This window comes from Electrophorus electricus, chromosome 12 (assembly GCF_013358815.1).
Source record: "Electrophorus electricus isolate fEleEle1 chromosome 12, fEleEle1.pri, whole genome shotgun sequence".
In the NCBI taxonomy this organism is placed as follows: Eukaryota; Metazoa; Chordata; class Actinopteri; order Gymnotiformes; family Gymnotidae; genus Electrophorus; species Electrophorus electricus.
Genome location: NC_049546.1, coordinates 11462448 through 11729866, shown reverse-complemented (window position 1 = coordinate 11729866; position 267419 = coordinate 11462448). Strand labels below are relative to the sequence as shown.

General features: G+C 38.2%; 2 protein-coding genes across 3 annotated transcripts in view; both read left to right on the top strand.

Moving 5' to 3' along the window:
• The first annotated feature begins 45037 nt into the window (after nt 1–45037).
• On the top strand, nt 45038–256613 carry il1rapl2 (interleukin 1 receptor accessory protein-like 2). The gene is made up of 11 exons (XM_035531916.1): nt 45038–45801; nt 74503–74601; nt 167074–167347; nt 178342–178528; nt 178907–179060; nt 212853–212927; nt 238093–238222; nt 245185–245330; nt 250867–251007; nt 252787–252957; nt 254929–256613. The coding sequence occupies exons 2-11, from the start codon at nt 74520–74522 to the stop codon at nt 255621–255623; spliced, it is 2055 nt and encodes a 684-aa protein (XP_035387809.1). The 5' UTR covers nt 45038–45801; nt 74503–74519; the 3' UTR covers nt 255624–256613.
• A 1880-nt stretch (nt 256614–258493) lies between these two features.
• si:zfos-2326c3.2 (mitogen-activated protein kinase kinase kinase kinase 4) overlaps nt 258494–267419 on the top strand; it is a 47172-nt gene continuing 38246 nt past the window's right edge. For both annotated transcript variants that reach the window (XM_035532010.1, XM_035532009.1), the window contains exons 1-3: nt 258494–258681; nt 259327–259392; nt 266404–266460. In XM_035532010.1, the coding sequence (XP_035387903.1) occupies nt 258625–258681; nt 259327–259392; nt 266404–266460 (180 nt within the window). In that variant the 5' untranslated portion in view covers nt 258494–258624. The remainder of the gene's footprint in view (nt 258682–259326; nt 259393–266403; nt 266461–267419) is intronic.

Genomic DNA, 267419 nt, shown 5'->3' with positions numbered 1-267419 from the left:
TGGAATAACCTTCCTGTAAATGTTTGAGAGTCAGACACAGTCTCAATATTTAAGGCTAGGCTGAAAATCTGTACAGTCAGGCATTTTGTTAACTACTTCCCATCTTAGGTAATGGTGTAGATCTGGGAGTTGAGAGTTATAGTAAACTGGGATGTTATGATGCTGTCACTTCACGTCTCTTGTCACTCAAGTTTGTTGACTGAGAGTGACGGAGTGTTGAAATTCCAGGGTGCCCTCATGCCTGTGGTTCCTTCTGGCTCTATTTTAGCTGTGCTGCCATAGCTAGATCTGCCGGATTCCATCTATGCACATTAAAGTTCTTTAATTTACACACCCTCATACCTGGACATGTCTAGTCTCTCTTTCTGCCAAGGTACACCTACCCCTGATGTCCTGATGTTACTGAGCCTAAACCCATCTCAGCTGCCATGGCTTCTCCCACCACCCCCTGATGTCCCCTGCTGTAGCTCACCACATCTCCACTCCAGCCATCTACTTCTCTGCTGCCCTTAATGGATGTTGTCTTGCAGGATGGGTTTTGGACACATGCACACCATTGGGGCAAGACTAGGTGCTCTAGAAAATTGGACTAGACATTAATTGCTTTTTTTGCTTCATTTTTTAGTAGTTATTTTTCTCTTAAAATTGTTATTATTGTGGTGACCACTGTTGGCCAGAGGAGGATGACCCCCCCCCCCCCCCCCAACTTTGAGTCTTCCTCTCAAGGGTTCTTTCTCATGCTCTACAGAGTTTTTCCTTGCCACTGTTGCCCTTGACTTGCTCACTGGAGGCTTGGACTTGAACATTTGTAAAGCTGCTTTGTGACATCTGTTGTAAAAAGTGCTATATAAATTAATTTTGATTTGATTTCAAAAATAAAAGAAAATATGAAGTCTAGGAATAAGTGAGCCATTTAGTCAATCTGAGTAAGTTGATATAATCAGGGAAAAAAAAAAACAAAACAAAAAAAAAACTATATATATATATATATATATATATATATATATATATATATATATATATATATATTCATGTTAATGACCCAATAACATAGCCAATGTACCATAATTAAATTGTGCATTGGTTGGGTATTGTGACACTTTTACTGCAATTATGTTCATCTTAGGTTTTAGTTTTTCATTTATAACCAAGAGTCCGCATCAATCCTGCTTTCTGCAGGATTTTTAAATGTACCAATGTGCCAGTATTCAGACCTCTACCCTTGTTATAGCACTACAGTCAGTAACCAAGCTTTTTTTTGTCACTTATCTTGATACTAAATATTGATGTTAAAGAGCTAAGATACTGTCAATTTTTAATTCAATGCTCCTGAGAATTTACCACAGATTATCTGGAGAGGATGATGAGCTTTCTGGTTGCATCATTATTCAAGCATGAACACGAGCCACAAGGATGGAAATGAGGATCGCCTCCTTTGCTAATTGCCCTAAGTGTTGAAGTACTAATTGAGTTTCTATCAGAGTGCACATGGGCATGTCGTGGTGGGGCCATAATTACACTCTAACGCAGTATGATATACGCAGCGGAGGGAGCTGATGGGTACAAAGGCGGAGACAACTGAATGCACCCATGCCCACTGATTTATGATCAGCCAGTGCTAAATGGGAACAAGAGGTGAAATGGCCGTTGTTTGAGGCCCACCCCTTCAATTTGCCATACAGATGCTGGCCATCAATAACATTCATTGGTTTTATTCTCACCATCTCTTATGCAGAGATGTTTTCTTTCTATACTCCTCTGTTGATTTTGAACATGTCCTATTTTAGCAAGCATCCCTCATAAGTGGTCAAAAGTGCATGGAGGGGTGGAATATGTTATTGCTACAGACAGAACAGCATCTTTAGTTCTGAGCATTTTTGCTCTGGAAGAAAGACTTTTTTTTTTAAAGATGTTTGAGCATCAACACATATGGACACAAATGCTTCTCAGCCAATTTCATCCTATGACTTCAGAATTAATGTCTTAAATCCACAATCATTATTTTTGTACAGTGACTGTGGTCATTATTATTGTAAAACTGTATAACTGTCTGACCCAAAAATGACCTAGAATGGTTCACTCTGTTATTTATTGCTTTAGTGTTTGTAAATGTGATTCTTTATGTTATTGGTTGTTGGTTCTTGTAATCAGAACTCTGGGTGGAAAGTTTAATGGGCAATCTCAACACCAACTCTGTTCCTTTATGTGATTGCTTGCAGTGACAGCCCCTGTTGCTGCAAAATCCTTGACAGATCAGAGGATAAAGTGGTGATCCTCCTCCTTTGTGTTGACTTTTGAGTTACTGTTTGCCCCTTTATATAAATGTTTCACATCTTCAAAAGGTTAGAGGGTTCCATACACAGAAAAAAAACTGTTTAATTAACACTTCCAATATTCATCTTTGTAACTTTTGATTTAAATGAGTAGGTGTAGGTGTTACTGGACCCTGGAGTGCTATGTACTGGACTTCAGGCATTCAGGACACATCATTTAGCACACATGGATATTTTAACACATGGATGTCTCTTTAGGGTTCTTTTTCTGAGAGCCACAGCAATGATGATACAGTCTGGGCATAATTTTGATAGGATCAGGTGTATGCATATCTCACAACCTCCATGAATACTCTAATGATATACCAAATTAAATATAACAGCAGGTTATAAAAAACACTGTACATTGTGCATACTACTTTTCCTACCCTCAATAAGAAATATCCTTAATATATATCATTTAAACCCTAATTTAAAAGCAAAAACCTTTTTAAAAGTTGCATGGAATCAAAAGTGAGAATTTTTATAAAGACCAAAAAGGACTACAGAGACTAGCTTCATAGAAAGATAAACTGATATAAACCAAATGATTGTCTAAAGTTTAAAAAAAAAAAATCTTTTTCAACAATGCAAGAAAATTATGTAAATTTCTGGTAACGTCTGGTAACTTATTTTGAGAACTGATGCCTTCACTCAAGGCCACTGGGTGGCAGTGTTGTTTTTCATACTAGTCAACAGTACAGTTATGTCATTCAATATGTCTTTAAAAGGACATTATGCAACCAAAAAGGGGACTCACAACTTTTATTTTCATCTTTATCTTATGCTTTGTTCCTTAATACTCAATTTTAAGGGTATTAAGGACAAGACAACCACAAGATATGACAGCAACTTTTAAAAGATGAGAAAATATCCCAGAAAGCAAATTTTCACAGAACTCCTCTTAGTGATGACTGACCTAGTTTGTCATTTTAAATTGATATTTAAGTAATCCTGAATTACTGACTATTGATCTGAGAATGTGAGATTTGGAAATTCTGAAAACTTTGCCCTTTTGCACAGGTTAAAAAACAGCATCTTTTATAGATTTGTAGAACTTATTTATTTGGTTAACGGTTGGTCATTGTTGGAAAATGGAGCAGCTAATTCACAAATACCTTAATGAATAAACCCACACAAGGAAATGTCCTAAAATCGATTCCTTAATTAGTCTAACATCAATGAAACTGAAAGTCTTAAATCACTTATAAAGGACTGTAGATCATAACTATTTAAATCCTCCCCCACCCTTCCCTGCCTGACCAGGCCTCACTCACCACCAATTATCATTCAATTTCATTATCTGTTGTAGGTACTCTGGCCTGGTGGCTGCAGGGCTGGCCCTGTCTGCATGTGGAGAAGTGACCTGCAGCCCAAGCCTTTACTGCTGACTCCCTCACACCCGGGACCAGCTCTCCCATTATATATGGCCTTATCAATAAGCCACAGGGGGGAGATATCAGTCCCATGAGAGCTGATCTGAGATTGGTTTATGCCTTGGATGCACAGTTATTAGGTTATTAGAGTGCAGGATGGTAATCTGGTTGTAGCTCAGCCTCAAGGGGAGGTCTGTGAGACAACTTGTCTTCTACGTCATTCCTTGTCCTTGCATGGGGAAAAGACATTTTCCTGAGATTGGGCCAGGTCACCCCAACCCAGCCCAATTTCCTGTCTCTGTTTCAAATTAAAAACTCAGTGTGAATCTGATAGTTTCCCCTGCTTGCATGACAGCTTTTATATTAAATGGTTTACAAGGATCTCATTGTTTGTCATGGGAACAGGTTGTCATGCATATTAATGACATCCAGGTGTGAGTCCCACGTTGTTTTGAGAAGCAGGCTGCAGTCTTTACAACCAGCTAATATTCACCTACAAGTGTTTGCTGTAATAATTAACACAAAAAAGCACTGTCATTTTTGCCCCTCAACAGGACTGGCTAAAAGCTCTCTCTCTCTTTCTCTCTCTCTCTCTCTCTCTCTCTCTCTCTCTCTCTCTCTCTCTATATATATATATATATATATATATATATATATATATATATATATATATATTACACTGCACTCACCAGTTTTTTGTACATAAAATTGAAAAAAATGTCAATGATTTACTGATTTTTCCCCATACAAGTGCATCTAACCATGTTATAGAAACAAAATGTAATTTTACCAGGTACTCTTGGCTTCACTGAAAAGAATAATCTGTCTTTTTATTGAATGATTGATGGAGGTTTGATTTTTTTTATAGCCCAGAAGCAAATGCAAATAGTTTTAAAGAAAACAATAATTAATTTGCCAGTGTGTCTACTTGTTGTGTAAGCCAAAAAAGGCCCAAAATCTCTGTTTTGGAAGTCCTGTTGCACCTTGTATTTGGCCATTTCTTTTATGCTGTACTACAGTAAAGCAAATCTGAGAAGCATTCTTTACTCAGTTAAAAAACTGAGCACAAGTAGTCTATCTCCTGAGACTTTGTAAGTAAATGTCTTTAATATGTCTTGTTTTGGCTAATGTGAATATCAAATTGTTAGGTGCCAGAACAAATAATTTTCAGGGTTGTTTTGCACAAATTCCATTTACAAAATTGAGCAGTAAAGAAAGATATTGAAAGGAAGTAAATTGTTACACAGTTGATTTTGGCTGTTTAAGCGATTAAGCTTGTTTTCTGCAGGTCCCTTTCTCCCATGCACTTAAAATCCAAATTAAACTTATATAGTATATGGAATGAGACAAGCCCACTTACCCTTTTATTTATTAGTACAATTTAAAATCAACGTCATGCCAAAGCAATACCTCAGCTTTATATAGGATCATAATTTTCACAATTAAAAATTATGAAATGATTAACATGAGTGGTGGAAGTGAATATTTGCATTTCTGAAATGTTAATTTGGGTTCTGCCAAAAAGCTGATATGAAGTGCATGGCATTCAGTTATGAAGAATATTTCTTTCCTAGTTTTTAAAAAATTTTGTTTCTTATATTGTGTTTTAATATTTTGATGAAAATTTTTGATTTCAAAGCAGGGCAGGAATCCTCTTTAACAAATTACTATTGTGGTTCACTCAGTGAAAGTAACATTTGGGGTTTAGGGCAGTGACTTTTGACTCAGATCTGTATATTATAATATAGGATGGTAAAAGTCAGAATATTTTCACTGGTCCATGGCTGCCAGGTTCAGGTTTAATGTTTGCCTCAGCCATCACTGACACTGTCTTGTGTAGCCACACCTCTACAGACAGATAAAGGACAGCTTAATTACAGGCCTATGGCTCACTCTCCTCAGGAAGTGTCGGCAAGTGTGCATTTCCAGTGAGCTTTTACATTGTTCTTCATGTCCCCCCCCCCTTCCTCTTTCTCTCCTTCTTTCTCCTTCACTGTTTTCCTTTCTCTCTGTGTCCCTCTTTCTTCCCCTCTGCCATCTCTCTCTTTATCTTCCTCTTTCTCTCCCCCTCCACTGTCTCCTCTCCCTCTCTCTATCCCTCTCTGCCTTTCTCTCAGGCACCTACGCATCCGCCCACTACCTAAACCTTGCTGTAGGAGGCCAGGCTAAATGATGTCCTTAATTCTTTTTTTTCTCTCGCTCGCTCGCTCTCTCTCTCTCTCTCTCTCTCTCTCTCTCTCTCTCTCACTCACTCACTCACTCACACCCACCCACGGTGTTTGTGCTGCACCAGTGGAGGAAGAGATGTGGACAGCACAGGCGCCCCTGTCATGGCGAAATGATGCGTCACACGACTGTCATTACTTCTGTTGCAGCTGTTTCTCAAGGAGTGGACAGAGGTAATGCACCTAATGACACTTAATGTTGTGACACCGAATGCGAATTGGCACTGAGTCATGTTATAATGGAAGTAATTAATGCAGTAACAGTAGGAGCCTCCTTGTAGTGCCCAGGTTGTCTTCTCAGTCAAAGTACAACCTACCTACAGGATCCTGCTCTATTTCATAAGAAATTTAGGACTGATGTATGCAGGCCAGCAAGATACTTCATTCTGTAGTTAGCCATAAATGTTTGCATATTACCTTGAGTTTATTGAATTCTGTAGCATAATGCCAGATATGTGTGACATAACTCATAAACTGTCATGATACTCTAACAGTTATTCTGAACTATATGGATGGCACTAGAAAGATAGAAGGTGTGCCCATCAAATGAGGTTTCATTATTTTAAATGCTGGTTAGAATATGCAGTTTGTTATCTAATGCCAAAAGTACACCAAAACTCAAATCTGCTTGTCCCACAGCTCACCTTGTACATGGGTTCAATTCCCAGGAAGCACCCATAATGCCATGATGATAAATATGTAAGTCATTCTGGATAATACTGTGCTATAGGCTACTACATCAATACTGTTTAGATTCACATTAATAAAGAATGCAAGCTGGAAGTGTAAACAATCACAAATTGTTCTAGATGGAGATAATAAAAACAAGCTAGCAAATGTACCACATTGGTTACTCCCTAAAACACAAGACTCAAATTATGTTGATTTTTTTTTTTTTTAATTCTTGCAACATGCCCTTCAAAATGTCCAACAAAATAAGTGATGGGAAAAGTACAATTTATCTATCCAAATAATCCACCTTTTTTTAATTCAATTCTCCAACATTTACGGTACTTTCAGTATAGTTTTGCAAATCTTTTGAATCCTGGATGTCAAGCTGTGGCCACCCCCTAACGAGGAACACACATGCACACATAACCTCACAAGCTCCTGTCCATCACCACCCTCAACCACACCCTCACTCCTCGATCACTTACTTACTTATTAGTTCATTCTATAAAGCTGTTCCCAATCTCTCCTTCTCTCTATTTAAACCCCACAAGTGCCTGTCTCCAGTGCTTTGCATTGTAGCTTGCTATGGGCTTCTTGCCTAGCTGCTGTGTCCTCCTTCAAGAATTAAACACAAAGTGGAAGTCTTTGTTCCTTTAAATAAATAAATAAATAAACAAACAAACAAATAAATAAAAACTATCCTGGTGTTCTTGTTTTGTCTTAGTAAAGAAATTGCCTTTTTTTCTACACAATTGCGTCTTGTTCCTGTGTAAACAATGTCACACTGGAAACCAACCCGTCCCACTAACCAAGAAACCAACCCGTCCCACTAACCAGGGGTCTGAAAAGTAATTATGACAAAATTGATAACTCTTTTATCTGTAACGACAATGCTTGTAATTTAGCCCTGAATTCCTACTACTACTTCCAGGCCAAGAACTATTAATAACATAAAATGGGTAAAGGATGTCTTCACTGTCTTGATGGTAAACAAAGGATCAAGGTGCAGTGCAGATCCAAAGAGAAAAATTGTGCTTACATCATATGTACACATGTGAGTCTCACATTAATCTGAAAAGATACCAGAGATTTGCAGTCTGAGATGCAGTATGTATTGTGTGGGACCTTTAAAAAAAAAAAAAAAAGAATTTATGGGAATGATGTTTTAGACATAAAGGTGCAGGAATAAACATGTCATGGTTCCATGGTTATGCTTCCATAGTTTGAATATTACAAGTGCTCCAGTTTTCCAGTTCTGGTTCCAGGGACCTCATGATTTTCACATTTTGAACTTTCCTTAACACATATGATTGTACACATTAGCTAATTGTCAAGCACTTCAGTGAGAGCTGTGACGGTGCCTAGATTTGTTTTGCATCTATAATGCACAGCTGCTAAAATATAGGATAATGTACTGATAATGTAATGAAAAAACAACATAGCAAGTTCGGTTTATTCGTCACATACATAGTCATACACAGTATAACACGCAGTGAAATGGTCGCATAAAGTAATGTAATGCAGATGGCAAAAATATTTACATTTGCGACATTAAGCTTTATGCGTGATTAACTACCAAATGTTTAAGTAATGGTCTGGCATCATGGTTAGTTTTTCACACCTATACAGATGCAGTCATGACCTGCACACTCAATTTTAGATGCAGTGTTTTTAACTGTCGTAGTGCTGCTTCTATGATCTATCAGAATAGTGGAATTTTGCTGCACTTTAGGACAGCAAATCAATATGCATTGTGGGCCCCATCATGTGTGGAGGAGAATTCTGACTTTGATGCACTATAGTTTTCTACTGGCTTCTGGCTCCCAGCAGTCTGTGCAACAGAGCCAGTCAACAATGATCAAACCATTAGACAGGCCCCTCTGATGTTTCCACATGCCTGGCACTAGCGTAATTAAACTCCAGAGCCCCTGGCTGCAGTGAAACACACACATCCCCATGTGAAGCCATGTTAAGGTCTAATTGGATGTGATGCTAATGAAGGTGTGGCTGTTTGCCTATTACCTGAGCACTTCTCTATCATTTTGTTTTCAGCTCAAATTCTTGGTGTTCTGGCTATTATAATTCCAACTGTCATCACGTGTCACGGTTGGCCCCACCTAGCATTCTGTCTTCGTGGTTTCACTGTCTCACATCCTTGTTTCATTTTCTCTGTTCCTTTTCCAGTCCTTGGTTTTGGTTCTCCCTGTTTCATTAGTTTAACATGCCTCTTGTTTCCCTATTCTTAGCCCTTGTTAACTCGTGTATTTATACCCTGTGTTTCTCTAGTCTTGTGGCTGGTGATTGGTTGTCCTATCCTTGGTGGTGTATTTGTACTAAGCCCTGCCTTGTTTATGCTGCCTATGTTCTTTGTTCTAGCCTCTGTTGTGTTAGTTGTCTCTCTTGGTTCTCCTGTTGTGTTTATTTATCGGTTTTCGTGTTTTGCTTTTCTTTTCGTTACGTATTCTTGTTGTTTCTGGATTTCTTTGTGTTGGTTCTTTGATCCTCAACTGTTTCATTGACCCTGATTTTGAAATTGCTTATAATAAATCTCGCTCTTCTCAGCGTTTGGGTCCGTCTCATGTTTGCTCCACATGACATCGTGATGGCTTTTTTTTTTTTTTTTTTTTTTTAGTACCTTCCAATTTCCCAATTTCAGTATTATTATTTTAATTTAAAGATTAAAGATTAGCCCTTGAACATGCTTTTGCATTGGTGCCATGACAGGAATGTTCTTACACACCAATAATTTGAGTCAACCTAAACTTATCCTTATTAAAACAAACTGTCCAGGCTGGGCAATACCTTCACTGGCTCTCAGTGTGAGATTTTGTCACATTTGAAGCACTTCCTTCAGTATGACAGCTGTTTCAAATTCTGTAATCCCCAGAGTCTGTTAGTATTTTTATAATTTGTGAAATTTGGTTTAATTTTCTTCTTTTGAAGGACTTCAAAGGGCAGAGGCTAAGTTCCTGATAAAATAGTCAATGTTATTGTCATCTTTGCGGACCGGAGATTCTCCTGTTTCCATGGCTTCATGATCTCTTCTGTGTGTTCCAGTTCTTAGTTTAATTTTCTACACCCCTCGTTTGTTTTCCACACCCGTGATTGTTTTCACCTGCCCCTTGTTTATAGTCTTGTTAGCTTTGTGTATTTAAATGGTGTTACTGTATCTCAGGTTTGTTGGTCATTTACATTTCTAGGTCTATGTATCTTTGATTTTCTGACTCTGCCTCACTTCTGGTTACGCTGTACTCGCTCTTTGTGTTTACTACTGTCATTCTCTTGTTGATTAGATATATCTCTTGTTTAGGCCTACATGATTTCTATTGGTGTTTTAGTTGATGTTGCCATCTTTGTCTGTATCGCCCTCCCAGTTCATGTTCGTTAAGTTATTTCTGTTCTCCTGTCCGCTCTGTTATCTCAGTACTCTCGTATGTTTCTTTCCTGATCTATAATCACACTGAATTGGCCTCTTATCCTTTTTGTTTGTTCCTGGTGTTTCTGTTATTAAACTAGTCATTTATTTACATTGCCATGTTTATCATTTTCACTGTCTTCCCCTGTTTTGGATTCTGCTTGTTCTCAAGTCAAAGGCACTGGTACTTTGCACGTGTGTTCGCTACTCACCTCACCCACTTTACACTCATTCAGTTCTAGCTGGGCTGGAGTGTAGCAGACTAGTCTGAAGGTCTGGGAGAGCTTGAGGGTTAGTTGGTAGAGGTCACAGATGATGGACGTATGGATGATTGATGCGATGGAGACTGAGAGGTGAGGGGGCATGCAGGTTAAGGGTCTTGCAGTAGGTGGTGGACAGTATAGAGGAACAGAAGGTGATGCCTCACAGGAACAGGTACCAGAGAATAGCTAAAAACTAGAACAATCTGGTTAAAAAGACACCAATAATTATTGGGTTAATATGATAGTTGACTACCTTGCTTTAGCTCATCAGACCATCATTGCTGAACAAATCTCAAAAGCTGACACTAGGATGTAATGGTTTAAAGATGAAAGAAACCTTGACATGCAAAAATCATATCAATATTTTTACCTCACTATTAATGACAGATTATGTGTTCTTTTAAAGAATGTGCTAGACAGTCTGTGTTTTTCCAATGTAAAGGATAGGGATTTACCATCCATTTACCATAAGAAAATAACACTGCCTGATTCAGTTCAGTGTTGTCATGTACTGAACTCAATGTTCTGTTATTGAATAACAACTTTCTGGGAGTAATATAGAGTCTTGCAAAAAATTTGAATTGGACAGGTTTTTTTTTTTTTTTTCCTTCTCCCATTCAACTGCCTGCTTACAGGTAGAGACAAATTTATTGAGCAGTTATAGTTGGCAAAGCTATGAGTGATTTAAGGTAAGTGTCCATATTTTACAATGAATCTGTATAATTGTGGTAGTTTACGTAACCACACTGCAACCCTTAAAGCAGGAAGGGTTCTAATATTTGAAGACCTGGGACTTTTGTAGCAGGCTATAGGGACATCCTTCCTCGAAAACAATAATAAAAAAAAACTTCAGCTGATAAAGTTCTGTTATTACTGAGAACCTAAATCAACATCTTGTTGTTGATTTAATAAATAACATCTTGTTGTTCTACCACACTATAGTATTGCATAGGGAAAATGTTGAGTTAGCCTCAAAACATTCACACATTACACCTTGAAGGAGACTTTAACGGCACCAGTATACACACTCAGAGCCCTGACAGGTATTTATTTACTTATTTAGTCATTCAGAGTGTATGACTTGAGATGACGTTCCTTCACACTTTTGGGTAATCTGTTTCATCTTTTTCTGTTAAACTTTTCAGTGAATTTCCTAGCATACCCATGGTCAGACTGTTTAGAATAAGTGTAGATGATGCCAGTCTAAGTACAAGCTGTGCTGATGAGATAAGCACCATGCTGGGGGAAAAGATAAGATGCCTAATGTAATTAATGAGAAGGTCTCTTTTGGGTTATACCCAGACAGTGACATAGTGATTTTTAATTTTTTAATTTTTTTTCCATTTTCTCGTCAGTTTAAGTTGATGTATATAGAATCACACTGATTTTTCTTCATCATGCTAAGTTTGTAGCAGCAGTAATGTGTCTAATTGTGGTTGGCATCACCCCTCAAGGATTAAACCATTTAAAATATATCATGGAGGAAGGAAACATTCAAATTTGACAAGGCATATGAAACACTACCATGTGGTGATTTTGCTGAATGTTGCACAATACACAAGCATGCCACTGATTCTGGCTTTTCATGACAATAAATGTAAATATGCCTGCCATGTTTTGATATGTCACACCATGTTAACTGTGGAAGGTTAATATGCACAGATGGAGTTATTTTGCATGAATTTAAAGGGCAGTTGTGTCATTTGTTCGCTGATTTAAAAGCTAGCATGGAATATTTGAGAGGTTAACTGGTGGTGGCACACACTATAGCAACTGTGAAGCAAACAAAGGGCCAACACTTGTTAAACGAAAACATGAAAATGTTTTGTGGCTTAATTTGTTGTTCATTAAATTATTCAGTTCTATGTTTTTGATTATTTATTTGAATTTTAAAAATTCCTGGTAATTTACTTTTGCTTATCATATTTGTGTATTGGACAAATATCACCTCAACTGATAAATCATTTTCAATCATTTAATTTTTTTACATTTGTATTGTGAATAAACTATTTCACAGAATTAGTTGTGACAAAAGTATTTATCATCTTCCTACTATAGCATATGAAATATGAATATGAAAAGTTATTTTTTTATTTGTGGAACATGCATCAATAAACTGTTCAAAAAACTTTCATCCATGTTCACATATGACTAGAAATTGTAGCTTTGTTTGGCCACTATTTTAACTACTGAATCATAAATGCTGGTATAGCTTTGTACCCAGTAGACACGCTCCAAGCCTGAAGCAGTATTGTACCTTTAAGGCAAATTTAAAATTAGGTCAGAGCTGTGGAACACTCTTGCTTTGGCCTTTTCTTTTATATTCAGTTTTTGAGCTGTGTAACAGTGTTACATTATAGCTGTGTTAGCTTTCTAAGTTCTGCTCCTATCTAAACACTGGTATGGAAATGTCACTGTGTCACTGTCACTACATCAGCCCAGTGCTGGACCTGCCAGTGTAGCAAGTCAGCAGTCAGGGGATGTTTTGGCAACCGACAGCCCGGGGGAAGCAGCCCTGGTGCGGTATGATACACAATGAGAATGGCCAGAACCGGAGTTGATTGGGAGGGCTGGCTGTGGCACCTGTCACTTCATTCCCTCGTGCCTCTCCAGTGATCCTGTCATCCCTTGAAACAGCATGTCAGAGGCACTTTGGGGGTTTGTCACTCAGCCATCAAGTGCACTCGGGATAGGCCTGAATTTCACCGGCAACGTGAGGATCAGCAAAATGGACTTTTCCCTCCCTCTGATTCTCCTTTTTACTGTTCAAGCCTAGAAGCATGTTGGACAGCTACATTTTACATGGCTTAACTTGTGATTTCTGTGACTGAATATGCCTTTGTGTGACACACTGGCCTGCATTTTTATATTGAAGCCTTTATTTTTTATAAGACCTTTGATAAATGGAATTTATGACTCAAGCTTTGCCAATTTATTGTTTTTCTTATTGTCTAGATGAGGACAGTGTAAATGTGTCAGCGCTTCTGGCACTGAATTATTGAATTATTTTTCAAGAATTAGAGGATTTTCTTATAGCTACTTAATATGTCCATATATCATCTCTGCAGACATTCTCTAAAAACAGTGGAATTCATGATTTCATCAAACAACTTTATAAATATATCTTGATCATATGACCACTTGACACCTTCTATTGGTCAGAACTGTAACTTAATTTCAAATGAATGCTACAGAATATGTTGGAGATAAAACCTACTGAGAGGTTCCTCGAGTGTGATCCACAGTTGGATAATGTGAGAAATTGAGAGCTTGGGATGAGACATGTCTGGCAGGAGTGGTGGCTAAGAAGCTTTACATTTCTCATTTTTCCCCTCTCCATTTCTCAAATTCTGTAAGATTTGGCTAGTGGTTTGTCATTCACTGGAGCACAAAATTGGAATTTTTCTTTGCTTCCCAGACTGAAATAGGTAGACCTCTATAGTAGGTTTTAGCCTGAATTTGAATCTGTTTTTAGAATTTTTCTATCACACATGTTAAGTGACAGGACAATTACATTTGACATTAATTATACTTATTTATGAATAATGTATAATTAATCTACAAACGTACATGTAAAATGTGCAGTGTATGAGACTTGTTTTTATTTGGCCCCAGGAACAATCTTTCCAGCAGTAGTCTGCCATTGTAACGGTGAGCGGTTAGGAATCGAACGCATGTGCGGAGAAGAGCAAGATTTATTATGGGCAAATCCAAAATCAGAGTCGTTATATCAATCCAGGGTCAAAGAGCCAACACAGAGAGTACGAGGATACATAATTAAACAAACACACGAGTACACGAAAGCAAACAGGGGAATCAGGCTATAACAGAAGACTTGGGAACAGGCTAAGAAACGAAGACTTTCAAACAGACGGGCTTTCCAACATCCAGACATTAAACCAAATAGAATGAACCTAACACAAACGCAACCATCAAGTAAACATAACCATTCAAATAAACATTATGACCCCAACAACCAAGACAAAGGGCACAAGACAGAGTTCAAATACATGAACTAATCGAGGGACAGGTGTGGAAAATCAAACTCGGGGCGGAGAAAACGAAACTATGGCATGGAACTAAAATACACAAGACAGGGAAAACACGTGGAAGATGGGAGGGACTAATCGTGACAGCCATATGATCCAACATATTTTAATTCAGCATGCAAAATACAAAGACAGGTATTTGTTTTTGTACAATCAAAATCATTGACCAGTATATCTACAGTGCTGATAAATGCTGTGTTGTCATCTGAGTGTAACTATAAACTAGTATTTAAAAATTATTTATGCAATATAGAACATCACTCTGTGTTCACAACTGTTTGTATGATCGGTTTTTTTTTCCTCTCAGTTTCATCTAGCCTACTGAAATGATTTGAGAGGTGCAAAAAAATTTAATTACTAAAGTATATCAGCACACAGGGTGAATATGATTGAAAGCTGTAACCTCTGGATTTCACAGGATACTTCTTCCACCAACATACATAAGACATTTTGTGCATTTCACACTTTCTTTGTAATAACTAAGCAAACCATAATGAGGAACAGGTGATGAATGAGACATCCTATTTAAAAAAAAGTGTTATGGCAACATATAATCTAGAAATCATCAATCAATTGATTAAACCTTGGAAGTGAGTATGTGACTGCTAAATATTTTCTGACATGTTTATGCTCTGTTTATTAAACAGATTATTATATTATTTTATTATTATTATATTATAACTTTGTTTAAAGTTTGTCCTCTAAGAGTAGGTACGCTTACCTGCATGATAATGCAGAATTATACAGGTAAAAAGCAAATTATTAGTATCAATACTACATACATTAAAATGGAAAAACTGTGCTTAAAAGCAATGATGCATTAATTTTCCAGATGTGCTACAATCTGTAGCTGGTTCCTACAATCTAAATGGCTAAATAAGAAATACATTTTTATCAGATAGGTCTTTGCAGCCTATGGTGTGTTATCACCTCAGTAACATTTCGTTACTGTAAAGGCAACATGAAGATGTTTCCAACTAGACTTACTTTAGTTATTTATTATCATTGTAATTTATAGACAAAACTAGGGAGGATGGAAGGATTTTGACCCTTATATGTTCAAGTCCTATGGTACATAAAGTAAGTGGGTAAATGCATCCCAGAGGATCTTAGATCTGTTTAGATCTGCCAGTTTATTAGGTCCGTCCACTACCTTCAAACAAATGTACATACCAACAATGAACTGTGGTGTGTGGTAGAAATCAAACTGATCAAGGTTTCTAGCATTAGTTACTGGTAAGTCGTCAGGTGTTGCAAGGGGCAACATGAATGACCTTAGCAACTTTGAACATGGCATTATAGTTCATGCCAGCTGTGCTGGATTTAGCATCTCCAGAATGGCTGTTATCCTGGGCTTTTCATGCATAACCATTTCCAGGGTTTTCCCACAAATGGTGTGAAAAGCAAAAATCCATCAGTGTTTGGTGATCCTGAGCATAAAAATCAAAATGTGGATCAATGTATGCATGTATTGTCACTATGGGCTGTTGTGCAACTATATCTGCAGCGCTTGAATACATTTTGTGAAATGTGTGGCACAGCTGAGGAAAACACTGTCATTACAGTGCAATCATTTCAGGTCATGCTTTGAAATGCTGCTCTGGTCAGATAGCCTTAAGTTGACCTCAATAAACAAAATCATGTCTTTTATCAACTAGAACAGTCATATCTTAAGTCAAGTAAATTTGAAGCTGCAAAAGATGATATTTTGAAGGGCCATTGAGGGCTTTACATATGAGAGCTTAGAGAGATTTTTTTAGTGCTTTGTATGCAATTGTGACAGTATATGATAGCATGGTAAACTATGACAGCATGGTGTATGACAGCATGGTAAACTCTCAATGTCAGGCCTAGCTTGCATCCTATCACCTCTAGCTGAATAAGAGCTGAAATATCTCTTTAGATTTCCATCATGAAATACTGCCTCTCCTTCTCCATTTTGGTGTTAATCTGGTTGCACTTTGAATTGGCAAACTCATTGTCAATGTCTCTTTGATTACATGCATTTCTCACATTTTTGATTACAAGCATATCTGGCACTTTAGGGCAGCTGTTAGTTATGTAACTAGTCCTCCATTCCAAAATAGCATGTAGTCGTAAAGCCCAGACACAGTGCTGTATGTCCAATGTAAATACAGCATATTTAAATGTAATATAATTACTCTTAAGTGACAATCAAATTATGTAGTAAATATCTTCTTTTTTTTTTTATTTAATGTAGGTTAGTTTAGGAAATTCATTTAGCTAATTCTTTTGAATTGACTTTTGGTTCCTTCTGAGCATATGAAAAATGTACTTAAAATACACAAGTTCTTCAATACCTGGATTCAATACAGTATCATTGTGGAGAGACCAGTACTGACTGCATGTGAGCACCACCCATGAAATAAGAAAACTGTAAATCCCACCTTCTTGTTACTCAGCATATATTTGATTAGTAGTCACACAATTACATAATAATCAGCAACAACAAGGTCAGCAAAAAGAAACCAACCCTCAGAAATATGCAACAACTAAACAATTCAGGTTCAGTACTTGGTGGTAGTAGTGGCTTGTCTTAGGCATGCCTAGAAGCCTGCAGAATCAGCTCAGTCTTCAGTATTGATGATGTACCTACAGCTGGCTATAATACAGTAATTTTACAGAAAATTAAAAAATACAATAGTAAAGTTCAAGAAGTGAATCCCCAAGAAGGTTAGTGGATAGGGATTAAAAATAGAAAAATCTTGCATTTGGCTCTGTACCTCTTTCTTTCAAAACAGCAGTAGTTAAGTTAATTCTTAAAAACATCCATCACTTCTTAAAGATCTTATAAGCAGTCTATCATGTATTTCTAAAATGATAGAGATGTTAGTCACCCAACTCCAAGATCACATGACAAATTTGAACCTTTATGAGTCCTTCTAGTCAGGGTTCCACTTATTGCACATTACTGAGACTGCCCTTCTTAGAGCCACTTCTTGGAGTTTTCTTAGCATCCTCCTTGACCTCACAACTGCCTTTGATACAGTCATGACATTGTCTTTTACATCATCAGAATCAAATGGGGATGTTCAAAATTTAATTAGCCTGATCTAGATCCTATCTCTAAAGTAGACAACATTGGGCTTTTATGTAATTTTAGATCTCACATAACCCCTGTCCACCAGGGTGTTCCACAAGAATTGGTTGTTGATCCCTTTCTGTCCCTCTTGGTGCATATATCCACAATCGAGGTATCCAATTTCGTTGTTATGCCAATGACACCCAAATCTATTTTAACACTCCTCTCCCATATGTCCCACTCCTAAATTAATAGGAAACATTGAATTTTCACAAACTTTCTGACTATTAATTGTGGCAAGATCATGACCATAGCTTCCATGACAAAGGTACATTTGGAAAAGTTATGATTCACCATATTGATTGTATTACTCTTTTTTTCATCTTCTGTCAAAAACCTAAGTAAAAAACATTTATTTCTGGTCAAACAGCTATACTTGACCCATCACTGTCTTTTCTCCCCTATAGAAACTCTATAACTAAAATTGCTTTTTATCACTCTCATAATATTGCTCGGCTCTGCCTCATCTCAATTTTCAGGATGCTGTAAGTCCTGTTCCTGCTTTTATAACTTCTTGTTTTGGTTACAGCAATTAATTTTTTTTCTGGCCTGTTTTTCAAAACCATCTACATGTTGCAGTACATACAGAACTCGGTTACCAGATTGATCACTCACACTAAAAAATCAGCACACATTATCCCTACTCCTCACCAGCTACATTGGCTCCCAACAGCAGGCCACATAGAGTTTAAAATGCTCATCTCTATCTACAAAGCATTCTATGACCTTACGCTCACTTAGTTATCAGGACCCCATTTCCCAGAAGCATTGTAGTGGTAAGATTGTCTTAAATGAGGGAGAAAGTATTCAGTGTGATACTCCATCATTTAACAATGATCTTTATCTTGCAATCCTTTTGGGAAACTGAGCTCTGTACTCAGCTCATCCATATAATCTTGTCCAGACTTTTAGGTTCTCTGATACTTGTCTGCTCACCATACCCCATACAAGATTGTCCTCTATGGGTGACATCATCCACTGTCAGATTTTCCCAGCATATTAGTGCCTGTGGTAATCTGTGCTCTTTCAAATCTAAAGTCAAAACAGCAGTATAAAACAAATACTACATAACTGATCTATTTCATCATATATGAATGTAATGATTTATTTTCTCTTACATTGCTAATGCATTTCAACTTGCTCTTGTAAAGCATTCTTGAGCTAAATAAATAAATAAATAAATAAATAAATAAATAAATAAATAAAATAATTGAATATTTGTGATAGGGTTACTTCTGTTTAGTTGAAATGTACCAAAATGTGTTGCTATAGACACTTCAGTGTAATAATACTAGGTCTGTATAAAACTATGATCATACAATATATCAGAATTATTTGGTTATTAACCAAATTTGCACAGTAGCAAAGGTTCTCATAAATTAAGTCCCACTTGCATATGTGGTCATGCTATAATCAATGATAGAAGGAAGATGGAGTACTAACAAATTTTAGTAGGAATAGGAAATGTGTATGCTCCTTCCTGTAATGAATTTGTTGCCTATAGAAGCTGATTCAGACATTTACTACAGTGAATTGGAAATGGACCAGTACAAATATAAATGTCTCAAACTAATTGTAGATATAATTAATAATTTCATTATAATTATGCTGTTCTATTTAAACCTGTCAGAGTTGTTGAGGACAAATGACATGGAATCTTACACCTACGAATTTGGGTACCAGCTGCTATCATGGGACTATTTAATCGTGCAGTATTATTTGCATATTGTTATTGTTTTGATGAATGAAGAATACCAACTCCCACAGAACATAATGTTTACATTACAGTGTGTGCATTGATAAAAGGGACACGCATTATTAGTCTGATATGTCTTACAAATATGATAGTAGTCTAATGGTAGTATGCAGCTCATTTTACTACAACAAACATTTGATCTGAGACTTTAATCTCTTCACAGAGTACAATGAATAGTAAATATGACATGGTAGGTTGACAGTGAATCTTATTTAATCAGAGTTAATGTGGATCAATGCCCCTTAGAATTCATATTGGGTCAGCTAGTCTTGCTTAGTTTTTCTATGTCAGAAAGTCTGAACTGAGTGGGATACCAGACTCTTTTCCTGTGTATTCATTTTTTATTGGATTTGCTGATATGAGGGGCATTTTAGCTTCACCTTAACATTGTCTTCCTGGAGCTCATTGACAGTGTTGTTTGTGGGTAGCTCTTTGGGATCAAAGAGTTCAAATATGATTTCAAAAAGTTGTATGAATTCATACAAATAATAGATGTCATTGGATACCATTCAAATTAAGTCATAAGAAAAGGAAAGGTATGAATGCAAATCCTGACACTAACCCTAACCATGATAGTATAGGTTTATTCATGCAAATTTGTATAGCTTTACACAGCTTATGAAGGACACCTGTGTGAAACATCGTATTTGTCAGGAAACCTTATGTATTTCACCGCAATTTTGAAATTTTGAACATCTTGATACCACCTTTGGGGGTGTATCCCACTTCAACCTTGGAACTTCCAGCCCAGATCAGCACAGATGTTTCTGTATACTATTACAGCTACTTGGTCATGGTGTTCAGTGTACTCTATGCCTGCTAGTATCTTGTATTCCACTGTTATGTGCTGAATTATCTCTGGGGCATATTTGCACAACCTGCATCTGGGGTCCTGCCTGGTGTAGTAAATCCCAGTCTCTATTGATCTTGTATTCAAAGATTGTTCGTGCGCTGCCATGATTATTGTCTCTGTGCTGTCTTTAAATCCAGCCTTTTCCAGGCATTGGTAGGATATTTCCATATCAGCCACTTCCACTATTTGCTGGTAGTACATACCATGCAGGGGTTTATCCTCCCTTGATTTCTGCTGTTTGATGTTCTCTCTAAGCACTTCATCACTTGGGGCCATCTGGATCTTGGTTGTTTCATCCTGGATAGTGTCTCTGATGCTCCCTAGTGCTTGGCCCACCTTCTGCTGTGTACAGTCTCAGAGACTGTGTACAGTCTCAGAGTGCTGGATTTGGGATGAAACCCTCCAAGTATATGTCAGTTGCTTCCCTCTCCTCCTTTAGCCAGCTTATTATCCCAGTGAGGTTTTATATATATATATATATATATATATATATATATATATATATATATATATATATATATATATATATATATATAAACATTATATTGAGTGCTAGAAAAAAATACAACTCCAGATAAAAAGTTTTAGTTTAAGTATACCCTACCTACTAATTACTGTGTTCAGGTGTTTTAACCACACCAATTGCTAACAGGGGTATTAAATCAAGCACACGTGCACTTTCCATCTTTCTAGACAAAACAATAATTAGCAGTAGAATACTGAAGAACTCAGTCATGTTGGACTGTCATAGAATATCATTGTTGCCAAGAGTCAGATGGTGAAATTTCTGCTATGCTGAACTTGTCTTGGTTAACTGTAAGTGCTATTTTTCAGAAATGAAAACATCTAACAGTGGCTCAGTCACAACCACATAGACACACAGAGTCTTGACTATTTTTCTGTTGCATCACTCATTACACTTATATGGCCACCAAACGCCAATCTGCTGACTGTCTTTGGAAACAGCATCATCATAAAGACTATGTTGGAAGATTCATAAAATGGGTTTCCATGGCTGAGCAGTTGCACACAAGCGTAAGAGCACTATGTGTGAAGCCAATCATCGGTTGGAGTAGTGTTAAGCAAGCCTACACTGGATTCTGGACTAGTGGAAAATGTGCTCGCTAAAGTTATGAATTATACTTCACTATCTGCATGTCAGATGAATGAATCTAGGTTTTGTAGATGCCAGGAGAATGCCACCTGTTGGAATGCATACTGTCAACACTAAAGTTTGGTGGAGTAGGGACAATGGGCTCCATTTCGGAGGGTTTTTAGGGTTTGTGCTAGGACCCTCAGTTTCTGGGAAGGATACTGGTAATGCTAGAGTATATACAGAATTGTTATACAATTGTATGCTTCTAAATTTATGGCAACAGTTTGGGGAAGGCCCTTTCCTGATCCAGTATATCTGTGTCTCTACACAAAAAGTGAGGTCCATGAAGACATCGTTCCATGGTTCAAATGTATAATGCAGTAATTTTCAGTCTGGGGAAATGAACTCTCAGTGGGCTTCAGAACAGGTTTTCAGGTCTGCGTTTTGCCCTGAAAAACTCCATAATTTCTTCAGTAGTATGATTAGAGTCATTTTCAGCTGCAAATTAAAATATCATCTTTTTACTTTTGAGGCATTTGGGATCTGAGCAGTTAATATAAATTTGTTGACTTCAGAATTCATCCTGCTGTCAGTAAATACAGTGTAGTTACTGCTGTCAGTAAAAACAGTGTGAGCCAGTTCCACTAGCTGGTATATGTATTAAAGCTGACATTCTGTAACTTAACCCACTTTTCTCTGTTCCAATTCAATTTATACACCATAAACTGTCACTGTCCAGTAGGTTATGGACTGCACTGTTCTTTTGAAGCCATTAAAAACCATATGTAAGAGAAAGGGAAAACTGATGCAAAGAAAAAGCATTATTATCTTTTTTGGGCATACTGACTTCATTCCCATTATCAGTTCAGGTGCAGACTCTACATGTACACTGTGTAAGAGACAAATACAATATGTCACTACAGAATTAAAAAAAAAAAAAACTACAAATATCTTTACACATTTACACATTTTTATCTTAAAGTGTTTCAGTAGAAGTGTGACATAATGTAATGTGAATAGAGTGGTTTCTTTTTACAGGTAGAGGTAGTTTTTAATGTCCTGCCAATGCATGGCCCTTGCCAGCAGCAGAATATTGTTCTGTGGGTTTTACCTTTGTCTAGAAGACAGTAAGAAATGTAGCCATTACCTAAAACAAAAAGAGAAATTAGAATTTGCCCACTATTATTAACATGTTCATACACTTTCCCCACACTTCTTGCAGTGAAAGTGCTTTTATGATCATAATATGAGAACCCCACTGGTATCTGGACTATTTGGCCTACAGTATGCCAATTCTGTTTGTTCTGCACAAAGGAGACGTGAATATGGAATGGACTCACGGTGCTGCAACTTTTCAAACTTTTGCCAGTCTAAAGTCCACACCTCAGCAGACATCACTAGAGGGCATGAAATTGAAAGTGGGGGGGGGGGCAAATAAAGGTTAACTCTACACCAAAGCGAGAAGAAATGGGTGCATTAAGACATGCAGGCCTTGCTGGGATTACATGGAGTAGGAGCGATGGGTGGAATAAGGAGTGAACACAAATTTTGGTCATGGAAGGCAGGTAGTGTTATATAGGGTATGTTCAGGGGAACTTTGATTTCCCTGCACACAACATATTGACTACACAAAGTGCCCCTTTACTTTCACTGAGCAAAATGACACACATAACATGCTTTGGACTTTATGATTATTAAATGATAATGCATGTATCTAAAATTTTAATTTGGTTTAATAAGTTATAATGCCTAGTCATTTTGGCATTTTTTTAGAAAATTACTATTACTATTAGAACCACTATTAGAACAATTACTATTAAATTACTATTACTAGAACAATCTTTAAAATTCAGTGATAGCCAGAGTGTTATACCGATCAAAAAGAAGGTGCAACTGTTTCTAAAAGTTCTCAAGCATCCTTTGTAGTTGATGCCTGGTGTCTGGAAGACTTTGAATCATGGCTTTCTATATTAATTTTTCATATTTTCATTTTCTATATTCACTCTTCATTTATGACATATAATATACACAGTCTACCATCTGTATTGCAAACAAAGAATATAACATACTGAATCCAAAATCTTTGAACTGTATATAAAATGTGGGCAACACTAGTGTAATGGCTTCTTATTCATTTGGCCTCAAATAGTAATTTTCTATATTAATTAACAATCTATATTGTATAGAGACTTTTTTCATTCTCATTTTTTTAATTCGCAACAAATCGATTCATCCACACCTGATTATGCTCATCAGCTAATTATCAAGTCCTTGATTGTGTTGGATTATGTGTAATGGGTAAATTTATTAGGACAATGGATCTTTAGAACTGCAGTTCAGAAACCCTGGGCTAGAAAATAATGCTGGGTAATAGTCTCAGTACACCCATAATATATATCTGGAAGGTAGGTTCATCTAATAAAGTGGATGACTGTATATTATTGATAGCAATAGTTAACATACATTGCTTGGAAGACCCAGTTCTTTATTGCTCTGGCAAAGCCCTGATCCAGTAATTCAGTGTCTACATTACCTGATTTTAGTTCTTTGCATTCACTTTTCAGAAACTGATATGGGGCTCAATGCTATGTTTAAAGAGTTATCCCTATTCTATGTTGCCCAAGGGGAAGGCCAGTGATGAAAGAGATGCACTGAACCTCTAAGAAAATAGCTGAAGAAGATCAGAGACTAGATCAAGCCAATATTGTTTGTAGCTTCACACACCTTTTTTGTCTTTACCAGTTTTTCTTGGCATGTTTTTCAGGATAGGATGTGTGCTGGTGTGCTACCAGGCCAGCATATTTCATACAGATTTTATGTTGTAGTGCACATATATATGTTCAAAGTAACTATTATGCATTAAGCATATCATATATATATATATATATATATATATATATATATATATATAAAATCATAGTTACTCTAAAAGGTGCATTATGTTTTCTGTATGCTGTATGCCACTGTGATTAGTGATTTGTCTATATTATTACCACATACATGCCCTACTTGTTTTCCTTTATTTTATAATAGTTTTCTTATATATCCTAAGTAGAAAATCTAATTTCGCTTTATCTGAAAATGCCAAAGTCCTAAGAATGAAGCAAAGCAGCACCTCTCCATCTCAAGAAGCTTTTGCAATAAATGCAATGACTTGTATCGTGCCCTCTATGCTAGAAGCCCCTGGTCAAAGATGGTATCTGTACAATAACCTTTATCATAAACCATTCATGTTGTGGATCTCAAAGTCCTGGCAGCATGTCATCCATAAAATAGATTATGGGCTTAATAGTAGAGTGCATGCTCTCTATTAGATTGCCCAAGATCAGAATCTTAGAGCAGATGTTTTGTAAGAGAGGTTATTGTGCATGGCCCCAGTGACACAGTTCCCTTATGCAATCATCCCAGCACAGTCCATAGGCATTTATTGGTTCTAATACTCAGGACTGGTTGGACTGAGATGGAGCCAATTGATGATGCTACAGTGGGTGATTTCAGTAGTGAGATAACACAATCATGTTACTGTATGTATGGGCTCAGGTGATCTGGATGTGGAGCTATTTAAGCAGCACTGCAAGGATGTCAGAACTCTAACAGTGTAGTTTTTGCACTTGTTTCATTTTTTTTTTTTTAATAGAACATGATCATACCATGATTTTATATTAGAACTTGGTGAATGAAGACCTAAGATGCAAACTTTTGAGTTAACTGCATAACTTAACTGAGCAGTGACTTCATGAGCCTGCTGTACTCTCATCTGTTTTTTGATATGTGTTCTCTAGACACAACACTAATTTAGCTGTTTCCGTGGCTGACACGTTAAGTGCGAGCAAGGCACAAATTGTCTTATCACTCTTATCACACTTATATATATATAAATGATACAACTGGGCTAATCAGCTAGGCCAGTCAGTCACTGAGATTACATTCCACATAAATCTTTAAATTAAAAGTGGTGAGAAGTATTATGTAATATGTTTTTCTATGTCGTACAACAGCATCTGAGAACTATAAGAAGTTTGCATTGGGGTTCGCATACATTTATTTTCTGGCACTTCAAGTGTTCTATAAGTCACCGCTTTTACATTATTAAGTTCAAATAAGATGAGAAAAATATAAAGGAATATGTCCCGAGGGAAAGATGCAAAGTGCGTACCGACTATTTCCAAGCCTGAGCGTTCTTTTTTTTCTCAGATCAATGCTTCTTCTATTTCCATGAGTCAGTATTTGAATATAATTTATATCTCAGTAACACTAAAATCTATACTGATGACCATCTTGCATTTTTTGACATGAACTAACACTCAGATATACATGCCACTTCCTCTTCCCACTTTGCTCCTGTTTATAAAATATGTAATGCAAATAAAATATTTGTCACACATTTATCATAAGTATTTCAGTTAAATTTCATCACCTGGTGTCATAGAACCATGTAAGTCATTCCTGTAGACAGTGGTAGCCCAGTGGTTAAGGGACTTGCCTATTAATCAGAATATTGCCAGTTCAAGGTGTGCCAACTGGTTCCTGCTTTTAGGTCTCTGAGCAAGGCCCTTAACCCTCAATAGCTCAAGTTATATTCAGTCATAATTGTAAGATGCTTTGGATAAAAGGGTCAAGTAAATGTAGAAATTGTTACATGCTAAAAATCTAATTGCGACATTTTATAGAATAGAAAAACAAACAAAAAAGAGTTTTAATATATAATTTAAAAAGGAAACCATTATGTGTTAAAATGCTGTATCCTTAGACCTTTCTTACAAAGGTGGTAACCTCTCTCAGCCTCAAAACATGGCCTCTATCCTCAGTCTTTTACATCTCCATAACTCACTACAGAGCTCTTTAACTCAGTTTCATTTTTAAGAACAGTTTACTCCACTGTCCCTTCAACTCCAAGAGACAGACTTCTAATTCTGTTTATATTTCGGCATAATATGAATAACACTAATTTGGAACAAGGAACAATAATACCTGGAGTAGCTTTACAACCTCAAACTAATACATGAGAGAAGACTGGTTGGTGTCTGCACCTGAACTTTCTTTATTTTTATTGGTTAGACATCAATTGAAAGCACTGTATGACAACATTACAGCTGTATTAGCATATAGTGGTGTGTAGCTGTAAGCAGTTTTAGCTCAAGCATTCCAGCATTATCATGTAAATACAATTCCCAGCATTCCTTTTGCAAGTCTTAGGAGACAGAATAAGATCAAATGTATTAATTTATCAGCCAGACATTATGCAAAGTTCATGTATAATAAATGCATTGATATAAATTATGAACACAGAGTTCAGACAAAGTAAATGTTTTTAGTATGGCAAAAAATAGTACCTTATATTAGTCACAATTGTCCAAGCTCGCTATATAAGACCAAATGTTTTGCAAACTGTATTGCCAGAGACAATAAAACATTGCCTTAAAACACATACCAAGTGAAAATCCTTTCTCAAGCTTATATTTTCACAGCATAAGAACTAGTTTGCTTGTAATATAACAGAAATTATGAACAGTGACTATAGCCTCCTGACTACCAGGACAAAAAAAAGTCTCCCAATTCATTTTTTTAACTTCCCCAATTGTTTGGAAGGCAATGAGCATACTGAAAACATTTTTATTTTAAAAATATAATGTGTGCACTACAGTGGACATCTGAACACGCTACCTATGAAACTGAATCATAATCACAGTAAATCAATCCCAAAGATAATATCAAGCTGTCATAAGATTTATGATGAAAACTACCAACAGCTAAGCTAATCTATATGTAACTCTTTTCTAGTGTATGTCTAGTGTTTGTATTTTGATGTTATGGGGTTATGTTTATGGAGTATGATATTTCAAAAAGCAATTCCCTTTCTTTGAAACACAGAGGAAGATCTTGCACTTTGTACACATCACATACGTTTTGCTGTTGCAACCAGACCTGCAACACCTTGATGCATGTGTTTCATCCACCATCTTTGGGAGATGGATGGCCCCATAGTGTCTCAGAGCTGCATTTCCAATTTTGACGTCGGGGAGTGTAGTCATCTTCACTTTCACTGCAGATTCCTACTTAGACCTGAGTAATCATCTGCTCACCAAGGTGCAATTTGAATTCAAGGAACTTCAGTGGTTTCTTTCCCAGAACTTGGCAGTCAGTCTTATACTGAAGCCATGCATTGGTGATTGCTAAATCAAAAAAGTGGAAAATTTTATGCACTGTCCATTTCCGAGTGTGAGTGGCCATCCTATAGAAACTTAGCATCCTGTTGGCCATGTCCACACCACCCATGTATTTGTTGTACTCAGCAATTGCCACTGATCTTGACACCTGGACATACCTTTCTTAGATCATCTATTGCATGTGTCCTGTGGCTCAATGCCATAGACAGAGGATGCCATGACCACTGGTTTATTGTCAAACCACTTGATGACAGCAAGTTCAGGATCTCGCTTGACCACCATGTTAGATGCCCCTCTTCCTTTCTTTTTGATGGCCTGATCCCATATAATGTGGCACTCCTTTGGAATTCTGTTCTTCATGAGAATTCCTGTACCTCCCAAGCTCTTCTCCATCATGGTGTCCAGGAGATTGACAGTTGTAAAGAACCTGTCAAAAAACAGGTGGGTTCCTCTGGGAACAGTCTCTGCCAAATGAAGGACAGCTTGTTCTCCAATGCCCAATCCCTCTGTGACTCTAAAGGTGGTCTTACCTTAGTAAACTACAAAATCTAAGACCATACCACTTGGTGTGGCCAACACAAACACCTTCAATCCAGTCGGGTATGGTTTGCCCGGTACATACTGGCGAATTGGGCAGCGACCAGTAAATGGAATCATTTGCTCATCAGTGGACAATTTTCCTGTTTTAAGATGATGCATTTGCTTGTATTCTGAGCTCTTGGAGACCTATTCATAGGAAGCTTGGTAACTAGCTGATGAGTTGAAGGGTGCAGAGCAGAAGCAGAAATAGCAGCAGGCCTGACTATTGTTTTACTCTTTTCAGAGCAACAAATTACTACAGTCTGTCCCATTCCACAACAGCACAGGGCAAGAGACTAACAAGAAGTGCATTTTTTTTCCCATCAGGCGATCAACAGCATTATTATGGCACCTGAAGAGCATGGTTATGATAATGATGCTAAAGACTCTAAGGCCTGTTTGTGAGCTTGCTGGTTGGATTATGGCAGAATATGATGGTATAGCTGTCACCAATGATGACAGTATAGTTCATGGGACCACATGAATGTACACTGCATAATAAACCATGAGTAGGTGTTCATGTGATACTTGTGTATTACCCTGTCAGTGCATATGTAGTGTAGACTACATCTGAAATGCATCCCTTCTCCCTCCATCAATATGACATATAGGAGACATAAGACATATAGACATATGTTTTTCTATTTACATCACTATTAGTGGTAAAAACTCAAAGAACAAAAATTTTATTTGGACACTTTGTCACTTGGCATCAGCATTTACCACTCATAAATAAACAAACTAAATAATTCAATTGCTTGTTCCAAGCTGCTAAAACGGTCCCACTGAAAGAAATGGTGATGTGATAATGTATGTCTTAATCCTGAGAAATAGCTATAGATACATTTCCAATTGTTTTTGGGCTAGTTAGCAAGTTAACTACAACATTCATTGTGAAGTTTTGATAAAAGATTTAAAATAAATCTACACATTTTCTTAAACTTAGGACTGGAACATAAATCAAACAACATAGAACTATTTGTTGCCTTGTGTTTTTGTTTGTTTCTTTCTTTCTTTCTTTGTTTTTGAGTACCACAACTTATGAATATTGAGAGACAATAGCATTTTGTGTGAGTGTGTGTGTGTTTCCCTGAAAGTTTTCCTTTAGTGGTGCAATGTGCATGGTCACTGCTGAACTATGTTTTGGGGCAACGTGTATAGTATGTATATCTTTGGCCTTTTACAAAAGGCCCATCAGATTACATTTTTAAAGCCCCGTAACTAGATTTTACAGCATATCCCATTCATCAGCAGTTATCCATTCTTTTAACCTCTTCCTGTATGGATACTCTCTTTTTACCTTTGCCTTCAGTACTGTGATACTGTCCTTGAACCATGGATAAATGGAGTCTGTGGTATTCAAAAAGACCTGCCACTCCCTGTCTTTACACCAGTCATTTCCAGTCTTTTCCCTCATCACTGCAAAAGTGTCCTGTCACATTTTTCATAATTCAAAGATAAAAAGATAAAAAGCCATGTATCAAAGAACAGGAAGTGATGGCTTTATTTTTTAAGTGCATCCAAAAATGACCTCAGTTGGGGAAGAACATCTCTCAGAAAGCTGAAATCTTACTGTCTGTTCCAACATTTTAAAACCAAACAAATAATAAATGCATAAGAACGAAATATAAATGGTATACAGACATTTCCTAGAGTTGAGCTTTGCAACATAGTTGGTCATACTGTCATACTGTCATGACTGCATGTGCTTACTTTAGCCAAGTCTGAATGTTCATGAGTGTGAAAGAGTGTTTGTCTATGTATATGCATATGGCTGGGGGGGGGGGGGGGTACATGAACTGACATGAACTGACCATCAAGCGAACACTGCCATATCAGGAGGCTTTATTAGTGCAGTGGAGCTTTATCTTGTTGTTGTCGTCATCATCTCCATTACCGTGTGTTTCAGTCCTGTGATGAATGTCTCCCGATCCCTGCAGAGATAGACCCCCTTCTTGGACAGTTCTTGTGGTTACTTCCATTGCCTAAGATGACCTCTGATGTAGCCTGTTGTGTTGAGTGTCTGTCCACCATCTCTTTCTAGACAGTGATAATGTATGCAAGCTGTAAGGAGAGGAGGTTGAAGAATGTATGGTGATATTTGGTATTTGTATTGAGGTATATTTTAAATTTAATAAATTATTTTTGTTACTAGATGTATTATATAACTGGTTTTTAGTGCCAACAACAGTTAAATTAAAACACACACACACAAAAAAAAAACAACTTACCCTTCCCTGGGCAGTCTTTTTCCTTCAAGCTTGCATTCTCTACTAGAGACCTGGGAGCTTGAGAGTTCTTTGTAGTATCTTAGCTGTTCCCAGGACTGCACTCTTCTGGATTAAGATCGTGTTGTTCCAGGGATCTGCTAGAGCTACTCTTCCAGTTTGGAAGTCAAATCCCCTAGTGTTCTGATTACCACAGGAACCACTGTTGCCTTCACCTACCACATCTTTTATAGCTCTTCTTTCAGCTCTTGGTTTTTCTCAAGCTTTTCACCTTCGTTGTTCCTGATGTTGCTATCACTTGGGATTGCTACATCTATCACTATGGCCTTCTTGTGCTGTTTGTCCATCATGTACATGTACCATGTCCAGTTTGTTAGCCATTACCATTTTGTCAGTCTGTATCTGGAGGTCCTAAAGGATCTTAGCTTGGTCATTCTCCACTACCTCTGTAGGTCTATCCCACTTTGACCTTGAAACTTCCAGCCCCTACTTGGCACAGATGTTTCTATATACAATGCTATCACTTGGTTATGCCATTCCATGTGCGCTCTGCTTGCTAGTACCTTGCATCCCACTATTATGTGCTGGATTGTCTCAGGGGCATCTTTGCTGGTACTGCCTGGTGTGGAAGATCTCGGCCTCTATTGATCTTGTATTCAGAGCTTGTTCCTGTTCTGCTATGATTAGTGCCTCTATGCTGTCTTTCAATCCAGCATTTTCCAGCCATTGGTAGGATTTTTACAGATCAGCCACTTACACTATTTGCTGGTAGTACATATAGTGGCAGATATTGCTTAATTACATTATATTATAATTAAGCAGTTGATGTTTTAATATTGTAAGTTTAAATAAAGGGGTTCCATGTTTCATAAAAATGGCTATTAATTTCTTTTGGCATGCAATATGTTTTTCAAGTAAAATATGTTCTGAAAAGCCTGAATATACATGAGCCCATGTGGGCTTATAATAAGTTGTTTGCTTGATACATAACTTCACTTTCTTGTTCCATAAGTTGAAAAGACCTCTTAGGACATGATATTGTCTTACTGTCATACCTCATAAATTGTTAATACATTGTTAATATAATGAAATGGAGACAGAGGATAAGGATATAAATGTAAACTATATAATCCAGCACTGGGAAATATAGCAAGGATCAAAATACAGACAAAACATGGGCAACCCCACAATCAAATGCAAACAGACAAAGAACAATAAACAGGTAAACAGAAACAGGGAACTTGCAGGCATTCAACATGCAAGACCAACCATAAAAAAATAAAGTAACCCAGGGTGTTAATTTACAGATACTGTTTAGGATAGAGGTATAAAATGTCATGAGTGGATGAGTGTCATGGCAAGGTTGTCTGAAGTGGAACAATCTGGAACACTGTAGGCTACAAGTAGACAACAAAGTAAATGTGTAACATCTGTTCATCTTGGGTTATCCCTCAGGCTTTCATCCATGTGATTGAGGTTTAGCTCAAAATTGGGCAAAGCAGTGGCCTGAATGGTCCTGTAAAACTCCATTTGGAACTGAGGATCGACAGTCATCTATCATCTGTTCTACAGACACAGAGGGCTGTTGAGTGAAAGCAAAACTAGTTTTTTAAAACATCTTTAGGATTTCAGTTTACATTAAGTAAGATTTGCTAAAACTAAGATTTTCAGTCTGTCTTCTCAAACAGCTGCTTGAATCCAAGCTGGATACAAATCCTTGAACTTGGTGTAAAGAAAAAAAACAAGGGCCACAGCTCTGTTCAGTATCTATGGTCATCTAAAGGCCTCTGATATTTCTAGTGTTCTTGTGCCATCTCTGTTGGTTGTATGAATGGCAACAGATGGGCTCAGGTGTACAATTTGTAGGTGTGCAAAAACAGAGGGTGCAAGGTGGGTGTTTTGTGTTTTTAATTAAGTGGATGTAGTGCAAACATCCTCACCAGCTGCTTTAGCACTTGTGCTTCTTCTGTAGCTTCTCAGTGGGTTTGAACACAGCCCAGTGGAAAAACTAGTTAAGCCTTCAAAAACCTGGATGGATTTCCTTGTCAAACACAGGAAACTCACAGTACAGTCAAGTGTATCTTTACCTAATTCATGTGTATTCAGAACAGGTTTCAAATAATGGCAATATTCCCTTGACTACAACTTGATGCTTCTGATACACATGAGGAGAAGAGAACAGACTGGCAGAAATGTAAAGTCAATAAAACCTGATAAAACATTTTAGGTAGAAATACAGGCATGAGCATGCTATGGATTTCTCAGTAACTGTATCATTCCCATTTATTAATGGTACTCAGATCATAAATATACAGAAGCCCTGAAGGATATCATCAAAATGTTTAAATGTGTTCTGGAGTCAAAGTTCTCCCTCAAATCTTTTTCCCCCCCCTCAAAAAATGTTTACATTTTTTTCCATGCTGCCCTGAAGGGTAACATAAAAAAACATTTTAAAGTGTGTTCCAGAGTCAAAAGTTCTCTCACGCGTTTTTTTCTCCCTCAGTTCTTTTTCTGCTGTCCTGAAAGGTAATGTAAGATCAAACTTGACTAACACTTTGCATGGTACAACACTGACAAGCAAAATTGTTTCCCCCATATTCTTCTTGAACCAGATAAAAAAAAGTCACAGAGGAGCTAAGGATATACCTGATTTAATCAAAAGGGGGTTTGGGGTGGCTGGGCAATTGTGAATGGACTCCACAAACAGAGGCAATGAGAAATGAGGGCTGGCCATCATAAAGTTATAGGTGATTCAAATTGTTCCATTGTTCATTTTTATTAAGATTCATTAAAACAGATATTGTTATATGGATAAAGTAGTTTAAGTTACATAGATAGAAAGAACTTTGTTGATCCCGAATAACATATACAGTAGGAGATCATGTATAATAGCTAATCAAAGCAATCTATTTGGTTAGATAGGCTCAGTAGTTCAAATGCCTATACAAGTCATGAGCACAGTGGTGTTTGACGGCTTGTAAAGTATCAACACTTGTGTGATAGAGCTACTCATATATTCTTTAATTTATTCAGATTTGATAGTTGAGCATAACTTGAAAGATGGCTTGTGAACACCCAGTCTTTGTAAAAGAGTGTTGAAAGAGCAAGTCTGTTTAAAAGTTTGTGTTTTATTTTGGAATTATGAACTGTGATACAACTGTCATAAACTGATCTTATTTTATACTAATAATTATATTGCTGTTTATACAATTTATACTACTTGCCGTGACATTGTGCACTTTCGGCACACTATACTTTCCTTATTAACTAAATATATAGCTAATTAAAATACAATCCTATATGCTATAATTTTCTTTTGATGAGCATGACATATCACCACCTGAAAAGAAGAGATTTGTAGAAAACCACTAACCACTGGCTTAATGTACTGAATTCAATACCATTTTCTCAGAATTGACTGAACTTTACCTGGAACAGAATACTTACACATTGTTCCTGTTTTCATCTAAAATGTATTTGACTTATCTGGGGAATGTCATATAGAATGTTTTTCAAAACACCATTCAGTGACATCATGTGTCTGTTTATAGTTTATAGTCGTGACAACCTCAAATGATATAAACTACAAAGAAGCATGTGACTCACGTAAATAACATCTTAATAACGTCTTAACATCAATCCCATGAAATAATTTCCACTTCTTACACTGGTTTCCTGTATTCAGAAGTTAAAGCATGGGTTAATTAATTAAATGCAGAGTAACTAACAAAGGGGAGAGCCAAAATGTAGACCGACCTGAGGGGCTCCTGAGATATCAGCACCCCGATGCATGGTCATATGCTACTCTTTTGAGTAGCACATGACATTCCCCAAACAAGCCACAATATTTACCATGCATTGGGGTGCTGATATCTCAGGGAGTGCTTCAGGTCGGTCTACATGCAGTTGAATGTATGAGAGAAAGTCACAATAGTTGCAAACAAAGGTGTAGGAACTAGGGCTCATAGAAGTAATTCAACAGGCAGCAGGGCCAGGTCCAGTAAACAGTCTGTAAATAGACAATAACAGTCACTCGGTGGTAACAGTTATGTTCGACCATCAAATCTGAATACATTGGAGAACGAATAGGAGCTTTACTACAACTGTGTTGTTACTTTGCAAGTCGTTCATATCAAATTGTGCAGAAATACCACAGATGCTCATGACTAGGGTGCATTTTAACTATTGAACCTAGCAAACAAAATGGATTGCTCTGGTTAGCTATTTTATTGTACTTTATCTCCTACTGTCAATGTCCCTCAGGATGAAAAAAAAAAAATCTATCTAAACTTAATAAGCGAACTACTTCAGTCATAGCATTGGCTGTTAAACTTATTTTTAATACAAAATGAACGATTGAAAAGTTTGACTCACGTATAACTTTATGACAGCCAGTTCTCATTTCTCATTGCCTTTGTTCATAGAGGCCATGGAACTGAACAGCTGAATAGTTTGTCAAAGCTGGTATAGCATGCTGTTTTTTTGTTTTGTTTTTTTTCTTGTTCAGCAAGGGTATTGGAAAAAAAAAAATTTTAGCCACCCCCTGGTCAAAGCTGGTGTAACATGCTAAGTGTTAGTCAGGATTTTTTACGCAGGAAAAAAACTTTGACTGCTACAGAGGCCACCATGCGGTGGAGGGGGGAGGGACGACGACAATGGTTGAAAAAAAATGTACTTTTCCCACAAACCTTTTAGGCTTGTTCTAAATTAGCTGTGTCTGGCCTTGGTGATTAGCAAGATCAGCCAGTTGCGGTTCGGGGAGGAGATGCGCAGAAAGCTGATAAACCGAAGTTTTACCTGCCATACCCCACGTGAGATGGCAGATGTTTTGGAATTCATATAAATGCATGGGTTATACAGGTGCATCTCAATAAATTAGAATATAATCCAAAAGTTATTTATGTCAGTAATTCAATTCAAAAGTGAAACTCTAATGCTGATGATTATGGCCTACAGCCAATGAAAACCCCAAATTCAGTATCTCAGAAAATTAGAATATTGTGAAAAGGTTCGATATTGTAGACTCATGGTGTTGCACTCTAATCAGCTAATCAACACAAAACACCTGCAAAGGTTTCCTAAGCCTTTAAGTGGTCCCTTAGTCTGGTTCAGTAGGCTATACAATCATGGGGAAGACTGCTGACTTGACAGTTGTCTAGAAGGCAGACATTGAAACCATCCACAAGGAGGGTAAGCCACAAAAATTCATTGCTACAGACGTTGGCTGTTCACAGAGTGCTGTATCCAAGCATATAAATGGAAAGTTGAGTGCAAGGTACAAAAAATTGCACAAGCAACAGGGATAACTGCAGCCTTTACAGGATTGTCAAGAAAAGGCGATTCAAGATTCACAAGGAGTGGACTGCTGCTGGAGTCAGTGCTTCAAGAGCCACCACACACAGACGTATCCAGGACGTGGCCTACGACTGTTGCTTTCATTGTGTCAAGCCACTCATGACCCAGAGACAACGTCAGAAGCGTGTTACCTGGGCCAAGGAGAAAAAAGACTCGACTGTAGCTCAGTAGTCCAAAGTCCTGTTTTCAGATTAAATTAAATTTTGCATTTCATTTGGAAATCAATGTCCCAGACTCGGGAGGAAGAGTGGAGAGGCACACAATCCAAGCTGCTTGAGGTCTAGTGTGAAGTTTCCAAAATTAGTGATGGTTTGGGGAGCTATGTCATTTACTGGTGTTGGTCCACTGTGTTATATCTAATCCAAAGTCAGCGCAGCCATCTATCAGGACATTTTAGAGCACTTCATGCTTCCCTCTGCTGACAAGCTTTATGGACATGCGAATTTCATTTACCAGCAGGACTTAGCACCCACGCATACTGCCAAAAGTACCAATACCTGGTTTAATAACCACAGTATCACTGTGTTTGATTGGCCAGCAAACTCACCTGACCTAAACCCCATAGAGAATCTATGAGGTATTGTCAAGAGGAAGATGAGAGACACCAGACCGAACAATGCAGACGAGCTGAAGGCCGCTATCAAAGCAACCTGGGCTTCCATAACACCTCTACAGTGCCACAGGCTGATCGCCTCCATGCCACGCCACAATGATGCAGTAATTCATGAAAAAGGAGCCCCAACCAAGTATTGAGTGCATATACTGTACATACTTTTCAGTAGGCCAACATTTATGTATTAAAATCATTTTTTCAATTGGTCTTAAATAATATTCTAATTTTCTGAGATACAGACTTTTGGGTTTTCATTGGCTGTAGGCCATAATCATCAACATTAAAAGAAATAAACACTTGAAATAGATCACTCTGTGTGTAATGAATCTATATAATATACGAGTTTCACTTTTTGAATTGAATTACTGACATAAAGTAACTTTTCAATGATATTCTAATTTATTGAGATGCACCTGTAAGTCTAAAGGAATTTTATACGGTATGGCATGTGTTGTCAATGTGTTGTATTAGCTACAGTTTATGGGTACATGTTTGTCGACAGATAGCCAATGTGGATTCAGCGCTCAGCTCATGCAGCTGTAGAACATGCAGCGCCTGGCTCTGAAATCTGCAGCTGTCTCACTCTCACAAGATTATAATTGTGTATGCAATTTATACAACAAGTTAAATGCTAAAATAATTTCCCATTTTGTATATACACAAAACTAGCCACCATTAGCGACAGTAGAGTGATACTGTTTTGGTATCAGCATGTTGAGAATGATTTTCGACCAATAATATTGTGAGGTCAGGATTAATTTGTATAATTGCCGATAACACATTCTCTCTTGTGTTCTATTATTTAAACAGTAAAGCTGTGGTATAAACTTTATACAGCACAGCTGTGGCATACACATTATACAGAACCTCTGTAGTGTAAATGGAGATTTTTTTCTCTCCATGTCCCCTCCAGGGCTCAGTACAAACTCCAGAAGACACTATTTAAAAAACAAAACAAAACCATTAAGTAAACGTTATGTACTCTGTCTTCATGAGGTTGTAGGAGAACCTTGTCAGTGCCATTGATTATCCAGCTTCTCTGTAAATCAGATCAGTCTGAACTTTACATTGTTTATGTAAACAAAAATATCTGACAAGACAGGTAGGACATGGCCTGAGATGACGAGACCCTAGTGTACTGTGTGTGTGTGTGTGTGTGTGTGTGTGTGTGTGTGTGTGTGTGTGTGTGTTTATCTGTATTGTTATTTGACAATCATAAAAATTAAGTATTTTTATAAAAAACTTATAGATTAGTTCGCTCAATTTCTGTTCCTCAACACATCAATGCCCAGTTGACCTGCAACTCATCTTTGTACATATGACATTCTTTGAAAATGCTGTAGTCACATGTTACATAGTGGAAATTATGAAACAGAGTTGATGTCTGAAAGCAAAAGAACTTTGACTTTCATCCTCAAAGAATCTCAAAAATCAAGCGGAAGCCCTCCTCTATAGACAGCAAGTAGTCTCCCACAGACGCCCACACATGGCCCCGGCTACCAGCAGCGTCATCCCGCTCTGACTCACCCCTTCCCCAGACTGTACTGCCACCCACATGATAGCAATGCAGGCTCCAGGCGAACCGAAGCTCACTGGCAACCTCCTTCACTGCAATGCTACAACCCTTCTGCATCTGATTTATTAATTGCTCATGCTTTCTGGATCTTTAGGTGACAAGGGATAAAAGAACCGCACTTTGAACCAGTTTATCTTTTGAAACTGGAGCTATGAAGCTGGTCGCACCCATGCATGTGCCTGTGCTTATTCATGTGTCAGAGTCAGCCCACACAGGTTGTTCTCCAACCATTAAATGAAGATCAAGGGTGGTAGCTCAAAACACTCGTTACTCAGTTTCATATATATATTTTTTAAATAGAATGAATGTGTTTGTGTATAAAAGAACTGTTGTTAAGAGTCAGTGGATCAAAAGAAAATATATAGCTTGAATAACCTGAAAGTCACTATGTAAAGCCTTCACAATATTCTTCCCACATCCTATATTTTTGTCAGAGCTTTTAGGCTTGCCGAAGAATGCTTTCATTGAAATTTGACACTTTAACAATAACTGCATTTTCAATATAAATTACAGCCCATTATTGATTGTTTGTGTGCGATCTACTTAGTTGATGTTCTCAAATGTCCTTGTCTTCTCATGGCCACCTCATTTATTTATGTACATGCAAACAGGGCATATCAATACATCTCTCATTGGCAGACAGATTCAAATGCTTCATAAATTGACATTTTTTTGTATGTCGCTCGCACACACACACACACACACACACACACACACACACACACACACACACTTGATGAAAGCTTAGTCTTTCTTTAAAATCAACGCTCTGTGTTCTATATTATTGGGAATCCAGTTTGGTAGTTATGTAGTCTTTTGTGGCTTTTACCATTAATTAGAGGTATGAATAAAGCTTACTTTATGCAATTTGTGTTAAAAAGTAGTAGTTAAGTACACTGCAACCTGGATTGTTTCTTGTGTGTGTAGGCAAAAACCTACATATACCACTCTTAGCTGTGCTTCAGTGAAAACAGTCATTCCCACAAGCCACACACAGATCTTTAATCTCGCTCCCTATTTTTTATGTAAAAAAATTGTACATAATTTTTACATGGTACAATTTGATTGGATACTGCCACAAAATAAATTTCAGCACCTTGAAGCCACAAATATTATGTAAAATAAAAATATGTCCTCTAAGGTTATTGGTTTGGTAGCATTGGTCTTTTCACTTGGGGAGATTAGAGATGGAGACAAATACTGCCTTCAACTAGACAAATAGCACAGGCCATGGCTGAGTGCTGGGAGCATTTGAGAAGAGACAGAAGAGGTGGGGGGTGAGGATGCCATAGAACCTGAGTGCAAAATGGCCACTGTGACATCTTGCACTCAGATGCAACAGTGCAACAGATGCAGACATGGCAGAACACAGAGAATTGAAACCAAGCCAAGTTCATACCAACTTGGTCCTATTACTGTCAACTAAAACTGATAATGAATGAATTTACACCTTAGCGTAGGCAAATTATAACACCAAAGGCTATGGTGTACCTAGGATGGTGCTTTTATCCTAGGTAAATGCACCAAAGCACTATCTGAGAAATTCTTTTCAGATCATTTAAGATCAGATAATTCAGTGTGACAGATTGCTCTTAATGCCTGTTCTACATCCATAGCAGCAAAATTTTATTTGTGTTGTATTCTCATAGCAGACAACAAATAGTATTTGATGTTAGGCAGATGTTTGCCTTTATTAGATGGTAAAAAAACAAATTGTTGCTGGAAAGTAAGGAGTAAGCTGCAACTATGCATTTGATCTACAAAAAAGAACAACAACAACAGACAACCCCCCCCCCCCCCCAAAAAAAAACAACAAACAAAAAAAAACCCACTGTCTTTAAAGATTTAATACTTGGGGTTTGACCTGTGACAGTATGCACTTCATCAAACAGCAGTGAGTAATCTTTTACACTTTTTACAGGTACTTTTACACATTTACTCCAATGTTTCATGTTCTCAGAACAATCATCATACTCATCAAACAATTGTCACTCGGTGTAACAGATACAGAGGCTTCTGCTTCTGCTTTGCTTGCTCATAATACAAAAAAGTACACATCTGCACTAAGATTAACCAGAAAAATATCAATCACAGATTTTGCTGGTTGATTTAGCATGCTGCTACAAAGTAAGGCTTTTAAAACAAATAGCAATAGAAACTACATTTTCTACTTGATAGGCATCTGCTATGTAGTTCTCTATAAATTTACATGTTGATTATGTTTCTCCATCAAACAATACCCATGAGCAGTGAACTGGTAGGAGCATCAGCTGGGTGAAATCAAATATATAGTGTGGCAATGGTGTATACAAATCTATATGAAATTTGATTTTGCTTCTCTCACCCTCCTTTTCTTAAATAATGTTTTTTCAGCTTTGCCTGGCATCACAAACTGCTCATGGTTGCATTTACACTAGTAAAGACTGTATGGACAGTTTAGAATGGTACTCAAATGATGATGACACAGTTTTCTGTTATGTTGCATATTGTTGCCCATGGAATGTTTTCTGATAGATTTCAACAAATAGGGCGAAAAGGTGTGGATATCATTTTGAGAACAGGAGAATTGCTTGCACAAATGCTTTTACAACACCTCACTGTATACTGTATCTATCTATTTATCTATCTATTATAATTTTGCTAAGTGAATCAGCAACTCCCACTACCACAGATGCTGTGGAATGTTCACATTACTTTTCCAACTACGCTCTTGATTCAATTCAGGTGTAAACTTTATAGGAAACCAATGAAGCTGCCATGATCTGGGTTCACATCACACACCACACACTTTGTAGTAGTAGTATTAGTAGTAAATACTTTGCAATGCAGTATTTGGCAATACTGGTGGCATGAGAACAGTTGCTATAGTGAGTAGTGTAAAGGACATGTGAGGAAAGCCCTCCTCCCTGACACCCACACACACATACACACACACGTGATGACATGCATTACTCTGCACATGCTGTGTGTGCCTGAGTGGGTGGTTAGCCATCAGTGGAGCAGGTCATTATGAGCTCTAGTGAGACAGCTCTTGCTTTCCATGTCAGCCTCTCTCAGCATGCATGACAGGCCCTTCACACTAACGAACGATAGAGTTTTTGACCACAAGCAAGCAAACAAACAAGCATGGCCAGCTCCCTGTGGCACACAGCATTGTTAGGTTAGATAATATTGGAGAATATATGGATGATTGCCATAAGGTCAGCTTTACGTAATCAGTGAGCCTCAAATGTCACACTAGACAGGGTGGCATTCTCTCTCCTCCCTCCTTCCCCCCCTCTCTCTCTGTTTCTATTTCTCTCACACACACAAACACACTATTTTACCAATTTTAGCAAGTAGTTTAGCAATATGTGGTTCATACCCATGATATAAAGAAGTATATTTTAATTATACTAGGTGTACATTAAAATCATTCCTTTAACATGTTTATATACAAGCACGCACACACACACACACACACACACATATACTCACACACGTAGATTTGTGTGTGTGTATGTGTATATTCATACATGACTACTGATGCTTCAATTTGCCTGCCTCCGAAACATGAGCGCACAGACAAGAGAGTCATGTTTGCTCAGTAGTTGCCCTGATTAACAAGGTCCATGTTGAATGTTGAAAAAGCAGGACAATGTGATGGTAAGTGGGCTAGTGGAACAAACCATAGATGTATGAGGTGGGACAACATGGATCTAATGGAATACTACTGCATCAGCAAGTCCAATGACAGAGGCTATATTAAGTGCATGAAGGAAGTTTGGATGAGGAAAAGGCCTTCAATCCACACTCACAGACAAGCAATTATTTACCCAGTGCTCGAATGTGAAATAATGCCTCTCATAACAGACCACAATATATGAAAAATGGTAAATATCACTGCCATGGCAGAACACCTAGTGCATCTGAGAAAGAACAGTCAGAATACAATTGGAATTCACCAGTACAAGAATATAATGTTAAAATATTATGTGGTCCAACTGTGGACATGCAGAAATTAATTATGACAAAGCTAACTACTTTTAGTCACCGCTTAAGGCCCCCCTGTCTTAGCAAACATCAGACAGTATGCTAACAGATATGAATGCAGCAATAATCACAATACCAGCAACCAGTATAACTGAAACCAACAAACTTGTATATGCTGATGCACCAGTCATGCTTGAGATGCTAAGCCACAAAATACAAGCCACAAGACCCTTTAAAACAGAGGCTGGAAACTAAGCTCGCAGAAGGAAATAAAGATCGAAAATGGGATCTGACTACAAAAGAAATACAATGGGTAGCCCATAACTGAGGCTCTAAAGACTTCCAAACAAAGGTTAGCATTGGCACCCAGCACTGGCATCCAGAGTGCACAGATGCACAAAAGAAGCAGTGTCCAAAAGAGTAAATGCCCTCTTCAACAATGAACCATCCAAAGTGTACTCTAAGTTTCCATACAACAGAACCCTGATCCAATCAGAGCTGAAACGGAACAGTACTGTAAGAGCATATGGGAAGATGAATTATCACATGACACTATTGCCCCTTGGTTAATAAATCTCAAAGCACAACACCTCAATCTCCCATAACAGTAACCAGTTGGTATTACAACAGCACATATCCATGAGTGGGTAAGAAACATAAAGAACTTGGCAGCTCCTGGACCTGATGTGAGCCTTACCTACTGGGTAACAGTTTTGCATGCCCGACTTGCAGAACAAATTAACCTGCTGCTAAATACTGGCTCCCATTCAGGAGCAGTACTGAGCATGAAGGACCTAAACAAGGGACAAACATCATCCAACTACAGACCTATATCCTGCCTGTCCATAACATGGTATCTCCTGCCAGGAATACTAACCACAATGCTGAAGGAGCATATGTGCAAGAACATGAGCACTGCTTAGAAGGGGATTGGTAACAATGCCCTAAGCATCACCTACTTACAGACAGAGCTGTCCACCAGGATTCCAAGACCAGACAGACTAACCTAAGTATTGCCTAGATTGACTACAATAAATGTATATGACTTAATGCTACACACCTGGATGCCTAGCCCTGTATCATCAATAAACACATAAAGGCTTTCATCCAGGACAACACTAGAAGCCAACTCAAAGACAATTTCCAAGGTCACCATAAAGCGTGGTGTATACCAAAGAGATACACTACCCCTATTGCTGTTCTGCATAGGCCTGAATCCTCTCAGACAGATCATTAATGCAGTGGGTATGAGTACAGTTTCAGGTCTGGAACTACCATTAGCCACCTCCTTTATGTGGATGACATCAAGCTGTATGCCAAGAGAGAAAGGGATATTAACTCACTTATTCAACTGACCAGAATCTTCATCAAGAACATAGAAATGTCACTCAGGCTGGAGAAGTGTGGTCAGCTAATGGCGAAAAGAGAAAAAGTGATCAGGACAGAAGGAATTGAACTTCCATAAGGCCATGTAACATACCTTTTGGAACCTACAAATACCTGCAGATTCTCCAATCACACAGGAACTATGAGTCAGAAACCAGGAGGACAGCAGCATTCAAGTAGCTCCATATAGTAAGGTAGGTCCTCAAATGTGAGTGAATGAGAACAATAAGATCAAAGTCATAAACACATCCTGTTAGTTGTCAGATACAACTGTCCTGCCAGTTATCAGATATCCAGCAGGCACAACAAGCTGGCTAAGAAAAGAACTGGAAGCTGCCAACATCAAGCCAAGATCCAACATCCACAGACTGTACAGCAGGCTAAAGGAGGAAAGAGGGGGTCTACAAACTGTAAGTTTCACTGACTGTCCAAAGTGAGACACAAAACATTCATGAATACATCTAAGCAATGGCTCCCAAGGATGAGCTGATTAGAGAGTGATTCAGTCAGATGGGGAAGGTGGTCACCATGGAAGCAGAAGAGGTCCTGGAGATACATACATACATAAATACATACATTTTATATATATATACATCATGCTTTGTATGTCTCACTACTGCTCATCACCCCTCACCTCGCAATAAGCAGCATCTCGCCTTACAATGTCTGATAACATTTATTTGATGTATTACCTTATGGATAACCAATTTTATGTAATATTTCAAAGAGCATTTAAAGAAGAAATATAATTTTAATTGTGATGCAAAAAAAAAAAAGATATTCCACTAGAAAATTGTGGCACAGTTTCCCAAATTACTTATTCTAGCTTCCTGTACTATTATTATTATTATCAGAATTACTATTGAAGTTGATTGGTTCAATAAAAAATAGCTGTCAGTGGAGCAGGCTATAACAGATCAAGTATTTAGTTCATGACTAAAGAATCAGACTTGTTTTTTCAGTTGCTGTAATAAACCACTGGCATGATGTTATGTTGATTTGTGATGTCATTTATTTGGAGCAGTGATACAGACACACGTGATGACTCTCCCCAGCAGATAAGACACTGCATTTCATTCTTGGAAACAATTAAAATATGCAGTAATGCCACACACACACACACACACACACACACACACACACACACACACACACACACACACACCCTCTATCACAGTGGTTCTTCTGTGGCTTGGAGTTAAGCTACTTCAGAAAATATATTTGATTGTGCTACATAAGTGAATTGGTTATATAAACACATCTGTGATGGTTAGGTAATTGTGCGTGTGTGTGTGCGTGTGTGTGTGTGTGTGTGTGTGTGTGTGTGTGCATGTGTGTGTGTGTGTGTGTGTGTGTGTGTGTGTGTGTGTGTGTGTGTGTGTGTGTGTGTGTGTGCATGTGAGCTGGCTGTTTCTTGTGTTTGCACTGCAGTTTCTATGATGTACTTAAAATACATACCAGGCACCTTGTCTGTGTGGCAGCGATGAATCTGCTGGGGCATTTGGTTGGGCCATGCAGGCCATTCTTGCTGTTTATTTGCTGTTAAACAAGGCAAATTGTATTTCATATAAATCTACAATGCATATAACTTTCAGAAATTATAAACTTTGGTTTAAACTAATAAATAAGTGATCAGTTTAGGTAAGTTTTGATCAGTCTAAAGGAAAGGCACATGCCTTGAATATAGATAACAAGTTACATGGTATGTAGTGTCTTATTTTTAGTCACAACAGTAATTGAAGTTGTAATTGAATGCGATTTTGATTTTTAAACTGGGAACTCCAGCTAGGATGAGTGGAACATGAAATAAGATGGAATATTTTTGCAAGGATATACAATTTAATTATTTTACAATTCCTTATCCATGTCCATTCTTGGGGCTGATGAATTTATTAGTGGCATTGTAACAAGCATAGTTCTGCCTGAACTCGGAAAGAGCGAAAACTTTTTTTTCCGCATGACCACATGGAGGCGGTAGGTAGTCTATTACGTTTTAAAAAGAAATGCGTGTCAAACTGTTTCAGCAAAGCGCATGGAACTATCGCAACAGGGAGTCTAAAGGGTTCAGTTCAAAACAGGTTATTATCAATAATATGGTTCACTGAATTCCGTCCGGAATCAATGTATTCACTACAGGGGGCTGGTTACTGCCGATTTGATGCTGAAGCGCAGAGTCCGTCAGGTTCTTGCCCGTACCGCTCACAGACGCTGGATGTTTGATGAGTGCGCGTGAAGGAGAAGGTTTTGGCAGTGAACTTGCAAGGAGCTCTTCGACCGTCCGACTGCACTACGACACTCGAAATCGCGTGCGGTGCGCTTCCAATGGAATGAGAGTGATTCAACTCAGGAGGGGTGATCCAGCTGGGGCTGAGGTGTAAAACAAGCTAGAAGGTGGCAGCTATTTCCCCCAGGTGCTGGCATGCTGAGGATTCCGGAAAATGGAAGTTATTTTTGGACGTCTAAAGTAACTAGGCAGTCTTCATGATTCGGTGTAGAGAACAACGGAGAGAAGACCAAGATCAGAAGTTATTCAGGCGACTTTTAACGAAGTGTTTAGCAAGCAAGTCTAGCTAGTGATACGGAATGTTTACTCAATTCCAGTTAGTTAAGATAGGTTAGATTAGCCTACGTTCTTTTGACCATACCAAACTCCATATCCACATAAACTATTTTCGAAAGAAACCAAATTTACACTAATGTCAAGTCTAATTACTGCAGAAAATGGTAATTTGAAGTACAACTGAAGCAGTGGAAACACTTGCCGACGACTCGCGTAGAAGACGAAAAGCAGTTTATCAGTATCAAGTGAGTTAACCGCTAACTGTTTATCATGTCTTGTAGTTAACCCTGCTATGGCTTATTTTATCTAAGAATGCGTTCATGGAATACCTTTACCATTTACATTTTGTGGTCTGTCTTTAAAAAGCTGCCTTTTTTAATTAACATAACTTTAACGTTAGTTGTAATGTAATGTTCAGTGACAAACAGAAAACAATATGCATCTGTATTACGATACTAGCTAGTAGTCGCCTACTCAGGTGCAAACAAGGGACGCGGTTAGAAAAACTAAATAATCAGTTTAGATTTTTTTTCTAGTGTTCGAGTCATTTATAGTGGTTATTATGGAATCAATTAGATTTTTCTTGTGCTTTTATGATTTCCTTCCCGCAACGTCTAACTTCCATCAGTTCATGAGAAAGAAAACAGAATTGCACATTAGGTGTAATGTCGAAATAGTTAAAATTGTTATATTGTTGTATTGTTGGATTTTGGATGACGAAACGTTTTTAATAGCCTCCGGAGAACAGCATGCGCTACAGTCGTGGTCGGCGGGCGCGAGAGACTATCTAGCCATATTGATTTGTAGAGTAAAGTAAGTCCATAGATCAGAGTTGAGACTGCAGATCGACTCCGGCCATACTTTAACTGTAACTTTAAACGTTTCTACCTGCCTCTTGTGCCAAAGAATCAAGCTATAGGCGACGGGACACGGATGTGTTATAAACAAGCGCGCTTTGGTGCACTGTTCGCAGTCCACAACTTAAGCATTTCGCTGTAGTTTTTACAGTAGCCTATTTGTAGTATGAAAATATACTACATAATTTGAGTCTCTTACCGCTCTGGATGTTTTTGTTCAGAGGTTAGTCACAGGTTTGAATCATAATCGGAAACTGTTTTCAATGTATAAACGTATGAAAAATATAAAGGTAAGATTTCCCCTTGTCTGTGACAATAAATCTGTTCTGAAACAGATTAGTTATATACACTGATAGCACATGTCTGCTGAGATATATTGCTATTTTTAATTTGCAGTGAGTCACTCTTATAATTGGTAAATGTCAGGCTTTTCCATGTCATTCTGTTTCTTTGCAATACTTGTTATATCTACTGAGAGCGAAAGTAAAGTTTGAGGTGCAGTAGGTCTTTGTCATGCCCCAGTTCTCTGTTGCTGGCCAGAGATATGACACTAGGTTGTTGCATTTATCATGCTATTTTCCCCATGCATTAATATCTTGGTCTATTTTAGTATTTATATACTTCTTCAGAGGGACTTAGAAATTGTTGTATTCCAAGTGGCAATGGATGTTATTTAGAACAGACATATTGGCGTGCACAAAGGAGATTCATTAATTTGTTTTTATTTGTTGCTTTGTTTACAGACTGGTTTAAGGAGGGTGTATGTTTTTTTTTTTTTTATTTGCTGAGGGCAAATATGTGCATATTTGCTCTATAAAACATCCTGGAAAAAGGATGTTTAGAATAAATAGAGAAAATGAGAGCAAGTTGACAAAAATCTGTTATGTGCCTTAAGGAATTTTATTGTTGAATGAATCAGTTGTCCCTTGAGAATTTTTTTTTTATTCTTTAATAAATATAAACTGTGTAGCCTAATTTGCATAATAAAGGGTGGTTTGTTCTGCTTTATATTACCTCTGGCTACAACAATAGCTGCATTGTCAACCTTAGTGGGTTTAGTCTGGTTGTAGAAACTGCATGTGTGCTGCTTTTCACAACTGTCCTCTCAATAGCCATCCAACAAAATGTAATTGCCAATACTTTTACAAATTGTTTTTTTACTTTGCCTACTGGGTGAGAATTTGTAGACTTTAGCTTTATAAAGGTGTAAAAAGGGCTTTTTCAGTTTTATTCTTTATGGCTGTTATGCCACCATTTTCAGCAAACATTTACGTAGGTTGAATACCTGGTATTTACAGCCCACTATAACGTGCCTCTAAGTGAAGGGAGATGGAGTATAAGTAAAATTGAAGTAGTTAACCTTTCGTGTCCTGGAGAGTGTGCATCCTTGGGCCATTCCCATGTGATGATGGCTCCAACACACTTCGGGATAAGGGGCTGGGGGTGGTTGGTGGCTAAATGAAAACAGATGGTGGCGTCAATCCCACTCAGTCGCTGCTTCGCTTTCACCATGACCATTTATCACCGTCAGGCCCCCTTCATCATAAAGACTTTACCCATTAAAGGAGAAGGGTGCACTTGTGTCTGCCCAGCTCCAAATTCTAATCTGTGGGCTCCACAAGGAGCTCTTTTAGAGCTTATTGTTAGCACTTAAGACTGGGTTGAAATGAGTTTTCGCCACCTGCCCTTATTGTTGTGGTAATGAGATGCAGGGCCCGGTGCGGCCGCAAGGAAACATGGCTGCGTTCCTCTGCATGATAATTGAAATGTAGTTGTCATTAGGAGGGTGCTTTTCAGCTGGGAACGCTCAGGAGGTGCAGCTCTGTCGTGCAGGGAGGAGCTGTTTGTGTAAACATAAATCAGCACCAGAGTCTTCTTGTGCAACACCAGGCACTCCACTGAACATGGTAATAGCTTTAACCAGGGGCTGAATGAGTTTATTTGCATAAATATTGTAAGCGGGTATTTATAATTAAGTTTTACAAGTGCAAATCCAGTTTTGAAGCGTACTCAGATCACTGTAAAGGCGTAATCAAAAGGAAGAAATTACTTAGCATGTAAATGGCCTGGGTGGGCTTGGAGGAGGATGGCAAGGGGGTATGTAAATATTTGGAGGATAGCGCTTTCCCAGGTGTGCGCCTCTGTCAACATGTGAAACAACTCATGAAGCTGTGTAGTGTACTAGGTGAGGTGAACTGATGTGGTTCAATTGTCAAGAAAACGCTTGAAGGGGAGTGTTGCTGTGCATTACATTTGGCAAGGCCTAGAGCACAAAGTAAATATGGACCCTTATCACCCACCTTATTAGAAATGCCTACCTGGCACGTTTGCCTCATGCACTCACTGGCCACCCTATAAGGAACAGCGGTCTTGTAGATGTACTTTGTAGGTGTACTGCACTGCAGTGTACTCCAGTTAAAGATGTAGCGGTAATAAAAATTGGACGGTAGTACACAAGGCAGATCTTCTGAAGCATTTCACTTGCACAGCTGATAAAGGTGTGAAATATCCTGTTGCTCTGGAAAACATGTACTACATTGCTGCAGTTTTTACTACCTTTATGCACATACACAAGATAATTTAGACAGTACTTAATGATGGTAGTATTTCACACATTATGATGAGCTCAAGTTAAAATTATGCTACAGGCGAAAGCTGGTAAAAGCAAACATAACATTCTTCTTAATTACAGATTTGTTCTCAAACTTGACATCTTGAATTACTGAGTTATTAACTTTAATTTTTTTCACCATAATACAGTACAGCAGCCATCATGTTGATATTTAGAACTCTCAACAACAGACAAAAAAAAGCACACCAGCCAGTTGAATTGAACAGTCTCAGTCTGGATGGGCAGGAACTGATCCAGTCAACAAAACTCATAGACATTGGACTCCCTGTACCTTATCATCTGAAACAACGTCTGCAAATCCTAAATATATAACATGAGGTCAAAGTAAAAGTCAAATTTATTGATATAGCGCTTTTTATAACAGTTGTTGACACAAAGCAGCTTTACACATGTCTTGAGTCCAAGCCCTCAGTGAGCAAGCCAAGGGCGACAGTGGCAAGGGAAAAACCTTGAGATGAACCAAGACTCAGCTGGTGCTCCACACTGGGGATGAGAGTGCCTCAAGAACTTTTTATTCAGTTCTCACACACATGCTTCCTATCAAACTTGGGGCCTATAATTACTCCTGATTAAAAAGTTCCAAAGCGTGAAGATTCTCACTCCCACTCATTGTTGCTGTTGTTAGAAGTACTTTTCTTAGCTTGATTTTTGAAATATGCAAAAAATAATTATATTAATACATAAAAATCTGAGGAAAAAAAACAACAAATAAACTGTTCAAATGTTAATTTGGCAACGATTGGACAGAAATGTTCTTCCTCTTGTAAGAATTTGGGAGTTGAAGCATTTTCTATCCAGCTGTCAATACAACTGACATTTAATGCAACTGTGACATTTGATAGCATGCATGCTTATTATTCCTTCTTTTGAAAACAAGGTCAGTCTTTTCATGCCAACACTTATTGCATTTACATTTACAGAGAGCTATGTGCAATGAATAAGTGGACTTAAACACAAATAGTTGTTTACATTATTATTTTTTGGGCAGGAAACAGATTACAAGTAGGGAAAGCAATTAGAGAATGGATAAATATACAAGATATTTGCTTTAATATCTAGTATGAAACATATCTGCTGTACTCTTAGTTATAACTTGCAAGAAACAAACATTTTGGAGTCATGGCAGCATATATGGATAGTGCAGTCTGAATGTACATGAACATTAACTCAGTCCTTGTTTTCAGGCTTTGTAAAACAGCATAGCTGATTTTCAAATGAACCACGGCAAAGAGGTTAAAGTATCATATTACAGCTTTAATTTGAGTGCTTTTATGTCTATATTAGATTAACTATATAAGAATTGCAGTTATTTTTTAATCTACATAATACCTCTACATAATACTCCATGTCAGGAAACCAAATGTAATTTGAAAGATTTACATAATTTTAAATAATTTTGTCATGCTTATGTTATATAACTGATTAAAATACTTTGCAGTTGATGTTTGCCTAAGTTTGTGATGTGTAGACATAACCAGACACTGGGTATTTTCCTGGTGTTCTGCCAAGGCTGTAATGCAGCTATTTTCAGTTCCTGTTTACTGCTTGTTTTAGGGGCTTTTTACATTCCATCTTGTCTTCAGTAAGTGAAATACATGCTCAGATGGTTGGTTGGCCAAACACATCTATTTAATTTTTTCAGCAGTGAAGTATTTTAAGTTTATTCAGCACTAGATTTCAGGTCATTGTCCTGCTGCAGTATGCTGTTCTGCTGCAAGATAAAGCCGAATTAGATCATATCAGTAAAGTGAACCTGTTCCACTGGCAGTCATTTATGGCCATGCAACTGTTTTTCATAAATGAGGTGGTGTTCATTTGGATCCTTTTTTACCAGAGCATTTTTGCTTCTTAATAATATACCAAGTTGTTGCTTTTGACGCACTTAATGTTTTGGGTATGTACCTGATTTGTTCAGATTTTTCAGCCTCATAAAAGCCTGCTTTACTGACACTGGAATTTGTGCCTCATTTTGTGAGATGACAGCAACAGATTCCAGATGCAAATTTCACATCTAGTTCTAGACTTTTTTGCTAGCTCTACTATGCATGAACTAACGATATAAAAATATACAGCAAACAAAGAAACAAGTAGCCAATTGTCAATTGACTTGTCTCCCAAAAGGTGAGGACTATGTATAAAATTGGCTATAATTCCTGCATTGTTTACCTGATATAGATGTTCATCCCCTGAGTTAATGCAGCCCTTCTGCACTTTTTTCCCACTTGAAGTACAGTGTGCTAGAGAACAGAACCAAAATAACAAAACTTGTCTCTGTCCAATTGCTTATTGTAGGTGAAAAATGCTTTTACTAGCTTGAGTTTGTCATTTTTATGGAAGATGGACTGAATCCAGCAGCTGATGAGAGGCCAGGTCTACTTCATCCTGGCTCACACAATTTGACGAGAAAGCTATATGACACCGTGTGACACTCAAAAGTTGTAGGCCAGCAAGTTAATAGCTGTAACCTTGCAACAATGAGGTGGAGCAAATTTGAAGTCAGTCATTAAAAGCTATAAATAGCCATCAAGGTGTCATGGGAGGCCTGCAAAGGGGGTAGCAATTAAGGGTGTGCATCACCAGACAAAGCCTTCGGTTGCCTTTTCAGCAAAGTAAGCCAAGACTACTTTGACGCTTTGGCCCTTTGACCACAGGTCTGTCTATAGACACATACAAATGACCCACCTCCTTCTCTTTATTATTTTCCATATTCCATAACAGGTAAAATATTTTTTACACATTTCATGTCAGGTATTTCAATAGTCCAGTGTGTTATTTACTGTTTATTTGACATTTCACACCTCTAAATCATGTGCTAATTTAATTTATTCTGCAATGTTTTGAGTTTGATTCAATGTTGTCATAAATCATAATGCATAATACAATGTAGTTGATCCATAAATGTTTGAATTTTAAATAAATGTAATCAATGAATGAGACATATGGTAGCTCCATATGGGAAAGTCATGGTGACAGTTTTTCTTTGAGAAATAAAATGAAGGGCTCCATATGTACTGATCCAACATTAACCACATGTTTGTTTGTCTAATTACAGAGTGTCCTATCTCTAATGAGGAGGGAATCATGGTGATTAACCAACAAATAATTGAAAGCTTGAAAATGTTCCAGTGCAGATCAACTTTAACATTTTCAATACCTCTAATAGAATTTAATACATTTGGAACATTTTATATATAAGGAATGTTTGTTCTTTTTGCATGAATACTTTAATTTTGATTTGTAGCACTTTAAGTATATTCACATTTCTAAACATGGAAAAGTAATATAGTTTATACAAATATTTAAGCGATTTTTAGAAACAATATTTTTCCTGCAGTGCAGAACTGATTTAGTTGCTGTATATAAACAACAGCTAGAGCCTTTTTTTTTTTTTTTAATTGGTTGTGTATTTTATTGTTAATTTGCAATGTTGGTGTTCAGTCAGCTTGTTTTAAGTAAAAGTTACTGTTTGCAGCTTCTCAGGATCATCCTGTGTCAAATGCAATAATTCTTAATTAGCAACAACCTCTTTGATACCTTCCAACGTGTTTTTAGTACAATGTGTAGCACAGAGACAGCCCTTTTACAAGTTGTCAGTGATCTCCTCTCTACTGATTCTGGTGCTCTCTTTGCCTTTTAGATTTAAGTGCTGCATTTGACACAATTAATCATGATACACTTATCTCCTGACTTTCAACTATTGGCATCACTGGCATGGCCCTTACTTGGTTCACGTCTTACATTACTAATAGATTTTATATAAACACACATCTTCTCTTGATGCTGTTAGGTAAGTTGTCCCCCAGGGATCAGTCCTTGGTCCTCTCCCTTTCATCATCTGCTTGTTGAGGTAAACTGGTTCAAACTTGGTTCACACCTTACATTACTAATATATTTCATTTTGTGCTCTTGGTAAACACAAATCTGTTATTGATGCTGTTGGACAAGATATCCCCAAGAGAACAGTCCTTGGACCTCTCCTTTTTATCATCAACATGTTAACTCTCAGTCAAATCATTTGCCATCATTTGATACTCTGTGAACATCAATGCAACCATTACCCTACCACCCTCTGACCTCATATTCTACATCTGAGACTGCAGATACTGCATTAATGCAATTCTTCACTAAATACTGACAACACTAAAGTATTACTCATTGGCTATGAGTGTACAATATCTAATTTTCCTGGCTTCACTGATAACTCGGGTGGTGTAATTGTGAAAGCCTCAACAGTAATGTATAACCTAGGGGCACTTTTTGATTTTTTTTAAAATTTAGAAATGCACATCAGGTCTCTAGTCAAAAGTCAAATTTTTCTAGCTCCTCACCCTTGCTCTGCTCTCCATGAAACATGCCATGGTCCATGCTTTTATAACATTCTGTTTATATTACACCACTACCCTTTTTATTGGCATCCCAGACAAAACCATGTGTCTCTTCAATATGTCCACAATTCAGCTCTTAGAATTTTGTCTCATTTTTCAAAATCAGGTCATATCATCCCAATTTTATTTGTTACACTGGTTGCATGGTCTGGCACACCCATATTTAGCTGATCTCTTGCATCCATCCTGCCTGAACACTTAGGTGCTCTGATGCTGGTCTTCTAGATGACCCAGACTATTGACTGGTCACAGCTGGAGGTAGATCTTTCAGTGTCATGGCCCCCAAACTATGGAATACTCAGTACTTTAATTCAGTCTCTTATTTTTTTGTTTGGAGGCAAACAAATGATACAGCACATTTTGTGACATTTTTTGAACAATTTGTGTATTAGTGCTGAACAAGTTTAATAGGCTGACTTTTTATTGATCAAGTGTTTCAGCTTTGATGTTAGGATGCTTTTGACCTTTAAATGTGCACCTTATATCATTGTTATAATGATTGTTGAGTTTAAAGATGTTACTTTTATACCTTTTAACAGATCCATTGTAATATTTGAAAAATACCAACACCTTTAGCCTACAAATATAAAACACCCACTCATGCTACTTTCCTTAGGTGCTCTATTGACATTATAATCAATGAAGGAAATGTAGATAGATGGACACAATGTAACCTTTAGTGAACAAACTGCAAATGCTGCATTATTTCTGGAGCAAAAAAATAGGATGAAAATTTAATAGGTGTGAGGAAGTAGCTGTTTTAATTGTGGGAAAGTCCATTGATTACCCGTCTCCAACAACTTCCCCTGCTTCTCTGGCCTGGACACTCTAGAGTTTTTCATTAATAGTCTCTCACATCTTTCACAAACTCCTAATTCCTGTGGTCTCCGACCAGCTTCATGTAATGTCAACTTTCTTCTTGGTTTTCTGTTTCTCATATTTAACTTTTATTTGCTCAACACGACAGACCTAATATTGGTCACTGGCAAATTTTTACCTCTGACTCTAACTTAACTGTGCTTTGCTGGCCAATGAATACTCCAGTGTGGTCTACTGTTATTCGTTTGTCATAGTTATGCTCTTGTAATGCTATGTGCATTAATTCAGAATGTACAAAAGGTAACCAAAATGTGATTAGTGACCGAAGGTGATACTGTTTGCTTTTATATAAATTTACCTTAGTATAATTGTATTGTTTATAACTAATAACACAATAGTCCAGTGTAAACAGCTTATTCAGGTTTGTAACCCATCCTTTTAATGTACATAATATGTATATACCTTCCTAGTCCTGCAAGCTGCTCTGGATATGGGTACTGAGGAAGCACTATTAACTTTGTTATAATGAGTTAAATATCACCAGATATTGTGATACAGCAATATGTTTGGAGAATATTGATATTGAACATCGTGTGGTCACTATTGGGCACTACCTGAAGACAATAGGTTCTCCATGTCTTGGCTCCACTCATGGCTTCTTCCTCATGCCATATCGATAGTTTTTACTATCTCATTGGTGAACCCAGGTTTTGTGAAAGCTGCCTTGTGACAATTTCTGTTGTACAAGGTTCTCTACAAACAAATAAAAAATAAACTGAACCTCACATTTTTTGTGAGCGCAGTATAAATTATATGGCATGGTCTAATCTTGTAAGAGATACATATATAAGAGAATATTGCTTAAGAAAACAGTTCCATGAAAGTGAAATCTGTCACCCTGTCTTGGGGGGGGGGGGGGGGTTTGGACACAAGCCAGTCATTTTCACCAGAATGTGATTTAGTGCTTTCATTGCATCCTTTGTACAACTAATTAGTATAACCCTTAAGTCAACAAGTAAACTGCCAAATCCAAATGTCATTGTGGACCTCATAATGAGACTGTTTTAAACATTTTTTAAACTATAGTTGCGGTGACCCATAATCTGGAGGTATAATTCTGTGTCAGACTTTAAAGCCCAGAAAAGTTTTAAATGTGAAGCAAAGACAAAGTAGTAGTTGAGAAGCCTTTTTTTGTTGTTAAAGCATGTTGTTTTTAAAGTGCCACAGCAACCCTGTAAGGTAGCCTTACATGCCCTTTTACAAGATCCATATTAAAATCAAGGCACAAAATCATCTATTGTGTCACATATGGCACACATTAATATACATGTCCAGATTAAAGATATTTTAGTCTGAGCAGAGAAGGCCTCTCACCAATCCTGTGGTGCTCTGTTTACACTTGCTTCGCCCACCACACGTTTTCCTTTAGCATCTGAATGTGGAGTGGGCTTTTGCACAACCTTCTCTGGGTGATCCATCTGCTGCCATGTTGGCTGTTACTTCTTCCACTTGGCTAAGCAAAGGGGTGCTGAGGAGAGGGGGAAACAATCTGTGTACCCCCCCCTCCCTACCCTGGGGATGCAGCTTACTTCTGGAGCACTTGCTGTGGATGCTTTTCAAGCACCTTGTTTCTGCTCATTTGATTCCTTCACTAGGGCCCTGTATTCCGACTTAGGGGCAAAGGATTTACTTTAACTAGAAAGGAAGCTTTGAAATTAGTAGGGGGTGCCCTGCTGTTGTGAGTATATGACTGTAGAATGTTGAGAGGTTGTGTGTTTTTTTCAGGACTTTGATTATGTGCTCTTTGAAGTTTAGCATTTCCAAGCTGCCTAACCCTTATGTTATTCCTGCACTCAAATGAAGAGAAATGATTGAGCTTCCAATCAGTTGATTACTGTTGGTTAGGTGTGGCCTGCCAACACACAAGTGCACTTTCAATACAGAAGTACTGTCTAATTAGCAGTTTTGCAGTCTCAGCGTAGTGTTGAAAAATTATCAAAAGGCCAAATTCCAAAGACCTAAAATACCAAATTCATATCTTCGGCATTGAGTCACATTTTGCAGCAGCTGCAGTCAAGTTTAGTGTAAATGTGCATTTATCCCTTGATGACTCATCTGTTTTGTGCTGTGCTAATGATTCTGTAATTACCATTTGTGGCACTTGCTCATGGCTGGGATAGATTGGTAGATTTGCATCTTGGTATCTTTGTCTCCGTGTGTTACCAATAAACACCATACTGTCAAGTGTAGAACACAGCTGATGTAATGTAAAAAAGGGTTACATGGCACAATATCACAGGTAGTTACAAAGGTTTATTCCATATGCTAAAACTAATTTGCATACCCCCCCCCCCCCCCTCCACACACACACATTGTAGCTTGGTGGCCAGTGGGCTCAGGCTTTTGTAATTTTATTATATCTGGCAATAGTGCCATAGTGGCTTCTTACTTTATGTATGTCACCTGGATATGGAGGCCTTCATCTTTGCAGTGCTGCACTTGCCTGCACATTATCACCCAAGTTGTGTGCATTCAGCAAGATCATGGTCAATCTGCACCACTGCATTGCTTCATAGGTTCTGACTAGTGACTGCAGATGATATTTTAAGAAATAATGGACCACAACTAACTTTACAATTTATAAGCCAAATCGATGCATGTGTTTATATAACAAGAATTTTAAATTATAGTGGTTCAAACAAAATTTATGAATGCCTTGTAGAGAATGTTTGTCCAAAGAAAATAGCCCTTTGATATTTTTGACTTCATTCTATTAGTCCTGGACTTACACCCAAACCTTTGAAGGATGTGAGAGAAGGACTTATCAGACAGACCTGTAATAAAAATATGTAAAACCATCAGCATTTTTGGCAGAAAATAAAGGAAAATCTGTTTACTGCTTGATAGGCACCTTGATAGGGTAGGTGTGTTGACTGCAATGCCAAGGGTGAAATAATTACTACTATAGCCATATAATCATTCCTGGCTACTAATCAAGTGATTGATGTGCGACAGAATTTGTAATAGTAGGCATTGATTTTTTTTTTTACGTGTGAGTTTGTGTGGGTTGGAGGGAGCTGTGGATGGGCATGTTTGCAACTAGCATTGCGAAAGAAAAGTCTATGTTGAGCTTTTCTGGCCTCTGAACACTTCTGTGTGTACAAAAGGTCCATTGAGATGCTGTTCTTGTTTAATTGGGTGTATATCATTGCTTAGTGTATAATTAATAATTAATTTAGTTTTCTTTGGTTATACAGGTAATCTGAAGTATGTCTTATTCCATAACTTATATATACTGCTTTGAACACATTACCTCAGTCTGAAATGTCCTGTTTCTGTACTGTACTAAAATTACCACCTCTATACATATATAAATATGCATGTTCTGTCTCTCTCTACCTTTTTCTCTTTCTCTCTCGACACAGAAAGAGAGAGAGCGCAAGTGCATATTTTGCCTCTGGGTTGAATATTGTGATAATAGTTGTATATCATGTGTCTAGCTTATTGTCTATGAATTCACCCCCTGAAATTACATTGAAAATGAATGTTGTTTGTCATTTTGTAATTATCACAGTTTTCCTATGAGAGGGTTTTATCTCTACTAAGAAAAAATGGGAATTTACAGAGGTCACCAGTAATGCTTCTACTGAAGTAGCAATGACTCTGCTCAATACCACTATTACTTTAGGATGAACATTTAAACCAGTGTTTATGTACATGAAATGCAATTGTGAAAGAGAGAAATAATGGGAGACAGAGAAGGAAAGAGAGACAGTGAGAGCATGCATGACGTTTTACTCTCATTCACTTCTCTGAATGCTAATAAGGGACTCATGAGTGCCTGCTAAGCAGCTGCTAATTGGTGTGGCAAAGCTATGTGCTACTTCTACAGTATTTATTTCTTCTTTTCCTCTCTAGTGGGCTCAGTCTGGTGTAGAAGGAGCCCCCTCTGCCCCTTCAAACTTTCTCCCACTATTTCTCTCCCTTTCTTACATCTTACAACCCCGGGCTAGCATGGCTGGCGGACAAAGCCCCTCCTGGGTTACAAACCTAGGAGACACAGAAATGCAGCTGTATTCCCTCGTTCTTGTCAGTTCAGAGCTTAGCACCATGGCTAATGTAGGAAAGGTTATTGTAGCTGCTGTTAGCAAGAAAGTTGGAGCCATTTTGGCAAGCAGACATGTATTCCAGCATATGCGCCTCGGTTACCTGGCCCCATCTGGGAAATGATCTGACACAAATGATTTGTCACCTTATAAAAGCAAGGCTTTTGTGATAGATGAGATGGGCTTTTGTATATGTATAAACTATTGAACTTGAACTTCATCATAGATTCTCGCAGCCAAATTTCACAATTGCAAGAGTCAGTTCATGTAAATAGATATGAAGTGTTGATAGTCACCAGAGGTTTTCTTTCAACTCTATGAAAGAATTGTTTAGAGTTTCTGTAAATGAGATCAGGCCGTGTGTAAAGTGGTGTGCAACTAAGTTATGACACTGAGGGGAAAAATACCACTGGATTATGAACAGAATTACCAGTTTTTTACTTCAATCACAATAGCTAATCTCTTAGTCATTGTTTTGTTGATGTACTTATTTTAAGTGACAGTGTTTCACTGAGGTTTGGACAGATTGGTAAAGTAGGGGATTACAAAGTTATGCATTTGCCACTTGCTACTGATTCATACAAGGCCTCGGGGCCTAGGGGAAAGGGGGGTTCCATCTCATTTCCTTATGCTTCAGGAGTGTCCCCAGCAGCATCAGTGCATCCTTTTTAGTGTAAAGCCTTGTCTCTGCTTATATGTCAGCCTATATCTGTCAGCAAGCTCCAAAATACAGTGTGACATAACTGTGTGTGTGTGTGTGTGGGGTGGGTGTGAAAGGAAAACCTTTGGGGATATTTGCTGACCCTTTATGGGATTAAATTCTTCAGGAAAAAAAGGGAGCTCTCACTTGAGTAACTGAAAGATTTCCCTTTAAACTACTAAAGTTAAGGTAACCAACCTCAGTAAGATGAGGTTAAGCAGGAGGCATAACAGCATTTACTTACATTAATCTGTTTCAGAAGGGTCAAATTATTGGCATGCATCAAACAGAGAAAACATCTAAGGAGATTGCTGAAACTTCTAAAATCAGGTTAAGAACTGCCCAATGCATTATTAAAAAGTGGAAGGGCAGTGGGGAAACATCATCTTCGAGGAAGCAATGTGGACGGAAAAAAAATCTTGAATGATCGTGATCAGCAATCACTTAAACGTGTGGTGAAATCAAATCGTACAAAAACTACAGTAGAACTCAGGGATATATTTAATAGTGAAAGTAAGAGCATTTCCGCACGCACAATGCAAAGGGAATTCGAGGGATTGGGACTAAACAGCTGTGTAGCCTTAAGAAAACCACTTGTCAGTGAGGCTAACCGGAAAAATTACTTCAATTTGCTAAGGAGCATAAAGATTGGACTCTGGAGCAATGGAAGAAGGTCATGTGGTCTGATGAGTTCAGATTTACCCTGTTCCAGAGTGATGGGTGCATCAGGGTAAGAAGGCAGCTCAAGTGATGCACCCATCATGCCTAGTGCCTACCGTACAAGCCTGTGGGGGCAGTGCTATGATCTGGGGCTGCTGCAGTTGGTCAGGTCTAGGTTCAGCAACGTTATGTGCCCAAAGAATGAGATCAACTGACTACCTGAATATATACACACACATATATATATATACACACACACATATATATATATATACACACACACACACACACACATATATATATATATATATATATATATATATGAACGACCAGGTTATTCCATCAATGGATTTTATCTTCCCAGATGGCATGGGCATATTCCAAGATGACAATGCCAGGATACATCTACCTCAAATTGTAAAAGAGTGGTTCAGGGAGCATGAGATCATTTTCACACATGGATTGGCCACCACAGAGTCCAGACCTGAACCCTACTGAGAATCTTTGGGATGTGCTGGAGAAGACATAGCAGTGGCCCAAATCTCCCATCATCAATACAAGATACAAGAAATTAATGCAACTCTGGACAGAAATAAATGTTGTGACATTACAGAAGCTTGTGGAAACGATGCCACAGTGAATGCATGCCATAATCAAAGCTAAAGACGGTCCAACGATATATTAGAGTCTGTGACCTTTTTTCTGGCCAGGCAGTATATATTGGTCAAAGGTACATATTGTAGTAAAAGGTGTGTGTGTGTGTGTGTGTGTGGGTGTGTGTGTGTGTGTGTGGGTGTGGGTGTGGGTGTGGGTGTGTGTATAAGTGTATATGTCTGCATGCATGCGTGTGTGGGTATATGTCAAGGCATGATTACAGCCCTCACTTTCTTAGAGGCTGGATTCAGTTATCATCTTTGTACTGAATGCGCTTTAGCTTTGCAGCATATCAGCAGAATAGGCCTCTATTACGCTTTCTGATTTATACTGCATGTTGTTACATGCATAGTGCCTCAAGTGCAATTCCAGCTGCACCCACTGCTGGCACACTCTGTTGCTGCTCATCCATGCACTGGTTTCCTTGCAAGGAACCCAAATTTTATGTAGTTTTTGGATGCCAATTCTTCTTGCACTTTTGCTTAATTTCAGAACCACAGTACCTGGACAGCTCTACAGCTCTCTCAGCTGCATGTTAACTTATTATGGGATAATTCAGGGGCAGATTTAAATATTCACTTGACACCATTGATCTAGTTTCACATTTTATTCTAAAAATACTCATCTTCTTATGGACCTTCCACACATATGCTATATTTCTCCCATTGTGTTTGCTTCTACGGAGTCGGCTAATGTGTATATCTCCTGGGAAAGGTCTAACTGCTTGAGGAATGCAAGTGAGTGTAAGCAATGAAAGTAGTATATAAACACAACTGAGTTCAGTGTTTTTAGACTTGATATTGTCCTTGATATTGTGGCCTGTATACCGGAACTGTTGCCAAGCCTTTAGTGTCAAAGAGAAGAAGAGAGTGTTTGAGGATTGTTTTGTCCTAAGCCTCGGGTGAAATGTATTATTTACTGTTGCACTAGCCAATTCCATGCTGCAAGAGCAGCCTGAAAAACACAATTGATTTGGAATACATTAACAGATCTTTGTTACTAGAGCTTTGGTATTCATTCAAAACATTATAAACATGTTCACATATAAGGCTATCATTAGGCTACATATCTTAAAAGAAGGTTAACCTTGAATTTCTTTCTGTATCTTACAGTGCTTTCATTAATCTGAATTGTGACATTCCTCATAGATTAATAAATTCATTTAGGTTGAGGTGTGCTTAGAAATAGTTGTTGTGGATATTTTGAGCTTTCAGGCTAAATAGTGCACTAGTGCACTACAGTTTGTATAAACCATAACCCTGGCTCAGGAGACTTTTTTTTATTCAGGAAACTTGGTTTAATATGGGAATATATTGAAAATCTGCAGAAGTGATATTTTCTGTATTATTAATTTATGGGGAAAATGAACATTTATGAAAAGCAACAGTGAATATTTAATTAGCCATGTCAGCAGAAAGTGGAACCTTGCCTCGGATGCATCCTGAGGCTACCTGCTCGTTAAGTCAATTCCAGAAGCCACAAAACCAAACTGTTTGTTTTCACTCTTACAAACGTAGTCTCTCCTGTGTGACTTAGTGAAAGATTTGCCAAATTCGCTTTTGGTCTTCTGCATAGTGCTTTTCCTTGTGTATGAGCAGTGTTCACTGCTTGGGCACTGTTTGTTTTAAAGCCATTCAACTCCCTGCGAGAGGTAATCATCACACAGCTGTTTTAATGACCATCAAGTTCAATTATTGATTTTTTCAGACAGACCTCATTCTGATGCACCTCATTACCTCGTGCCACCGCTGTCTCCCTTTTATCTCTGCATGTCATAGTTGGTGAGTTGTAGCATGTCTTCTTCCCAGATTAATTTCCATGTTTGTATGGTCATATCCTGCTCCACTGGCATGTGGAGCTTGGCAGATTTTTAATAACACATGCAGGAGACAGCATGGAGTCAAATGAGTGCATTTGAAACTCCTCACACAGTTTGGCACTGTCCAAAAACTACAGAGACTGCTTGAAGATGCATTTTCATGTTGAGCTACTCAGTTGCATATTATGGACTAAAGATTGGTCATATGTTTGGCTGTGTGGCCTGTTAGGACATCGGAATGTGTGCTATCCTTTGTCATTGGTTATGGAATGGAGTAAACTATGCCACTTTATAATGCAAAGAACTGTTATTGAAGTCACTTCTTTGTTCATAGGTTATAATTTAGTCAGCCTAAACCCTTTCATGTAAACATAATAAATAACCATCGGTATTATTTTAGTGACAGCATGTATTTTTTTGACAGGACTTTCAGAAGTGAGAAGGCATTTCTACAGTTCTCTACTGCTGTGAACGTTTACTGCTCTTCAGTTTGTAATGTTTCTCAATATAGCTGCTAAAGGTGGATTCTTTCTAATATGCTATTGCTCTTATAATGCATGCTAAACCTTTGGACAACAAATTATTTACCAATGTGAAAACCCTTTCCCAGTTGGACACCGAACATAAGCTCATCTGTTGTATTTTGATGACTTTGGCATGATCTGACATTTTAAAAGCTAAGGAGGAAGCAACAGGATTTGCAAAAAAAGTAATTTAAACTTAAAAGGTTTCAGTAGTCTTAAGTTGTGTAATATTTGAAGTTTTATTTTCATATACAAGTTTCAAAATGCTATTTCATAAAAAAAAATACTATAATTTTCTTTAAAACAAAGTTCAGTTTCCATGGTTTAGTTACAAAAATAATAATGGAATTTATTTACAGCATGCAGTATGCCATTGTTCATCTGACATAATCACACCTGTGTATATTGGGCTGGTTGATGAGGTATTGCAAGCTGTAACCAGTTGCTGAGCTGTACCTGAGGACCTGAAGGAACCATGCTTCAGCAGAACTGTTGATCTGATGAACGGGAGACTGTGTTTTTCTGCTTGTCTCTCTAAGTCGCGCTCCGTTTCCGGCCGACTGCTTTACAGCCTCTTAATGGCTTTGTAATGGTGATGTGTGGTGAGCAATTAGTTTCCTGGCCGAGCAGGTGCTGCTGAATCCATTACAGGTCAGCCAATGAGAGGGACCTTTCACAAGCCCTTTTATCTTGTGCCCTGGTGTTTAAAGAAGGACTACTTTATTTCTGTTTCTAAGAGTACACTAGTATTATAAACACTTTTATTATTCGCTCTATCTGTATACACATTTGGAGATGGCTTGCCAAAATTCTTAAGCTTGAAATATAATGCTACATAGCTTGCCCACAATTCAGGCATACAGCCCTGAAATGAAAGCGTTTATCCAAATGTTGAGGACTCTTCCACCTACTGCAAGGTCTTCTTGTGTCCTCATGTGCCTTAGTCATCTGTTAGTCATATCGGCCAGCTCCGGAGGCCATCCGGCCCGGAACCGCTGAATCGGTACGCTGTTTGCGGAGTTGCAAGGACATGTCTCAGTGGGCTTCCCGCAACCCCGGTACAACAGCAGATGGTGGGATGCGCTGTCTGGGCTGCTGCATCGCTGATGACAGAACCACAGAAGTGTACTGCAGACTACTGCCACAGGGCTGAACCTCTCAGAATCGGTCAGCTTCCACCACATGCCTACCTGCGTGGATCTTACCACAGCCCACCACAGCAGCATGCCTGCTCAGTGTCCCAAGCCGCTATAACCTGCTCACGAATAAATCGGCACTTTCAATTAGACATCATGATGCAGTGTTCTGCAAAGAAAAATGAACCGTTGCAAGTATTTCATCTTTTACCTAATTAGTGTTCAGCAGCACTGTTATGCAAACTACTAATGATCATTCACAAAGATCATTGCCTTGTGAGAGGTCTAGTTGACTGATGTATTAAGGTAGATATGTGACTGTGATTCTAGACTAAGTGTTTAGCTGAGACTGTGCCAGCCTGAAATGGAGACGGTCGTCTACATTACACCTCAATTTAGATTTCACTTACACCTGCATTCCCATGGGCATTGTAGCCACAGAACAAAAGTGGTGGTGTGGTGGTGGGGGTAGGGTGCAGCCTGCTGAAGTGCTGTACCTGCTGGTAATTTATTTTGAAACCATTTTGAGAGTGAAAAGCTTGGTTGTATTACTGTGAATTTGTAATAAAAAAGCCATTTTTAAATCTTGTTCCTTTGGAATGAGAGAGAGATGTTGAAGGGCCCCTATCTATCTGTCTGTCTGTCAGTCTATCTAGATATGTATTTGCAGTTTGAATATATATATATATATATATAATCAAACTGCAGAAGACTGTACCCCTGCTAGAAAGGCCATGTGGAATTCTGCATGTTTTCATAGGGAAGTTTTAGAAAGGAGAAATCTGCATGTTTCATGAGTAATGCTGGAACGAGGGCCTAATGGGGTATCATCCATTTGCAGTATGCACAAGCACCTGACATGCAATCCTCTAAGCTTTCACACTAACAAACCTCCTCCAGACATCCTTGAACATTTACCAAGTTTGGACAGCCACTAGACATACGTACGAAATAGCTTTAAACTGCATTTGTGAAAGTAATTGCTGTGCTCCTTCTGTCTGCAGACTCTCACCTCTTTCTGTTTCTCTGAGACACACGCGCCTGCACCCGCACACTTCAGTGGGGATCCAGCCACGCTACCCACCCCCTCTGGCGCTCTTAAGACCCGATCACTGGGAGCTGTGTTTGCATTCATGGCTGTTTGGCAGAACGTTGGCACCAGTAATTGGGTGCGCCCCCTCCTTTGGCTTTGATGTACCTCCCACCGAGGGCTGGCAGGACGAAGCAGTGGTGAGCACAAAGCCGCTGCTGTGGTCAGGGTGATTTGTGGCCACGCTGCTCCCAAGGCTGGATTTACATGCGGGTCCTGCTGAGTAACGCTGCTGCCTGGACATCATAATGACCACAAGGGATGCTTTTACAGGGGAAGGAGGCTTAAATGGCAGGCTCGAGGTTACTGGAAAGTATGGCTATAAAGCAATTTACACTTTGTCATGACCTGAGCCAGCAGGTCAGCAGCTTTGGTTGAAAGATGGAGTTTGGCTTAAGCTGTGCTAACTGTTTGTTTTATGTTATTTTCTTTTTGGCTAGGGGGCCTGGAACTACTGCCATATATGTGACAGCTAAGTTTGAGCCTTGCAGCCTTTGTGGAGTTGCTGTAATCGATATTTCTCATGCTTTAAAAAAAAAGTCTTTACATATTCTTCTGAATATATTAGAGAGACTTGGTCTTAATCAATGTGGTAACTTTTTTTCATTAACAAATGAAGAAATTTCTTAAAATGTGTCAATTATTTAATGATGCAATTTCTTATGCACAAAGTCTAATTGAAATATTGTACATTCCAATACTTATTTTAAGCCTTTTTTGCTTCCCTGAGATTTAAATACAAGAAAATCCTACAAGCTTTTGAGCTTTCTAAAATGGACAATGGCTATAAAAATTAGCTTCAAAACTGAAAACACCCACCTCCTCTATAATAGCAGTTAAGAAGTTCCAAACAACTGGATCTCTAAGGAAGGGAACACAAACACATTTTGCCCCACACATAATGAGGAAGATGGATGGAGAGGCAAACTTTTCTCTGAGGATCAGTGTTGGATTGTTGTTGGAATTGGAGTCGCGAGGTCACTGAACTTTCAAAACTATAATTAGACTCTACCTTTATGGCAATCATGGTTGCTCAAAGGTGCTTGCAAGAACAAAGCCTCTTTTTTTGTCAAACCACATGTGTAAGCACCTGAAATTCAATTAACATTTTGAATCTTATGTGGAACCATATACGATGGCAAAATGAGACAAAGTGTTTTGGCCACACATTGCAGGGATAGGGTGTGGTGTAAAGAGTCAAGGCCATGCTGAAAAAGAAATTCCCACTTTGAAGTATGGTAGAGAATCTGTATTGTAAAGCTGTTGTTTTTCAAAAGCCTTTGGACTCTAAGATGCATGGTATTATGGACTGAGTTTAGATTAAATTCTAGCAATTTTGAGTGGAGGAGTGGTTTCAGATCCCATTGTATATATTTTCACACCTCAGTGTGAGAGCATTATAAGAGAAATCAGACTGATGTTACTTTGGCAAAGAGGCTGAACAAAGTGGTAAATATGATAACAATAATTACAATATATTTCTGATATGTTATTCAATTTTTAGTAAGGATTTTTTTCCTTGAATAATTTTACCTTACAGAAAATGTTAAATGCATGATCAAGCTGTTAAACAACAAAAGCATTTTTTCTTACTTTTGCTTTTTGCTAATCTTTTGTGTGCCAATAATTCTGGAAGGCACAGCACAGCAGTTGGTAAATTCAGAATATTATATATATACATAAACTACTCATGCATTACCATTTCACCTTTACTTGAGTACAAATCAGTGAGTTTCACGGAGTTAAGAATACTGAATAAAATCCAGAGGGGAAACTACAGAGTAAAGCGTGCACACAGGGGTCAGTTTTTATGCACTTGGAATTCTGGACCATTTCAGATGGGGTGGAACAAAGCAAACTAATGCAAAGGATGAGAGGACATGTATGGAGGGTGGGGGTTGGGAGGTCTATATAAAACTCTCTTGCTGCCCTTCACTAGACTAAGGTGCTGATCTGTGAAATGATTTAAACCGGGTGCTCAGTTGGCTAACTGACCTCTCTCTAAATGCTCTTAGCAGAAAACAGAAAACATGCCTTGTGTTTTGGAATGCCAGAAACAGCGTATTGCTCTGCAAATGGTGTCTGCTGAGTGTTTTAATCAAAACATTATAACAAGTAAGTACATGGATGACACAAACAGCTCTGTTATCTTACTGTAGCGTATTTAGCTACACACTAGTATGCCATGTTTGCTGCACCATCATTATAAAGCAGTACTTTCACCAGCTGGAAAAATGACATTTTTGTCCATTCTTTGTTTTTGTAGGCATTTGTAGGCCATGCCTGTTTTAAAATGCAGAACGAAACCTTTTCATGAACTGGTATACTAAATGAGTTTTTGGTGCTTTGAGATATTTTCTGTATGAAAGAGTGTAAAGATGCTGGCTTCCCGAGTTTCTGCCAACTCTTAGGCAGTCATTATCCAGGATCTAAAAATCAGCCCCAACTGTTTCTGAATATAATAACTGTTTCTGAAAATACTTTTTCCTTTATTGTATAAAACAATAAAGGAAAAATTCTTTTGGTTGAAATGCAGCCATTTTCATTGGCAAGTAATGTGCTTAATATATGCCCTGATGTACTCAGATGCCTTTTCTTTTCTATCCCATCACAAACCTCTGGTGAACATTTATGGCATTAAGATGACAATAAAGGGTGCCTTTTTTGTCTACTCAGAAAATATACCCTTTAGATATGTATTGGGAAGTAACCATTCATAAATGCTGTCTAAAACACAATTTTAGAAGCTAAGCAAACATACAAACTTGTATAGGAACATCATTTTTAAAGAACAGGTGTGCAAATAGGATGTTTTACAAAAACATCTAATTAAGGTTTTGTATAGAAACAACAAGACATGTTATGTTTCTGAGTGTCTCAAAATTCATCATCATGCATCAAAGCACTGAGTATCTTTCTAAAGAGGTCCTTCACATGGACTCCAGTGCACAATTAAAAGGGTTTTTGACATAGTAATTGTAGTTGTATGCAGTTAATAGCCATTCCGTTGTTACCAGTGTTATTCTTCTGGAATGTTTTTTAAGAGTACAGAGTTTTGGATGAACTAGAGATTTGTGCAAAATTTAAATGAAATTGCTAGGAAATTTGGCTTGCAAGTAGACCATTTTCTTTAAAACATCAAAGCCAAAGGAATTAGGAAGAGTTATTTTCATTGTCCCATATTTAGGTTGAGTTGAATTATAGCAGACTTCCAGATCATGTGTGGGGCAGACCATGTTTCTCTGTGTGCTTCCATGCTGCTTCCAAAGGGGTTTGCCCATTTTAAGGGTTTTATGCTGTTACAAAAGAAAAAAACTGCTCCCTTTTTCTGGCAAGCCAAGGACCATGGACAGCTACACTCACCCTAAATGATCTTGCCATATTAATTATACTTATACTGAGGAATAAATCTTTATTGATTACTAGCTGCATTTATTGTGAATTATTTAAAATATTTAATTTATGCACAGTAGAAACCACAGGTTAACATGTTAAGCAGTTGAAGTTACAGTATAATGATTTGAATCGGACTAATTTGAAATGGGTTTTGGCATTGTGTGCTGACTAATAAAAGCATCACTGGTTCTGTTGTACAGGATTAGTGTGCCTGTTGTGAGGGACTGCTTGGGCAGCAGTGAGTCAGGGCTTTCTGTGGTGAGCTGTTTTGGTTTTTTTTCCCGTGTACCTCATGCATTTTAAATGAACTATTTTTCACTCTCTGTCTGGGAAATGTTTCTGAGTGTATTCTTAAGAGAATGCATGTTTTTTTTTTGACTGAGTGCATGTTTCCTTTTTGACAGATTCCTGAATCATTTGCTTTTTAGTGTGATTCAGCCAGTCTCTAGTTCAGTGTGAAGCTTGAGCTCCAGACCTATAATCAAACTCCTTAAAACTTGCTTTCTATTTTCATAAGTAACTTGCCCAAAACTCAATTGAGATCTATTAGAAAATGTCTTTTTAGTTTTTCTTCCCTTCCCTGACCAAAAAAAAATAGGGATGTTTTTCACTTCCTATTGATGAATTTTAAGTAAATGGAGTGTAAAGATATAACTTCAGAATGGACACGGTGGGTATGTGAGAAAAGCAAACAGTGATGCAAGTGGATGTGTTCTGCTGTTGACAGGTGAAGAGTAGTTATTGTTCAGTTTCCCCTTACTGGTGCCTCTTTCTCATCCTACCTTGTCAAATGGTTGGAAGTTTGTACCACTAGCCAGAAAAACACTAATGGACATCACTGAAGAATAGAGGTTTCATATTAATGGGAAATCTTATTTTTGTAAACTTACAGGAAATTGGGATAGTATAATACCAGTGAGATTTTATAATGGCTTCTTTAAACATGTGGTTAATAATTCCTTATTGTGCAGTGATTTCTTGCTGTTGCTAACATCATAGTTTGTGACTGTCTCAATCTTCTCCTTTGTTTGCTTGTGTTGCATTTATAAAGTGAGCTCCATAAAATTAGAACTATTAATTTTGACATACTCATATCTGATGGGTATAGGTAGTCTAATGTTGGTAGTCAGGTTCTTCTATCTTGAAAATTTCCAAAACTGCAGTTCATAAGAACAAGGTCAATCAGCAAACACATGGGACAACAACAGCTACAGACTGGCAGAGGTCGAAAACGACTGTGATGATTGCCACCTCATTCGAATGTCACTTAACAACCGTAAGATGACGTCAAGTGACCTACAAAAAGAATGACATGCAGCAGCTGGGGTGAATTGCACAGCGAGGACAGTTCGAAATAGGCTTCTGGAGGCAGGGCTGAAGTCATGCAAAGCTAGAAAGAAAGCCCTTCACCACTGAGAAGCAAAGAAGAGCCAGACTGAAGTTTGCGAAATACCTTAAGGATTGGACCGTAGAAGACTGGAGTAAGGTCATCTTCTCTGATGAGTGCAGTTTTCAGCTTTGTCCAACACCTGGTCATGTAATGGTTAGACGGAGACCTGGAGAGGCCTACAAGCCAGGGTGTCTCACATCCACTGTGAAATTTGGTGCAGGATCAGTGATGATCTGGGGGTGTTTCAACAAGGCTGGATTCAGGCAAATTTGTCTTTGTGAAGGACACATGAATCAAGCCACTTACAAAACTGTGCTGGAAGAAAACTTGCTTCCTTCTGCTCTGACAATGTTCCCCAACTCTGATGATTGTTTTTTTCAACAGGACAATTCTCCATGTCACACAGCCAGGTCAATCAAAGTATGGCTGATGGACCACCAGATCAAGACCCTATCATGGCCAGCCTAATTTCCAGACCTGAACCCCATTGGAAACCTCTGGAATGTGATCAAGAGGAAGATGAATGGTCACAAGCCATCAAACAAAGCTGAGCTCCTGGAATATCTGTGCCAGGATTGGCATAAAGTTACCTAACAGCAATGTTAAAGACTGGCGGAAAGCATGCCAAGACGCATGAAAGCTGTGATGAAAAATTAGGGTTATTCCACCAAATATTGATTTTTTGACTCATTCTAAGTTGAAATATTAATACTGTGTTGTTTATAAATGAATATGAACTTGTTTTGTTGAGCTTGTTCTTTGCATAATTTGTGGTCTGAAATTTCTGTAACTGTTTTACTGTTTTGACCATTAGTCATTTTCATTAGAAAACATACTCTAAAATACATTATTTTTGTCTGGTGTTTGGAAGAAATGTTGCCAGTAGTTTATAGAATAAAACAAAACTGCTCAGCCTGGTCAAGCACATACCCATCAATTATAAAACTAGAGAAACTGATAATTTTGAAGTGGTCTCTTATTTTTTATGTGTGTGTGTGTGTGTGTGTGTGTGTGTGTGTGTATGTGTATATATATATATATATATATATATATATATATATATATATATATATATATATATATATATTATTGTGTGTGTGTGTGTGTTCAATTTTGGTTCTTTGTACCAATGACTGAATTAAGAGCAGTACTTGATGTGTATATTAAAGATGTACATATGTCCATCTACATATATTATCACAAATGTTTCAATGTTGGTATATTGTTCAAAATCAAAAATGTGCTAGATCTCAAGGAAAGACCACAGAAGACCACAGTAATGAATAAATGAAGAATACCTACAATCCTGAACAAAATGTGTCGAAGAAATATCAGAAGATGTTGCTGTAGATGTGTCTTAAAAAAAACATAAAGAGAAGAAATACACCAGCTTGACCTCAGACTCACACCAAAAAAATCCACAAAAACCACAAGATGCAAACCACTGTAAAAATGTGCAAAAAAAGTGTTCTAGTGTGATATATGAAGATAAACCTGCACCAGACTGAGGAAAGAGAAAATTGTAGAGCAAAAGAAAATAAACTGCTCATGATCCAAGGCATTCTACTGCATGTGTAAAATATGGTGGCATGGAGTGTATGGTTGTCAGTAGATCTGGCTCAGTTGTCTTTGTTGTTGATGTGTCAACTATGGAGCTTTTGAAGGTATAAAAAATTTTCTGCCAAAACAGGGCTTTGTATATGAAATAGGACGAGTAAGGCGCATACAGAAGCCACCGTTAGTTTTCACGCAAACAGGAAGCTTCCTTTCTTTTTGTTTTTTAATGGTCAGTTCATTTCTAAAAAAGAAATGCATCTCCAGCATTAATATCTTCTATAAAATATATAAAACAAAGCAAAATTCTTACTCCGATGAGGTAGAAGAAGAAAGTAGCATAGCACAGCTAATGCATAGCTAATCAAAGGACATCTAACTCAGCTCAGTAGCTAATTAACATGCCCTTCATGAGGTAGAGATTGGTGTGTTCGAGCAGGGGTAACTCCAAAATGTGCAGATCTGGGGTACTTCAAGGTCAAGAACACTGAGGCACTAAACTAACCCATGAATCATGGAGGTTTCGGTTAAAGATGTTGAGAAACCATGGTGAAGACTTATATAGCCAAAACCTTATATGACCTGTCTTGTTTATCTTAGGTTTTCAAATTTTAATTTATTTTTTTTACTGCTGTTTGATGATGCTGATAGCCTGCACATGTAATATATGTTAGAGGGGCATGCTATATCCTGTAGTAGTGTATATAGTAGTATAGTATTGCTTGTCAATGTTCAGCCTGTCTGTGGCTAGTTTGTATTTATTTGTTGATATAGCAAAGTTCCTGCCTTATCTTACTGTTGTTATATTAATTGATCGTGATTGTGTGAAAGTTTTGTTTCTTTTCATTTGCTTGTATTACAGAGTTGTTTTTGGAATTGTTACCAGTCAGAAGTTGGCAGCAGGCAGCTTTTAGCCAAGTTTGTATTTGTATTTTTGGTTGGGCCTATTTTCCATTTGTTTTTCTTTCATTTTGAATTTGTGCTGTCCTCTGCTATTTTTGCAATCCTTGTCATGTTTACACTCGTGAAGGAGAATAATTAACTCATTGTAGCCTGATTAATACTGACTGTATTAAAAATCAATCTCGATCTAGTTGCAGTTGTGTAAGTGATGTGCAGAAGAATATGTAGGGAAATACCCCAGCAAAGTGCAACACAGCATTCAATCCTTTGGAACATTTGAACACACACATAGAGGCTGCCTTCAAGAGACCTATTTAAAAATAGGTCATAAGGGTTTTGTTTGGAAGATGTATTTCACTATAAATTTCAAAGCATGGCTAGTGGTTTTGTGATGTCTTGTAAATGTACATGCTCCAAATTGAGTGAACCACAATTTTTAACAATTAAAAATGATAGCCAAGTCAATATTTTCCTTATTGCCAGACTTAACAGAACATTTTCTTATTATAGAGAGTGACTTTACTGTCTCTTAAATCAGGTTAGACCACTGTTTGACCAGTGGTCTCGGCATGGTCACAGCTTCACGCTTGAGCTACTTTTAGGCACGTTACAGGCAAGATGATGTCTGGCTCTTTTTAATCCCGCATTATAGCAGTACTCAGTATTTTTCCCTGTGCACCATGCCCACCCACATATTTTCTTTTGAATAAGAATTTACTATCCAGAGTCTAAGACTGCTCTAATAGCAACATAATCCCATCATAATCCCAGACCATGCAGCAGCCATATCCTTGTCACTTTAGATTCCCTGAAAAACAAGCTAGTCTCAAAGGTTGCAGGTTTAACCTCCTTTTTATTGCTGAGGAGGACTTCACAGACTTAGTCCTCTCAAGTGGCTGTTTTATAATAGATCACTCCTGATGTCTCACCCTTACTAATGCAGCAGTCGTATCTTTGAGGGCTAAATAATCTCCTGTTAGTAGATGATATAGAGAGAGTAAATTAGAGGAGTTATCTCATACATTTTTATAAATTAACAGCCTGCTTATACAAAAAGAGATGTATCAATATGCAAAATTATATATATTTTTTATTTTAACAGACAAGGTCGATTGTTGAGAATTTGTCATGTGAGTTTGTTGTAATAAACAAACGCAATAAAAGAATTGCAATAGAGCTATATTTGCCCAATCAGTTAATGTAACTGTGAATAAAATCAAATCATATGATTAATCAGCTGCTTCTGCTATTATCACTGAATTTGACTACTGGAGATGGTGGTCCAAGGCATCAGTAGGCTGACGAGGAAACAAAAACTGTGTCAAATATTCCATACTGCATACTGCAAAAAATGTTGCAACCAAAGCTATTATCTTAAATGTCTCCTGACCACACCCTCCAAGACATTTTGGGTGCACTGTCCCTCCCATATATAAGGTAATCAACAATGAAAAATAGCTGCTTCTACAACCAGTTGGCTAATGATTTTTGGCAGTCCTTTTTGCATATGGTGGTAATCTTTTGTATTCAAGTTATTCCACATTTGGTAATCTCATTTGGTAACATTTGGTGACCTACTCACCTACAACATACTTGCTTCTTGGATCTTCATTACCTGAAACCGTTTCCAGTGGCCAAACTGGTTCAATCCAACAAACACTGAGCTACCACTGCCATGGATAAAGCTATTTGTACCCTGTCCTGTTAGCCTTGGATCATGCAAATGATTTGGTCTCCATCTTCTCCCCCTGTCAGTGGAACTCTTTCTTGTACTTCTTGCTGCCCTCACCCAGTTATGCAAGTGATCTTCAATAGTAGACAATAACTCAAAATATATTTTTATGCTGATGTGTGGTTGTTATAGGAGAGGCTCATCCACCCCATCTTCACATGCAGTGCTTCTCTGTTCTCTTCTTTCATTTAGTACTGCTTTTATGATAATAAGTAGGTTCCCCAATCACTGTGAGTTTAGGGCCAGTTATAACCCATTATCAACTACAACTTCATTCCAACATTTTTCCCCACCATTCTTATATACCACATATATATATATATATATATATATATATATATATATATATATATATATATATATATATATATATATATATATATACTTTTATGGGTGTATATAAATTCCTTGGAATCTTCAAGATTATATACACCCATAAAAGTATCGCAAGCAAAGCAAGATTATTCAAAATGCAAACTACATTTTTGGTGCTGTGGTATTAAAAAAAGAGACTGGGTTAAAAAAGAACAGACCTCATCATGTGGCTCTCTCCCCTTACTCTTCCTGTCTGTCCTTTTATTTCCTACAGCTACGCAAGACAAAAAGATGAAGTCTGCAGCATTCATATTTCTGCTTATCAGTTCTGCTGCCTGTGTCAATCTGAAATACATTTCCAAGAGGAACTCTGGTAAGTCAATCAATTTATACCAATTACTGTCTCGCTCAGCCTGAATTCAGCCTTCGTTTACCCATTATTTTTGTGTGTATTGGTTTATTATCTTGTTATCTGCCACTGATGCCTAAGCGTGGGATACCCTTAAAAATGGTTTGTCATTTAAAAAAAAAACCATTTCAGAAAGTGAGCAGTGGTGAACTTCCATAACTCACTGCAAACATGACCCAGACTGCTCTGTGTCAGACTGTGGAGATGCTGGTTAATTTTGCGTCTCCAGCGCATACAATTTTCAGCAGGGTATTTATTTCCAGAGAGCGGCTGAGGGTATCTCCCTGTTGAAGAGAATGCTATCATCTCTTTTTTTCTTCAAGAGTGAAGACAAAGGATTCTAATCCTTCTACTGGATCCCATAATCCATTTCTTCTTTGGAAACTAATCAATGTTTTTCGTGTGTTTGTGTGTGGGTGCGGGTGTGTGGTGAGCAATTATGTTATCAACACCAAGCGGGCTCTCATGTGGGCGACAGAAATATAGAGGCAATTTTGTCTGTTAGCTTTCTTTCCCTGTATGAGATTTAAGTGTTTACTATGGTATTTTTCTGTATTTTTCTATGGTATTTTTCAGATTTTATTGACATATCTCATGCTATGCATAAGTATGCATAGCATTAGTATACATAACCTTAGAACGTAACATGTATTTTCTACTCATGTATTAACATGTATTAATATAGTTTTTACACTTTTATTAAGATGTGCATTAGACAAAATGCATGAGAGCAGTCATAGGTGACATTTTTACATGCTTATGGATATGGCATTAATGGTAACCCTTCTGGTACAGGATGCTACAAAAAAATGCTTTATGCCTATCACAGGATAGGGGTGTTGGCCTGCAGGCTGCTGCATTGCACTGGAGTATAGTGGGCACCTAGGGTTCTGATTGGGTTGGGGTTCAATGCATTAAAAAAATAAACAATAGTTTTATCATCAATAGCATGGAACGTAGGCCAATTTGGAAGGCTTTATTGCTGGGTGTAATATTGCTGAGTGGTTAGTGGGGTGGAAGACAGATGTTCAGATCTTACAAGCTTCATCTCAGGTACCACTAAACATATTATTGGGTCAGACATTATTCTCCTGCTGCACCTCTGGGTTACCAAGGGCCAGCCATGTGTGTCAAATTACACATGAGTAGATCCGCGATGGACTCCAGCATTTTGAAAGCCTTGCTAGTTTTTCTTCAGCAAATGATGCTCTGACTTTACCAAAATGAAAAAAGAAACCCACTGATAGAAATCAATCTATACATTTGTAAAACAATAAGTAAGACTTCACTTGGGGTACTAGAACAACGAGAGTGAAATATTTTCCCTTTGTGTGAAATACATAAAACCATGGGACACCTGGTATTTCCACATGGAGAATTGTTGTAGGCAACAATTGCTTTCTGTATTATCTTCAGGGGAAAAAAAACACAGAGGCTGATTTATCAGTTATATGATCTTTGGCACGGAGATAAAGCCTTATCTGAATTTTGAACGTGAATAATCTAATTATGCTGTCTAGTCTGTTTCTGTTAAGATCTCACCCTTGCCCTCCTTTCCCCTGCCCACTTTTAAGATGGTTCCCTGCTCAGAAAATGGTAGTCTTTCACCTTCTAGTTCTGGCTTTACATCGAGGGAAGGTTAGTGGAAAGCAACGGTGGGCTTCAGTATCTCTGTGATCTTGAAGAGACAGGACACTCAAGTCACTCAGTTAATGCTTTAAAGTGTAATAGAACACTGTGTGCCTGGAGCATCCTAGGCAGAGAAAAAATGATTCCTCCTGCAAAGGAAATTCTGTGTTGGTGCTCAGGGGCTGAACACATCAACTGAAGTCACTTTCCTCAGGATTATGGGATATGGGGCTTACAAGGAGGCTTGTACAGTATGCAACCGTTATTTCTAAAACTAGATCGTGCTGGCTGCTTCTTGCGATTCAGTTTAAAGTCTGAGCTTAAGATCTCCTTTATCTAAATCCTGTGTTTGCCTAGATGAGTAGTATAGATAATAACATTTCTTCCTGTGTAGATTATCTTATGGTGATAGGTTTGAATTAAAAAGTAAGTAATATCTCTAAACTAATAAATCAGCATTAAAATATAAGACCAATATCTGATTTGTATTATTGTGTAAATCTCTTTAATGATTTCCACAATGAAAGAAAATACTCATTTGAGGACAAGCTTGTGAACTGGTCCAATAATTGACTGATGCTGAGAAGTTTACATAATTTCAACCAGCCATGGATCACAAAATATGAATTGTGATGGAAAAACAAAATACTTGCTAGATTACATGTGAATAATTACTGAAGTATTTCTTACACACTAGTTGCCTGCAGGTCTATGCTAGCTAGATTTCTAACTGAAAAGGAAGGGTATTGCTTATGGCTAAGCTTTTGTTTAGGGTTAAAACTAATGGTCTTTTTGAGGGCCAGGGACTGGAGTAGCTTGCCACAAAAGTTCTTTCCAGGGTTACTTACTGAAATAGGTGATACTGTGATAAGCTGTATTAACCTTGGTCAGTGAATAATGTACCATTGTAAATAAGAGGAGGACTTAGACTTGTTCAGAGAATAAAATAAGAAATGTCATACCATATTTGTATTTACAATGTTGAATAAAACATTTTTATAAGGGACTGTGTTTTTAGTTGAAATCAGATACTGTAAACACAAATAATTAAAAATTATGCAGACCTCAGTAGAAACATTACTTCTTCCTCTAGGAGGATTACAGTAGCACTGTAATATGAGAAAGAACAGACCTCTTGAAGGCTTAGATTTATGTCTTTTTATATATATGTTTGGTTTAAAATCACCAATATATAAAGGTACTCTAATTAGTACTTAGGATATCTGTATTAAAACTTCACTCCTATAGGGCTGTAAAACTGCAAAGAAGAGCATGAGCCAAACATGGTCACACGATCTGTCGATGTCCTACTGATACATGTTTCAGATAAACCCTGCAAGCGGTAGGGGAGAAAAAGTGGAAAACCTCAGAGCAATGCGATTTGAAGAGAAAACGAGTGCTTTGAAAATGAATGCCCTCAGTGGAAAAGTTGCACTTTTCCAGCTAAATTAATCATGTCAGGCAGCATCGGCGTCTGTCCTGAATGTGCTTTCCAGTCCCATGGAAGTCATCTGTGATGTGATTTAAATGATTTTTCCTTTCTTAACATGCTGAGCGGAGGTGGGGAACAGTGTGCATGTGTCTCCTGTGGATGGCATTGACTGTGGGGAAGCATGAACATGTGGTGCATATTATTATAATAAGCATGAGTCACCAGTGGTGATATTGGCCAATTTGATGAATAGAAAATTTTATATATACATATCCACTTTGAATAAACTGAAATTAAAATGTATTGACATTTGGGCAGAACCCATCTTGTGTTCATCAGACCACTCACAGCAACATTAAGCCATGGCATCTAGTACAGATTTTGTACTAGTTCCAACCCTGGTGGAAATTCTCACACAATGTTGCCAGCTCTCATTGGCAAATGACTTTGGCTTTTTATGCCACTTCCATTGAACCTCACACTGAGCAAAAGCACAATGGATGTGGAAAGGTTACTGATTCCACAACTGACACAAAAAGGCTTAGCATATGAAAAGCACCTTCCACACCGTATGCCACTCATTGCCCTCCCAGTGTTAAGCCATTCGCTGTCAATAGAGCTGGCTGATTTTTGAAAGCTACTGTGGAACGAAACCCAAACAATGCCCCTTGCTGTTTTAAAAGATCTTGAACTAGTCTTTAGTAATCTGCCTCAGACATGGCGGCAGTCACGACAATGTGTGTGGCAGCCAATATGCAAGTCAGATAAAGGAAGTAAAGGAAATTTGAACGATCTTCAAAGGGCTCCTCTCTGCCGTCTTGGTTCGGGCACTTTGCAGGCTTTTCTGCCAGCTTTTCAATTTCAGATGAAGCATTTCCTCCTTTCAACATACTATATCAATCTGAGAGAGAAGGGTCCGACTGCACGCTAATGGATGTATCGGCAGACTTTCTCTTTTAATTAAGGCACTGTCAAGGACACACAATAAAACCAACTGTTCAAGCAGGAAAGAGATAATGAGGAAATATTTATCTATTGTACTTTAAGTTCTGATTATAAAAAATGAATTAACCATAGTTATTGTTATTCATTGCAGTTAGTTTATTGTAATCCGTCACAAATATACTTGAATGTTACCTATACTTCTGAGGGCCCTATTTGCTACATCAAAATTAAATTATTGCTCATAAACTAGGCAAAATCAAACAGAAAGATAAAACTCTTCAAATGCTATATTTTATTATTTTTCTACTTTCCTATATTTTGGGATAGTTTTGATAAATGTTTAGTTGTTCAGATCTTTCTATTGTGTGGAGGATCAAGGCAGCATATCAGATATGAATTAATTATGAATACATATGAACTTGTGTGATCACAAGAATCTTTGTCTGTGTTTCAGAGACTGAATGGATTCATTACCAAAGAGCAATAACCGATTAATGTGTAATGATGTGGTCAGACAACACCAAAAAGCTGTCCCAGCTATTTATTTATTTATTCTTTGTTTATTTTGCATACAGGTAAAAGAGAAAAGATGGGGTGGGGTGGGGGGCAGAGAAGAATGGCTCCAAATCAGCCCATGTAAACATACTGTGGTCTTTCTGCAATGCTGCGAGACCCTTGAACAGCAGAGATGATAGTTCCTTGTTGGCAACACCTAAATATAACGTATAAAGTGCTTTCATTTGAAAGGGGGCCCACGAGAGCAGAACTATGAATAAACACACAACCACTGGCAGGAGCACTTTGAGTGGTGTGCAGAAAGCAATTGAGACATCAAGTAGCCTGACATTGGCAGCAGATCTGGTACACGGAGAGATGCACTGGCACAATATGATGACATAGACGTTTTGGAAACAAAATGTCTCCAGTGGAACTTGTGCTTTCCATGCTATGTGGGTAAGGAAGCTCAATTTCCCCTTAGGCAGAATAATGCTCAATTTTTAGAGTGAGAGAGAGAGAGAGACAGACGTCTTCACTGGGATTTGATCTCATGAGGTGACTTTATTGCCAAAGTTAATAGGGTATTAAAAAAACACTGGCACTTTCCATTATTTGCTGAATTTCTTTCTGTTAATGCATCCTTTTACATTAATTGTTGCCCTTAATGACTGGCTTATAAAATCGTCCTTTCAGGTGGTATGTACTCATTGGTGAATGGGCTCTCCACTGAAGATTGTGCCTTGACATAAGTGCTGCTGTTCTCTGCTGACACTCTACCCTGAAATCTTGAATTCTAAATTAGTTTGTGGAACACGGCCAAACTGTTAGAAGGCATATAATTAAGCTACACAGAGAGGGTCTCACCATGTCTGCTGCCATGTAATTTTTCAAGACCTGAATGCACAAAGCAATAGATGGAACAGTTCAGCTGCTGCCATCATTGTGTTTGCTTCTCTAACCCTACAAAAATGAGTTGTACTTTCTTAATAACCAATTTGAACATGCACTATCCTTATGCCATAGTCCTCATGCCCTAGTGTTTATGACCTAGTCTTCATGCACTTGGCCTCATGCCCCAGACCATATTCCCCAGTCTTCATGCACTAGTCCTCATACCCTAGTCTTTATGCTCTAGTCTTCATACCCTAGTCTTCATGCACTAGTCCTCATACTCTAGTCTTTATGCTCTAGTCCTCATGCCCTAGTCTTTATGCTCTAGTCCTCATGCCCTAGTCTTCATGCACTAGTTCTCATGCCCTAGTCTTCATTCACTAGTTCTCATGCCCTAGCCTTCATGCACTAGTTCTCATGACCTAATCTTAATGCCCTAGTCTTCATGCAGATTTAGTTATGCCATGAATTTAAAATAGTTAATATGATAATATTATAATATTGCAGACTTCCTACAGAAAATGCAGATTATATGGTATATGACTTGGGGGGGGGGGGGGGGTGTATAATGAAGCAAATGTACAACAGCTATATGCCTCATGCCAAAGATATAACTGAGCCACACAACCACATAGGGATTTCTGTTGTGCAAGCCACTCTGTGTACATGTTCAACACTCTCAGTGTAAAATTATAAAATCAAGCAAACAGGTAGGCAGTGCTTACACAGCCAATGTTGTGCAATGTGCCCATGTACTTGGGCATCCAAGCACAATACGATTGTCAGTTCTAGAAGGTTCTAGAAGGTTGGGCATTGATGCTTTACAAAATATAAAGGAGACAGAACAACACTTTTGAACCAGCTGTTGACCTAAGAGAGTGGAATGATAAGTGCTTTCTGGCAGGCCTGTCCAGTGGGAAATGGGATGCTCGGAGTTATAGAGGGTTACCCATGGAAGTGCAGCCCTTTCACCTAATAAAACCATCTTTGACTTTAGGACAGATAAGGACAAACAGGCCATTATACTTCTGGAACCATTTATGTAGCAGCACTAAGTGCAAACATAAGCACAACTAGCAGTGATTCCTAAGAGCACTTCTCCAGTATTCAGTGATAGTATTATACTGTAGTCATCGTTAAGTTAGAGAATTAACTAATATTCAATATTATTCAACAAATGCTGAACCAAATGCTGAATGCACCATAGCTAAGTTTTATAATAAAATAAAAGGCCAGATATTAAACATGCTATAATTGCATATTTTGTCCTCCTGAGTTTTTATTTTTCAGGTCTTCCACCAAATTAACATCTTAAAATTTCGAAGTATATATATATATATATATATATATATATATATATATGGAATTATCAGCCTCTGAAAAGCTTGTGTAAGCATTGTGTTGGAGTTTAAGCAATTTTGTTGAATGAACAATAACCGTTACATTCCTTTACTTTTCTTCTTCCTAAAATAAATAGTAAATGCTCTCCAGTAGTATTCTCCCTTGCCTCTATATCACCAAAAGAGTCCAAGCTAGCTTCAATCTTCCAGAACCTTAGGCTCGTGTCTCAGGGAAGGACATATTACTTTGGGCAGATTATAACACTGTCAGTGAGTTTGGAGAAGTGGGAGCTTGTTTTGTTTTCTTCAACCCAGTCAAAAAAATCACAGAGATGCTACACGGCAGGCTTTAATGCTCTCTTCCATCATGTGGTGCTTGAAACTGTGTGAACATGAAGACTAAGTTCATTGAGATTCCAAGAAACTAATTGCCCCCTGTCCAGACTTTAGCATAGGGGCTGTCAGGCTCTGTGTCTCTTTGTACTTATTATACTGAGACTACAAAGGATGTTACAGTAGAACTCTATTCAGATGCACTGCATTAATGTACAGTTTATTATTCATTCTTAGACATGTGATTAGTTGTTGGTAGTTATCAGTATCAGTATTTTATTAGTTATTGAAGGCCAGTTTTGCTCAGCTTGAGGGTACCAAACCTATATTTCTTCACATCGATGTTATGTAAGAGACGCCTGTAATCATCGGCTGCCTGACACCACAGGCAAATGTGCAGCTCAACACAACCTTAGCTCAGTATATCCAGGCCTTAAGCATCCTGTGAGGGATTTGAAAACCAGACATTAAGTGTCCCATGAGGGAATCAAAAAACATGTATTTGTCTTCTTCTTGATAAGTTTAGGTGATCCCAATATATTTTTATTTGTTTGAATATAGCACACATTCATATCCGAAGGATACACATTTGTAGTGGTTTTCTGCATGTGATCAAAATTGCAGCACCACTGTGGTAAAAGAACAGAGAGTATGGGCAGGACCATGTCATAATTCAAAATCAAATTACTACCTTTTGTCAGTCATAATTGATCAGGAATAGCAAGGGAACCCTTTCAGATCAGGCTAAATTGTCCATAACCCATGGCCCATGGTGATTAGTAGAGTGGTGGCCATTTTGTTGATGAATGGCTGTGTGTTAATCACAGTAGTAAGTTGTGAGCCAAAATCATGTCTGTTTGTTTTGTTTGTTTTTAAACATATAGGGGGTGAGGAGTAGCTTTTAAATGTGATTGTCTTGGTAATTTACATTTTGAAAATAATTTTTTAATTGGCTTGCGCATTACTATTAGTTATGGTTATCCCATGAGATTAGCTTTGATTGCATAAAGGTAATTTGGCTTTCAGGAATGTAGTATAACATAATTCACCAACAGTTTAAACAACTACCTTCCTAATTACCTTTAAAATCCTAGATGGATTTCAAATGGAATTTTTAAACAGTTCAATAAATCATTACCTATGCATGCAGACCTCTGCTTGTACACCAAGTTAGTATGGTGTAGTGTGTGTGTGTGTGTGTGCATGTGTTTGCACACATGTGTATGCATGTGTATATGTATGTGGTATCACATTCTCCTTCTTCTTGAAACAGATTTTTGAAAGATAAGACAGCATTTGTTTTGATCTCAAGAACAAACATACCAGAATCCTATGAAAACAATGCAAGTTTCAGTTATGCAAGATATCAAAATTCGTGCCTTGTTCAAAGTATTTCTTTCCTTATTGTAAGTCACATATAAACTCTTCAAATGAAAGTTCAGGCTATGCTGTTCCCAGTGAAGGTACAACTATTAGAGATGTTCAGGCAGGAGGAGGATCTATTATATATGACTGGAGTGTTGTGAACAGTGCTTAAAGAGTAAGGCATTTTAAGTACATACGAAGTACTCCTAAAGAGTAAGTGTAGTAGTGCTTATCACATTTCATAGCACTTGTCTTTTCTGTGATTCCTCCACCACACAGCTTGGCACTTGGGGTGCATGTGTGCGCAACATATTGCAATATTGTTTTTAAATATGCACAGTAAAGAAGATGGAATTTTAAACGCTTGATTGTAGTTTACAACCAATTCTTAATAACTAGCAGATGATTTGATCCCCACGGATGGAATACGTTGATGTATCTCCATGGCTAAACACTTGTCAGTGGTGTACTCCTGAGTGTGCTGAGTCCAGTCTGAGCCCTCCGATGCCAGAGTGACTGTGGACATCTGCAGCCTTAATCTCTGTAGCCAATGGGCAGCCCTGTCCAGGGTTGACCTCGCAAGTCTCCTCCCCATGCTCTGCAATAACTCCTCACACATGTGGTGCACAACGGCATCCCAGCCAAACAAGTGCAGGGCCACGCTTCTTGGGAAGGTATACGTGGTCACATATTTGCATTTTCTGATATGGCATGTTATTTGCTCAGCTGATAGCCACTAGAATGGCCAGCAGAGTTAACCTAAACACTACTTTTTTTTTTGGCAGGTCCCAAACAGCTCTCAAGTCATGTTGTTTTCTCTTTGAGGAAAATTCTTCCTCAAAGTATGTATATTTTAAATGCCTATCCATATACACCAGGCCAATCCTTTTGTAGGGCAATGCCTGATTAATTTTCTTTATCATATTAGACTGGTTCATATGAATGCTGAGTGGCTTTTTAAGACAAACATTTCCATGGAATTTATTATCGTTTAAACCATATAATTTTTCCATCAGCTCATCACTTTCAGTGCCTTGTATGCCCCAGGCAGCAAAAGTGCCTAGAGTGTATAAAGTAAAGGTGGTGAAAAAGAGAGTTATTTTACCAGTTGTGAGTGAATATTTATCTTACTGCAGTAGCAGAGAAGATCAAAGGGAATATCTAAAGATAGTATTCAAACTATTTCACAGTGTGCTGCCTTTAACCTCACAAGCATTACCGAGCCCCTTGTCTTTTTTCTCCAAAAGCATATAACTGAAAGGAAATAATTTGTCTTCCAGTTGAACTAACTGCGGGATAATTCATGTTTTGTTTTGTTGTTCTCTGGTTTTCTCCACATGGTACATTGACAGGAGGGATTGGAGGGGAACAACAGAGATCATAAGACAAAGAGCTCCTTCTTGGGTGCAGAATGGAACATGCCATGAGATGCATTCAGGAAGTAGACATTGATAGAGAGATTTTTTAGGACTACTAGGTCCTGCAACAATTTCCAGCTATGTTATAAGCAGCAGTAATACGCAGTTTACGATATGCAAGCTCTTAAATAAGGTGAGCCTCAGCAGATGATGTACTGCAGTGCATTCTGAAGGAAAAAAGGAAACTGGGACAGAAATAAAGAGGGAAATTTAGTGTTATTTAGAGAGACCAGCCTGAGTGTGCAACACAGCGGAGCTGCCGATGAGCGCAGCAGTGTGTGACGTTTGTGCCAAGGGGGACAGAGCCAGAGAGATGCTCAGCGTCACGTGCCTAATCGCTAATTATCCCTTCAGGTACCACAGAGGATATTTGAGGTTTGCCAAGCCATCTGGGGGAGGGCAGGGGTATGTTGGGGCCATTTGAGCCTCTTTTAAGCAAAGCATTCATTTGCAGGCATGAAGCGATGTCTCCCCTGCCTAATAACACAACGATGGAATTCTGTTGGACGGGATGCCTACGGCTCCCATAACAGATTCTTTAAGTGTAAAAACAGACTTTAATGGAGAAGCTGTCTGGCCTTTCTTTTTAAATGTATCTTTTAGAAAAGGTTTGCACAGTAAGCTGAGGTTAACACCCTCTGAATAATAGCAGTATACACAGATTCTCATTTTGACTGCAGTTATTTCACTGCTATGCTCTCAAGAAGCACATCTGATTTTTGGTCATGTATAGCTTGTAGGATTTCAGAAGGAGTGGGTTACATGTATGTACTAGAGGAAAAGAAGGAACTTACATTTTCAATTTCTCTCAATCCCTTGAGTAGATTTTACAAAATAATTATAAAATAGCTATCATGTTAGGTGTGTTGTGTATTATAGAGATAAAGATGGCATGTTTAAAATGAATTATAGTTATATATGTTTTCAGCACCATTATGTTTGCACACTGTCCCTGAAATATATATAAAAAAATTGATTCAGGATTTTCCGAATGAAATCTCTCTGTATTACATCAGTTAAGTTTCTTTCTTCCTCTGCATTTTCCTGTTGATGCTATAGTGAAAGTTGTTTTGTTTGGCACACAGTACATTAACAGGTCCTCTAGCTGAAAGCCCCCACTGCAGCAGTGTGATATGAATGCCTAGAAATACCCGATCCAAAACATACTAAATTCTTAATCAGAAAGCATATGGAATGTTTTATGCAGGAAGATGGAACTTGTGTGTGTTGAAAATAAGAATACAGGTTGTGCCAAAAAAATCTTTATCTGCAAAAGATAAAATTCCTGGTTACAAGATATATATGTATAAATAATTACTGTTCAGTCCAAATTGGAACAAATGTTTGGAAATGCACATGAAAGGAGCTCATTCTTAGCTGTCATCCATGCTTGGCAGCTGCTGTCAGTCTCTTTGTTGGTGTTCCTCAGCTCACTCATATCGTCTGCACATTGTAAAGATATAGTGGGGCTGGGATTTGTCAGCAGGTACCCCTTCGTACCTATCTAACATCTCACTCAGCTACATCAGATACGACAGTTCAAATTCACTGGCAGGACTTCTTGTGCAGCATTTCATTAAATGCCTAATTAATTTTTGTCATGTTTCATTTTAAGTGTGAAAGAGTCTATTAAGTAAGCAGAGTGTCTATGGGGTGCCTTGGACAAAGATCAGAATGACCTATAGAGAAGAATGAATTTACTATGAAGGACAGGTCTGTGTCTGAAGCACATTCCATTCTTTGCGCAAAGTAATGTCTTTAGAAAGAAATTCTAACAATATGGTTGTTATGGTAGGCTTTGTTTGTGTTGGTGTTTTTCATGACAATCATTAAATAATGTATTCATTTCTTGGTCATGAAGCGTACAGGAGTATTGACTTCACTTTTCTTTCCTGTGTGAGGAGTTTACTCATATGCTGAAAAAAAAGCTCAGAATTCAGTGGGGGTGCATAACAGTAGCTTGACGCCAATCTTTATTTTTACAGCCAAACTCGTTTCATTTATTCTTTTATTCTTACTATTAGCTGAATTATTAATCTTTTATTGTGAATATGCTTATATATGCATATACTTAATTTCAACTGCTACTACAGGTATTCATATTTATACATATTGACTTAGAAAATTATTAGTTCAGAACATTAGACTATTAGAATTATTCATAGTTTTCATGCTGGCGCATTTAGAAATGTATGCATATATTTATATATCTTATGTTAACCGATTATCTTACGTTATAACTCATTCAGAACACAGTCACAGCGATTGTGTAATGCACAAGGCTGTGTTCCTTTACTGTCTGGGCCCATAAAGGGGTGCGTATGTTTTGACAGAGTGCCTGGTCTTGTGCGTGAGGAGGTGAGGACCCATGGCGAGAGCCCCCCCAAGACGGGCCTCTAATGAAGCCAGTCTAATTGCGTTTTAATGTACCTGAGCCAGCAGCTGCTCCTCCGACTGCCCCCAGACCCGGCACCGGTGCATTCGTCAGCCACCTTGCACATGACTGACACTCCCGAGCGCCCATTCCACAGCCCTGCTGGAGTTCCATCTGCCTAAAAGGTGCTCCCTGCGGCTTCCGGCAGCCTCTGGCGAGTAACATGGCGCAGGGCTGCAGCGACATGCCGGCGCCATGTATGCCCTTATTGCCCAGATTTTGGTTAGTGGACCTTTTGTCAGCATAATAACAGTTACCGTGTTTGTGCCTTATTTGCAAGTGGGTGGGTGTTGGCGATGATGATTGATCTTACATATACAGTGGATGATGATGTCACTAAATGCCCTAACTGCATGATGCACAAATCAGTCAAAGGGGAACCAATACGTTACTCAAAAGCTAATATATAATAAAATAAGTATATATACTTAATAAATATATATAAAATATTATCAATCTGAGATTGGTTAAATACAAACCTTTATCTGCTAGGTAAAAATGTTCATGAAGATTAATTGGGTCTTAAACATTTTTTTCTACAATGTGCATGCAGGGTGCATCAAAAGTAAGGAAACGCACACAAACACACACACACACACACACACACACACACACACACACACCACACACACACACCACACACACACACACACACATATGAAAACGGTTTGGCAGACAGTGATCCAATTTTAGACAAGCTATGGGGGAAAGGGAAATCTATTAACCATGTGATCAACATGGCAGCCATCATGAGTGCACCATCTTAGACTCAACTTCAGTTTTTCAGATGGTAAAGTAGACGTATGACACATCAAATTGGTAGAGAATTTCACAACCTTGAAACACACCACTTTTTTTCTGGTGAAACTCTCTATGAGTTTGATGTGCCACTTCTGACACACCCTGTACTTTTATATACTCTGCCCTAAAAGCTACTAGTATAACAGTTTCTTCTAGTTTCTTCTCTGATCAGTCAGGTATGCAAGAGGCAAACATTGTATTGTACCTAAAACACCTGATCACAATCACACTGTCATCAGCGAGATGTCAAATTTTATAGCAGCAGCATTCCTCTGCTGCTTCAGAAGACCACAGACCACAGTTTCAGTGTCAGGTTTTTTTTTTGGGGATAGGTGAGGTAGCTGTCAGATATTATAACTTGATTTTCTGATATTGAGCGGTAGACACAATGTTGCAAGCTTTAAGTTAAGAGGCTTTTAAAATCATTGTCAACATTATTTCTACACATATTTTATCCAAAAGTCTGAAACACTAAAAACTAAAACAATTGAATGAAGTCCAAGCATTTTCACTGTATATCTTGGAAGCATGAAGACTCACTGCGTTATCTTTATGTCCATACATTTGACACTGAATTTATCTAGGATAAGTGAAGTTGAGTTTAAAAAAGCCTATTTGAACAGAATGATCTTTTCAAACCATGGTAAACACTTTATTTTAAACTGTGACTGTGGATTTGCCACCCACAGTCACCAAGAAGGTGGTTACCTTCTTTAATTAAGAAGTCTCCCTATTAGGATAAAACACTTGCACTGTTTCAGCTTTACAGCAATTAGAGGGCATTGATCTTCGTCGCTTTTCCAGATACTGCAGCATTGAGAACAGACCAGGGGGTAGATGGAGAGCGAAGAAACAAGTGGGAGAATGTAGTTGGAGTACAATATGGAGGACAGAAGCATTGTGGGCTAAAAGTATCAGAGAAGGGTGCAAGGCATAAGCAAGTCAGTGGTAAAATACAGAATGTATCAGTAGTTCACAATAATGACTTTGAGAAGTCAGGACCTTTTATGCATTATGTGCCAAATAATATGTTGCACTGCAGTGCAATGTGTAAGGGATAACTGTTGAAACAGGGTCCAGGTACCCTGTTTTTTTAATGTTATGTTCATTTGACTCACCCTTCCACCAACCCCACCACCACTACACTCACATACTGTATTTTCACTTAGCAAATACAAAAAAATCCAATGTTTATTTAAGCTTTTTATGCACCAAAATTCAGCCTTGTTTTACATTAGTGTGTGCCCTCTCAGACCCCAGAGAGTAATGAATACATCGCTATCCTGCTAATATGACTTTTTCATTTAAATCTTTGTGAATATACACTTCAAGTATAATATGACATTTGGTCACTGAGGCATTGCAAAGCACTATAATTTTACTAAAAATAATTTTTCACTTTTATTCAGTTAAAACTTGACATATATACATCACACTAAGTAGACATTTTTCTTTCTCCTGGAAAAATAGGAAGATGAAAAATGAAAATTTATTTTAACCTGATTCACCCCCTCACTTCCTCTGCCATTGAATGGTCTTTAAATTGGCCATTAATTGCCTTGCATTAGGAACATAGTTAAAATTATCCAGAGCTTATTGTGGCTAGCCTAAACAATTTGAGCACTCAGGATATTGCGTTGGTATGTTGGTATTCAAATTTCAGTTCAGCGTGCTGACTGTAGCCAGAAAAAGCGTTAATACATGAAAATGTAAAACGTGGAAGGTGAATACATTATAACTGGCTTACGTTATTGCATCATAAATTCATATTCTGCATCCAAAGAGGCTCCACTCCTCCACTCAGCTTTGCACATAGCTGATAAAGCTCCAGAGGACAAAGAGGCCAAAGAAAACAGCTGTGTGGGAACATTTTAAATTATAGGATGACAAGAAAGATGCTCAGTAAATCACAATATTGGTATACTATGGAAGCAAGACAAAGTGTGATGTAAGTATATGCAAGAATAGTGATCCTCATGTGGAAAGGCCCATCACGTACTCTACATATTTTCAAAAAGCTCATGGCACATTTCACTTCTTTTGTCCTCTTCTGTACATTATTCATATGACATTTCTGCTTACTGGACACATTTTGAAGCACATTAACAAACATGCTTATGGTAAGGTTATAGTTAATTAGGAGATTTTAAAGTTGTTGGTTTGAACTATACTTTTGTGAACCAGTGTTTGGACACCAAGAGCCTGTGGCATCTGTAAAGTGGTACATGGGCCAGCCCCTGTGTTTAGAGAGGGGAGCACTGCTTCAGGCATTACTGCAAGGTTTCCTCATATCTGCCGTCAGCCCCTACTCGGGAGGCCTAGTGTCCAAATCGAGATCTGACATCTGCCCTTTCATGAAAAGATTTAATGCTTTCATTACATGAGAACACATCGCTAAAGCACCCCACGCTACTACAGTTACAGTGTTCACTGTCGAGAAAGCACTACAGTTGCAGCACCTCACTATCATGACTAGGAGATAATTTTTTTTTTCATATGCAAAACATAGCATTGCTGTACCTGTTCTGCACATTTAGCAATTTAGAGTTATGTCTTTTAATGCCCTACACTCCAAGACCCATGGGTGAGACCACACCCTCATTCTTCAGTCTTACTACGTAATATAGCTTTCATGTGTATCAGTGCAGGTACTGAGTATTTCAGTGTGCTTGCTGAATAATTTGCATGAACGATATTAATGCAACAATAATCCGGGAGCTAAAGGAGTTTAAGTTTTGTGGATGAGAAATATGACCCTGACAATTTAGAACCCTGGAATTTAGCTGGATTTTTAATTCTGGTTTTTGTTATAATCCAAGACCACCATGGGCTGTGAGGTTAATTAGAAGTGAAGACAAGGCTAGGGCTTGGCACTTTAGAAATGAAACAGTAAGGGCAAAATGTCAGCTTCTTTGAATGGACTTTATTCTGCATACACAGCAGATGAAGCACCTGTTTCCTAAGAGGCATCTGGGCTCAGTCAAGCACCAGCAGGAGTCACCATTTTTCAACACCATCAGGAAAATTGCAGACCCAGTAACCTATACTTTGATTGAATGTACTTTATGGATATGCTTTCACAGTTGTCAAGTTTGTGTCAATTGTCATTTTAATATCACTCCTCAAAACATTTGTCCCTCAGCTTCTAGTAGTATGGATTTTAGAGAAGCAGCCTGTAGTTGCTTTGCATTGAGAAATGAAATAAAACATGCAGCATCTTTTATTGTTGAAGGTATCCATATGAAAATAAATTAGCAGTAAAGATACCGATTTATAGAGATAGATACAGTGTGATTTTATATATATATATATATAAAATGTGTGTGTGTGTGTGTGTATATATATATATATATATATATATATATAGAGAGAGAGAGAGAGAGAGAGAGAGAGAAAGAAAGAGTAGAAGTAGTAGTAATATATAGTAGAAATATGAATATGAATTCATTATATAACAATTTAACAATTATTTGACATGGCAGTATATAGTTACAGTGTATAGTTACTTTTTTGTTAACTACTGCTACCAGCTTTTAGACATTAAAACAAGTCAGACTTATTCATTCTAAAAGGTTACGTCTCTCCCCAAAGTTGGCCAAATTCAAAGATCAGTAATTCATATTACAGCTCAGAAAAGCAGGCCATCATCGCATGCACCTTATTTTCAAGCACAGTGAGGCATAAATTGAATGTATGCTTCTGGATATACTATACTTGGAGGATAAAAGCTCCTTCAAAAGTCAATTAGACCCCAGGCAGTGTGTGAGCTCAGTGAGCCCAGCAATGGTTGAGCTCACTGTAGCTGACCTCCAGTTGTTTCAGCCAAAAAGACTACTGAAACGTTTGGAGGTCAAGAAGAGAAAGCACCCATGGGTGAATATTTTACCTAAATACTTCTGTAATATATAGAACCCTGGGGGCAATGGAGGCAACATGGCATTGTGCTCTTTGTCATGGTTTATTACAAACATCCTTAGTTTTTGTTAATTACTTTTAATGTTTTTCCAATAAAACTGTTAGCAGTCCAGGAAATTCATTCTAACAAGTCCTTACTGCATGCTGAGATGCTGGGTAGTGTGCCTCAATATAATTTCGGAGAAGGACGGGTATGACAAGAAAGAAAAAATAGAAAAGACATCATAACTGCCAGTATGTTTAATTTATCAAGCTTCTCTCAGCTTCTCTCTGGAGTCCCATTTGATTGAGACAAAAGCAGTTTGGAAATCTGCAATTAAAATGATGTAATATTTGTGTTCACACCCCCCTTGATGACATTTCCCCCTGTCTTCATACAAGCTGTACATAGTGGAAATCAAAATGTAAATCTCAAATATTGTTTACCGGCAGTGCCTTGACACCATGCGTTTGACGGAACAGAGATATAAAGCGTAAAGGTCATTTAGACACAATCGCTCTTTGTCCTGACACTTCTTGCCAGTCTTCCTGATTAACACTTTGTGTGCTTTGTCTAAAGTGAGGACTGTCTACTGAATCTACAAAGCTGCTTAATGCTGACATAGGAAGGAAATCTCGTTCAATGTTTCGGCTTTCAATAGTTCAGTAATTTTCTTTGCTATGTTTTGAAACATGGGAGTCATTGTTGAGCACTGACTCTCGGCCTGCAAAATATCTGTGTTGACGTTTCATAAAGATGTTTTTTCAAAGCTACATTTTGATATGCACAGAAGTTTCTTTTCATATGAAAACTGGAGAATTGGGGAGAATTGAAAGTAAAATGAGAAGACCTCACTGCAGTTAGTCTAAGCTGAAATCTAAACCTAATTAGAGGTGTTGTCCAACATTGCACAAGTATTTTCTCTGGCTGAGTTAATGGGTAATAGATGTATTTTTTCCATGTTTTTACTCTGCTAAGCTTTCACCTTCACCTCAATACAAGGCCTCTGACCACCCTACTGAGGACCCCAACCCTGAGGTCTCTACCTTTCTTTCTATTGACTAGGTGAGTGAGAACTTGAAAAACTCTGCACAGCCAAATCCACGGATCCTGATAGAATCAGCCCCAGACTGTGCACACCCTGCATCAGCCAGCTCTGTGGGGTTCCATAGCATCTGTTTCCTCCTTTCCCTGGGATTTCAGAAAGTGCCCCAGCTCTGGTAGATTTATTTTATAGTCCCGATACCAAATACAGGACATCCCAGCACTCTCAAGAACTATAGGCCAGTTGCTATCAATTTGTACATCATTAAGCCCTTTCTTAATGATGGTGCTGAAGCAACTCTGATCCATGGTTACCAAACATCTGGACCTCCTGGATGTCACCTACCAGTTGTAGAGCAGTTGTAGATACTGCTCTTATTTACATTCATAGGGCATACACATGCCTGGACAGGGCCAGCACTGTTGTCAGAATTATGCTCAGTGGTTTCAAGACCATCCTTCCACAGAATAATAAAAATAAAGTCAAGGCATGTATCTTGACTTGTCTCCTGAAGCATCATCTGATCAACAGATCACACTGTGTGAGGAGCCAGGAATTAATGGATCAGACTTTATCAGAGTTCCACTATCACACCAGCTCATGCCGTCTAAAGACATTGTCTGACTCCTCCATCATAGTGTGAATAGAGATGAGTCAGAGCCTAGGAGGCTGATGGAAGAACTCAACTTGTGGAACAATGAAAACCACCTGCAACCTAACATCAGTAAGACAAAGGAACTGGTGATTCAGTCGTTTCTACTCAGTATTCTTTTCTGTTTGGTTGTCTGCTGGGGAAGCAACACTAATAGAGGAGGTAAAAACAGTTAAAAAAATCTGAGTATAAAGGCCTGCTCCATCAAAGTACTGATACTGCAATGACTCAAGGCAGTGATAGAGAAGCATTTGGTAGTAACATAGAGTAACTTTAATGAACATGTTAGATTATCAAGGAACCTCACCTTAAAACCCCTACCTTAGTTATTTCAAATCAAATATCAAATCAAAATGTATTTATATAGCGCTTGATGTTGTCACAAAGCAGCTTTACAAATGTCCAAGTCCAAGTCCCCAGTGAGCAAGCCAAGGGCGACAGTGGCAAGGAAAAACTCCCTATTGCAATGACTAAGAAATGTTGAGAGGAACCAAGACTCAAAGGGGAGCCCATCCTCCTCTGGCCGACAATGGTCACCACATTAATAATAATTTTAAGAGAAAAATAAGTAACTAATAATAAAATGAAAAAATAAGTAATTCATGTCTAATCCAATTTTGTAGAGGTCCTAGTCTTGTCCCGATTGTGTGCATGTGTCCGAAACCCATCCCACAAGAAAACGTCCATTAAAGGCAACGGAGAAGTAGTTGGCTGGAGTGGAAATGTATTGAACTACAAGAGGGGACATCAGAGGGTGGTGGGAGTAGCCATGACAGCTGAGATGGGTTGAGGCTCAGTAACTTCATGACATCCTGCAAGAGAATGTCCATTAAGGGCAATGGAGAAGTAGTTGCCTGGACTGGAGGTGTGGTGGACTACAGCTGGGAACATCAGGGGGTGGTGGGAGTTGAGGATCAGTAGCATCATGATATAAGGGGTAGGTGTAACTCGGCAGAAAGAGGGACTAGATTATTTGGCATGTCCAGGCATCAGGGTGTGTAAATTAGGGAACTATAATGTGCAAAAATGAACTCCAGCGATCTAGCTATGGCAGCACAGCTAAAATAGAGCTAGAAGGAAACACAGGCATGCGGGCACGGTGGAACATCAGCACTCTGCCGCTCTCAGTCAACAAACTTGAGTGACAAGAGGGAGGTGAAGTGACAGCATCATAACATCCCAGTTTACCATAACTCTTAATGCCCATGGACCCCCAGATCTACGCCTTTACCTAATATGGGAAGTAGTTAATAAAATGCCTGACTGTACAGATAATTTTTCAGCCTAGCCTTAAATATTGAGACTATGTTTGAGTCTTGAACTTTTACAGGAAGGTTATTCCATAGTGTGGGAGCTTTATAGGAAAAGGCCCTGCCTTTTCTTATTCTTGGTAGTAGTAAAGAGCCTGCACCTTTTGAACTGAACACACATGGTGGCTCATAATGCACTCTAAGAGATCTTTAAGGTACTGTGGGGCAGTTCACTCAGTGGTTTGTAGATTATTAGAAGTATTTAATAGTCAATACAAAATTTTACTGGGAGCCAATGTAAAGTAGCTAAGATAGGAGTGATGGGATTACATTTTCTACTTCTAGTAAGAATTCTGGCTGCTGCATTTTGCATTAGGTTGAGCTTGTTTAGGCACTTAATGGTACAGCCATAAAGTAAGGCATTACAGTAGTCCAATCTTGAAGTAATAAATGCATGGATTAGCATATCTGCATCATGTGAGGAGAGAATGTTCCTAATCTTTGAAGTGTTCCTAATGTGGACAAGGGCAGTCCCAAATATTATTTGCATGTGCTTCGAAAGAGACTGGGATCCATAATAACTCCAAGATCTTTAACTGTTAGAGATGATGTAATTGGGAAACTATTGGGGTTCACTGAGTAATTAGAGAGTGAGGACCTAGCTATCTCTATTAGAAGCACGTCTGTTTTGTCAGGATTAAGTGAAAGAAAGTTCCTAAACATCCAGTGTCTGACATCCTTTATTCCTTCATCAATAATACTAAGATGATATATGTCCTCTAGTTTGGCTGAGACATATATCTGAGTATCATCAGCGTAGCAATGGAAACAAGCACAGTGTTTACGTATAATGTCACCTTGAGGTAGCATATATAAAGGAAAAAGCAAAGGCCATAGAACAGATCCTTGTGAGACACCATAGCTAACCTTTCTAAGATTGAAACCAGGAAAGGGCTATTCCTCTAATCCCAACAACATTTTTGAGTCTATCTAGTAAAATGTTGTGATCAATCATGTCAAATGCAGCACTCAGATCAAGCAATATTAGCAAAGAAATAACCCTGGTCAGAAGCCAACAACATGTCATTAACTACTTTAATTAATGCTGTTTCCATACTGTAATTAGGTCTAAACCCTGACTGGAAGACTTCATGTATCTGGTTCTGATTTAGATATGATCTTAACTGCTGAGCTACAGATTTTTCTATGATCTTGGAAATAAATTAAAGATTTGAGATTGGCCTGTAGTTTGACAGCTGGCATGGATTGAGGTTAGATTTTTTGATAAATGGTCAGATTACTGCTAATTTGAATGATTTAGGAATTTAGCCAAGGTTCAAGGAGGAGATTATTAAATTTAGTAAAGGTTCAATTACTTCAGGTTCTTGACTAGGGGTAGTGGATTCTAGAGTTGTTTTTGGCTAGTTTGTTCTGATCTCTGATTAATATTCTTAATGTTATCTCTAATGTGCTTAATTTTCTCATTAAAGAAATTCATGAACTCATTACTACTGTGTGATGTTGTAATCTGTGCATTGGTGTCAGTTCTATTGCTAGTTAGATGTGCAATTGTACTAAAAAGAAGTCTAGGATTATTTTTGTTATTTTCTATTAGGGTCAAGTGATAAGATGTTTGAACTGTAATAAGTGCTTTTCTATAATTGGAAGGCTCTCCTTCCATGCAAGCTTAAATAATACAAGTTTAGTGTGATGCCATTTACGTTCTATTTTTCAAATTATTTGTTTTAAATTGTGAATGTGATCATTATACCAAGGTAATACATTTTTGTCCCTAATTGTTTTATTCTTAAGTGGAGCAACATCATTGAGTGTGCAGAGGAATACTGATTTTAAGCATTCATTTATTTGAGCAAGTTCTATGGGGTTTGAGGGTATCCTAGTTGCAAATGATAAGTCTGGGAGATTCACAATAAATTTAGTTAGCGAGGTGAGGTTACTATATTGTGGCTCATATGTAATTCAAATGAAATTAGGGAATGGTCTGAGATGGCATCTGACTGGGGTAGTATAAATACATTCTCTATGTCTACACCGTATGTCAGTACTACGTCAAGTGTATGTCTACCAGAGCGTGTTGGTTCTCTTATACATTGGGTGAAACCAATTGATTCTAATATAGAACTCATAAATCATATCTCATAGCTCAGAAAAAAAAAAATGTTATGCTTAAGATACATCATGTTAGCATTTTTTGATCCATTTTGAGAAAACAACATATGATGCATTTTGGCTTTGATGGCAGTTGAGCATTTAAAGCTGCTGAGAGTCTGAGAAAAGCACCACACTATAATTTCTTGAAAATAACTCTGCTTTCCTTTAAATATAATAAAACATGTAAACCCAAGTAGCCACAAAATAAGGACACCCAATTTTTTAAATATCTGCTTTCACGAAATATGTCTTCATATTCAACTTTTACATTTAAAATGTAATCTATTCACTTTACATGAGGATAGCTGACTCTGCTTGAACAGAACTCTATCAATATGTGATGTTAGCAGAAAGGGGACCATATTTGATATGGGGGTTTTACCTATATTGCCTTTGGCTTTATCATTCAGCTTTCCCTTGATATCTCCAAGATCCCATTTCAACCCATTATGATGGGTAATTCATAAGCAATGCTGCATATTATCTCCTACTGAATGAGTAATTTATTCTACACTTCTTTCTCAGCAGGTAATATTTCAGGTGGATGACACATCAGTTGCTATCAAAATTTAAGTTCTTCAAAAAGCTTTTAGTCACAGAGTCTCCTGTCATAACTCAGGATGATTAAAACCATTTTTAATAGACCTGCTTGTTGACTGTTGATCAGATTAAACAGATGAATCAGATTGTTTGACACGTCATATAGGAATGCTGTGAACTACAGCAACAATATTTCTATTTATAACCACACACACACACACACACACACACACACTCACACACACACACACACTAAAATTAACAGTAGAGGTACATTTAATTTCAAGCAGTCACCTTACCTACCACAACAATAAAGGTGCCTAAGATGCATAGATTTTTTTTAAACAATGCTACTCTTCTTTTAAAAAGAAGCCATTTTCTGTGTCTCTGGGACCAGACTGCTTCCGTTTATGGTATCATAGCTTCAAAGAATATTGTGAAATTTCTCTACCAACCATTACATATGTGTGGCAGTAAAGACCTGCAGACATTTTAATTTGAAACCTAAGAAAATGGTCCAGGTGCATTGAATAAATTTGAAGTGAACTGTTGGGTTGGTACATATATTGGAGCCAATGAAGTGAATAAACAAAGGGAATGGATAAAACAGCCAAGGCCACAAAAATTAGTTAATGAGACCAGACTGCAAAGAGATGTGACATCTCTCTATCTTCCCCCTCCCAAGTGGAAAGCTCATATCTTCATATCATAATCATTAGATCACCGATACATTTCCTCCAGGGGAACAGAAGAAAGCAATGTTTTCAAATTTGAATTTAATGCACTGACATGATGTTCCACTATGATACAGTGCCCTCCGGAATTACTTGCAAGCTTAGTACAGATGAGCAAAGAAAAAGGTATGAAAAAAGAAGCATTGTTTATCAGTTTATCTTATAATGAACATTTGAAAAAAGAGAAGTGTGTTGTTAAAAATGCTAGGGTTGTTTCTGCATTACACACTATTTCTATACCAAACTGGCTTTTAGTGACTTTTAGCTGCCAATTTCAGGCATTTGTTGAAATGCTTAAAGCAGAGTGTTTCTTTTAAATACTTTTTGCCATTTAGTTGGTAGCTCATCATTAGAGATTAGTTTTGGGGACTAGAAAACACCAAGATGCAAGCAGCTTCTGCAACTCTGGGCCTTAGAGACAATTGTGCCCCTTTAGCCATCCTTCTTACTGTGGAAGAGGGCAAAATTCCCTGTTTCATCCCTCTTACTTTTTCTTGCCCGCTCTCTCTTTCTTTTTCTTTCTATCTCTCAGAGGTCATTAATCAGCTTTGCCAGCAAATTGCAAAGGGTTTACAAATCTAAGGATTAAATCAGTGATGTAACTAACAATAATGAACATGTGTAGACATTTCTCACATGTATTATCAATTGTGTTTCAGTAACAGACGAAAGGTCAGTGGGATCGTTAAATATGATTTATCTAATTTAAACTTCTGATGTTAAACACAGACTATGTTTACCACTTTGAAATCAACAATGAAGGACTCAGTGAGTCATTTTCATTTGTACAAGTCAATGTCAGTTATGTTCACCAAATATGGTTTCGGTGTGAATATGGACACTGTCACTCAAATCTCTCTCTATGAATTCAGCAGTGCGTTGCTCTTACCCCATCTTTTCAGTGAATAGAATATTGAGAATTAAAAGCTAAATGCTAAAGCGTTTTCAAGCTAATGCTTGAAAACATTCATATGGTCCCCAAACCTCTTCAAAACACAGTAGGCAACCCTGAAGAGCAGCTCCGGCGGAAATTCTCATTGAGAGATCAGTCTTTCAAACTGTCTGCCCTTTTATTCCCGCCTACAGTAAATTTGTCTGTGTATGTCCCCAAACAGCATCTCAGGTGGCACAGAAACAATGTATTTAATTTGAATCAGCACTTTTGAAGCCAATGCCTTCTGCTTTGCTCTCCCTGTGAACCGTGGGAAACAGTTTGCGGAGCTCACCAACAGACGAAAGCCGAACGCTGACATAGAGGAGAAATGTTTTCTTTGGCAGGGCAATGATTGCCTTCGGTTGTTAACGTTCTGAGCTTGGATCTGCCCCTGGCATATCAATGCACAGCGGCGCAATAGTATTGGAGTAACCTGAGATAAAGGCGAGTGTGTAAGGTTTTTTGTTGATACTGTTTGATGCGGTGTCATTCAGCGAGCAAAGGATATTAAGGTATGAGGGTCACCTCCAATCCTTGAGCGGCATCCTTTGTGGTTTCACTCACAACCCACCCACACTGCATCCTAAGGTTGTGTCTTATGTGTGCAGATATAGAGGCGTCTGCTGAGAGGATACAGTAATGTAAAAAGAGGTTGTAAGAATACTGATTGTCATAGATGAAGCTGTACTCATTCTTCAGCACAGCTTCATCTGAACTGAAATATGAAAACTTCAGTACAAGAGATTATTGTGAGTCCACATGCATTGTAAACACCTTGGAGATTTTAGGATATGATTATTATCATTTTAGTGTTTGTGAAGCTTGGACTTTCCCTTTTAATTCATACCTTTCAGTCATCAAAGACAACACCTTCACAGAAATATTTAAAGTGATCAGCACTGAGATATTGAGATGGTAGACATAGATTCTAATAACATGTATTTGAAGGTTTACACATATAATACAATGATGCTTGATTGTGTGTATGCAAATGTATGTTTATGTAGATGTGCTGTGCAAACTTGACAGTCATTATCTAAACTTTTTTTCACACTGGTGACAAATCAGGTGCTCAACAACCTAAGTGCTTAAGTTGCTTACGAATGGCTGTTTAAACTAGATTACATGCATCATTGCCGCTACAGTGAATGCCCTTGGTTATTTGAGATGGACAAAAAGCAAAAGAGGAATAATTACCCAGTGTCCCCCTGTAAATTTAGCATAGATCTTGAAGTTTTGTGTACATTTGGGGTAATTGATTTCCTTTTTTGTTGTTCCTTTTTTTTTTTTTTTTTTTTTTTTTTTTTCAAATAGTGTGTTATAGCATATCTGGCATATAGCAGTGTTGATATTTGATCACAGATTGTTGTGACAGGTTTTCTTTCAAGAAAAGTAGTAATAAAAGTTCAACACTTGTGAATATAAGCCATAGAGCTTTTGTAGCCATCTCTGCTTTGAAGTTGATAAACAAATAAATCAATGGACAGTGGAAACCATTACCATGGAGAGAAAATCACTTAAGTCCTACCCGCATGGAATTAGGATCTCTGGCATCATTGGTAATAATTACTGAGGTCAGCAATCATTACCAATACTGATTGTCCACTTAGACAGCTCTGTTAACTTATAAACACAATAAGAAATGTGATACTTAGGAATGTAAGTATGGTTATACAGGCATAGCAGCTCAGTCTGTTGGTAGTGATACTAATGTGGATAATGAATTGAATGTTGTGTGAATAAGGCTTCCACTTCCTTCTTGGTTCAATCCAATAAACTTATTCTCTTCTGTTTTACTTTACTTTTAATACTCAGTATCAGTATGTTTTGCTTGAATTGGGCGCAGTCCAAATGAGACAACCCAAATGACAAAAGTAAGCTAAGCTTCCTTTGCTTACTATCTTTACACATATTTAACTTGCTTTCTGTTCTTTTTGTAATCATTCAGTTTCATGAGAGGTTTATGACCTCAGCCTGGAGGTCACTTAATACATTTTAGGTCAAGTATTTTCAGTGTAACATTATGGGACAAAAAAAGGATATAACTGCTGTCAAATTACCACTCTTGAGAAGGACTACAAACTAAATATGGCTATTAGGCTTTGGCTTGTACAACTTACAGCCATTTCTGAGGTCAGAGAAAGTAACTGAGAAAAGAATAATTAGTGAACCCTTAGATATTACTTGGATTTTAAGCCTGATTAGCTTGGTTGAAACACCTGATTTGAGTAACCTCATCAAAATACACGATTATCCAAGAGGTTCTCCCATATATTTTAACAATGTTTGTAATAGTTAAGTTTTTAATGAAGATATAGCATAACAAAATTGGTGTGTAATTTTGCAAAATAAACTTCTTTATTAGATGTTTTGTTAACCATACCTTAGATGCAGATTAAAGCTCAGTTTTCCAAAAGCATCATAAAACAAAGATCATCTTAAAATGGTAGAGCAGCTGTTACACTGAACACGCTCTCCTTGATTTGAGATAATCTTAACAATATGATTATTTTGGGAAATGGGTCTCAGCTCATTTTAAGAGCAGTTCTTGCAGAAATTCCAAAAATTCAAACATTTTCTTACAATAATACCTTGTCTGACCTCTGAGCTCTCTGCATTCCCTCTCACTGCTGCATAAGTGTACAAAATCATACTTGCTCATTTCTATTAAATTAAATACATTATTATACCTCCCAGGTGAAGGGTAACCCACTCTGCACCAAGAACAATGTTACTTGTTTCTTGCAAGCAAGCCATGCTCATTGTAATACAAATGGAAAGAACATTATTAATCTAAATATTAATCTAATAACAATGACATTCTCTTCCACAACAGTTAATATCCTTAGTTCTCAATGTTGCACATACAAAAAGGATATGCAGATCAGGTAAATGCATTAAAAAGATCACTCAAAAGTAGAAGCAGCAGCAGATGCATCTTCTTTTTCTTAACTTTCTTCTTCTTCTTTTGTTTATTATTATTATTATTATTATTATTATTATTACAAGAAATGCACATGTAGTGGACTGCATACCTGTACAGTTGTTAATTCCTCAAATGCCATAAAAGGGTGCTTTTGATTAATTAGACTTATTACAGTGTTCCAGACAAACAATATCTCTTCTCCTACACTGAGACATTCATTCTTCAGATAATTCATTTATCTTACAGTAATTTTTAGTTATATGAATTCAACACAAAGAAATTACCATTTCTCATGGTTATCTCGTGCTCCTGAGCATCTTATAGAAATCACTTTCTGAATTAGATCATTCATTAGTATAATCCCCATGAGCAAACATATTAAAGTTAATGCATGTAGTACTTATAATTCTCAGTTAATTACTGCGATTGTGTCATAATGAATTCCTCCAATTTGCATTGGTAATTGAGTAACTGCACATGGCAATGGCAGAAGAAAACAGCGATTTGATAGATCTCTTCGAATTTAGAAGTGTCTAACTCCTGTTCAGTTTACATGCTAAGGTTAGGCTAATGGGTCAGACCATCAATCTTGAAAAATCACATTCACAAGCTATCAGTACCCAGAGACATAGCTTAAATGTTTGCATTTGTATGCACATACAGTGGATAGCACAGGCAGATTTTGTGCTGAGAGAGCTGTTGTTTAAGGTGACTGAGCTTCTGTTATATCTATCATCTTTGATAGTATTGGAATAGACAGCTAGCTGAATACATGGTTATACTATAAAATATTACTTATTTTCTATGTAATTGTGAATATTTGCTTCAGTAATTATATAGAAAACTGGTAATTGTGTCAGTTGGTATTTATTTATGCCCATAGATGCTGCTGACAGCAGCATGTGGGATTGGATTTAAGGTAAGAGTTAGCTTTACCTTCTGTTAGCTTCACTTTTCTATCCTATCTGTTATAACAGAAGCATTAAGTCCATTTAAACTTTATTTGCTGCTTTACTATGACTGCATAACCAAAGGACTCTGTTCGTTTGCAGTCTGCTCATGTGTTACTGTGTTTTGTGTGGAACTGAGCTATCATATATTATGATTGTCTTGCTTGCCACTACATTTCTTCAGTGTGATCATTTAATCTCCAGCTGATTGCAGAGTATATGGCTGACTGTATGGTGGAGGGGGATGGTAGTGAGTGTGGAGGGGTGAGGGAGGTCGATGTGCTGACTCTTCTCATGTACTGCTAGTCTCTTAAGCTCTGACTCAGAGCTCTGCTGTCTTATTCTGTTTGTTTGTTTGTTTTTCATGCACCCAAAAAATCAATGGCAGATGCTAATTAAAATTGGTCCCTTTTATCCTGTGTTATCGGGAACTGAACGGAACTGAACACTTGTTTTCCTTTTCCCAGCCTAAAATATTGCTGTGGTCTTTTTCTTTGATACCATTATTGATACTGTTAGGTTTTCTGCCTCAGTAGCTAGGAGCAGTGTGTGGTTCACTTTAATTAGGAGGATACAGTGGGTGACAGCCAAGCCAAGATTGTCCCCTTTATTCAGCACTGGCTCTGGTCTAAGCAGGGTACTAATATCCTACTAAATATAAGCAGTCTTTGAGGACTAATGTTTAAAAATTAACTATCAACAGCAGCTGGCATTGAAATATGCTGAACTAAAGACTCATGAAACTTTCATGGAGACTGAATTTAGTGTCATAGGACCAAAAAGTGATGTTAAAAATTAATCACATCAGCTGATTTCCTGTGCCCTTGGACTCAAAAAGCTGAATCACATCTTTTCAAGAATTGCATTTGCTATGCTAGCATAATCTAGTGAAGGGGTTGTGACCTGCCTGTCACATCCAAACATGTAACTTACACAAAGACTGACAATGGGAGCCTCTATGAATGCCTGGGGAAGAGATTTAAATGCCGTGGGAATATAGTCTGATTACAAACTTGTAGTAGCAGTGTGCTCATGTTGGAATGATGCTTTTTTCATTCTCTCCTACCATCCTTCTCTCTCTCTCTCTCTCTCTCTCTCTCTCTCTCCATCTCTCTCTCTTTATCTGCAGTAGGTCATTCTATCTCCTCTTCTACACAAAAACAAAGCACACACACATCAAGATTTTGCTCAGATTGTCACTCAGTCTGCCCTATTCCTCAATATTATTCTGTTCCATTTCAAAGGTCATATTGAAATTAGAGACAGGAAATGAGTACCATATTGGCTCTGTTATTATGGCTTTGGACAGTTACTGTAACTAACTGAAGTATTGCAAGATAACACATAAGAAAAGCCAGGGGAATACTCGATAGATTTTTCTTTCCTTTGAGCATTTGGCCAGAAACGTTTGATTATGATGATTTGGTTATTTGAAAATAACCTAGTATTTTAAATAACCAACATTTTTAAAATATTTATTATAGTACCTTTCTCAGACTCAATGATGCTTTACAGATAGTTATCAGCTTTTACAAACTCTCACACACTGATGAGAAGCAGCAGCCAAATTGCACACAGCATACTCCCTATCAGCCCCTGGAGGACTGCATCAGGTGTAGTGGAATGGGAGGAGGTTAAGATCAGGACAGAGCAACAACCATCACAGAACATACATGCACACATTCATACAGGACAAGTTAGAATATCCAATCAACCTAGCCTCCACATTTTTTGACTGTGGAAGGAAACTGGAGACCACCAAAGGAAACCCACACCACACCAGCACAGGGAGAACATGGAAACTTCACCCAGATAGGGATTCAAACCCAAGACCTTAGCACTGAGAGGCTAACCACCAAGCCACCATGCTGCCCAAATGATATGCAAGTATCATTTTGTTTTAGTGAAGGGTGTACACTATTCCATTCAATGTTTGAGCAGAAACATGGGATATGGGTTTATTTGGTGGATAAAAACTGGATGGAATGCATGGAAATTACAACAATTGCTGTTAAGATGAAACTGAATAAATGGATATAAACATGTCTGTGGGGATATGTGAACACATCAACAGACATTCAGATGACTAAACTGTTAGAAAGTTCAAAGAAATAGCCTAACTGCCATCTTTATGTTGCCCTGTACACTTTTGGAAAACCAGGCCCAGATGTGTCAGGATTGGTTTTGTGTCAGATTGTTATTTGCAGGTAGCTTTGCTGCACAAATAAATTCCACCTTGTTATAAGGGCAACAGACTTTTTATTTCTTTTCTTTTATATTACTCTACTTGGTAGAGCTTATATTTGACTGTCACCATCTCCTCCACAAAGACAAACAGAGGGACACTGGCAAAAGTGAGATCCACTTATGAGTAGTAAAATTAACTGTGTGTGTGTGTGTTTGAGAGAAAGGGGGTGAGAGAGGGAGAGAGAAGGGTGAGAAGAGGCTTCCACATATTGGCCTGACAGTGGCAGAAACAAATCAGCACTGCTCTATCTCATCTTCTCACGCACTGACAGGAAAGGGGGAAAAAAAAGCCCTGCACCATGCCGCTGGCACTAACTCACTGACCCCATTTGGACAGGAGAGGCAGCGAGGTATAGGGGTTTAGCACAGAAATGAGAGAGAAAGGGGGGTATAGGCCTCGGGTGCAGTATAATCATATTCCAATTGGAAGTCAGTCAGCTGGAACAATGGGGGCCCACGCCAAGAATGGATTTTACATGCACACTTTTCATGGCCCAGCCTATTTACTCCAAACCACTTGGAAATGGAACAGCATTATATAGTGCAGCCAACAGTGAATGCATTCCCCTGCCTGGCGATGCCATCTCGGTTTGTCTTTGTTTCTCAGCAGCGCCTCCCTGTCATTTACTAGACGGAACCTTCCAGTTGTCCCTCGAGCGTGTCCACCCTGCGTCGGCGCAGACACTGAGATGACTTATTCAGCATGCAACACGTGTGCTGTAGAAGTCCTGGCTGCAAGTAGTCAAGAATTTGGAAAGATATTTTAGACCCCATATTTCCCATCTGTTCTCATTTATGTTTTGCACCTTTTCAGGGGTGTGAAATGTGCAATTAGTCGCTCCATCTGTAGAGCCCTATGCTCTCTCCAAAAGGATAGAATCAGAGCACTGCAAATAGTAAAACTAAATTGTTTAAGTACCACTCAAGCTCAATACATTGACCATGTAATAATAGTTATATAATACCCCAAGATACATTTAAAAACCTGAAGTGGATATTGCTGGAAGATGAAATTTTACTGACAAAAATCTAATTATACTGTGTGCACAATATTTATTTTATATGAACATATTGTATATAATGTAAAGTCTGCAATGCTTGTCACAGTGCAGCTCCCCAGTGTGAGAGTGAATTGATGTCCATTGTCATAAGGTAAGCAGTTACAAATATCATGTATCTTTAACCAACCATATTTTTTTTTCATTTCAGATATCCTTTTAGTTTAGAAACAGTGGTAAAATGTGTATTTTTGTCAGATTAATAAAGTGAACTGAATTCCAATGAGAATATCTCTGTCACTTGCCTAGATGTAAATGTAGATTCTAGTAATTGCCTAGATTCTAAATGATTCCATAGCTTTGGAAAGAGAAACAAATGCACAGCTACAGCGCAGACTGGCTGTATGTAACTCTTTTCTTAGGATTTCTCCTGATTCATCATTTAATGGTAGGTGCTCTGTGCAGATAAATACATGCATTTTTCTTAACTGCACTTTTAATCCTAGACTCATCTGGGAGTGCTTGTATATCCCTAAGTGACACATTATCCTATATTGCGCCATCTGAGTAGTCCAAGAAACATATAGTACTAATGCCAAAATATATTAATTTTATATCTAATAATAATTAACATCAGATGTATATTAATTAATACATCGTAAAATAAAGAATATTAAACTAGAGTATATAACCTGTTTAATTTCTTTGAAATGCACCTTTGCTTTACAGCATTCGATAAGTGGTTTGCTGTCAACATGATCCAGGAAGCAAAACTTAGAAATGCAGTGCCTAAAGACAGACTGCAGACTTGTCATTGGAAGACAGCCAAAGACAGCTATATAATGCCTATCAAAGTAAACATTGAAACTCACATTATCCCCCTTTTCAAAATGCCAAAATGCATGTTCCCCAGATAAATGAGCCCATAATTTTTTTTTTTCAGCAATCTGTGTAAAGCTACTGTGAGCTATGTGCTAAAGTAAAGATCACTTGTACCTACCTAGGTGATGTTTTGTCTTGATCAGACATGTGTGTTTGCCAAGAAGCAGTCTAGTTCATAATCATGACAGATAATATTCTGTGCAGAGTATATGCTTGACACCTTCGTTGCTGTCTCTAGTAATTATGCTGTCAGCTTCAAGGAGAGGAACCTCTAGCCCAGCTCCCACCCTCAGCCTGTAATTAAAGTTAGCAGGATGGAAAGGAATTGGATGAGCTTTTCAAGGTCTACACCAATGTCCATGCCATTCAGGTGGGGGATGGGTTCTAGTTCCTTACTGGATGGACCTCATAGCTGCAGGAGACGGCTCTGTTTAACACAATGAGTGGGTAACCTTTGTCAGTGTGATATCTGATCCTTATATAATGCCATGTGCCATCCCCTGGACTTTGGTGGGGAGAAACCTTTAAGTCTTTTCGTAGCGTGCAGACTTTTCAGACGAGGTAGGACTAGTCTTTGAGGGGAAAATCGGATCTTGGCCACATGCTTATAATTTGACCTGGTGTAACTTATCAAATTTGGAAGATAGCTGATATTGTTTAATTCTCTCATAAACCATTAAAAAAATACCTGTCAACTTCCTCTGCATGCACTTAATTTCTCATCTAAATTAGATGTTGGCTGTACCTAAGCAGCAAGGTTTGTCAAATCATAAACGGAAGGTTAGCTGCTATCAAATATGTTTTTGTAAGACATCAAAATGTAATTATATGTTTGGAAAAACCATTAAAATGTGCTTATACTCTTATGCCAGAGGGGCTGATTTCTGTGACCTTACAAACTAACATGATTAATATTTCATTATGAATGTTTCATTGAGGGCAGGATTATGAGTAAAATGCAGTTAACCTGTTGAGATGCAGGGTACAGCAAGGCCACCTTCCAAAATGTCGTATGAGGATTTCATGTCCCTTAGGGTTAAATATTAATTTTCCATGGGTTAAATTTTAATCATGTGAAAACATTTTTAAAACTAGAAGTGAGTGAATATCATTGCCATAGAGGTGAAACAACATTGTAGCTTTGACTGTAAATCTAATTTTTATGGGTTAAGTACTTTTGATTAAAACAGTTTAGTTGAATGAACTGTCATAAAATACCATATTTTCTGAATGCACTCTGAAATGGCACAAAAATTACATGTGTAAGTGCTATAAATTAGATCTCAACTGATCGATTTTATTTCCAGGCTGCCAAAAGGAGTGTGGATCTCTTGCATCCGAGGCAAATACTGGGTGTCTTTTGCTTTCTTGCTAACCTCATTTCAGCACTCATATATTTATTTGCATGCCTAAATACTATTTCAGGGCCTAAAAACTATATTTGTAGATTTTAAATATGTCTTGAATTATTACTGCTTGCTGTCTTTAGCAGTAGTAATAGCTATTATTTAACAGATTATGGCTTATGCAGGACTGTGCTAATTTTTATACATTCATTAGCTAGGTATGAAGAACAGTAGCAACTGTTGTCCTGCAAGTGCCTTGCATTCAGATAGACCATTAGACAGTCAAACATGCTTACACACACAGACACATACACCTGCACACCCCCTCCAGATGTCAGCTAAGTGGATGCGGAGCCTCAGGGGACTGATTTTATCAGGGGCAGTGCTGTAGGCAAGTCAAATGTCGCTCAAGGAGAGGCAGGCAGCCACACAGAGCTGCCGCTCATTTGCCTTTAATTGGAAGTAGAAGAGGGTGTCGCCCTTACCACACACATTCCCTTCAGCTTTATTCTGTGGAGCTGAGCACACCGTGTCAGCAAATGTCAGCACATCTTTGCTTTGCTATGGTTTTATATATCAAATATTCACATATAAATAAATAAATGAAAAATAATTGAATTCTAATGGCATACTTAAAAGCCAAAATCAAATTTGATGACTTGTGAAAAAATGTGTCTCGTAAGAATTCATTACTTATTTTAGCATACTTATTTGCTACTTATTTTGATTTCATTTGGAAACATTTTTATTTGTTCGACAGAACTAACCAATATTAGTCTAGGCAGCATTATTTAATGTCTTTACCACATACATCTTATGTCAAACCAATAGGAGCCTTCCAGTCTTGCTACATTCAGTGCTTTGATTAAGTTTTCATTCTCATTCACTATCCATGCAGTCTACTCAACCAGAACGGCTGTGTTGAATCTACACTGTCTCAGTTCTGTTGTGTCCAGCTGGAAATATAAGCATTGGGAAAGCTTGTTCCCTATAATATATGCCTGGCAAACATTCCCTGTATGAGACTGCTGTCACACAGTGCTGAAGGAGACAGTGTAAGCTCTAGTGCAGCAGCCTTAAACTCATTTTTCCAACACTTTGGGTCACTCACCTTTTCTTTTTCATTTTTTTAATTCCTCATGGAGTGGGCATAAAGGAAAATCTCACTTTTTCAGATGTGAAGAGTAATCCATTGACTAAGTGCACACCACACAGTGCCCCTTGCTTGGCAGGCTGTGAAAAGAAATTGAGGGGATTGATAGCGCTTCTCCAGTGTATCTAGAGAGGCTTGCTTTTTAAATGCCTGAACGAGAGACAAGACCTCCCTCAAGGCAAGGCTTATTGTGATATGAATTCACTGTCACCTACGCTTGAGAACTCTATTAGTCTGATGTGCTGTGAGCTAAAACAGCACATGTCAGTCATGTGGTACGCTTTATGATACCTTGAGTACCTGGACTGGTGACTCATCCCCAGCCTGCAAGATTATTGTAGGTACGTTTACATAACAGCACCACCTAAATCAGCCCTTTAATATTTATCATGCTGATTCCAATCTGTGTCTGATCACACTCTTACCATTCTTTGTTGCCATTTTTCAGTTATATTGCGTTGGAAAACCCCTTTCCAAAAACATCACTTGCCATCTCTTAAGCATGTCCTGTAGGTTATAACAACAGGCCACAGGACCTACAATAACAGAATCCTTTCAGATTGCTTTTGAGACTCCATGTCATATTGTTAAAAGCACACAGTTCAAAATTCAATGATACACAGTCTTCATATTTCAGTTTTCACTGTTAAAGCTTGGTTCCAGTGCAGGAAAATGGCAAATAGCTAGTTTGCAGGTTTTGATCCTTCCATCTCTAAGCATGTGTATGTCTGCTTCTTGGCCCATGTAGCATTATTTGTTGTGAGCATTTTTGGTCACACTAAATAACATAGTACTTAGTTTCTTCATAAATGATAGATGATTTACTCATACTCTGATGGCTGCCACATGCTCTGATGTAGCCATTATACACACTCACCCATGAACATCCACAACCAAGTAAGATAGAAATGTGTGTGCCTGTTAATGATAGATCATGTGTAAACTAAGCATATAGCACAGAATTATGTTCTTTAATAAGCTTAGTGACAGTAGTTCTGCAGTGGGAGACTTGTTTCTCATATAAAGGGCATAGAAGGAAAGAGCGTGATGGAATCAGATATCATAGCAGCAGTGTTTGTCCAAGGAAGTTAATATCTGGGCATGCATGAAACATATGCAGAATTTTACAAGCTCTTCCAGTACCCCATTAAGAGACTTCACAGGCATAAAGATCCAACAGTCCTTTGTATGCCAACAACGATTCTTCTGTTTAGTAAAATAAGCAGCTTCAGGAATCATAAACATCTTAAGCAATGGAGTTGCAACGAAAGCATCTTTAATAGACAGAAGTTATCATGAAGCCTTAGAATGAGTGCAGATCACTCACATTATAGTAGTTTCTTAATATAGCCCTTTGGGCTACACTGATTTCTTTAATATTAATACAAGCGGGTTATAATAACATGAATGCAATTGAGTATATTTCTGGAGGATGTTGTTTAGTTTTACAGGGGGTGCTTTGTAATAATGTTGAATGCAATAAAAGATGGCATCAGTGGATTTGTTAGTAAGTAGATATCCTACTTATGAATTTTAAAGTGACTAATGCTGCTTCAGTTTCTCTACTTATTGAGCAGAAGCACAGCATTCACCTATGCTACAGAGTTCATTTGTAAGAGCTTTGTAACCTGCAGGTATGGGGACACTTGGCCTGCCAATCAGTTTAGGATTGTAGTGTTTTTAAATGAAGGGACAAATATAAAGATGGAATTACAGAGAATAAGTCCACCCAGTACTTGCCGTGCTTTTCCTCAGGGAATGATGCCTAAATCTTAATCCATAAATTTATTAATCTTTCCATGGTAGACATGAGTGTGTTGTGTTTGGGTAATTGTTATCCTGAAGCAAGATGATTTATTTCAACTCTTGCAGAAACAAGTTATTTAAGATCTACCTTCACTGCTAACAACTTTGTGTATCTGATAAATAACAATATGCAAAACATTCTACTTCAAACAGAATTAGAGATCCCAACATAATAAAATAAGAAATAAGATCCCAAAGCAGTTACTTGTTTTGTCTCAGGCCTTGGTTGAATGGCTTGTCCCAATGGTTCTTCATTGAGGATATGCAGTATTAAGCGGCCCGGGAGATATTCTGCAGGGTTATCTTGGATTGATACAGCAGGGGGGATTATTAGTCTTAAATTGTCTTAAACAGTTGTTATATGTTTTCAGCCTTTTAATATCTAGGATTCTGATTTATACAACCAGTACGTGAATTTACCAAAATACTCATAATATATTGCACATATGAATGAAAGTGCTTTACAAAATGACTCACTGTGATATCCCCCAAATCACAATCAGTTTTTTCCGTATAATAGTACAAATTACCAGTTTTGGTATTTACCCTTAAATTAAGCATTGCTACAACTCCTGCGACCTCCTTTTTTGTTAATCCCTAGACAGTCCTGGTAATGGATCAGAAATAATCAGATGATCAAAAAGAGGCAACTTTATAACTGATTGAGATTCTAAGCTTGCTAGATAAATCTTAGAGAGTGAAGGTAGGGTATTATGGTGAGTGGAGATCAAAGCATCCAATGCTAAAGTCAAGCCTTTGAGAAAGCTAATCAGAGAAAACCACCCTCAAGGTGCGTGATCAAATGTTGTTTTTTGAAAAAACTAGCAAGATCACTCAGCAAATCGAAGACACAACAAAAACCCCATTCTGGAATTAACACATACAGCATTTCAATCGTATCGATCCAGCTGTACATTAATGAATACTACATGAGCTGATTAATCCCTGCAGTGTATAATTAGAATTCTGTGGATTGTCAATGCATGCATTACAATTGTTCATGACAAATTTGCCTTTTTAACATCATCAACTTGATCAAGAAGTAAACAATATATAGCCAGCCCATCGTGGTTCAGATCCTAGAGCTGTGGACTTGATATTAACACGTTTATGATTAAATGATTTGTTTTTAATAACACAATTTACCAAACTTGTGCATTATAACTAAATATTACATATTACATTTGGTACCAGTCTATTCAAGCCCGCTGATTTTCTCAGTAAACTCAGTAACCTAACTCCATGCAGCTCAGCAGGAGTTAAGGGAAGCTTTAAGTCAAGGATGCCCAACCCTCCTTCCTGAAATCTTTTGGACTTTAGAGTTTAGTTCAAGAGTTTAGTTTAGTTTAGAACGGATCTGATTGAAATAATCATTGCATTTTTTGAATGTTAATGATGCATGTGTTAGATTAAGGTTGAAACACAATTCTGTGTGCAGTAGGACAGATCTTTTAAGAAAGAATCAATGACAGATCATGTGGGTATCTTGTAAATCTTCTTGGCTTCTGTATAGTGGCACTGATGGGCAGTGGTCTCTTACTGTTCTTTATTCTAAGAATTTAAAGACTGCTGGGGTGGAATTTTCCACAGAATGTATGCATTATTTGGCCTGCTGAGTTGTCTCCCCTTTTTTTCCTGTAGGACAATATGATGTTGGTGAAATGCATTCAGATTGGAAGCATTATTCATTTTCTGTTGAGACTATTAGTATTTGTCAAATAACATTACAATTAACAGTTTTTAATGCAGCGTATGAGAAGTCAAAAAATGGTAGCTGTTGCCATATTAATGTCTGATCTGTGCATAAACTATTATGTTGCATCCCTAATTAATTGTGTAGAATGTACTAATAGTGACTGTAAAATCTTATGTATGATTTAGCAGGTATGTGTTTTTACTTCAAGTCCTTTGATGCTGCTGTCCTTTAACCTGACCTGCCAGTCACAGTATCTTCTGACCTTTTTATACTGCTCAAGTATTATGTCTTTTTCCGTCAGCTGCTCAAAACAGCCTCAAGCTAGCATCCTCGACTGTTCAGATCAACACACAATCTTCATGCGTTGTTTGTTATTATGTGTGCTGTGGCCAGAGGATGTGAGGGGATACATTTAGACACCTTTTCACTCTTTGGAACTTGCTGCGCTGGCTGGGCTCGAACGACAGGGCAGGACAGTGGCACGAGGTGCCTGCCGGTGAGGATTTGTGTCAGAGATGTCTGAAGGCTCAGACGCCGTCTGCACAGGCCCTCGCTTTTCATCAGCCTTGTCACAATTGATGGCTGTCAGCAGTGTGCTGAGCCTGCTGTTCCTTAGCTCAGCGAACATGGCCAGGGTTAGCTACTCTAATGACATCATTGGCGAGCCAGTCTGTCGTGCTGCCTGTGGTGCTCAGAGCGTGTAGTGTGCGTGTGAGTGGGGGGATGTGTGTGGTGTGTGTGTGTGTGTGTGTGTGTGTGTGTGTGTGTGTGTGTCTGTGTGTCCACACTCAGAAAAGGGTGAGGGAATGAATGGAGATCTGTTTGCAAACATGAAAGGCTGTTTGACTGTGCAATCACACAGTTCAAGGGAATAATCTCATTCATTGTGTTACCCATGTGATGTACAAGGATTAGCATACAGATAGGCTTTCTGAGACATACTGAGATACATGTCATAGATTTGGAAAGTTATAAGCCAACACATCTAGATTTATTAGTATGCATTATAAGTGCTTACATCATAAGTACTTACACAACTAAGCACTCACTACATGTGTTCTTTGCCATTATATATTCCACAGTCTCTCTCTTCCTGAATCCATGTGACAGTAATACACAGTTTAAGTTTGTTCAGCAGTTGTAAAATGCAAGCCATGAATCCAACAGTAATTTAAGTCCTTAACATAAACAAAAAGTGCTGCAATGAACTGTGACTTCTGAAAGTGGCATTTCGAGATGGATTGTGACCATGCATGTTTGTATGTTCTGGGTTTATTGTAGTGCTAGAATTCCATCTGGGCCAGTCTGCTAAGGTGCACCTGTCTTAGGAAGGATAATAGTGCAGCACTGACACTGGCAACACATTTGGCTGAAGATGCTGCAATCTTTAATGTCTATGAATATACATGTCTGCTGCCCAAATCGGGAAGTAGATTTTCTCTGAGTAAGTTATTCTAATGTGCAGTAAATGGAAGCAGCCTTTTTTGATTGGGAAGGTTTGGGGTGGAGCTTTTCTGGCTGTGCTTGCAAAATAAAGGAGAATGCTTTTCTCAGAACACTCACAATAAATTAATAAATAAAAATCTATGAAGTTTAATTAATAATAATAATAATAATAATAATAATAATAATAATAATAATAATGGGAACATTACTGAGCCTAGATTTGGGAAAATACTATTAGGCCTCTAAAAATATTTCTCTTTTAACCTATATCTGTCTTGAAAATAGTGAATGTGAGGTAGAGTGTGTGACCTCTGCAGTAATTGTCACCACAACTGTTTTTGATCTTTTCTTTCTTTTTCTTTATATTTGCTTTGTACTGTATAGCATACAGTGTAGGCTTGCCACTAAAATGTGAGGTAATTTGTCATGCCACTTCATAAATTGTCTGCATGTGCACATGTGTACATATGAAAACTGTGCTGTAAGTATGTCTGCTATAGAAAGAGGAGTGTGTTTTCTGAGGATACACATGCAGATGAGAAAAGTGCCCCACAACCTTGTCAACTACCACTGTCTCTCACTACTAGTGTGTGTTTGTGTTTGCCAGTGTATGTGTGCGTGCTGTGTGTGTATGTGTGAGAGCGTGCGCGTGGCTATCTGTGTGGTGCCAATGGAAATCACTCCCTGTAGACCAGCCAGTGGTCCTCTGCCACAATAATATCTTAAAAGAAGCTCATGCATGTGTGAATGTCTATAGAAAGGAGCTGGTGTGTCTGAGTGTTTGTGTGTGCATGTGCATGTGCGTATCTGTGTGTGTGCAAACACACCATGTATATCTGCACGTGGGCAGCCAACATTGATGTAATTCTGTTCTGTTTCTCCAGTAAATGCATAACACAGAGCATGTAATGTGCTACTCTCATATTCACCAGTGATCCAACATTTACCTCATGACAAGCTGCCTTTCAACAACTCATGCAAGTGATAAAGCACCAGCCACCGGGCATTGCTTTTCTCCAACTAATTAGAACGCAAACGATTTAGAAACAGAGGTGCCTGTTGCGACGGTGCTGACCTTATTCAGAGCTGCAGAGTTTGGCCTAATAACTCGGCGTAGACTGCCTCTAAAAAAGAGGACATGACAGTGCATAGATGGATGGCACAGGGGTAAATAAAACTTCACTGAAGACCATAAAGCTCTAGACTCATTTTTATGAAGTCATAAAACACAAGTGGGGAAAAAAGCAGTGGAGCAGACGTTGCACTTCAGTGTTACGTGGCTGTATGCATCTGAGATCTATCCTCAGGCATCAATTATCAAAGGCCAAGCCATAATATTAACTTGTGCTTCACTGTTGACCATCCACACCTATTAATTAGGAGGTTGCAGGTTAGAGCATCAGGCCCACTATTTTCTGTTCATTTGCCCCTGGAAGGGAGAACTAATGGAATTATGCCTAGAAATACATTTATTCTGATTATAATGTCCACATTAATCAACTGCATATGGGACAATTTAGACAGTACTTTGCCAGGACTCCAGCCTGAGGAATGTAAATTAAGTAGTTTTCCTTGAGTAACGATTGTGTTTCTGCTGCTTATTCAGACCCTTGTGGCTCTTGATATTTCTCTGCTTAAAGAAACTTAAAATATTCTGATATTGAAGACAACAATACTTAATGAATGAAAAGTAGTAGAGGGCAGTTACCTACTGAAACAGTTCCCAGTGGTTCAAAAGTTGTTGACTAGACGCAATAGAAATTTGGGAAAATGTATTTCATCGCTTTATTGAGAGGTATAATTTCAGGTAGTACAAATGTATTTTTTTCTGCTGAAGATATACTGTGTTGTTGGAAACAGTTACAATAATGTGACAAAATTTACATGACCACCTATTTAAAATGCAATAAAATAATTAGTCAGACTTTGACAGCATAAATTGGTATTTGCATATTATTGTCTCAGAGGTTCTAATGTAGATATTGCAATCTAAAAATAAGAAGCAAATTCTCATTATATTTTTATTTACTGTCTAGCTACAGATTATAGCATATCCTAAATATTCTGTATTAAGTTACAAACAGTAGGCAAACCGTTTACATCGAGGCAAAGCTTTGGTGCTTGGCTCCCTGATGGACACAGTAAATGTTCATGTACCCTTGTTTTGTAATTATAGAAAACCTCTTACCAAATTATGTTGTTTAGTGTCTAATAAATTTTTTTCAGTGCTTATCAGGATGTGTGCCCAAAGACAAGTTAAATATAAAGAACCATGTTCAAACTTAATCCAAACATAGCGATGCACTATAAATGAAGTTCGCTGTATTAAAATGGCTGATAGTTAACAAGATTGCATCTTCTCCGATGTGCCCTATTGTTCCCGTCAAGGTTTTAGCAATTTTGGCTGTACATGTACATTTGGCTGTACACAAAGAGGGGAGGTGATTGCACTTCTCTTGTTTTGGATCAAACCCATTTTTTATGTTTTGAGCTAGATGCACCACTGGCTGTTACTGAACTCCTGAGACACTTGCCTCACTTGCACTATGGATCTAAAAGAAGGCTTCTTTGACATTTAACCCAGTGTTTGAAATTCTTAAAGTCTGTTTCAACTTTTAGAGAGCTTCAAACTATTTTATCATAAGGTCATCTCCCAAGCTGTATTGAGACTCTGAGTGGGTGTCCACACAGCTTGCCATGGACATTGCTATCAGCTACAAATCTGGGGTTGTCTCTCAGTCTGCAAATACTAGGTGTTGTAATTGCAAAGAATTCTTAAATTACTTCCAAACATCCAAAAAATAGTCCTTGTAATATTTTGTTTGCTCACTAACAGACCATTGTATTGACTTTGGACTTGCTTGCCAGTGAGAACTCTGAATCAGAAGTTAGGCTGACATGAAAACCAAATCTTGAGTTTAGGCGAGGTCCAGTTTTGACATTAGCATTACTGCAGATGACACTGCTGATGACACTTGGGTCAAGATCATTAATTACTCTGGGCAGTAGAATGTCTTGAGATAATGCATGCTATGGAGATGCCTTCATTACTTACTTTGCTTAGGCACACTGCTGTGTGTGGCTCAATTTATTTGTCAGTTTTTTTTGCTCAGTATATGGAGCATGTAGTTCTTTTTAATGGTCCAGGTTGGTTCATGTCTTTTACTTGTCCCACCAGTTTCACTTAAACAGGTTCCAACATTCGTTTTACTAAAGCTGACTTTAAGATTCATCACCTCTTTCCAAGCTGTATCTGTGCTGTGTTCTCCCATTTTGGTACACAGTGAATGAATGAATGAATGAATGAATGAATAAAAAAGTCTGACAAAAATATTTGCACATGCTCATGTCATCTTAAAGTCAAGCCATTAGTCTCTGTTTAGACTGGGTCTGTTTGCTCACAGAAGTCTAACCTCTAACAATGCTGTATACTTTTAGTCCACTGGGTTTCAGAGTTTTCACACCTTGATAAAGACTGTAATATATTGTGCCACACTTTCATCCCTTCCTATATGGGCTTTCAAAATCTTTAAGAGGAACATTCTTGATTCAATGAAAAATCTTCTTCTTGAAATGTTTTCAACTAGTAATAGTAGCCCAATTCTCCTGGTGGAATGAGGATATTTATCTAAATATTCGTCCTCATCTTCCAAACAGAATTCCCTCATAGTTCTGCAAGTCATCTTTGATGCACAGTTTTTCAACATCCCTTTTGCACTCTTTTCTTGCCCCACATTCATGCTCTAATACATTATCCTTTCCCCTCTGGGTTAGTGTAATATTTCTAGTTGTAGTCTGACCTCCTGCTGTGAAGTCTCGCGAGACATGACTGGAAGCAGTAAACAGTGGTGCACCTCTCTTCTCCTGAGCTCCACTCAGCCCTGGGTCTTCATCTCCTATCCCCAGCCCCCAACCCTGACCCTCCATCAGCTCCAACCCCAGCACCTCATTAGTGTGCTATTTCCTCATCATCTGGAGGAACTGTTAGTCAGCACAATGTGATCAAACTGCATAAATATGTGGCTTGGATTTTTAAAGTAAAAATAAATATAAATAAATAAATAAGCATAAAAATGCATGGTTAACATTTATGGAAGTTAAACTTTGAACAACATTGTTTGATGATGTTTGCCTATGGAAATACATAAAAAATGCATGGTTAACATTTATGGAAGTTAAACTATGTTTGAACAACATTGATGATGTTTGCCTATGGAGATACAACTGGTTGGTTCTTGCTACATTTGAGTCAATTTATTTAATAATAAAAAGTTTTATTTATGCTAGTATGTATGTATGTATGTATTTTTCATAATGTTGAGCAAAGATTAATATTTAGATTTTTTTTTTATTGAGCATTTTAATTGAGTATTTTAATCATCCATCCTTGACCCTGTTCTACTGTATGGTCAAAAGACTACATTAGAGTTTAGTGTTTATCACAGTACTGCTGTTGAGGACTCTTAACAAATGACAAAGCAATGATAAAGAAAGTCGGTCTACAACCATAACAAAATCTTTTTAAAATATGTTCCAAACTAAATGTGTAGTAATATAATCACAGTGGAGTATTCTGTGTGGTGTAGAGCCACCTGAATTGCATGCATGCCTGAAATTTCAATGTGAAATCTTGGCAGCAGTGCCAGAGCTGTGTAGTAAGACTGTGGTGTAAGACTATGCAGTTCGCTACTCATCTCAGAAACACATGGCAGACTCATGGTGGTCAGCTCAGTGTATCATACACCCACGCATGCACTAGGGGAGGTGTGTTATTGCAGAGCAGCCCTATTGCCTGTGTTTGCAGTCTGCCATAAAAAAAGCATTTGCAGATGTATAATTTATACTTTTTAAATGCAATCAAAACTATATTTGCCTTTGCGATGTCACCAAAACGAGTTCACAGCCATTCATAAAGTATGCATGACATCTATTCCTTTCATGACCGCTTCACTAGAGGATATCTAAGTCATCAGAAAATGTGTGTCTTTGGTGCTGCAGTAGTACGTGCTTATAATTTGAGATAATGGGGTAACAAACTTAAAGCCATTGGACTATGTAGCTCCTTGATGTTCTCCATATTGGTGGAATAATAGATGACAATATAAAAACTGAAAGTATGTGATGGCATTCTAAACTGAAAATGTCATTTTGTTCTTTTATTTAACTGCAAAAGAACTCCCTACTACCATCTCCCCTAGCAGTTTTGTTGTATTTGATGCTTTTCAAAATTGAACTGAGGAAAATCTTTAAAAAATAATATGGACAAATATCTTATTTTATTATATTTTAATCTTTTAGAAAATATTCACCACATACAACGATTCACACCACATACAACGGTTCACACCAGTCTATACATAACTATAACAAAGCATTGTGACTAGAGTCACAGATTAAATTGTCAGTGATATCACAGACACTCACCCTGTGTTGTGTGTGGACTCCTTACTCCACCCCCACAATATTCCTTAAATTGCCAAGGGTCACACAATTTGCTGACCCTATCTATTTTTTTCAATGTTTTTTTCTTCCAATCTGCTGCTCCATTACTTTAATTGACTGCTGTTCAAACTCATGTTACACTAGCTAGCTTTAGAATGTTCAACATGTGAAACCCAATTAATGCCTCCCTACCAAAACATGCGGCCAGCCCTGCACATTCGTGGGGGTTAGGGGCAGAGGACCCTGGCGAAAGTGGGAAAAAATGTGTATATCTCAAGGCCCCTCCAACCTTAACTCTTAAGTACCTGTGGGCATAAATAGGGGAGAAAACAAAGGAGGCAAACAGGAGAGAGATGTACATGTTCAGTAATCAGTTGATAGGTTCAACTGGTATGTGTGTGGCAGTGGGTGTGTCCCTTGGGTGGGGTACCTGGCACACTGAGACACTAAATATTTCATTTTACTTGGATTTTGTTGGTTATACATGTCATTTGTGATTTTCCATAAAACAAAAAAAAAAAAAAAATCAATTTGTTATTGATGGCAAAAATATGAACCAAATCAGTAAATTGGTACCTTCATCAGTATATTGGTATATTGGAAAAGGCTTCTTGATAATTTCATGCATTACACAAGGATTGGGTGGGGGGAATTTCCATGTAAAACATTGATAGACCAGGTGTTGACATTTTTATGAAACTTGAGTCACTAAAAAGAATGCCAGTCTCAAACTCCAGTCTCAAACTCAACACTAAACTCAAATTGTCTAAACCTAACCAAATCATTGTATGGTGCTGTATAGCACAGATGTATCTATATTCTGATATATAGGCCTATTGTAGAGCCGTTTAATTGTAAGGTACATGCTATGAGTAACAACTAGATCCACCCTTACCTGATATACGTTACATGATGTTTATATGACATTTGTCAATGATTGTGTAGGCCACTATGGTTGCCTGAAGTAAGTAAAGCTCCTTAAAGCACTAGTCAAAGTTCTGATCAAGTCTGGCCCTTCAAGTGTATAGCATCATATATACTTGCGAGAAGCTTTTAACTGATTTCTGCTATCAGGTCCAATAACCTCAGAGGAGTTTAATAGTTTATATCTGGACAGGAGAAACATGCAGGATTTTGTGCTCTCTGAGAGGTGAATCACATCTTGAATTATCTCAAATTGATGCTGATGCTGACAGGAGTGAGCCAGTGTCAACAGAATCCATGCTGATGGCATTTATTAGATGGATGTCATATGTTGTTTCATTCTGTCACCTTTGTGCAATTTGTCACTGGGGAATATGAGGAGTAATCTGCTTGAGCAATTTCTTCACTGTCTGATGCATCGAACAGATAAATAGATAGAAAAGCTTTATTAATCTCCAAGGGTGAAACTGATGTGGTCATCTGCACATAAAAAAGTCATAAAATGCACATTAACAACAAAACTCCATGAGAACAAATGTGATATAATTACATTCAATTTCGGTCATTGACAGATGACTTTCTGAGGCATTCTGTGGTGCATGTAATCATGTTTAACACATGTTTCACTGCAGTAGTCAGGCCATGCAGTGCACCATGCAGAGTGCGTATTAAAGCATAGTTTAAAGTTTTAAGGGCAGTGGTAGCTCGGTGGTTAAGGTAATCGACTAGTTCAAGTTGCCACTGTTGGGCCCCTGAGCAAAGCCCTGAACCCTCAATTGCTCAAATTGTTCTCAGTCATAATTATAAGTTGCTTTGGATAAAAGCGTCAGCTAAATGCCATAAATGTAAATGTAATGCCTCCTAGATCTTTATCATACTAATAATGTCAGTCAGTAGTTAAGCTGCTTCCACAGAATGCCTCACCATAGCATAGGGCATTTGCTAAGTTGCTTTGATAAAAGACAATTTCATACTGACTCATCTCATCAAATGGCTCAAGCCTACACTGGACTTTTTTCAAGAATGGCATTTGTCAAACAAACACCCACTCACTTCTAAAGGGAAATATTCTCAACTAAATTACTTTTAATAACTGGTGTGGCCACCTGCTTATTTTTCCTAAAATTTACCACAAATTTGCTCAACTACTTGGTATATTTGATTATATTAAGATTCTATGCATACCAGCTGGCAATCTCAACACATCTCTATTAGTTGCTTCACCATATATGAGTTTGCATAAGTGTCCCTGATAGTATATTCAGTATCTAGCTACTGCATTTATGTTTGTCTTCCAGGAAGCTGAAATATCTGATAACTAACCACAGATGATTAACCATAAGAGCCATATCATGGAGTATGTTGGATCACATATGTATTGCAGTTTGTATCCTGTTGGAGAAAATGTCCTGGTTTTCTTTATACCACACACATTACATAAGATGCCTTTCATTCCCTTTGTTTCATAACATCTCTTTCATATGATCTGGAATAACAGGATCAAATCCAAGATGTAGGTTGTCCATGCTAAATATAGTTTTGAGTAGGTGGAATAGTAATTGATGGGTGGAAATAAAATTTCTTCTGGATTCACAGCATATGTAATGAACTACAAAAGTGTAGGCTCCTCGAACATATATTTGGAAAAAAATAAGTATTGAATGTTGTTATAGTATTGTACGGTTTATTTTATTACTATTTTATTTATTTATTCAAGTTTCTGTCTGGAATTATGCCATTAAAAATTATCTTTTGCTAGCAGGAAATATCTACATTTATGAACTGGCAAGAAATAGCTGCAACTCCGTAATATGATTTCCTTTTGCGCCAAATGACCTCCTTTTCGACCTGAGTAGGGAGAAAGAAGGATGCCAGATAGTAACATGTACTGTTTTATTTGGCAAATAGGAGGCTTTTTACCAGTGATATTGCTACTATCAACTAATGTAAGACCCAGCCACAGGTATATGATTTAAAATGTGTAGGTTCCTGTTGATTTATATTCAATAATACTGTTAAACCCTAACCATAATCCTAGTCCAATAAAACAATGGTTCAAAATACTCCCACCTAGAGTGGGAATAACTTCACTAGCTGCTTATAAAACTGAATTTTTGTTTTCAACACTCTGTTGCTGATTTCCTATTGTGTTTTAGATCTTGATAATACTGTATTATCTAGCCTCTTGTGAGTTTTACACTGAAAATTCATTAGTCCATTCACCATGGTTCATAGTTGGGATGAAGACTTTTCAAACATAACAATATCAGTGTTAGTCATATTTTCTGGGGGTTTTCCATTGAACTATTAAACTATTTTTTACTGCAGTTAATATCAGTATATCTTAATATAAACCTAACACGTACGTGCATGCAAGAACACACACACACACACACAACAAAAACAGGTTATGATGTGTGGATATTCACCACTGACATCATCTTACCATGTCTAATACACACACACACACACACACACACACACGAAATCATGCAGATTAATTGTATATAATAAAGGAACATCTTGCATTTGATCTAGGAGGCTGTTAAAAACAATCATCTTTACCAAAGGAACCCATACAGTAAGACATTTTGAATGTCACTGATCTAAAGACAAAAAGAGTGACTAGGTCTTGTAATAATGAGAGTGAATAATTAATAATTTCTTTATTAATAATCAGTTTATGTTTCATACTCATGTATTTCTTTTGCATAGTCTTAATTTCATACTCCCATCTAAATCTTTCATCACTGAGCTGGATGTAATTATTCTGGATAATCTGAATGATTCAACCTTCCTCAGTTAATCCTGATTTCCCATTCATCTTCTTTCCTTTTTTGGACATTCTCATCTTTACTTGGCTGGGGTGAAAGGAAAAGAGCTTGTACTATAAGCATATGTATTTGCATATTTTAAGGTTCTTGTATTTTATTAAATTATAATGCAAAATATAGGGTAATGTAAAACATGCATGAAATTCATGCATTAAATACCCTCAGAACTGCAGTTTCACAGATATGTTTCCTTTTAAAGTAAATGATAAGATTATGAATTCAAATAGGGTGAAGTGTAGAAAATCACAATTCAGCAAAATATTAAGAAACATCTATTCAGTAATGAAAGAAAAATACAAATGGGTCTTTTCTTCCATGGCTCAGGTAATACTGGGGATTTCTTCTTAGGTCATGTCATTACAGTTTGTCTTTAACAGCCCTGTAACTTGATAAATGGGACTTAAAGTAAAATACAAACAGTCATTGGGACCTTTGATGCCAAAATGCATTAGGCCACTTTGAAAGAAGTATGCTAACAGCATCATCATCAGTGAGTAAGTGCAAAGCATGGGGTCAGTTGTCTGCAATTTTAGCTCAAAGGAAAGGCTTTGAAAGACATAGCTCTTTCACACATTATAATTGCCCCAAAGTGACTGTTTGAGCCAGACTCTTTATAAAAGTTCAAAGTGACATGCTGGCTAGGTAAGAAGGGAGAGATAATTGTGCATCTTTAACCCTGTGAAGAAGATGGGGCTTATGGTATACATTTGTCACTAGTTATGCTGCAAGTGCTTTTCCAAACTTCTATCCAAAGCTCAGATTTTTTTCATCATTATTCTGGGGGCTGAGAAGATTATTTGTAGTAAGAAGTACAGATATCGGAAGAACAAAATTGGGGGGAAAAAGAGTATAACAAAAACTGCTTTTAAAGTCTTGCTGGGTTTTGGATAATTTTCAGCATGGCCCTGCAATTTACCCTTCCTGCAATTCCAAGCAATTGAAGTGCAAACTATAGCACAATTTCTAAAGGATTTGGATCAGATGTATTACTTTATTACTGATCTTTGGGTTGAGTAGACACGTGGCTAAGTAGATACATGGTTTTAGATTGATCAAATTAAAACCAGTGAATAAAAGCAGCCAAAAGGCATATATGCTCAGAACATTTCAAGATAGCCGATTAGATAATGAAAAGTAATCATGTTAAAAAAACAAAACATTGCTTAGAATAGCAGAACAACATAATTGACACTTCAGTCACTGTTGGTTGTGCTTGGAGAACAATAATGTCAGTTTCCTGTTAAAATGCCAATAAATCACTACAGTTCTCATTAAGAGCATGTTTTTGGGAGTTCTCTAAGAAATCATTTTATCCGCTGATCACACCATAAAAATTGCACTGCGCCATTTACTCTTACTATGCCCAGTATTTTTTTAATCTCTGTATTGCATTCATTCAAGCTCATGTAGTGAAAATTACAACTGTGATGTACAAAGTGGTTATTGCTCTGCAAAGATACTGCAGTAGAGTAGTGCCTTGTGTTGGCTCAAAGACAGTGGTCAAAGCCTCGTTCAGCCAAAGCTCATTAAACATAGACTGAAAGTGTTTCCAGAGCAGTAATTCTGGAAAACGAGACCTAATTCAACTGATTCCATCCATGATAGAATAGGCAAACCATCAAGTGGAATCAGGTGTGTTGGAGAAGGGAAAATCATGTACTGAACAGGTCTCCAGCACTCATTGTGAATCAGTTTTACTTGTTTGGGTCTGTGAAAGGTATTAAAACCCTAAAATTAATTCAACAGGCTCCTTTTTCAACACGAGACACAGGGTGATGGGTGTTTTTCCAGATGTTGTTGATGATGGAGTTTGGTTACATGGAGACCTATGGATGTTAACTGTAAAATGCCTGGCTAAAATGAGACGCTGCAAAAAAGTGGTGTGCAAACTGAGACAACATGAAGCAAAAGTGATGAGACACTTCTGAGTCATGTCCTACTAGTGCACACCTCAGCCAGCTACTTTACAGATGGCTTTTAATCAGGAACGATACATTAGATTCTGTATTTGCAAGGTCTGACTCGTGTACTCAGCTTAGTGAGTGGTTTATATTATTGGACCCATTTTTATTGTCTCATTCATTACTAAATCAGTGAACAAATATTATCTTAATCCTAGGTTATGATTATAATATTGATTAGAAATGACTGTTAATGATTATCTTCCAACTCTGGATGTTGAATCCGGTTTCTAGGCCTGGATTTTGTTAATGCTAGTAGATAAAGTAACTAATTAGTCACTTTGCCACCACACCTAACTCGCAGGTGAAGAGAGGGGAAATATGTAGTACCTAGTTGGCTAGATGGCTGTGATTTGACCTACTTTGCTCAAATTGAAAATGTCTGCACTTAAGCATAATATGGAATATAATTTTTATACAAAAGTTCAGTTCATTTTCAATTAATTTTTCTTACCTTTTTACATTTAAAATTGTTTTACATAAATTTAAACAGGTCATTAATACAAATGATCATAGAAATAATATTTCCTTTTGATATTGCTATTCTAGGAATCCACATGTTTATATGGTTAGTTTACAGAGTACATTTACATTTAGTATTTACATTTATAATGTAAATGTACATGGAATGTACACTGCTCAAGGTGCACTGTATACAATAAAATATCTAGAACAGAAAGGTGCCATGGAGAAAGATAATTTAGGAGAACGCAAATGCACAGAATTCAGTCATAACAAACATAACAAACATGTATGGCATGAAAGTGAAATTCCATTTAGTGGCAGGTTGGAAGGTTTTCCTAATTCTATGTGAACAACTTTTATTGGTTTTTGAACAGGCTCAGTAAGCAGCCATGGCTCAGCAGGTTAGCTGCTCAGTAGGACCCAGAGGCCTAGGCAGGAATTGATTTTCAGGTGGGCTGGAGCTAAAATGGGTGAGCAAGATTTTTTGTGTAGTTCAAACAGGCTCCACACACCAGTAGACAGCCTCACTTGTAGGAGCATGCCCACAGTTCTGTGTAGACTCTGACAGTACAGCATCATCCTGAAATAAGGAATAACCTCAGTGGCAGCCTGATGGAAACAGGATGCGATATTGAGTTGTCTCTTTCAGTCTGGTTTCTTTGATCATATGATGTGCAAACATTTCTCTTTGACTCTCCTGCAGAGGGTTGATAGGCTGGGCTGTCATAGAGATGTGGATGAATAGGTTACTGACCCTGGACCTTGGGCCTTCCGCCCTTGGCCTGCATGCTCCTGAGTTCATGCATTTTCCACACAAAATCTCTCAACCATCAAATCACTGAAGGAACATTCTTCAGAACGAAAGCAAGGCACAAACACAGATTTTACAAAAAAAGTGTCTTTGTTTCTCAACCAGAATTCCATGTTGGTTCAGTACAAGAATTACACATATTGATGGATGGACTGATAAACTCTGCTAAAAACATTTTTGTTCTTAAAAGCTACCTGATATTTTTGATTTTATTTATTTTGTTTGCAACACTGAACAGTCTGTTGAGAGCATGTGATAAACATAACTAGCATGCACTTTCCAAGAACAAAAATAATTCATTCTAAACTGGACAGCATCAGTATTCCATAGGCTGCTTGCGGCAAAGACAAGGATACTACATTGATATGTTACTCCTAACAACTTCTAACAGCTAATGTGAAAGTGTCAAACACATAAATACAGCAAAAGCTGAGTTTCTAATTTGTGATTATTGGTAGTCAGAAAACGTTTTTGTTTTTTTTTACAAACTCAAGGAATACGGCTTAAAACGTTTTAGTTTTGCCTCGCCCACTGTCTTCAGAATCTGACATTAATGTCATCCATGTGATGTAAATGGTGGACAACAACTCAAGAAGTTGAACTGTAGATGATGCAACCATAGACAACAAACCTTTTTGTCATTTTGCATTAGTTCAGTGTACAGAAGGACCCCAGTGCACAAATAGCCAAACATCCCAAAATATCCCCAAAAAACTGACAAAATCTGTCAACTTTAAAAAGGCACATTGGAAAGGCCCATCCACTTCTCCATTATCTGTAGTGCTTTACTACAACTATGGAATGTGGAGAGTTGGGCTCACATGATGATATGATCTTAAGACTGCTGCTTTTCCAACATTATGGGCACGTAAATAAACTAGCAAGAGGTCTTCAAGAGCCTCTGTGCTAATGGAAGTAAACAGGGTAAGTGCAATTACCTTGCTCATTTTAGTTGACCTTAGCTAACATTAGCCTTGCTAGCTAGATTGTTTTATTAGATAACTGACTGACTTGCTAAGCTTGGTGCATTCTGGCCTAAAACTACTCCATGTAGTTGCATTACAGAGATCTATAGAGTGTCTTATGAATGCAAATTCGACGTAGATTGCTTTTACAACAATAACAATAATTGAACATTTGCGTTTAGTGTCATTAATAGCTCAATGCAAAGTTTCTAATGTTCGTAGCTAGCTTACGTTTCCCATAATGATCCACCATCTTGCCAAAGACTTGACTGTTTAACACTTTGTCAGTTAATTTTTTTTCCCCAATGTAGAGTTAGCACTAGAAATTCAGTGAACCACACAGAAGAGAAGGAAATGATAATGCATACATTTTAAGGCTAGACACATATAACCTATAGACATATGATTAATCTACCAAAAACACATATTGGACCACTAAAGCAGAGGCATTATCTAACCTATCTTAGCTAAGACATTGGTTATTAGCAAAAGGGAGAACTGCTAACTAGTTAGTTAACTAGTTTAGTACATGACAAGCTAGTAAAATGAGAAACCATATAACCAGTAGCTAGCTAGCTAGCTAATCAATATAACCAGTAGCTAGTTAGCTAGCTAATCAAATGACCCTGCTATAAATAATTGTTACTAGACAAGATTACATCTATGGCTCAAATATAAATGGTTGAAATTCACTGTAATGACACACATTGACCCCACTGTCACTGCTGATTCATAATATTAATCCAATTCAAAAATATCTTTGGAATCTGAAGAACCAGCACTGGAAAATTCACAGTTCAAGTCAGTCATAATGGTGTTTGATCGTGGTGTTGTTCGCTGTCTACCATTTACGTCACTTGACAACTTACTGAAATTTCCAGATCGACATTAGGTTTTCTCTTCAATTCACTTGAATGAATAATTTTTAAAGAAATAAACATCTTTTCATTTTAATTCATAGATACATTTTTGTAATAGCTAAGGTAAGGTGAAATCTTCAGGGAGGTCCATTAGGTGGTGCATAGCCTAAAGAGATGCAGTTGCCTCGCTTTGAATGAATGACAAAACACACAATATTGTAATAACTTCATTGTTTGAGCAAATAGTGTAACTAAAGAAAATGTAATGCTATTTCACATTACAAGCCTTCACCTAATTAGCCTATATGTCAGCCTCATACAGAAATGCAAAGATGATGGTTAGAAGACAGAATGCAGACTGGGTTTCAGAGTCGAGCACAATTTCAGTCAGGCAGACAAAACCAGTACTTAATACTTGAACTAGCATGTCACATTACAACTTTATCTTGTACCTGATCAGTTGTGTATTTTCTTGTTGATGAGTCCAGTACAGGCAAAGGTCGGCAACAAACAGAAAATAAACCAGTCAAACAATAACAGGCTAAGGTTAGGCAAAAACAGGTCAACCATAAACAGAAAAACATCAAACTGGAAGGCATTAACCAGTGAAACAGAAACTCAGTCAAGACTTCACAAAGACAGACACGATGTGAGGTTGAAATTCACCACATAATGAAGGTAAATTGGGAACTGGTGATATCAACAGACAGAGGAACTGCATGTGATGAGAGCAACAGAGGAATTCTGGGAGTCCCAAGGTCTAGTGACAGGCATGACAGTAGCAGATATGACTTGAGCCATATTTGATGAATATATCTATCAAGCTTTGCCTAGTTAATAGCTAGTAGATTCACTTACAGTGAATGAGTACATAAAAGCTCACAAGGGCTGCTAACCTTAATAGGACTTAAACACTACTAAAACATTACTAATTATTATTTTTCCTTTTTTAGATTGAATATAAAGTGTACATCATGTACTCCATCACATCACATTTATCTTGCTGTTTCTTATTGGTCAACATTTCCTTGGCAGTCAGAACATGGGTGCTGTAGTTAACATGTTACCTATTAATGTCATTAAGTTTTTGGGTTTTTTTTGTGAAATAATTTGGAAGAAGACTGGCTGGTCCTGGGATCTGTCTACCCCCCAGCTAGGAATCAGATTGCTGGATGTTTGAGCCTCAGGATCCTCAAGTACCATGATGGGGAGGCACTTTTGGAGCAGGTTGTGTTTAAACAACCTCCTTAGGCCTTTTAAACTGCCTTTGGGCAGGACATGTCACCACCAGCTTCTCCTGCGGTGCTTCACCAGGGTACCTGTCTCGCAACCCACCACTAACCACAGCGGAACATCTTGGGAAAACAGCAAGGAGGGCTCACTGGCACTTCTGTAAATAAATCTTAGAAACAGATTTTGCAGTGTCACCTTCCACAGCATCGGATATCATGGCTTCAGGACTGCAGTGTTTGACATCAAGCTTAGTAGTTGGGACACTTGCAAAACAAGTGGAGCGTGGTATCCCTGTTTTTTCCTTGACTCTACCTGTTAAAAGTAAAATAAAATAAAATCTGGATATCACACTGCCAAGCTTGAAGGCAGGTTGAATTGTAGGAGTATTATCTATCACATTGTTAAAGGTTATTGTCTATCACATTGTTAAAGGTTACTATGTGCCATATTTTTAAAGGCATGTGGTGGTGTCAGTAGAACCTTTGAATCATTTCCCTAAAATAATTTTGTAATGTATACACAAAATGCTAATGTGGTGCATGTTATCATCATCTAAAAAAAGCATCTATGTTAAACACCCATCATTGCTTAATTCAATTCCAAATGACAATAACTAAATTTATACTTGGTATTTCAGTCAAACTATTGAAATGTCACAGTATAGCACTGATAACAGTCATCCAGTATCTGAAGAGAATCATAATTCTTGTCTGTGTAATTTTAGCTGTCATTACTTCAAGCAACAGCTTTCATAAAGTTGACCTTTTGGCAACTTTGACATCTTAGTTGATAAGGATACTTATAGCAGCCTCACAAGTTGACAGCATACTTTCTCATTTAAATGCAGCAGGTGCAAGAAGGTTAGCTACTGGTGTTCACGTTTGATGAAAATGCTCAGGAAGATTAAACAGTAAAAGGCATAAAATACCTAGTAACAGCTTCCCTGTATCTCTTTCCCAGTTTCAGTAACTTTTTTTCTTTTGGAGTAGCATTCAGTAAATAACATGGCCCTAACTAATGGAAAATGCATTCCAGTGTGTCAGCGATCCAAGATGGAAGAACTATCAACAAGCACAGAGCCTACAGCTGTGGAAGAGCCTCCACCCTCTGTTTGTGGTGAGAAAACCACCAGGGACCTCCTCTAGAGTACACAATACTGAATGACTAGTTACTTCGGTGCTCACTGTAGCTGATGCCTGTAGCTAAACAGCTGTTATATGAGCCTCATGCTAATCCAGCTCCACACCCATAGCTAGCACATATGGCCCAGCCTCTGGATATTTCACTTACCATGTTCCCACTTCAGCACCTTCAGAACAGTAGGTGAAACATGCAACACTAAATGGAAGCTTGGTACTGAGCTCAAGGCAAGCACCACTTACATTAAGTCTCTTGAGAATGACAGAAGCTCATTTTACTGATTTACTGTGTCCTTTCTTTGAAACACTATGAACTATTTCTATAAAGTTTAATGGAGAAAGGTAATGACTGCTTTTCTATTGCCTGTGTGTTCCTTGTTTATCTTAATGTGTGTGAATGCTAACTTTAGGGAGGCACAGTAATAGCAATGGGCTGTTTTAGTATTTTCTGTTTCTTTTTTGCTGAAGGGTAATTGTGTTTGAGATATGCATCGATCACTATTTGGCATTATTTGTACAGTCATGCAGGAAGATGTATTATTTATTTAAAATCACAATGATATCTTGATGTTTTGAAAAACATTCCAGTGCAATATAAGGATCGGTTATTAGAGACCTATTGTACCATTATTGAGATAGAGAAGTAGAAGTGGTGTCTGTGGACTCACCTAACATAAGAAGTAATGGGCCATACCCTCACTTCTCCTAAATCTCATGATGGAATAAATCTTCAAAGAGTCTTGGAACACCTAAAAATGTGTATGGGAGAAGTATGTGTGTGTGTGATTGTGTGTGGGCCTTTAAGATATAAGTAACTTTTTCAATTGCAGTACATCACTCATACTTAAGGCTAATCGTTTAACATTTTAATAAAGGGAACTTAATTTTAGGAAAAATGATCAAAATATGTATTTTAATATTTGAAATATTTCAATATTTGAAATATTTCAATATTGGTTCTGAAACCTGGATGAAGTGAGTGTTTGTTGGTTGTGTGGTTATTTCGGGGGGTTAGATTTTGGGTATTTTCAACTTGGCAATATTTATTTTACTAAATAACAATAAAATAACAATAATATTTTTACTAAAGACTGAGATAGCGATATTGTCGTAAGATGCAGTAACCACATTCTGGTTATTGCACCTTGCATCTGCTTTTTTTTTAAATTTTATTGGGCTGTGTTCTTTCCCATATGACTTGATAAAGACTGAGAGCTAAGGTTTTAGCACATGGAAAGCCCAGTAAGCATCAAAAAGTGATTAAAGTGGATAGGCTTGCCTACCTTAAGCCCAGCAATGGAAATGGGGCTAATGATTTCCTGGATCTTTCAAAGGTTAGGCACTTGGTAGTCCCATGGGTATGAAGACTTCATTAAATCTTTATGCCTCTACACGCTCTGAATTATATAGAACAAAAATGATTTGTTACAAGATGACACATCTAAAATTAGCCTTGAAAGCGCAAGTTGGGATGTTATTTCTATCATACCCAATTTTTGCACTGACAGTTATTGATTTACCAACCTAGTGATGGAAATTCTAAATATCTAAATAGAGTCTAATAATTAAAGCTTTTGACAGTTATTCAAATGATGCATTTTGAAACACAACTGCAATAATTTGAAATGCAATGGAATTTTATTCCTGATGTTTATCAAATTTTTAAAATTTACTAAGTGGCGTGATAATAAGTGTGTGTGTGTGTGTGTGTGTGTGTGTGTGTGTGTGTGTGTGTGTGTGTGTGGTGGGGCGGGTGGGCGGGCAGGGGTTATTTTCTGTGGGGGGAGAGAGTGAAAATTTGCAAATTAGCGGGTTGGACTAGAAATACTTGAAATAGCATGTCACATTACCACTTTATCTTGTACCTGATCAGTTGTGTATTTTCTTGTTGATGAATTTGGCCATGATTGATAATATATTCAGTGATCTATTGAGTACAGTAATACAGTATGCAGTACTGGATCCAGAACGGTTGTGGGCCTCCCCGTACATGGCGCCTCCAGTTCATAATCACCCCCTTTTGTGCTTATGTACCATTCTCACTCTATCAGTACTTTAGCTGATTTTATTTTTCCAGGGGGTGACCAGTTCTGAATGAGAGAAATCAATAAGCAATATGGATGATGATTAATTAGGGACCTAGAAATGAATTACTTTTCCCACTTGTAGGTCAGAGTCACACTCTATTTGGGAAGACTCCTGCTTCCCCATTACACCTCTGTTGGGATTCCCTGATGTGAAGGGAATAAGCAATGTAGCACCCAAAGAATCAGATGATTTTCTAGATGACGTGGCTCACTGTGGCCGGCAATGGCATAATTAATGCCCAAAAGTGCTGGCAACCATGAACGCCTCCCGTACTAACTTATTAGCAAGATAATTTGAAATGATTCATTATTATGCTTTTATTATAATGTATGCTTGTTTTGTTTATCTGTCTGTCTGCCTGACTTTTTTGTTTGACTGGCAATTTGTGACATTGCAGTCCAGGGGTGTATGATTCAACACAAACATTCAAGAATGGACACTTTCCAGTGTCTCAGAGGCCACATTAACCATGTAATAAATTACCTTGGTGTTTTGCTTTGATAGTCAGGAGGAATGTTCCTTTTTCTGTTCACTGAAATGCAGAACATAATGAGGTATATCCATTTTCTAAATCAGGGTATGGGATTTCAATGTAGACCTACTTTGTGCCCTGTACCACCATTCAGAGGGCTATCAAGCCTTTTGTTTTGTCACAGTAGCAGTTTAAAAATGTTAATGTGAACTGTGGAACGCTCTTGATTAATAATTTTGCAATACTCCTGATTAATAAATCACATAATCTGCCATATTTTGTTATGGATTGTTTTTGTGTATTACAAATTGTATAGATGTGTAGTATAAGAAGCCCTACAAACACCACAGTAAATACACTGAAATTATTCTCAGTTCTACATTATCTATGTAGCTCATTCATACTTTTCTAAAATAAAAATCCACTTTTGATGTTCTTTGCCTATCAGCAAACCTTGAAGCTAGAAGAGAGGATCAAAGATCATTTATATTTCCTTCATGTATCCTGTGTATGGCGGCTATGTCCCATTGCCTGTGCAGCATTCTTGCCTGCTGAATAATACCTAAAAAGGCTTCTTTCCTGTGGGCAGAAATGTGTCCTGTGTTATCCATGTAGCTTCTACCATTCCCTGGACCTTAAGCACAAAAGATCGAGGTCAGTGTGTCAGTAGCATTAGACCCATTTACGATAAAGATGCAGATGTCTGCTTGATCTTGTATGACATTTAAAATGAGCCAAATCTTCAAACTCATTCAAAAAACATTCAAAACCATTAAACATTATTAGCCTATTGCTAACTGATTGTAATAATCTAATGGATTGAATGTTTATAGCAACCTATGAAAAGTGCAGAGTGTGCTACATCATCCAGGATATCTGTCTAGGGTTGCATCCAGGGACCAGTCTAGGGTTGCATAGACCAAACTCTGCACTGTGCTGCTGCAAGAGTGAAGCTCAAGATGTCATGACTGACTTTAAGAAGGTGTCCTTTCAAAGGTGGTGTCAAAAGCTGTATAGAACATGGCACTCAAAGAACATTGATAGAGTACAGCTGTAAAAAGTACGACTTCATGAGTTTTTTTAGTGTGGACTGATGTTGGAATTATCCAAGGCCTGTACTGAACATGTCTGGTTTTATATTATCAAGTAGACAGAATGTTTTTCAGAAGGTTTTCCATCTGCATGCATTACAGGCTGCCTCATTTCAGGCTGGCTTATAGAAGCTAAATAGGACATATTGCATAGCTTGAAAATGCTCGGTTAGACCACTGCTGGATGAATACTCGCATGTGTGAGGCAACAGCATGCACATCACGTTCAACCATTAACCGCGCTTGTGAAAGTAGGATATAACCACTTTAATATGCATAAGGCATTAGCAAAAGACATGAATAGCTGCCTTATAGCGAGGTAGCTTGCGAAAGCTGTGCTGGATTTGCACTGGGTGAATGAAGGAATAAACAAATGAGAGATGCATCAAAGGGAACTGTTGAGGGACGTGATGGAGTAAAAGTTAAACTGTCTTTAGGCAATATACAATATTGTATATTGTATTCGCTCGTCTGCCTTCGCACACATATGAACTTGAGTGACGTCCCAATCTTAATCCATAGGGTTTAATATGATGTCGGCCCACCCTTTTTGACCATTCTTCCAGAAGCACATTTGTGAGGTCAGACACTGATGTTGGACGAGAAGACCTGGCTCGCAGTCTCCACTATAATTCATCCCAAAGGTGTTCTATTAAGTTGAGGCCAGGACTCTGTGCAGGCCAGTCAAGTTGTTCTACATCAAACTTGCTCATTCATGTCTTTATAGACCTTGCTTTGTGCACTGGTGCATAGTCATGTTGGAACAGGAAGGGGCCATCCCCAAACTGTTTCCACAAAGTTGGGAGCATAAAATTGTCAAATCTATTGATATGCTGAAGCATTAACAGTTCCTTTCACAGGAACTAAGGGGCCAAGCCCAACTCCTAAAAAACAACCCACACCATAACCCCCCTTGGTGATGTAAGGCTTGGATGCAGCTGCTTGGCTATGGAAACCCATTCCATGAAGCTCTCTATGCACTGTTCTTGAGCTAATCTCAAGGCCACATGAATTTGGAGGTAGCAATTGACTCAGCACAAAGTTGCCGACCTCTGCGCACCATATGCTTCAGCATCTGCTGACCACACTCTGTCATTTTATGTGACCTACCACTTCATGGCTGAATTGCTGTCAATCCCAATCGCTTCCACTTTGTTATAATACCACTGACAGTTGACTATGGAATATTTAGTAGCGAGGAAATTTCATGACTGGACTTGTAGAGGTGGCATCCTATCACGGTACCACGCTGGGATTCACTGAGCTCCTGAGAGCAACCCATTCTTTCACAAATGGTTTAAGAAGCAATCTGCATGCCTAGGTGCTTGGTTTTATACACCCGTGGCCATGGAGGTGATTGGAACACCTGAATTGAATTATTTGGATGGGTGAGTGAATACGTTTGGCAATATAGTGTAAGTGATGAAACATTCAGTTGGAGGAGTCTATTATTAGGAGGGAGAATCCACTCACTACCAGCCATGACGTGCAACTTAAGAATCAACACTTGTACTGCAATGCAAAACTACCTTAAGGTTGCAAGAGAGGTACTATACATCACAACGATATATACAAGAGCATGAATGCAGGAAAATATCTGAAACATTGTTTTTTTTCTGAAATGTATTTCTTAGTAGGGATTGATGTTATGACATCAGCTCATTTCCTCGTTTTAGTAATAGCAACTTACTTGAGCTTTATTGCACTAGTCAATAGTAAGAAGAAGGACATATGATACAGGTAGAAGTATCCAGCCTGTAGAACTGAAGAAGCAAAGAAGTGATATTGCATTATGTAAAAAAGAAGAAAAGCATGTTTATGAAGTAAATATGTGACATTTCCATCCATTAAAACCAAATCTCACTTTGTTAGTATTTTGGTGATTCATACAGAGCTGATAAATGTGTTGAACTTCTTGTGAAACTGTGAAATGAGTTACCACAGCTGTAATCAAATGGCAACTCAGAAGAAATCAATAATAGGCACAGATGAAAGCAATGCCTGTAGTAAACAACACTGACATAAGAAGGGAAAGAGTTCAGACATTTCTGACTGAATATAGCCTAAATCAAAAATCAACAGGTAACTATACTCACCATTCTCTTAAATAGAAACATTTGTTAGTTAGAAGCACATTTTGCTGTACAGTTAGAAACTATAGATCTTTTGCCATGCACTATTGGTGTTATACATTTGCCAGTTCTTAATCAGTGATCAATTTCAGACCACAGTGTCACTGTTGGCCGCATATTTTTGGGTGGAAGGGGTAGAAGGTAGCTTATAAATCATGTATGTGCAACACATCTATAAAATGCACCTATATGATAGGTATACATAAACATTGGCCTGTGAGTATAGGAGCACAGCAGGTGTTTCTAATAAAGTGGGTACCGAGTGTATGCGGAACTGGGTGGTACGCTGGAACCTGTTACATTGTTAATATGTACTGTATTGTGATGTACAGACGTTGCACTTGTGCTTTGTATTTGCAGTCATTTCTAATTATAAGCCTGATGCAAGAGTAGCATTAAATACTTGTTTAAAATATTAGGCAGGTGTTTTGTATGGGTGAAATGCACTAAGAAAAGAATGCACCAACCAGTGAGCCTATACCATGCAGCTCAAATCTTGAAGAGTTTGCAGAAATTATCATTGGTCGATGGCAGGTATGCAAATGTTAAGAATCAGTAATAAAGTGTATATTGTTTGTTCATTCATTTGTATGTTTATTTATTTCAGCCTGAATGCTGTCAAGTGTGGTTTTACGTGCATCAGTAAGAATACTCCACTATAGGTTATACCTATTAAACAGTGGTGATCATTTATAAAATGGAAGTAATGTCCTTTCTATAGATCTTGGTCAGAGCAGTTAGGCTGTGTTAAATGAAACTTCAAAAGCAAGCAGATGACAGGTTGAATTGCTAATAATGGCTGAATAATGAATTAGCCTAGTGAGATCTGAAGAACTGAGAACTGCAAAAATGCAGGATTGGATATCATGTAACTATTTCATATAGGAAAACCTCTGCCAGGATGTTCTGCTTATGCTGTGGGTAAAGAATAATTCTGATGTAAGAATATGTCTGTTCATGGTAATAAATGCATTGTATATTTATGAGCTAAGCATGTACACTGTATTTTGCAGAATTCTTTCTGCTGAAATAACATGCTAAATAAGCATGTAAGCAGGAGTCTGGATGAAGTAGTCATTTGGGGTATGAGTATCCCACTGCTCCCTGTTTTTATGTTCTACAAGTACTGGAGAGGATGGTCTGTAAAATGAAAGCATAAATCCAGAGTATCCCCAGGGGCCAAGCTGTGTTACTTTTGAGCAGACCGGCCCACAGGTAAAAGCCATGTTGTGAGGTTGGAAAGTGGTGGTTACCTCAGCAAGCCATGAGAAACTCTGAAAAGGGTCCTGTTGTGTATTATTATTGAGGTTAAAATGTAAAAATGGAAAGTCAAATTCAAGTCTAAACTACGGGCAGTGGTGAAGCTGAACTACTCAGGAGCCCTCAGGAACCCTGAATGCTGGTTTATAATGCTCATGAGGTGGGATGCTAGAAGAAATATCAGCATGGGTGTGGTAAGCAACTACTTATATACTGGTGTCCATGAGACTGGCAGAAACATAATAAGAATTTAAATACACTGCTTGGCCAAAAAAAAAAAAAAGGTCACACACTAATATTTCATTGGACTGCCTTTAGCTTTGATTATGGCATGCATTTGCTGTGGCATCGTTTCCACAAGCTTCTGCAATGTCAGAACATTTATTTCTGTCTAGAGTTGCATTAATTTTTCCCCAAGATCTTGTATTGATGATGGGAGATTTGGACCTTCTCCAGCACATCCCAAAGATTCTCACTGGGGTTCAGGTCTGGACTCTGTGGTGGCCAATCCATAATAATTCTGGCCAATCCATAATAATCCATGTGTAAAAATGATCTCATGCTCCCTGAACCACTCTTTCACAATTTGAGCCCGATGAATCCTGGAATTGTCATCTTGGAATATGCCCGTGCCATCAGGGAAGAAAAAATCCATTGATGGAATAATCTGGTTGTTCAGTATATTCAGGTAGTCATCTGACCTCATTCTTTGGGCACATAACGTTGCTGAACCTAGACCTGACCAACTGTAGCAACCCCAGATCATAGCACTGTCCCCACAGGCTTATACGGTAGGCACTAGGCATGATGGGTGCATCACTTCAGCCGCCTCTCTTCTCACCCTGATGCACCCATCACTCTGGAACAGGCTAAATCTGGACTCATCAAACCACATGACCTTCTTCCATTGCTCCAGAGTCCAATCTTTATGCTCCCTAGCAAATTGAAGCCGTTTTTGCCAGTTAGCCTCACTGACAAGTGGTTTTCTTAAAGCTACACAGCTGTTTAGTCCCAATCCCGTGTGGAAATGCTGTTACTTTCACTATTAAACATATCCCTGAGTTCTGCTGTTGTTTTTCTAAGATTTGATTTCACCACACGTTTAAGTGATCGCCGATCACGATCATTCAAGATTTTTTTTCCGACCACATTCCTTCCTCGAAGATGATGTTTCCCTACTGTCCTTCTACTTTTTAATAATGCATTGGGCAGTTCTTAACCTGATTTTAGTAGTTTCAGCAATCTCCTTAGATATCTTCTCTGCTTGATGCTTGTCAATAATTTGACCCTTCTGAAACAGATTAACATCATTAGGGGAGGTGGAACGCTCGGAATCAGGGTGGACGTGCACCCCCGCGTGTCCATTGAGGCCAAGGACACGTTTCCAGTGCCTACGGGGTTAGCAGGCGCTGCATCACAGCGTCGTATGTGTTGGTCTAATGCTGTAATTGTTTGTGTGTATTTGCGCCTTTTGTATGTTTACAGGCGCATGACGTCACTGGGAGCATAGCAGACTGCCCTAAGAGAGGCAGGGACTTTGCCTTTCTCCTTCTTTCTGAGAGGTCTCCCTGGCTGGCGGTTCCTAGCCCGCCTTGTGTTAGGTGGGCACTGGGCAGTGCCATGCAGGTTCTGTGTGTGTGCACGGCGGCCTGGGATTTGCTGTCCAGGAATAGGATGCTTCGGGAGCCACGCCCCTTGGGAGGTGGTACTATCACAGAATGCTCCTCTCCCCAAGAATCACGTGGTATGGCCCACCGTGTGCAGGGGGATTCATATGTGTATTATTTGTAGCCACACCCCCTGAGATTGCACACACCTGCATAGGGTTTACTGTTGAATGTTTGTCTGTCTATTTAAACCCCTGTCAGTGTGTGTACCCTCGTTGGTCATTGTTGCTTTGTGTAACTGTCGATTTTATGTAAACAACGCTGTAGCCGTAACATCTGTTTGTGTTATCACCATTTCATGTGTATGTTAATCGTCAAATGTTCAACATGTTCACCGTACATGTTGCATCAGGTTCACTGTAGATGTTGTATGTGAGTGCCACCTTTGTCGTGTATGTTTAATGTTAATAAATGTCTTGCACCATCGAGGAAGTCTGTGCATCCTGCCCCACACCCTGCGGCACTTGGGCCAGCAGCGTTATAATCAGACAAGTACATGTGTGGAAGAGCAGTCCATATTCCAAAAGCAAAAAACAATATTCCAAAAAACAAAAACACCATAAAACTGGTAATTCACAAAATAAAACAAAACAAGGGCCATATCTGAAATTGAGTACCTCTGTACTATACTCCGCTACTTATTCATATGACTGATTAATTGGTATGTTCGCATGCCATAATTAAAAATGCTATACTTGTCACAATCCAGATGTTGTTTTAAATTCACCGAAAAAGCTACTGCACTATAAAGCATAGACACAAAAATTAACAAGTGTGTTACTCCTTACAATGAAAAGGATGCTTCATACTATTTAGAGCCTTTAATGGAAAGGAAGAGGTGGGGCTATCAGTGGCCATGTAAAAAAGCTCTAGCTGTGTCTACAAATGGCTAATTTAACTACATACTTCATAGGAGCATTCTTAAATCACAAAGAGATTAGGGAGGAGTTTAAACTCAGATAAACCGAGCATGGTACGTGATTTCAGACACAACAAAGGTCAGACTTGGCAAATAACGAAATGAGACAAGGCTTTAGAAAGCCAAACTGAGTTCACACAAGGAGTAGAAATACACAGACTGATGAGCGGTGAACAAGATGCAGGTGAGGAAAATTAGGGGTTGGGAACAGAAGCACAAGACACAGTGCAGAGAAAGGAAGTGAAACTAAAACAAAAACAAAGAACACATGCTGTGTGTGACATGGGAACCACAATGCCAGGAGGGGAACTGTGACACAAATGCAAACTACTTTGATGATTGTAAAATAATAGTGTTTGGGGATACTGAAGTGTTACTAGAGGATAATTGTAAAAAAAAAAATAAAATAGTTGAGAAAAAAAGAAACACTTTTGTTTTGTTGAATTGTACCAGTTTTTCAGAATTCTATAAATTTACTCATTATACAATTGTTACGTTTTTTAACCAGTAGCTAGAGGATAATTCTTGGTGATGTCTCTAAGAGGTCAAAGGCTGATGGGTCATCCTCAGAGATAATGCAGTGTTTTACTGCTACTGCACAGTTTCTTCAACTCATCAAAAATGTAATTGATGGAAATCTCACTCTCGATATTTTGGAACTATACCAAGTTGAAATTCTGTAGATTATACTGTAAAGCAGACAGCTGACCATTGCTTTACAGACCTTACTAATAAACTAAGCGGAATTGCTGACACTTTGGCCAGGCGGTGGTGAATACACATTTATGAGGCTTATAGCATGTGTAGTTCAGGCCCTTGTGATGTAATGAGGATATTGTCAGGTTGGACCTCTCACTGGTATGACATGGCTTCATACCCATAAAAACCATCGCACAAACTTAGTGATTCAGAATGCTATCAATAATTCAGTCTACCAAAATCTAAACAAAGCATCTTTATTCTTTTACCTCCAGAGAAGCTGCATATGGTCTTAGTAAACACCAGGGACCAACAATAATTCTACGTATATTCATGAGTGTGTGAACGTTTTAATCAACCTCTTAGTTAAGCTTGGCTTGTTTTCCATGCTGTGGCTCTGATGGTAAATAAGAATCTAAAAGGTGCTTTATCTAGCCATCTTAAGATTTGCAATTACATCTTAAGAGTTTCTATTAACACACAACTCTATAGATCAATAAGGAATATACTTCCTGTTTTTCAGTTTAAGTTCCTAATGAAAGCTTGTAGAGGTCTGGGTCTATGGGACAGAATAAAAACATAACTATAGTGAATAAACATCACTATAACATCAGTATATATATCATATTTATTCAACATTATTTGTTTTTACATAATTTAACATGTATTTTTTAATAAATGTAACCACTAGTCAATAGTTGCAGCTCTGTGTTCCAGAGCATTCTTGGACTAGAGGAAGTCTCAGCATGGTTTTAAACGAGCATGCTGACACTAATGAGAGCCAGAGAGAAGATATCTATATTATTAATGCCCCCTCCCCTTTTCCCTTTCTGTTGCACTTAATATGACACTGAATGACGCCGCAACCTGGCAATGAGGTTGTTTTCATATGACATCTGTCAGTATTCATGCCAGGCCACTTGGCGAGGTAACTGGTGATAGAAGCTGACAGTGGCAGAAAAGGCTTTATGAGGAGACTGTGGCATTCTTCATCAGCTGATGCTGTGGCTCAGTAGAGGCAAAAAGTAGCCAATCTCAGTCTTTCACATTCCCCCGCCCCCAAACCGTCACCACCATACACCTGTTCTTTCTAAGGAAGTATATACAGGCTTAATTTGTCACCTGGTCCTAACCTTTCTTGGAATGTGGATAAAGTAAGCATTACTGACAATACTAAGAAGACTACCAGTATGTCCCTTTATTTATGTTAATCTAAGCCTAGATTTTAAAATCTTAATATGATAGCAGTAGCTTCTTAATTAGGCTGCTGCTTCCTTTTGTCTCCAGCATTTTCTGTTTTAATTTCTAATGCACTTTATCGGTATACTATTAATTGTGTAATAAATGTAAAGTTTTATACATAAAAATCAGCTCTTTTTATTGTTCAGAAACATTTCTTTTTCATTTTTACTTTGAGTGAAAATTAGTACTGGATGTGCAGGCATGTGTGCCTCTGTATGTAAGCATGAAATTCACCCTGTGGCTCTGTATCTATTGAGCACATTTACAAGCTGTTGTAAAAAACACAAAATGTACCTCTGATTGGTCCACCCCCAGGAATCCAGTGCACAGCTGAAAAAGCATAGGCACATCTCCATAAATTAGGGACAGCTATGAGAAATCACAGAGTGTGATGCATACTCAAATGGAATATACATTGGTGCCTCTTTGCTGTGGGTGTTGATGAGAAACCTTGTTTTGCTGGCTGCTTATCAAGGATGCAGTTCAAAGGTATGGAGGAGTTTTCTTCCTTATACCCTCTGCAATGAAGATGTGGTGTGAAAATAATAATAATAATTATTATTATTATTTAAATAATTCAAATGGAGCAAAGAGTTTGGAAGTTTTTTCTGTTTAATGAAAAAAGTGCTTTCTGTTCTGGAAATTGTGTTGCTTGTAGCATGGGAAACAAATCGATATAGAATCATTTTGTGTAATCGATTAAAAAATGGGTCAAATTAGAACAAAGATGGATTGCTGCAGATTTTGTTCACCAGTTATAGATCACTAAATATTGGTACACAAAGCTGAGTCGACCATGAGAAATGTAAGCAAATCAATGTTATCTCACACTAAGGCTGTAATGAAGCAAGAAATAAATCTAGAAATGTCATAGACTTTCTCTTTATAATACAATGTCTAATCTCACTCATTTGAACTCCAACTCTTGACTATATCTTCACACTACGATACGGTCCTGAGGAGGATCAGTTCTTCTTTCTCCTTTGTCTATATGTCTCCCTTGGCCTTCTCATTAATGGCCTAGACCCAAAATTCTGGAAAGCTGATTTGTTACTATGTATATTATAAAAAGTGCAATCAATTATTCCATAGATTTTTCAGTAGTGGGGTAAACTGCAATGTTCAGACTTTCATTTGCTGTTTTACACTTCAGAATTAAAGATGTTAATGTTTTGAGAGGCTTTCCATGACTTGTCAGAAAGGGTGTTAATGAAAAACAGCATTATGGTAGATAGTTACTTGTAATTAATTTAAGAAACATGAGCTGGTTGTACGAGCATAAAGACCCTCGTGTGTCTAAAATGATCACAGTTCATATCTCTGTTCTTTCCTGCAGCAAGAAACACACCTGGACTTCCTAGTAGTATTTTGTATGTATATGCAGTATATGTGTATATGCAGACTATGAATATGCAGACCAATTCAGAGGATGAGCTAATCAGGCAGTGTGGGTACCATGGGGAGTCATTAGTTTGCCTCAATTAACATTTGTGGCAAAACTCTGAAAAATTGTGGCAAGCTGAGAGACAGCCAGTTCTTCCACCAGCCTGTCAGTCGTTCCTTCCATCAGCATATCAGTCGCTCCTTCCACCAGCCTGTCAGTCACTCCTACCAGCCTGTCAGTCTGCTTAACGCAAAGCAGGATGATCAAATAGCACAGCTCATTACACTCAGTGGTCACTCTACCCCTTCTTGCTCTATATATTACAGGGACAGTGAGTCAGGCCAGTGATTGTCTTGCCTATTGGCTCTGTATATCATGGTTATATTGTACCTGCGCTTTGTTACTTTGCTGTAAATTCTCTATTGCCTTATATGTCGTGTGCCCTGGGTGTGTCTTGGGTTCTTTTATCTTTTTGCAATGGTCTTCATTGCATAAATAGTAAAATGTAAAATGGTAAAGCATTCCTAATGCCATTGCCATAATATGAGCAAAAGATTAGTGTAAAAACATAAGTACGTTAGCCAACACTAGTTCTAACATTAGCCATTAATAATTTTTATATAAATTTGGTAGTGCACATTGGAAATTTGCAAATGTGGGATCATGTACAGTTGCTGTATAATGGTGGTATAGTATCTTCTCATAATGTGTTATATTTCTGTTGTTTTATATTGCACATGATCACCAAAGCCAATGTGGGAATGCTGTATGCAAAAGTAGAGGTTGCATGACACATTAAAACCAAACTAGTACAATTAGCAAATTCCTGAAATGGTGCATTCGTTGCCACATAAATCAGGAAATACATGACAAAACTGCAATTGGTGGGGCAGATTTTATCTCATTGAGAGATGATTTTGTGTCACTGACAGAATGGTTGTACTGCTGAACAGCTTCTGCCTATCACTCACGAATGACACAGAATGAAAATACTTATATTTCAGTTATTCATAAATCATAGTTAGAAATTTTGCACAATGCTGTAATGCATTATAATTGTGAGGTATGTAAAGAGTTAACCTTTTAACACTGATCTATAGATTGTCTCACAACCTCATTAATAACAAATTATAACTAAGGGTGCATAATGCATTATGTGCTTAGTATTCTCAACAAGCCCCAGTGGTTGTGAGATGAGCAGTGAGGTCTGGATTCGGCACGGCATCATCATGGTACTGAGCCCGTGTCATTGCCTGGAAAACAAGCCATGCAACTCACCTCCACACTTCTCTGCACATTCCCTTTGCCCAAATTCAAGGCCCGATTGCCTTGCTGGGGCTTCGCTTGCCCATTACTGTTGCCCTTAAACTGAGACTTCACACAAATAATAACAAGCTAGAGCCACGTGGATGCATGCACAACTGCCATCGTTCACATGTCCACTTGCACTTGTTCACTCGTTCATACGCTGGCAGATTACAACGCTGTAAGTGTGGACCAAGGTTTAGCCTGCTGATGGTTGTCTTAAAAAAAGGGGCTACTGTAGTTAGGTTGATACAGTGATGACACAGCCAAAGAAAGGAAACATGTTACTAAGCTGGGACAGTCTAGGACAATGATGCATACCTTTGAAAACAGTTAAATAATATGTACATCATAAATGGCTCTGTTAAACAAACAAACTGCCCCATTATAAACATTTATTCTTTATGTGTATAAACCTAAAGCTGCACTAAAACACTAACTCAAACCTGTATCTAGCTCCTTGACTCAGTATAGTTTTTATAGTTGTTGTATTGCACACTGTACATTGTGCATTGTTTCTCAGTCACAGGGCAAACAATGGAAATTCTGGTGATTCTGTAATGTTGAGGAGCCAGAGGTAATTGGATCCGAGTGTGACTACAGTTTGTTGGGAATTTTCCAAGATGCATCCCCACTACAGCCAACAATCTCTATGAAACCAGAAGGCAACATGCATAAGTGTGTGATGTGCTCCTGTGCAGAACAGTGTGAGGGCTTGTAAGGTGGAGTCCCTGACAAATTAATTATTTCAGAATTTCCCAATCGATTCCATATGGGCCCCTACCAGTCCACTTGTTTGGTTTGCTCCAACTTCCCAGTGTACCTAAGTCTGAGCAGCTTCTACAGCCCATGTCTACCTGGTCTAGGTGTGTTGCCATTTGGATAGCTGAGTAAAATATAGACCAGCAGGTGTCCCTGAAGACTGAAATTAAAATCAGTGGTGTTGTAAGTAATTAACAAAAAAAGCTCACAGTGACAGTTCATTACTGGCTTTCAAAGACAACAGTAACTGACATATACTTTCTATTAATTAGCTGTTTAATTCTGGGGCAGGGGATATTTTCATTTGCAGATGTACATTTTAAACCTGCACTTGAGTAGGTTTAATATGAACTTTTTTCAAATTTGAAGCCTGAATGAAAACTGGCACACACTGATGATTGTACATGATTTAATGAGGTACTATATAGACTAAAAGTACATCTTGTTATATCACTGAAGTAACCCGAGCAAATATAATTTGATTAAACAAACAGAATATGAAGTAATCTTTGATAAAAACAAACATGTAGGCCAAGCAGACACTCCTGGCCATTTAAGGGTTTTTTGTGGAATAGTTTGATCATGGGTTAGTGCGTCCACCAGTCTTGGAGCCTTAGCAAAATTGCAAGCTTTTGTATACTGATGTGCTATTGTGAGCAAATAAAATGACACCCTTGCAGTTTTCCTCAAGTGTAAACTAGCACACATCATTGAAAACAAGGATGGAGCAGGTGAGATGAAAGGTGTTTTGTCAGAGCTGGACCAATATGCAGCAACAGTAGTTCCCTTCTTTACATTGGAATAAAAATGAGAGAGAGAAAACTCAGCTTGGGAAAAGTCAGCTTTTATCTAGTATTAGAGCAGTTCGGTGGTAATATGAGTGAAATTCACATATGCCCACATAGAAATTCAATGACCCATATGGTGTGGTATAGACATTGCCACAGTGCTGCAATTCCTGGCTCACCATCCTCACTTTTAGTTTATCAGCTGCATTTCTGTGGTTACCATGGGTATTTTCTCATTCTGACAACATTATCATCCCACGCGCTGCAGTTTATTTGCTGTTCAGGAATGTTTGTGTATCTTGAAGGGCTGTTGGTTCTGCTTTGCCTTGCTGTTGAGAGCTAAGGAAAGTGTGTGTGCAAGGGAGTGAGAGAGTGAGTGTAAAGTTCACTCACTGTGACTCTTCTCAAGTATGGAAGCCGAGCCATCTGTTGTGGCTTTGAGATACACCTCCAGCTACATGGCAGCTATTACTGCTTCGGTGGCCTGTTTAGGGTCCTAATGATGTTGCAAGTGTGCATCAGACAAAATTTTCTTCACAGGATGAGATTAATTCATTGTGTTGGTAGGAGTCTGACCTCACGCACTTTATACAAGGAGGATCTGTTCAGGCCGGAGAACCGCCCAACACGTTCAATTCTCCTTTCTTGTCCTCCACTTCTTTTTTTTCAGTTGTTTCTAAAAACTAGAGATCATATTATATTTCTGTAAAAGGTAAGAAAAATCACTTTTTGTGATTTCTGAATTAATTTGTGTAAATATGAAAATGGAAGCCATTTAGTGAAACCAAAACACCCCTGAAGGTAACAGTTGTGGACATCATAGAAGAAATAAAGTATATATAATATCATTGCCTCATACAAAATGTGGTTATGGTCCACTGTATATAGCATATCTTAGAATGTCGCTGTAAGCCTAACTAAAGGGTGACAATGAACTTGCAATGTGCGATGAGTAACTCTTGTGCCTAAGCTCCGGCTAAATTTGAAAGACAGTTTTAAAAAAAAAAGTGAGCCTGTATTGGTAAATATTCATGTGAAATCTGGACAGGGGTTGGAATAATGGGACTCTTGGTCTAAGTGACTATTTCTTTTAGTCCAGTAAACACTCTATTTTTAGCAGCTTGCAAACACAGACAGCGCTCCATCTGTCGCATGTATGCTTGGGCCGAAAGTGGTTCAGACTGCTGCTGGTTTGCTGCATGGATGTGGGTCCATGCCATAACCTGACCTGTGCACATATTTGTAATCCAGGGGCTGCTTTATAGAGCTGACATGGTGCTCATAAAGATCTGTCACCCCCCCACCCCCCCTTATTTCTTCCTTTCTCATTTTGTACTTTCCCATAACTGTCAATAAAATATAAAGTTGTGCACATATCTCTTTTTGCAAGCATACTATTTTTAGCAGCTCACAAACACGGCCATTGTGCTGTCTTCTGTGCACAGGCTTGCGCCAAATGTGGTTCACAGTGCTGCTGGTTTGTTGCATGGATATGGGGGTCTACACCATAACCCATCCTGTAAAAATATTTGTGATCTCGGAGCTGCTTTATATGACATCACACTCTTAAAGTCCTCCCCTCCGTTATTATTTTTGCACTTCCCCAGTGCCTCCAACTGTGTACATATCTCTTTTGCATTAATTCATGTGGGTTACATTTTGCACAGAAAGTAAAGGGTCCATTTTTTGTTGGCATTGACAGTTTTCTGATAGGTGATGCACACTTTACGTTTGCCAGGCATGGCCTATGCAAATGTCAGGCTGGCTGTGAACACTGTAACTGTGGCAGTATTATTTCACCAGGCCACTCTGCTCCCTTCCTGACATGGACCCAATATAAATTCAGCTCATTGATTTCTGCTGGGCTCAGAGAACCTGCTGACAAGCACAAAAGGCCAGGCAGAGTGCACACACATGCACCTGCCTGCACACTCATGCACACTTGTGTGTGCCGAGACCTAAATAGATGTATGCACTTGGCGGAAGTAACATATTTGGCTGTGTGTCGGGAAGGAAACCAGTAATGTGGCTGCTTAGCCTGAGCTAAGAGCATGGTAAAGTAGTTCTTTTATTAATCAGTGGAGATTCCCTGCATTTCTCAGTGCCTTAACAGGCTATCATGAATGTACTAAAGGTCACTTGACCCATAGGATGAGCTCTGGCCCGCTTTATTCATTGGGAGGCCTTGTGTCGATTCCACTAATGAGGTTCTGCTGGATAGATAAATAGAAACAGGCATGCATACAGCACTAATGGTAAATGGTCTTAAATGCAGTTATTCCTCTTCACCGATGTGCATATCACATAGCATGTAGTCAAGCTGGAAATCATTGTCTTATTATCCTGCAATCAAAACAAGATTGTGTTCATTACTTTCCTTGCAGTCCTCTTAAGGGAAGATTAGAATGAGATATATGAAGTGGATTTGCATTATACACGGAAGACTTTGCATTTAGTATGTTATTGCTATGGCTAGGAATGAGTGTTAAAATTTTAAATACAATGCACTGCACTGGATTTCAGTTTCAGTTTATACATACATAAGTGTTTTTTTGTCATATACTTTAAATGCTGTATTATAATACAAAATATTCTGAATGGTAATTTACATAGTTACATACTTATAATCACTTAATGTTTTTCATTGTTGCCAGTTGGTCACTGCTATATGGTGATCATCATCAAATATGCCAACATCCGCTCTTTATCTTCTTGTGGTTATCTTCTGCGGTTCAATTAGCTTCTGATTGGCTGATCTGGCTTCAGCGCTGCTATATGAGTTGCTGATGCCATCTGAAGCTCATGTGTGCTAAAAATCTTCCTGGCATCCCCTCTTCCTGGTGGCTGAGAAGAGCTGAGTTACATGGTTGTGGGGATGGGCACTTCAGACTGGCACTGATATGCAGCAGAAGGTCCAAGGTGGCAGCACGGTCTATCCACTATGGGCTCTGGCACCAGGTGTTTAATGAAATGGAGACAAATGTGGTTGAGACCTGTGCTTGACACCTATCTGTCATGCTGCTGAGCTGGTAGCACAGGCTGATTCCACAGTCTCCCCACCTGAGGCCACTGTGTCAGGTGGGTTATTCAGCTGGGTGGGACAATAGGTTCAGAGGTCAAGTACATTTACCCAAGTTGTGGGGTAAGATGAGCAACAAAATGCAACAAATTAAACCAGTTTTCTCCAATAAGAAAATATACAAATGAATCCTTTATTGGTTAGTTTACTGCAGTTAATTTGTTCACAGTTCCTATTTAGGGCATAGTTCTCTGTGTATAGTATCTCTGTGTGTGTGTGTGTGTGTATGTATGTATGTGTGTGTGTATATATATATATATATATATATAAATTCTAATTATTATACTACTAAAGTAACAATGCTTTTTAATGCTTTTTTGTACCAGCAATGTGGTAGACCCCAAATGGCTACGTAGTTTTTATTTTCTTGGATTTGTGAAGGCTCCTCTGATTAGTTTCGAGTGGGATGGGAACGCCAGTATGGATGCATATCTCTCCTTTTTTGCATTTGACTGGTGTCTCTGGCACAAGTTTTGAAGCTCACACACCTGTCGATGAAGGCCACGTATCCACATGAGCAGGCTCCATTTTAAATATTTTTAGGCAAACACCATCTTGCCTTGAGCTGCTTTTGAACTTATTGCTGGCCTGGAAACATGTTTGATCTCCTGGATTAAACCCCACTCTGCCCCATTATAGATGGTTGTTGTTTAAGGCGAAATGTTCATGTTATTTCCTCTGCCGTACATTTTACTGTGGCTACGCACACAAACATGGCATCAGTCAGTTAATTAGCGTAATGTTCCAGGTAGGAGGTATAAGTCCCTCATAGCCCATTCTTCTCTTTCAGCAGTTCAGCATAAGAGAAGTAATGCACTTTGTTATTCACACAGCACTTGCCCAAAACCTCCGTATTAACACCCGCAGTATTTACATCAGTCAAATAGGACACTATCAAACCCTGTAAGACTTAATTCAGCACTGCTGGTGTTAATTCAACCATGTGCTTTTTGCTGCATGACCCAGAACCTCCAGAGTTCTTCCATGTCACTATGGCAATGACAAGTTCATAACACTCCACCCCCACTCTGAAAATGGCCTGTTGGGCTAATAGGCACCTTGCTCGGGAACAAGACTTATGTGGAGCAAGGGGATAAAGCATTGCTCAGACCAAACAACAGCCTGTGGTAAATGCTCGGTGATAAAAAATCGTCTCCACTGCCTCGTCCCAGTAGCGCTCAAATGCTTGCTGCGATCGCGGTTGCAGCTCAGCAGCAAGGGATCCTATTGTCAGACAGCTTGTGCACTTGCTGTTTGCCTGCCCCTGGCCACTTACCTGCCACCAAATCGCTCAGCCTTGGCCACTGTCCATTATGTGGCTCGTGTGAGTTGCAGATTAATCCATGGGTGAGCTCGAGTGTGATGGATGTGGCACAATCCATGCTTCTTTTCCTGTGGGAAAAGAAAGTTATTATTTCTAATTCTTTTCCTAGTGATTGGTCAATTTCCTGTTTTCTGATAATTATAGTTCTTAAATACATTATATATAGATATTATAGCACTAATTTTTAATGTACATAATTATATAATAGATAGATAGATAGATAGATAGATAGATAGATAGATAGATAGATAGATAGATAGATAGATAGATAGATAGATAGATAGATAGATAGATAGAGATATTATAGCACTATTTTCACACCAGAATGAGATGGACTGATCCAATTTTATTTAAATAAGAATAATTGTTATAATTCCAATGAGAAAAGCTGCAAGTGGATGCTTTCAGGTCCAGCATGTTTACAGAATGCCTTAGGGGATGCAGTGGTGACTGAAAAAGTGCTGAGAGATGCAAAATTAATTTAGATGGAAAATCAGAGGATGGATGCCTTCTTCAACAGTTGGCTCCATACCTATGAGTCGAGCTCTCCTGTTTCACTGGGCTGTTCTTTTTAAATTCATTTTTGAAGGTTTTCTTAAAACACTTTCAGATCACTTTCAGCATTCATCACTGACTGAAGTCTTAGATTAGACTTAATTCAAAGAAAAAAATCATAAGGTTTTAAGTTTCAAGTTTATTTGGTTTATTTGTTATGTACATAGTCATACACGGTATAACTCAGTGAAATGGTTTGAGTGCTCTGTCCAAACTGAGGGAAAAAAAACAGGAAGGAAATATCTATCTATCTATCTATCTATCTATCTATCTATCTATCTATCTATCTATCTATCTATCTATCTATCTATCTATCTATCTATCTATCTATCTATCTATATATAAATATAAAACAATGTATGTACAATATATGTATATATACACAATGTACAATTTATATATGGATATATGTGTATGAACAAAATGTACAATTCCAGCTTACAAATTTACAGATTTACAGTCACATGGTGGTGGTGCCCTGCAAGATGTGAACTTCAAGGTACCTGAAACTGTCTACTCTCTCCACCGTGGTTCCATTGATCCTCACAGGTTCGTAGTGCCGCTCCTGCTTCTTGCTGCAGTCCACAATCAGCTCCTTTGTCTTGCTGACGTTTAGGAGGAGATTATTTCCCGGGCACCAGTTTTCCAGTTGTTTAATCTCCTCCAGGTAGGCCCTCTCATCGTTGTCCGAGATCAGGCCCATGACGACGGTATCGTCAGCAAACTTGACAATGATGGTGGAGCTGGAAGTGGCTGCGCAATTGTAGGTGTACAGTGAGTAGAGCAAGGGGCTTAGGACACAACCCTGAGGAGCTCCAGTGCTGAAGGTGAGGGTGGATGAGACACAGTTGCCCACCTGTACTGATTGTGGTCTGTCTGTTAGGAAGTTGGAGATCCAGTCGCACAGGGATGTATGCAGTCCTACATCCTCCAACTTAGTAGTGAGTAGGGAGGGGATGATGGTGTTAAATGCTGAGCTGTAGTCGACAAACAGCATTTTAACATAATTACCCCTCCCTTCGGCCAGGTGGGTCAGTGTGGTGTGGAGCAGATGTGCAATTGCGTCATCTTTGGAGCGGTTGTGGCGGTATGCAAACTGCAGTGGGTCCATGGAGGCTGGCAGTGAAGAAGTGATGAAGTCTCTGACTAGCTTTTCAAAGCACTTCATCACGACTGATGTGAGGGCAACAGGACGGTAGTCATTGAGGCCGGAGGGTTGAGGTTTCTTTGGGACGGGGACGATGGTGGATCGCTTGAAGCTGAATGGGACGGTACCGAGCATCAGGGAGAGTTTGAAGATGTCGGTGAATACTGGGGCTAGCTGGTCTGCGCAGGCTTTGAGGACTCTCCCGCAGATACCGTTTGGTCCTGCCGCCTTCCTGTTATTCACCCTTTTAAACACTCTCCTCACGTCACTCTCCGTGATGATGAGAGGGCGCTGTTCGATGGTGGGCTCTGCGCATGCGCCGTTGGCTGCACCGATCGCACCATTAGCGTTGTTAGCATTAGCGCTACTAGAAGTAGCCTCGAAGCGAGCGAAAAATGTGTCTAGCTCGTTCGCCAGAGACTCATCCGCACTCGTCAGTCTGGAGAGTGGGCGTTTGTAGTCCGTGATCGTCCGTAGTCCCTGCCACAGGGATCTAGAGCCACTCTGCTGGAACTGTGTCTCTAGTTTCCTCCCGTAGCGCCGCTTCGCCTCCCTCACCGCCCTGCGCACTCCGTATGCCGCAAACTTGTACTCGTCCATGTTCCCGCTGATGATCCCCGCGTTGTAAGCAGCAGTAGGAGAGTTCAGGGCCTCGCGGATAGTTTTGTCCACCCAGGGCTTCTGGTTCTTGATGGTGACTCATGGAATCGTGTCGTCCACCAGTTTCCCAAAAAAAACCCACTGATGCCTCCATTCTGTAACATTCTTTGACACTGCCCATTCTGTAACACTGCCCAATATGCAATAATATATGGATCAATTAGTTGAAAATCCACTTTCAGAGCATCTTAACTTGCTGAACCAAAAGAAGAAAATCAAATTTATTTATTTTGATGGTAGACAATAGAGGCATTAGGGAAGGGCATAATGAAAACCACTAGTAGTCAGTTACTGGAGTGTTCACATGTAACATTCATAGCAAATTACAGATGGAAAAAGTGCTTAACTCCAACCCAGTAAATTTGGATTTACATGACAAATGCCCATAATTCCAGACATATAAATGAGCGTGACAGCCTCATCCAGCAAAATCCTCACTTGAACCTTTTGCAAATGGCTGCTTGGAACAGGTTATGGTTATTCACTGACCTGTTGAGAATTAGTCTTTGGTGTTTCCTATGGCAGAAGGTAGACAAACCTTAATAAAAGGAATCCAGCTCTTGTGGGAGTGTCTTTCATATCATTTTCCAAATCCGAAATCCGTTTGGAGGTAAGAGTATCTGTCGCTTCATTCCATACTTGACAAAACTGCTATGGATCAGCTGACAGGGCCTTTGTGAATGTGAATTCACTCTCTCTCTTTTACTTTTGTAACAAGTAGACATCCTGTGAGCAGGTAAGTAGGTCGAGGAGTCGGTTATGCTAACTAAGCAAAGTTCCAAAGTTGCAAAAAAGGCATTAGGTCTCCCCCATTATGTATATTTTATTACAAGAGACAGGCATAAAGTGTTTGAATAAAGTCAGCCACATTGTACTTTTTTCAACTACTGATGCCTGCCGTTCATTCAGTTTGCTGTTCTAAGTTGGTTTTAAAAGCTTTTCAAGGCTTACTGTATGGTGCTGCATACTATATGTTCCAGTAATGTCTCCTTCCAGTGGGGGGTGGGGGGCAGTGTAAGTTAAGAAATGTATAGGACATTTAAAAAAAAAATTATTTTACTTTTTTTTTTGGCTGATGTAACTGACATTAGGTTTCTCTGTGAAATGTTAGAAAAAATGCCTTGCGTTAAGTGGTATCCAGTATAGAAATAGTCAGCCGCAGGGTTCCCTCAGCAAGGCGAGAGCAGGGCCAGATACTGATCCGCAGTCCCTTCATATTACGGAACGCCGTGCGCTTCCAGGTTGCTGTCTGGAAGCGTGCTGCTGGAGTGTTTCCTGGCACGGTGTGCCTGCAGAAATCACGCTAAAGATGCTTACCTTGAAATACAAAAACAAGTCAGTCAGTGGATGGAAAACATGACACCATCATTTGTTCAGTGTAACAGACAAAGAGGTGAGCATATAAATCATGATTCAGTGCACGGCACACTCGGGAGCAATGTGGTCTCATTTCATGATAGCTATTTTGACTGGCCATGTGTTTGTTTGTTTGTTTGTTGGTTTGTGTTTCTTTTGATTTACAGAGAAGGTAGCAACTAAACTAAAATTTACATGTGGAAAAAGCCCAGTTCCAGCTCATACACTACCTTATCTATTCCCAGTGCTGGTATGAATGCCACCAAAGCTGGACTGATTGTCCCAGCTTCAGTTAAGAAAGCGGGGAGTGCCATGAGACAAGTTAACCATTAAATGGAAACATGTTTGCGTTATGTTATCCATCCTCTGGGACTCTTCCCCCCTCACCTGCTGTGTGGACCGTAGAAATGGAAGGTGGGTAAAGTAGGGGACATATTTATTTGCCTGCCGCACACCAGTTCTGGTGGCCTATTCCCCAGGTCCCCATGCTGTTTCCAGCTCGCGTGCAGCCCACAGACCATTACCGCCTTAGCCCTTCTGCCTGGGCTGCAGTCTCCCAGAGACTGAATGTCAGTCAAGATAGATGTTCTTGTTGGTTTTGCTCCCCCTGAGGGATGGAGGGCAGCCATGTTCCTGCATGGCGCATGTGCGCATGGAGGACGGGCAGTGGCTCAACTCGCAACCCAGTGGAGCTTCACCCAGGAGAGTGCCTCTGCATGGGGGCGACCAGAGTGAAATGCTATGGTGAAACCACAGTGAAAGTTTCCCTTTTAAATTTGGAGCAAGATCCACTCTTATGTTTATTGAAGAGTTTGGAGCAGTTCTGTTCAGAGCACATAACGCCTGATAAACAAAAATGGTCAAACATACATTGTTCCTTGAAAAACATTTGTGCATTTTACTATAATACTTAATGTGGCAGTGAAATCAATGGTCTGAGAGCCATAAGCATGTAAGGTCTGCTTTTATTTCAGAGGTTTTTAGTGTTCTATTTAAGAGTTTAGATGGAACTACAGTATTTTAAAACGCAGAATTTTGGTTGCATACACACACAGCAAAAAGTATAGATGGTCTATAAACAGATATATCCTTTCTTTTTAGGTGTTTCTGGCCTTTTCAAAACCTGACTACACCTGCACTTCTAGGGCAGTCATATTAAATTTTTCAAACCTTACAATGATCAAAGAGCATGTTTAATTTAGTGGTAATCTCATAGGTCAAAATGTATTTAACTTGGCTTGACCTTGATCTCTGAGGTGAACTCTTTAAAACACTCCAGGCTGACTTGGTGACAACAGCCTCCGTAAAATCCTGTTTTACCCACTGCAGCTATCACACTACCCCGATAATGACACACAATGGCCATTATGAACCACTGGGTCTGCGGCAGCATCTTTGGCCTGGGTCTAGAAAGCATATCTTCAGTTTGCATTGAATTATGGGGATTGAAAAATGTCTGTGGCTTTATCTGATAACTGACAAAACCTTTCAGGCAACCAAGCCCTCTCACTGACAAAGGTCAGATGATGGTTCTTTCCTAGTACATGTTGAGCTGGAGGAGAGTATAGGAACAGGATCTTTAATGAGGTGCTTTATCTGAAAATAGACAGACATAACATTTTCAGCTTATTCTTCTCTCTTTAAGTTAAGAGCGTTCGAACTGATGTGAGGCAAATGTGCGACAAAGCAAGTCGACTTGCTGAATTTCCTGCAAACGGCCCCAAATAACCAACACGTGTCTTGTAAAGCATTATCCACAGTTTCAAATAAGAATCCCCTCTAATGACTGTCACATCTATCCAGGTGACCAGGGGGACTGGCACCAAAGAATGAGCCAGCAGCAGTTGTTCCCAGTCGCAGCCGCATTCCACTGGGTACACAGCACAGCGGGACCCCCCACTCCCCCATCCGAGCTGTCAGCACAGAGCAGTGGGCGAGGAGGGCCCAGTCATGGCATGAGGCGTCAGGTTGAGCAGGTTGCCGGTTGAGGGATGGTGTGGACGACCAGCACTGATGAGGAGCCAGAACCTCTCCATCTGTTTCCACTTAGTGAGCTGCCTAGCCGGCAGCTCGTCCTCGCTTTGTCCCTCCCCTCACTCGGCCCGATGCCTACCACTTTTTCTTTATCTTTTTTTTCCCTTTCACCCTCTCACTCTCCTTTGTCCCTGCCTTCCGCTGCTCTTTACGAGAGTCAGCCCCTCGCATCTGCTGGTCAGACGTCACATGCCGACCTCGTCGTGACCCTGCCTGTCCCCATTCTGCATTTCTGCTGCACCTGTCTGTCCTCTCGTTCTTTGTCTTGGCGGTTCACCGCTGCAGCAAGTGTCACGGGCATGACACTTTGTCCTCGAAGCATGGACGGCTGTCTACTTAGCCTTGCGCTGTCGGCTGCGACTTCCTAATTATCACTGGCTGCCATTCACATTCATAACTTTTTCACTTAATTGCATTACAGAATGCTGTAGACTTACTAAAGAAAAATTGGCCAAAACCAATTCAAAAGTTAATTTACAACATTGGGAAAGTAATACACAAGAATGAATCTAAATTAATTGTAATGTATTATTAGTGTTAATTGTGGAATATAGACTATATAGGCCTGTCCATTGTTTATCAATGCAGTTACCTTTTACGATGATAGTAGTAGAGGTAAATGGGGGTCTTGCTTTGATGGTTCTGGATAAATAAGTCTCATTTGAGCCTCTATCCTTTGATATGTAACATAGGATTGATGTATTTAACATTGTTATTTTTAATAATGATCACTCAGTGTGTATTAACTTTTAACATTTTAAAAACATTTTAATAGACAATAAGCAATGAATACATATTTATTAATCTATTTAATAATTTTCATGTATTTGACTGTTTGTGATCAGGGATTGGTCAGAACCCAGAATACTTGTTTTTATCTTTCCGAATTCAGAATTACTTCCTTTGTCTGTTGTTATAATGTACAAGATGTACACCTTCAAATTTTCCCTTAACATTTACAGAATATTCAAATAGTGACGATTCAAATAGGATGTTTTGCATCTAATTTTACTTAAGAGAATGACTGCTAGGTGCCTTCTTGGAGGAGAGAGACTCTCTGAGGCACTGGCTTCCTTCCCATAGCAGCTGTTTGCAGATTCTAAACCTGATGGGACATAACTCCTAGGGAACCAGGTTGTTCATAAACCTGAGAATAGATACCCTCCAAGTCTCTGCATGAACACACTTTGCTCATACTGCAGCAGGCAAAAGAGAGTGCTTAGAGTGAAGGGCGAGATAGATACATTCCTGTCAAATTACTGTTTCTGTTTGATATGTTTTACATATTAAGGCATGCCACTCTAATGCCTGCTGTCTGAAACTTAGCCTCCTGCCTTGCATGTAAACCTCTGGATCAGGGATATCAAAGTGTTCTGCATTGCCCCAGATTACATGTAATCACACGACTCTTTTGTGCACTTTGCAAACCAAACTTTGATTCATCTTAAGCTAAGCTAATGAAGCACATTGTATCCATGGTCCTATGGTAGAAGGGTCGCAGAAAGGTGAATAAGCTTATGAGGGTTGTAGTTTAAACCAAATGAGTGATCTCCTCAGCTGTGAGCCAAGCAATACAGCCACCAGCACACTACCTCACTGCATCTCTAGAAAATGCGCTGTTTGTACACTTAATCATGTTTTGGAAATTTATGAGTAAGAAATTCACCTTTCACTACATTATGGTAGTGCAGTACTTTTCAATGGAAACAAGTTTTTCTCTATACTTGCTCATTCTGCTTTTTGTTTAAAGATTTGAAACTATATAATCAAGGTTGGTTGGTCAACAGCAAAAGCTGTCGGAGGCAATTTGGCCGGGAAGTGTTGGCCGTAGCAGTGGTCGAGCCGGTGGAGCAAAGTCAGATTGCCCTTGAACTACGATGGCTGGCTGCATATGAAAGAGCTCTTTCCATGCCTCTTTTCTCTGGCACTGATGCTGCCGGCAACTGCACAAGCAAGTCAAGTCTCCAGAGAAACACCATGCTAATGAGGAGAGTGACGGCTCACTGCCACAGATCTCTGCATAATGCAGTTAATGGGAGCTGAAGGGCCGGATCAGTGGCCCCCTGTCATGGCTGGATCAAAAACAGCTGTATTTGTCTTCTTTGCCCGCGATATGTCTCCTATCCATCAGCAAATGCCGAATATCCAGCCTAATTTCATTTATCATAATGACAAAATCACTAAAATGTAGTCATAATAGAGAGAAAAAAATAAACAAACATAAACTAATTAATGCTTGTTTAAGGGAAAAGTAAGCAAACGGGGAAATTTAATTGTTTGTTTTTCTTTAATCAGTGCGTGTTATACTAGTGAATGATACTTGCATATCACTTTTAAAGCAAGCTTCTTATGTTTGTATCCCGATTCACATTTTTAACATCCATAACAGGTAGAAAGATACAGCTTTGACTTTGAGCAGAGACCGAAGTCTGTACAGTAACTCAGCAGCTCTGGTTCAGTGCTGTGTGCAGATCATGGTGGCTGGGTCAGCTCGGGGATCCAGCCACCAAATCAGCAGGTAACAAGGTGACACAGCTGCTCTTTGCCAAGTGGTGATCTCAACTCTTAGTCCTTTACCACAGGGACTGAAGTTGTACAGATACAGCCAGTCATGCAAATGACATGAAGCATGCAGCAGATATCACCGCGGCTATAACGTGGGATGTAACCTTGGTTGGCAGTTAAGTCACCTGCAATCGAGTTTAAATGAGTAATGTAGCTTTTTATTTCCTATGTGATATAATTGTATAGACCTATTTTTACTTCTTGTACAATAGTATGATGGATATGTCAGTCAGGTGTTTCATTATCAATAGACCATGCATATTTCCAGACATAGTACCAGACCTTATGAAATGAAAAAGAATTTTAAACTTAAAGGTTCAGCAATTACAAAACTAGCATATTTCATATATCCATCATAAAATTGCTTTCTTAAGTTTATTAACAATATCCAGTGATATCAGGAAGCCTACAGCTGATGTCTTCTTGTTATCCTAGAAAGGTTCTGCTGGTATGAAGCAGCTTTGGTATTGGTCAAGTGAAGAGTCATTATATGAGATACAGGGTTTTCTGTCTGGAGCAAAAAGCTTAATTTGAATGTTCTCTATGTGTAAATTGAGAAGCACTCTGTGTACATTGCTACCTCTGCTTCTCCCCCTTGTTTGGTTGCTTGTCTGAGGCAAATGTGACTCTCAATGTGATTCATGGTCTGGGGAGAAAGGAGCTGTAACCAAGGGGTGGTGGCAGGTCGTCAGTGCCAACATGACATTGCAAATTTGAAGTAGATCATTAAGCACAGTCTCTCACTCTATCTCCATCTCTCTCTCTGTCTCTTTCTCTCCATCTCATTGTCTATCCAGATACATATTTTCACACATACACACAAGTTTAGTCATAGGCCCTGTTTCTCCTTAATGCATTTACTGCACCACTCTGTTTTAAAGGCTGATGGTATCACAGTCACTGCAGTACTCCTTCATTCCTTTCTGATTATTAGAGGTCAATTCTGTTAACAGTATGTGCAAACACTGTGAAAGGTGCCTCAATTGTATTGGACGCTATAATAATGCCTTTTTTTCTTTCATCACCATAACCTAACATAAGCTTTGAAGCTTGATTTGCCTTTTGTATATGGATAACCAAAATAGAATGGCAGGACAAAGAACTGGAGTCTCTTTCGGGCCTACATTTTTGGAATAAGAGCCTACATTTCTTGGAAAAATGTTGCACAGCTTGGTGTGGAACAAAATGTAAATCTATTTCTGTCATCAGAAATCAGCCCCAGGCAATTACTGTCCTTTGTGTGCATTTTACTACTACAGCTCTGTGAGTTAGGTTGAGCTTTCAGACATGGAGACATTTATCAGTTGTCTTCTCAGGTGATTTAGGTGTTTATCTCCTTATATCCCTGTTCATTCTTCTCCCTGCTGTATTTCTCCTAGGCTCCTCCTTGCCTTTCTGGCCTGTCTCCCCTTTTCACATTTCTTTTTTCACTGTAATTATACCAGCTCACATGTACATTGCATGGTCTTGCCCTCTGGTGCACAAAGTGACCTGTTTATCCCCATTTCACTTCTCTATAAAGAGCAGAACATTTACACTCCATTCATAATGTACCACACATTTTCCAAAAGTAAAACCTAAAAAACTACTAAGAAAATATCAAGCTTGTCTGCTTACCTTATTGTTGCCTGTTCCATTATTATTATTATTATTATTATTATTATTATTATTATTATTATTATTAAACTCATAATTACCAAGACCGTGATCTGATTTTTGCTCTAGTGTCGCAGAACACTCCCCTTCCATCAGTCACGTGTTATGGCCCGCCGCGTGCAGTGGGAGTTCTTCGTTGACTGTGTCTCATTTGTAATCATGCCTATGTTTAGCACACACCTGCATCGGTTTAGTCTTGTCATGTTTGTATGTATTTCAACCCTTCACAGTGTGTGCATTATTGTCGGTCATTGATCATATTCGTGTTCACGTTGTTCTTGTTCGCCGTTTGTGTGTTCATGTTCACAGTTTGTGTTATACATGAGTGCTGCTGTCTGTATCGTATGTTAATAAATGTTTATCTCTACCGAGCGACTCTGTACGTCCTGCTCCTTGCCCAGCGGCACTCGGACCATTACATCTAGACCTTTCATAGAACTCTCAGATTAAAAGCTCCTGGAACAAGTAGTGACGGGAGTGTTATTCAAGCGGAAACGGAGACTGAATTGCTTATGATTTTCCAACTACGACCACAACCCTGATCAGTTCTAAACACTTCAATTACTGTAGCCCGTTTTTGTCAAGATAGGGTGGCCTTGCTAATACATTACATGAAAGGCATATCACACAGTACTTTGTTTTGTCAAAACAATCATTTGATTGTACCATTTAGATAAGTTTAATTTGCATGTATAGAGCCTTACATTTTGTTTCTGTTTGGTTTAATACTAAAAAGGGATCAAAGGAGCACCACAAAACATGGTATAAGTAGCATATGTATAAATAGCATAATAGTGAACATCTTGATCAATGTCAAGTATTGTTCTTATTTTAAAAATTAACATGACAATTGAAAATGAAAAAAGGAGAATAAACGATTCTACATCGTTTTATAATCAGAATAAAGCAAAAACAACAAAAGAAAATACTAGCAAACAACCTTATTTTAGAAGTGCACCAGTCTCTAGGTTTAGATCTAGTCATAGAACCATGAAATCCGAAGCCAAAGTGTTCTGGTTTTGGCTTTTTTTGTTTGTTTCTTTGTTTGTTTGTTTGTTTTGTTTTTGAGAGCAATTTACATGAAACTGCAAATCAGAAGTTACACCTGTGTAGTATAACACTTCTAGCTGTAATGGATCAATAAAAGACTGAAGGGAAATCTTACAATATACATTCTCAGGCAGTAGTGTACCTTTAGACACTTAAACTCAAGCACAGTGACTGAAATGAATAAAGCAATATTCTTTCTAAAGTGAAATTTGACAGGCCACTGCACAAGACTGTAATATACACTGCACAACTGTTACCTAAAGGACTGACAAGGCTGAAATCTCACATTAGTCATGCAAACACCCCTCCCTAACCTCATGGCTGCTGGACTGGCCTCTGTCCTGTTTCTGTTCTGCTGTATCTGCACCTGCTTCACATCACCTGAATTCTGATCATCTGATCTACATTCCTGCCAGTTTGCATTATAAATAGCCTAGAAAGTTCCAATGGCATTTGTGCTGCTTTGTGTTAGCATTATTTAGCTAATACTATTCATCTTCACACTTTATTCTGTTGTTTGCCTCATGGACTTGTGTCTAAATCACCGGGAATGTCATTCATGACATTGAGTGGCCACTTGATTCAGACTTTGCAAAGATGTGAGGTTATGATTTAAATGTGCCTCTATATTAAATTATATAAAAACTTTAAAAAGTTATATATACATATAGAATAGAATAAAATACACACACACACACACACACACACACACACACACACACTCAACAGAATGTTAACCATTCAGCAAAGTTTTTACATTTAACTAGTTTATATTATTTTGTTTGCTTATTTGTGTACTTTTTTGTTTGCTTGTTTTTTTACTTTGACATCCCTTGACGTAAACGTCCTTCTGCATCAAAATCATGATTTATGATACATGGCTTTGCCTAATTCAGATGTTACATACTTCAAAACAAAACCAGTCTTATAACCCTATCAAATCTGCCATGCAGAGTATTTATGTTGCTGACATGGTGAATAAATTCAAATCTGGTTTGTGGTATTTCAGGGTAGTTGTGGTCAAGTCTATTTATATAAAACACCTTACAAGTTGCGCCCTGATAAACTGCCGCGTGAGCTCAGTCTCAAGAAGGGGCCAAAACCTTTGGTGCATTTCCATATTTATCCCTCTCTGATAAGATTTTTTGTCTGCAGCTGAGTGTAACTCATTTCAAGGGACATATTGATATGGCTGCTCCACTCTCTCTCTCTGCTCACCTCTCCATTGGCTAAGCTTCTTTTATACGTGTGTAAAGATGCATGTCCATTGTAAGATATTCGTTCACATTTCTTGAGAAATAATAAACAAGCTATCAAATGCAAGTCAGGACCAAAACTGCACATCAGCACAATATATAGGTATGCTATAGCTCTGACATTGACTTTTTTAGATCTCTCTGCTGTCATGGCTGAAATTGCTATACTACTTCATGATGGACTTGGCTATGGTGTGCCAAGCAGGTCAAGCTATTATTATTGCGACAGGCACCAGGTTCTCCAGTGGATTTTGTTAGCATGTAGAGCTTAGAGGCAACAGGGCACTGCAGTATATGGGAGTCGACAAGCTCTGAGCTATTGAAGAAAGATGATAAGGAAGGGGAAGAATGAGGGATGTAAGTGTGCTGCTCGTTGTTGTCTTCAGCATGAGAACACATCTTTTACAGCATCAGAGTGAACGCAGACCGATCATAGCCGGTCAACTCTCCAAGTCTGGCTCCAGATCTTCTGGTCCTGTGGCTATTAATTCCTAAAGACACCCCAGGCTTTGTGTAGTGCAGATGACACAGCAATTATTTTGATATTCTAAACTGGAATCTTAGCTGAAAACTGTGCCATGTAAAAAGTTCCCTGTTGCCCTTTATGGCATTATGGTTATATTTCCTTTGAGACGCATTGCTTCGCCTGCTCTTTTCAGACAGTTCCCTTTTACGTAGGTTTGTCTGACCTCAGGCCTCGGAATTAGGCCACATGCATATGCAAACGTCTAGGAAGGTGCAGAAAAAAACAGGGTCGTCTTATCTCTCTGGAATGATATCCATCCAGGCCAGTGGCGCTGCCACTAACACATCTTATTCCCAAACTGTCACCGAGGTGCGCCCAGTAATCAGAAAGCAGATCATTCAGTAAAAGTACGCTCGCCATGCTGTAACTCGGGGCGATGCATGGCGACCTAGGTGCTTCCTCCTTATGTAATGTGTAACCTGTGCACTGTGCCTCTGTGTGAGACACATCACATTAAAGCAATGGACCAAAATAACACCACTTTGTTCTTGGTGCCTTGTGTTTCTATCTTGTTCACATGCAAGTGGGTGTGTGAGGTCTTCAAATTACCTTTGGCATCTGACCTCATCCTTTCTTGCCACGCATGATGGATAGGACTTTCTCCACACTATCTTTCTTCCAGGCCCTATATCCGGGATTAATTTCAGGATGCCACAACAAAAATTGATCAAGCCAGACATATAAAAAAAAATCTATATAGAAAATTTGTGGTTGTGTCACTGTTCATTGTAAATAATAGCCTGAAGGTTTTGAATGTGAAAATATTAAGTAGTACTAGGGAGTGAATTATTAAATTGCATTTGCTTTATTGTGGCTAATGCTGATTATGGTGTTGATGAGTTTAATGTTTAAAATATGCCTCATCCAAATAAAATTTCCATATGTGTGCAATGTCTACAACTTTCACTTTGGGGGTTTTGCACTTGACTTATGTTTCCTAACAGGAGTAAGAGCTCGCTACTCACACAGGGACACACATACACAAGCACATAGTCAACAGTGAACTCCCACTGCATGTGGATGGCTGTACCATGTGATCAGTGGGAAGAGGAACATACTGGACGGGAAGCTCCTCCACAGGACCGAAAGCACTGCGGCAATCGTCAAAGACAGCAGCCTCGGCGGGACCCAGTTGGGACAGACGACATAACGCACCCTCCTGTACAGGAAGTGTGCTTGTGGACCGACACAAAAGGCGCACTGACAAAGCACCTGCTGGAAGGGCAGACACTGTAGGGAGGACAGAGGGGCACATTCCTAGCCCTGCAGGACATACGGAGGGGCACATCTGTCCTGGGTCTAGACGTGCTGAGACGGACTACAGCCCACACATCACCAGCCGCCCAGGGAGAGCCAATCATGGAGGCAAAGTCCTTGAGGCAGTCCTGTTCCTGGGCATTGGGTGGACCCACCTAGTACTCATAGCTTCCTTCTGGAAAAGAGAGAGAAGAGATGATAGAAGCATTAACTAGAGACTTAGCCACCCCACTAGACCACCCAAAAAATGGTTCCAGAGGAGCCAATCGGTTCCCGTGGTTCGTCACTTTGGCTGGAGTGGGCTGTGTCTTCCTACTCCTCTTCCCCTGGTGTGGCCGCAAGCACTGGTCGAGATCCTCTCACCAACATCCAGGGCTACACGCAGCAGCTTGGGATGTCAGCGTCATAGGAGTGCAAACATGAGCACTAATGCTAACATAAACATCAAACGTACATTAACACGAAAAATGACTGACACCCACTCCACAAGGACACAAAGATTTAAATACATACATATGAAACCAAGGGGCAGGTGTACTGGATTACAGTAACAAGGGAGGCATGGTTGCAGATAAGGTACAAGTCACAATGAACACAGTCAACAGTGAACTGCCACTGTATGTGGCCGGCCGTACCATGTGACCAGTGGGAAAGGGAGTGTACCGTGACACTGACTCATATTCCTTTCTCTTTTTTACCCTATTGTGTGCTATTATCTGTCAAAAACTGCATTTATCTTAGTATATTACCACAGAGCAGGAAGGATGAAGACGTCCTGTGGTATCTTCACACACCTGTGCAATCTTTAATCCTAGAGAACCAAGCTGGTGTAAATTGCACGACTGGGTCTAAAGCACCCAGCAAGCCTTCTTCAAACGATGTAAATTAAAGCCCGACTGTTGAATGCATAAGGACGTGATAGCGGTAATGGGCAACCTGGGATAGCGGCAACCCTGATGCAAACCCCGAAGACTGAATTTGCATCAAGCCTGAAGTCTAGGGTCTAGAATTTCAATCCATTATGCACTTCACCTTGTTGAAAGCTTTCCAATAGTCTCTTTATTTTAAACAGACGGAGGTGTCAGACAAAAATCTAAATTTTATACGAATATTTTATTTCAAACACTTCAGTTTGTGTCATGGCTTTCTACCTACTTTACAGGTTCTAGTGTCTTAAATCCTAAAGTACTACTTTATGTACACCTAATGGAGTACATAGAAATATGTACCATTGTCTATTGCGTAGCTTACTAAAAAATGTGAAATGATTGTTCAGGGGTTTTCAGCTTCTGTGTTAAGGCCCACATCATTCATGAAATCAAGTGTTTTCTTGCTCTAGTCCAGCCCATAAAGGACTTGATAATTAGCTGATGAGCTGGATGTGGTGTACTATAAGCAGGGAGCACTTGAAACTGTGCAGGACTGTGGGGTTCCAGGACTGGAGATGAAAACTCCCGCTCTAATTTAACACACATTTCCTGTATCGGTGGTCCTGAGCTCAGAGACTCAGCACTTCCCAGCCTACTCTCTTGGTTGTGATGTAGACTATGAATGATGGATTTGTTACTTTGGAGACATCTCATCCCAGGACCATCTTGCCTCTCTTACTAAATCCTCTTATCTCCCAAGGCAATTACCAAAAATTGCTGCCATTCACATCCCCCATGACGACCATTTTCAAAAATTGTTTAATGCATAATGTGTTATTTATTATGTTTCTCTACTTTTGTGTGCTTATGGATCTCAAAATGGTTTTGCTCTCTTCAACAGTGGACGGTTGTATTGACTGGTCAGTGGACCTGAAGACATACCGTGTTCTGGCAGGAGAACCTCTGAGAGTGAAGTGCGCCCTTTTCTACAGCTACATCCGCACCAACTATAGCATGACTCAGAATGCCAAGCTGCGGCTGATCTGGTACAAGAACAAGGGGGACTCAGAAGAGCCCATTATCTTCTCTGGCCACCGGCTCAGTAAGGAGGGTGACTCCATCTGGTTCCGCTCAGCGGAGATGGAAGACAATGGCTTTTACACTTGTGTGCTCAGGTGAGTTCTTCTTAAACACCCTTGTAACCCATTTACTGGTTACTTCTCTTTACGTTAGTTTTACTTCAAGTCTATCAAAGAGCGAAATTAATCACAAATGCCTTGGTGAATCAAAGTTAGAGTCCAGTTTATTGTCATAGCCATTGCCCCCCTGTGTGTGCCAGAAATTCCCCAGGGTTGCAGTTAAACATTAGAAATGGACGATTAAACACTAACAAACAGTAAAAAGTGGAAACAATGCAATACAATACAATTTACAACTCTTATGGTAATATTAAAGCAACCATTAACCACTACAAACACTGTGGGTAACACCAAGGCAGCATAAGATAGACAAAGACTTCAATAGATAATGGCTACAGCACACAATAATTTAGAAGAAGTATTACAATGCTCAGATGCTTGCTGTTTAAATGTACTATCTATGAGCTTATTATATTGGTTTATTGTTTATTGAGTCATTTTTTATCCATCTGGAAAATGGCATTTGTACAAAGTATAGAGGCATGCTGGCACGAATAATGGTGAGATCCTGTGGTTTTCACTGCAGTGTAACTATAAGGCAAAGTGCCTTTCCTGCATTAAATTAGCCACTTTTTCTTAACCTTTGGTGACTATATCATCAACTTTATTCAAAATATGAAAATGTTAAAGCAAGGGACTAAGATGTTTAAAACCCACATGCTTTAGTTTTTTTGCAATGCTAGGAGAAATGGGTGTAACGAATTTAATCAACTAAAATGTCTTTCACGGGGCTGTATTAGGTAACAAGTGAAAAATCAGATGTTTGAACAGCAATTATTAGCAAAGTGTGTAACAGTTCGTAGCATACTTCAATATTCTAACATATATCCTCTTGGACAGTCTTCCCTGGTCAATAGTAAGGCTTTTTTACAGACTGTTGTAACAGCACTGCAGCATTCCTCCTGTGCTATCTAATTAGGCCCAGGTTCCTGTCATTTCCATCACTGCTCTTATTATCAGTAGTATCCCACTCATTTGGACATGTTCACAGACAGACATGGCACATACTGTCATTGTGTCAGCACATACCACCTGGCTAAGACTATTCAAAAAGCTTCATGCTGGATTTTATGTTGGGTGGGGAGCATCTTAAAATGGGTTACAATAGATGTTCCATGATATAGCTCCAGTATCGTTATTTAGTTAAAAAGGTATAGGTACTGCTAAAGGATGTAAATGTAAATGTACAGGTTCTGAACCCAGTTCTGAACCCCAACTGAACCCCACTAGAATCCTCAATAAAAGTGACGGATGAATGACATTCTCAAAGTCATTACATTACTTATCAATTCCCAAGATCAGCGATGTTCATCAAAACCAGGGTTCTTTGTGTCAGTCCCCTTACTGATTTGAATACAAAAGTACTTTTGGCACAAAGCACAAAATACCATACTATAGCACACAAAAGAATTTCAGCCCTTCAAAACAAGTAAGAAAGGAACAGAGAGAGGCTGGGAGGACACCCAGTGTGTAGTCAAAAGGAATTTCATCTGTCAAAAGCCAAGCTTTTGTGGGGTACAATTGCTGTAAAATAACACTGGCAAAGGCAGCTGTGTCGGAGATGACAAGATGAGCTGGAAAGTAGGGAATCTATTTTCCAAAGTTCAGTCCCATCAGAGGAAGTATATTTGTGTTTCCACCCAAGGGAAATACACACATCTGCCTATAAAACAATCATTGCCCCAAGTCACACTCCATCATGTCTGTAAAACCTAAAGCTTGGTATGCTACAGACAGTAGTGGTAGCCATGCATCGCAAACATGTATGCAACACTTTTTAATAAAGAGGTCTGTCCCTCTCTCATGAAGCTAAACATCACCTTATGCCCACAGGGAATCGCATCAAAGCAAATGCTCAATAAAATACATTCATATTGCATTACACGCACTTCTCTCATCCATAGACTGTGAGAGCGAATGTTGGGTTTGAGTTTTGGCTGTTTCTGTTGCCATTGTGGCAGCACTGACACTTGTTACAACATGGTTGATGGACCCTGCAGTGCTAATGCATGCTAAGTCTTTCTCCCAATACCCATGTTCCACACAGTCTCCAGTGAAGCTGTCCTCCACCAGGCATGATGGAGAGCACATGTTTTACACCACCACAGAAACAATGCAGGCCCATTTAGACTTCATTTTATAACTTTATTTCTATAAAGACATAAGTCTTCCCTCACACTGATAAACTTTCAGAATAAAACTAAAGACTAAAGCAGAAGTAGTCATTTTGTCCTCTGCACTTTGGGAATGGTATATTCTCCCCAAGGCTTATGAAGTAATCAGCACCACCTGTCTTTTCCCCCTTTAAGATAATCCCTCTTGTCTACGGTTGGCTGCCTTATTAACCTCTCTTTATAAACACACTCACGTTTGCGTGTTATTAATCTTAGCATCCAAGATCTTGAAAGGAGCAATGTGATTGGTGGAGGGAGACAATATTTCTGCTGTTGTTGCCAGCAATGTCCAAAGCAGTTAAAGCTGATGTAAGCAATTTTTTTTATCACTTCAGTTAAACTCTGGCTAAATCATCTTTACATGGTGATAGCTATCATTAAAATAGTTGCTCTGAGAAAAAAAATATCTGTCACTGCCCTGGGCTGTGACAATTAAACATTTTAACACAGTCTGCTTTTATTAACCCATCTTTATTAACCAATCTTTCTACATGGAGGTGGTCCTTCCTGATTTTTTGTATTTGGTGGGAACAGCTTTGTAAAAAGTGTTGGACGGAACATATTAGACTGAAGGGAGGGTGTAGACTCTTTCTGTAGACAGGTCTTTTGGAACATAGCAAAGACTGTAACATCAATTTCAACACCTTTAAGCTGTACTAAGCAAGATGAGCTTATATAGAAGATGGAATCCAAAAAGGGTTGTTGAAGCTGACTAAAGTATATTTGTTTCTGTATATTTAAATATATTTACCCTTTTAGTCAGCAAAGTGTCCACAGCTAGACTTAGCAAATTAACCACATTCTGATGTAAGAGAGCATCCACAAGTCACATCACTGGCAATTATATTCTAGCTGCTGAATACCATTTAAAATCTATACCCATAAAAAGTGCATCTCTGGATTTCTCTCCAGAACTTTGGTCAGAACTGTTCAGAACTTAAATGTAAAGGCCCGAGTGCCGCAGAGCAAGGAGCAGGACACACAGACTCCTTCGATGGAGACAAACGTTTATTAGACAGACATGAATAACGAACATAGTGCCACTCACATGGAACAGGCAAGGTGAACATGGGCAATATCAAACACAGCTTAAAAACATAATGTGCACCAAAAACGTGAACATGATCATGATTACAACTAAAGATCAACAAGAATGCACACACTAACAGGGATTTAAATACATGCAAATATAACAACACAAAACCAGGTGCAGATGTATGCTAAACAACAATGCGTGGTTACAAATGAGACTGCATGCGGTGGGCTGACCATGGGAACAGTGGGAAGGGGCATGTTCCGTGACATTAAAAACTTTATTCTTAAGGTAAGAATCAAATTGAATATAGCTGTTATATGACAGAGCTGTACGAGTTCAAAACTCTTTGACCTAAATTAGATTTATCATGAGGACCTGCAGCTGAGGTTACAGCTTTCTAGTTGCATCATGATAATACTGAAAATGCCTTAAGTGAGCAATCCAATTCAATAATGTATATAGCGTAGGTAATGTATTGCATTTATCAATGTAATCCATTCTTAGAAAATCAAACTCTATTGGGACAGTGAAACTGTTTTGGCAACATAACTACATTGCTGTTTCTCTGGCATGAAAGGATAATGATGGTCTCAATCCACATGCTAATATGCCCATAGGGACAATGGATGAAAATTACCTACATGGCTAAACCTGACACATTTATATTAAAGCAATCTAATGAAGTGGTTAATTAATTAAACGGATGAACCTTTAAAATATTCTTAGATACTCATTACACATAATGACAGATTGGTGTTAATACTTTGTGCCACAGAAAATATTCAGAGGTCTAAAAGTCCATTTTTATTAACCTTTCAGCAAGCGTATCTCCTTTACAGATAGATACCAGGAGCCTTTACTAAGGAACTTTTAATGCTGATGTCAGTGTCAAGTCTTGTGCTGTTCTGTTTGAGCATTTGGAGTTTTTGGAGTTTTTATTAGAAAGTCTTGCTTTGGGAATGTCCTACTCTTAATGTTGTCATTTCTTTATCTCCTTATTTAAAAATACATTTATTAATTCACATACTTCATACAGAGAACACTTTTAAGTTTTCCCCCATTAAAGTCTTGATAGTTCATGAGCTGGTGTCATGGAATGCTCCCCCCCCCCACCCCCCCACCCCCCACCCCCGAGTCACGTGGTATGGCCCACCGTGTGCAGGGGACTTTATGTTTGTTGCCACGCCCTCCATGATGGCATGCACTTGCATGGGGTGTTAACGTTGATTGTATGTTTGTATTTAAACCCCTGCCAGTGTGAACCTCATTGTTGGTCATTGTTAGTGTAATGTTAGTGTCAATGAGTGTATAGCCACTGTTAGTATAACCCAACGTTTGTACCATTTTATGTTGTCGTTGTTACTGTTCCTGTCTATTAGTGTTATTATATGTGAGTGTCATGAGTGTCCTTTATGTTTTACATCATTAAATGTTTCACATCATCAAGGGAGTCTGTGCGTCCTGCTCAATGCCCTGTGACACTCAGGCGGTGACAGAATGATCAACCACCGCTTCTGTTTGTATGCATTTGCGCCTCTTGTGTGTTTACAGGCGCAACGTCACTAGGAGCATACCAGACTGTCCTGAGATAGGCAGGGAAGCTGCCTTTCTCCTTCTTTCAGAGAGGTCTCCCTTGTTTGCGGCACCTGGCCCACCTTGTATTGGGTGGGCACCGGGCATTGCCATGCTGTGTTTTGTGTGTGCACAGCGGCCTGGGATTCGCTGTCCTGGAATTGGACGCGTCAGGATCCACGCCACTTGAGAAGGGGTTATGTCACAGAATGCCCCCCCCCCCAAAACAAGTCACGTAGTATGGCCTGCAGGGGATTGCAGGGGATTTTAGGTTTGTTGGTCATTGTTAGTGTTAGTGTAATGTTAGTGTCAGTGAGTGTACAGCCACTGTTAGTATAACCCAACCTTTGTACCATTTTATGTTGTTGTTGTTATTGTTTATGCTGTTTGTGTGTTCCTGTCTATTAGTGTTATTATGTGTGAGTGCCACGAGTGTCCTTTATGTTTTACATCATTAAATGTTTCCCATCATCAAGGGAGTCTGTGCGTCCTGCTCAACGCCCTGTGGCACTCAGGCCGTGAGGCTGGATGAGGTGGTGATAATGGTAGACAGGTGCATGGTAGTAGTGGATAGTGTTGGCAGCGCATTCCTAGGATTGGAGCTTCGGTATAAAGGTCTACAGTCTTTACACCACTCTCCAGCATTACGATTCTTTCATGGCATACATTCATATTTGAGACAGCATGACATTAAGTCATGGCAGAGACCTTCATCAGCTTCAGTACACACGCACACACACACACACACTTAAAACAGCTACATCTGTTAAATATATAAAGTTTTAAAACACCCAGCACATGCTACCTTAACATTTGATAGATGTAAAAAACATTAATACTGACATAAGGAAGTAATTGGGTATGCAACAGGCATAAGATGTACCAGTGCAATAGAGTAAGATCATGTACAGCTGGAGGCCTGAGGGTGCATACAAGCAACCGAGTGCTTACATATGAGTTAACACAGTGCGAACATGCTGCAGTGAAAACAGCAGCACTACATCTCATGTAAATGTGAAGCAGGCGCTTGTTTGTAGAGTCCTAGTGGTGTCCCATAGCAACGGTGCTCCATTGTGGTAGAGATGTTCAGGAGGTACTGGAGGTACTGCTTCAGCTTATGTGTAGAAATTGCCTTTCAACTGAGGTACACAGCTATGACAGTAGCATATCACAGTCCTCTCGTTTGCAATACCACTAGAATGCCGAACAGTGTGACAGGTTATAGATTTGAGTGGCTCAGGTTTCAGCATTCCAGATCACCCTAACAACCTTAAGCTTTTATTTTTAAAAATATGTTCTGCCTGCTACACTTTTAGATTATTTTAATATGTGTTATTCATGGAGCACATTTATTTCAGTGTTCAAAAATAATCACTGTATGGCTGAAACCCAAAGAAAACAGTTTTATTTGTTTATTTTACTTTATGAATCAAAGAAGCCCTTCAGAATACATGCAGAATAGAACAATATATAGAACCGAAACAAGAGCAGATACTGTACATATAAAAAGCATTAAAAATGTAAAATGATACCAGTGCCAACAAAGTTGGACTTTTTTGGATTGGCTACCAGCTAAAACCATCTATTTTTTAGCATTCTTATACATATCACTATAAATTTTTCAATATGTTACTGTATATTCTGTTTCTATTGTGTGTAGCAATTTTAATACTTTTAATGAATTGCCAGTTGCAATTGGTAAATTTAATTGGTGCACCACCCTGTTTAACAGGGAACATTTTGTCATTTTAATTAATGTATTAATGACTAATAACTCATGAAAGTCGCTAATTCGATATGTGATTATTTCTTGTCTATAATCAAACATTATAATATCACTCTGGGCTCACAGGTGTAATAACCAAGGTATGTTTATTTATGGTCTTCAGTTCCTTATGATAGATTGTTACTAAGCTTAACTACATGTGGAATTTGTTGACAATATATTGGGCTTTTAAAAGTTCAAATTTCATAACTGGGTAAAGCATATATCCTACTTATCCCATACAGACCACATTTTTCAGCTTTAAAGTGTGTGGAGGGACTAGAGCATTGGAGCATTATTTCTTCTCAATTACTTCTGTCCTAATTAGCAAACCCATGGGGAAATGAGTTAGGAAATCTTTGCCCAGCTATTTTCACCCACACAGACATGGATTCATACAGCTGCATTTCCCTTAACCTCTACTAATGATAGTAATTGTTGATAAAGGCTACCACTCCCTTTATGGCTGAATGAAAGGCAGTGCCATGTAATATTTAAGACAGGACAAACTCACTTCCTCAAATATCTTGCTCTCATTGTGGCCACAGGAATGGGGAGATGTTTTCAGAGCCCCCACCCCTTTCTCCTTGGGTTCATTGATCCGCCCCTCTGTCTGATCTGCAGGTGCTGTTCACAAGCCCTCAGCATGCCTGTTGAATTAACCAAAGAGACCAACGAGAGTTTATATATATATATATATATATATATATATATATATATATTTTTTTTTTTTTTTATTAATATTTTTTTTTTCAAAAAAACATGCTGACCCATGTAAGGATGATCTTTTCATAATATCTAATTTAATTAAGAAGGGAGAACAGGTTAGGAATAAGGTCAGTTTTAGTTTCAGGAGCGATGTTTCATTTGGACACTTACTGTGGGACATGAACGCAAATCAACAGAGTTGATTAATGCAATTTCCCTTTCATGGAAATGCTCTGTAGCCAGAAAGCAGGATGATTTTCGCCAAGAGAATGCTTGGGATTCAATAGGGCACTGTCGTGTTTCTCTAAAGGCCATAATTATATCTGGCAGATTAGATAATATAGATTAGCATGAGAAACCCTCTGAAATTTGCATAAATGCTTGGATTACCCACAAAATTATCAGGTCCAAGACTGCACACAAGCTGCATACATCCTGGAAGCTGTGCATAACACAGGAGGTTAGCGTGAATCATAAAGATTTGAGCACCAGAAACATGACTGAGACTTCTGGATGTCCTTTAGCTGACAGATGAGAAAGTAGAGACCCAAAATGTGGCTGCAGCAAGACCATCAAGCTTTGCATTTTGACACTTGCTGTCAGTATGCAATTGCTCAGTGTTCTGGTGTCCTCTTCTTGGTTGACTGTAATTTCCTGGGGGTTTTATGTCGCTATGGAGAATATTTCTAATATTGTCATGACTGCTGCGACGCTACCAAGAGAATGGGTAATGCAGACTGTGTGTGGTGTGTATGAAGTGTGTACCTCCTGTGACTGACAGCTGCTGATGCCATCAAACAGGCTTTCGGCATCATGGAGCAATCGTGGTGCAATAATTCTTACATCACAATAAGATAAATGATGAGGTTAAATCCAGTGAAGCATTTTCAATTACAAAGCATTTTATTCCATTACCAGCATTAATCAGATGTCTGCCCAGAAGGAAATAGCATGCATGCCCCTGTTAGGCCAAAGATATTCATCATGTATTTGTTACTGTTGTGCCTTTCTGTTTGGTGGTATTGAGTCAGACACATATGAGATGGACATCAGAGTTTCTGGCTTCTGACCTCCTGACGATTAGAAATTACCAAAATCCGCATGTAGTGTCAGTGACTGTCACCCCCTGAAAGATAGAGGATAATCCATGGTTAATGAACCACCCTGCTGTGAGGGGATGGTAGCCCAATGTGAACCCCTGGGGTGGGGCGGGGGGGGTGCATATTTATGACTCTGGATGAAAGGTAGATGTGTGAGGGGCACATGAAAAGTGTCATGTACAAGGGTGTGCTCCCTGATGTTGAAGGCAGTGGGACAGAGACTGTCACTCCTTGAATGAGGGAGTATTTGGCCATACCTCAGTCTCTAACCCAGGACACAACAGGTGGTAAACATGTGCCCTGACCACCAGACTCCATCACACCACACTATTGAAGATGAAGAAAATGCTAAGGAAAATCCTGTGGCAATGTTTTGTCTTCTGTTGTCAAACATGCTGTTTAAAGTTTAAATGAGTGATATCACTTAACACTGTCCTTGAGATGGCAAGTGATACTGCCCCCTTTCAGTGCCCCTCCATATAGATAAAATGAGAGCAATGAACCTAGTACAAATTATCCAATAAAAAAGCATTTTTGCAAGTGTTGTCAAATATTTTCTGTGTTGTTTGTGCAGTGCTGAAAATCAAAATGCTGGGATGTCATTCACAATTTTCAAGCTACTCTAAGGTTCAAAGATGAGGCAGTGCAACTTTCCAAAATTCTTTCTCCTGTTTATGTCCTAGATGGGAAGTTATCATCAAAGGTTGTAACTCACTTGTATTTGTCACTTATTTGATTATATAAGTTTAATACTGAAAAAAATTTCCAGTTGAGATAATCCAAGCCAGGAGCCTATAAGAATATAAGAGAGTGACATGTGGTCACATTCAGATTATGCAAAACAGTGGAATACATGTGCCCTGCACTACTAATTGCAATTAATTCTGCAATAAAACTCCCATGATACATCACAGAACCAATATGCATTTAGAGGTTTTATTTGCCAAAGTCTTCTTTCAATGTGCATGTGACTATGATGACAAGGCATTTAATTTTTAATGAGGTGTGAGTCCTCTCCAAATTTTCCGTTTGTTGTGAGTAGTCTCCCCACAAAAGCATCATCAAAGCATTAGCATTATGTTCACTGATCAACTCTGTCCACGCTTAATTTCCGTTGTGTAAGCATTGTTAATTTTCTGCGCAGCAGGTATTACCATTGTCATAGGCACATAACAGGAGTGTGTGTGACACACACAAGGCCTGCCACCACATCTTTTTCAGTGTTGGCTGTGTGGTATTGTCCCGAGGTGGTGTGCTTGGAGGGGAACATTAAATACTTGATCCTTCCAGGGCGAGGTGTGAGAGGATGGTGTGTCGCATAGCAACACCAGAAGGGGGGAGAGTGACCCTGTGGTTTCCCAGTTCTAATAAGATTATGGACAGTTGCTTGCTCCAGATCTTCAAGTTGGTCTTAAATCTCACTAAGATTCACCCAAGAGGCCAAATCCTGCCTTAGGAATATCTTTCTTCAACTTTCATTTGGTGAAACACTGTGCAGTTGAAGCTCATTTGCCATAACATCATACAGCATGTTGTGTTAATAAAGTAATGGATGTTCTCTAGCTTTTTTCCATCCTCCTACATCGCCCAGACACCTGTATTTGCTAAATGGCTCATGAAATTTACTCCAAAAGGGACAAATGGATTTTTCATTTACTATTGACTGTTGTCTAAAGAGTGCACTTTATGTAGCAGAGGCAGACTAGACAACAGCTGACAATAATGAAAATGGATTGAATGTAAAAGACCAGAAAATAAGGGATTTCACTTACAAAAACACTATTGAAACTGTAGTTGCCAATAATAATGCAATGTCAAAGCCTGTTATAGGAAAATTGGAGAAAAAATATTTTGTTCATTTGTTTGAAACTACTCATACATTTTTTTTCCACATTCTTTTTTTTCCCTATAAAAAGCAAACTATCAAAATCCAGGATAATAGATAATTAACAGATAGCTTTTGTTAATTATCCAGCTTCCAGTAAGGCATAGATCAAATATTCTGCATAGGGAGATAGGGAACTAGACATCCAAAGGCATTTCCTCTTCTACTGGGATCGCAGCCATGGCTTCCCCACAGCAGTCCTGTCATTCATGATGGGACGTCCCTCTCACCACAGCCCGCTATCCCCCTCACCAGCTGATGAATGTTCTATGGTGAGGTGTTAAATCTTGGCAGGTGGTGTGCTGGATTTGTTGAAGGAGGATCAGGGTGCGTATGTGAGGCTGACACTATGCTGCTGTGTAATCCCTGGCCCCAAGGCCCCATGAATTTTTAATAGGACTAAGGATACAGCCATCACCCCTGCACAAGGGCCCATGCCAGGCGGCCTGTGCATTACAATACCGCAACAGAAGATGCCTTGCAGGAAAGTACACATCGCATGGTGATATATTTTGAGCGAGAATGCTGAGATATGCTCATGTTCCTTGTTTCCCCAACTGACAGTTGCCATTCATGATCAAATGTACTCATACTGTTCATATTTTAATGAAAACTAAAAGAATTGCAGTGTAATCACTGTTGGTGTAGACAATTGCATTGCAGAAAAGAGAATAGACAAAAAGGAAATGCTACTTACAAACATGCTTGTAAAACTTTTGTATCCTCACAGAAACACAACATACTGCATGAAGGTGTCCATGTCCTTGACAGTAGAGGAAAGCGATGAAGATCTCTGCTTCAGCAGTCGAATTCGCTACATAGAGAAGGCAGAGGTCACTAAAAGCAAAATGATCACCTGTCCTGACATCGACGACTACCTAGCCCCTTACAAACAGCCCATCATGGCGTGGTACAAGGTACAGTGATTGCATTTCTGTTTAGTATTCTTTAGCGCTGAGAAGATCTGATGAGCACTGCCTTGGAATGTACCATTAACCATGTTTCCATGATTATAGGAATCACATTTTCAAGTGACTGAAAGAAAAGAAAATCTACAAAGTCAAAAGAAAAAAAAAAGTGCTCCTTTTGCATATCAAGTACACCAACTGTGAAATGAAATAGCTGAGAGCTAAACATTTGTGCCTTTTACATTTGACCAAAGTCTGACCACATTACCAAATCATATTTTTGTCTATATATAAGTTACTAGTTTGATGGGTACCTAGCTTTGTGATTATATGGACAGCAATTTCACTGGACTTGCATGTAACACCCTGATTTTTCTGTGTTCACAGGAGTGTCAAAAGAAACTCTGGAGGAGTTCCATAATCATCAACACCACCAACCTCTATATTCCAGTGGTGCAGGAGGAGGATGAAGGGAATTACACATGTGAGCTGAAGTATGGGAGCAGAGTAGTCAGGAGAACAACAGAACTCAAAGTAACAGGTAATTGATCCTCTGATTTGCATACACTCTTAGGTTCCTTGAAGAAAATGGGAGCCCAGTGTTTAGGGAAAAAAAAACAAAGCAACCAGAAAGTTTCTTATTTGAATACCAGGACTGACTGGGTACTTCTGGCTGGTGACTGCATTCTGAAAGAAATGTTTTCTGTCTCATTGTGTGTTAGTCACTTGCATGAGCTTACTAAGACAGAGTTTATATTGCCTGTTTCCTCATCTTTATGATGGTAATTTGGTATTTGATTAGTTTTGTCAGACATGCCATTCTAGTAATTATAGGATATTCCGTGTGTAATGACACATCAACTGTCTGATTCACATTTAGTAGCCACAGCTGAGTGGTTTATTCTTGTTTGTTATGGATAAAATAATTCAGTCAGTTTTAGTTTGTTAAGTGAAGAAATCCAATAAGACTGAAGTGACATAAAAAGTGTGAATTTACAACACCAGGTTCTAAGAAATGGGACAGGACCTTTTAAGCCACTTGCAGTCAGAAAAATGCCATTTTGGACTTCTGTGCTGTGTCTCAGGAAAAAAAAAAATTACTTATGTTCAACCACATTACTAATGAATTGGCATGATACCATTGTAGCACAGTGGAATGAACTGACTCAATGACAAAAGTACAAGAAATGTAAGCTAAGAATACGAAAATGCACAAGGCCTATTGTCTCATAGCAGTGATTCCTGAGCTAAATGAGTCGTTTTGCTCTGCTAATGAGCTAACCTATATGTCCTGGGAACCAGACACATGGACTATCATGAGTCAGCATCGTGGGTTTTTTGTTGTTGCTGTTTTTGTTGGGGTTTTTTTGGGGGGGGGGGGCTGTTTTGGGTTTTTTTAATTGCAGGGTTTAAGGTGGCACTGGACAACAAAGCCATTTGTCTGCACACAGTACTTCATGACTGTCTGTGTTCTGCCAGTTGGGAACAGTGTCATCCGTATCACATGTCAAAAGGGGCTGTCACTAGCTCCCTCCCTTGCCACTCCTGCCCACCATGAGTGGGAGGGTTTTAACACACTTCCCCTCAGCTGGACTGTGGCACTGCGTTGCAGTGCTTAAATTCCTGAGGCAGTTTGTGGGTACTTCTGTAGCTAGTTCCCAGTGGCCACTTAAAAGTTTTGCTTTTCTTTCTTTATTTCAGAGATAGCATGGAGACGGCTGAGAACAGAGTTCAGTTAAACTGCTGCATGCTAGATTTGTGTTCACACCAAATGAATTTAAAACAGTTTAAAAATGGCAGCATTCTGGCTGGATTTGCTTGAAGGTGAAAATGCTCCTCTACTGCTCACATTTGTGGACAAAACTCTGTTAAGTGTCAGAAATTATCCCAAAGGAACATTGGAGAATCTGATGCAAGGTAGAACTGAAAATAGCTTAACAGGCTCAGAGGCTTGGGATCTATTTACTGACCATGTGTTGTTTAAGTGATGGCTCAGCTCTTGGCATCAGTGTTCTGTGCAGCCTCCCTTAGATGACTATAGCTGTTTCTTTCAGGTTGTCTTCATTGATGGTTAAGGGGAAGATAAGTCTGAATGTCACAGGAGACCTTTGTGGGTCAAGAAGCAGCAGACATTACTCTGCTGTATAAAGAACATAGCCATGGATTGAATTCTGAAAAAAACAGCACAGGTTCCATTTGATTACACTCACTGACTGAAAATTATGCGTATAACTAGCCAAATTTGTTCCTGGAGTGAAAGTACATTTAATGAATAGTCAAACTACATAACCTCCTGATTTTTTTCATAGCTATTCAGCTATTTGTTTGTATTGAAATCTCTGTTCTGGAAGATTTCACACAGTTATTCAGTTAACATAATGTCCAGAACCAATCAAGATCAAGCCAACAGAAAAACACAATGACATCAAAGACAACAAATGAAGAAAAAACAAAACAATTATTCAAATAAGTAAATATATAATTTAATAAAATCAGTACCTCTAATGATAAATAAGTATTTTAATAAAATAAATGATGTTAATACTGTAATAATTTTAACACAGCAGGATCCAAATAGATGCTAAAGATGCCTTGGTTTGCTTGCTTTTTTCCCTGAAAAATGGTGTTCGATGAGGAGGGAAAGCACTTTCCAAAGCATCTGAGACCACTCTTCGATACAGTTCATGTTTTTCAGAGCCTTTGGAGCTTATTTGTGCACTCCCTTCTTCAGCTCATCCTCCAGGCTTGCAGTTTTTTGGCTGAGGGAAAGGTGGTTGCTAAAATTTGATTCTGTGGTCCAGGAAGGCTGCTCTAGAAGAATGCTCTGTATCATTGTACTGCAGGAGGGTCCAGTGATATCCCAGTTTTGGCATATGAACAGAAGAATCATATTTTCCTCTACTGTGGCTAGATATATGAAGTTTGATGAAGTCATGTATCCTAGCATATATCCATATGTTCTCCTTCTTGGGAAGCATATCATTCAGCAATACATACAACTGTACTTAGGTCAGATAAAGGCTCTTTTCTGTCTTAATAAGTGAAAAGTGTTTGGGAACTTTCTTTATATGTATCTACCATGAATTGCCATTAAGCCTATCAGCAGATAATCCGTTTTAGACAGATTTTGAAAGATAGTCACTCCACAAGTATTCAACTGTGAAAGTTCTTGACACACCACACTGTCAGCAAAGTGCAGCTTTGTTGAACTCCGATTTTCAAATGGTGAATTTGGTTGGACTTGCAATATGGTGTACTAAATTAGACATAGGGCTGTCTGTGAAAATTAACAGCAGGACTGTAACAAAGTGTATAGATTGGTGACTTAATTAACTATATGTAAAGCAGTTCATGAGCCAAGTAACTTTTTTATTTAAAACATTTATTTTACAGGCCATAGTGTTTGTTTGTTTGTTTTTTTTATTACTTCATGGACAATTATTATTGTTATTTCTGGTCCAGTCAGAACAAGAATAAAAAGGAAAGACAAGTAGTTCTAGACAGTTAGACAAAAAATTATCCAAGGTTTATCAGTTGGCACCATATGCAAAATGCACTGCACAGTATGTTCCTCATGTTCCATGATACAAAACAAAAGAATATAACAAAAGAATAGAATTGAGCTCACTGGAGAGACTCACTTTCTTTGCATTAAGTCTCAGAGCAGAACTTTTTTGTAAGCATGCCTGGAGCATTATTAAAAACTACCTCTCTTTAATGTTATTGACAAGCCAATTAATCATTTAATCAGAGCTAATAACTTTGGGTATGGATACTGAAGGTAATTGGTTGATCAATGATGCCTAATCATAGGAGCATCGTTGTTCAGCATAAGTCCCTTGTGAAATGTGGGTTGACTTACAGTTTCTAAAAAGCCATATTGCGATTGATTTTCAGTCTAATTCACTTAGCATCACAAGACTGTGAATTACAATGCTGCCATGGCTACCACTGACCATGCTGCAAATTTAAGTGATCAGAAAATGTAGACAACAAAGCAGTGAGATTGCTGGAGGTTAATAAAATGCTAGGGGTGAAGTTTGCTGTTATTGAATCACTGATTAACAAGGTTTGTTTTGTTTAAATAAAATTCATATACAGTTATATACATACACATATATGTCTGGAAATGCTTTCCTTCACTCAAATCTAGGTAAAATTGAATAGAATAGGTAAGCAACAGGACAGTTTGCAGTCTATTTATGAAAAGAAAAGGTAGTTATTCAAGTTTTACAGGGATAAATAGTAATACATCACAGTTTTAAAATGCCAAAAGCTCTAGGAACTATGTACATGAGCACATTTTATGCAATTATCAGCACATTTTCACAATTACAGATTTGTAGGTTTCGTATCAGCTAGTGTGCATGGAAAGGTAAATGTGCTTATGGATAGCAATCAGGAAGATTTTGTAATTATAATGATTCTTAAGAACTGATTTGCATGACATTACATGAAACTGCTCTCACATGTTATATTTCTTATGAATTATTTGTGGGTTGCAATAATATACCATCAGTAATAAACAGGAATCAGGGGAAATATAGCAGGAGTTTAGAAATAACCCACTATAGAAGTAACGTTGCTGTATTTATTTTTTTGTTTATTTTAGTTGAGTAGAGATATAATTAGTTATATAAACAGATACTCAAGTAAAACTAAATTACATCTATTTTGAATCAAGAATAACCTTAGTTTACTGTTAAAGTAAGAAAGATGCTCCATTCAAAAACGGAAGTTCAGTGCCAAAATTTCAATTGGTTCCGTCCGGAATAATCTACTTTATTAAAATGGAAAAAGGCAGGTGATCAAAGGGCAAAGCAAATCAATCAATTAGCCCACTTTGTGACTGGTGCTGCTAATGAGTTCTGATGCCCTACAGCTGAATAACAGGCATCCATATAGGATACATTTCTAATTAGCGTGCTGTTTGTTTTCAGATAAACATTCATTGCTGTTGGAATGGAAGTGCTTCACGTTTTGGTGGTTGTTTTTTGGTGGTGTGTGTTTCTTTCATGGTAATTTCATGGTAAATGTGTCTCATTTTCTCTCAAAGTTCATAATGAGAAACTATTGTAACTAATGTACTTAGATGTATATACCCTTTTTTTCAGTATATACTGTTTTTTGTTTTTTTTATGTTACCTGTCAAAACATGTCCATTACTTAAGAATTCAACTCAGTAGTTTCAAGACATATAAATACATTTGGCCACTTTTGCCATTATTTTATGTCATTGACGGAACCCAAGACTGAGTAAGGGAATATAGTAAACAAGCTTTTAAAACATGAATTAAGTTGCAGAAAAAGCAATGAAATTACAGGTCTCTTAAAAACTACCCACTTTTTCTTTTGAATAAGACTGATTACTTGTATTACAATTGATTTAAGAGTAAGAAAATCCTGAGGTGGGGGGACAACACAGGACAACATTCACAGCTAAGCATCCATTGTTACAACAGAGTCTGAATCATACTCAAGTTACAGTTGTGGTGGCTCAGTATGACGACCTATAAAGCTGTATTTTTCACCTCGGCAGTTCATATTTTATTGCAAATTCAGTACCTGGGCTGAAATGTACTTTACTGTCCAAATAATAAAATGATATTTGCATTTCCATGGTATATGTATTCTGTAGAGTGTGTAGACTTCTAGCTGTATTCATATGTAATATTCTGGATCTTCTTCACTTTATGGGATGCCCATTACAACCAGAGGGCATGGCATGTTTAGTGGTGGCAGTTTTATTCCACTGAGGCTCCTCGCTGAGGTTTTAGAATAGGTGACTGCAAGATTTTACATCTTAGCAGTATTTTTGATGGTTTCCCTCTAATTCAGACCTTCTTGCTTTTTAAATAAAATCGTGATGGCTTCCCACTGGATTTGAGTAGTAATGTGAGGTGTTATTTGAAATCCTTTTTTGAGGCTCCAATCTGATGTTTTAGAATAGGCAACCATAGAATTTTATATCTTTGCCGTATTTCTAAGGAGGTTCCTTCTAATTCATGCATTCATGCTTTTTAAGCAAAGATCATATGGTTCCTCACTGGACGTAAGTAGTAAAGTGAGGTGCACAAGTTATCAGTTGTACTAAATCAAATGATCTGAGAAATATGTTGGTTCATTTCCATGTGGCTTTCTGCTCAATGCTTTAACCAATCTGACTCACTGTACTGAAATTGAGTCCAAATAAGTCTACAGAGTTGACTGTGAGTTGATCAAGGCTACACGTTATTATACATGGCTGCCTTCTATGTTACTACATCCAATTACAACCCAGCAAATATTGGCTCATCTCTGTAGTTATGCTCCGAGTCTCTCATGAGGTTTCCCTCATGTACTCAAGACGAACAGAAAGGTACAGCCCCCACCCATTCTGCAGGCTCTCACTCACTCACACACACACACACACACACACACACACACAATGCACATTATGAATACATATGTGGCTATAATAAGAGTTTTTATTTATTTCTCTCTCTCTCTCTCTCTCTTGTTACCTAAAATGATGGAGCCCATATTCCTGTGTATGGCTCATTTGTCTTTTTAATAGATGTACTGTTGCAAACCCTGCCATTGTTGGGAAATGCTCTGTACTAACACACTGTCTTGCATTTATTATGTGAATATAACAGCCACCTCTGCATCCCATTAGCTGCACTGATCACACTTTATCAAACAGCATACAAGAGAACACTGGAGACATTCATTTGCAATTCACTTGCCTGAAATAAACAGACAGGGTTAGGTTTTGCTGCAGGAGATCTGCAGCAAGATGTTTTATTTGATCATATGAGCTAAGTAACACTTATGAGGCAATTACAAACTATAATTACACACTCACACAGGCATTCCTGTGCCCATGTACATACACAACATGGTTGCAAAAGCTCAAATGAGTAATTGAATAGAGAAGGAATATCTATCTATGAATCAATGATTACAATATTATTTGAGCATTGAAATATTTCAAATATATATCTGCTCAACTGAAAATCTCATGAAGCCATCTCCACATAGATAACCCCTTTATGCAAGATAGCTGGACTTATATGGACAACACCAGACACAGGCACTCTGAAATCACATCCCAGAGTTCCCATTTAGGATGAGCACCAAGAAGTGGCAGATTAACTGTGCTCTCATGATAGGCTATGGATTAGGGCAAGCCAGGCCGAGGCAGACTGGAGTGAAAGAATGAGGAGAAAATAGTGCCATTATGGGGCAGTGTCATCCCCAATGTCACCTGGAGGAACTCTTCAGTACTTCTCTAAATGGAGGAAGAGTGGGCAACCAGATTGATATACACTGATGTGCAATGACAGTGTGATTTATCACTAGGCACACAACCTTCTCGCTGCAAGCAGGGCCAGCCAGGCCAAGCAGGATCGCCACTCATGACTCAGCACTTCTTCATAGCACTGCAAAAAACTCTCTGCAGCGTTTATTCACGTGGCCTTCTACAGCAGGTTCAGCCTATAATCACAGCATTCACGTTCAGTTCACTTTTTTGTTTTGTTTTTTACTTTTTGCAGTTTTTATTCCTTTTTCATCATCGCCCAAACCATGAGCTGATCCATCAAGTCTGAGCATATCACATAATTCAGGGTTGGAATAGCAAATGGTGCAAAATGGATAATTGGCAATATGTAGGTTGTCTAAGGCCTGTTGGATGATATTGTCTCTGGGCAGCTATATTGGATATGTTTGCCTAATTTTATGCTCAGATGAATTCCGTACAGTTCATGGTTCAAAATATGCAAAACTTAATATAGTGCGCCTATATGGCTGATCTGCGATATTTCACTTTCACAGTAGTAGGGACACACATCCTGTCCAGAGAAATCTGGCTCTGTTTGACTTGGATTTAGGGTGCTCCTTTTGCCAGAGGAAAAATTGGCCTGTAACTGACATGGTTATATGTTATTTTCAAAGAGGATCATGGATTAATAGATCATTTTCCATTTTTTCCCCTATGTTAAGTACCATATTATATGCTACTACTACTACTACTTTAAAACCTTTTTTCAGATTGTGTGTGTGTGTGTGTGTGTGTGTGTGTGTGTGTGTGTGGTTGTGATGTACTTTATTGTATCAATAACAAATCTGTCTAGAGTCTGATGTGAGCTGAGAAAAAGAAACATCTTTGTACAAAATAATATTTCACTTTGGCACTGCTGTGAAAATAATTTGTGCTACTGAGGAGAAAAAGTATAATAATCAGATAGTGTGATGGTCTTAAGCTGAACTGCACATAGGAACTGCTGTAATTGATACGTCCTATATGAACCCTATGAATTCTATGAAGTCTTAAATGATAAAGTGAAAAAAAAAAACCACACACACATTACAATGTTGGCTTTCATTGCATGTAGCTTTATTTGGTTTCACTATGAATGTCATTGTATTAAATCAGTGTGTAGGCTTAAGTAATGTGACCTACTACCTAACTAAATTTTGAAATGTTATCTGTGCATATTACTAATGGAGAGTGTAATCCAGTCAACAGGTCCAGCATAAAAAACCCACTGGAAACAGTATGAAGTTATGTAGTTCCTAGGACGTCTGAGCAAGCTATTTGATTTTAGCTATAGAAATAGCTATATATTATTGATTTCCTCGAAATGTATTGTTTTTTGTTTATTTACTTATGTAATCATTTATACATTTCATTTACATCATTGTGTCATTGGTCAATGTTTTTTGTTTGTTCCAGAGCAAGTTTGTGTGTTAATGTTATTTGAATTTCCACCCTATGTGAATTAGTGGTGCTGGCCAACTATGAATATGTGTCTTGTCTAGTTGATGGTGCTATGTTAGAGGAGCCCAATTATGATGTGTTTTGGTCCAGAGAGAGGTCTGCTGAAGTTTAGACCTCTGAGTAGTCTTTTTTTAGAGGCAATAGCAGACTTTGGATTGAACTGAAACTACTTTGAATGTGAACTGTAAACCTACTTTTGACTTGTTTAAGAAGTTGCTAAGTGGAGTGAAATATCTATTTATCATTTTCTTTCTTTCCATTTTTGTTTTTTTCCTTCAGTTTTTGCCCACTTGGATTGGTGGTGAACTGTGCCATATGGTAATTGGCATCTTAATAAACATCAAAGTTTTTCACTACCACTCTGTCCTTGCTTTTTATAGCCAAACCCTTTCTCTGCTTTTTTTGTAATTTGTTACCACTCAGGACAGATTCTTTCACAACTTCTGAAAGTGGTGGGATTGTCCAGTAAGGGGCAGTAGTGAGTGTTTTCTTTTGACTTTTTTTTTTTTTTTTTACAGCTTTTGTTTCTCCTCCCTTATCCCACTGTTTCTTATCCTTCAAGATGGGGCATAGAAAGAGCCTACCTGAATGACTGGAGGAAGTGGTAGTTGAGGTACCTATGGGCAAAATGCCTGCAGAGAGATGAGGGAGAATTGAGAAACATTGCTGAAGACACTTTTCTGGACACATGTACTGGACATATCTTGCAATGCAGCAAGCCAGAGACTCATATCATATAGATCAGGAGGCAGCCAGACAGGAAGCACAATAGAAAACAATCCAACATCAGTCTAACTTGTTCCAACAGAAGGTGAATTGTGGAACTACTCCAGCCCTGGGCCACGCAGTTGGTGATAATATCCAGGACAACTCAGTAACTCCTATAACACATCAGTTCCTGGTAATACCTATACCAGCATGGAAAATGCAACACAAAGCTGTGCCTGTTAGGCAGCCAGGCACAGGACATGGTTTGAGAATGATCCAGAGGACACACCACCTTAAACTAGTCGCATATCGGTGGCCTACAACTGATTGGGCAGTCAAATTAGTGTTGCCTCCTGATGGGCAGAGCTAGAAGTGGATATCGAGTCTCTAGATTATGTCAAGGTCAAGGCAGCCATTTTGAGTAAATGTAATATTAAACCAGAGACATGTCTTCTGCAGTTCCAAGCTACTGAAATAGGGGAGGAGTAGGCCCCCAAAGAATGTATAGGCATTTTAAGAGAGTGTTTCAGAAATGGGTGCAACCTCAGAATCAGACCAAGGATGAGATTGGTTAGGTGATCATTCTAAAACAGTATCTCTGCATGCTCACTCCAGAGTTACAAATGTGGATTAAGGAGCACAATCCATGTTCTGCTGATGAGGCTGCATCTTTGGCAGACATCTTCGAGACAGATTGCTGGAAGGCCCAGCTTTGTAATTACAGATGGTGGAAAGACACCAAAGAGCCAAGGAAGCTATGCAGGATGTCCCTGTCTTCTGCAGAGACCACAAAGGATAAGACTCGATTGGGTTGGTCCTGCCAAACAAAGCCCTAATTTTAGACCTAGGACTACTATGTTTCTTGTGGACAGGAAGGCCATATAAAAAAGACCATATAAAACCCAAATATCTTAATAGCCCCTCCACCTTTAAAAATATTTGCAGCATCCCCAGGCCTGTGTCTCTTTGTGTGAGCACAAAGGTAAAATTGCTTTGCATTATGTTTCTATTGATTTAAATGGACAGGAAGTGGATGAAGTAGATACTGGCAGTATGCTGGCAGTGGCAGTTTGTCTCAGGAATAATGCTGATAAGGTGTCCATCTGCTGTGTCCATGGAGAGGAGAGGTAGTATCCCACAGCAAATGTGAATATAGATAAAATGCAAGGTCTTAATTGTTTAAAATTGCTCTCACAGCATCTTCCCTATTTAATTATTCTGGGTCTGGATTTGTCAGTATTATTGGATTTGTTACCCTTTTTCAGTGTTACCCTTTGTTGGATTTGTTACCCTTTTAATTTAATTGAAAGACATTTAGGGAGTCAAAAGACCTTGACACAGATTAGGTACCATTTTTTGGACAAGTATGAGAAAGTAAGTTGCTGATTATTATAGGTCTTGCCCACAGTGTCAGCAAGCAGTCAGCAAAGGTCCCCCCAGTGCTCCCCTAGAGCCTCTTCCTTTTGTGGGTGTACCATTTAAAATGCTTGGCATGGACATAGTAGGTCATCTTGAGCAAAGCACAGGATTGCTGTATGTTGGTAATGATCGAGTACACAACTAAGTATCCTAAAGTATTCCTAATTAACACAGTTTAGGCATGGACAGTGGTTGTATGTCTTATTCAGCTGTTTTCTAGGAAAGATTTCCAAAAGAGCATACTAACTAATCAAGGGTCTAATTTTATGTCCAACCTTTTAAAGCAGCTATTAGGTGTAAAGGGCATAAGGAACAAACCTCATCAGCCCCAGACCGTTTGACTGATTGAATGAGACCATAAAGATTCTTTACAAATTTGTGAACAAGTGGTAGCTAAGTAGTCAAGGTACTTGACTTGTAATCGGAGGGTTGCTGGTTCAAGTTGTACTCACTCATAATTGTAAGTCGCGTTGGATAATAGCATCAGCTAAATATAATTAAAAAATAATTTAAACTGTCCAGAGTATACTTCAGGGTGGGCATATGCCAACATAAACAAAACTGTCTAGGATCTGGCCAAAATAAAGCTACCTTCCATGTAAATAAAGAAAGAGAAAATACAATACCTCTACCCTAACCCTATTAATTAGTTGCATGAACAGGAGTAAAACAAGATCAAATGCAAATGGAACTTACACCTAAAAATCCAAAACAAATAAACAAATACATATACACACTGATTCTGAAGGTATCCCATGAATCACATCCCCTGGTTATGAGGGCCTAAGCATACCACTATCAGTACTCACTCACTACATAGTAACCAATACAGATAACATAACTACTCTAAACAGCCTTTAACAATCAAATACTAGCTCACGAGGTTCTCTGTGCAAAACAAGAACCCAACCAACAAAGCATTACTGTAGAACCAACTTAAAAGGCCTTAAACATCCTATACCAACAATAGCTGTGATGCATAATACAACCCCCTATGGTGTGACGTATGGCGGACCACGTGTTGACTACTGACAAGACAGCAAAGGGAGCAATACATGTGCAACAGGTCTTTTTTTTTAAAGTAGCTAATCGTTGGAAGGCCAGTCACATCTTCAAGGATGATCAGGTTGCATCTCTAGTGTCTCCTCATAACATCTCACCATGCCCCCTGGTGGATGGCCTGTAAAATACACAAAACACACAAACAGCACAACCACATAGACCATAACAATCATGTATGAAGAGGCAACATCAGGACAAGAGATCCAAGCGTGTTCTGCACATTAACCTGTTAAAGGAGTGACACAAAAAAGGGGGAGCAGAGGTACTGATTTGTCATTTGGATGAAGTAGGAAGTGAATGAACAATATCTACTAGTCCTGTCATGCTCTTCTTTAGACATCAGTCAACTATCAACTAAACAGCAGTCTGAAGTGTCTGTCAGTCAGAGTTGTTTCAAGGAAAGCCAGGATGTACAGTGCTGGTGGAACAGGACACCATCCTTTGTGAAGTGGTGGTTATTCTGTGTGGAGTTCAGGCAGCTGTATGTCTAAAGTCCTGACTGCATTTCAGACACCCTGGGGACTTTCCAGATGTCTATGGGGTACCTTCCAAATGCTCATAAACCAGATATTGTCTGACTTGATCACCTTTGCCACAGCCTATTTGGGTGATACCATTGTCTATGGTTCATCCTGGGATGATCACCTGAGATACCTGGGGAATTTCTTTTAAGTGCATCTCGTCAGCAGGCCTCATCAATCCTGCTAAATATGGCATAGCAAAAGCTTAAACTGAGTACCTGAGTTAAGGATACATGGCTATGTGGTTATGTGGTTAAGTGAATCATCAGACCTCAGATTCAAAAGTTTGGGGGTGTTTATAACTGTCCATTGCTATAGACCAAGAACCAGGTGCAGCCTTTCCTGGTAATGTTGGAATGGTACCAAAGGTTTGTACCAAACTTCTTGACACAGGCAAAAGCACTCACAGGTCTGGGGTGAGTTTCCTGATAATGATTAATCTTATTGATTTACAAACAGAGCAACATTAAAAATATTTTGCTAATATTTTGCAACTAGTTCTTTGTAAGTCTTTGCTGACCCTACTTCTTCACTCGCACCTTAAAAGCACCACCAAACCACTGATTTACATGTGTTTTTTTATTATTATACCAGAAAAGTATTATGAAAATATTAAAACTAATAATGAATAAGTATTGAAATTAATAACATAAAAGCATGAAACATTACATTTGCAATTCCTACCCAAGCATGTCAAGCTTAGAAATAGACACCAAATTAAGCTTTTCTACATCATCAAACCAGCAGAACAAAGTACTACTAGTAGTACTACTACACTGGAAAATGCACTTAATTTACTCGATTAAAATGTGTACATCATAAAGTCAACAAATATTGTCCTATACTTTAATCAAGTTAAATTGTTTCACATGAATAAAATTTGCATCAAGGTTTATATACTTTAAACCCTGACACTATAAGATCAGACACTATATATACACAGTGGATTCATTTTATTATTGAGCAACTACTGTGCTTTCGGTTGATCCAAAATGTAAATAAACCTCAAACCTGAATATTTAAGAAAGTAAAAGTAAGGTTTTGGCTTTCTTTGGAGAATATCTATGTGTGCATAATTATTGGGCAACTATTAGTTTGCAGAATTATTATGCAACTAAATGAAAAATGGAAATCAGACTTGTTTATTTGCATCTGTTAAAATGAGAATAATAAACAAACAACTCAATTTACAAAACAACATTTGACATTTTAAATAAATTTTAAAAAAGAAATAAATTGGTGACCAATATAGCCACCCTTTTCAATAAGGGTCATAAGCCTTCCATTCATGGAGTCTGTCAGTTTCTTATTCTGTTGACGATCAACTTTTTGTGCAACAGCAACCACAGCCTCCCAGACACTGTTCAGAGAACTGTACTGTTTTCCTTTGCTGTAAATCTCCCAGGGCCCACAAGTTCTCAATAAGGTTTAGGTCAGGTGAGGAAGGGGCCATGTCATTATTCTTTCATCTTTAAGGCCTTTACTGGCTAGCCACGCAGTGGAGTACTTCGATGCATACGATGGAGCATTGTCCTGCATAAAAATCATGGTCTTCTTGAAAGATGCAGACTTTTTCCTGTACTACTCTTTGAAGAAAGTGTCTTCTAAAAACAAGTTTAAGCACAATGTTCATTATAAATGGTTTCGAGAAACACTCATAAATTAAAGAATGTTCATATGTACAAGATTAAACAGTACTTACCGATGTTACCAATGTTTTGGGAAACCCATATTTGATCTGCCCCAACAAGTATTAAGTGGACACACAAAGCCAAGGCAGCTTTTACTGATCCCAAGAATGCTTTGTATGATTATCCAATACTTTATTGTCCAGGCCGTTGTCCCTCAGTGAAAAGCCTTTGTGCTTCAGACTGATACCCTTGACAGAGGCATAGGGGAGGTGTTTCTTCAGGGTGAGCCAGAGGACTGACGTCCTGTGGCTTATATCATCAGAAAGCTTTCCCCCCCCGGGAGGTGCAGTACCATACATTTGAGGGGTGTCTGGCAGTAAAATGGGTATTGGACACCTTTACGTATTACCTCTTGGGTTGAGAGTTCCTTCTTGATCATCCATCACTGCAATGGATGCAAGAATTAGTTGCTTGTATCTGTCCATACAACCATACAAGTTCACTATCTCTCATGTCTCTGGGACAAGTAATGTTCCTGGGACCACTGATTTCATCACCCACCTGCCAGGGTGAGACCAGAGGGAGGTGTGCATGTGATAGTCACATTGTGAGCTGCACATAGAAACTGTTGATATTACCCTCTCTATAAGCATTCTATGAATTCTTAAATGATAGGGGAAAAAAACATTCCTAGCAATATTGGCCTTTGTTAAATGGTTTCATCACAAATTTCGTTGTACTGAGTGAAGGCACAAGCTTAGTTAAAATAACTTGCTTTTACATTTTTAAATAGTATCTGTGCATGTTACCTGTGGAGTGTGAGATTCATGTCAATAGGTCCAGCAAAAAAAGGTGTCCGATTAGGAACAGTGTGAAATTATGTGGTTTAGCGGAGGATATCTGGGCAAACCATTTGATTTTGGCCACAGGAGCCATAAAGACGTTTGATTCCCTTGAAATACATTAGTTTTGGTTTATTTCTTTATGTAATCATAAATTTGATTTAGAAATTTGATTACATGATTGTGTCATTGGCCAACGTGTTTATAGGTTTTTGTGTTAATACTATTTGTATTCCCCACCTTGTGTATTATTAGTGGTGGTCACCACACTGTAAATGTGTGTCTTCTGTCTAGTTGTCTTAAGAGGCCTAGTCTGATGTGTTTTGGTCCAGAGAGGGGTCCGCTAAAGTTAAGACTTCTGAGTGTTCTGTTTATACTAGCAATAGTAGACTTTAGATCGGGCTACTTTTAATGCAAACTGTATACCTACTTTTGACATTGAATTAGGTCCTCACTGTAGTGAAATATCTATCATTTTCTTTCTTTCTCATTTTTGTCTTTTTTCCCTTTCCCCTTTTTTCTCCATTCTTCATTTGGATTGGTGGTGAATTGTGCTGTGTAGTAATTGACAGCTTAATAAATATCAAAGGTTTGCACTACCACTCTGGCCTTGATTTTTATGGCCAACCCTTATTTGGTTTGTTAGAATTTGTTATAGCTCAAAACAGATTCCTTCACAGATATATATATGCCAAAGTGAATTCAGTGAACGCACTAGGGAAGTGAAGTGAATTACAACTGTATTTATGAATTACAGAGTGAGACAGTGGAAGCCTAGCATGGACAGTTCAGCAATATGGCAGTTTGTGTTGAGGTCTTTAACTGTTACAATTTCATGGGCATTGTTCTGTAAGCACCCATGGTCTCTGGCAACATGACAAAAAAAAAGCATGATATGGTATATTATTATTTGTATTATTTATAAACTATGTACTCTGAGCTTTACTTGTAATGTACATGTAACAGTGCTTTGGTGAGCTATTGTGCTCGACTGCCACTATGAATTATTGAATGTTTTCTTGTGTATCTACTCCGCCCTTCAGAACAACAAATTCCCTCAGTGATTTGTGATGTAAAAAGGTTTTAAATAGGTGCTTATTTGGAATTTTCCTGCAGGTTCTGAAGGACATGTAGCTCTGGCAATCATCCATAATTGATGGAACCTTGGTTTCCATGTGTAACATTTTGTTTCACTCCTGCTTACTGCCAGAGAACGCTGTCCACTCTGGCAAGATTGAATGTAAGTAGTGGTACAAGAAGCAAACTGCTGAGACATTAAACCAGAGTATATGCTTGCCAAATCCATCCAACATCAACTGACCTTGAACAGTGCAAAAAAAAGCTAGGCAATGACTAAAGAACGCAGGCTGAACCATTGCGAATGGGAGCTCTTAATAGCACAGTGAGCGTGAACTGAGGACAAGTATGGTGATGACCTTGATAATACAATAAAAGTGCTAAATTCGTCATGACCAATAGGCATAGACAATGGAAGTCAACTTAGTGAGAAATGAGAATCATGGTTTTACCAGCTAAGTATAGCATCTTCTATACGTAACATACAATTGCTTTAAAGAAAATATAGTAAGAAAACCTTACTTCCAGAGAGAGCAAATTCAGCCAACTTCTTTTTTGTTTAGCTGGGATAAGTCTTAATGACTATTTCATAAAAAAGTTTTACTTACATTGCCCACACAAAAGAATACCCATACCTGTCACAACTGCCCCTTCTCTGGCATTGTAGTTCTCTTTGTTTTGGTTCTGTTCTTGTTCTGCCCCCTTGTTTCAGTTTTCCCTACCTTCGATTTTTCTCACCTGTTTGATTTCTTTATTGGGCCCAGTTGTTCCTCGTTTGTCATTCTATTTAAACCCAGTGTTTTGTTAACTTCCTTGTCAGTTATTGTAGACTGTATGTTCTGCTTTGGTTCATGTTTGTTTCTACACTCACTTGTGTTTTCCTGTTAACTTGTTCTGTCTTTTCGTTTGTGGTTTCTTGGTTTTATTGTTTGCTCCTTCCTTTTCATTATAATGTGTTTGCATCATGTTTTCCGCCTCGTCCACGTCTCAGCATTACACACCACCTTCCTCTCTCTTTGTGCCTGTCTGTCTCACTCGCTGTTCCTGTCCATATATGAGTATGTGAGGTGAAACAGAGTGGAAGGCACAGAGAGGCCAGAGAGACCCAAGGGTCTTTGTGTACAACACACGAGGTGATAGGCCTCCTAATGAAATTAGGAGTATACGGGAGCTTGCTGTGACCCATTTTATTAGTAGTGCTGGTCTCCAGATAAAAGCAAAAGATTTATTCTCACTCAGTAATGAGCTGGATAATTAATTACACTGACATCCATCACATTCTCAACAAGCCCATTGTCTTGGAAATTGCTCTTCAACTCCATTGGTGCCAATGAGGCAGGTACGGGAGACTGAGAATCGACGTGGACTGTAATGAACCGTGGGATTACTCAGGTACACTTTATTAAAAAAAGCTAATAGTTTCTCTTTTTTTAATTTAACACATAATAAAAGGAACAGGAAGCATGTATAGCAATGATTGAGTCCTATGATCTGTAAATACATCCTAGCATGACATTCAGGAGTGCATTTCTTGGATCCTTTCCACCTTTAAGTAAAGAAATTAAGTCATTCGAGGGTGTTCACACTGAACTAACATGCCTTTAATTAACTTGATATTCTCAGACACTAAGATATTGTGATTATGGTGACTTTAGAATGTATATTAAATGATGTAGTTGTGTTGCCAAACTACAACAGAGTGAAAATAGATGGCTACCATACTAGGTTTTCATTAAATCAGCATATTTCATTCAAAAAACATATTTTATCTTTATTTTATATTTATTCATAATCTGTCAAAAGCAAAATCAAACAGGCAGCATTAAATAATATCAATGACAAAAACAAAAGGGGGTAACAGAGGTAGGATGTTTTAAAAAAGCAGACATAGAAAGAATCATCAATCTTAAAGACTGACAGAACACAGATACCATATACAGAATTTGAGATGAGTGGGGATGACAAACAGGTATGTGGCAATAATAGGGGGGCACTGGTGATTAATAAGGCGTTGATGTTGAGCCCTGGTAGGCTGGCACAAGAGAGCTGAACAATATACAGGTTTCAAATCACATATGTTCCAATACGGAGAATAATGCCCTAACATGTTGCTATGTTAATCTACTGTTTAAAAATAAATAAATCCAACCAAAAAAAACAGGAAACCCACTATATAGTAAGTTTATTTTTAAAAGCTTTTCAGCATAAAATGCCATCTATAACACACATGGTATTTTTAATTTCCAATGATAGAGGGTCTCTGTATGTTCCTGTATTGCTTACCACATGAATTCTGTTTAATGCAGATTCATATGGCATTGCTCTGGGACCTCAAAGGATTGGCTATTGTGTGTTTCACTTTTTGACTTGTGGGTAGAATATGTCAGTATTGACTGTTCGAATGTGAAGTCATATTTTTCAGTTATCCACTCTGCTTTTCAGCATAGACACAGAAAGGTACAACCCAAAAATGTACAAACACAAAAAGATACAAACTGTTCATAAAAACCTTGGTTAGGAAAATACTTGGTTAGGAAGTTGCATATGTGTGAAAGTACAAATAGCTTCCTATATTCTTTTTTATTGCACCGATGGGCTACAAATGGGCTAACATGTCTCCTATGAGACTGGGTTGGCCAAGAGTACATTACTTTACAGCAGTTGCACACAACAATTGTTCAAAGTTGTTCAGAAATTGTTCAAAGATGGAGCAGCACAGGTAGGTTCCAGTGCATTTGTATGAGAAGAATTGACAGAATACCCAACCAACAGAGGGCCTTTGCTCACACATATCTGAGGCCCAAAAGACACATCCGTAGACCAGAGAGAAATGTTCAGACACAGGCCAGCTTCAGATGGCTTGGCTTAGCCCATTGTGTTAGTGTGTCTGCTGTCACTGGGCTTCATTCCAGTGGACTGAATTTTGTTCCCTGAGCTTCAGGGACAAAAGACCACAACCGTTTGATGGATCCGAGCACTATACATCAATAGCAAGGGCTTGGCATAAAGAAAATAGAGGACACTGGTTAAAAAGATGAGGCATGGTCACAGAGCATGGGCAGTCTGCCCAACACTTCAAGCTGTTACAACTGCACTTGTTTATTTATTTATTTCTATGGTGGCAGTAGATATGGTGTAAAGGGGTATCAAGCTAAAGCGTTGTGTTGGTGTGGTCTGATTACACCAGGCTGAACTCATGAAGGCCCTGATTATTAGCTGACAAGTTCAGTCAAGCACAGAACTATGCCATGCTTTTGCTACCAAGAGCTGCAGTTTGACAGCCCCAAAGTTAACATACATATTCATTAGTCATGAGTCATAAGAAGAGGAAATGCACTATGCTCTAACAGTTGTCAACATGAAAAGCTGTGAACAAATGGTCCTTTATGTCTAGATCAATCTCAGCAGTACTGCTGCTTACCATGACAATTAGAATTTGAGGAGCAGCTCAATTACTCTAAATAAAATGATTAGCATGTAAGTCTGATAAAGGCAGTGTGGAAGAGCATGTGTAAAAGACTTGGTTGTACTCTCTGAGAATCATTATATAAATACAAACGTAGACGAGAAGGTAAACTTGATATTAATATATTTTGATGTAACTGAATTGATTTACTTTGTGTTTGTAGATTTTGTTTGATTCCTTTTGTCAACCGTTGCAGCTTTGAGAACGTTTTCTTCCTTATTCTTTCTTCTTTTTCTTTTCTTTTCAGGTTTATTCTCAGTTTTCAGTGCCACCCCCTGGTCATTGTGGTGATAATTAGTCTGTACAAAACCACGGAGGACTTTCATTGTACTCTCTGTAGTTGCTTTGGCCATCAAAAAAGATGCTTTATAATGACAGCGTGAAGAAAACAAGTTCTCAGGATCTGCACAGTCTATTTCGTCTGCTGGCACCCCCTCCACTCAATGTAAACCAGCTCTTCTCAAACTTAGGCAGTATCCCAGCAGGAGGCTTTTGACATATTGGTGCAATTTTCTAAGTAATCCAAAGGTAGCAGACCAGACACTAGAGAACTACTGCAGTTTTAAAGAGTGTAGAGTCTGTTTTGTGACAGAAGCAGATGATATAAAGAGCTGATAAGTGTTTATAATAATAATTATAATAATTTAGATTACCAGATGCATAAATCTATAAATATAGAGTAAAATTATCAGGGTTATCAAAATAAGAGCCCCATTCATCAATTAATACTTCTTATGGAATCATAAACTGGTGATGTTTAGAACCGATGAAAGCAGCATACCTCATTGTCGAGCACACAACTCCACGTGACGATGTGGAGGACCACTTTGCCACAACTGTGTTTTACTTAGTGATGGGGAAAAATAAATGTTAATATACTTCCATCCAAGTGAGAATGCACCTGTATTCCATTTGCAGGGCTCACCAGTACACGGCTAAGCAGCTGTCTTCTGAGAGTTTTTCATGGATGAAGTACATACATGAGATGGCTTTTTAAAAAATATGTTTAGGCTACATCTGATTGCTATATACAGGCAATGTATTGCTTCAATTATCAATAGGTCATCTTGCTGGCTTCCTTAGGCCAAGCAAACATTAAGGAGAAAGTGGTGCAGGTGTGTCTGACTTCAACATGCCTTGTATGTTGAAGAAGCCATGCTCAATTAAACACCTCTCAGAACTGATTACAGATTTTATGAGATAACTGGAGTGATCTCATTAGTCATGACAGCGCGTAAAGATTCTGGCCCATGCAAGATATTAAACCCCTCGCCACTGGACTGTTTCCAGCCAAGGCTAGAAGACCATGGTGTGATTAAAAGACAGGATCACTTAGAGAACGCCCATTACAGCATTATTCACACCTGTTATATGGCCATGCTGTGTTATGGACATGCCAATCATCTGTTCATAGTTGTTGGCAGTAGAACTTGCTGGACAGTCTTCGACGATGGGGTAGTGGGGATGGTTATTATTTTGCTCTTGGAGGGTTTCATCTTGATACTTTTTACATAACAAGCACATGGAATGTGCATTTTGGATTGCCTACACTAAAGGTAGTGCATTAGTGAAGACCAGAGTGGCTCGAGGCATGTGGAACAGCGGTATATGTCATATTTCAGTTGGATTAAAATGTCTTAAAGACCAAGCACTTGGAACATATCATTATTAAATAGCTATCATATTTGTTGAATGGAGATGAAGCCCTTTGTAGGTTCATGTAGACATCAAAATGTTCTTCCTTAATTACCACTTTTAACCTTAGTGTCGATTCTGCAGAAATTAGATTGTTCATACAAGTGAAGCTGCGTGACCTCTATTATAGTGTTATAATGGGCTTGTGCAGCAAGGGACATAAACTCTGGTTGAATTCCAAAAAAGCTCTTGGTACTTGCATCGCATCAGATATGTGTGAATTGTTTATAAGTAGGGTACATATGTACATAATGCTACATTTAATTTATTATTACACTAGTGCCAGTGTCATGTCTACAAACTTTAGAAATCATGAGAGGAAACATTTAAGGGCCTGATTCATGGCATATTCTTAGGGTGTTTAGTTTAAATTATCCTGAAGGCAGATGTTAATCATCCTTTTCAAACAGCTCTCAGTGAATTAATATGGCATCAAGGGTTTCTCTTGAGAACCTAAGAGCTTGTTTGTAAGTGGTAATAATCAAGAGAATAGGCTATTCGGTGCATTTTAAACAAGTTTAAATGGCCAGTGGCTCAGAGGCTTGCACTTTAGCTTTGGTATTTCTATTCAGAATCACAGACAAGTGTTGTGCATTTTTATAACTTGCATTTGCAACCCAGTAGAAGATGATTAATGAAACTACATAGTCAGTGTGTTTGGCCTATAGGTTTTGGAGAATAAATATTCCACCTTTGTCCCACCTGTTTTTCTCACCTCTTACTTGGCACCATTCATTCATTCATTCATTCATTCATTCATTCATTCATTCATTCAGCCATTAAGTTATCTGCTGGTTTGGGAACTTTGCTTTGTTTGTTTGTTGGTTTAGCAGCTGAGTTTGGAAACAAATTGTCACGTTGGCTATAAGACTGTGGATTGCTCTGAATGCTTCACATATCCTTGGACCACTTTGTGCTTCAATCTGTCTGAGGTGAACCCTGTCAGACAGGGGCAGCTTGCCATATGTCCAGCTGCTCTGCAGAGTGAACAACTGCAGCTCACAAATGTTACTCAGTGCACTTTTTAGGGGTCCTTTCAGAACTTTATTTACCAGTGATCAATGCTAAACCCATATAGACTTTCAGCACTCTTAATTAAGAGAGAAGTACAATCTGACCTGGTATACATCACTGATGGTTTTGTAGAACCAAAATGATATAACCACAGTTATGATATTTTGAATGGGTGGTACTTGGATATTTTACAGATTATGAAATATAATCTGTTAGATCACTGATATTATACCAAAGCATATTAGGAAACCAGCTCATCATCTATAATCTACATAATCATAATTTCTGTTTTCAGAGATTGACCACATGCCATAACATGAGTACACAATGGTGATACATGCCTGAAGTCATAATACTCTTCTGCCCATGTAGCTAAGTGCAGATAAGTAACATTTTATATTATTAGAAAAAAATGCCTTAGTGCATTAGTTATAATTCATCAATGAAAATTTCACCTTTCTTTGAACTGTATTTTATCATATTAACAGAGATAAAATACTTTCTGAAAACCTTTTAAAATTGCATTTATAACATTTTGAGATTAAATTGTAGTAGTCCAAAGATGAAGTCTTTAGCACTTAAAGAATAAATCGTAAAACTGCAAGAATAATATGATATTGTTTTGAGATTGGAGACTTATACTTTCAAGAATAAAGTGAGCATGCTGAATATAGACAAATTAACTATCAAGTGATTTAATGTGAAAGTTTGTGATGCTAGGAACATTGTAAATGGTTAATGTTAATATTATGAACACTCTTCCCATAGGGAAAAATAGGTTTTTGACCTCTACAACAAACAAAAAATGTATGAAAGGACTGTAGCTCATTTGGAACGTCAGGTTCTACCTATTAATTTTAATGGCTTCTGTCTCACATGAATAAAGCAAATCAGTAGTATCAATATTAATTCTGATTTATCCATGCTACCTTTAAATGGATTTCAACTGAGAAAATATGAAGGCACTGTACTTATGCCATTCTCCAGGCAGCTTCAAGGCTTCATCTGGAATGCCACTTAAATGCCACCGCCCAGATTTATTATGGTCTGCAGACTCTAAAAGTTTCTGATCATTTGCACTTTTGCTCACTGTAAATGTCAGGAAAGCACCAGACATGAATACCTATCTACTTGAGAGTGTTTGTACACAGCAATCAAATTGTCAACTCTGTTATATGTACATAGCCTGGCCTATGCGTCATCTGTCAGTGCATACTTAGCTACAAGCCATTTGTCTGTACTTTAACTACTAATCATAACACTGGGTAATGAAATCGTAAGTTTTTCTGTCCCACAAATTAAGGTGGACATTATTGTATTTTTTTGTGCTGAATTTGAATCTGTTTGAATCTGAATCTGTTTGAAATGTTTTATCACATATGGTTTTTAACTGACAGAGCAATGAAATCTTACATTATGTATATATTACTTATATATAAATGAGGGTGTTATTACACTTAGAATATGTACAATCTTTACTTTTAAAATGTACAGTGTATGACTTTTGCCTATATTAGGTCTCAAGAACATTTTCAGCAGTCCTATTATGATCAAGGCTTACCAATTTATAACAAACCATTTATAACAAACCATGAACATGATGTGTGTTTGAAATATGCAATATCTAAAGCATATAGGATGGCACTAGACACAAGTGTAATGGCCCGAATGCCGCAGGGCAAGGAGCAGGATGTACAGATTCCCTCAATGGTGACAGATTTATTTTTTAACACACAATAAAGACACTGGCACTCACATGCAAAATAAACACTGAACACAGACACAAATGCGGATAACATGAACTACGTGAACATGAACATGAAAATTAACAATGACCCACAAAGATGCACACTCCCACAGCAGTTTAAATACACACAGACAATACAAGACTAAACCATGTGCAGGTGTGTGCTAATTACAAAGGCGTGGTTACAAACAAGACAATGAACTCCCACTGCACGCGGCAAGCCATACCAAATGACTAGTGGGGAGAGGACCGTTCCGTGACAGAACCCACCCAAGGGTCGCGGCTCCTGATGCGTCCTTCCAGGGACTGTGAACCGAAGGCCGCTGTGTACACATAATATACAAAAAAACACATACAACAAATGGCAAAGCCTGGTGCCCACCCAACACAAGGCGGGCTAGGAGCTGCCAACAAGGCAGGCCTCAGTACATGAGGGGGAAAGGCAAAGTCCATGCCTGTGCCAGGGAAGTCCGGTTGTGCTCCGTGGCTGGTCCACCAGCTTCGAAGGCGCAGCCACGGCATTCACTGAAAGGACCAGAGGCGCAGCTACGACATTCAGTGGCAGGTCCATAGGCGCAGCTACATCGTTCAGCAGCGTGTAGATGCACCTGTAGACACACACAGAAGGTGCTGATTTACGCAACAAATAGATGCACCTATAGACACACACAGAAGGCGCTGATTTAGGCAACAAATAGATCCGCCTGTAGACACATACAGAAGGCACTTAGACACAGTGCCCGCTGGAAGCGCAAGCACTGGAGGCATGTCCTTGGACCTACAAGACACGCAGAGGGGCATGTTCACCCCAGTTCCAAGAGTGCTGCTCCAGACTATGATCCTTCTGTCGCCAGCCACCCAAGGAGAGCCCCTGAGGCAGTCCTCCTCCCATTTTTTTTGCGGACCCATCCAGTGCTCTTGGCCTGTATTCCGGAGTGAGAGAACACAGGCTAAAACCTCGCTAGCCAGGGACCTTACCGGCTCCACCAAACTGCCTACACTGTGGTCCCCTTGGAGCAGCTCGGCTCGGTAGTCCTAAGCCCCTGTCAAAGAAATTCCAGGGGGCGTTCCCCTCCTCTTCCGGTGTGGCCGCAAACACCGGTTGAGGTCCACTCCCCAACATCCAGGGATCCAGGCAGCAACTTGGAATGTCCCTAAGCACGTCCCTATAGGAAGTCTGTTTACCACCGAGAGAGTAGGCGTCCTGTGGTGGTCGGTTATCCTGTAATGGCCCGAGTACCGCGGGGCAAGGACTCCCATGACAGTGACAGACGTTTATTAACACACGATAAAGACACCGACACTCAAATGCAACATAAACACAAATACGGATAACATGAACTACATGAACGTGAACATGAACATTAACAATGATCGACAAAGATGCACACAGACATTAAAAGACTAAACCATGTGCAGATGTATGCTAAATACAAGGTATGGTTACAAACAAGACAATGAACTCCCACTGCACGTGGAGGGCCGCTCCCCATGACTAGTGGGGAGGGAAGTGTTCCGTGATGCAAAGATAGTGGACATTTGTGGACATTTAGCTATTTAGTAATAATAGTCTTTTTTGAGTCTAACATGTCATTCACCTAGGCTTTAGGGTATGCAACTAATGAAACAACACCCCACTGTAGCTCCAAAACAATTGTTATTTAGTAATAATGTAATGAGTCTTTGTTGAGTCTAACATGTCATTCACCTAGGCTTTAGGGTATGCAACTAATGAAACAACACCCCACTGTAGCTCCAAAACAATTGTTTTGTTGGCTCAAGAACACCTCCAAATGTGTCTTGGTCATTCTGTTGGTTTGGCAGTGTTGTGTAATTGTGTAATTGTGTATTTCTGACTGATGTTTTTCTTAATTATTATCATCATTACTCATTATGCAGTCACTTATTCTTAAAGTTCCAGTGCAAAGTCATTGTGCACTTTCATCTACACTTCAGAGGCAGGTAGTGATGAATGTCCTCTCCTATATCCCCTCCACTCTAACTGCAACGTGGTGATAAGACCTCCCTAATAGCCAACCTTCCTTATAATTTTTCACTTACTAACTTAAACAAGCTATTAGTTTTAAATAATTCACTCAATTTCCTGAAGAAATATGAAGGAATAAAAATATCATTTAAGGAAAATTACTGTTATCTACTGGAAGTATACATGCTTTATTTATTTTATTCTGTTTAATACATACATACTTTACAGACTTGTATGTGAACGACTTATCTCCCATCTCGTTCGGGTGTTTTCAAAAACCGCAGCGAAATTCCTCTGAACATTCAAACCAGGCTCATTCATTTATGTGCCAGAACTGCGGTGAAAGTGACAACCGTATAAAATGAGTGCTTGACAAGATGAACTCACCAAAAAAAAAAAAAACAGCTAATGTAATGAGGATAAACCCCCTCTGCCAGGCAACAAGGTAACGGCATCTATCATCTAGCGTCACACAGACGCAAGCCAGCTGGGAAAACAACCACTGATTTATGCTTTCTTCCATTCTGGCAATGCAGCCCCCCATCTAAATTTCCACCTATGGGCACATTTTGTCACTATACTATGTTGCTCACCATGCCCTACCTACCCGACCTCCCCTGCCTCCAGTTTACCGTTGAAAGACTGGAAAGAAGTGAATGTTTGGTCAAAGTCGTTTCTTTGAACAGGATCCAAGTTCCAGCACCCTGGAGTCATGCTGCGCACCGGGCGCTGCCAGCAGGCACAATATAATACTAGAGTGCACACAGGAAGTTGAATAAAGATTCATAGTTGATTGGTTTTTTTTTTTTTGGATACCTTTTGCCATTCACTCATACTGCATAAATAGCTTTGTGCATGACACTGCCAGAAGATATACTTTAGGGAAGCTCATTTTTGGGGAATTTTTGTTGTTTTGTTTTGGCAGTTACAGTAAAACAAAACAAAGCAAAAAAAACAAACAAAAAAACACACATTGCTTACATTGCTTTTGCATACACTACACAGTGCATCTCTGTACAGTACAAACACTTGATTGGACCACTGAACTTTGGATGCAATGTGTGCTTCTGTGCACTGTTTCAGAGAACATTTCAGATCAGGCAGTCTACAGAGGCCACCTGATCTCGCTTTCATGTGGAATGTATTGATTTAAAGTTGGCAAAACTATGTGCACTAAAATTTATGGAGGCAAAACTTATAAATGAAAAAAGCTAAGGGTTTTCTTAGGCATTATTTTGGGCATAAGAAGCTTTAGTGAACATTAAACCCACATTTAGTTTTCTAGTTGTGAAATATTTTAAGTAATGTTTGTACAACACACCATTTCGAGTTCCCACAGGTCATGGAATTTCTGGAATATCTTGAATATCATGTGACAAGGAAAGTCTGGGAATATGGTTATTTTTTGCGTCAAGTCATGGAATACCAGCAAATTTTTTTTTTTAACATCTTTAAATGTGAGCTTTGGACTTTTGTGTCCATTTAATAAAGGTGGCCCATTTTACCATTCATTACATGTCATGAAACGTTTTTAGTCAGTGAAAGGAAAAAGAGAATTTGACATTTGCCTCGGAGCGAAAGCCCTGGCCATTGAAAGTAAGCTGGTGCTGTGCCTCAGAAAGAGTAAAAAAAAATGTGTTAAAAGACATTCCACTAAGACCTTACACTTATTTTCTCTGATTAGCAACAACTTATCTAAGACGGACATTATAATCATTATAACCCTAGCGTCATTATAATTACAATAGCGTCATTATAATCCTAGCGTTTGATTGAGGTGTTTTGGAGAAATGTCGTGCTTTCATTGCAATTCCACTTCCTACCCATTTCCGTATGAATGCTTCAGTGGATTCTAGCTTCGGAGCCTGGGTCCTCTGAAGCCCCTTTGTGTCTGTTGTTCCCAAAGCCATGCTTTCCTCAGCTGACTGCTTGAGCACTCTGTGAACAGCGCAGGAGGCAAAGCAGTCAGCATGACATTCACACTGTAGCTCTCCAGGGCTCTACACCATTGTGTCCCATATTTGTGCCAGACTCAAGGGCTGCTAAGATGGGCTTTTCAATCTAGCCAAGAAGGTTCATTCTTTCAGTTTTCTTTTTTATCTGTTTGACCATTTCATTACCATAATAGAGCAAAAAACAACAGAGCTAGGTTGTTAATTATTAATCATGCATTTTTATCTACTTTACATTCACATGTGTGGTCCAAACATACAAATCTTCAAATTGTAGTTGTTTTCATATTAGGATGCACAATTAGAATAGAGCTGCTATGAGAATATTTAGGCAAAGCATGCTGTTCATATTCTTCAGATATGTATGTAACCGCTTCCTTGGAGAAAGGAATAAAATGTTATGTTTGGCATTACTGTAGGAGCGCCATCTTCAGTGTGAAAGCCCTCATTGTATACGGTAGCACATAAGTTCCAGTGGATCGTCCTGTACGCCCCCGCTAGAGCCCCCTTACCCCAAGGCTGCTGAATAGTGTGTACACTTGCCCACTTCCTCCTTTGTGCAAAGGGAGCTCCTGTAATGAGGAAAGCAGAGTAGCAAAGCAATGTATCTTCTCACTCACCTTGTTTAGTGGCCCATGCTCTACCACATATAACGCATAATTCCAGGTCAGTCACATCAACATGGTGTTAGAAGCTGATGCAATGGGAGCAGTGCTCCACTGCATCAAAGCTCTTGAGACCCTCAGCAGGCTCTATAACAGGCAGACAGCTGACCAGCAATATATATGGCCTGCATATGCTCCATATTAGCCTGACGAGTCCTTGTGGGGCACAGTTTATGCTGTGGTTTATCCTGGTCCAAACTGAGCAAAGGAAAACTGTTACCAGTGACACCGCCAGGCATCGCTGGGCCCTAGTTAGAGGTGTGAGGAACCTGAGGCGAACAATCCAGCCTTGGGCCTCAAGTGTCTCCCGAGTGGAGACTAAAACAAATGGCACGCAGGATTAAAAGTTCAATGGAGCATGTAAGTCACCCATACAATCCACTGCAACCAAGGGGAGCAGCAACACTAGTAAGAGAATGTTTACCAGTGGCACTGCTGAACTGCAGCCAAATCTGCTGCTCCATGTCAGGGAGCAGGCCCCACTCACCTGCTCCTGCCACACGCTTCCACAATACAGAGCTGCACTGGCTAACATAAAGTGGAACATTTGTAAGATCTGCGGGGGGGGCGTGACTGCACGGTGTGTTGCCTTCCTGTATACCTGACGATCAGACACATTGTCTGCCTTGATCAGGATGTGAGAGCCTCACACATCCTTTGGGAAAGGGGGTTAAGAAGTTATAATATGCATGTCATCACTCTTAGAATAAAGTGTTGCTACAGCAACCACACAAGAGTCACTTAGCCAGCCTTCAAGAGCTTCTTGCAGTTATTTGCTGCAAATAACTCAATAAGCTCGAAAAACCTGCACATAAATGTGCACAAATAAATATTTATTGTAGTTATTAGTAGTTCTGAGACCCAGTAACTACTGGCAAATATCACTATGACTGTATGTATCAATATGACTCTAGGGAAGTGACCTATAACAAGAGTATATTTGAATATGTGCTCTGAATGAAGTGCATTATTTACATCCGCCATAGACCACATCAAAGCAGTTTGCCATTGCTCATTGTTCATATCATGCCCAGAGCCAGTGAAAACCTGATGTTTTACATGGATTCCAAAATCTTTCAACACTGATTACACTGAGTAACTTCTTAACCTGCAACTTGTAACTGAGATACTCTGACCAAATACCTCCCCTCTTCACACGCTAGCACAAAAATATTGCAGTGTAGCACTTAAGAGAAAATGAGCTTGTCAGTTCCATGTTCCACTCCCTTATGCTTTTAAACTCTTGAAATGAGAGCTGGCCAATCTTGCACTCCTGAGGTACCTACTATAATCATTTTGTCACCTATTTTTTCCCCTAACCAATTTAGCTTCAACTGTGAACCTGTCCAGAAGCAAACAGGATTACATTCCCGGCTTATAAAGGCCCATTCTTAGTTAGACTGAAATTTAGAATTTTCATGAATCCCATCTGACTAAGCGAAATTAATGCATATTATATGCGTATTATAAGTGTTAGTGTTGTTGTATAGTGTTGTTGTCGTTGTTGATTAAAATGTGTTTATATTGTTTATATTGAGTATCATGTCATGTTAAATACATCAAGGTTATTTCTAGATAACTTTTGCACTTGATCCATTTATTACTGGTATAGTTGTTTGTTTGCTTGTTAATCCAAAAAATCAGAGCAGGGTTATTTGCAGATTGGATTGCACCACTTAGGAAGAAAAGCTCTGTCATGAGTAAAAATCACCACATGTCCTATTACATTCAACATTGACTTACTTGTTTGGGACCTCATTCATTTAAGGAATAAATCAACACATTTCTACTTCTTGTGTTTGTTTGGTTTTTGTTTAATTTTGATTGAGGATATGTTTCAGTAGAGACTACATAGCATAGAGACTTTGTAAGCCACTCTGGACAAGGGCATCTGCCAAATGCTGTCAATGTACAACAAATGACAGTTATCCAGAGGTCAATAGAAGGCCACTCACTCTGGCCACAACATATTCCTTTCAACACAGTAACAGCAATACTAAATGTTTTTATAATGACAATGTGTCAGATGGTCTGTAAGAAAGACAACCAAATTACAAGACAAGTTGCAGATATGTGAATACCCTGTAACCTATTATGACTATATTCTGATAAAAGCCATTTTTTATAACATTTGAATATTTTCAAAGAGGGCTTGTGGTGGTACTTTTGATGATTGTTCCTAAAACACAGTATATATCACAATTTGCATTGAAATATCAGTGCACACACCAACAAAAACTGAACCAATACAGTCTGTTGAACGAGACTTATAATTATGTAATGCTCAATGAACACGTATCTGGAGATAATAAAATAATGGTTGTGCTCATGGAAAGCCAAGCAGCAAACAGTTTTTTTGACATTTAACACTGACAACAACAATTGGCACACACTCCAGTTTAGAACTTGAATGGAACATATCTAAGGTTCCCCTAATAAGGAACCTCATAGTTTCCTCATAGGTTCACTAAGGGTGCCTATCTTCTGTGGCAGTTTGATCCTGATTATGGCCAGAGGAAAGCTTTTCAAATAGAGATTTCATAATTATCTGCTGTCACCTTAGGCCTTCTTTTTTCCACACCTAGTTGATAAGGAGGTTTATTTCCATGACAACTTATCATGGCTCATAAAGTTATGCCAGGAGCAAGTTAAGCCAGTGACTTTATATTGAGTTTGTCAGTGTACAGCACAGTTTTACTTCATTATCATTCGGATGTGATCTAAAATTACACTGTTTATTATGAGGAGAGTTAAAGTTCATAGATGTTTGGTCCACTAGATAAGGTAACCTTTCTGGCAGCATTGCTTCTGTGAGGAAGTAAGCTCAAAGCAGGCCACCAGATATTTGTTTCACTGGCTGAAAATTGTGACTGCAGACTGCTCACTCTGGCAAACAGAGGACTAAGGAGAAAGAATGCAGCAGATGTCCTGAAGGCTAGATTTAAAACATTTGACGTAGTGTTTGTGGTCCATAGAAGTGTTACATAAAGACATGAGCTTCTCAGCTTTTTTTCTAAGAACAGACCTCCAACATGCTTGTTGTTTTTTTCCCCATTGGATCTAAACAGTTTAATCTTGCTTAATTTGCTTTTTCCCTATGCCTCTCGTGTTCACCTGTATTGAACCTTACATTTCGTTTTGTTTGCCTCAACTCTGTGTGGAATCACAAGCAGAGAACTGAATATCCAAAGAGATGTACTACATCTATAAACAAGTAGCAAAATTAAGGACTGTATAAGTGAATTAAACGAATACTACCCTGGTAAGCAATAAAAGTAGACAAAAAAGATGATTTCTGGGGCCAGGGCGTATACTGAAATTTAAGCAAACTTAATTGTAGTTCACATAATTAATTACTATTAACCAGGTATCCACACATATTTCGGTATAAATATCTGTATATGAAAAGCCATGTTAAACAGTTATTATTGTTAGAGGATGTAGTGTTTCGTTAATGACAATTATAGCCCAAAGCATAGCATTGTGGCACTTTTTATCAAATCATGACATGCCCTTGGTTACAACTGTGAGTACATTCTTGATATTGATTACATTTTATGGTGAAATGGACAGTTGTCTTCGAGTTGGCCTCTTGTGTTGTCATTCAGTGTTGCACTGAGTTCTGGATGAAGGCTTGTGGTTTTATTGACTTTATACAGTGCTAGACATACAGGTATCCAGGTGTATGGAATTGAATCATATGGTTTCTTGTAGTCAATCCAAGCAACACATAGGTTGGTCTGTCTGGTTTAGGAATCCTTGTGGATGGCTCTATGTGTCAGTATGTTGTGCTTGGAGCCTGTGGTGTTGTCTCTTTTTGAGCATTGCACATGCACATATGCTTATTCAGCTTGGTGGTTAGTATTCTTGACAGGAGTTTCCATGTTGTGGGCAGGTTGTCAGTCTGTAGTTGAATGGTGTTTGGCCCTTGTTGGGGGGTTAGTACTGTCCTGCCTTCTATCAGGTAGCCCAGATAGGAGCCAGTATTTAAAAGCTGGTTTATTTGTTCTGCTACTTGTTTTGTTACTTGGCCATTTGTTCTGCTACTTGGCCATTTGTTCTGCTACTTGGCCATGCAAAGCTTACTAGTGCAGCTTCTCTGGAGACCTTCTGTACTTTGCTGCAGTTTTGAACATCTCTGAATTCTTTACTACACTGCAGTTACTTACCTGGGATATTCTTTATATATATATATATATATATATATATATATATATATATACAATTTTGATGGGAATGACAAATGAGTTTAATGAGAATTAAATGTATTTCAAATTGGATTCAATAGACATTTCAAGGGTGCACAGTCATAAAAATACAGCACCTATCTGTCATCGAGAGTGGGCAGAACAAAGACAATTTCATAAATGCTTAATGATTAACGATTGGGTTGGCTGGCTCATTAAATAAGGATTAACATTACTATACTATGTAAAAAGAGTTTCAGAATACACTCATACTTTAAGTATGTCATTAATATAAGTTTATGATACACTACAGTGCTTTCTGGAAACTCACCTCTGATGACCGCTGATTAGTACAGTTATGTTCACTCGTGATTAAAATTATATTTTAAAACATTGCTTTTGACATTCCAAAAGAAGGCTTTTGATTTTTGTACAGCTGGCCCTTTCCATGCACCTCTCCCAGCCTTGTGTAAACATCATATCTCGAGGCACCATTAACATGCCTAACCTATCCCGCCCACGATCCCACAGTGTGCATGTAATAATTAATTTGCATTAAAGGAGAGTGCGTTATCCATCCGAGTGTATGGAGGGGACAACAGAACAAACAGGGATCTAGACCTAGGTGAAGGGTGCGAGAATGCTCATGCAGGGCCCGGTAGTGTGGTCTGGCGGCTGGGGAATATTAAGCGGTCGTGTGAACGTCTTGGCCCACTGTTGACAAGAATGATAGCTTTCATTTGCATGCTAAAGCTGCAGCTGTCCACCCAAGATGGATGATGGGTCCCTCTTTCATCCCTCAGTCCTGCTTTTACAATAGAGAGGCCAAATTAAGCCAAGGCAAAAAGATAAGCATTTTCACATTGCATGGAATGACTGAATTCCCCTTCAGTGGAAGGTTATGCCAAGCCACGAGATATGCGCTGAATGAACCCTGAAAGTTGAATGCTGGTTGGTGTTTTTTCATATTTTGATTTTTTAAAAACTTATTTATTTGGAATGTTGCATAGGCATGCTTATATAAGTGTGACGTGTATAGTAAAGGTTTGTACATACACTGATCTTTATTATAACACGGGCATTTATTATATATATTTATTATAACATTGTACACTCACAAACCACTTTATATGAAACACCTTATGGATGTCTACTTAGACTTCACACCACATGGGTTGCCTTGCATAATTTGTGTAAAACATCCTCTAGCCCTTCATCAATGGCCTGAAAGTGACAGGACACCTGTGTGCTGGATGTTCTTTGTGGCAGACCACACTCAGCCAATGATAAGTTGTACCCATGGGGTGTGTACCCAAATAATATCTGTGTATGGTAGCAAATAGGCTACAGTCTTTTTACAAACACTTTCAAATGCACCTGTAAGATGATACCTAGTGAGTGTTTTTTTCAAGTAAACTATAAGCTGCCATTCTTTAGTAATATGTTTCTTGCAACCTGAATCTCAGTACTTTATCGGTGTGTGTTATTCTGTCTGAAAATGAGTATCTGTGTAGGCCTGAATATGTCATCAGTAAGTATATATTGTATCATAGCTCATTTGTCCTTGTTTTTGTTTGTTTTGTTTTTTTTTCCCAGCTCTCCTCACATCTAGACCACCGAAAGTCCTATTCCCCACAGAGGGACAGGCCAATATTATAGAAGTCCAAGTGGGTAAGTGTTCCTATTGTGGAAAACAGAAAAAGAAAAAAATGTGTTATGGAGTTGTTATGGAGCTACATATTGAGGAATTATATTGTTTTTGCTCTATGGCCTTTTAACAGTTCACTACTGATATTAAACACTAAATAAACGTGATGCTGAAGCTGTAGTGTTTTCTGAATAAAGTGTTCCATTGGCCATGATTTCTGGTTTAGGTTGGATATTCCTTCGTATGTTCATTCTACATCAAATAATTCAGGCTTATGGAACAAAACCCACAAAATAGCCTAAGAAATTTAAGAAATATATGTTTTACCATAGGATATAATAGGAACCTACTTTTAACATCCTGGAAGAAAAAGACAGAAGTTACTCTAATATGCCACGGAATTACATCCATACAAGGTTACCAGAGTCTTTTAAAGCTAATCTGTCTGCAGCATTGTATTGCAACATGTATACTTCTATCCTGTGAACAGATTTTTCTTTATTATTTGCACATCAAACCCAGGTTTGCACATCAAACTTTTTTGCTTGGAAATCCTTCCAAATTTCTTGTTAGAATTTAGATGGGGTTTTCTTGTAGTCTTAAAGATTAGCACTTACAACTCTATTGTGATTCCTTGAAATATTTTTGGTTTCTCATGGTGGTAAAAATGTATACTGCAAGCGGGTTCAATACATTTTCAGTTGTTTTAAACTTAAAATTATTATTTTACTAATAGATCAAATAGGCATTGTTATTTTATTATCTTATTGTTGTCTGAACTGTGACTCTATCCTCCCTTATATTCCTTGTGCTTATAGATAAGTAAGAGGCATGGACGTCACTTTATGTATATGGTGGTCATGGATGACCCCTTAAGGGCCCCCTAACCTCCAACAAAAGGAAGAGATAAGTGGCAACACACTTGAGCCATCAGAAAGATGACCTTTCCCAAGAGTTGTTTTCCTATTATTTCAGCATATGTGCTTGTAATTCCAGAGATCACTGTGTATCAGACATTCAGCTGGAAAATTTAGTCACACAAATTGATGAGGCAAAGAGCATATAGGTCAAAAAACATTATGCACCATTTGAATACATCTTAAATATACAGAACACTAGCCTGTTAAATAATTACAGTTGTGTTCAAAATAATAGCAGTCCAGCATGACTAACCAGATCAATCACCGTTTTTGGTAGAAATTATATTACTACATGGCAAATAACTTACCAGTAGGTGTAGTAGAGTCATAGAAAACCATCAGACCCAACATTCATGATGTGCATGCTCCTGAGTTTGTGTAATTTAATAATTAATTGAAACAGGCATGTTCAAAATAATAGCAGTGTGGAGTTCAGTTAGTGAGGTCATTCATTCTGTGAAAAAACAGATGTCAATCAGGTGGCCCTTATTTAAGGATGAAGTCAGCACATGTTGTACATGCATTTCTCTCTGAAAACCTGAGAAAAATGGGTCGATCCAGACATTGTTCAGAACAGCATACTTTGATTAAAACGTTGATTGGAGAGGGTAAAACGTATAAAGAAGTGAAGAAAATGATAGGCTGCTCGGCTAAAATGATCTCGAATGCTTTAAAATGGAAAGCAAAACCAGAGAAACGTGGAAGAAAATGGAAGACTACCATTCGAATGGATCGAAGAATAGCCAGAATGGCAAAGACTCAGCCAATGATCAGCTCCAGGGTGATCAAAGATGGTTTGAAGTTACCTGTGAGTACTGTGACAATTAGAAGACGCCTGTGTGAAGCTAATCTATCGGCAAGAAGCCCCCGCAAAGTCCAATTGTTAACAAAAATGTGTGCTGAAGAGGTTACAATTTGCCAAAGAACACATGGACTGGCCTAAAGAGAAATGGAGAAACATTTTGTGGACTGATGATAGTAAGATCGTTCTTTTTGGATCCAAGGGCCGCAGACAGTTTGTCAGATGACCCTCAAACACTGAATTCAAGCCACAGTACAATCTGAAGACAGTGAAGCATGGTGGTGCAGGCATCATGATATGGGGATGTTTCTCTTACTATGGTGTCAGGCCTATTTATCGCATAACAGGGATCATGGATCAGTTTGCATATATCAAAATACTTGAAGAGGTCATGTCGCCGTATGCTGAAGAGGAAATGCCCTTGAAATGGGTGTTTCAACAAGACAACGACCCCAAACACACCAGTAAGCAAGCAGCATCTTGGTTACAGACCAACATAATTAAAGTTATGGAGTGGCCAGCCTAATCCCCGGACCTTAATCCCATAGAAAACTTGTGGGGGGACATCAAAAATGCTGTTTCTGAGGCAAAACCAAGAAATGCAGAGGAATTGTGGAAAGTTGTCAAACCATCCTGGGCTGGAATACCTGTTCACAGGTGCCATAAATTGGTCGTCTCCATGCAACACAGATGTGAAGCAGTTCTCAGAAACAGTGGTTATACAACTAAATATTAGTTTAGTGATTCACAGCAGTGCTAAATCTTAAAGATTTTAAATGCAGACACTGCTATTTTTTTAAACAGCCCAATATTCATTTTTCAAGTAATATTCAAGTAATTAAAAAATTGATACATTTTTTTTCATGTTTTGATTTAGAATATAATGTGCAGTGTTCCCAGTGCATGGAAATAAAAACTATTATTAGGATTCTGAGCTTTACTCATGTTTTTAAACTGCTATTATTTTGAACATAACTGTACATCATCTGCATGATTTATGTTTTATCAATTTTCTAAGATTCTAAGATCTATTAATATCTTAAATCCATTGTTTTCATTCGTTCATTTTTCTCAAGTGTCAGCAAAACCTGCCAATGTATACATGTACCAGTGTGTACACACACAGAAAGAGAGAGAGAGAGAGAGAGAGAGAGAGAGAGAGAGAGAGAGAGAGAGGTACTATGTATAACGAAGGCTCTGATCCCTATATGGCTCATAGAGTATAGACAGGAATTCTCAAATATTACCTGACATCCTGAATCCAGTGTGCAATTTGCAAAAAAAAAAAAAGTTGCATGACTGAATAAGCAAACAGGTTAACAAAAGACACTTAGAGACCAGGTGTACAGGACATATACAGTATCTCTGTATTCATTGTTTTGTTTTTTGTTTTTCTCTTTTATGAATATGAAACAAATGCTCAGTAAACAAACAGAAATGACTTCATTTGCTTGGTTCAGAGTCTCCTCGATACACCCTATTTCACTCTGCTCAGCAGTCAGGTCCATCTCTCTCTACCACTGGCCTCACATGGAGAGCCCATTTAGTAGTGTCCTTTCCTCCTCCCTGAACCAGCAACACCTGGCTTTCCTAACAATGGGGAGGAGTACTAGCAATCAAGGTAGGGTCATGCAACTCCACCCCTCAGGCCATCATTATATGCTCAGTCTCAACGTGCACTTATTAAAATTAAACCAGTGAGAGACTGGATTAGTGCCTGTAGATGTTGCTTATTGCCTGTAGATGTGTGTATATATATACACACTAATTGGAACTATAATACCCAGTAGAAAGAGCCAAATCACAGTATTCCCAAAGTGATCATTTCAGTATAATTAGAAGCTGGTTCTCACCTGCAGCATGTTCTCATCAGCAATGTCATTACTCTCTTCAGCATGGAGTCAGTTCTTGAATAGGGTTTAACATTTCCATTGATGGACATGGAGTGTTTACAACAATGAAACATCAGGCTAGGTACATTGTTCGTCAGTTTTACACCAGTATTTAGTCACTTTATCCAATGGATGCAGGCAAAGCAATGTAGGGAGCATTATTTTTATTAGGCATTAAGTAGTATCCATCACACATGCGCAGACACACACGCACGTGCACAAAAACACACATATACAAGCACACGTTATTTTGTCCTCATTCAGTTCTCATTAAAAACAAACACACAAGCAATATGTGCATACATGCCTTCCAGGATTACAAACACTCTTTACATTTGACTCCCCATTCAGTAAGCAGTTGACAACAATAAAACAGCTTTGAGAAAAACTTAATTCCTTCTGTCCTGGAAAAAGCAAACAGAAATTTCATTATATCGTGCAGTTACATCTAACACTTCACTCAAAGTAGTTGACAATAACAAAACAGCTTGGAGAAAAGCATGTTTAAGCTGTCGGGCTCTGGTAAATTATAGGCCATTATTCCACATGCATCAACAGAGAGAACAGGACGAGACAGCAGAGAAGATGGAAGTTCTGAGCCCCTGCAGAGAGCAAGAGGTGTCTACACCCTCTTTGCACATTATTTAAATAAATCACTCCATCTAATAGCTGTCTCTAAAATGAGTCTTTGAGGACTAGAGGTCTACTGGTTCTTCGCATCAATTGTTTTCATAATTGTTGTGACGTTACAGCATCAGTGAGATGCATCTGCTGTCCCTATTGACAAGTGAGGTCATTTTCATGATTGCTAGTGTGCAGTGATATTTTCAGAAAATACCTTTTGCTTGCACTAAAATGAGTAGCAACTCAAAAGGAAACAGATATCACCAAACTGAAGCTTGCATTATTACTTATTAACTTCATTAATAAGAGTTTGTAACCTAGAATGTGACCCATGCTATTGTAATTGCTTTACTTGTTCAAATGGTACCTGATACCTGAAGAAGAAGAACAAGTCTGAACTACCAAATTAGCTAAATATGACTGAGCTGAAAAGGTGACCTGGAGAAAATAAGATAGGGCCTTGGGCCAAAGCAGTGATATATGTAGCTTTAATTAGGATCCAGTAAATGTTACAGAAATTGCAATTTCTAGAACACAGTGTATGGTTTAAATTGCCCTGTCCATCTCACTAGTCTTCCTGGTATAAACCAGTGGTTTTGCTTTGCCCAAGGTGCTTTACCAGATCTTTCAGACTAGGCATAGAGAACTTGTAAAGGGCCACACTTTAATGAACACAATTATAAATAAAAAATAATAATAGTAAGGCACAAGATCAAAACATTGGCAAGCGTAAATATGGCAGGTATGTTTCTTGTATTATAATTATCATTATGTGCAGGCAGTAACCTGGAAAAGAGTGTTGTAATTGTAAAAAGGAGTTATAAGAATAATCTGGGTGTGCTCCACCATTGACCAGACGCACTCTATGCCTTGTGGATGTGGTTTCTACTCTACTTACATGTGATCAGGACTTCCAGCTGTTACTGTGAATTTGTTTTACAGGTAAATAAAGGTAAGACATTTGTACACTGCACCATGTACCAGCCACATTGTACCGACAGCAAAAGTTGTTAAATGTTGTCCCCATTTTTTTTAGCCAAATTAATGTGAAAATGTTTTTGTATGTTTTGGATTTGTATAATTATACATTGCTCGAAGGTGAGTTTTAAGTTTGGTCTCAAGATACAGCTATTAATGGCAATTAGTTTAACTCTGCCTGGTCCAGCTTTGTTGTCAATAGGCTATATAACAATTAACATAAGATCTGCCACACCCCAGTTAAACAGTTTTTGCCCTCGCCGTTACACAAGAAGTGGCAACTGTATCAATTAAAATGGATCACACCCATTATCAGCCTTTGTGGTCAGGAATGCTTCTACAGTATCTAGTAAACTACTTCCAATTGAAACATGAGTGCAAATGCAGACTGAAGACCCATCTATTTGTGGAATATTTAAATGACCACTGACCTGCTCCTGTGTTGACTAACTGAAATTCATACTTATTGTAGGGTATTGTTTATTGCACTGGTGTTGACTGCTCCTTTGTTGACAAACAAACTCTAGTACTTATTGTTTATTGCATTTATCATCTGAGATAGAGCTTGTGTATTTTGCACTTCTAGGAATTAGCATTGTTCAACAGTATATTGGACTCTACTGTACCAGCTAATTCTATAAGTAAATGACAAAGCACTTTTGTAAGTAGCTCTGGATAAGAGCATCTGCTAAATGCCTTAAATTTAAACGTAAATGTAAATGAGTGCATGCTGGTGGTTAAGCGCAGCAATTTGTTCATAATGGCAGGAAAGCCAAACAGTAGAGATATACATCATCATCAGTGATATAGAAAATAGAAGCACTTTATTATACTTACAGATAGGGAAACAAATTGTATAGCCTACATATTTATACTTTTATTGTATATGACATAACTTATAAATGTTTTATGTCCTCTGGTACAAAAAAGGAACAATTTTAGAGGAAAGTGAATGTAAAAATACTGTTGTAATGGTGGATTTCATCCCCAATTGTGCCATTCCATCTTAATGAGCTAGGAAAAATTCATTTTTGCCCTTAATAAAATAGCAAATAGCCAAGATTAGAAAAAAATTGGATTTGCCTAACCAAATCAATAATAAACTGATTTTGTTCTGTGTTAAAATAGACAGAAAGGTAAATGCCAGATCTTTTTATAGGATACAATTCTTGGTATAGTACAAGCCAATAGATCGCTAGTCAAGTGTTCTACAGATTCTAAAGTCTCTCCAAGGTCAATTGTAGGTCTTTACAGATCCACACAATGCAAAGGATTTGACTGGTAACAATAAGAAAGGTGAGTCTACATAGAATATAATTATTTAATCAGGCTCCAGTGGAAGCATAAGGATATGGAAGGCTTTAGGCGTTGATTTATAACAATCTGCATGATCTGCAATTTAAGAACCCTTACCTGTCAATGGTGAATATGATTCTTGATGAAGGGGATAAGTGGTTCTCAACTGTTTGGGAAGCAATTTACAGACAGGAGCTTCAGGAAATTTTATTAAAGCTATCCTAAGAAGAGATGCTCCAGAAAAAGCTACACCAACTAGGCTTGCTGACACAGGGGTAGGACTTTCTCATCTGCTGATCTGATATAGAGTGCTTAAATAAACCTGCAGTCTTACCGCTAGTTGTATTGATGGGCTAAAATTCACACCATTGTCATATCTAGTTAATGATACGCCACACATAAAGAGTATTGTTTGCTATTTGTGATAAGTTAACAGATGCTAACACACTCAGTCACTCACTCAGTCACTCTCTCTCTCTCTCTCTCTCTCTCCATATATATATATATATATATATATATATATATATATATATATATATATATATATATATATGTATGTATGTATGTATGTATTTCATTGTGTGGGTGGGTGGGTGTTTCTTAGCCTTTCCATATTAAAAAAAAAATAAATAAATATGTGGTTCACCTTTCGAGGGAGGTTTTATTATTTGAGGGAGATTATTAGGTGGAGAAAATCTGTACTCTGCTACAAGATGCTGTCCTAATTTTTTTGTGTGACAGCAGACTATGTGCATGTATTCCCAGACCCAGATTCTTATACAAGTAGTCCGGTAAGGTCACTCTTAGTTCTTGTAGCTGCCCTCTACCCTTAGCAACAGCAAGAGATTTTTAGCAAGAGAGTCACCTATAAGATGCCAAACAATTTACAGTTTAAAACTTAAAAGATCATAGTCCTCCCAAGTGTACTTCATACATCTCATGGCAAAGATAAAGGCCCAATGTCATTTCTTATATTCACCACTATCCCTTGTTTTCAAATGTCTCCTTGCCTCTTGGAACTAAGGTGTAGTGTTTGGAAACCTCCCCTATGAAATGAGACAACCCTTCAGAAACTCAATATGTCAGAAGTATTCCTCAATTGCTTTTATGTAAACAAACTTGACATGTTTTTGACTGACACTTCAAAGATGCCATCCTCTGTTGCCAAATATCATAACCTCTGTATTTTCTTTGTGTAACTGAAGGCAATTCTGCATTATACAGTAATATTAAGTGCTCCAAATATAGAGTGTGTTGTTGAGCTGCAATCATCCATTGAGAAAGCCACATATATCTGTATGTCATAATCATCACTGTAATAAAAAAAAATGTATTGTGTTGTAGAATTTGGCCTAATGGGAGCATTTATAGATTGAATACAAGTGGACCAAGAACTAAATGCTGTGGAACTCCACGTTTCAGCTATCAGATTCACAACTGCCAACCCTGAAAAAGTAACTCCAGCCTTCTAATTAAGATAATTCCAAAATAGTCCTACCCAATTTTCCAACCTATCTAGAAGTACTTTGTGATCAGTGAACAGTGCCAAATGCAGCACTAAGATCTAGTAATATCAAGACTGACGGAGTCAGTATTTAGGCTTATATTCTACCAGAGTGAGTATTCAGGTTTATATCATTTAGTACTTTTATGATAGAAGTTTCTGTACTATGTATATGTATTATGTATATGAATTCATCAAGATATCCAATTACATTAAAGGAATTATTGTACACTTTCTCAATTACTGTATTTATCAAAAGAAGTTTTGAGACAGGTGTGTAGATGGTAATTCTAGAAGCATGCAAATTTTTCTTTTTCAAGAGTGGCTTAATGGCAGCTGTTTTAGTGACTTTGCGAATATACCTGATAGGAGTCACACATTAACTACTTGCAGCCAACCAGGTTCTACAGGGTTGAATATGTTTAAGAAAGTCAACTGACAAAAGTATCAAGAAGTTGATAGATATATATATTTACAAAGAATGATAGACATGTATATTTACAAAACTAACAGTCATAGAATGTTGTAGTGATTAGAGAGTACCATCATCATGAGTACATAGTCTAAAGGAGCATATGAAAGGCCTACAGTACAGAATAAATGCTTTTAATACTGAATTTGTGCTTTCTGATTTTCTTTAAAAAAAAATGGATCAAGCCAACCTAAATAAAAGAAAATATGTATTGGAATAAAAATAAAATATGCATGGGTGTTTTACATATGTATTACTTACCAAGCTCTAAGTACCATTAATTAAAAATACATTCTTAATTTTCATACAATATTAATAAACATTAATTTGCTAATCATTAATATTTATCAATAACCTGATTGTTAATAATTTTGATAAACCTTTTTTTCATTATAAAGTGTTCTTGAAGAGCAGACCGGAAGAGAAGCAAGTTCTAAAATGTTAACATACTGTAACATTCAGCCGACACATTTTTTAAAATTATTTTTGACAAATTACTGCCAGTACACCTTTTGCCCACTTCCCTTTGTCTATATACTGCCAGTTGAGACACATCACTGAGCTCACAGAGAGTGTTATTATGGCTGGAAGGCTTGTGGCTATGCAGGACAGTGGGTCTCCACCACTAAAAGAGAAAATCATAAGTTATAAATCTTTTGAACCAACTATTTAGTTTATTTCTCAAGAGGTCTACAATTAAAAGCATGCCTTTCATTTATTGGTCAACATATTAACTGATTATGTTAAGATGACCTCATAATGACCATTATAAATGTCCTTACACATACTCATTTGTGCATATATTTTGATTATGAAATGTGAATGCAAACCAACAATTTCAGTTTACGAATTTTGCTGTGCTCTAATTAACTGAAACTCATTATTAAACAAATGTGCAAGCAAAGAAGTCCAGATGTGCATTTTACACCTCATCATTACTGCACAACTGAACTCCTGTCCCCCCAAAAAAGGCAACTGTCCAGTGAGCCATGCTGTCTCAGGCAGATCCCCATTCAAAGTTGAAAATTGGCAACATAATAATCATCCTCTGACATCAGCTGTCTCTTTTGTTTGGTCCCTCATGAACCAGAATGAGCAACATTTATGAGCCTTTGATGAAGTACTGGGAACTCTAATTGTTGTGCCTTAGCCAGAGGATGTATAATACAGAGATATATGGAGGGGATGGAATCAGTAGTCGTTCCAAGGTTATTGCGACCACAATTAACAGACCTCCAAAAACACAAGTCTAGCAGAACGCAGATGGTCACTGTGAGGGTTAATTCAATACTGCAGTTAATTCAACATTAGGGGTTTTACTGTGTGATTTCTGTATTTCATGATCTTTGACATTTGATTTGTTGTTCATTAGAAGTTCCAAAATTTTATTTATTACTGAGTGACCCTACAAATGTGAGACCTTATAGAAAACTAGTTCACATCAAAAAACACTACATGGCAGATATAGGAAGTCCATATAGCATGAATTAAAAGTATTATTCACAGATGTTTTCTTCTTTGAGTAAGGTCAGAAGCCTTGATTGCATATAAATGTCATCACCTCATTAAGACCTGTAAGAAAATAGAAACCAAACATTGACAGTGAACCAGTCACAACAGTGCTCAATACATTTTGTGTGAAGTCTGGTCAAACTGTTCTCTGTGCCTTAATGTTAATAAGCAGATGCATCTCATCTTGAATGAATTGCCTCTCAGTGGTTTTCAGATTATTGTGTATATGGCTACTCATGTATTTTGATTAAGCTTTTTATGTACTGGGAATCACAGTAAGACTTATTTACGTGTATTGTATCCTTCCTCATGTTTTTGCGAATGGTCTTGCTTGTGGTGAAAGACAGCTGGAGGAAGGATTTTTGAAGAGATTTAAAGAGAAGAGAGTTGTGCTTGAAGAGAACTACTCTATGAGGAGAAAATACATGTTATAACAACAGCAACCCTTTGTGTTAATTCTGGAGAAACTGAAAAGACATTTAAGAAAATGGCAATTTTTGAAGCTGGAGGATCACTGCGAAAGTTTTTTTCAGCTCCTCATATTTGCGTTTGTAAGAGCTATGGGTGTACTGAGGTGGCCAACATTTTTGCAATGTAGACTTCTTGTCTTTGGTAAATGGAATTCAGCCTACTCAGCTAGTTACATTTCCCCTTTGACAGTTGTCTAGTCTATTTTCCATATAATGTATACTGTGCCCCTCCATCAGCTCTTTTGGTGGACAATATTACAGTCACTGGATGACCCAGCTAACCCTGCTGGTCCATTAGCAGCATGTTGGCTTTAACACAGACCCCGTCAGCAACAGCTGCTGTCAGACTGCTCTCATTTTGTCCCCCGTTTATCTAGCAGTGACAAGTTGCCCGCTCCTACTAGTCACATGAAAGATATGGCACTAGGGATAAGCAGCTCACATAGAGGTACAATTTAAAACACCATCCCCAAAGCACAACAAATTGAAAACAACAACCGAGAATAGAGAAGCGCGAGAGAGTAGCTCGACAGCAATGCATACTTAGATTTGATGTAATGTTGGAGTAAACATATATCAGCAATAATATTGCTAGTTGGAACCTACTTAATCTACACCAAAGTCAAACATGTTATTATGAAAAAACACATGTTCTTACTCATATTTCATCTGCATTTTTATGTGTTGTCTGCATTTATATGCCTCCTTTCAGCATTGGCAACTGACCATGAACAGCTCAGAAAACATTCATATTTACTACACATTTACATCACTTTTCTGTTTCCTACCTTTTGCTTTGTGTCTTTATATACGTAGTTTCCCCAGCTTTAACTGGCTGTTTAGCCTGGTTCTCTCTTGGGCCTGATCAAGAAGCCCATACTGCATGCTCGTAATGGTTTTCTTGTGCTCTCAGCTCAGGGCAAAAAAGGTATCATGTCATTTCAATGAGGGGTTTATTCATGACTCAGCCCGGCACAAAGGGCCTCTTCTGTTGCTTTTCAACCCGCTCTAAACCACACATTTGCATTTTAAAGGAACACCTGTGATAGTCATGAAATGTGTTGTGAAACAAAGCGTGCTAATTGCCTGATATTCGTGTTTCATTTGTCACCTTTTCAAAGAGTAGCCATTAAAATGGCTGCTCAGTCAGGTGACCTGTGTTGTGGGATGCATTGCAGCTTCCAGGCCCAGGAAATGGACATATCATTATGAGCATGATGGGTAATTGAAGGTCAAATAATGCAGCCTAGCAAAAGACCCTCTTTCAATTTCCTGATTTTAACTGCACATCCATTAAAAAAGCACAGGAGAGTTAACTTCTTTGTCTCTCCTATGAGCTTGATGTTTTGGCCTACGCATGCTCCACTTTTAAGTTTGAGCTGTTCAGCTCCTTGTGTCATTAGTCTGCTAGTTCATGTTTTAGCAGTCAAGACAAATAAGGGAGACCCGCAGTTAGACCTGTATATCAGGTTCTCTAAGGACAATTATCAGGACTCCCAGAAAACTGTTTATTTCTTAGTTTCAGTTACAAATACTTGAAAATGAGTTCTTTATTTACTTCACAACTATGTGCTGTGTAGAAACCTATAGCCTACTGTCACAAATATGGATTTTATTTGAAAATAATTATTCAGATATAATGCAACAGAAATGCCTTACATTTACATGTATTCATTTGGCAGATGATAACCTTTTTTCTAAGGATATTTACACTGAAGCACAAAATCATACCAGAGATACAGGAGCACAAGCATGTTATGCCTAACAACTTTTGAGAGGTGGGAGCCGTAGCCCTCGAGGCTGTGAAAGTAAGCATCAAGGCCTTGAACTGTCTAGTAGGAGCCAGTGGACCAAGATGAGAAGAGGCATGATGTGCGCTTGGGTTGCTTGATCAGATGGGTTGCTACACGTTGAACCACAAGAAGTAGTTTGTGCTGCATCCTGGAAGGCCGGCCAGTAGGGAATACTAGTAGTCCGGGCCTGAGGTAATGAGGGCCTAGACAAAGAACTGAGTGTAATCTGACAGTCCTGATCTTTCTAATGTTATATAAGGTGAATTTGTGATTGGGAGTCAGCTGCATTGTGGTCAGGTTCTGGGCAAGGTTTTATAAGCTAGCAAACATGCCGTGATATGTCAACATTTCACAGGGGATATAATCAAGTTTGTTTTTGTTCAAATTATGTAATGTGCTAATTAAGTGTGAACATAAGTGTAATCTGTTATGTAAAGATGCATGGGAAAATAATTTTATGATGATAATAAGAAGTTAAAAAAAAAAGGTTAAACGGGGGGGGGGGTATCAGTGTAACCATCAGCGTTGTATCAGTGTAGAGGCTGCCAACATGAGGAAATTCTTGCATTTTTTTGCTGGCAGTGGGGAACAAGGTGCATATGGTTGTGTTTGTTGAGAGTTACATAGACTTTGTGAATAAATTTGAATGTAATAAGCAATGGGTTGTTTTATTAGAGGCTGAATTGCTATTGCCCCATAATGTTTGCCAGTCACTGTAACCAGTGTTCCAACATGGTCTGTTTTCTTAATTGCAATAATTTATAAAGAGCACAGAGTAAGGTGGGAGACATTGACAACACAAACAACTCAATACCCTTAGTTCTAATATTTGTTGCACCTGATAATAGTTTCTGTGAATTTTTCAGTCACTAAGAAATGAAGTCTTAGTTTACAGTGCTTTATGATAATGTTACAGCAAAAGAGTAACTTCATGAACCATCTTAGAAAGATACCACCTCTGCAAGTGTTGAAAGCCTTCATTAACAAGGATTAACATCAGGGAGAGGAGAAGTACACTGAAGCACCCAGCCTCTTGGCCCAGAAGAACACAGTCACTGCTGGCTCCAGTAGAGCTTTGTGGAATAAGAAGGGGGAACATACCTGTGGAGAACAGTTTCTATCCACAGCTCATCTTAACTCTGCACACTCATCTTCACCCCACTGTAGTCCTGCCATGCTCGCAGGGCTCAGCTGAAAGCCAGCTTTTGTGGGTTTTAAATGGAAAAGAGAAGCATCTCCTTAGAAAATTAATAGAATGTAAAATGTTACCTTGTATTCACTAAATAAACACTGGTTTTCCTATTTGGTTGATATCTAATTTGATTGATAATTAATAAACACTTTCTTTCAGACACATAGACAACAAGTGGCCAGAGAAAATACCTCTAATACCTGTAAAAAGCTTTCATGTTTTCAGGCTTAACAATCATTGCACATCGTGTACAGAACATGCTGGAATGTTGACATGCAAACAGCTAAAGCTCATTCAAAGTCATATTAAAGAACATGCTAAATTAGTGTTTTTATGATCTTTTTGATTTTGAGATGGAATCAATGATGCATATATAAAGTGTTTCGGGAAACTCACTCCTACTCATGCAATCACCCTTTTTCAAGACTCATGCCACTTCCACTACTTCATACTGATCTTCTCATGACAGCATAAAATCATTTTTGGTAGTTTCATGTCTTTCACACTTCACAGTCCTGGCACTAACAAATGGGAAGTGAGATGTTGCTAATTTCATGAAAATGTATAATATTTTCGAATAGACATATGGGGACGATGTTTCAGGTGTTTTTATCAAAGTGTTAAGCATTAGGTGCAACCAAAAGACACGCAGACACAATCTGATTATAGCAGTTCCCGGAATAATGTCACCAACACACTGAATGGGAGGTACGAGAGGTGTAAACCTGACAATGATGAAACCCAACGATGCTTAAACCTCTATTATTCTGCTGCTTTTGCAAAAAAAAAACAACAACTCAGCATTCATGACTGTGGTATGTAGTGGCACTTCATATCGGCATCATTATTTTGCATCATGAAAATATGAGGTTCTCCTGTCTTTTCACAAATAGCTTGAGAGAGCGTTGAGGTTTGTCCTAGTTACCTGAAGATGGTGGTAATGGAATCATAAAGCTTTTCTTCTCTTTTTAAATTCAACAGTGTGAAGAGATGATGTGTATTGTAATAAACTGAAGAATGTATGCCTACTCTACATTACAATGTCCAACCTAATATTTCTTGCTATGATTCTAGGTTTCAACTAGAATTGTGCAAGCCTAGAATCTTAATGAGTAAAAGTCCTGCTTTGAGCGGTCAATAAATTTTTCAGAGGTAAGCTCAAAATTGCTAGGGCCAACCTCAGAATTTAGATGAGATGTTCAAGAAAACCGGTGCCCAAATGATTTGTTCAGTAATATTTGTGCTTATGAAGCTGTGTAGTTTAACCTATGAAAAACAAATTAATAATTGGCACTTTAATCTCATCATAACTTATTGACTTATGATTGTTAAATTACACACAAGCCTTACCGTGTAAATGTATCACTGTATTCTGTAAACTTTAATAATAATAAACTTAAAGTGCAGTATGACAAATTTAAGTGCAGTATGTTAAGCCGCAACAGCAACAAACTAAAGGGCAAATGCCACATCTAGAACTTTTATTAACTCTCTCGTGGATCAACCAATAAATATCGAACAGCACCAAGAAACAGCTGAACAGCCACATTTCTTGTGGTCCAAAAAAGATATAATTCCTGCATGCCACACGTGATTCTTAATTATATTTTTTTCATTTTAAATCTTATGCACTGCACTGTTTATCAACCTGAGATCACTGCCACTCATTTCCAGTGAGTAATCTTGAGCGGAAGTGTTATTTTTGTTTCATTTCAAACCCTGAAATAAATTATGAACCACTTTGATCTGGGTGCGACATGGTTATGCACACCTTTCACATTCTTTCTTTGTAGTAATGATAAAGACTTACATGCAGTATGAAATTATATGTGCCAGTGTGTGCTAATTCCCATTGACTCATTAAAGCCATTTCCTCAGCTGCAGGCTTCATAGAACCATCTCTGTGTGATTTCTGGTAAGACACTGTCCTGTAGTTACAGTCATCTAAGTATGGGACATCCTTATGTTATATTTTCTGTGTCTTTGATCTGAATGATTTTGCTTTAATTGAACGCAATTTCACAATAATTTATACTATTTAAGTGGGAAATAAGTCTGGATTAGTGAAAACTGAATGACTTTAGAACAGTTCAACTGGACTGTGAAATGTATATATGAGAGTTCAGCTATATGTGAATCCTCATCATTTAAATGTAAAAATGTGTTCAGTAACAGATTATTAGGAGGAGAAAACTAATCTCCAGGGAGTTAGACATAATAGCATGGGCTTTTCAATCAAACTATAGACATACTGCCTGCATACTTGAAGATGAAGGTCCACTCTTGCTGCACTGTATGTATGCGGCTATTGTATTATTTCAAAATGCAGCCTGCATGTTTTTAATAAGACAGAGCTTGAATGACAAAGCTCTTACACTAGGTGCTGTATGGAGTCAATGGTGCATATTTACAATGTTTTGGAAACTCACCCTTATTCATGCACTCACCCTTTTCGAAGACTGTTTTCACATTTTAACATTAGCACTACAGCATACTGATCTTTTCATGACAGCAGAAAATGCTTTTCGGTAGTTTCAATATGGTCAGTATGGTTGTATAATAATAATAATCTGAAAATACCCTGAACAAGTCCTCACAAACTAACCACTTTACCAGGTGTCATCTGAAAAGCTTAACCTGAAAAGTTTGAAATCTCAGTAAGTGACTTTTAGTAAAGCACGCCAGAGTGCAGAATTGATCCGATGGTTCTGGCAGATGAATTTCTTGATTGTTTTTTTGTTTGTTTGTTTGTTTGTTTCAATTAAGAAGAAAAATTGGTATCTTGGGTTAACCTTTAAACTTTTACTGACATCAAAAATACAATAAATAGAGTACTTAGAAAAAATATTGTTTGGAAAAAAATGTATTTTATGTTTTTGTTGTTTTAGTATGTAAGCTTTGTGACACAGTGTTAAATTGGAATTGTACATATACACAGGATAAGATGTATAATATCATGCACCATTAGCGCTTCATATAGGTGCCTGCTTCCTCTCTTCAACTCAGCAACCACATTACAAGCTCTTCTCAGGGGTCATCAGATAGGCACTGTCTTTCATCTGTGTTTTAGTGAATTAAGCCCACGACACCTAAGACCAGAATGCTCAACAGTGGGGTCTGGTATCCCAGCCTCACCCCCCTCCAAGATCACTTTTAAAGTCACACCACTTTAAACACTATGCCACTAATCCATGATGGCCTTCCCAGTGAATAAAGCCATTCCCAGACCCACTGGCACCTTTAATGCATGCTCAGTGCTGCTAGTTTCACATGGACTTTATCTACTATATCAGAAAGCATTCTCCAAGGCAACAGAACCATCCTGGCCATCCAAATGACTAAAGCCAGCACTCTTAATGCCTGCTCCAAGCCACCCTTTCCATCTGGATCTACCAGTTTACCCAATGACACAACATAAACCCTTATTGTGCATTACCCCAACTAGTCTGAGCACTCCCTATCCACAATCACTGACTAGCCCTTTTAGCTACTTTTGACAACTCCTTCACAGCTACTCTTAATTTACAGCCTCTAATGCCAAACTGCACAAGCAATGATGTGGCAGAGTTTGCTACAAATCCCCTAACACCTATCTGTACCAGTCTTATGCGCCTGCCACCTGCACCCACATATCATGCTATACTACGTAAACAATGCGGCACCCATAGCCACCTCCTTATAAACTTATTGATATTCCTCTCCAGCCTCTCTACTACTGTAATTGGAGCCTCATACACTGTGAATGGCCATTTAATACAAGGTTAGCAGGCCAAACTGGAGACACCACAATTTCAGTTTACCTGGAAGATATGATTTCTCAATACTATTAATAGTCTTCATCAGTTCTGTCTTTAGCCCCACAACTTGCTTTTTATCATTTAATGCTGCACTACAGCATCTACCTAAACCCCTAACTGACTTCTACTATAACTACAACTACTATATTCATTACTTATGTGTGTACTCTTTAACTATGAACTGATGTCTAATATGCAATCCTTCAAAATGAAATGTTAGTGCATTTGTTTTTTCACCCTACAACTTTTCACCAAGACACAACCTAACAGCCCCATACAGATGATTGCTATTTGTTTTCATGCACCCCTGAGTTGTGATTGCATGGTCCAGTGAGGTCAGCATCTTAAGAGAAGCTCTGAATAAACTGACTCCATTCATGATGTGCCTCTTGCCCTTGGTCACCTGGGGAACCATGGTGCCCTGTGGTGCCAAGTGGCCAGCACCAAGTCATGTTACTCTTGATATAGAGATGCTGCTGATGTGACACCCAGAGTGTTAGAACAGGGCAGCTGCAGTCACATTTGCAAATGGTGCCAACGCAGTTCAGAGGTTTACTTTCTCTCTCTGCCTGTGTGGGTGTTTAATATCACAGACTGCAATATGCCTCTCCCCAATATATTACTGAATATATTGCTGCTCTCCTTCTTATTAAAGTTCAATAACTTAATTTATAGAAATATTCATTTCTTATTTATCTGAGTCCATTGTTGTGGAGAGTACTCTTATTTAATCACTAAGTACACATCAATATACAGCTTGCAACACAGAGAAGGTTACACTTGATAACTGAATCAAAAAATTATTTTCACAATTATAATGTTATGGTAGTATCAATTGTTAAATCACAATATGTAAAGAAAATGTTGAAAATAACAGATTTAAACAGATTCAAACAGATATTAGAAAAATGGCTGATAAAAATAAATGTGAAAGCATCAAGTCAATGTGTTGATTTATAGTTATTTGCTTCTGTACAGTCATGCAGTTGCTGAATAATATATAAAATACACATAGTAAGTGGTTCCAAAAACAATAGCCATCATTAATTACATCAGTGAGTGATATGTACATAAGTATGAAGCAGTCATTGGGTCATAAAAAAAATAAAATCAAGCATGTCTGTGGCAAGTGTATTGCAGGCAGGCATCTAGACATCCTGTGGGGATGGGTTCTTTCCCAAGGTATAATTGCTTCTTATGGACAGATATACAATAGCAGTCTGAGTGCGGACAAGAAATGAAACCACAGTAATGCGAATCCATTGGGATCGGACCTGAAAGGCAAAGTGACTGGTGAGGAAGGTTACACAGATTAAAAGTGTGCAGCTGACAATGTACAGTGAAACTAAGAAAGAACATTGCTTGGGCAGGGGACTTCACAAGTATATGTAAATGTATATATGTTTGTATTCTGTTATACTAGCAGAACTTGAGTGGTTAGATGTTAACAAAGAGTCCTTGTGTGGCACTGGCAGTGGTGCTGAATTGTACAAGGTATACATTAGAAGATGTGAGTAAATATCTATAAGGAATTTGCTCACATCTGGTATTGCTGTGGATTTTAGAAATTATTGGTTCTGCCTTTTATATATTTTTTCTTTAGTAAATATATGCTCTAACGACTTCTATCAGGAACCTCTGGTCTCTCACAGAAATACAATAAAACAAATGCTCAAAGGACTAGAATTGTGTGCAGGTGCACAGCTCTGCTAACTGACAAGGTGAAACAGTAATGCTGTAAGAAAGCTTAGGCCAGTGGCACCATGGAGGCAGCAGCAGGTTTAGAGGACATTTGATCTGGCAGGTGCCTTGTTGGTGTAACCAGGGACTCAGAGAATAGACCAGAAAGCATGTGTTGCCTATTGCTTATTGTGGGACAGACAACGCACGAACAGTGTACAGTGGGCACAGAAGCAAACAAGCCACTAGAAAACAGGAATTAAACTTGGAAAAAACAGAAACTAACAAATAAGTAGACACTAAGCATGCACTAGCAATGGTTAGTACACAAAGGAATCTGCGCAGCATGTAATGAAACCTAAAGCCTAGAAATCTTTTACAGAAATAAGAGACTTCACAAAAAGAACAGATGTACAGGGTAGTTTATGTGTGAACTAACATGTAAATAAACCACCAGTAAGTGTGAGAGAAATGAAGAGAGGTGTCCATGTTGTCACATGATATAGCATGTCCCAGCTTTTCAAGAAATCCCAGAGTTCCCTCTGAACAGCTCATGAGCGGTAAAATTTGGTAGTGTAGTGTAAAACAAAACCATCAATTACCAAAGGATGCACATTAGAAAATAATCTGAATTTTCTACATGGAAAATTGTGTATACCTTGTTCTCTTATGCAGTATGAGCACTATAAATGATAAGTTTGATTACGCGATTTGCATCAGGATAATGCTTTATGTAACTGGGCAGAGACTTTGAGAGCCACCCAGTAACTTGGACCCAAAAACATGCCAAGAGCTAAACCTTCCACCCTGTCAATAGTTTTGTGCCCTTGTCATCAGCCTTGTTTATAGAATCAACATAATGATTTTAAAATCATGCTAATCGGTTAAATTCATGGTAAATTATTTCCAGTTCTTTTTAAAAACATTAGCCTTGTTGCCTTAGTAAATTGCAAAATCAAAGACTAACGATTAATGTTTAATCATGCCAACTGGAAAAAATGAAAAATTAATTTTGGTTGAAATATTCCTTTTTTACTAGTTTTACATAGTGATAAATAAGCATAAATTATCCAGTGTGTGTCAATATTACTGTAGCTGTGATAATCAATAAGGGCCTTGAGCATATGTAATGACAGAATGGCCACAGGCAACCTTCTGCCTTATAAACACCTTGAAAGAATTATTAAAGTCCTAGATGCAGTCGCTGCTTGCACTTTCTAATTTATATGCATACGTGCAGAAGATCCTGATGCATTAATGTGGCTTCAGGTTTTTGGTTAAAGGTTTGTGTTTAATTCTATTGATATTATATAATATTCATTTTTTTGCTTTGTTTTTCTTAAGAAATGATTAGGCAGGATCACTATTTGATATTCAAAAATCAAAGCATGTACATATCAATGACACCTCTGGCTCCTTTTCCCACTTGTGATTACCATGTGATTAATAATGACCTGACCGTAGCTATAAAATTCCTTTGCTTTATTTCAGCTTGAGAGTCAACACAACAGCAAGAATTTTTTTCAGTTCAGAGGATAGGAAGTGTTTTCATGTTTGGAGGTTATTACACAAAGGAGGCATGATTTCAGATCTGATGTAATGCAGACTTAGAATAAACAGCATGTGATACCTTTATGGTAGTGTATTGCTTAGATGCTCAGTGGAGTAGTGCCTTTTGGCCTTATATTGACCGAATTTGAACATTTTATTAATTCTTTCTTGTGCCCATGCAAGAGGTAACAGAAACCAGAATATTGTAAATACCACCCAGTCCTTTTTACCACTGTATTTGTGCTTTAATTTGTTTTCCTGACTGACCAGTTAGCTGAAGGTGCCATGCTGTGTTCTCCCACCAAGCAGACAGTGTGTCATACTGCCGGCCATCTCAGTGTAGTCCTGGCAACTCACCTGCGCGATTGTCTCCACTCAGCCCCCAGTGCATGTCACAGCTGTTTGAAGTCACTTGTCTAATTCACAATGGTGACTCACAGGAATCCTGACAGCCATATGGCTGAATCTGAGATGTATTATGGAAAGGAAAAATGGACAATGAACAAAAAAAAGAATATTTTGGAAACCAATGGAAAATTATTGTGAGGTAACAGTGATAAAGAGCTTTAACATAACACAAAATATGACAGTAATATTATTTTGGCTATGTGTGTGTACATTTTAAAAATTGAAGACAAAGGAATGTCAAACCACTAACTAACCTTTTTTTATTTGTAATATTTTCAGTTTGCTCTTTCTATAACTAGGTCAGTATTGCTCCCCCAGCCATTGCCTGCATAATTCTGAATAATAGCATTCATTTAGACAAAGGCAAAAATGTTCATGTTATTCAAAATACTGATGCAGGAAGATTGGCCTCCTTAGGCCAATGTTCCATACACTTATACTCAGTATGTAATGTCTGGCTGTGTGCTATATGTAAATTTGTATTTGGAACAAAATATTACCTGAGAACATGTTAAGAATGACATTGAAACTGTAGAATAGACAGATGCAATGTGTGTTGCATGGAAAGTTCCCTTGTCCCTGACTGGCTAGGTGGTGAAGAAGCTTGTAGGTATTAAAGTTCTATAGGAATCCACACGACTGAACATAAAAAATATATTATTTAATATTGAGCTTGATACAGACATAGTCATGGAAGGAGCTGGTTTCTAATTTACAATGTTTAGTTTTGTCCTTTTAGCACCTATCTGACTCAACCCTATCAGGTCTACATCTGTCATAATCCCATCCCCTTCCCCCAGTCACTGCTGAAGGTCAGCCTCTTTTATAAATACATCGAATAATTTATTATTATACACTATACTGCAACAATAATATAGTGTGCAGATTGCATTAATGACATACCATAGGGAAATTACTGTCAGCACCATGCTTGCTGTTGGAGGTAATAAAGTTTCAAACAGAGACAGTGCTTGATCCCATCTGCCAAATGTTGACTGTTAGCAGTGCATAATTCTTACACATTATAACAGAGGTGACAGTGTTAAAGAAATGAGAAAATTTTGCAACTATAGATATGAACACTGCACTGGTTGCACTGGTCTTTAACATACTGAGGCTAAAACATTGTTCAATTCTCTATATTAATTGGATTTACAATCTAAAGCAAATGTTGCAATCTACATATAAGTTAAATGCATATATCTCAAAATACCTCCTTTTCTACATACCAATGCACATAAGTTGTGCAGTTAATTTATTGTTCTTTAATGACTTTTTACGACCTGAAGATTTTCAGGGTGGGATGTACTCACTTAACCAAAAATACATTTTTACCAAATTCCGACTCAATATACTCTAGATTAATCTGAATAATTTGGGATACAAGCTAACAGTAGTCGATATTTTGCTTTGGTTTTGCTTTGTTGCTGTTGCTTTGGGCAGAGATGTATTTGAGGGAAGTGAGTCTTCAGTCGATTGGCATGGGTCTGCAGGGCATTAAGTCCTTCAGCATCGGAAATGGCTCTATATCACTGTAATTGCATTGCATTGTGTTCATCAAATGTAATTAGGGCCCAAAAGGATTTGTTCATGTTTTCCATTCAGTGTCGTTGTTAAAATCATGAAGCCTTCCAAAGTGAATTGACATGTTCCATTTGCAAATACATATTTATTGACTCACTCAAGCCAAATAATTTATTCTTCAGCAGGAACACTCCCAACTACTCCATTTAGTTAAACACTAAGAGAACACAATGTGTTAAAAATGTTTACATGACAGTAAATGACAGTGTTATATGCACATTCAACAAATTAAAATTTAAAACAGCACAGAAATAATATAAAACATTGCGAAAAACTGAACCAAACTGGTTCATCAGTCTTAGCTATGAACAAGGGTGAATCAGAGTACATCCATAAGTATATGACACTACTAATGAGTATACCGATGCAGATCATTCAGCAGCTAGATCGGCTGAATGACTGAATGGTCAGTTCAATGGACGGCAGAAACTGCACTGCCAAATGACTTACATTACCTTCAAAATTTCATGACATTCAGAGATGCAAATGACATACTGTACAACTGTCTTATGCTTTTTCTGGCTATATAGCTTCCACTCAGTTAGACTTGAAGAGGGTGAGAAAGCAGAAACACAGTGTTTGGGAGGGGCATCAGCTATCTGACTGTGGAGAGTAAAGATTACCCATTTTACATTTAAATGGGAGCAATTCTGGTGAAATACATTTTTCAGTCACTGAATGTTGGAATGGTATTCATGGGACATGCTTTTCATATTTTCACTGTATTCCCAAAAGAGCAAGATTAGGCTAATTATAAATAAATCACAGAGTTAGGTTATTCCATCTTTAAAATGGTGGTGTGTGTGATGCACTTCATATCATATCCCATTTCTCTGCAGGGAAGGATTACTTTCGATGAGATCAATGCTTGAAACATAAATAGCAAGACAATACATTGTTATGCCTTATACTGGTCTTGGGTTAATTCAATTTATCATAAACTTGCATATATCAATTGAAATGCAACACATGCAGTGTTTTGTTTGAGGTATTGTATAACATATATATAAGTATATAACATATATGTATAGATTATAGTCAGACTGAGGGTCCTCGATTACGATGATGTAATGTATTTTCAAGGTGAAAAAAGACACTGAACATGGGCACAACTGTTTCAGCTTGATGTCCTGGCTCCATTTCATAAGTTCAACATTTTTCTCAAATATAATTTTTCTCAAACATTCAATTACTGGTCTAGAGTGATAAATTTTTGCTTCCTTCAAAAATACCTGTTCCTTATGTTTTTTTGTGCAATGAATCCAAATATATTTTCACAATTTCTCTATTTTTTGGGGTTTGTGTTTTTTTGTGGGGGGGGGGTTGTTAGGAGGGGGGTTGGTTATTATGTATAGTATGGGAAAGCAGTACCAAGGAAAGTGGATCCCCTCTATGTTGGCAGACTGCTGCTGGACACTGAAGAGTGAGGTTTCTGAGGCCAAATATAGGCAAAAATCATACATTGTACATCTTAGAAGTATGTTTGTACATATTGAATGTGTTTATAAAGTAATAATAAAGTAATATATTTAAATGTAAAATGTAATTGCTCTGTCACTTAAAAACTGTGATTAAAAAATCCAAAATGTAGATTCAAATTCAGCATAAAAAGTACTATAATGTCCACATATATTAGATCATATATTAGATTCAGAAACAAAAATAGTTTGTTGTACACTGTAATGTGAGCTTATAATTAATTGTAAACATTTATTTTTATGTGGACAGGGAATAGTTCTGTAAGTCTGACAGATTGCTAAAATGATTTTTTTTTAAAGCAACTTTATCCTCCTTGCATATGTAAACATGTGTTGCGGTTGTAATTTGTGAATAAAAAGTTAAATTTATACTCATTATTATGGCTTTGTGGATCAATTGGGAAAAATTAATTTGATGTAATTCAAATTCAAGATCTGAAACAACAAAATGCAAAGGGAATAAAAGTGCTTCAAGCTGAGCACTTCCGCAAAGCTCTCTAATTATCCTGACAACTTTAAGATTAGTCCTCATGAAATAAATGTGGGTAGCAATTATCATCCTCTTTGCTTCCTTCAGAAATCCACCAGCATGTGCTTTTATCTTTGTTTTGGTTAAAAAAGAAAAAAGAAAAGAAAGAAAAAAAAATGTGTGGATGAAAGAAGGGTGCCTGGCACTTTCTCCCACTGAGGCATCTTGGGAGACATCTTGGTAACATAATACCAGCAACACAACAGTGTTGCTGATTAGACACAGGAAGGGATTACACTGCTCACCAGACTTTTTGAGATTCTTTGTTTTAGGTGGGTACTCTTCTGGACAACCAACCTCACCACCTCCCCCACCCCCACCCCCAAAACCTCAAATTTTAATAGGCTGAAAGAAACAAACCACATGTCTTTTGGGGGTGGGGGGGGTGGGGGGGATGCGCATCTTGTATTGATCTGCTAGTGTTTGAGGAGTTGGAATAAATCCAAGTGTGCCTTTAGAAACTTTTTTTAACAAATACAATGCGTTTTTGATTTTTAGATCACATTAATAGATTTTTCAAAGTCTGGCCCATATTGTCCTATGACTGAATATCAAGAACAGTGAATATCAATATACAGGTTGTGGAAAAGCCCTTCTCACTAAATGGTTGGGTTTTACCCCAGCTAAAAACATATGAAGAGCTTAGTGAAAAGTCTTTGTAGATGTAGATGTTTGTTGTGACTATGCCTTGTGCTTCTTTCTGCAGGCATGCCCCTCAGTTTGGACTGCAAAGCTTTCTTTGGCTATAGTGGAGAGTCCCGACCAATAATCTACTGGACGAAGGGGGACAAGTTCGTAGAAGAGTTGGAAGGACATGTCAGAGAGAGTGAAGTTAGGTAGGAATTATTTTATAACAGAGAACAATGTTTTGATGTGGATAATGGCAGTGCATTATGAATGATTAATGATATGTAATTTTGCTTAAATGGATGTTCTCTGTTCTCAGTTATTAATCAAGAATATATTTCCATAAAAAGCTATATTTAATGTGTCCAAGAGCCTGAAAAAGCCATCTTTAAAATGTCTAGTGTAAATTTGAAATATAACATAAAACTATTCTTCAAACTACAAGAGGTAGTATTTTTGGGTTTTACATGTGATGAAAATTCTTCTTTCGTATGGATCCTTTCAGCCATAAGTTGGTACTGCCTTCAGTATACATGATGCATGTTTAGACCCAAACCAAGTAATTGAGCAGCACCTCGTCCCAGAAGCCAATTTCTTCTGGCTTCAGGCTAAGATAAATATGGTTTTCCATGCTCTAAAAGCCTATTACATCACCATTGGCTTCTTAATACAGTACATCAAAGTTTTTCCCCTTGTGCAAAAGCACTGAGCTGGTGTTGAACATGCTTGTGCTGCTAGTCTTCATCAGCTGCTAGCCCTCGTCATATTCACTTTGTATAAGGCTCATCGCCAGCACTGATCATCATCAGTCCATTTTGTGAGTGAACGTATACTAGCAATACACTGGTAGTTAGTATACCAGTTGCTAGTATAGTAGCTAAATAAGCTTGTATTAGATACGTACTATATATTTATCTGATGATATTAAAAAAAAAAAAAAAAAAGAGAAAGCTTTATGTTTCAGACTTTTTAAATAAGCTTAGGTACAGCTTTGCTATTAAGACTTAGATGTTGTTATGGGCCATTTCAATCTCCATTGATTTCCTGGTGTGACATACAGCTCACTCCCAAATCTTGTTTTTGGATACAGGCAAGATTCATAATATTTTGAGAGAGGACTTCAATACTGAGGACTAGGTTATGCCTGCCTTTTTGGCTTGAGAGCTGATATCAGGTACAAGGAATGATGGCCCAGCATCTTAAAATGGTGGTGTGGGGAGGGGGTGGATCCTCATTCCCCATGCTTAGATGACTTTGCTGACACTGCATGCTCTGTATGCTGACTCATGGGGCAAAGTCTGGGATGCTGCAGGCCTTCACCATGAGATGGCCAAAATGGTGCAGCGCCTCCCGCTGGGCAGCCGCCTCATGAATGGCCGCACTTGTGCATAAGTAGCCGGTGGCCCATCTTCATGTATCCCCCGTCCACATACCCATCCAGTACATGTGGGCCTGAGGAGAGCAGCTGCTGGTTGCACCTCCGGGCCCCAGTCGTGATGCGAGTGAGTGGCATCTGTTTGCTGGCTGGAGTCATTCATCTGGTTTGGATCTGTTGGATGTAAAGGTTTGATTGGTAGCAGTATTATTATGTCATATTAAGATGGCGTAGATGATGCATTCATCATGGTGGAGTGATGTTTACGGTCGTCCATTTTGAAAAGGTGGAGGGTGGAGCCTTTCTAGCCTGTTTCAATATGGCTGGTTTCATTGTACTTGCAGTTGGAAGTGCTGTTTGACCTTCATTTTGAGCCTGGCATTTCAATGAGTTTGAAAACATAAGACAGTATTTTTGGGGATTTACACACTCATCTAATAGGGTGGCCCATTTGGAGTTTGTCTGAGGTTTAATGTGATTGTGCTCAGGCTGATGATGATGTGTTTTCCTTTTTTCACGCCTATCGTAGACACAAGATTGGTCTACACAAGTAGCATAAAAGCACATGAATAAAATAAAATACTGAATATATGTATACAGATCCATAAAAAACTGATACATGTATATATCAGCATCTTTCAGGAAACATAAAAGGAAAATATGCAACTTAACACCAAGTTAGATAGAAATGAAATAACAAAACAGACAAGGGGTTAAGGGTAATTGTAAGGTACAGAAAGCATTGAGGATATCTGTAGTTGTGATTTACTTGAATAACACAGTGCTTGTGCTTGTTTTAGTGAAAATACTGGCAACATGCCCTCTTCCTCTGTTCAGTTATGATGTAGGTGAGATGAAGGCAGCCACTTTGGAAATTAGTTTTTTGTTGCGTTAAAGTTGGAGGAAAACATCCTGTTTTGAGGTGAGTATGCACAGGCAAATTAGGTGATGTAATCGACCCACGACATAATCTCATATCGAGAAGGATATTGGCTGTCATTGCAGATTAGAGAGATGTATTTACATGTGTAAAACTGGATAACATTAATCTAAAACAACCTACTAAACTGGATTTAGGCGATCAATTTTAGTCACTTCTTTAAAGCATCTTGGGTGCATTCATACCTGCATTTTTATTTGGATAATCTTCATCCATCAGCCATCCTAAAATGCTTGAAATGACCAGGTATAAATGGAGTCTAAGCAGCTCTTAGCTCTTTGGATGGTTGGTGTCGGAGGATGATTTCCCTATTCCTCTGGATGTGCTAGCAATCAGAGAGCATAGCCACTTCTTAAAGATTAGTAAAGAATGTGTTTTTGAATTAAATCTTTATGGTGGCAGCCCATGTAATAGTGCATGCATTGAAAAGATTTTGCTTTTTCAGCTTGGATGTACTGTACTGATAAATAAAATATATGCACCTTATGTATATGTAAAACTTTTGACATTTAGCTCACGCTTTTATCCAAAGCAGCTCACAATTATGACTGAATACATCTTGAGCAATTGAGCAATTTAGGGTTAAGGGCCTTGCTCAGGGCCCCAACTGTGGTAACATGATTGTGTTGGGGCTTGAACTGGCAACCTTTCAATTACAAGTCAACTTGACCACTGAGCTGCCACTGCCCACTAGATGTATAACTTCTGTTACCCATATGTTGACTGTATAGTAACTGTGGGTTAACTCCTCGCCTTCGGGTGTTTGTAGTGTAGTATTTGTGTGTGCCTTGGTGTCAGATTTAGGTCACATTGATTTCTTTCTAGCAGATATAGTGGTACAGCTTTCCTACAATCGTAGCTTCTCACAATATCTATATGATAGCTAAAAGTGGGAGCATTTGGTTAAGTTTATAACCTTGGTTCCCTGAACAAAGAGACAAGAGCACACTACCCTGCTCAGTAAATTGGATATACTCCCTTTGCAGAAAAGGGGAAGGGGATTTCCTTCCACTAAGCAATTACGTGGTTGAATTCAATGTAGTTTTCAGAATGACTTAAAGAAGGGTGTTGTCAGTTCTTGTTTCTTTATTAGAGGGCTAGATACATTTTGTGTATATTGTGTATTTATGAACTTGCATTAGATCTCACCAGTTATTTGTAATTTTGTTCCTCTGCACTCTGCAAACCATCAGCTGTAGATTCAGTGTGGTAGATCACAATATTTCATAATACAGTATATTACTGTTACGGTTCTATTGACACCCAGCCAAAGGGGGACAGACACATGCACAACATGCTCCTTCTCGCAGCTGCTCCCACACTCCCAATCACCAGTTTATTAGCCTAACCTAACACACCTGTCCCTTGTTCACGTTTCATTATCTCTCCCTACTTACGCCCACTAGTAATCTCCTACTGCACTTCGCATTTTGCCTTCATGCGATCAAGTAGCCGCAAGACACTACCAAAGAGCTCTCAGCAAAAAGTTTGTATCAATTTGTCCGGTCCCCTTTATGGCTGTATACCTATATGGCCAGTAGGCCATAATGAAATATAGGACGTTAATTATTTATACCATTCTGAGTAAATCGATGCACACTCTTGATTGTTTGTCGAGTGATGTCAGGATGAAGGCCGTGCATTTTTGTCAATAGACGTTAAAAGAGAGAGTAACCTTAGAACAAAAGTTTTTGAAATGAAGCGTGCTTTGAGCTCATTCAGAGCATGGGTCAGGATAGTGCTGCAAGAGCCTATGACCCAGTTTTCTACCAGTGACTGCAGATTAATGCAGTCTGTGCATGGGAGCGAGAAAAAGACTGAAACCTGGCAGTAGACAGAAGGAATGAAAAATACTGACTGGGAAAAAAAGGGAGCACACATTTGTGTATGGAGGTTTGTGTGTGTGTGTGTGTGTGTGTATGTGTGTGTGTGTGTGTGTGTGTGCCCACGCGCCATACTGGTAATTAGAGCCACCATGGGTATGTCTTAAAGATAAGGGCAAATGTGCAGTCAGTATAGCAGGCCACGTCTTTAAGTATGTCTATGCATTGACTGCTTGTTATCCAAGGAGTGAAATAAATTTCAGTGCAATGAATAAAGAGGAAAAACTGCTGTTGAAGGTTGGACATTATTCCAATGTATCTTCAGTGGAAAGCAGCTCCTATTTGGGTGCATTCTCTTCTGTTTTGTTTTCCTGCCAAGCGGGTTTAAACACCCTAACACACATACAAGTATGCGCACACACGCACGCACACATACCATCAGCCCAGCTAATGCCACGGCTAATTACTCTGCCTCCGATGGCAAGCACATCCTCTAAATAGAGATGTGAAAAGCCTAGCTGCCATGCTGTCTCACCCAGCCACCCCCACTCACTTTCTTGGTTCTGTAGCCCTCCTTCCCATTTCTCTTACCCATATCCCCCATCTATCCCACCGGGTATGCAGCCTTATTTCACACCTGATATTGGCTTGATGTCTGGTTGGTTTAAAGAAAATCGAGTATTGCTTTTGCATATTACATCAAAACCTGGGTTTTCCCACCATTTCACAATCACAAAGCAGGTGTAGATGGCTATGTGCTTTAATGATTTTTTGCTAATTCAAAAGCATTTCAGTAGTAATAGTTGTGCCTTCATACAAAGAAATATCACTGATACATCTTGATTGGCAAGGTAAAAGGGCTCGCTCTATCTGTCTATCTATCGATGACATATATGTTTCTGTAAGTCATAGCATGGCTGTTTCACAATCCCTCATCTGTCATGCATTCTTTCTTTCTTTCCTCCCACCAACACCTTCCATTTTTACTCAACAATTTCCATACTATCATTGTCTATGAAGTGCATGTTCATGGTAAACCGTGAGATCATAAGGTACCTCATAGAAGTGTTACAATGTATCCTTCATTCACCCTCTATGTAACATTTACTCTTTCTCTCAGATACAGGGGAATATATATATTTGTTTATTTGGGTTTTTTTGCTTCCTCAGCCTTTGTGACAGCCATGTGCATCATGTACTATAGTTGGTCGTGCCACCAATAGCCAATTTTTAAGCATGGCAATGTGGTGATAGGTTTTAGAGTCTAATTGACTACCTGAGCATAAAGCTATATCAACTTATGATTGACTTTAACTTCAAATCCATTAAAAGTATTTTGATTATGTAGTCTTCATTTATTTAGAGTTGCATTTGTTTCTCATTACAGTGTTTCTCATTTTTGTCTCATTGTCAAGGGGAAAAAAGGAAGCAAAAGAAAATAATGAAGTAGTTATTGCAAACACCTGTATGGCAAAGTTTCGGTGGCTGAATTGGTGTCTAATTGGTGTCTATTTTTTGTTGTCAAAGAATCAGATGGATAACTGCAGAATCCAGCTACATATATACAAATATATTACATTATTTAATTTTGGTACATTTGATTTGTTCAGTTCTATAAAGATTTGTGTTCATTCTGGAAACTGAAAAGAGTTTAGATTTAACCATCACAAGTTGACTTCTTTGGTTAAGCTCACTTGATGAAAATGAAAATGATTGAAAACACAAGGAAAATGCAGTGCAATGTGGATTTTTGAAATTCATTCCCTACCAAATTAACCACATATACAGATTTAAGCAGTTGCTCTCCTGCAGATGTATGTAATCATGACAACGGACCTATGAATCAATAATGAAGTATGTTTGCCCTCAACCATCTTGATAGTGGAGACCTACATATTTGTGGGGGTTTGGCTAAGACTACAATGAATACAATAATAATTTTAAAAATGATAATTCACCCTATTATTAAAGGGTAAGTTTAGTTAAGACTGTCTCTTGTGGCACTGGCCTGAGAAAGGGCCTAGCAATCCTTACCAAATCCCCAAGCAAGATGCTCTAGAATGCACAGAGACCTAGCACAAGTGAATTTTAGTTTATTCCAACATTTTTAAATACAGTCAAGACAAAATTAAATTATTCTTCAGGGGCTTCAAAGTCCATATAAAGACTGGTCAGGATCTTCTCTCTCTCTCAGGCAGGTTGTTCTCTGTGTGTGGCTGGAGACCCTGTTTGCCATTTTGCAAACAAATGGACCCCACAGACTTAATCTGCTGTATTTATCATGAGCTATGCTAGCTCATATCATTATATTCTGTTTTATAAAAGAAGATAAATAATCACCTCAAAAATATTTCCAGGCCTTGTCTTGTATTATAGACACTTATGATAACTTCATACAAATTAGCTTGTGTGAACTTGGGGCTAGATCCTGTTGGTTCCAGGTGTAAATGGGTTAGCTGTTGTCCCAAGAAACACACTGTGTGTGAAATGCCTAGCAGTTTAAAATATCCTCTGAAACTTGTGTTTGGTACATGAGACAGCATCAAATATCATTCAAGACAAAGACAAAAAGTGAGATTCTTGAGGATGTTTTTTTTTTTTTTTTCATTGCCAACAGTAAATTGATTATTGCTTTTCCCCTTAAGTGCCAGTGCCATATCATTGGTATTCTAAAGTTGCTGATTATACCCATAAATTTTCCATGTCCATGATTTTAAAAGCTTATTTTGGAGTAAGCTGAGGTTCAGCTCAGCTATCGTTTAATTTACTTTTCATATTGTTTCTATTGTTAACACTTTATTTCCACTGGGGGGGGGGGGGGGGGGGGTGGGGGGGGGGGGGGGTTGAGAGTGTTTGTGAATCCCTCATCTGTGTTGGGCCAGCATATGGAAACATGGCACTGGTTGTAGGAACAGAAAAAAAACAGCAATCATTTTGAAGATTTGTAATGCCAAAAATTGAGTGTATCAGGATTTGTATCGAGTTAAAGGTTTAGACAACAAGTTCTCATTCTGAAGGTTGTATTGTGTGCAGGGTCACCAGAGAGTACTTGGGAGAGAAAGAAGTGGAGCTGAGTCTAACCTTCGATGCTGTGGAGGAGACAGACATGGGCAACTACACCTGCACTGTGGAGAACCATAATGGGCGTGGGCGTGGAAGTGTCCTCCTTCAGAAGAAAGGTAAAGTTCACTAAAACCTAATCCTATTACAAAGTATGGGTCTGCTGACTTCTTCTTTATTCAAAGGTCTTGCAAGTATGGTAAGAGAACTAATGCAGGCCTTTCATGCTATGCTGTGTTGTGTTAAATCTAAATTCACAAAAAGCCTGCACCCTGAGTCACAAAGGACAAAAGCAATTTGGTACAATCAAAATAAATTAATGTTTTATAACTTTGAGCAAAAGCATCAGTGCAAGGCTCTTTTTGGCCTTGCTGACTTCTCCCAAGGAGCTGCTATGACCCAGTTTCGTAGAAAAACAATTATTCAGTCCCATCATATAGCCATTAACATCAGAAGCAGAAAATGTATGATTATCTTTACTCTGAAAATAGGACTCGTGGATCTTTGACCTTGAATAATAGTTTTGCAGTAGATATACAGCAAGAATATGGTTCAAAGGCTACCAAACCTTAAACAGATAGATCACACAAAGTTATTAGTTAATCAGGCTTTTAACTCTTGAGTCACTAATTATCAGAGATGTGGGTCTGGGCTCTGGGATGTCACAGTTTGACTGTGGAATTGAGAAGTGATTAGGTATATGGACTATGTACGTAGGAAGAAGGTGATAAAATCCTACCTCATCACATCCCTGTGGTCATTGTAGACATATTATGAGACTATTTCCTAGAAGGAAATGACTAGTTTGAAAAATGCCCTCTTTCCCCAAATGGGAGTGCACATTCCATAAATGTGCCTGTTTCTAAAGGCAATACTGTCGCCTTGAATATGAGGCTAGGTGTATTGCCTTGGCTTACTTATTTAGCCTCTAATGCAACTTCGCCTGCCGCTCAATTCAAGTCTGCTTAACATTATTTCAAAAACATATTTTGAAATAAGTTCCCAGTGCCAGGTAGACTGACCTGTGAATACAATCACAAAATTTCTTCCAAAAGACGAAAGAGGCATAACACAGACAATTAATTACTCAGATTCTTAAGTATCCAATTAGTTTCAGCGAGAGCTACCATGGGTTCAGATGTCACATTATAAGTATTCTATAAGTATTGGTCTGAATTGCTATTTTTCATGTGCGCTCAAGCACCAAACATAAGCTAAAAGCACAAACAATTGAAGTACAGAAAGGTGATCTTTTATTTATGGCAGGGTTTTGGATGCAAATATGATATGTATCAAATTTCTGTTACATAATTGTTGGGGGATTATAAAACTTCGTGTCCATATTCCCTGTTTTGGGTCAGCATAAATCTTGGAATTAAATAGTAAAAGGACAGTAAAAAAATATTTGCTTTGGATGCAATAACTACACTTAGCCAGCAACCCCTAACACTAGCATGTCTATCCATCATCACCCTCTGAGACTGCTTCACCAAGCCTATGCCATTTGCAGCTATTTGTGCTGAGGGGTTCCTGACTTCAGCCTCCTTTTCATAAAGTACAATACATGCTTGATTGGGTATAAATTAAGCAATAAACTTGGATCATCATCCCAAGCCTTCCACTTTAACCCTCTGGGTGTCTTTGGTTACCTTGGTGCTGGGTATAGTGTCACATTGTGCAGTGAATTTGGTAGGAACTTACAGAGGCAGACTGGATACTTTTGCATACTTTCAATCTTTTACACTTGTCCCATAGAAGTCTTCTGGATGGTAAACCCTCACTGCACTTTGAAAAACTTTCAAGGGCACAAAAAGATTTTAAAAAACACATTTCCGTCCTTTGTATATATGGCTAATACCAAGTATATTTTAATTTAGTGATTGTTTTCTGCTCTGTTTTTCTAAATATTATGAAAATATGTGTAATACCATTGCTGGTTTGGACTGGTTCTAATATAATACATACTGCATACATCCTTTTCTTTAAGGATTAAAATAGCCTGTTATTCTTTCCTAGGCAGATGTTGAATCTTCATAGTGGGTCATGCCTACTAAATCTAAAGTAGATTTCCAAGCCAAAAGCAATTCAGTTTTATATGTGCTGTTTCAATGCAGCTGGAAGCTTCTAACCAATTTAAAAAGCAAACCAAAGTTGTGTGATCTACTTACTAAACACAAGCTTACTGTCCCACTGATTATGTTTACAAATAAGAAATGCTGAAGAGACAGGCAGCTTCCAGATTGTAAAATACATAAATCCTGAAATACCCACAAATAAATGAATATAATGTATTTCTATGTTATTTATCTTTAATCCAATGAAGCTTTGACTTCATTGTACCGTACTTCTAGAATGTCCTGTGTTTGATGTTAAATGGGAGTAGCTGAGCAAACCTGGGCTTTACTTAGAGTGGAACAGTAGAGTCAACTCCATAAGTGCAAGCATGACTGCTTTTTTCAGTTTTATTGAACCTCTCATTTACAACTTCATACCTCTTTCTCCAATTTATAAACCTGTATATGGATGCCCAGAGAAGAATTTCTCTTTGCTCTTTGAATTGTGCATTGTTGAATAGATAAAACTGGTCTGATGAAATAAGATAAAGAGTGGGTGTGAGTAAGACAGTGGTCCAAATCGCAATGCAGGAGCATCAACTGAGGGTTAGAATGGAAAGCTAATGGAGTGTGACAGAGACAGAAAGAGAGAGAAGGGAAAGAGACAGAGAGAAAGGTGAATATAATTAATTTTGATTCATTAAACATGAATTTATTTTCACCATCTCTGCCAGCTTATTTAAATGTTGTTCAGTATTAATACTGACACCCCCCTTGACATTTGGCACTTAATGTAGAGAAATGAATAATGTTCCCCAGGGTCCAGGATTCTCTTGGTTTCTGATGTTATTCCAGGTGTCTTGAATCCTTATGCCAGGCCCACAGTGACCTCTACTGGTTAATTAAACATTTGCTTAAATAAGGATCAGCTAACCCTAAAGGGTCTGTATAATGATTTACAATATAATACTCTTGGCTGAAATTATCACACATGCCTGAAAAGTTATCTCTCATGGGCCTAAAGCATACATTTTTGTATCATTATCTTCACTTCCTACGTAAGTTCTTCAGGCTAATTTTCTGAACTTCAGAAAATTGCCATAAATTATTATGCATTCATTATCATTCTGAATTATCTTATTTGACATTCCAGAGGTTCCTAAGGGCTAAGCACCCTGCATCATTTGTTCAAAAATATCACTCATAAAATGACTAATACTTAAAATCTAAGAGTTAAAAGGGGAGCTTTGAGTCTATAGATTGAAGTCCTGCTTACAGAGACCAGTAAAAAGAACATACATTTTTACATAGAGCTAGTACAGCCAAGAAAAAATGACTCTCACTACTCCCACTGTATCTCTTGAGGTCAGTGCTCTCGTTGAAATGAGAATATGGTTGGATATGAAATTAGATTAAAAATGTCTCAACATATTTTGCACCGTGTGCAGTACAGTGCAGGCTGTGCCCATGGACAGCAACTACTTAATAGCTGTTAAATGACTTAAACGAACTTTAATTGAAGGGTAATGTGTCGCTGAACAGTCACTGCCTGCTTTAAAGGCGGTGGGCAGTGTGTCCATACGTAACATCATCACAAAACCACTATGGCATTTGAAAAAAGCAGAGACAAACAACTGACAGCAGTGTCAGTTGCTGCTGTCAAACAGGATAATTCCAACCTGATTTTCAATCAAGTTTAATTGTATATATTCAAGCTGAATTTTTTTTTTAACTAATAACATAAAATATGCACTAGTCCATATAGAGTGTCTCTTTTGTGAAGCATCAGCAGGTTATGCTTATATAAGTCTGGAACACGAATAGCAAATTCTACAGTGGCAAGTTCTTTTCAATCACTCATACAAGCAGTTTAAGAACTAAGGTGTTTGTATGAGGAGTTCTTGCATGTGGTCCATAGTTTGACAAAGAAATACCATTTGTACATGCAGCTTCATAAAATACATTTTCCTTAAGATATTAAATGCATAGATCAAAGTAGTAGTAGCTATCCTAAAACATGAATCACTTTATTTTTTACCATGACACATATGTGCCTACACAACAAGACTGTGATTAAAACTCCAGGGGCTAAATACTGATTCTGTGGGCCAGTAACTACTCTCTAAGCAAGAAACACCTCTGCTCTTTAAAATTAAACTGTTTCCAAGGAAGGCATCCTGTAAATAGACTGAGTTGTCCTGCTTAGCAAAGGCAAGCATTTCTTCCACAGGGGGAAAGTACATAGAGTCGTTTGCATTCCCTCTGTTCCTGCCCACTAACCCCACATCCTTCTGTCTAAATGTCTAGCCCTTTAAAGTTTCTTGAAAATGAATTGTATTATTTTCAAATGTCAAAATAACACAAATGCCCACACTAGGCATTCATAACACTGCCACCGGGTTCTGCATTTTTTATATGCAGTCTATTATAGTAACCACAGTCACAGTATTAAGTGATGGTTAGTGCCACTCGCTTAATTTTTGCAACAGATCATTTAATGATGCTCCATCATGAAACTACAAAGAAAATTAATAAGTTAAAAACATAATAATGAGTGCACTTTTAATATTAAGAGTATTTTATCAAGATGTGGCATATCATCAACATCTTAAAGGTGGGTGGGTTATATGCTTATTTCACAGATAATAAAATTTTATAATTGAAAACATGTGCACTATATCACCTAAGGCACTACATAGGGCCATTGACAAGTGGCAAGCGCATTCTGTACTGTATGACAGATGCCGTTGTATGTGAGAAATGATGCTGCTATCACAGGGGCTGAGTGAAGCAGAGATTAATGGCTCATTTTAGTAAGTGACAGTACAGCAAACATGAACGATTGCAGCTAGTCAAGGAGTTTTGAGGTCCCCTCCTCAGACATCCATATTTCTCCCATCTGTTTCAGGAATATATTTTCCTTCCTGTCATCTCTGTTTCTCTTCCTCTCTCTATCTTTCTCTCTTTCTCTCTTTCTATCCACTCTTTCAGGCTTATTGTGCAGTATGTGTATTCCGTTCTCAAAAAAGACTTGAGATGCCAAACTTCTAAATCTGCTTTATAAGGGAAAAAATCCCAAAGTTTGTAAATGTTATATTATTCTTGGCTTTAATGTTATCTCCCTAATGCAGTGGTCAGCAACTCTCCAAGAGATCGACCTTGCTGAAAATCTTAGCTCCAACCCACACCTAACTCGATTGGAGTAGACAATCAAAGTTTTGAGCAGGAATTGTTTAGTAGAATTGAGCACATTAGATGTGGTTTAGAAGGGTATTTGGCAGGATACTAGAACTCCAGGTTCAGGTTTATTGACCAGTGTAGCTAAATACAAACCACATTTTATGTCTTTCTATAATATAATTAAAAGCTTTCACAAATAATAAGGAAAGTGATTATAGAAAGTCTGAGAAGTTAGTCATCTGGGGAAAGGGATTGGAAAGGTGGGGAATTTCTTCATGAGAGGAGGGCAAGAACTCTGTTATTTTTGCAAGTGACAGTGTAAAAGGGGGGAGAGCTGAAATGATTGCTTGGTTAGTATGTACTGTAGCACATGGCTGCTCTCACCACTTCGTCCTTGCCTCATGTTTACTCATTTTTACAGATGCATACAGGTTGGAGCTGGCTGGTGGGCTTGGAGCCATCTTGTTGTTGCTAGGGGTCTTCACAGCCATCTACAAGTGCTACAATGTGGAGATTATGCTCTGTTATCGACATCACTTTGGCAACGATGAGACAGAGGATGGTGAGGGGGCTTTTTTTTTCCCTTTTCCCCAGCAAATTAAATGAATGTTTTTTGTAAAGTAATTAAATAGCAGAGTGAGTTAATGAACTGTGGAACTCTCCCACATGGGACACCATTCCTGTATCCCAGTGATGCCATTTCCTGTTTGTAAGCAGAGGGACACATAATTGGCCATGCTGTCACAGGCTGGCAAGCATGCCAGTGTTCTTCTGTTTTTGTCCGTATAAGCATTACGTTAGCCAGCCTGGCTACTAGGTCCTGCTGACAGGTTTAGACAGTTACCATTCACCATGAGGAATGTTGAATTACTTGACAGTGCTGCATGTGAAAGGATCAGCTCATGGCTTCATTTGCTTTGGACTGGTGGTACTGTCTCATAGGGGTGATACAACAATAGAAAATTACTTCCAAGAAAGCCCTAACAAGGCGGTTTCATATGAGAGGTACAAGAGCATATATGTATGCTAGCATTTATAAATGGATCACCCATGTCAATATCAAAATCAATCACCCACTGGGAAACTGGGATGCTCGTGCTCGCTCACTCTCTCTCTCTCTCTCTCTCTCTCTCTCTCTCTCTCTCTTTCTCTCTCTCTCTCTAATTATTTATTCATCTGTTGTATTAACAAAACTTCTGATTGACAAATGGAGGAGAAAGACTACTACTGGGTTCAAGACTACTACTGGGTAGTAGTGAAGCTGGACAAGCAGATAATTGCTTGACCATCAACAATAATGGTCATCGAGTCACCAAAAACAGTAACAAGGAAGAATCCATTCACTTCTGATGTCGGAAAAGCCCTAAGAACCAGCCAGGAACCACGTACCAGTGAACCCTCAGATGTCCAAGTGAATCATTCCTACTGGAGCTCCTCTTCCTGACTAACTGGGGGCTCAACCGACCAGCTGATTTATAAGCAACATAAATAACCAAGTAGCTTTTGTTTTGAAAGTGTGTTGGAATTGCCTATGACGTCACAACCATGTCTTCTAGGATGTATGCATCATGTATGCATCACAGTGAGAGACCATGGCCCCTTTAAGGAGGCTGTTTGCAAGTTTATGGTCTGCTGAGAAGCAAAATCATTAAATGGCAAGAAAGGAGTGACAATTTAAACAAGAGAAGTCAAAAGAACAATAGCAATAAACATATCAATTGCACAATTTTAAATATTTTTAGCACATTTTGCAGGTACTTTTGCAGGTGTTCATATGAGCACAAGGCCCAAAATTTATGTTAAATGCTACTAAGTATTTCCAGTATATCCACCAAGTGTCATTTAGTTTAATATGAGGTTTAATACAATGCCTGATAAAACTGGACTCCTTTTTAAAGGGACTAAGGAAGCATTTTCTAGAAATATAGGAAATTTTAATAGGACTCTCAGGCTCCTCAGTAATTCATACTGAAATCACACTTCAGTGACTAGTAATTCATACAATACCTCCCTTAGGATAATAATAGTTAATTTTAGCTAAAAAAAACAAACAAAAAAAAAAACAGGTATATTCCAGACATAATGAGGAAAAAAACTGTTTATCTAAAGTCAGTTGTGCTGGCAGTTTTCATCTTAGATTAAATGAAGAATGAGGAATAAAGCAGTGCCATCTGTCTGATTGCCCAATTTCCTTCTGGGATGGTGATAAATGAGATGATTATATTCAAAATAGACATTAAGTAGTTCATAAGATGCATAAACCATTTTTAAATTTTAGGTCTTTACGCTTATATTCCATTTGTACCCATTTTGTGTAATAACAGAACTGTTTTGCTCACAGACAACAAGGAATATGATGCCTACCTCTCGTACACCAAAGTGGACCTGGACTCCGTGGGGCCAGAGATAAGTGAGGAGGAGCAGTTGGCTCTGGAGATCTTACCTGACGTGCTGGAGAAACACTATGGCTACAAGATGTTCATCCCAGACCGAGATCTCATTCCCACCAGCAGTAAGTCTCAGGCTTTGTAGATCTTCAGCTTCTTCCAACTCATCATTTTCTGCCCCCATGGCTTATATCCTAAGCTTTAACTACACTGAACCTCAGACTTAATGGAAGATGTTTCACATGATTAGAACAAGGAGGCCTGAACTGGTTTAAAAGCTTAGGTGTTTTTTGTTTTTTTTCTTTTTTCGAAACCTATAACCTAAAGGGCATTTTTGCTGAGGCATTGCTAGATCTCCAAATCGACTTTATCAGAAATAATGCTGGTGAGTCAGAGGCCCAGCGCACTAGATCAGTGATAAATCGTTTCAAATTCTGCTGTGCCTTATGGGAGCTTCTCTCTCTTTCTGGCTGCCATTTATTTCAATGTCAGAAGGAATAAAGTCAAGAGTCATATCCTAATCTCATATGCAGCTGCTGCACTACATTTGTCACCTTTTCACAACAGAGGCAAACAAATACTGCAATAAACACTGTTAAATGTGAGGCTTCTGGCTCAGAGGATGGTGTGCCAGGTTTCTTAATCTGTTTAAGCTGTCCCTTAGTCACGGGAAAAGACTTTGAGAGCTTATTTCATGTCAGAAAAATATATGACAGATCTAAGAAAATAATATCACTGCAGCCCATATTTTGTTGACTAATGTGCTGTGTGCCTTAAATTCCTGATGCACCTATATGTACTTTCTAAGACAGAATTTCTAAGAATGATTTACTACCAAAAAAGACCACTAAGAACTTAAAAATACTCAGTTCTGTATATGTGCTCAGGGGTGATGTCTTTTTCTGCTGTTAACAAGCATGCAAGCCAAAATAACATTCCAACGCTTTCTAAAGATACTGTGCTAGTGTGCATGATTTATGAGTCATTACAAAACACAATGCATCTCTTATTCATAGGAATTTATTATATAGTTTATATTAGACCTCCATTCAGCTACATTATTAGGCAGTAGATTATTTACAGCTCCCACAAATGCAAGTACCATAAAGAGTTAGGCAAAAAAGAAAATACTGAGTTGAAGAATTTTTTAAAGCTGTAGCTTTGAAGTGACAGCAGCAAGAAGATGAAAGCATCAAGGAAAATAGTGACAGTGAAAGCCAAAGTGAAAGTCAAAAACATTAGCAGGCAACATTCACAGATCAAATTGAGACATATTTTCCTTAAATGACATTTAATGCTCTCGCTACCAAAACATGGATCGCCAACATACACTGACATAGGAAAGCAAAACCTACAAGGCAAAAATGTATATTTATACTTTATCTATAATTATCTATAATTTCAACAAATCACTGAAAGCTATATTATTGATGAGTAGCAAACTGATCCTGCTACAGTGTGGTGTTGCTGTTTCATCATAAAAATGGCTGGGAAGTCATTTGACCAGGGTTCTTCTAACACTTTGCTAGATGCAGGGATATCTTGGTAACAGAAGTTGTGTCAGAAGTGTCAGATTCCCTCATCATTGGCAGGAAAGACAGTGGGTGTCAGGGGCATGTGGGGGAGGGGCACATGGACATCAAGCACACCAAGCACACCATTACAGTGTTAGAAATGCATGCACCAGCACTGTGCACAGAATGTAGCATTGAAACTACAGCTAAGCAAAAGCTAGGAATTCAGTAATATTTTATTTAGTAGGAAACTGTGTCAGGTTCTGAGGTTTTCCATTTACTGTCTCTCCACAACAGCAGATGGTGACAGGATGAATCAGTCATAAATGACATTTTAAAGAGGAGACCTGGAAATGAACTTTAGAATGTTGAAATGAGTAAACACTGCCCTTTATGTGTTTTTCATTACAAAAATAGAGCACTTTTCTAGTCCTTTCATTCTAGAATTGTGTGATATATTGGTATCTCTCTCTCTCTCCTCCAACATTAATTATTTCTATCTCTCACATGTTAACTCTCACACTCTTTCTCTTTGTCTTACTGTAACACACATTAATCACCTCTCTCTCATTCTCTCGCTAGTCTACATTGAGGATCTGGCACGAAGTGTGGAGCAGAGCAGACGCCTCATTTTCGTGCTGACCCCTGAGTTTGTGGCAAGGCGTGGCTGGAGTATCTTTCAGTTGGAGCCACGGCTGCACAGCATGCTGGTGACGGGCGAGATCAAGGTCATTATGATCGAGTGTGCTGACCTCCGCAACATCATCAACTATCAAGAAGTGGAGGCCCTCAAGCACACCATCAAAGTGCTCTCCATCATCAAGTGGCGAGGCACCAAGAGCAACCAGCTGAAGTCCAAGTTTTGGAAGCAGGTGGTATATGAGATGCCTGTGAAAAAGAAAGAGACTCTGTCTCGCCGACAGGTGCTGGACTCTGGTGAGCAGGGCCTCTTTGGCGACCTGCAGGCTGTCTCTACTATCGCCATGACGACCACCTCACCTACAGTGGCACCTGCCCATGCTGAGATCCCAGACTTTAATCAGTCTACCCTCCCACAGATGCGACACTTCTGCCGGAGCTATGAGTATGAGATGCCAGCCTCATCACTACAAATAGCGACACTCAGCAACCGTCACATGTACTGCAATATCCCTATGACGCTGCTCAATGGACAAATGACCCAGAATAACACTGGGGGAAAGGCCAAGCAAGATTTTCACTTAAACAACACATTCGTCCCACTGTCAGGGCGAGAACTCAGCAGTGATATCTGGTAGAAACATCAACGGCAATATCTTCCAAGGTCCGTCACTTTTTTTGGTTTTGTTTTCATCTGATCTGCATGATATAATTTCAAAAAGACTGTAAACATGATATTTTGCTCCTTCCTTCTGGGCCTTTAATTAGCTGTGTTCATTTTAAGGTTTTGTTTCAGCTGAAAAATAAAAAAAATCTCAATATAAAGTTGCTATGAATATAATTTTCCTACTTGAATTTCTCCTTTTTGGAGATGAGTAATAAGAAACCTTGTTTTTCATGTTCAAGGAATTGATAGTATGTACAGTTTCATATCTTATGAAGACATTCAAGATTCCTTAATATTGGTCTGTGAATTGATTGAGCCCACATTAAAAAGTTTTTGCCTAGAACTTTTTCATTTTCAGGTGAGTGACTGCTTTGGTCATTGCAGCACAATTATGTAAAGGCAGGTTGAACACATTTGATGTGAGCTTTAAAAATATTACAGTATATTAAACAAATAAATGCTAATTAAATTAACAAAAAAATTGTGTTTGTTGGAAGCCAATTAAATATTAAATATTGATATTTAAGTATTTTAAAAACTACAGTTTGCTTGATTTTCAGTGAGTTAAGTTTGCTGTCTCTTCACTGAGGACTCAAAATGAAGTTTTCTTAAGGCTTTCTGTCTAATTATGTTTTTTGTTTGTTTGTTTAGTTGGTTGGGGTTTTTTTTTTTTAAGAGAGAACTTGCTTTTTTGTCTGATAGACCCAGCAGTTGTACCTTGTATCAAACACAAATTATGCCAGTCAACTGTATTCATTTTATTATTTACATATATTATTCAGTACACTCTCGTAGCATTTGTATGTCATTATATCATGACACCTTTTCTTTATCGGAAAGTGTTGCCACTACATCTAGGGGTCTCTGGCATAAAATGCACTCTGTAGCCAACACTGACAGTGAGTTCTTTAGAATGATTAAATGACACCAAATTCTCTTGGTGATTTTCATGTCATCTTTTCTCAGCTTTTATATATATATATATATATATATATATATATATATATATATATATATATATATATATATATATATATATATATATATATATATATATATACACTTAGATGTATATGATGCAATCAGTCTGAATATGTTGCATAAAAAAGGTTTTTGAAAATAAATTATAATAACCAGGAATAACTAAATTCAATAGTGCCATCTAGAGGTGCATTATGATAGCTCATATCTCTTTAAATTCACTATTGATAATATTACTGTTTTCATTAAACTATTTCATTTGCATCCTTAATATGACATTTGAAGTAGATCAAGACACCTTTTTAAGGTAATAAATTGTTTTTGTTAAATGTTACATAATTTCATTATTTTGTGAAATAAAATTTCATGGCAAATAGACAGTGGCTAATGGCTTTGCAGGACTTTCCTTTAATACAATACAACTGCATTAGTTTAAACATCTTGGAAACTACAACACTATGAATTGTGTTTCCTTCCTCTTTTTTTGCATAAATATCACATCAAAATATATTTTTCTTACATAGAAGAACACAGTATGTGAATTACAAACAAGAAAGGATTTCTCAGTTACCTAATATATGCGTTTGGCTTTTTCCATGCATATATAGAATTTCCTTAATAAAATTGCAGCTTTAGCATACACATATTATTCAACAAAATACACAAGTTCCCTGCATTTTAACCATTATGCAATGAATATCCCAAGGCCATATGAAAGTCACTAAGTGTCCAAGATTTATTAACATTCCACAGCATATGTCCCATCCCTTAGGGCTGTTCTTCAGCAGCTGGAAATGGGAGTTCTATGCAGTTTATGGAAGTCAAGAAAACAAATTTGTATTCACACACAGGAAACTGCTAGGGTACTGAGTTTTTCCAATCTGACTGAGAGAACTGAAGTTGGTACATGTGAGTGTGTTTGTGTTGTGACTGCATGTGACCAATGTGCTGCATTGCCTGGACTCATCCCACCAGGGGCAGAGGCTAAAAGGAAAAAGCTGAGACCCAAGGCACATGTGGGCTGCTTTATTACAAGAGCAACCAGCACATCTAAAAGATTGCCCTATTCTGACCTCTTGTTTTGTGTCCCACATGGTTTATGTTAGCACATAGGTGTAATATGCCACTCTATGATGTTCATGTATTCACAGTAATTTGTAGAATATTTCAATATATTATTGTATTGCTAGATGAAAAAGGGGGAAATGTTCATCAAGTAACAGTAGGCCTGTGGGGTCTCATTGTCCAAATAGGTGGGCCAGGTTTTTCAGGCCACTGCCCACTGTTCATGAATATCAGTTTCTAAGCATATTCAACATATAAACGCTATTTTAAATCCAAGTCAGTCTTTGCTAACTCATATTAGCAATAGGTTCTGCTTGTGCTTCGTCTCAATAGAGGTCCCTCTGTAGCCTGTACACAGTGCCCCTGTTTAGAGGTCAGCTGTTTCTGAGAATGGGTTGCTCCAGCCGTGGGTCATGGACCAGAAGAATGATATTAAAAGGTTTGTTCACTAACAAAGTAGTATATATGACCTGTTACTCTTTGGAACAAAGGAAGACTAGTTTATAAGCTTTCTTTTCTATCCACAGATTAACTATTTCAATAATTTAAAGTTTCATAGTTGGAAAAAAAAAGGAAAGTGCAAATGAAAACCACAGACAACTCAGTTGCTTTACTGATAACTAGCAACCTAAAATTATATAATCATAATTTGAATAAAGAGCACTGAGACTTTAAGATTTAAAGTCACTTAAACAACTTAAAAGAAGGCTAGTTTGATGACAACTAGAGGAAACGGACTAAATTTCTTGGGGAGAGGAGGGGGCACTGTTTCGGTTTCCTGAGTGTGTTCCGGGTTTCGCGAGATGAGAGGTGTCCAGTGTTTATCGACAATCTTAGAAACGAATGGACAGGCACACTAACGGCGTTATCTTTTTTATTTTGAAAAGTTAGTATATGTTTTGTAATCGGCAGGCCGACTCATTAAAATGGCAAAAGACTGCATTGCAAGAAGTCTCGACAACATTGACCTCTCCTCTTTACGGGTAAAAGATGTTTGTCGTAATCTAACCTACGTGGGCTAAAATGTTTTGAGCTTTGATCTTATTTTAGTACCTAGGACGTTATCAATGAGGTTTCTTGGGCCGCAAGACATTGTTTATATCGACCCATTTAGTACATATAAAGTTTTGAGTGCTAGCCATTCGCTCTTTGTCTGTCAAATAACGGTTATTTCTCTGTGCATTCGCTGTAATTACTCCCATCTTTTTCATATGCACAGAACTAGCCCGAAAATACACTTTCCTACGTTTTGTCCTCTTGAATAACTCCCTGAAAGTCAGCTGTCATAGTCACACGCCTATGGTTGAAGGTTCTAGTTTAATGTACTTATCTGCTATATGATAATGTTTTGGATAGTACATGTTGCAGTCAAGTGTTCTATGAAGTCACTAAACAGTTCATTATAGGATATATGCTTATAATGTAGCGAAGACTAACATTGACTGTCACTATAGGCTATTATCACAGTCAGTATGATGAATGAGCTGCTGAAAAATTGTAGATAAGACTGCATGTAATTTACCTGGGCACATGAATTACCCTAGACCCCTAAAAGTCCCAGTTCAATAAAATATGATCAATCTATTCTGATGTACACTTATGAAAATTATGTTCATTTTTTATTTCAGGACCCTGCTGGGATATTTGAACTTGTTGAGGTGGTTGGTAATGGAACATATGGTCAAGTATATAAGGTTTGTGAAATTGTTTCAATATTTCTTGTGAACTAGTCTGAAACCTCAAATAGCAGCTTTTATGATGCCTGAAACAGGTGCAGCCAGTCGACTGACAGATACATGCTCCACAAACAAGAAAAACTGTTAGGCCAAATTGCCTTGTAGGCTACTGAGACATATAACTTAAAGTTCTGCTCTTCAGGTTGCCTAAATTCAAGTTTGAAAATGTAGTTTTAAAAAGGAATTGTTTCAAAAAAGGGTATGTCAAGAATTATGTGTTAATAATCATTTTGTACTTACATACATGGCAACATAGTGTATGACAGACATAATGCAAGAGCATGCAAGGATGTGTAAATGAATTCAGATATATTTACTTATACTTCAGACAAAATGTGTTTTTGGACACAGTTCGCCAATATTAGGAACAAGGGAATGCAGCCCACACAATGTTGTGTAGACAGGCAAGTGAAGAATTTGGAAGTGGGATGGGGTATATCCCTTTATGCATGAAGTCATACCAGATATTTTTTGTAAGTCAGTGCCATTTTGACAGATATACACTACAGTACCAAATATACCAAGTAACCTACTAGCCAAAATTGCAAAAATACCAACAAGTTAGCATTGTAATATGTGCCTTTATGAGACTGCCACTGTGGGCTATATGTGTTGTACCGTCTTGCAACTTTTACAAGAACTGTAGTGCTATGTTTCTCTCACACTGACCTTTAAACAATGTTGAGGCTTGACAATGATTACCTAGCTTGCATAGCATCCTCAAGCAACACTGTGTACAATAGACATAATGCTGAATTGCGTTATTCCTGAATCCAATTTAGACAATTACCATGTCAACCTTCCCTTTTCTCTAGCAGCTTTCATATGTCATACATAAGTAAGTTGTTCAAGTTTTATAAGAGTGGTTTTTAGACAGGCATCTTTTGCACGCTTTGGGTGGAGCAGACTTCCTCATCAACAGTAGAAATAAGTTAGGTGTGTCTTCAAAAAGGGAGCATGTGAAACTGATGCAGCTTAAAAGAAATTCTCAGGAACTTGATTCTTTGCAAGCACATGTTTTACCATCAGTGTGTTGCATTTGTCTTACCAGAAAGGATGTCACTATGACATGTTGACAGAGCAGTGATTGTAGAAACAAAAGATTGTTCAGTTATTGTGAAATTTTAATGGATGAATGTTGCAATATTGAATAAACTGCATCAGGGAACACAACACTGTATAACATATATTTTTACTGATTGGGTTTAAATTAGAATAATTCTTGTATTTTACATCCACATTCTCTAAACCAGTCATGTATCATCAATTAATTAGCTGCAGCTGAGTTGAGCACATATGCTGTGTATATGACCATGTGACTGGAGTTTCCCTTTGTCATTTCTCTTTCCTGTATTCTCCCAAAGCCTTTCACTGACTGAACATGTTGAATGAACAATAGAATATCTTCCCCTTAAAGCATACAGTTCTTTATTTCTGTGTATCCTTTGCCTGAATTAAGCTATAAAGAACATATGATTTGAAAATAGGGGGTATCTGCAAGGAAATGCAGGAAATGCATGTGTGTGTGTGTGTGTGTGTGTGTGTGTGTGTGTGTGTGTGTGTGTGTGTGTGTGTGTGTGTGTGTGCATGTTCTCCAGGTTTTGATACATAAGTACATTAGCCAGAATTGCTGTCCACCTGGAATGTTTCAGTGTAGTCTCTATCTGTCTCTTGCAAACATGTATGATCTCTTTAAACTTGCAGAGTAATAAATTAAAGTGTTATCACTGCCATTTCTTGTCTATAGTTTAGCCCCCAAATTACATAATTATTATACAGTAGGCCTGCCATACAGTAGGCTTGCCATAGCAGCATACCTGTCTTTGAAGGTTTGCAGCAAGAAGTCACTTCTGTACACACTTTAACTGCACCGCTTTTATGTACACTGGAGGACTCTTGGCTAAAAGTTCTCTAAAAAAGTATTATTACATTTACTCATAGTGAAATTCTGGACAAGAGGCATTCCCTCTCCCTCCAAATACCCCTGTCATCATATGCATATGACCTCTGAAACACTTGGAAATCTCAGAATGAGTTGTCTTCTCTGTTTAAAAAAAAAAAAAGCCCTGTTTTCAAGAGTCATGCTATTTTGAAAGTTAATCTTGCCATTGTTAATTACAGCCACAGGAAACAGTAAACATTCAACATTAAGTCTATTGGTTATGCACATTTAATCTTGGAGAGGTTACTCATATTAAAAAACAAACAAACAAACAAACAAACAAAAAAAACTAGCGAAAATAAGATAATAATACTTTCACTCAGGGCTTGACTACAGTGTCTGAGTAATCGTTATGTTAAAGGGCCTATATCCTACATTTCTCTTCTTTTATATTTTTACATTGTCCACTTTTCAACATTTCTGTAGCTTTATATTCCAAAACAGTTCTAATTCATTTTTACATGTTATGGTCCAAACTCTCTATAGCCCTTAGAATTAACAGTTTCTGTTACCGCACCTTTAAGACAGCTATGAGATAAATGAGCTGTGTTCTGATTGGCTGCCCTGTACACACGCAGAGCAAAAACATGCCTGAGGACTGCAATGTAAGTGGGCAGGGCTAAACAGCTGTATGCTGAATAATGTGAATGTTTACATATTACTTCAAATTTCTGATACAGGCCCTTTGACTAATTTCACTAAAATATAATTTTTATGTTTATATATAATCTTTATTGTTATATATCTAGCTAGCTAATAAACATTATTGACTTGCTAATAACAGTTTGTGTTTGCAAGTACTGAATTGTTTTGTTTTTTCCCCTGAGCAATTTGGAACACCGAATTATAATTACAGTAAGTAATACCCATCAGTATTAACATTGTACAAACATCCCACATTATGAGTCAGTTAGAATGCTAACCTAAACTGTTTTTAATAAAGCCACTACCATGTTTTAGTGAAAATAATTCTGATGCAGTCTACCCATATAACTAGCTAATTAGCTAGCTATTCAGTTACATTATTAAGAGAACTAAAATCATTCCTCACAGGCAAAAACATTTACCAGATTATGTATCTTTTTAATAATTAATTAATTTCCCTTATTAAGAGAAATGGCACTGATACAGGAGGAGCTCTGCATCCAGAATTGATCTTTGTTGTTGTACCCAATTTATAGTTATATATATATATATATATATATATATATATATATATATATATATATATATATATATATATATATAATATTGTATTTTATATTTGAATTGCTATCATATTACAACAAGCATGTTCGGGTTTCAAGTGACCGATTCCAGAAAGAATCTTTCTTTAAAACAAAAGTGAGAATTAGAGGAAGAATTAGAGGAAGTAGTAAAAGTATCTGAAAATGCTCATCTCCATTACCAGAGCAATAACCATGTTTAAAATTCTATTGATAATATTTGTTATTATTATAGAAGAGATCACATGGTAAGAGCAGACACATGCCTTTACTGCATCTAAAACAGATTATCCCTTTGTAAAGCATAATGTTTCTGGTGAAATTCACAGGTTCAAGCATGACATGTTCAGTATTACACTCTGTGCAAAATGAAAAATACATAAAGGGGTGGTGGAGGTCCAGCAGATTTGAGCTATTTTCACCTTTTTTTTTTCTTCATTTTTGCAACGTTTTTCTATATTTGAGTCAATAGCTGGCCCAAGGACTGACCAGTCTGCTGGGAATTTTCCTGGGGTTGCAGATGGTCAATTAGACACTACTTCCTGTTTTTGTCTGTGTCATAATACAATATGATGCTGGTAAGAGGGGATCATATCAACTAGGGGAATCTAAGGAAATCCCCTTTCAACAGAAATATCCTCCAAGGGTACAGTTGTCCAGACAGCTTCTGCTAGGCATCCCGTTGCTACAATGACAGAAGAAAGTTTTTGTCTGCTTTGCTTCGCATTATTGTTTTGTCACTTTGTTTTGCAGTGCCTCCACTGGTCTGTAATCAAAAGTATGAATATTCTGGATTTTTAAATCAGATCATCAGACTGACTGGGTTGATCTGAGGTTTCTTCCTTTTTCATCACCATGGTCCTCTCTAGCTTCCTTTTTGTTGACGGAGCATGCTAGTTTGACGCCATCTGGAATGTGTGTGTGGCCTGCTTGCTTAGAGAAGGTCGAAGCAGGAAGCGTTTGTTGGGAAAGCGGTTTCCTGGCCCTGGGCTAGCCCAAAAAAGAGCCACAGTCCCTGTCCCATTATTGTGCATAATAGCCTCTTCTCTTGCAAATTATCATTCAGTTGCTATCATGCTGGGATGACCTGATTCTATTTGCCAGTGCCTTTACTGCAGTATGGAGACAAATCCAAGAATGTAAAAGAGTCTTACTTGTTGTAGTGGTGGTTTCAGTGTTTTGAAACCAGTAACAAAAAAAACAAAACAAAACAGCTGCCTTGGTAAAATTGCAGTGGTATCATGGTGCATCATGTTCTTAGCGGTGGACATGTTTACATAGTTACATGACAATCAAATTTAAATGAAGTGATAATACGGAAATTAACTAACAATTAAACATCAACTTGTTTACATATTAAAAATAATGTCCACTGTATAGATTGGTCAGCAGAAAACACAAATGGGGCGCAGGGCTTCAGTCTGATTTACAGTAGTAATGTCCAGTGCAGGTATATTCCAAAAAAAAAAATCTGAATTATTCAATCAATACCAAAAAATCAATACAAAAAAAAATGCATCACATATCAGCAAGGTGCAAGGAAAGTGATTGAGGTCAGCAATTAATTGTGAACAGGTACAAAGTTTAGTAGCTAATGGTGGATTAAAATGCAATCTAACAGTCTTAATTAAGCATTGCTAATGGTGATTTCCATGGTATCTAAAAATTAGCCAGTGCATAGAACAGTGCTATCATAGCACTCCCTGAGTTTTCTACACAATACAGTGCAAACATCAATAAATAGCCAGATCATGACAAGATGACAAGGACCTGGAAACTCATTTGTGATTACAGACAAAAATCAGACAGTTAACGATCCAACACAGCAAAAAATGTACATTAAACTGAAAGAAGCATGAGTGCAGATTCACTTTTCATCACCACAGTGAGTCACACTATAGGGCGAAAGTAGTTGGTCAAATACTAAAAAGGAAACGTCATGTAGAGAGCCTGTTCACATCCAGACCTGCACATCTTGAGAAGTACAGCTCATAAACCATACGAAGGTAGCTTTGGGAAGATGGAGAAAATGTAAATGTCACATTAAATAATGGTGAATGTCAAATTTATCTGAACATGAAGATGGCACAAAGTACTTGATCTTATTTACTATAAGCTTATTAAGATTATTATAATATTTGTGGAATATTTAAATGACCAGTGATCCTGCACCTACAGAAATTTCATACTTCTGTTGAGTAACTAAACACTATAGCACTTATTGCTTGATATTGTTATTGCACTTATCATTGTCCAATATAGATCTTGTGCTTATTTTGCACTTCTTCTAGGTATCAGTATTAATTCCTGTATTTCAAAAGTATTCTAGTTCAACAGTATCTTGAACTCTGACCTGCTGTACTTGTTAGGATACATTCTATGGGTAAATGACAAAGCACTTTTGTAAATACCTAAAATGTAAATGTAACATATTAAGATTATTAAAATTATTAATAATGAAATAAATAAATGAAATAAATTACTCCTACAATACATGTACAATAATTTACAAACTAATGTGTCTCAATAATAGTGTGGAATAATAGCAGGTCTTCAAAAATATTGTTAAAGTATTATGAAGCTGAAGGTGTGCTGACATAGGCTATTATCAATTGCAAGAGTGGAATTGCACTGTTGATTACAGAATGGGATATTGCTTTATTTTATGTAAAAAAAAAACCCATCTATTTCCTTTTCTCTTTAACTTTGCAGGATTGTTACATCACTTTTGTATTTCAGCAGCATGACTCACTATTGAACTCTGTGTATTTTTGGTTTGCCTTACATACATACCAGGGACAAATCAATCAAAAGAAATTCCAATTTGATAACTTAATAATATTTTGAAGGCTCTGTGAACTCTAAATACTGACAAGTTGAGAAGTTTGCATTTTGTGAGCTCATTACAGCTTCTTAGGAAAAAACTAAAGAAAAAAATACATGTCATAGTGTATGAACCCTATAGACAAGAAGAGCCTCTTTTCAGATAAACAATGGAGACCAACCCCCTGAGACTTGTAAAGTTCTATGTACCATTTTTGCTCAACACATTTCACTAGTAATTACCTTAAGGGTGGTGTACTTCTCTTGACCTGCCCTAGGTTCTGACACTTACAGCATTTTCAGTTTTTCCATAACATTCCGTTGCTTTATACTTCTCTTTTTTAAATGACAATGCTTCCTATCTTCAGACTGAGGCATTGATTTAATGTTACTTCCTCTTGCTGCAACTCACCTTAGCACCTCAGCCTGGTCTCAGAGATTGGGACCCATATTCCCTTGAGTTTAGCAGAAATGTCAAATGACAGATCTCCTTAATGTCCCTCCAGTGCTGCAGTTTTTATTTTCTGAAAATCTTATCTTAACCTATAAATGTCCATAAAGTGATCTGCTGTGCAGGTGGTATGATGTGATGTAGAATGATTTCACTACCTCATCAAATCACTACAGCATCAATGACCATGAAAAATATGAACAGAAATACTCATCATTCTTCATTCTAACAGTTTGTCACATAGTGCCTTTTCTTTATCATATTCTATTTTAATTCACAGATCATTTTTAACACAAAACAGTTTAACTAAGGGCTTTGTTTAAATTAGAAAAACACTTGATTCATTTTCCTTTTAAATTGCAGGCCTGTAGTGTAATTCACTGGGACTTAGCTGAAATAAACTTGATTTGATCAACATTAAGCCTGCATTAGTTTAAAGATTAAACTGCATAAATATCCAGAGATGTTCGTTTGCAGGACTTCTTATTCTAACTCCACCCATGACTGATGTCCTTGTGCTTTGGCAGGGTCGACATGTGAAAACAGGACAGCTGGCTGCTATCAAGGTCATGGATGTGACAGAGGTGAGAGGTCCCACTATCCTGACTCACACTGCCCTAAAGAGCCAAGGCAGGTGACATGTGACTGACAACAGCAGATTGTTACCTCTGACCCCAAGAATTCAGAGCACTGGATAGTTGCACTGAATCAGTCAGTGCTGCGTCTACCTGACAGTGTATTTTAAGACATGCAAATGAGCTAGCGCTAGCTTCATGCAATCCTTCCTTCCCTCTCAGAATTGTAGCACTACTAGAGGAAGTCATGTTTGCTTAGGAAAAGTTCATTCATCTTATTTCCCCAGAGTAATCCACTCAGTGATGAGAGGAGACGTAGTCTGGACTCACCCTCTGGCTCTCTGCAAGAACAAAGACTGGCTTTATTACAGTAGCACTCTGCACACACAGGAGAGCATTTCATTGAAAATATTTTTTTCTTTGGGGTACATTTAACCCAAAATCATGATCATGAGGGAAATAGGAGATCTGCATTTTGCATGCTACAATAATGCCACACAGATTGGTTTCTGTAAGGTAATGGAAAGGCGTGTAGTAAATTCTATGAATGAAATGGCTGAATTAAATTTGATGTAATGAGCATTAAACATGCCATATTTAAAATACTAAAATGCAAAAATATACAAATAGATTTTTTCAATCTACATTTGATTGTGGATTCTTTCTTAGTTAAGATAAATTAGTTTAAATAATTATTTGCAATAGTGTTTAAAAATTATTTTGGTAGTATACTGTGAAGACTGGCATAACAAGGTGTATATGAGTACATTTATCACATGCACGTCAGCTTTAGGAAAAGTTTGGCTAGATATAGTGAAGTGATAAGTTCTAAAAGTATAAATAAGCACAGCATTATACAACAGGACAGAAAGGAAAAATATAACCATAGTTTGGTCATTTTTAATGACAGCTGACTTAATAGTGTTTGAGTGTTTATTAACATGTATGCTACATTACAACAGCTAAGA

Excerpts from the sequence above, each read along its gene's own strand:
- il1rapl2 (XM_035531916.1), top strand. The coding sequence starts at position 74,520 with ATGAAGTCTGCAGCATTCATATTTCTGCTTATCAGTTCTGCTGCCTGT. Across the intron at positions 238,223-245,184 it reads GTCAGAGAGAGTGAAGTTAG|GGTCACCAGAGAGTACTTGG; the intron begins GTAGGAATTATT and ends TATTGTGTGCAG. Across the intron at positions 245,331-250,866 it reads TGTCCTCCTTCAGAAGAAAG|ATGCATACAGGTTGGAGCTG; the intron begins GTAAAGTTCACT and ends TCATTTTTACAG.